At 39.9% G+C, this 251,287-nt stretch overlaps 10 protein-coding genes across 20 annotated transcripts in view; 7 read left to right on the top strand and 3 right to left on the bottom strand.

Moving 5' to 3' along the window:
• Positions 1 to 2,270: 2,270 nt before the first annotated feature.
• ticam1 (TIR domain containing adaptor molecule 1) lies at positions 2,271 to 5,861 on the top strand. Its single transcript, XM_077514124.1, has 2 exons — positions 2,271 to 2,621; positions 2,753 to 5,861. Exon 2 carries the CDS (start codon positions 2,880 to 2,882, stop codon positions 4,545 to 4,547), a length of 1,668 nt encoding a protein of 555 aa, XP_077370250.1. The 5' UTR covers positions 2,271 to 2,621; positions 2,753 to 2,879; the 3' UTR covers positions 4,548 to 5,861.
• A 2,012-nt stretch (positions 5,862 to 7,873) lies between these two features.
• On the top strand, positions 7,874 to 77,784 carry camsap2b (calmodulin regulated spectrin-associated protein family, member 2b). 4 transcript variants are annotated; one of them, XM_077514082.1, is made up of 22 exons: positions 7,874 to 8,434; positions 16,887 to 17,146; positions 36,358 to 36,537; positions 38,919 to 39,002; positions 46,565 to 46,706; positions 49,595 to 49,734; positions 55,196 to 55,286; positions 55,383 to 55,478; positions 56,652 to 56,721; positions 56,807 to 57,088; positions 59,308 to 59,995; positions 63,210 to 63,356; positions 63,437 to 63,653; positions 65,644 to 65,827; positions 66,889 to 67,522; positions 69,183 to 69,319; positions 71,019 to 71,233; positions 71,316 to 71,415; positions 72,716 to 72,781; positions 73,948 to 74,063; positions 74,135 to 74,253; positions 74,340 to 77,784. In XM_077514082.1, exons 1-22 carry the CDS (start codon positions 8,290 to 8,292, stop codon positions 74,637 to 74,639), a joined length of 4,413 nt encoding a protein of 1,470 aa, XP_077370208.1. In that variant the 5' UTR covers positions 7,874 to 8,289; the 3' UTR covers positions 74,640 to 77,784. The 4 variants fall into 4 exon arrangements, with proteins under 4 accessions (XP_077370208.1, XP_077370217.1, XP_077370237.1 ...); XM_077514091.1 differs by lacking the exon at positions 72,716 to 72,781; XM_077514111.1 differs by lacking the exons at positions 7,874 to 8,434; positions 16,887 to 17,146; positions 46,565 to 46,706 and having other exon boundaries at positions 36,480 to 36,537.
• A 1,759-nt stretch (positions 77,785 to 79,543) lies between these two features.
• wdr47a (WD repeat domain 47a) lies at positions 79,544 to 100,301 on the top strand. 3 transcript variants are annotated; one of them, XM_077514027.1, is made up of 17 exons: positions 79,544 to 79,739; positions 82,124 to 82,293; positions 82,376 to 82,459; positions 82,537 to 82,621; positions 84,680 to 84,811; positions 84,909 to 85,085; positions 86,147 to 86,661; positions 88,991 to 89,111; positions 91,803 to 91,984; positions 94,152 to 94,391; positions 94,485 to 94,548; positions 95,941 to 96,101; positions 96,180 to 96,349; positions 97,465 to 97,635; positions 97,705 to 97,836; positions 99,419 to 99,637; positions 99,721 to 100,301. In XM_077514027.1, the coding sequence occupies exons 2-17, from the start codon at positions 82,136 to 82,138 to the stop codon at positions 99,861 to 99,863; spliced, it is 2,754 nt and encodes a 917-aa protein (XP_077370153.1). In that variant the 5' UTR covers positions 79,544 to 79,739; positions 82,124 to 82,135; the 3' UTR covers positions 99,864 to 100,301. The 3 variants fall into 3 exon arrangements, with proteins under 3 accessions (XP_077370153.1, XP_077370169.1, XP_077370159.1); XM_077514043.1 differs by lacking the exon at positions 79,544 to 79,739 and adding an exon at positions 79,747 to 79,920; XM_077514033.1 differs by lacking the exon at positions 79,544 to 79,739 and adding an exon at positions 79,747 to 79,937.
• A 2,947-nt stretch (positions 100,302 to 103,248) lies between these two features.
• Positions 103,249 to 126,862, bottom strand: gpsm2 (G protein signaling modulator 2). Of its 2 annotated transcripts, XM_077514147.1 has the most exons (15): positions 126,527 to 126,862; positions 126,396 to 126,449; positions 120,306 to 120,527; positions 120,082 to 120,217; positions 117,413 to 117,552; positions 114,832 to 114,955; positions 114,621 to 114,736; positions 108,949 to 109,104; positions 108,753 to 108,861; positions 107,364 to 107,487; positions 107,208 to 107,287; positions 105,521 to 105,694; positions 105,292 to 105,454; positions 105,033 to 105,223; positions 103,249 to 103,876 (listed from the first exon to the last, which is right to left on the bottom strand). In XM_077514147.1, the coding sequence occupies exons 1-15, from the start codon at positions 126,589 to 126,591 to the stop codon at positions 103,691 to 103,693; spliced, it is 2,040 nt and encodes a 679-aa protein (XP_077370273.1). In that variant the 5' UTR covers positions 126,592 to 126,862; the 3' UTR covers positions 103,249 to 103,690. The 2 variants fall into 2 exon arrangements, with proteins under 2 accessions (XP_077370273.1, XP_077370282.1); XM_077514156.1 differs by lacking the exon at positions 126,396 to 126,449 and having other exon boundaries at positions 126,527 to 126,860.
• Positions 123,179 to 146,260, top strand: aknad1 (AKNA domain containing 1). Its single transcript, XM_077514136.1, has 20 exons — positions 123,179 to 123,718; positions 128,520 to 130,768; positions 132,690 to 133,594; positions 135,288 to 135,362; positions 135,448 to 135,598; positions 136,704 to 136,837; positions 136,931 to 136,990; positions 137,054 to 137,187; positions 138,116 to 138,278; positions 139,595 to 139,737; positions 140,989 to 141,126; positions 141,205 to 141,310; positions 141,392 to 141,483; positions 142,660 to 142,850; positions 142,916 to 143,009; positions 143,089 to 143,265; positions 143,333 to 143,439; positions 144,133 to 144,250; positions 144,795 to 144,945; positions 145,032 to 146,260. Exons 2-20 carry the CDS (start codon positions 130,561 to 130,563, stop codon positions 145,248 to 145,250), a joined length of 3,366 nt encoding a protein of 1,121 aa, XP_077370262.1. The 5' UTR covers positions 123,179 to 123,718; positions 128,520 to 130,560; the 3' UTR covers positions 145,251 to 146,260.
• A 39,444-nt stretch (positions 146,261 to 185,704) lies between these two features.
• Positions 185,705 to 208,245, top strand: LOC144006510 (fibronectin-like). The gene is made up of 22 exons (XM_077505389.1): positions 185,705 to 185,815; positions 187,362 to 187,616; positions 187,699 to 187,968; positions 188,088 to 188,348; positions 189,673 to 189,930; positions 190,052 to 190,330; positions 191,896 to 192,168; positions 192,232 to 192,495; positions 194,152 to 194,409; positions 194,521 to 194,781; positions 196,285 to 196,542; positions 196,610 to 196,870; positions 197,023 to 197,280; positions 198,792 to 199,052; positions 199,204 to 199,467; positions 200,635 to 200,904; positions 200,980 to 201,240; positions 202,553 to 202,813; positions 202,959 to 203,249; positions 205,044 to 205,283; positions 205,360 to 205,401; positions 207,501 to 208,245. The coding sequence occupies exons 1-22, from the start codon at positions 185,764 to 185,766 to the stop codon at positions 207,797 to 207,799; spliced, it is 5,397 nt and encodes a 1,798-aa protein (XP_077361515.1). The 5' UTR covers positions 185,705 to 185,763; the 3' UTR covers positions 207,800 to 208,245.
• A 246-nt stretch (positions 208,246 to 208,491) lies between these two features.
• Positions 208,492 to 220,843, bottom strand: prpf38b (pre-mRNA processing factor 38B). Of its 3 annotated transcripts, none has more exons than XM_077513976.1 (6): positions 220,395 to 220,843; positions 218,638 to 218,706; positions 217,270 to 217,421; positions 217,125 to 217,185; positions 212,218 to 212,453; positions 208,492 to 209,667 (listed from the first exon to the last, which is right to left on the bottom strand). In XM_077513976.1, exons 1-6 carry the CDS (start codon positions 220,590 to 220,592, stop codon positions 208,986 to 208,988), a joined length of 1,398 nt encoding a protein of 465 aa, XP_077370102.1. In that variant the 5' UTR covers positions 220,593 to 220,843; the 3' UTR covers positions 208,492 to 208,985. The 3 variants fall into 3 exon arrangements, with proteins under 3 accessions (XP_077370102.1, XP_077370110.1, XP_077370119.1); XM_077513984.1 differs by having other exon boundaries at positions 218,627 to 218,706; positions 220,395 to 220,463; XM_077513993.1 differs by lacking the exons at positions 217,125 to 217,185; positions 217,270 to 217,421; positions 218,638 to 218,706; positions 220,395 to 220,843 and adding an exon at positions 215,078 to 217,105.
• Positions 220,844 to 221,314: 471 nt separating this feature from the next.
• LOC144014284 (EEIG family member 2-like) lies at positions 221,315 to 233,006 on the bottom strand. Of its 2 annotated transcripts, none has more exons than XM_077514006.1 (11): positions 232,564 to 233,006; positions 231,237 to 231,357; positions 230,896 to 230,925; positions 230,528 to 230,644; positions 228,892 to 228,938; positions 225,081 to 225,184; positions 223,834 to 223,914; positions 223,550 to 223,757; positions 223,269 to 223,405; positions 222,442 to 222,505; positions 221,315 to 222,319 (listed from the first exon to the last, which is right to left on the bottom strand). In XM_077514006.1, the coding sequence occupies exons 1-11, from the start codon at positions 232,704 to 232,706 to the stop codon at positions 222,277 to 222,279; spliced, it is 1,095 nt and encodes a 364-aa protein (XP_077370132.1). In that variant the 5' UTR covers positions 232,707 to 233,006; the 3' UTR covers positions 221,315 to 222,276. The 2 variants fall into 2 exon arrangements, with proteins under 2 accessions (XP_077370132.1, XP_077370141.1); XM_077514015.1 differs by lacking the exon at positions 232,564 to 233,006 and adding an exon at positions 231,429 to 231,586.
• LOC144014254 (mitochondrial adenyl nucleotide antiporter SLC25A24-like) lies at positions 232,821 to 245,572 on the top strand. 2 transcript variants are annotated; one of them, XM_077513963.1, is made up of 10 exons: positions 232,821 to 233,155; positions 235,859 to 235,985; positions 236,895 to 236,982; positions 238,782 to 238,893; positions 240,964 to 241,122; positions 241,202 to 241,354; positions 241,442 to 241,549; positions 243,088 to 243,255; positions 243,367 to 243,517; positions 245,023 to 245,572. In XM_077513963.1, exons 1-10 carry the CDS (start codon positions 233,132 to 233,134, stop codon positions 245,202 to 245,204), a joined length of 1,272 nt encoding a protein of 423 aa, XP_077370089.1. In that variant the 5' UTR covers positions 232,821 to 233,131; the 3' UTR covers positions 245,205 to 245,572. The 2 variants fall into 2 exon arrangements, with proteins under 2 accessions (XP_077370089.1, XP_077370081.1); XM_077513955.1 differs by lacking the exon at positions 232,821 to 233,155 and adding an exon at positions 234,998 to 235,721.
• A 1,158-nt stretch (positions 245,573 to 246,730) lies between these two features.
• Positions 246,731 to 251,287, top strand: part of prkab2 (protein kinase, AMP-activated, beta 2 non-catalytic subunit) — an 8,149-nt gene continuing 3,592 nt past the window's right edge. The window contains exons 1-7 of the mRNA XM_077513944.1: positions 246,731 to 246,864; positions 247,910 to 248,089; positions 248,171 to 248,328; positions 249,445 to 249,538; positions 250,631 to 250,745; positions 250,880 to 251,013; positions 251,101 to 251,169. Of these exons, the coding sequence (XP_077370070.1) occupies positions 247,931 to 248,089; positions 248,171 to 248,328; positions 249,445 to 249,538; positions 250,631 to 250,745; positions 250,880 to 251,013; positions 251,101 to 251,169 (729 nt within the window). The 5' untranslated portion in view covers positions 246,731 to 246,864; positions 247,910 to 247,930. The remainder of the gene's footprint in view (positions 246,865 to 247,909; positions 248,090 to 248,170; positions 248,329 to 249,444; positions 249,539 to 250,630; positions 250,746 to 250,879; positions 251,014 to 251,100; positions 251,170 to 251,287) is intronic.

Here is a 251,287-nt window from a genome sequence, read left to right as displayed (position 1 = left end):
AACAGGGGTGGCGAGATCCGGTCCTCGAGGGCCGCAGTCCTGCAGGTTTTGGATATTTCCCTCCTTCAACACACCTGATTCATGATCAGCTCATCAGGAAGCTCTGCAGAAGCCTGATAACGAGCCTGTTAATTGGAATCAGCTGCACTTCGAGTAGGGAAATTTATAAAACCTGCAGGACTCCGGCCCTCGAAGACCGCAGTTTGCCACCCCTGCAATAGATGGAGCTGTGCTAAAGGGAATCTGAATAAAACAGATGAGTCAGTCAATATTTATGACCTGTAATTGAATACTTTGTTCACTCCCAAAACAAGTTACCGGTAGTGCAGTCACAATATGGTTTCGTATTAACAATATAACAATAACTCAATATTGTTCAAACGTTACTATCCATATCTACAATATTTCACAGCTTTGTTCAAGTGTGGTACTACCGTTCTAACTGCTGGTACTTCGGTGACGCCCCCTGACTATGGTAGCCGTACTTAACCAATATTGAGCCACATATAAGGCGCACTTGATTATAAGGCGCACCATCGGTTTTTGAGAAAATTAAAGGCTTTTAGGTGCACCTTAAAGTGCAGAAAATACGGTAAATTGTTCACCCCTTTGGAGCATTGTAGCACTTCTCAAATCAAAACGAGAGAACAAGTGAAGGTCAGAATGTATTGCTCACCATCCCCCCCCCATGAAAACGACTCTGCTCAATGTTGTAGTTTGCAAAACTGACAAGTTTTGCTCGGAGGTGAACCCGAATGTACTGCCAGGGTGACTAACGCAGCTGCTGGGGGAGAGCGTGTCTCTCGTTAAAAACGACTGACCTCAATAAAGATGGACGTTTGGCACTCTGTTATGTAAGTCGAGAAGATGATCCCACATTTGCGGTAACACTGTCAGAACGTGTATGCGTATCAAAGGAACGTATACTACACCAGGGGTGTCCAAACTACGGCCCGGGGGCCATTTGTGGCCCGCCGTCCATTTTATAGTGGCCCGCGTCATATGCTAAAAATGGCATTTGACTCAGTTCAAATAAAATAAAAACAAAAATGTGTGGAGATGGTCAAAGTAAGAAGGGAGAGTGTCAAACAACACAGGTGCTATTAAAGGTTATTTTACTCAACTCAACTCAACTCAACTTCATTTATAAAGTGCTTTAAGAACAGGCGTTGCTGTATACAAAGTGTTTCGTGAATGAAATAAAACTAAAAACTTAGATGCTTTAAAAAAAAAAAAAAAAACTAACTGAAACTACATTTTATGTTTACAAAAACTAACTAAAATAAAACTATAATTATAGCAAAAATGTCCTTCAGTTTAGTCTTTGGTAATTAATTTAATGCATGAGCCTTTTAGTAGATTTATTTTGATATAAACCGGAATAATGACGTCGCGCCCATGGTGTTTTTAAAATGTTGCGCACGAATAATACACATTAAAAAACAAAAAAAACAAAAACTAAAACTAAAAGTAATACTGAAACTAACTAAACTAAAACTAAGCATTTATTAAATAACAAAAACTAATTAAAAAAAAACTAACCCTGAACAACACTGAAAAATAATTAAAACTAACTAAAAAAAAAAAAAAAAACAAAAAAAAAACTCAAAACAAAATAAAAACTAAAATGAAAAATTCCAAAACTGTACTAACCCTACTGCCATATTACAAATAAATTGGCTTATATACTGTAGCATTTTTCTAAATGTGCTAAATATTCTAAATAAAAAGCACAAATAAATTATTTGTACAATTTTTAAGACTAAACACAATTTCTCTTCATAACATTATGTGGCCCTTGCGCCCTTCTGCTTTTCTGTATGTGGCCCTCAAATGAAAAAGTTTGGACACCCCTGTACTACACTGTACTGGTGTTGTTGCGGCATGGCTATGGTATTATTGTACAGCGATGCCTTGGGAGGCATGCACTTTATAGGCTCAACTGAATAGCGATACTGTATTCTAAGCACATGTATAGCGACTTCACAGTTTGCTGTATTTATGGGAGGCCTGGAAACCGCTTGCCCCTATAGAATGACGGTAACGTCTCAGAAGTGGTCACAACAGCAAACATCAGACTGCAGCGAGAACACAGAAGGCTCTCTGTCTGCGCCGCACTGAGGGACCTGATGTTGGTTTGCACTCTGCCTCGTGTTGACCCCTCCCCTGGTAAATACAGGGTTGGAGGTTTCCTCCGCGGATAAAAATACACTCGCCTCTCAGCCGAGCGGCGAGTCGGGCCAGAATTCCTCTGCTGAGCCCATTGTGGGCAAAGACAGCCATGTTTGCAAAGTTGTAAGTTGAATGTGTTAGGAGAGGTACAGTAAGCAAGCAAATGCAGCAGACTACTTCCTGTTTTTGTCTCTTGTCCATCGTCGGCTGCCATACGTCGTCATTTATGACATCATTAGACTGACTAGCACACGACATAGTTTCACCAGTGAAGCTAAAGCCACAGCTTAGCAATCAAATTCCCACTTCATACAAGAATGTCCTGATTTTCAACAAGTTACGGTGCAGAAAAGGGAGTGTGTCTCATCGAAGCAAAGTAAGGTGACTTCCTGATTGGAGCTGGAAACACCGGCTGAAGTCCCTATCTTTGCTTCAACAACTCCATGTCGGTGAGTAGCTATCAACAGGCGGGCTGTTTGTTTTATGGCTGGAAACGTGTTCAAAGTTTAGAAATGATCTCGCTGCACGAATAATTCTTGGTAGCAGGCTTGACTTTTAATCTCGATTCTTCTCTTTTAAGGGACAAGCCTTCGATGGAAACTGTGCACCGAACTCAAGACCAAACACGGAAGCTCATCATGTCGGAGGATTGCGTTTTCTTGTGCTAAACATTGAGAAAACCGACTTGTAGCAAAAGAAAAGTCAAAATGAGTCAAGAAGAGGAACAATGCGAAGGGACGGGCCTGAGAGATGTCTACCACATACTAACCAGTGTCCCACCGGAGCAAGTCCTGAGCCTGACGTTCCAGCTCGGGGAATCTCCTGAAGATAATATCATAAACGCCTTGTGTCTGATTATTCTCCGTAAAGAGGAGAAAGCCCTGGACACACTCGATATGTTGGGGGACAACGACCTCGCCAAGCTTCTGGCTGACATATGGAACACGAGTGGGTGTAAATTAGAAGACTTTGCTGAGCACTGTGGCAAACCTCGGGATTTAACCGGAGAATCTTTAGCAGCGTTGGCCCGTGTTTTTAAAATTCTGTCTGAGCACAGACTGTGCGATCAACTTTTAAGGAATCTGGCGTACAAGAGGGCCCTCTCCTGCAGCAGTCCAAAAACGGACAATCATGAGCATCCGTTCTACGATCAACTCAAGGAGGAAGCGAAAGACGTGTGCGGGCCTCAGCTAGCAGTGTGGCTGTATTCCTCCGAAGACCTCCAATCAGGTCCTTACCACGAGACCCCGAGCAGCCAGGTCCAAGACGCCCCAACGCAGATCCAAAGACAACCCAGCACGCTGCAGTCAAGCGCCTCTGAGCTATCATACCCCACACATCTGGAGATCAGCCTGCCCCCAACAATCCCGTACGAGGAGGATAAAGCAACCCCTGAAGCCACACAACAAAGCCCTTTTGGCGGCCTCAGCGACAGTAATTCTCCTTCGCAATCTCACCTTTCATCTGTGGAATCACAACCAGCATCCAGTGAAGCTCCTGGACTGGAAGAGCCAAAGGTGGGTGCAGCATCTGGAACAGAGCATGGAAAGCATCAAGATGGCGGCTTCAACATGAAACAACCTCGTCACCCAAACACCACAGGATCAAAACCTTCCCTGCCGTTTCACACCAACCATGTTTTACCCGAGAGATCGGTCTCACTCGGGGCCCATTTAAGCCAATGTGTAGAAGAAGAGGACGGGCCCATATTTCATTCCTTCGTCATCCTACATGCTCCAGAAGACGGCGAACTAGCAGATAGCATGAAGGAAAAACTGGAGACGGTTATCGGCAGTAAAGGCGCAACTTTCACAGACGACTTTGCCATACCCGGCAAAAGCACCTTAAGGTGCATCGAGGACGCCATCAACAACTCGGCTTTTACGGTCCTGCTTCTCACTCAGAACTTCAACACGCGAATGTTGGAGGTGGAGACAAACTCGGCCCTCATCAACTCCATAAACAAGCGACACAAGTACAACACCGTCATCCCTTTGCTACCTAAGGACAACCACATGCCCCGACATCGCATTCCCATCGTGCTGAGGACCATTGTTCCGCTCGAGGAGAACAAAAGATTTGAGAGCAAAATCAAACAGGCTTTATCGCCAGCAAAAATTAATCGGCAGAGGAGCATTTGGTCGGAAGAGCGGAGAACACATCAAAGGCAGTTGCCCCGAGGGTCCGAAGCGGCACATATGCTGGAAAATCTCAACTTCCTGGACTTTGCCAGCGCGCCGCCGGTTTTGCAGCAGCATCCAAACATTCATATTGAGAACGCGAGCTATGTGATGATCGGCAACGACTCGCAAATGACCGTGGATTACCGTGGCGTGACAGAGAGAGATCCACTTGTCAGAGAAGAAAGGAAATGAATCGAAGAATTAGTATGGCAAAATCTGGGTTCAAATGAACATTATATATATATACGTTTTTTAAACACTAAAAGGGTTTTTAAAAGCTCTTGTGTATGATTACCATTCTGTGAATCATTGCGTTTCTAGTTGTTTATAAAAGGGAGAGGAAAAAAATCAATAAAACTGTCTAGGAAATGGAGTCAAATGAATTGTCAGCACATGTGGAGGCCTGGATGGATTTTTAGCCAAAGACTACCACCTAGTGGCAAAACTGTGATTGACAGTGTTACGAGTTGGCAGTTGGCATGTCTGCCTCATAATGCTGAGGTTCACATTCCAGCCTTTCTGTGTGCAGTTTGCATGTTCTTCCCATGTTTGAATGTCTTCCACATTCTAAAAGCATCCATCTGAATTTATTTGAAGACTTTGTTAGGTGAACTTTCAGTCAGCTGGAATAAGCCGTGACCATAACGACAACAACAGCATAGAAAATGGATTACAGAAATGTGTTTATTTGTGCCGATTAAGCAGACACACATAGACAAAATTATTGAGCTATATGGAGATGCTTTTACCTATCATGTGATTGTCTATTTTTCATTTTGATTTTTTTAATCTCCCGAGACAAGTCTTTCCTTCACTTTCTGAGGTTCATGTTAAGTGTAGTATGCACCATTTCACCGAACCGGAGGATACTGACTACTTTAAATAGTCTGACAATGACTGATTACAGATTTGAAGATTTCTCTATAGCCAAATTATTTTCAATATTTTCTAGGAATGCCATCAAATTTGTCCAGGCCTGTTTCACGAGTTGTTTTTTTTTTATTTGTCATTTCTTTCTTTCCTAGTCATTACTTTTTGTTATTTCTATGGCCACTGTGGTTTTTCCTTTCCTTAACAGAGTGGTACCAAAAAATGTGTCCATATGTGTTTAAATCTACTGTCGTTTTTTTTTTTTTTTTTTTTTTTTATAAATGAAAATCATACCATGATATTCCCCTTTTTTTCACCAACTGTTCCTAACTAGACAATACGTGTCTCGTGTCAGTTTCGAACACACCTTCTGAACTTTGTTGCATAATGAACGAAAAAGGCGTGCTTTCGAATGCTAAGCAGAAAAAGGAGTTTTTTTTCCAGAGTCTCTCCATGTACATTTTAAAATCCTGCTTATTGTGCTTCACAGGTGGAAGTCTTCCCCCTTGAGTATTCTTATGTGTCATCAGCGCATTCTCTGTTGAGAGTCTGTCACCGCCCGCCCTGTCCGTGTTCTAATGTGAACTGAAACTGAACGGCGACTGAAAACATTGTAGTTGTCATTTTATTATTACGATCAAAATTCCCTCGTGCCCCTGCGTGAGAGTAAGGTTTCCCCTCCTTTCACACAGCTCACAAAAAGTTAGGAATATTTGGCAATTGGGTGAAATTTCAGGATGAACATGAAACGGACGAGGGCATTTACAGGTAAACTTAATCTGACCTTTAGAATGCAAATGCTTAATGAACAGCAGTGAGAATTTTCACCTGAAAGGCAGATATCACCGTAATCTGAGAGCATGTCCTCGATCTATTTGGAAAACAGCTGTGGTTCGACAAGCAGAAATTTCAACTTTAAACTCAGTTTTTACAATCACAAATCTTTTGGGGTGGTCAACAGTGGCTAGTGGTCCAACTCTGTTGACTCAACACAGTTGGACCACTAGGCCAAGGACTCAGTGATTGTAACGTGGTGACCTGAATCTTACACTGTTTCTGGACATAAATAGAAAAGCAGTTGATTGTTTATAACGTTAACAAGTCAAACACTTAAAAAAAAAAAAAAAGTGGTACGGAGAAGTTTGCTACCATAGTTTAGTTATCACATAAGCCAAAAGTTTGCTTCTTCTATTAGGGCTCTTATATCTTTATATTTCTCGACAGAGTCAGATCAGTCTCAATACTAGGACAAATTTCTGGTTTGGGTGTGGGGCCTGCCTGGGGACTGGTGATTATCGGCGTCAGTATCATACACACAGCCTACACAGGCCGATTCTTTCTTCATCATGTGTGGGGGGCTCTCAGTCTCACATTTTATATATTAGTTAATATGTTTAAAATCGGTATGTCTGTAGTCTGTATCCTGCTTAAGTTGCTGTCTGTTGTGATGTTTGTATGATCTATTTTTCACACTTTTAATGTCAATGGGAAAATGAGATACCCGCCTGCTCCACCCCCTCAATCTTATATCAACCAGGAATGGTCCAGAGTACGATACAGTAATTCCTTTTCCTTTTTGATTTCGGAAGTTTGGCGGTCAAGTAAAACGCCTCTTTTATCCAACCATTAACTGCTGAGCTTCTACAGAAGAGAGGGGACACAAACACAACATGGTTAGGAAACAATTAACACATTCTTCGGGTCATATGCTCTTTTCATAACTGATAACTGATTTACCTAAAGTACTTACCGGGCAGGTTTTGTGTGCTGACTGAGTAACATCAACTTATGCACATTAGCAGCAAGGTCTTATTGCATCACAATCAATGCTTCGGTGTAACCCTGCTTAACAAACTGTAGTGTAGCGATCATTAATATACATTGGGACTACACAGCAGAGCTAACTTCCGGTTCGCTTCGTTTGTACCCAGCAAGCGAATGGTTATGCTTTAAAGCTTACAGAAATCTAGAAGTTGTTTTGTACTTTTGAGCTTTATTTAAAAAAATTTACGGGAACAATTAAGAAGAAATAAACGTGAAACGACTGCCTTAAGAGTTACTTGTTTAGTAGTGTGCTGTTACTAACTTCCGCCTATTTTATTTATTTTTTAACTTCCGCCCATTCTCAATCAGCGGCGTATTATGGCTCTTTACTGCCATCTTTTGGAATTCTTTGGCTCCAGCATCCAGCTATTTACTCCAAGTGGGATTTATCGCCACAGCGTGTGGCGAATAAACAATAATATTGAAATTAATTTACAGATTTTAAGTTTTACCTCACTGTTTTGAAACAACTAGCGAACATTCAAATGGGGGCGACAGAGAGCTAAAAATTGGCCCAATTGATTTCTTTCTTATAAATTACTTTAATTTCCCGCTGCGACAAGTAGAATAATGTGTGCTGTGCTTCATAAACTGTATTGACAATTTTAAAATTGAAATGGTATTTGCAGTTTCATTTATATGCACGGTATAAAAATAATTACAGGATGACTTTGAAATCAAATATGGTTATATGTTATGTGAAAGGCCGATAAGTTTAGGAAATGCGGCTATGAGTTAACAAACAAGACTTTGAATACTGTGCAATACATGATCGAGATGAATGTGAGTATGACTGTGATGTACTGGGTGGGTGGATCGAGCATGCGCAGTTCGCTCACTGCTCGGCTCGGTTCTGTTAGAAAAACGCAGAGACGGCTCGGCGTGGAAAAGAGGGAGCGAGGCGAGAAAAGAAAAAAAGAGCAAAAATGGGAACGAGCGTCCTCGTGTGAAAGTTTCTCCTGGAAGCTCCGTTATCTCCGTGGATGTCGTTGAGCTCGGGAATGGGGAGAAATCCACTCAACTGTAGCACAAGGAAGGACGTGATAGTGATGTGAGTTTTGGAATCGAAGATCCCGGCTCCAACCATCCGGAAGCTATCATTTTTTCTCCGAGCTGCGTTTTTTGAGTTCCAACGGACGCGATGTCACCCGTCGGGAGGAATTCCTGCGCCGCCTGACTCGCTTCGGTTCCTCCTCCTCCTCCTCCTCCTCCTCGACCCTGCCGCAGTGGAGCAGAGACGATGGGAGATGCGGCGGCGCACGACGGCGGCGGCGTTCGGCGGACCTTCATCGTCCCCGCCATAAGGAGCTTTGAGCACTATGACTTCACCAGGGCGAAGATCTCCTCCAGCCTGACGTGGTTGGTGGCCAAGGCGTTTGGCTCGGGTAGGTGGCGCCCCCATCATATTTTCCCCATCCGTGGTGGAATACTGTAAACCCTTCAACCCTTATTGCTTTGGTCAAATTTGACCGTTTTGACGTTTGACAGCCATGAAAATAACGTACGTCATTCTGCTACTTGTAGATTTTATGAATTAACATATTTCAATAGTGCTACAAAGTTCGTAGTAGGGGTGTGCTCAAAAAATCCATACGGCAATATATCGTTGCGGGCCTCATCACAATACACGTATCGATACGCAGGCGTCAGAATCGATATTGCTTGTTAACTTTAAATCGGCAGTTCACGTTTGCCTTTGCGGCTTGCATTGTACCTAAAAAATAAAAACCAGCAGCGTCTTTGAAGTTAATTGCCTTCAATTAATGCAAAAATAGATCACCGGCGATTGGACACTGTGTCTTGCTAAGAAAACTGAAAGCAGAGGAAGAATGTCAACATTTATTGATAAACTTAACATGGCACGTGTCTCAATGTACCAATTTTCCTATATTTTGTTTAAAAAAAAAAAGTGTCTTATTTTGGATACATATGTATCGCGATACGTATCGTATCGTGTCCCCTGTATCGTGATACGTATCGTATCGTGAGGTTGGCGGCAATACCCAGCCCTAGTTCGTAGGCATTTCTAGTGTGAGAGCCCACAAGTTACTGTAAAATAACATAGGCCTACTGTACTAAAGACTAAAGCTGTCTTCATACCTGCATCTTTTGCTCATTCTTCTCAATGTTGATAAGTGTAACTTACTGTACATTTCCAACCATTCCCCAAGATCTTCACCCATTACTTTTACAGAGGCCGACATAAATAGGGGGCGCGAATTCTCCATAACAACACCGATAATTAACATGTGACGCCATTCTACAATTGAAAACCATTTCATGCCGCATTTAAAAATAAAAACAAAACAAAAAATGGGCATGTTGCGCCCTGTCAGGCCCCAACATAATGCACAGACCAAACTGCCACTGACACTGAGGTCAGTTGGGGTCAAATCTGACCAGTGTCTAAATCAAGCAAAGGGTTGAAATGCTCAGAAGATTGAAACTGTGCATGCCATAAATGTGTGTATTTTTACAGGACAATGCTTACTGTGTTCACAGCTTGAAACAGTCCCGAGATCTGTCTGTGTGGCCACCACATTTGCTCGGATTCACACAGAAACATTCAATTGTTGATCTTTGAAGGCTTATGGGGGGAGTCTAGAAACAGTGAAAGAGTCCAAGTCATGTATATTTTTTATTTTTATGGGACAGTGGGGACAGTGTTAACCGGGGAGTTTGAAACAATCCAGAGAACTGTCTGTATTTCCACCACGTTTGCACAGGTTCGTACAGAAACATGCAGCCACTTCTCAAAACAGTAAAAGATTAAAACCGCAATCATAGATGCAAACCATGAGGACCAGAGGTCATACAGAGGTCAGCGGGTGCTGAGATCTGCACCTGAAAAAAAACAACAACAGTTTTTTTTTACTCTGAAACACTGATTGAGGATTAATCACCCATTTAGTAATGTCAGACAGGCTATGAATACATGTTTTCCCTCGAGTATCCCATTGGACTTTATGTAAGACAGAATTGCTCATAATTTTCCACATCATGACACATCATTTGTGTATTTTTAGCCTAGTACTCGTAAGTCAAACCCACTGTCACTTGTCTATTGCAAAATATTATTTCTCAATGGACCAAAAAAAATCTGCCATATGATTAGTTAGATCAGTGCTTCCAAACATTATTGAGCCAAGGCAAATATTTTAGGTGAGCAAAATCCCACTGCACATGATGCACACCACCAAACAAATTTATATCTACCCCGCCAATATAATGATGCTGTCGTGGACTTGCTTAGTTAAACCAAGCTATTATGCTGTTGTATAAATGGCAACAGGTGGACGCACAGATTAATTGACCCTTCTGTCATCTGACTTGCTGTGTCTGTCACTATATGTTGCAGCCGTAGATAGATGACCAAAGCTACGTATACGAAGGTTGTAAAAGTCGAGCAAAAGTCACAGATATAATGTTCATTGTGTTACACTTAATTCTACTATTAAAAAGTTAGTACTGCAGTTTTAGTTTTGACTTTTAATTAGGGCCAGATTAATTAATTGGCCGGCTGATTAAAATCGGCAGATTATGGCCCTTCAAACATCGGCCAAGATAATTGGCCAGATTGAATTATTTTCCCAACCTTTTTTTTTTTTTTTTTTTAAACTGCAAACCCCAAATATTGGTATTTAAAACTGGGGGTAGTGGGGATAAAATCCAGGATGATCAAAAATATAGAAAACAAATATATTGATTAAAAAAAAAAGCCTGCGATTGGCTGGCAACCAATTCAGGGTGTACCCTGCCTACTGCCTGAAGCCAGCTGGGATAGGCTCCAGCATCCCCGCGACCCTTGTTAGGAGTAAGCTGTTAAGAAAATGGATGGATGGATGGATGATTAAAAAAAAGAACAAATTCACAAATATGCAACTCTGCGGGTGCAAAACTGCGAATATGCAGACTGTAGTTTTGATTTGTAATATCACCATTCACCACTAGATGACAGTCATGTCTTAGTTGCACTTAAGGTGGTACATGAGTAGGCATGATATTTCTTTGCACATTTGAAATTGTATGCATTTTGAGTGAGTTGATTTTTGTGGGAAAAATGTACAAAATTAGTTCTTAATGTTTTCTTGTTCAACAATTATGTGTAGTCATTTTTATGTGAGAACCATTTGCACTGGAAAAAAACTGGAGACCGAATTGTTTTTTTTGTTTTTTTTAAGTAATTTATTTATAGTTGATACAGACCAATCGCGAGGAATACGGCTCAGACTGATCCGCCAACAATAAAAATCTGTGTATAATTCACACGCATTGAAATGCATCTGGGGGAAAAAAATGCTATAGATATATATTTTTTGTATTCATCCAGTTAATCTGTAACCTATATTTTTTTCTGACAAATATTGGCATCGGCCTACAAAAATCCATGTTGGTTGGGCCCTACTTTTAATAGGTCTGTCGGATTATCCAACACTCTAAGTAGTTGGCAGTCAACTTCCATTGGAACTGTCCCTGCACATGTCACAGATTTGAGCTTTTCTGGCCACTTGTATTGAAATCTGCCAAATCAACTGGACTTATGACTTGATGTGGAGTTGTGATGTTTTTTTTATCCTCATGGATGTAAATTAGTGTTGTTCCGATACCGTTTTTTGGCAACCGATACCGATACCCAGATTTGCAGTATCGGCCGATACCGATACCATACCGATACTTAAAGTTTTTTTTCCTCAACATGAAAAAGCTGTCCTACTATTGGTTCAAAGCATTCAAGGGCCAATAGGATATCTTAGATCGGCATGCAGTGATCATGTCACATACCAGTGAACATCGTGCACGAGCAAGACACAAGATGCTGCATCTAAAATCCTATATTAGTGTTGGAATTAATGGTATCGGCATGTTACTGGTGAGTAGTCACCGATACCGATACCACTGTTTTAATGCAGTATCGGCACATCTGCCGATACCAGTATCGGTATCGGAACAACACTAACGTAAATGCTGATTGGCTGTGAAACTGCAACAGCTCGTGGACTCTTTAAAGAGCCGTGCGCCCACTTGAACTGTTCCTGAGAACAGGACAATCAACTGGCCGGCGATCGAATGCTTCCCGTTAATCAGACAGTGTGTTAACCTCAGCCACACGTGATTTCCTTTTCAACCACCAGCGACCATGAACCGATGGCGGGACGCGCAAGCTAGACAGGGAAGGCAACATGTGAGAACACCATACTGTTGCTCTTTCAAACCCTCCTTTTTCCCTCGTCCCCTCCCCCACACTTGTCCCTCTGGTGACATACTTTCCGCTTCGGGCTTTGCCAAGAACTGTGGCCCAATTCATCGCCATAACCCAGAGGCTGTGCGGCCTAGATTGGAATAAGTGATGTTTGTGGAGAGGAGACTGTCTTCAAACATTCAAAAATCAAACAGGGAAAAATAACAACTAACCAGTAACAGCAATAAAAGCAGATGACTAATTTGTCCATCGAGTCCACCTCATGAATATGTACAAGCGCAACCACTCTAAGTAGAGCGACGATATCTGCCGAGACTCGTGGTGGATTTCTACCCCCTAGACCGTGATTCACTATTGTGCAGGTAGAAGACAAACTACAGTACCTGTTTGTAAGCTTCTCTGCTAATAAAAAAAGAAAATGTGAAGAAAGTCTCACTTTGGACCCCTCTATATCACAAAAATATTTATTTATTTTATTTTTTTTTCTAGGACCACTATCAGTCATGGGTCCTTTAACTCGTCATCACTTCTCCATGCTTTACAGCATCTTGGATCTAACAATAACGGCAATATCGCAACATTAAAATTGCCACCATATTGTCGTAATGTTACGATATTAAAAGCAGTACATCTGTTGTTTTCCATTTTTGCAGTTGAAGTACCCTCTGGTGGTTATTTTATTAGTGCACTTTATTTTAATTAGGCATGTTTTGTCCATCTATGTTTAAGACCCACGCTAGTTGTAGAGTTCCTCAACAAATTGACCCAATTCACAATGAGTCCGTGCAATTGCCTCAATATTATTGAGGCTGTTAGCTGTACTATTTGAACTATATACTGTATACAAGTTTGACCTCAACTAAATAGCAGTGTCTCAACGAAACATTTACATGCAATTGCTCATGTTTATTTGTACAGTATTTGCATTTTTTGTTCTACAGAAACAAAACATCCATATAAGCAAATTAACCAGTCCAATGGGAAAAGCCGATCTGATTTTTGCACATATGGACAAACTGGATTTATAAATACAAAATATTGTGCTTTTTCTTTTAAACATGAGCTTTTTTTTTTTTAAATTAGAATATCATGAGTTTTTGTATAGTATCACAAGACCTTTTTCCCTTTATGTATATATATATATATATATATATATATATATATATATATATATATATATATATATATATATATATATATATATATATATATATATATATATATATATATTAGGGGTGTGAATTGCCTAGTACCTGACGATTCGATTCGTATCACGATTCACAGGTCACGATTCGATTCGATACCGATTAATCCCGATACGAATGGTCACGATTCGATACCGATTAATCCCGATACGAATTTATAAGTCGATTGTTGCGATTTTTTTTCATTCATATTTAGAAAATACTAATCAGTAAGCTTGTAGAGTGTAAGATTTATATGAAAATGTATTATTTATTTATCTGAAATTTCAGTCTTATAGAGGTTGTAATCTGTTTCATGTTTGAACAGCATTAAAATAAAAATATTAAGGCTTAATGTGCCGTTCATATAACATTCTTCCATGCTCAAGGTGTGAATCCTAAAAAAAAAAAAAAAAAAAAAAAAAAAAAAAAAAAAAAAAAAAAAAAAAATCGATTCTGCCTATTATTGAATCGATTCGAGAATCGCGCGATGTAGTATCGCGATATATCGCCGAATCGATTTTTTTTAACACCCCTAATATATATATATATATATATATATATATATATATATATATTGCCAACCTCCCAACAATATTGTGATAATTATTGTATCACGAGGTTCATATATCGTGATAATATCGTACTGTCGGGATACCATAGTTGCAGTTAATGTTCCACTCCAGTCCAGTAGGTGGCAGTGATGCACATTGCAAAGTGATTGGTATTGTTTAAAAAAAATGTTTTTTTTGTTTTTTTTTAATATATGAAAACTCCTGGATATTGAATAACTATTTTTTTCTGATGGATCATAACACACCGCTTTATAAAGTTTTGTCGGAGTTATTCAAGTACTTTTTGAGTTATGATGTTTTTGCTTGGTGCTTTGGGGCAGTCATAAAATGCAGAAGAATTAATGATATGCTACATTGCTAAATCCAGACGGAACCGCGACAGTCACGTGTGATTGTTTTCATGGTAACAGACCCTGCAACGACCCGGACTGGCGTTGATGTACGTTGCAGACGCTCGCTTTCCAGATGCCCTTAGATGGCTCTGATGTTATTCTCTTTTATCATCAAAGCAAAGAAAAAAGGACAGCGGGTACAAGAGTGCCACAGTCAATTTGGATGACCAAATTCATTTTACAGGGTCTCCTAAAAGGCATGTGTGAAACGATGTATTGTAACAATGGCTTGAAGGCGCAAAAACAAATAGCTTATGTATCCATTTTTTTTTAATTTTTTTTTACCAAGAACATGGACTGGGTTGTATTATATTTTTGAAAGGTGTGCGTTCTCACTTTATTTTTCCACCAAGTGTAGTTGCAATGTTAGCAGATAAACATTGCTGAGCTGTGTCCTGGGGGTATCCCAGCCAGGCCGTCATCTACGTTCCTGGACTTCCTGTTGCAGTTACTTCCCGTCTTTTTCCTCTTTGATGGCCAACACAAAAGATATTTTCCCCTTTAGTCCGGGCAGATTTTCTCGCAAAAAAAATGTTTTCAAATATGTAGAGTAAACGCCGCCACTCAGTTGCACACAAAAAGAACATTGTAAAATTTTGCCTCCACCAAGGCTTACTCTTTCATCGAGAACCATTGCAAACTGGATAATTCACTTAAGATTTAATTCAGTGAGGTTGTCAGAGTCATTAAAGTTGTGACTAGCTTCCACTGGATCGCTTACAAAGTACAGGATAATAAAGTGTTTTTAATTCGCCTGTTGATTTAAATACTGCACGGGGAGCAAGCTGTGTTAACAACCACTGGAAACAAGTAGCGGTTTGATCCTAAGTTGGGTTTTTCTCTCTCTTTTTTTTTTTTTTTTTTAATATTTCTTCGAGCTGAACTACTTTGCTGTTGTTTATTCCCACTTGCACACACTCAGACTGAATTACATACTGTACATGTGCACAGACAGGATCTTGCATGACTAATATGAGGTGAGCTGCAGTGTGTGTGACACTGCAGACCATGTGACTAAACAAACCCGATGGCAGATATGCTTGTGTGTCTATTGTGCACTTGCGTCTGGTTGTGGAATGAGGAGCCCGCACTGCGCGAAGAAGACAACTCTAATCCCGTTACCTCATCACGTAAATCAGATTTGAAGAAAATAGCTGGCTGTCTTTATTTCGAAGCACAAACAGACATGTCATTTGCAGCGATTAGTCGTACATTCCGGAACGGTGAAGATTTAATCTGTGGACTTGTAAGTGTTTGATGAAATGTCTGAGTGCATTGTGGTGATGCATTGAGATAAATCGGTATGTAAGCAAGAAAAAAAAAATGTATACGGTACCCTGAAAAAGTCTTAGGCCACTGCTTTCTTTATTGTTCTTTTGACAGTATTTTGACACAAACAGAAGTTAACTCATTTGCTCCCAATAACGTGTAAATACGTTTTTTTTTTTTTTTTTTTTAATGTTGTAAGTGTCCCAAAGACGTACTCAACTCGTCAGCGTGATCTCGTGGTCTGTCGGGAGTAGATTTCCGAACACGCAACGGTGTGAATTGCAGTCCTTGCGGCGTCCGTACGGCCGCCGTACGGAAAACGCACCGCAGCCGTTCCGCAGTCAGTGTGAATTGGGCTTGAGTGAGTGAGCGCACTGGCTTGTTTAGCGCTGTTGAACTGTCGGCTAAGATAGCATTTAGCACTAGCGATGGGTCCCAGTCAGGCGCACGACGTCCATCTTTCACAATTTTATCAGCAAAACTGAAGTGTCCTGCTTTTTAATCTGGAAAATCTGGTCACCCTAGCTATAGTGATTGTACAGTGAAAATATGTCTCCTTGTGTCTATTAAAACTCATTCACTCGAGGCCATTTTCACATTTCGCAATCCCGTTCGCTCCCGGCTGTTTTACTGGATTTTGACTGATTTTGCAAGGCCCACAGAATATTGTGTTCTATTGCTATAAAAGCATGGAATCTATCAAAAGAAAGATTAAAGTCTCTTCTTCAATCAGGAAAAAAAAAAGTATGTTTCTATCTGTTTCCATTTTGCAGAAATTAGCATTAGAAGAGAGCTAAGTTTCATCAGTTTTCACAAATCAATTCAAAATTGTAAGTAATTTAGCTTTTTTTCTAGATGGCCCTGGTTTATCTCCTTTGCTCTGCTGCCACCTGCTGGCCGTTTGTGTAATAACTACCATTTCTGCAACTGTTCTTTGCAGTTGAGAGGCTGCATCAAAGCCTTCTGTATGCACTAGCATAAAAAAACAAACAAAGCAAAAAAACGTATAAATACGTCTTTGGGACACTTAGAACATAAAAAAAACGTATTTACACATTATTGGGAGCAAATGAGTTAAACAGCAAACTAAGACTGATTCAGATTTTATCTGCTTTGCAACAACATTCTTCCCATCTATAGTTAGTGGCAACGAGATCAAGAATGCGTCCACTCTAACACTACCTCGTCTCTGATCCTCTCTTTCTCCTGCCATGCAGACGAAGTGCCAGACGAGCTGGTGGAGCCGTTCTACAGGGACCAGTACAACCAGGAGCACCTGAAGCCACCGGTGGCCAGCCTCCTCCAGTCCGCGGAGCTCTACTGCCGAGCGGGAAGCCTGATTCTTCGGAGCGATGCCGTCAAACCTTTACTGGGTCACAACGCCGTCATCCAGGCTCTGGCCCAGAAAGGTTTATACGTCACCGACCAGGACAGACTCGTCACAGAGAGAGATCTGACCAGCACGCCGATACTCATGGTGAGTGATCGTGTCTTGTAGGGGTGTGAATTGCCTCGTACCTGACGATTCGATTCGTATCACGATTCACAGGTCACGATTCGATTCGATACCGATTAATCCCGATACGAATTTATAAGTCGATTGTTGCGATTTTTTTTCATTCAAATTTAGAAAATACTAATCAGTAAGCTTGTAGAGTGTAAGATTTATATGAAAATGTATTATTTATTTATCTGAAATTTAAGTCTTATAGAGGTTGTAATCTGTTTCATGTTTAAACAGCATTAAAATAAAATATTAAGGCTTAATGTTCCGTTCATATAACATTCTTCCATGCTTAAGGTGTGAATCCTAAAAAAAAAAAAAAAAAAAAAATAACGATTTTGCCTATTATTGAATCGATTCGAGAATCGCGCGATGTAGTATCGCGATATATCGCCGAATCGATTTTTTTTTAACACCCCTAGTGTCTTGATGTATTCAAGGGTTCTGTGTGTGTTTGGGTTCTACTATGAGACTCTCCTTACGATGTGTGATGCTCAAAGAAAAACAGCCGCTAATGATGGGTTTCCTATAGCAACTCATTACTGTTCAGTATCTGTCATTGGACTGCGCTGGGTAAACACGCGTCACCTAACTTGAGGCCATGATACTAAAAAAAAAAAAAGAAAGTCTGTTAATATTTTCACAATACCGTATGTGATTACAATGAATGCTGAGAGCTCGTGGGATGCTGATAGTCAAGCATTTTTAATGTTACTCAAAAATCCAAGTTATTTTCATGGTGCATTCTGACATGCGCTTCTCTTAATGCAATCCATAAAAAAAAAAAAAAAAAAAAGATATTGTTGCATCAATCAAAACCAAGTATAGGCATAACAATCAATTCAAGCAAAGTCAAGTATATATGTAGCATATATATATAGCATATAGCATATATGTATATATATGTAGCACCTAATTCCAAAATGTACAGCCGAGCTCACTCTTCTGCTCAAAGAAGGTGTGGAGGAGAAGTGGAAGTCAAACAGGCCAAAATCGATATGCCGGGACAAGGCAGGGCGAGACACTAGTTTGCATGTTAGAGTGCAGAAATAAGTTTTTAGTCGAGATTTAAAGCCTGCGAAAATCACGAAAAGATCAGAATGTTATTTTGTCGATTTATTAATCGTTAAGAATTCTTGTGTGGAATAGAGTTTTAATAAATCGTGCAGATTTTTTTTTTTTAATAAGTTGGGATTTTTTTTTTTTTTTTAATAAGTTGGTTAGATTTTTTTTTTAAATAAATGGGGCTGATTTTCTTTTAATGATCCAGGCAGATATTTTTCAATAAATTGGTCATTTATTTTATTTTTTTTTAAATAAATCGGGTATTTTTTTTTTTTCATAAATTGGTTAGTTTTTTTGTTTTTTAAATAAATTGGACAGATTTTTTAAAATAAATTAGATATTTTTTTCATAAACTGGTCAGTTTTTTGTTTTTTTTTTTTAATAAATTGGGCTGATTTTTTAAAACTATATCAGGTAGATTTTTTTTGTGTCATAATGCAAATGAGGCTAAAATAGATTCTTGCACTACTGCCTGTCATGAGCGAATGTCCTGTCGATTGAGATTCAACTATCTATACATTGTGGTCAATAAAAGTACAGTACTGTATAAAATGTGGCTATGATGTCATGAAATTGACACTCATCAATCATTCAGTTGGACTGTTCTGATGCCACCGATTTTTCTTCTGTTGTGTTATCATTTACATAAAAGTCCCAAAAAAATCATTCTAAAACACAGTAAATGATGAACAGTTAACCTGTTGAGGCTCTAAGCGCAAAAGTATTTTATTTTATTTTTTTCTGGCTTGATGACAAGAGTCACAACATGTGGCAGAAACGTCTCATGGTTGGCGGCCATCTTTTCAAAAGGTGTCTGTCTGCATTGCAGTGTGCCCTCCCCTCCCCCGACTCCTCCCTTCTGCCATCTTTCGCACGCTTCCTTTCTTCCGTCTCTCCCTTTTGTCACCTGCCTCCACACGTCTCACACGCCTCTCGCCCGTCTCCGAGGATTCCCTCTGTAAAAGTTACAAGTTACAGCTGGAATGAATCTTTCCACTACTGGAGTGGATGATGCTTGTAGTTTTGCTGAACACATGTTTGAAAGCTTCAGGGTATCGTTGTAAATCATCGGTCAAGGACGTTTATATGCGTCCAGTGTTGGTACAATGACGTCATGGGGGATGGAGATCTGCTAAAATGCTCAATAAGACCATTTTATTTCACAACTGGGAAAGGAAGGTGGAGACGAGCTAGCTAGGAGTAAGTTTAGGTTGTGGTTGTTCATCGTTTGAGATTTTACATATTCACCTGAGCAGCTGCGTCCGACGCAAACGAAATTAGACAAGCAATTCCAGTAACATTGTCAAGCAGTAGATTTTAATCGAAGCTTTGCTCACAAAGCTTCACAAACGTTCAATATGCTCGCCACCTGCGACTCATTTTCTTTTCCTTTCTTCTTTGGATTGTTTATGTCCAAATCTGCTTTCCACTCAGTGCATTTTTATAGTTTCAAGTTTCATAGTTTATAGCTTTCTAATGCACACTCTCGTTGACTGTATTCAAGCATATTCTAACACATCAAATTATTTTTCATTGCTAGTGAATGTCATTCTTAACCCTGAAAAAAAGTAAAACATTCCACCAAAACTTAACCCAAACGTAATTCAACAATTATTAGTGTTATTATTATTATTTACAAAATTAGATTACAAAATCACGGCGTAATTGTAAAAAAAAAACAAAAAAAAACAAAAAAATGATTTATTCTAATTCAAGTTAAGGCATGAACTGACACGACTCAGCTGAGTCGGTGAAAAACAGATCCCAGAAATGCAGGCTCAGAAGAGGAAAACAATCTCGATTTATTTTTGGTGATAAACCGATTGCAAAAAGCTTGCTCGCAGGCAAGTAGGCGAAATTTACAGAGGTGTCCCTGCACACAGGCGAGGGACACGGAAGTAACAAAAGGCACTTGCAAAAGGCAAGGAGGAATTGGAAAACACAAATCTCCTGCAAAAGGCAGGGAACACGAATGTAACAAAAAGCGCTTGCAACTGCAAGGAAAACTAACATAACCAAAATCGCTTGCAAACGGCAAGGAGAACTAACGTAACAAAAAACACTTGCTAACAGCAAGGACTAGAAAAAACAAAATCACTTGCAACCGGCAAGGACGACACGAAATGCACACGGAATCAATCACACGAGAATAACAACAAAAGGCGACGCGGAAACACACACGTGAATACTAGTAAACTAAAGACGACGGCCGATTCAAACAACTTTACCAACAGAGAAACGCGGAGAACACTTGGACATGAAGATGAGCAAATAATAATCCGACAGCTTGCTGTGCAGCTCGGAGTCCTTTTAAAGGCCTAATTGCCAACGCGATGCAGGTGCGGGGCTGGGGAACGCCCCCCTCGTTGTTGGCACTGGAACACACACACAAAAAAGCACAACAGGCTGAGAACCGAACCATGACAGTACCCCCCCCTTAACGGACGCCCCTTGGCGGACCACCTGGCTTATCTGGATGAGCAGCATAGAAGGTGTCGAGCAAAGACGGGTCCAGGATCCAGGAGCGGGGGATCCATTGCCGCTCCTCCGGTCCGTAACCTTCCCAGTCGACCAGATACTGGAAGCCCCGGCCCCTGCACCTTGAGTCCAAGATTTCTTTGACCGTGTAGACAGGATCCCCATCGACCACTCGGGGAGGAGGCGGCGCGGGTGCAGGTGGGTTCAGCGGGCTGGGAGTCTCTGGCTTGAGGAGGGAAACGTGGAACACTGGATGGACCTTGAGTGAAGGCGGCAGACGGAGTTTCACAGTTACGGGGTTGATGATGGTGAGTATTTCAAATGGTCCGATGTAGCGCGGACCCAACTTCTTTGAGCAGCCAGCCAGACGCATGTCCCGGGATGAGAGCCAGACCTTGTCTCCTGGCTGGTACGAAGGCTCCGGACGCCGCCGACGGTCCGCAATCTCCTTATTGCGGGCCGCTGAACGGGATAGCGCCGCTCGGGTCTCCCGCCATACCTTGTGGGCCCGCCGGAGGTGATGTTGAATGGTGGGCAGCTCGACGGGACCTTCTTGAGAAGGGAACAGAGGTGGCTGGTAGCCGTACGCCGCCTTGAAGGGTGAGAGACCTGTCGCAGAGGACGGCAGAGTGTTCGAGGCGTACTCGATCCAGGAGAGGTGCGACGACCAGGATTCCGGGTTGTGCAGGCAAACACATCGCAGAGCAGCTTCAAGGTCCTGGTTGGCCCTTTCCGTTTGGCCGTTGGTCTGGGGGTGATATCCGGAAGACAGACTGACTGTGGCGCCCAACAGCTTGCAGAATTTCCTCCAGACCTGGGAGATGAATTGAGGACCACGGTCGGACACCAAGTCCACTGGAATGCCATGAAGACGGAAGACATGACGAACGAGGAGTTGTGCAGTTTCCCAGGAAGATGGCAGTTTGGCGAGGGCAACAAAGTGAGTTAATTTTGAAAATCGGTCGACCACTGTCATGATGACCGTGTTTCCCCTGGACCGGGGGAGGCCGGTGATAAAGTCTAGCGAGATGTGCGACCAAGGCCGCGCCGGGATGGGTAGCGGCCTTAACAGTCCCATCGGCGGTTGGTGGGACGATTTCCCGCACGCACAAGCGGTACATGCCTTGACGAACTCAGTAACGTCCTTTTTCATGTCGGCCCACCAAAACCGCTGGCCGACCAAGGCAAGAGTCCGGTTAATTCCCGGGTGACAAGCAACTCGTGAGGTGTGACCCCACTGGAGGACCTCAGCCCGCACCGGCTCAGGGACAAACAGTTTCTCAGCCGGGCACTCCTCCGGAACAGCAATCCCTTCCTGTGCTTCCATGACTCGTCTCTCGACCTCCCATCGAACTGCCCCCATAAAGCAATGTGCGGGTAGGACCGGTTCCGTTTCTGCCTCCGGCGTGGCCGCATCGTGGATCCGGGACAAGGCGTCTGGCTTCTGGTTCCTGGATCCCCGGCGGTAGTCCACGACAAAGTTGAACCTTGTGAACAGTAAGGCCCATCGTGCTTGCCGCGAGTTGAGTCTCTTGGCCGACCGAAGGTATGCCAGGTTTTTGTGGTCCGTCAACACTCTAAAGGGTTCCTTGGCGCCCTCCAGCCAGTGTCGCCACTCTTGAAGAGCCAAGACGATTGCCAGAAGTTCCCTATTCCCGACGTCGTAGTTCGCCTCAGCTGGACTCAGTCGCCGGGAGAAGAAGGCGCAGGGATGGAGCTTCCCGTCTTCTGGCGACCGCTGGGACAGGACCGCCCCCACTCCTGAATCCGACGCGTCAACCTCGACCACAAAAGACAAATCTGTATTAGCGTGGATGAGCACTGGCGGGTTTACAAACTGCTGTTTCAATTTCAGAAATGCATCTTCAGCAACAGGTGACCACCTAAAGGGTACTTTACTTGACGTCAGTTTAGTAAGGGGGGCTGCCCGTAAACTATAGTCTTTGATAAAGCGACGATAAAAATTAGCGAATCCCAAAAATCGTTGTAGCTGTTTACGGGTTTTGGGGGTCGGCCACTCGACCACGGCTTGAGTTTTTACCGGATCCGCCCGCAGTTGCCCTCCCTCGATAATGAAACCCAGGAACTGCACAGACTTGGCGTGGAACTCGCACTTCTCTGCCTTCACGTAGAGCCGGTTTTCTAATAGGCGCTGGAGGACCAGGCGGACATGTTGCCTATGCTCGTGAATATCGCGTGAGAAGATCAGGATATCATCGAGGTACACAAAGCAAAAAGTGTTCAACATGTCTCTAAGGACGTCATTAATTAAACATTGGAACACGGCTGGGGCATTAGTCAGCCCAAAAGGCATGACACAGTACTCGAAGTGTCCGAGTGGTGTCTTGAATGCAGTCTTCCACTCGTCCCCTTCCCGAATTCTCACCAAATGATAGGCGCTTCTCAGGTCTAACTTAGAAAAAATTCGGGCCGACTGTAACGGAGCGAACGCTGAGTCGAGCAAGGGAAGGGGATATTTATTCTTAACTGTGATATCATTTAGGCCCCGGTAGTCGACGCAAGGGCGGAGTGTCTTATCTTTTTTCTCGATGAAGAAAAATCCCGCGCCTACGGGAGACTTGGACGGGCGTATCTGACCAGATGCTAGCGACTCATTAATATATTCCCGTAAAGCGTCCTGTTCTGGCTGGGACACCTGATATAACCGTGACCCCGGCAACTGTGCCCCGTGAATCAGGTCAATCGCACAATCATACGGACGATGGGGCGGTAATGCTTGTGCATGATCTTTACTAAAGACTTTGCGTAAATCATGATACTCCTTGGGGACGTGGTCTAGGCATACCGGTTCGGGGGTTAAACTTGCTGGCACCGATGTAGTCCCTCCTGCCGACTTCAGACAGTGGGCATGGCAGAAGGGACTCCAGTTCTCCAAAGCCGGCTTCTCCCAATCTATATCCGGATTATGGGTTCGTAGCCAGGGAAGGCCCAACACTAGGGGCGCAGAACGGGACGGCATAATAAAAAACCTCCTTCTTTCCTCATGATTTCCCGAGAGTTTTAAGTTCAGAGGACCGGTAGACAGTCGGACCTCCGCCAATAAGTGCCCGTTGAGGTCGAAAACCTTTTTAACCTTTTCTAAGGTCTCTACCGGGCTTCCTAATGCTTCCACCACACACGGGTCTACAAAGCAATCATCCGCCCCAGAATCGATCAACGCACTCACCCTAACACTCAACCCGTATCCCGACAGCTCCCCCGACAATTCTAGCCGTCTATCACTAAGTGACGACCCCGACGGTGGGTTGGGTTCGGTTCTCCCCGGTTCGTGCTTACCCAGGTCAGCTTCCGGCTCGGCCTTCAGGAGCTGATCGGCCCGGCCCCCTAGTCGGGCGGTCGGTCGCGTCTTGCGGGTAGGTCGTGCTGGGCACGACGCCACTCGATGCCCCGGTTGTCCGCAGTACAGGCAGGCACCAGCGAGCCACCGGCGACGACGCTCCTCTGGGTGCAGACGTCCAGAAAGGGTGCGGGCGGCGGCGTCGTTGAGGAAGAGTCTGCACCTGTCCTCGTTCGCGGCTGCTCCATGCCGCTCCACAGCGCGTTCTCGGCCCCGTTCCCGTATCCGATTGTCCAAACGGATCGTGAGTTCAATGAGACCGTCTAACGAGCTTGTGTCGTCGCGGACTGCCAGTTCATCCTTGAGCTGTGTATTAAGTCCTCGACGAAAGACACTCCGCAACGCACAGTCTCCAAACCCGCTCTCGGCGGCCAGTATGCGAAACTCGATGGAATAATCAGCGACCGATTTCTTCCCCTGAACTAAGTCTAGCAACCGACCCCCGGCCTCTCTCCCCCTAACCGGATGATCGAACACGCGTTGAAACTCACCCACAAAGTTGGAAAAAGAGGACCGAAGGTCTGGTCGCGCGTTGCTCACCACCATAGCCCAGGTAGCGGCTTGACCAGTCAGGAGGCTCATAACGAACGCTACTTTGGACGGACCACGAGCGTAAGTCAACGGTTGCTGGTCAAAAACGAGCGAACACTGATGCAAAAATTGACCGCAACCTCCAGGCTGTCCATCGTAGCGTGACGGGTGGGGCAAAACAGGTTCTCTATGCGTAACCGGGAGCGCCGACATGGCAGTGTCCGAACGCGGAAGTTCCGGGGTCTGCACCCCGCGGGAACTGAGCTGTTCGAGTTTTCCGAACATCTCCTCACAACGATGAGCTAGCCCGCCGACCACCTCTTGAAGACCGATCAAGGTGGTCTCGGTTTGCCCGACCCGTTGTCCCTGGCTGGCCAAAGCCCGTCTCACCCTTTCCGAGTCTGCGGGATCCATGGTCGGATTATTCTGACACGACTCAGCTGAGTCGGTGAAAAACAGATCCCAGAAATGCAGGCTCAGAAGAGGAAAACAATCTCGATTTATTTTTGGTGATAAACCGATTGCAAAAAGCTTGCTCGCAGGCAAGTAGGCGAAATTTACAGAGGTGTCCCTGCACACAGGCGAGGGACACGGAAGTAACAAAAGGCACTTGCAAAAGGCAAGGAGGAATTGGAAAACACAAATCTCCTGCAAAAGGCAGGGAACACGAATGTAACAAAAAGCGCTTGCAACTGCAAGGAAAACTAACATAACCAAAATCGCTTGCAAACGGCAAGGAGAACTAACGTAACAAAAAACACTTGCTAACAGCAAGGACTAGAAAAAACAAAATCACTTGCAACCGGCAAGGACGACACGAAATGCACACGGAATCAATCACACGAGAATAACAACAAAAGGCGACGCGGAAACACACACGTGAATACTAGTAAACTAAAGACGACGGCCGATTCAAACAACTTTACCAACAGAGAAACGCGGAGAACACTTGGACATGAAGATGAGCAAATAATAATCCGACAGCTTGCTGTGCAGCTCGGAGTCCTTTTAAAGGCCTAATTGCCAACGCGATGCAGGTGCGGGGCTGGGGAACGCCCCCCTCGTTGTTGGCACTGGAACACACACACAAAAAAGCACAACAGGCTGAGAACCGAACCATGACATGAACACACATGTTCCTCCCGCTCAAAGCTAGCTACCTTGCACTTTATTTTCCCTTTTTTTTTTTTTTTTTTTTTTTTTTTAACATTGTTTGGTCTAAATCAGGGGTGTCAAACTCATGTTAGCTCAGGGGCTGCATGGAGGAAAATATATTACCAAGTGGGCCGCATCGGGGAAAAAACGGTATATAACTTAAAAACAATTGCCGTCATTTATACGCCGATTTTCGTGGACCAGCCCTAAATTATGGAGCTCAATTGGAATCATATTGTTCCGAAAAATAACACAAATGCAAATGGAACGCTGCAACACTTTTCCGGTATACAGTGGTACCTCTACTTACGAAATTAATTGGTTCTGGAAGAAAGTTCTTAAGTAGAAAATTTTGTAAGTTAGAGACGCATTTTCCATGTAAATGCCCTAATCCGTTCCAAGCCTCCCAAAATTCAGACATAAATGTTTTATAAAGCATAAAGATGCATCAAAACATGTAACAAAAACATGTTACAATTAGATTATTGCACAATAAATGAGAGTTGTGCATAATATAAAAAACAAAGAATAGAGTAAAGAATAAAAATGATGGTCATTCACCTTTTTAACTGCTGTCCTCATCGTTTTTTGCCCTCTTTGGTTCATGTCCTCCTCTCTCAGAAGTGTTTTTTTTTTTTTTTTTTTTGCCTGGTGTTTTGTAAAGTACTGATCCAAGGATGTTTTTTTTTTTTTTTTTAAAACAATCCTTTTGAAAATGTCCAAGGCAAACATCATCTTAGTGAGCAAACGCCCGACTGGTGAACACTTTTTCTGGCCGATTCTTTTAAACTAATTCTGAAACTTCATGGAAACTTCCGGTATGGCATCTTTTTTCCAAAAAAAGGCCCGTCTCGTCGCAATTAAAAACTTACTGTGCCTTCATCAATCACCAATTGTTTGAATTTTTGCACAAATTCGTCGGCCGTTAGTTACACAATTTCTCTTCATAACATTATGTGGCCCTTCTGATTTTCTGTATGTGGCCCTCAAATGAAAAAGTTTGGACACCCCTGCTGTATGATCTGGGGCCAAAACCGTCACTATTACTCACACTTGCTCAATGAGTTGTCCTGCAGGGTCTCCAGTATCTGCCGCCTTCAAATCCTTCTTTTCAAGCCAAAGCGCTTGCTTTTCACTTTACGTTACAGGCGGTGAAACCGATGACCTCACGCTTTTCCAGCCACTGTAAAATAAGAATAACTCATGTCGAGGAGGAGTGTGGCAGTAAGTCAGTCAGTCAGAAGACAAATGGATGCAGGAAAAAAGGGGGGATGGGAGGGTTGTGGGATGCTGACGAGTAGAAACCGTTAATAAGAGAGCGACGTGAGGAGTAAAGGAAAAAAGCGTGGCAACGTACGAGGGAGGAAGCGAAGGAGGAGGAGGAGGAGGAGGAGGAGATGACGTGCGGTACTGCAGCAGAGTGGAGGGTGGGGTCTCGCAGTGAGTCAACGTGTGTCTGCCGCGCGTACGACTGCCCCCAAAGCCATTAAACACGCACACCGCAAAGTCCGTCAGACCTTCACGAATGTGCGCATGACCTCCCCCTTTAATTATCTGCCGAGTGTTAAAAGACCGATATGGAAAAGAGTTAGAGACCAGAAGGATAGCGTAGTCATTGAATTTGTCTGTAGAAGGACACAAACCTTCATAAAAGCACTCTTGTTTGCCACAAGGGATTCCAGTTGAGTATTTGTTTTTATGTGTTGTTGTTTGTAACCAAGCTTACGAGTAGCTGCCATAAAAACACTTTTTTTGCTCCCATGTTTTGACTGTGTGAAGCAGACACTTTTTTTTGGGGGGGGGGGGGGGGGGTTTGGGGACAAGGAGGCTACTTATGTGTTTGCTCAGCTGCATTGACGTTTATTATAAATACCTTTGAGCAAGGTCACACAAAAACACACACGCATACAGTAGTGCAATAATAGTGAGGATGAATACTGATGGTTCCTCTAGTGCAGTGCTTCTCAAATAGTGGGGCGGGCCCCCCCAGGGGGCCGCGAGACTCCATCAAGGGGGGGGGGGGGGGCGTGCTTTTTTATTTTTTTATTTAGATTATTATTTTTTTTTTTACTGTCCTAGAATAAAGTGCAATTGCACCTCCACTACATTAGGGGGCGGTGGTGCTCTCATTATTTGCAGAGTGTGCGCAGGGAGCATTCGCTCGGTGGTGTAGGGGTTTTGTTTGCACTGAGCAAAAAAATAAATAAAAAATCAGCACAAATTATTTTTTATATTTTTGTTTTGCAGGTTAGTTTTTTTTTTTTTTTTTTTTTATATTGTGCTCCTGAGTTAATGTTGGTGATCAGTTTGAATGCATTATTATTTATTGATTTTATGTAATTTTATTCTTCCGTATCATATGGTGTGACATGGTCAGTCAAAAAATGTTTATAGTTTAATTAATGATTTAATTTTATTTTTGAATTTCAGATGCACTTTAAATCTTTTCTATTACAGTTAATAAAGCTATTCTTTGTTGTAAGTTGGTCCATATTTCTTTCTTTTTTAATTCTCTTATATGTTAATACGGATACAGTGTTATGCAGAGGTGTGCTTCTAACAATTTTATAGACAAATGGAGGGGGGGGGGGGGGTGCGACAGTTTTCTTCTTATTGGGGGGGCATGACAGAAAAGAGTTGAGAAGCACTGCTCTAGTGTGACCGCGCTGCCATATTCACACCCTTATAAGGTGTGTCTGTCTCCATGAATGGGGCTTCCTTCTGGCTCCTGCACGCACACACACAGTCTACACACTGCTTAACACATGGCTTTTTTTTAAGTCTCGAAACTGTACTGCACTACAGTTTGCAGGTGTCTGTCAACTTGACCTTCAGTCTATGATGGGTCAGCAACCTTTCCCGTCAAAAGAGCCATTTTAGGCTAAAAAAATAAACAGAAATCTATCTGGATAAAAAAAAAAAAAAAAAAAAAAAAAAAAAAATAGCGTGTTAGCGTTAGTCTAATGCACTGTACAGCGGGCCCCGCACCACATCGCAAAAAATATATGCAGGATCCAATATCCATCCATCCATCCATTTTCTTGACCGCTTATTCCTCACGAGGGTTGCGGGGGGTGCTGGAGCCTATCTCAGCTGGCTCTGGGCAGTAGGCGGGGGACACCCTGAACTGGTTGCCAGCCAATCGCAGGGCACACAGAGACGAACAACCATCCACACTCACACGCACACCTAGGGACAATTCGGAGCGCCCAATTAACCCGCCATGCATGTCTTTGGAATGTGGGAGGAGACCGGAGTACCCGGAGAAGACCCACGCAGGCACGGGGAGAACACACAAACTCCACCCAGGAATGACCCAAGCCTGGACTCGAACCGGAGTCCTCAGAACTGGGAGGCGACGTGCTAACCAGTCAACCACCGTGCCGACCCAGGATCCAATACTTACATTAATTTTCTTCTGCCATTTTTCTTCAGTTTTTGCATTATGTGTTTTTAAATCTTTCATACTTTGTTTTTCATACATTTTTTTTTTTTAGACTTTTCTACTAGCAATTTTCTGACAGTTTTGGCAAATTTGTAGACATTTTAATTTTTGTGATTTATTCTTTTGTTATTGAACATCTTATAGTTACATTTTTAAATGTTTTCTGCCTTAAAAAAATACAAATAATTTTACTGGCTTTTTTGGCAATTTCAAAAATATTTTATGGTAATTTTCTGCCTTTTTTAGTTACATTTTAGTTACTTTTTGAACATTTTTTTTCTGCTTTTTTTTTTTTTAATTCTTTGACGTTTTTTGGCAACTTCATGGAAATTTTATGGTCAATTTCTGCTTTCCCTCTTCTTTTTTGGGGCATTTTATAGTTATTTTTTGGACATTTTTAGGTCATTTTAAGAAAACATTCAACTCTCTTTCTGGCAACTTAAAAATTGACTTATTTTTTTTCTTTTTTTAAATATTTAATTTGTAATTTTTATCTAAATCTTGAATTCATTTGAAGAACATTTTTTCTAAAAAAAAAAATAATAATAATAATAATAAATTGTAAAAAAAAAATTTATTTTTATTAAAATCTACTTTTTTGTTTTTGTTTTTTTGTTTTTTTTTTAGCTCCACAGGGAGCCACAGGAGCGAGACTAAAGAGCCACCTGTGGCTCCAGAACCACAGGTTGCAGACCCCTGGTTTAAGACCAAGTGCATATCATACAACAGTGCTTTAGAATGACCAGCAGTAATATTTCGAGTGGTACAGACGGAGGCACCGGATTTTCAAAATGAAACTTCTTTCAGGCATGCTCCATAAATGTTTTTCGTTCAGTCTCCGTGAGGCCTGGTACGAAATGACGTGACCTTCCAAGCATCATGAAGTGCTTTCATAAGAACTCGTACTCTGGGTGGAGTAGTGGAACCGTCACTTGCCTTTGGTGCCGGTTGGCGTGGGTTCGCTTCCCTGCCTGGGAGACCATGTTGGTTTGTGTGAGTGAGTGAAGAAAAAAAAAAAAGCTTTCATATGAACTCTTTCAATTTTAGTAAGCGAAATTTGTGACTGTCAAAACCATCTATGTTGTTTGTACAGTATATTAAATACGTTCTTGGTGCCTCTGTGCATGGAACTCCTACACATACTTAGAAAAGCTTCTTGCCCTCATTAATGATTAAGGAGTTTTATGCAAAATGAAGCGCAGAGAAGCTTCAATCACTAAAAAAAAAGCGCAGTGGGTTTTGATGGAAATCTTTGCTGGATCTGAGTCCAGTCTTAAGCCGCTTTGCCCAAAGCTCAGTCAGTCCGTCGTGCTGCATTAACTCCGCATGCGGTGTCGAATATTGGGAAATGTTTGTACAGTGCTGGAATTCTGAAACATGTTTGATATGTTGTAGCTCACAGGAATTTAGGTTTTGTGCATAGTATGTTCCAAAGTTTTTGGCCGCATCTATGAATGAACTTCTTTCATTCATTGTATATAAAGAAAAGTCGACACACCCCTGTCCAAATGCCAGGTTTTGTGATGTATATAAAAGGGGCTCAAGATAAGTCACGTCAAAACCTTCCCCACCACTAATGTGACATGTCAAACTCAATTGAAAAAAAAACACACATTTGAAGTTCAAATAAATAAATGTGATGTTGTGCCTTCACAAGTGTGTACACCTTCTTATAACTGGATAAGATTTCATTGATATTTTAAAATTAGTTGTACAGGTACCGGACGTTATAGGTTCCATCCATCCATCCATCCATCCATCCATCCATCCATCCATCCATCCATCCATCCATCCATCCATCCATTCCATCCATCCATCCTTCCATCCATCCATCCATCCATCCATCCATCCATCCATCCATCCATCCATCCATCCATCCATCCATCCATCCATCCATCCATCCATCCATCCATCCATCCATCCATCCATCCATCCATCCATCCATCCATCCATCCATCCTTCCATCCATCCATCCATCCATCCATCCATCCATCCATTCCATCCATCCATCCATCCATCCATCCATCCATCCATCCATCCATCCATTCCATCCATCCATCCATCCATCCATCCATCCATCCATCCATTCCATCCATCCATCCTTCCATCCATCCATCCATCCATCCATCCATCCATCCATTCCATCCATCCATCCATCCATCCATCCATCCTTCCATCCATCCATCCATCCATCCATCCATCCATTCCATCCATCCATCCATCCATCCATCCATCCATCCATCCATCCATCCATCCATCCATCCATCCTTCCATCCATCCATCCATCCATTCCATCCATCCATCCATCCATCCATCCATCCATCCATCCATCCATTCCATCCATCCATCCATCCATCCATCCATTCCATCCATCCATCCTTCCATCCATCCATCCATCCATCCATCCATCCATCCATTCCATCCATCCATCCATCCATCCATCCATCCATCCTTCCATCCATCCATCCATCCATCCATCCATCCTTCCATCCATCCATCCATCCATTCCATCCATCCATCCATCCATCCATCCATCCATTCCATCCATCCATTCCATCCATCCATCCATCCTTCCATCCATCCATCCATCCATTCCATCCATCCATCCATCCATCCTTCCATCCATCCATCCATCCATCCATCCATCCATTCCATCCATCCATCCATCCATCCATCCATCCATTCCATCCTTCCATCCATCCATCCATCCATCCATCCATTCCATCCATTCCATCCATCCATCCATCCATCCTTCCATCCATCCATCCATCCATCCATCCATCCATTCCATCCATCCATCCATCCATCCATCCATCCTTCCATCCATCCATCCATCCATCCATCCATCCATCCATTCCATCCATCCATCCATCCTTCCATCCATCCATCCATCCATCCACCCATCCACCCACCCACCCACCCACCCATCCATCTATCCATCCATCCATCCATCCATCCATCCATCCATCCATTCCATCCATCCATCCTTCCATCCATCCATCCATCCATCCATCCATCCATCCATCCATCCATCCATTCCATCCATCCATTCCATCCATCCATCCATCCATCCATCCATCCATCCATCCATGAAAACACTTTTACCATATATGTGGTATTTTGTCCAAAATTTGGACACTCTTCCAAAGTGTGATAACTAAGTCATTTTCTTTACATAATAAGATTGCTGCTGCTCACCGCTCCCTCAGTGGATGGGTCAAATGTGGAGAATGAATTTCACCCCCACTTAGATTGGTATGACATTCATTCGAACTTTATTTATTTATTTGTTTATTTATTTATTTATAGTTGATCTTGGTGTGAACAGGGGTGTGTAGAGTTTTTATATTACTCTATATAACTGCATTTTTCATTTTCCAATAAAAAAAACATTGGGGAAGGCCTTTTTCCATTATCAGTGCTCAAAGCAAGGTCTGTAAAGGCACATGTGGAAGTAGTAGTACTCTGACCTAAACCCCATTAAATTACACACAAATGAAGTAGAACAGATCCCCCTACTCTATTAACAGTGACCACTGACATCACGTGATTCTGGATGAATGGACAAAATTACACAAGCTGTTATCCCTGTAGGTGAAAAGGGGTGTCTGTCCCATTACTTTTGTTTTAGCTTGTAACAAAGCAACAATTCATAAAATTAACAGAAACCACTTATGTTCTTTTTTGAAAAATGTGGGTGTCGTGAATTGTATTTCAAGATTTCTGTATCAGATTTCTTTTTCCAAATGAGAAAAGTAAGTCTCGCCATTTTCTTCCCAGATCAAATGTGTTTGATTTTCTTGTTATTAAATAATGAAAAAGTGCTGCTGACATCAGGCCCTTTTAAGTCAGGTTTTGGTGTCACGTATCGTACTTATTCTTCTTCTCGAGCAGTTTGCTTCCAACGAGCATATTTCTTTCTGAGCACGCTGTCTGTTTAGACTGGCAGGATGAGCATGTGGAGAAGACGTCAAGCACCAGCCCAGAGTAGTTGCCTTTTAATTTTTTATTTTTATTTTTTCTAACAGGGAAACACACTGCGCTAGCCAACGAAACCGTCGCTGGCGGGATGAGGTCTAGTGGGTTACGGAGCAGCTGACTTGAGATGTTTGTTCAGTCAGGATGGATGCTTTATAAGCTACAATACGTTTTAAGTGGACCCGCAGCGTGACAGGAAAGGGAAGCGGAGGTCAAATGGCCCGCCCGGCCCAGAGTTTTAGATTAGAAAGGCCAGCAGAATGTCAAGCTTTGTGTACGCTGGGTGTTGATGGCTGGTGCAAGCATTCACGCTAAGTGATTGGCTCCGAATGAGCTCAAACATGTCCAGCGTTAAAAAGCACAGGCCTCCCATTTGGAGAGTGGCTTTAAATGTCGTTTCAAGAACGTAATAATAAATGAGGATTGGCAATTTCTGAAAGGAAGTCAAAATGGCGGTCTTATGATGTGTTTGAAGTCAGATTTATCCCACTCGGAGTTTCACAGTTCTACCCTCAGAGCGTTTGAGGCAAATGTAAACAATAAAGATGGCTGATGCCGATAAATTGTTGTTCTGGTTAACGCAGTCATTCCAAATCACGTTGTGTCACCCGAACACGTCTTGTGTTGGGCTGGGCAATAAATCGAATTAATTCGATACATCATCATTTTAAAAATTCGAATCATTGAAAAGTTGCTAAATCGTGAAATTGAATTTTGTCTTCTGGATGATTAAAAGCTGTTGTTCTGTTACATCCAAATGCTTTTATGTGCTGTAATTTTGTGTTAAAACTGATCTAGAATCAGTATATGTTACTGGTGTCTGAACATTTTGCACAGGAATTATTTTGGAATAAATGAAACCTTTAAGTAAACGTTTTTTGGATTTATTAGGTTAAAATCGATTAAAATCGTAATCTTCCTGAATGACTGCAAAAATCGAGATTTTATTTTTTGGCCATATCGCCCAGCCCTAGTCTTGTGTGTACATTTGCCTCGGATGCTTTCAGGGCAGAACTGACACAATCCATGTGGGATGAATCCGATTTCCCACTTTCCTCGAATGCATCATTTTTCCTGGGTGAAGCGATGCTCTCCCTCTCATTGAAAAGCATTGGACGTTGGATTGTTGTAATTTGATTTATGAGGATTGTTTTGATTTGAAAATGTAATCAAATGTGTTGTTGACTACTATAACTGGTTTGTGTCCTCGTCACAGGCAAAAGCAATTACAATATGCCATGGAAATGAAACGTTGGATTATGGAAACAGCAGAAATGCCCGCATGTTCGCAATTGTCAATAGTTGTTTGTTTTTTTTGTTTATTTATTTATATTTTTTTTGAATTGACAAAAAAAAAAAAAAAATTGCACTACTTGGATGTAACCAGCAGAGGCGCTATTGACTCAGTCTGAACCAGTTTACGGTCTGAAGAAGAACAGAACAGCTCTGCTTTTGTTACGAATCATTTGATGCGCGACCAACTTCCGCCTTTCGCAAAACAGATAGATGGCGGAACCCTAGAAACGATTGGGACAAAACACACGTAGGAACTTTAAAGGTCTACAATATATTTTGTTTTAAATAAGAGCTATCAAAATCAACCGCTATGTTATGCTAGTTGTAGCGGCATTCACTGGAAGCCCGCTCAACCGTTCTCTGAGTTGTCTGTATTGACATGTACAGTATCGTATACATTGTCGGGATATGAGCTGTCTGCCAGACAATTAAAAAAAAAAAAAAAAAAGTGTGCTTCAAACTGTTTACAACCTACCGTATTTGATCAAACCACAGAATTTAGGAAAGTCTGCTAGCTTAATTAATGCTTATCACAAAATGCAACACGCCATTGTAACAGAAACAATGCTGAAATACTTTCTTTATCCTCTGCGAAAACTATTACTGACCAGTTGTGACCATTGTTTTTGTGCGTTGTTATCCATGTTTGTATTATACATTCCCCTAGTGGACAATGTTCACACATGAAATTTCTTTTACTCTCACTGTTTAGGCCTCACAAATTTCTACGTATGACTTCTGAAACAAAACATTATGTCATCACTAGGGCTGGGTATTGCCGCAAACCTCACGATATGATCCGTATCGCGATACAGGTGTCACGATACGATACGTATCGCGATAATGGTGTCACGATACGATACGTATCGCGATACAGGTGTCACGATACGATACGTATCGCGATACATATGTATCCCAATACTTGATCTTCGAGGCGATATGTATCCTGATATATTACATTAATTTTCTTGCATTTTATAATAACAGTCATATGTATACCTAAAGGATATGTTTGTTATGCTGACTGACAAAAGTATTTTTGTTAGCAGCTCTTCTGGTTTACCACCTGGTCTAAATGTACACGCACTGCAGAGCAAGGGGCAGTTTTCACAGACACACCGGGAACATTTATTAATAGGCATTAGCCGATATGAGCAAAGATATCAAAGTATTAAAATTACAGCTCTAAAATGTGCTTATTTGAAATATTTGGGGAAATAAAAACAGATTTTTTTTCATGTAACACATTCTTTTTAGTTTTTAAACAAAATATATCAAAATTGGTACATTAAGAAATGTGCCATGTTTAGTATACTGTATAAGTAAATAAATGTTGATATTGTTCCTCTGCTTTCATTTTTCTTAGCAAGACACAGTGTCCAATCACTGGTGAGCTATTTTTGCATTAATTGAAGGCAATTAACTTCAAAGACGCGGCTGGTTTTTTATTTATTAGTTACAATGCAAGCTGCAAAGGCAAACGTTACCTGCCTATTTAAAGTTAACGAGCAATATCGATTCTGACACCTGTGTATCGATACGTGGATTGTAATGAGGCCCGCAACAATATATTGTCGTATCGATTTTTTGAGCACACCCCTAGTCATCACGCCTTTCCTGGTCTGATTGTTTCAGAAAAAAAATGCAGTTGAAGGTGAGTTATACAGTTCATCCATCCATCCATTTTCTTGACCGCTTATTCCTCACAAGGGTCATGAGGGGTGCTGGAGCCTATCTCAGCTGGCTTTGGGCAGTAGGCGGGGTACACCCTGGACTGGTTGCCAGCCAATCGCAGGAGTCATTATGTGCAATTGTCGAACAGAACGAGACATTAGTGATTGATTATCATGATTAACCTTTTGATACTTGCCTCTGCAGACGTCCCACTTGGCGCTGATCGACACGCTGATGATGGCGTACACGGTGGAGATGATGAGTGTGGAGCGGGTGATGTCCTGCATCAGCAGACATTGCTCCGCGGGGCCCTCGCACATCGACGCGCACGCCCTCGAGCAGCCTTATGACACCGAGGATGCCATCACCACGTGGCTCAACAAGGCAAGAACGCACGTCCTTGACAAGTATACACACTTTTTAGTCAGTAAGTCAGCAGTCAAATCCCGGTACCAGTTGTTTCAATTCGAATGTTTGCACGAAAGTAATTGAAGAAGCTGACAGGGTCTCGTTTTTATGTTAACTCATTTGCTCCCAAAAACGTATAAATACGTTATATTTTACATTTCTTAAGTGTCTCAAAGATGTGTATATATATTTTTAAGTTTGTTTTTAATGCTATAGCATACAGAAGGCTTTGATGCAGCCTCTCAATTGCAGAGAATGGGTGAAAAAAAATGGTAGTAATTACAAAAAACGGCCAGAAGGTGGCAGCAGAGTATAAGAGATCAACCACTGCCATGTTGCAACAAGCTGTTTTCCCCACTGTTTTAAACAGATTTGTGAATAATGATTAGACCAAGCTATATTCTAATGTTAATTGCTGCAAAACGGAAACAGATACAACTATACGTTTTTCCTGATGAAAGAAGAGACTCTAATCTTTCTTTTGGTATGTTCCATTTTTCCATTTTTTTTTTATAGCAATCGAACACAATATTCTGTGGGCCTTGTAAAATCAGTCAAAATCCAGTAAAACAGCCGGGAGTCAAGGGGGTTGCTTTAGTGAAAATGGCTGCAAAGGAATTAAAGATCCTGTAAAATAAATTGAGACATTTTTTTTTGAAAATACATTGAGACATTTTTTTTTCTTCAAAATACATTGTACTACGAACTTTGAGCTTCTACGTTTGCATCAGCAGTTATCTGACACACTAGCAATATGCGGCTAGCTATATGCCTATATCACGAAAAGCATCTTCCCTTCAGACAGTCTACTGGCATGGCCGCTATAGAGCGCCTCATTGTGACTGTCTTGGAGAGAAGTTAGAAGAGCAAGGTGAAACAAAACAAAAAAAAGTCTGACTTGACAGACATTGTGTGGAATGGGACTCCTGACAGGTGTGGCTGCTTTAGAGTGCCTCGATGTCGGCCGTGAATGTGCAGAGAAAGACTGACGCACAAAGAGGAGGGGAAAGATTTATTTAAAAGCAAAAAGTCAAGACTTCGCAGTTGGTGTGGGTGCATTAGAGTGCCTCATTGTTGGCCACGAGTGCACGCACGTCATGGAGAGAAGGCGGAAGAGCAACTGGAGCGGGAAGGAAAGTCAGATACGAATGCCAGCTTATGGAAAGGGGCTTGGTGCTTGCTGGCCTGGCCGCTTTAGAGTGCCTCGTTGTCACATCATGGAAAAGGCTATATTTTTGTGGCTCAAATATGTGGTCATCATGTGTAGGCATAAGAAAGATTACTAGATGAGTTGTATCCATTTTCCCAGGTCAGAATAGTGGTGTTTGTTTGAGGGCATGGTTTCAGCTGATTCAATTACACTCCCATAGCATCTTAGAGCTCAGACAAGGCCTTGATTTTTATTTTATTATAGCTTCATTTTATGTAGCCTTCTTTTTTTAATTATTTAAATTTGGCAAGGTTGTTCATAACACTCTTCTCTGTGTCTCATATTGACACATCTCTGAGTGCATCCTCACACTATTCCTTAGACTCGTTTAGCTATTTTAACTAGTGTTGTTCCGATACCGATACTGGTATCGGCAGAGGTGCCGATACTGCATTAAAACAGTGGTATCGGTATCGGTGACTACTCACAAGTAACATGCCGATACCATTAATTCCAAAGCTAATATAGGATTTTGGATGCAGCATCTTGTGTCTTGCTGGTGCACGACATTCACTGGTATGTGACATGTTCACTGCATGCCGATCTAAGATATCCTATTGGCCCTTGAATGCTCTGAACCAATGGCAGGACAGCTTTTTCATGTTGAGGAAAAAAAAACGTTAAGTATCGGTATGGTATCACTATCGGCCGATACTGCAAAGCTGGGTATCGGTATCGGTATCGGGAGCCAAAAAACGGTATCGGAACAACACTAATTTTAACACTGCATACACGCACGTTATTGGAAACAAACAGTACAGCATCGAATACAAGATAAATTCTGCAGTTCTCATGATCACACTCATTCACATGTGAGCCCCGTTCACATTTTCTAGCCAAAGGCAAAGATAAGCAGGTCTTATTTGCAGACATTAAAACACACGGTGGATTGTTTCGAGAACTTGCACTGGATGCTTCCGATTGGCTGTTTGATTCGTGCGTCCCCAAGGCCAAGATGTTGCGTCACAGTTTATACTATGCAATTAAAGTTGGTGCTGAAAGCGACGCTTCGTTTTTATGTGGAGGCTTTTGTTTCTTGTCTTTCAGTTTCCCCACCCCTCGACACAAACTCACCGTTCAGCACGATATACCGGCAGATGCCTGTGTGAAATATGACCTTTGTTGTGCTATCTCTGTCACCCCACAGGTGAATGAGCACCTGAGGGACATTCTTGTGGAAGAGCAGAAGCTGAAAGAAGGTTCTCAGCAAGAATCAAACTTAGCGCCCAAGGTAAAAACACCAACTCTTACCAAAACCAACATTCGCGGTTGATCTTCTTTCCCATGGCTTTTCGCACTTTTTCAGCCATATTTGACCATTTTTTATAGTCTTTGGTATGACCGCGGCCGGGGAGCGAACCCACGACCTCCCAGTCTTAGGACAGACACTCTACGATTTTAGGCATAGTAAACCATATAAAGTATTTCCTCATCATGTACAACGGATATAAAAAGTCCACACCCCTGTTCAATTGCCAGGTTTTTGTGATATAAAAAAATGAGACCAAGTAAATAATTTCAAAACATGAATGTGGCTTATTACATGCACAAATGCCCATATAAATTTTGCATGTACTTGTAGGCTTTTCTTGACATTATTTTTGTCCGATCGATTTTGTGCAAACACTAGCTGTTATTTCAAATAGTGCTGTCACTAAAAAAAAAAAGAAAAAAAAAAAGTTGAACCGTAGTTTAATTTAGTGGATATGAATACTGCACACATATGCACATATTTACACAAACACAACCAAAATTAGCCTCTGCTAAACAATTAGCAAACGCGATTAGCATTAGCCCTGAATAACCCCGAATCACTTACTTCACATACTTTTCCTGAAAATAACTTCATAGTCCAAAATAATGAAAAATCCAATTTGATTACAATATTAAGGCACTTAAATAGCGCTTTATCTTCTTCATATGTTTACGAAGCCTGACGTATTCGCTTGTCTCGTTCAAACACAATGAGTTGTCGAAGCCTATAATGGCCATTGATGCAGCATACTAACAGTAGCGCACACGCCCAAAAAGGTTTTTCAAATAACTCGCGTTGTGCTCCAAGATATCACGCCGTCACCTTTGTTCCAGTCCATCCCATTCAAATCTATAAGCGTCCCAATTGAGTTTGTTTCTGCCGCAAACTCCCTTCCGAAGTTCCGTCTGTTGTTAAGTTGATTGTGTCAAGTTGGACTTGGTTTTTGCACATTTGGTGGCGTAAAACTGAAGTATAATAGCCCTTACTTATGGCAAATGCTGAGTTTATCATACCTGCACGCTACTTGGAAGAGTGAGGGGAAAAAAACCAAACTCTGGTGGCCGTAGTACCGAAATTCTTGCTCTGTTTAAGTAGATACGCCTTCCTGTTGCTGATGCACGTAGGGCCACCCGCCATCTTACGTGTGTCTGACGGGCGCCAGTAAATGAATGAAAGCTCTTAATTATTTAGCGAATTTGACGCGCATTGGTTTGTTACAAACATAAGACATGTAGCAATGTTAATTTTCTCCATTTTAAGTCTGAAGAGACCACAAACAAACATTGAGAGTAGTTGTGAATCGGAGTCCGTCAGCAATAAGTGTCCGTGCGGAACTAAAATATTGGGCGTGCCAGCAACGTCCAGGTGCCGCAAATACGTTTGTTAAAATTATTAAAATAGCTTCGACGCATCCATTTTTGAGTCGACCACTTTTTCTGATCGACCCAACCGACTCGCTTGACTTTTATTCCCAGCCTTACATGAAAGTTTACATTTGTCTGTGGGTCAATCAAGCTAATAATTTCTTTATTTTTTAGATTTGGTGCTAAGCGAGGTGCTATCGGAACTCACTACACACTTCATTAGCTACGCCCGCACAATCATATCATATTGTTAATAGTGTAATGAAATATTCAGACAGTGAAACCTCAGTTTTGTTTTTATTTTAATGTAGCTGTTGTTTTAGATATCTTTGAATTCTGCTTGTGTACATACAGGACTGTCTCAGAAAATTAAAATATTGTGGTAAAGTCCATTATTTTCTCTAATGCAATTAAATAAGCAAAAATGCCATACATTCTGGAATCATTACAAATCAACTGAAATATTGCAAGCCTTTTATTTTTTTAATATTGCTGATTTTGGCTTTTTTTTTTACTTGGTCTGAGGAAATAGTCTAATATTTTGAGATAAGATATTTGGCTGAAAATGCCATAATCAGCAATATTAAAACAATAAAAGGCTTGCAATATTTCAGTTGATTAGTAATGAATCCAGAATGTATGGCATTTTGCTTATTTAACTCATTTGCTCCCAATAACGTATAAATGCGTTTTGTTTTTTTTAATGTTCTAAGTGTCCCAAAGACGTATTTGTACGTTTTTTTGTTGTTGTTTTTTTTTTATGCTAGAGCATACAGAAGGCTTTGATTCAGCCTCTCAACTGCGAAGAACGGTTGCAGAAATGGTAGTTATGACACAAACGGCCAGCAGGTGGCAGCAGAGCAAAGGAGATCAACCAGGGCCATGTAGAAAAAAAGCTCAATTACAATTTTAAATAGATTTGTGAAAACTGATGAAACTTAGCTCTCTTCTAATGCTAATTGCTACGGAAACAGATAGAAACATACTTTCTTTTCCTGATGAAAGAAGAGACTTTCATCTTTCTTTTGATATGTTCCATGCTTTTATAGCAATAGAACACAATATTCGGTGGGCCTTGCAAAATCAGTCAAAATCCAGTAAAACAGCCGGGAGCCAACGGGATTGCGAAATGTGAAAACGGCTGGGAGTGAATGAGTTAATTGCATTACAGAAAATAATGGACTTTACCACAATTCTAATTTTCTGAGACAGTCCTGTAATGATCACGCATAATTTTCTAAGTCCATATTTCCTAAAAAGTCTTGTTTGTTTGTTTTTTTTGGACTGAAAATTATTTTGTCTCCGAGCTGATGACCAAACAAAACAGTTCCAGACATAGCGGCACGTTTGCCTCCACACAAGCAGCACAAACAGTTCTGCACCTCAACACAGATCTTTTCTGCTAAATCACACAGACAGATGAACCCGCTCAGTCATGCGCCAGCTGCAGAGAAATGTTGGCACGGGCTCGGGCATTGCTGTCAGAGCGGACAAAGACGGGAGAGGAAGACCGAGGGGGCAAGCGAGGATGGGCGGGCAAATCAGAGCGAGCCAGAAAAATGTGGGAGACGGGGGATAGGGATGCACAGTCAGCTGGGGCAAAAAAAAAAAGAGGCCTCCTGCTTACGTAAGGGCCGTATGACACAACAAGCACGTGGAGAGACAAATGCACATCTCACACTCAAATATACTGCTACTAAAAAGTGCCTAATTAAGTCAATTAATCCAAGTGGAACAATTCAGCTCTGCTCACCATCTGCGGAACATGAAATGCCAAACAAAAATAATAACAAATGTTGAGTTTACACCACAGCTCCAAGTGTGCAATTCTGATTTAATACCTACTGTATAGCTGTTTCTTTTTTTTAAACCCATTTTTTAAAATTTTACTATTTTCCATGTACCGTATTTTCCGCACTATAAGGCGCACCTAAAAGCCTTCAATTTTTTCAAAAGCTGACCATGCGCCTTATAATCCAGTGCGCCTTATATATGGATCGATATTGAGCCGCAACAGGTCTCGCTGTCAAGACGCTCTCGGTGACCCTGCACGATCGGTGACGCGCATGCGCAGAAGATCCCGCCATCTTGGATCGCTAGCTAATACTAATACTTTACCTCAGAGAAAATAATAAAACAGCTGTTTATTCATTTTGGGAGTGAATGGAGTTGTCAGAAAGCTGGTTTGTAATCTATTCATAAAGTTTGACTGACCTATCTGACTGTTTTGTTGACATTCCCTTTAGCGCAGCACCATCTAATGGATCCATAACGCAACTCCAACCTCTACTATAGCGCCTTATATATGGAAAAAGTTTTAAAATATGTCAATCATTGAAGGTGCGCCGTATAATGCGGTGCGACATATATACGGAAAAAGTTTTGAAATTTGTCATTCATTGAAGGTGCACCTTATAGTGCCTGCACCTTATATACTGGAAAAGTTTTAAAATATGTAATTCATTGAATGTGCGCCTTATAATGCGGTGCGCCTTATATATGGAAAACGTTTAAAAAAATATGTAGTTCATTGAAGGTGCGCCTTATAATGCGGTGCGCCTTATATACGGAAAACGTTTTGAAATTTGTCATTCATTGAAGGTGCACCATATAATGCGCTGCGCCTTATATACGGAAAAAGTTTTAAGATATGTCATTCGTTGAAGGTGCGCCTTATAATGTGGTGCGCTTATATACGGAAAAAGTTTTAAAATATGTAATTCATTGAAGGTCCGCCTTATAATGCGGTGCGCCATATATACGGAAAAAGTTTTAAAATATACAGGCTATAGTTGTATCAGATGACCGTTGTCCAAAAGATGCGACCACAAAACTCATATAAGTGCTGACCGATGTGGTCTACAGTGGCTGAGCCATTTGGTGAGATGGTCCTTCTTTAAGGAACAAAGTCACCAAAAAAAACAAAAAAGCCTGCAGCGTTAGACACTAAATTTACTCAGTGAGGCGCTTTTCATCTGCCGTGGGAGTTCCTCTGAAGCGGTTCTCCTGTGTCACATCATGAACTCAAGCATTCTGACAATGCTGCTCTGGTGAGACTTTTTTCCGCAAGATGTTGGAGTGCGCCTGTGGATGCGAGGGGTTCGTCGGATGGGGTTGAGGTCCGGGTTCTCGGGTTCTTCCATAACAAACTCGTCCAAGCGTGTCTTCATTGGGGATTAATCACGCGTTTCATTTGCATGTTGCAACAATGAGGGAGGGCGAGTTCTGTTCAAGTGTGCTCACTCTCTCACTCCAACAGGCGTCTATTCATTGAGCTGCGTACACTCGGAGGCGGCAGTTTCACACACGCAGGAGCACAAGACACTTTCTATTCTGGGACGGTGCGAATAATCATTAACGGAGGTCTCATGACTAATTGCAAAAGCGCATTTAGTGGGTGGAGAGTGGGAATGTTTGCGCCAAATGCAACCGATTCACTCTGTTGGCATGTAACTCTTGCTCATGTAGATGTTAACTCTTTTACTGCCACACGTAATCGAAAAAAACTTTAGATGACAAAGGCTTTGATCATTCACGAAAAGAGATACAATGCTGCCATCTGCTGGCCATAGTTAGCGAGTGTTTTCGATTCCACAACCCATTGACCAGGCAGCGCTGCACTTGAAGGTTGCACTGAGGGGGGTGGGGGACAAAAAAAAACAAAACTTAGAGTTGACGCCATTTAACGTTTATGGCGGCATACGTCGTGATTTTACTAATCGTTATTAAACGTTTTTGGCGGTCAAAGAGTTAAATGTTATTATTGAAATTGGGACGCTGGATTAAGAGAGAAAATGATCTGCTTACAAAAACTGCAAAGCCTGAGATGCCAAACGCTCATGGACACCTGAAACGTAATTAAAAAAAAAGTCAACCGAGTAACTTTTGGCACACCCAGTCTCAGCCATCATTGTTTCTTAACTCATTTACTCCCAATAACATACAAATACGTTTTTTTTATGTTCTAATTGTCCCAAAGACGTATTTAGACGTTTTTGTTTTTTTGTTAATGGTAGAGCATACAGAAGGCTTTGATGCAGCCTCTCAACTGCAAAGAACGGTTGCAGAAATGGTAGTTATTACACAAACGGCCAGCAGGTGGCAGCAGAGCAAAGGAGATCAACCAGGGCCATGTAGAAAAAACGCTCAATTACTTACAATTTTAAATAGATTTGTGAAAACCGATTAAACCTAGCTCTCTTCTAATGCTAATTGCTGCAAAATGGAAACAGATAGAAACATACTTTTTTTTTCCTGATGAAAGAAGAGACTTTAATCTATCTTTTGATAGGTTCCATGCTTTTATAGCCATAAAACACAATATTCTGTGGGCCTTGCAAAATCAGTCAAAATCCAGTAAAACAGCCGGGAGCGAACGGGACTGCTTCTGTGAAAATGGCGGCGAGTGAATGAGTTAATTAAAATGAATATGTTTTAGGTTTTCAAGTTTCGGGTGTTTTTTTTTGTCCGTTTAGCGTCTTGAGAAACAGATCTTTGTTGTGAATTGTGAACTAGCCCTAATGCCACACTCTCTCCTGTTGTTGTCCAATCATCCTCCACCATCAAGTCTCCCAACAAATGGTACTGGAGACTTGTACCTGTAAGTCCGTTGGGTCAAAAAACACACTTCTCCCCAAACCTAACCAGAATCCTGTCACCCTCCCACCCCCAAACCCTCACCCCCTATCTCCGGTCCTCTTTGCATGTAGCCTCAAACCATGTCTCCCATATTCAAGGGTCGTTGATCTAGAATTGGTCAAACAGAGACAAAAAAAATGTGGCTAAACCTGTGTCGTCTTCAACGATATATACAAGCGCTTCTGGTGTGTTGAGAGTTAAAGTGGAAGTTTGAGACAAATGTAGTAATGTGGTCTTTGTGGCTTTCAATGCCCCGCAGGCAGTGAGACTCACAGAATATCTGCAGTTAGGAAGCCTATTATTAAATGCGTTGTCTACTACAGCAGTGGTTCCCAAGCTTTGTTGAGCCAAAGCGTAAATTTGGAACGGAATCGAATTTCATGGCATGCTAAAAAAAAAATAAAATAAAAAAGTCACAAAAAGTACTGTATAATACACAATAAATAATCAGTATGTCCCCCGCCTACTGCCCAAAGCCAGCTGAGATAGGCTCCAGCACCCCCCGCCACACCTTGTGAGGAATAAGCGGGCAAGAAAATGGATGGATGGATAATCAGGATATTGTCGTAAGTTTCCCAAGTTATGCTAATATTTCACACTTTTGCAGCGTGAAATGAAAACGAAGCTATTATTGTGTTGTTTGAGTGGCAACAGGCGGATGCACAGGTGAATTGGACCTTATGCCATCTAGTGGCAAAGCATTTTTTACCCACAATAGGTCGCTGCCATAGATAGATGAACAAAGACAAGTATCGTTTCTGGCTTGTGTTGTAGATACCCAAAGCTGCATCAGGTACATATATATATTTTAAAAATATAGCTGAAGGTAGGGGTGTCAGACGATTAAAATGTTTCATCCTAATTAATTGCATGACTTCAAGAGTTTATCTTTTCTATATATACAATAATTTCATTGTACATTATTAACTTTTTTTCCAAGGTTTCATACTCTTGTTAAAATAAGAGTGGAATAAAAAAAAATATGGCTGCATTCATTTCACAATAATTCATAAAATTGAGTTAAAATTAAAAGGCTATACTGTAAAAAAAACAAAAAAAAACAAGTGTGATAATGATAGGTGTTGAGGTCATTTTTCTACCACTAGATGGCATAATTGCATTTGTAAGACGTTGGTGATAGCTCAGTGCATTTTTCTTTTCAAATTAAGAGTAAATTAAGTAAATTGTGAAATTCTGCACATTTTTTAAATTGTAAAACTCAGCATTATTATTACATTTATTACTGCTATTTCATTTTTAAATAGTGACATTAAAGGAACACAATTAATTCATATTAACTCAAAATAAAGGCAGCAATTTTGACATCCCTCGTTGAAAATGTTTGACAAACCTTTTGTGATTCATGCTGCCACTTGCATCTGATTATTTGCATGTTGAATCGGTTGGTCTTGCCACCCTGTGCTTCCTTCCCCAGTTTGTATGCATGTAAAAAAAAAAAAAAAAAAAAAAGTTGCCTGATGACACATCCAGTATCATATTTGTGATGATGTCTTTGTGTGGTTGCCATGGTTTCAGGCTCGCTACAGGAGGGCGCATGTCCAGCAGAACAGCGCACCCTTGCTCCCCCTGGTGGACAACCTGCTGAAGGACAACACAGATGGCTGCGCCCTGGCGGCGCTGCTGCATTTCTACTGCCCGCAGGCCGTCCGATTAGAAGGTGGGGGGTCCGCATGTCGTCCGCATGTCGTCCGCACATGCGGCTTTGTTGTTTCATGGCGCCAGAACGTGATGAATAAAGCCGCTAAACTGACACGCAAGCTAGCAAAGCGGCCCGTTTGAACTTTTCAGTGTTTACCAAAAGCAGTGCACCGTAAAGACGACGACGACGACGACCTTAGAAAGGCCGCGAGGCAGGAAGGAAGGAGGAGAAACAAAAGGCCATTTTGCGCTGCGCTCTCATTTCTAAAAATGGCTTGCGATTGGTCACAAGGGCTGCGTGACGTTGGAGGAGCGGCCGGCTGCCGTTTCAAAGATAAACACATGCGCAGCAGATGTGAACGTTGTGGGCTGACTTTTTCTTCCTCCGTTTCAAAATGTCATCAATGCGTTTGATACAGTAAGAAGATCAATGGGAAGAAGTTCCATATAGGCGTCCTATAACAAACCGCACGAATCCGGATGTGTTAGCCCGTTTCAAATTTGTCAGACATTCTTTCAAGAGGAGCAGTTTGGGACTTTGTTTACTGCTTGCAACTTAAGATGAAATAATGGAAGTTAAGGCAAAGTATGTTTGTTCTTTGTCTGCCAAGGTATGCCTTCATACCAGGCAGTTTGTGTGGAAGAGTATTCCACCTGCTTTAGGCACTAATTTGCTCCCAGCCATTTTCACATTTCGCAATCCCGTTCACTCCCGGCTGTTTTACTGGATTTTGACTGATTTTGCAAGGCCCACAGAATATTGTGTTCTATTGCTATAAAAACATGGAACCTACCAAAATATATATACCTAATATTAAAGTCTCTTCTTTCATCAGGAAAAAATATATATATAATTCTATCTTTTTCCATTTTGCAGCAATTAGCATTAGAATATAGCTACGTTTAATCAATTTTCACAAATCTATTTAGAATTGTGAGTAAATGAGCCCTGGTTGATTCCTTTGCTCTACTGCCACCTGCTGGCTGTCTTGCTGTTTGTGGAATAACTACCATTTCTGCAGTTGAGAGGCTGCATCAAAGCCTTCTGTATGCTCTAGCATAATATATATATATATATATATATATTAGGGGTGTTAAAAAAATCGATTCGGCGATATATCGCGATACTACATCGCGCGATTCTTGAATCGATTCAATTAAAAAAAAATCGATTTTTTTTTTTATTTATTTTTGTTTTTGTTTTTTAATTTAAGAGCTCAGAATTGTTCATTCGGTAGTCTTACCGATTCAACGTCTTATCATCATTGCCTTTTTTTTTTTTTTTTTTTTTTTTTGTGTGTGTGAATCGATTTTTAAACTTCCATTTTTAATGGAAAAATATTCAACAAAACGTCTGACTTCGGGTTAGGATTCACACCTTGAGCATGGAAGAATGTTATATGAACGGAACATTAAGCCTTAATATTTTATTTTAATGCTGTTCAAACATGAAACAGATTACAACCTCTATAAGACTGAAATTTCAGATAAATAAATAATACATTTTCATATAAATCTTACACTCTACAAGCTTACTGATTAGTATTTTCTAAATTTGAATGAAAAAAATCGCAACAATCGACTTATAAATTCGTATCGGGATTAATCGGTATCGAATCGAATCGTGACCTGTGAATCGTGATACGAATCGAATCGTCAGATACTATATATATATATATATATATATATATATATATATATATATATATATATATATATATAAATATATATATATATATGTGTGTGTGTGTGTGTGTGTGTCTTTGGGACACTTAAAACATTTAAAAATATATATATATAACGTATTTATACGTTTTTGGGAGCAAATAAGTTAAAGTGGAAACCAACCCAAACCATTTTTTTTACTATAACTTGTTCAATGCAGCCCCATTAGTCGAAATAATATTATGTTAGTGGAATATGAGTTATGCAGAAAAATCCAGCTTGAACACTGAGCTCTGATTGGTTGTTGCCCGAGCCCTGAGCAACTGTGATGTCATCTTCAGTCGACAGTAAGCGGCAAAATGGCCGTCCCCTGAGAGGGGTAAAAACGGCTGGATTTTGCTTCATAACTCATATTCCACAAATGTAATATTAATCAGGATGTCATGTTTAGATGACTTAGGTCACATATAACATATTATTGTCAAAAAGTGCTTAATAAAGGGATACTTGACTCATTGAACAATTTTCAGCAGTAAAAAGTTAATATTTTGTCTATAATTTATGTGATAAATTCATTATTTTTCATGTACAATTAATACCTTTTAAAATGTAATTTTTCTACTTGCTGTCGACTGATGATGACATCACCTGTGCTGAGGAAGTAGGTAACGACCAATCATGGCTGACTTTGCTGACCAACCCCATAAAACAGGTGCAGCACAGGTGATGTCATCATCAGTCGACAGCAAGAGGAAAAAATAGTTTTTAAAGGTAATAATAATTTTCATAATAATACATGAAAAATAATGAAGTTATCAAATTAATTCTGGACAAAAACGTTTCACTGCTGAAAATTGTTGAATAAGTCAAGCATCTATTTAAGGTTGACTTCCAGTTTAAAAATGTTAATATTAAGCTACAGCATTACTATTATTGGGATTACTATTACTACTACTACTACTACTACTATAATTCTATAGCCATAGGTACAACATAATATACTACTATACTTGTTTTATTTTATTTATTTATTTATTTATAATAATAATAATAATGTAACTCAAATTAAGTAATGCATTGCTGAATTCATTGCCTCTGTTTTCTTAAGTCCAGTTCATGCAGTACTGTATAGGAAATATTTTGTGTCCAGTGTAAACAGAGAGCCTTATCTTCCGCCGGTCTTCCTGTCACCCCTCCCCATGTGTGCACGTTTGACCCCGCCCCCCCCACCGGCCCGAGCAGATATCTGCCTGAAGGAGATCATGTCGCTGGCTGACAGTCTGTACAACCTGCAGCTGGTGCAGGACTTCTGCGGGGCCAACCTGAACCGCTGCTGCCACTTCAGCCTGGAGGACATGCTGTACGCGCACGCGTCCATTAAGGTAGGCGTCCGCATGAAACTGCTTCTCTTCACATTGGATATAACTTGATAGACATGATTTATTAGATTGTAGAGGGGGCGGGGTGTTTTTATTTTGTTTTATGTTGTAGCGTTAAGTCTGTTTCGCTTCATGCTAACAAACAATGGACATGCTAACACATAGCATCAGTGTTGGGGTTGGGGTGTAGGGGGCTAAAACTGTCCATTCATTTCATTGGGGGGTGATTTGAGATACGAGTTGTGAGTTACAAGCACGGTTACGAATTGAACTCTTATCTCAAGGCAAGGCTTGGGTCTATAGAAACGTGCTGCGACACAAGATGGACACCGCCTGGAGTGTGAATGACAAATTTCTATATGTTGCTTTACATTTTTTGTATGACGTTTGTGTATGAACAGCATCCTCAAACCAGAACATTCTCGGAAGAATACCACCCGATTTGCAACAAACCAAAAAAAAAAACAAAAAAAAAAATAGAATACATCCACTGGTACAACTTAACTCTTTGACTGCCAAAAACGTCTAATGACGTATTCTAAAATCCTAATGAATTTCACCATAAACGTTAATTGGCGTTTAGTATGTATTTTGTTTCTTTTTTTTCTCATTGGGCAGTGCAACACCTTGTGCAGCGCTGCCTTGTCATTGGGGTTGTGAAATCAAAAACAACCACTAAGTATGGCCAGCAGATGGCAGCATTGTATCTCTTTTCAATGGTGTATAGAATTACAATCAAACATGACGAATCTGATGCACTCGAACGTTTTCAAGGATGACATGAATGCTCAAAGCCTTTGTCACATTAAATCTAATTCACAGAGTGTCACGAAACAAAAAATATTCGTATCAAAGTCACTGTTGTGCGGAAAAAATGTATCTTTTCACAAAAAGCTTGTTTTCTCTATTTTTTTGTATTTTCACTTACGCCACTCAAATGACCCATTTTCATATTTCACCATGTTTATGTAATCATGCCGTCCAATATCGTGTTTGCCTTGAAATATGAGTGAAAATCGGCTGGTACTGTCGGGGTTTGTTGTTTGGATAAGGTTTGGCAGTCAAAGAGTTAATGAGATCCCATAGGAACTCCATGAAACAAATCTGCCTTTAATTGGGTAATAATTCCCTGCATCATACTGAAATGTGTTTCCAATAAACTTGTGGTTCGATGAGGTACCTTAATATTAGGAGCAGCTCATTTGCCCTGTAATGGGGCCAGTCCGAACAGTATATATGCTACAGTAGAGTCATGTACCGCTTACAACTGCAGTGGTGCTTTGAGATACAAGTTGTCACTTGGAGATTTTTTCTTCCCCCACGCTTTGACTTGCAAGTGCAGCAGTTTGGCAAATAGTAAAAAGAAGAGGCTTCAAACTGTTTATTGACGCTGCCAGTTGAAGTTTGCTGTCAAAGTGACGATAAATAGAATGACATGTATTTAAAACAACCACGCTGCTTTTCATTAAGAACGTCCGATTGACTCAAAGCTAACAAACAACGCGAAATGATAGCATGCTAGCAGTTCGAATCAATAGTCGCAGTTTTAGAAGCAAGATATTTGAACACAAAAAACGAAGCAGGCATATATTTTTTACCCTGTACGAAAAATGGCTAACATAGCATCTTACTGAGTCATTTACAGTAGTAGTACCATAGAAGAAGAATCATGATTCTATGTTTGTGTCTGCATGACTGTATTGTGTTATACTGCCTCCCGGTGGCCAAGGTGGGCACACCAGAAGGAGCAGCACAATGCATGGAATGTAGGATGAAATCCATCCATTTTCTTGACCGCTTATTCCTCACAAGGGTCGCGGGGGGTGCTGGAGCCTATCCCAGCTGGCTTTGGGCAGTAGGCGGTGTACACCCTGTACTGGTCGCCAGCCAATCGCAGGGCACACAGACGAACAACCATCCACACTCACAAGCACACCGAGGGACAATTCGAAGCGCCCAATTAACCTGCCATGCATGTCTTTGGAATGTGGGAGGAGACCGGAGTACCCGGAGAAGACCCATGCAGGCACGGGGAGACCATGCAAATTCCACCCAGGAAGGCCGGAGCCTGGACTCGAGTCCTCAGAACTGGGAGGCAGATGTACTATAGGATGAAATCATTATGGATAAATTACATTTTTTAATAAAAAAATAATAATATTTTTTACCTCTTTTTTTTCAAACACAAATTAGGGATAGACCGATTATCGGCTGGGCCGATTATCGGCACCGATATTACGAATTTTGTCAAATATCGGCATCGGCCATTTCGGAGAATCATATGACCGATAATAGATCTATTAAAAAAAAATAAAAATAAAAATTAAAAAATATTGTTAACTTCAGGGAACTAACTTAAATGTAAATTTAAAAAAAATAGATTAGTTTTCATTTTCATTTTTGCTGACCCTTGGAACTCTCTGGACCTTCTGTTTTTGTTTGAAATTAACTCATTCACTCCCAGCCATTTTCACAGAAGTAGTCCCGTTCGCTCCCGGCTGTTTTACTGGATTTTGACTGATTTTGCAAGGCCCACAGAATATTGTGTTTTATGGCTATAAAAGCATGGAACCTATCAACATTAAAGTCTCTTCTTTCATCAGGAAAAGAAAGTATGTTTCTATCTGTTTCCGTAGCAATTAGCATGAGAAGAGAGCTAAGTTTCATCAGTTTTCACAAATCTATTTAAAATTGTAATTGAGCTTTTTTTCTACATGGCCCTGGTTGATCTCCTTTGTTCTGCTGCCACCTCCTGGCCGTTTGTGTAATAACTACCATTTCTTCAACCGTTCTTTGCAGTTGAGAGGCTGCATCAAAGCCTTCTGTATGCTCTAGCATAAAAAAAACAAAACAAAACAAAAAAACGTATAAATATGTCTTTGGGACACTTAGAACATTAAAAAAAACATATTTACACGTTATTGGGAGCAAATGAGATAATGATGTGGAAACTGATGGTTTCTGAGTGTGGACTCAGCTGAAAGGCATTCAAAGAACAGTTGTTTTGGCGAGTAAGAAGAGAGACAGCGGGATATTACCAATAGGGAAGAATGAGTCATGCGAGGGAAAAACTCAAACTGGAGTTGTTATTGTGTGGCGGCTCATGCGCATGCAAGGGCGCGGAGACATTTTTGTTGCCAGAGCGAGTCTCGTCGCGCCGCCAGGCAAAATGAATGTGACCGTCTGTGTGCGACCATCAGTAGCACAGAGGACAAAAAACCCTCCCAAATCGTGGCCTGTCTCTGCCCGACTCTCTTGTTTTCGCTCCCCTTGTCATCCCTGCTTGCTTTTGTGCAACAACAAAAACATGGCAGCTTGACGCACAATGCAGCCATCGATTTGTGGCTAGTACGGCTAATCGGTGCCAACTTGCTGTGTAATAAGATCTATGTGGCGTCGAAACAGGACGAATCCGCGCAGTCTTCGTGGTCCAACGGTGGGTGGGCGGAAACATTCCGAGGCACAGCTGACTTCACACTAGAAAACGTCACCGTTGTGATCTCGCCCAAAGCACGTTTGTTTTGTCTTCAACATGCTTTTCACTCTCACGTGATCCACAAAAACACTTGCACACAGGTCCTTTTTGATTCTATTTCTCCTTGTTCAGGTCACGGGTTCCCCAGCTGATTTTCTGGGTAAAAGATGGCATACAATTTTTATCTGATCCCCTCCAAAATTAAACCCTTTTCACACTGCAAATAGATTTTCGTAATGTTAAGGAATGGCACAAGGACAACAGTGGTCCAAGCGCAAGCGTGTCCATTCTTGGCGCTGGTTGCTAAGCTACCCAAACAGGTAGTAGCCTGTTGCCTTTTCCTACGAGTTTGGACTAGAAGTTTAATAATTAATCGATTAATTAATTACTAATTGATTAGAAAATTAATCTGCAACTACTTTGCTAGTTGCTTTATCATGCCGTCAAAATACTCAGAAATGTTATCGCTCAAAAATAAATACACTTTTTTTTTGTAGGCCTTCCTGAAAGCACACTGATTCTTTGTGTTTAATTCTCTCTCTCTCTCTCTCTCTCACTCATGTCTCTCTCTGTATCTTCCCCTCTCTCATTTCCATCTTTCTCTCTCATATTTCTCTCGGTGTCTCATTTCTCTCTCATCTCTCTCACACTGTCTTTTTCACTCTCATTTCTCTATTGCATTCTCTCTCTTTCTTTCTCTCACTCTCTCACTTGCTCTCTCTCTCTCTCTCTGGCTCTCTCTTTCTCTGATATTTCTCTTTCTGTCTCTCATTTCTCTCTCATTCTCTCTCGCTCATTTCTCTCTCTGTAGCTCACTCTCTCACTCTCATTTTTCTCTCTCTTATATTTCTCTTTCGGTCTAATTTTTTCTCGGTTTCTCTCATTTCTCTCTCTATCGCTCTCATTTCTCTCTCAAATCTCTCTCTTGCTCTCATCTCTCACACTCTCTCGTTCTCTCATCTCTCTCGCACTTTCTTTCTCATGTCACACTCTCATTTCTCTCTTCCATTCTCTCTTTTGTCTCCCCTCTCTCTCTCTCTCTCTCTCTCTCTCTCTCTCTCTCTCTCTCTCTGCTATTTTTTTTTTTACATGTTCCAAACTTAAGTTCACTAAATCATAATCAATTTGTTTGTGCATTTTGAAATTTGTACTGTTTTGAAAAATGGAAATGTTTTTTTTAATAAAATGGATGGACTTATGATCAAGAGGAACAGAAGATGTGATACAAGTGAAGCATGTGTGGGTGTTCTCTGTCCATCTCTCTCACATCATGGTTTGTTATTTTTATTTGTCTTATGACCCAAAGCCGGAGACACATTTGCGACAAATCTTAATGTACACTTTACATTAGAAGTGACATGATGACAATTCTCATGACCATTTTTCTGCATCTTTCTCATTTCTAACAAGCATCTAATGACCAACTTGTGTTTAATTTATTAACCAAAGATGAAAAGTATATATGTATTTTTGTTAAATCCCCGAAAAAGGACGCCTGCACATAAATCATCAGTTTTGGCCTCTACAGTACGAATGGATTTATCGTTAGCAATTTTTCGCGCTTTCGTGCATCCAATTGTGCTTGTTTAACATGCAGAAACTGATTTTCCAGATGGAAATTTTGACTGCCTTCAGGAGGCTTGTCATCATTAAACACCCCGGACAGTCAAACATGGACAGATTTCACAGGACACGTGCTGTTACTTCTTATCCAGTTACCTAGCAACACAAGCCTTGACCTGATAGATCAGTCAAATGGCTCGGCGAATAATCGTGATCATCCAGCATCCTTAAACAGGAATGTTGTGAAAAAGGTGCAGCACAAATAAGAACATATTGCAATCATATGGTTTGACTGCCATGTTAATGTTTATTATTGTGGTTGTAGTTTGCAAACGACATGAAACTAACGCTTACATTTCCCCCATTCATTTGTATGCTGACATGCAAAATGTAACTGATTAATTGTGCGCCCGTGTGTTCTTGCAGAGTAACTACCTGGTGTTTCTGGCTGAGCTTTTCTGGTGGTTCGAAGTGGTCAAGCCCTCGTTCGTACGTCCCAGAGTCTTTAACCCGAACGGTACAGTCTGCACCTTAACGATCAGCAACAATAGCAGCATGTTTGATAAACAAAGTGGAATTATATAAACTCATTGTAAGCCTTTTGACCCCACAGCCTGTCAGCCTGTGACCTCCCGTCGAAATATGGCCCCTGTTTCCAAGCAGAACAATGTGGACACGCCCGATAGCCCAGAAGATGTCTCTGATGAAGGTATATATACACATTGGTTCCAAGGAACTATGTTGATGTTAGAGGAGGAGCTTTTATTAACTCATTCACTCGCAGCCATTTTCACATTTCGCAATCCCGTTCGCTCCCGGCTGTTTTACTGAATTTTGACTGATTTTGCAAGGCCCACAGAATATTGTGTTCGGTTGCAATGAAGGCATGGAACCTATCAAAAGAAAGATTAAAGTCTCTTCTTTCATCAGGAAAAAAAAGTATGTTTCTATCTGTTTCCGTTTTGCAGCAATTAGCATTAGAAGAGAGCTAAGTTTTATCAGTTTTCACAAATCTATTGAAAATTGTAAGTAATTGAGCTTTTTTTCTACATGGCCCTGGTTGATCTCCCTTGCTCTGCTGCCACCTGCTGGCTGTTTGTGTAATAACTACCATTTCTGCAACCGGTCTTTGCAGTTGAGAGGCTGCATCAAAGCCTTCTGTATGCTCTAGCATAATAAAAACAAAAAAAATGTATAAATACGTCTTTGGGACACTTAAAACATTAAAAAAAAAGTTTACACGTTATTGGGAGCAAATAAGTTAAAGGGAAATCAACCCCCAAATTTTTTTTGACAATAATATGTTATATGGGACCTCATTAGTCTAAAAATGACATTTTGATCAATATTATCTTTGTGGAATAAGAGTTATGAAGCAAAATCCAGCCATTTTCATCCATCTCGGGGTGGCCATTTTGCCACTTGCTGTCGACTGAAGATGACATCACAGTTGCTCAGGGCTCAGGGAACCACCAATCACATCTGACCTTCAGATGAGCTGTGATTGGTTGTTGCCTGAGCTCACCCTGAGCAACTGTGATGTCATCTTCAGTCGACAGCAGGTGGCAAAATGGCCGCCCCCTGAGATGGATGAAAAATGGCTGGATTTTGCTTCATAACTCTTATTCCACAAATCTAATATTAATCAAAATGTCATGTTTAGACTAGTGAGGTCACATATAACATATTATTGGCAAGAACTGTTTAAGGGTGACTTCCACTTTGAAACAGACCAGAGAGAGGACTCTCATAGAAAAAAAAATGCTTCTTTGCTGCCATCTTGTGGCATCTGTAGGCATTATGAAACTTTTTAGAGGGGTTGTCAATTATTTGCTGATGTATTGCTGTGTTTTTGAAACTTTCGTCTTTCCTTTTGATTTAGGCGTAGTAAAGAGATCTACCTCGATGTCCTTTGTGGATGGTTGTGTTGGGACTTGGCCACAGGAGACACGGTTTGTACCTCAATTCCACACCTTCACTTCTAAAACAGATATTTCTATAAATAATTATTTATTTATTTTTATCTTTTTCCTTCAGCTCGTCCACCCGCGGGATCTCCTTTGAAATTCCTCTGGACGGAGACGCCGCGGTGCCGCCCAGTGACGCGCCGCCGCTCCGCGGCATGACCCGCTCCGCCAGCAGCGACGGCCTCGGGTTCAAAGTTCACTATGCCCCCGGAGGTGGCATGAAGCGCCACGTGCCCCTCACGCCCGTCAACGTGAATGGACAAAGTAGACACATGGCGGAGGATGAGGGAGACTTCAGCCCTCGCAAACCACTGGGCAGGAACAACACCTTCTCCATCAAGAACCAAAGCCGGTGCGTCAAATGACCTAAAAGTACCAAAAGTATGACAACACCAGCGTCTGCTTCACAGTCAAGAGGCTTTGGGTTTGAATTTTGGCTTGCTTTCATGCATTATGTTATCATTAATTAGTAGCCTCTTCAGACCCGCATTTTTTTTCTGCTGGGCACATTTATTTACGTATTTATTTTTTTGCTGATTTTGAGTCTTTCTTTTTTTTTTTTTTTTTTTTTTCCCCCACATAAGAACAAACATGGATTATTAATATTATTATTTTTTTGGGGGGGGGGGGGGGGGGGGGGGGGTTAGTTGTTATAGTGGACGCCAGGATGGTTGTAACGTGTTGTAAACTTACCAAGCTCATATGCGCCATTTTTAACATGAACATCATGCAAATCAACTTGTGATTGTGATTGGTTAGTTAAGATCCAATCATGAACCAGAATTGTTGACATCATCTAAATTCTGCGTTTTATTTGTCATGTCCACTGCAACCATCTGTGGGTCTGAAGGGGTTTTAAGGATAACATCATTAAAGGTAATTTGAGGAAATTTGTTACGTCAGAAGTTCTCATAGTAGAGATATGTTTTTCTCAGGGCCAAAACCAATTCTGATTATTAGTAGTCCCTAAGGACCATAACTGATATTTGGAACCAATATTCATTTTCACTAAAAGGGAAATTATTGGCCTAAAAAAACAAAGCAAACCTCAAATCTTAACTTAGACATTTTGTAAGCATGTTTATTGAACAACTTTTAAGATTTGCAAAATAGTGGAGTTATTTTTTTTATTTATTTTATTTTCAAACCTTAATGAATAGACATCTTTGTTTTAAAATTCTTAATAAAAGTTCAGGGACCTCCCAGGGTCATTAGCATGTCTTAAAAAGTAAAAAAAAAAAAGAAAAGAAAAGAAAGACATCTTAAACAAATACTCCCTATCATTTTCTATAGTAAATAAAGTTTTCCAAAATATCTAAAAAGTTAAATTTTCAGTTATTTTACTTTTATTTTCAAACAAAAACCGAAGGTACAGAGAGTTCCCAGTGTCAACATCTCTTATTAGTTAGCGAAAAATTTGAATAAATAGCTCCCTGAAATAAACAGTTTTTAATTGATTTATTATCAGTCGTATCTTCAAAAATGCCAATGCCGATATTTGTCAAAATGTTGAATAGTGGCGGCGATAATCGGCCCGGCCGATAATCGATATCCATGTATAAAGTCTCCAAATCTGAAAGGGAAAGTCACAAACCACACACACAATTTTTTTTATTTTTTTTTAATAATAATAATATGTTCTATGCAGCCCCACTAGTTTAAATCTGGTATTCTGGTTGAAAATGGGTTAGTGGAATATGAGTTAAGCAGCAAGCAAAATCCAACCGTTTTTATCGTATTTTGCCACTTGCTGTCGACTGAAGATGACATCACAGTTTCTCAGGTCACAGGTAACTACCAATCACAGCTCAGCTTCAGAAAACAGGTGAGCTGTGATTGGTTGTTGCCTGAGCCCTGAGCAACTGTGATGTCATCTTCAGTCGACAGCGAGTGGCAAAATGGCCGCGCCCTGAAATGGATGAATATGGCTGGATTTTGCGTCACAACTCATATTAAAAAAAAAAGTAATTTTAATCAGAAGATTAAACTAGTGAGGTCACATATAACAACCTATTATTGTCAAGAAATGTTTAAGGTTGACTCCCACTTTAACTCATTCACTCGCCGCCATTCTCACATTTCGCAATCCCGTTCGCTCCCGGCTGTTTTACTGGATTTTGACTGATTTTGCAAGGCCCACAGAATATTGTGTTCAATTGCTATAAAAGCATGGAACCTATCAAAAGAACGATTAAAGTCTCTTCTTTCATCAGGAAAAAAAAAGTATATTTCTATCTGTTTCCGTTTTGCAGCAATTAGCATTAGAAGAGAGCTAAGTCTCATCAGTTTTCGCAAATCTATTCAAAATTGTAAGTAATTGAGCTTTTTTTCTACATGGCCCTGGTTGATCTCCTTTGCTCTGCTGCCACCTGCTGGCCGTTTGTGTAATAACTACCATTTCTGCAACCGGTCTTGCAGTTGAGAGGCTGCATCAAAGCCTTCGGTAAAAAACAACAACCAAAAAACGTATAAATACGTCTTTGGGACACGTAGAGCATTTGAAACAAAACAAAACGTATTTATACGTTATTGGGAGTAAATGAGTTAAACAAGCCATCTCCCTGACCCTAGGCATCCCAATGGAGACCTCCCGGACAACAATCACCATGGTAACCACAGCGAGCGCATCAGCCCCCCGACCCCTCCTAGCATCGAGGAGGCGCTAAAGATTATCCACGACCCAGAAAGGCCCCACGCCAGCCTGGGACTGGGAGACAGAGACAATGGCTTCTTTCTCCACGATGCCCGACCGTCAGGACCCGCGGGGGCCGCGGGTCAAGGAGACGACCCGGCTGCGGCTAAGGCCCGGTTCAATGACCATGAACCCAATTCGCTGTCAACCGACGACACGGGCATCCACGTGAGGACGGAGGAAATCCAAAGCTTGGATGAGGACTCATCTCTGAGGGACTCTTCAGACATAGACCCGGACTGTGAGACCATGACGCGCTCGTGCCCCCTCCCCGAGAGGGAGAGGAACTGGGAGGGCCGGCGTAAAGGCGTCGGCGAGTCAAACCCGGGATCTAGCTGCGGCAGAGGGGATGGAGAAGACCGGAGTTGGGCGCCCGCGTTGGCCAGATCTCACACCGTGAGCCCCGCCTCGTCCTGCGGTGGCTCCGGCGGCGGCGTGGTGCGCATGACCAGCTTTGCCGAGCAGAAGTTCAGGAAGTTGGAGGGAAGGAGCAGTGGCGGAACCACACCGGAGAGGTCGGATGGCAACGCGCCATGTAAACCCCCAGCAAGGAGCAGTTACGCACAGGTTTGTGTTGATCAATCTTCTTCATCATGTGTTGATCAGCCTTTCACCTAAAATCTCAGTTAGCCAACAAATGAAAACTCCCAATTGGATCTAAAATAGTAAATAGCGCTTTAGCTTCATGCTTACAAATCCATATTCACTTACCTCATTCAAACGTATTAAAGTGTAGCCTAGCACATTGCTCATTAGGGATGTTCGATACCACTTTTTTTCAGACCGATACCGATACTCAGACCCTCAGTACTCACCGATACCGATACTAACTGCCGATACCAGTAGTAGTACATTTTGACAAATAAAAAAAAATCATCCATCCATCCATCCATTTTCTTGACCGCTTATTCCTTACAAGGGTCGCGGGGGGTGCTGGCACCTATCTCAGCTGGCTCTGGGCAGTAGGCGGGGGACACCCTGGACTGGTTGCCAGCCAAACGCAGTACTTAAAAAAAAAAAAAAAAAGAAAGGAAAAAAAAAAAGATCACTAAAAGATATTTTTAAACAAATATATTTCCTTTAATTTTGACCAAAAAAAAAACAACTGCACAATCACTCTTCAATAGTCCGAACGCTCAAAATAAAAACACAAAAATGCTCTTTTAGTGTAAGATTCACAATTTTGAAGTATTTCCAAACCGGTGAAGTTTGGGTGAAAAACCGCTGCAAGCTAGCGCCACTTACCGGCAAGGAGGACTCACTTAACGTCTTCCCCCTCTGCCATCGCTCGCTTGCACTCGTCTGCGTCACGAGTACTTGAAAAAAGGCTGGTATCGGCCCGATACCGATACCTGGTATCGGTACTCGCCCATCCAGATTGCTCATTAAAATAACTGGCACATGAAAATAAATTAACTTAATCTCCGGGATCCCGCGGTCTAACCTGGCACAGAGCAAAACCCAAATTGTCCCCACCCCACCACTTAACTCATTCAATCCCAGCCATTTTCACATTTCGCAATCCCGTTCGCTCCCGGCTGTTTTACTGGATTTTGACTGATTTTGCAAGGCCCACAGAATATTGTGTTCCATTGCTATTAAAACATGGAACCTATCAAAAGAAAGATTAAAGTCTCTTCTTTCATCAGAAAAAAAAGTATGTTTCTATCTGTTTCCGTTTTGCAGCAATTAGCATTAGAAGAGAGCTACGTTTCATCAGTTTTCAAAAACCTATTAGAAATTGTAAGTAATTGAGCTTTTTTTTCTACATGGCCCTGGTTGATCTCCTTTGCTCTGCTGCCACCTGCTGGCCGTTTGTGTAATAACTACCATTACTGCAGCCGTTCTTTGCGGTTGAGAGGCGGCATCAAAGCCTTCTGTATGCTCTAGCATAAAACAAAAAACAAAAAACGTATAAATACGTCTTTGGGACACTTAGAACATTAAAAAAACGTATTTACACGTTATTGGGAGCAAATGAGTTAAGTCCCATTTTAAATCCATCCCCATTGTGTTGTAATAGCCTCATTTCTAGCTAGTAGCTAACGCTAAGCTAGTTACTCCCTCAGGTGCAGGGATGACTAATCAACACATTCTGCTACTCTGACTTTTGTGTAATGTTTGGATTGATTGTAAATCGATTGGACATCATGCCTGGAGAGTGAGCCACAAGGCTGACGTAATCGGAGCGCAACTGTTGTTGACGTGTTACCGGTTACCATTTCAGATGCTACTTTTAGCGTAGCTACAGAGCTAACCCAATTCACCACACATCCAAAGAACGATATAAATGAGAGTTATATATGTCACACGGCGGTATATATCGTAATATTGCATAGCAATAGTGTTTCACAATATTTATTGAGACAAGGTGCACGTTTTACAAAAGAAAAATCTCACAACACAACACCTAGTAAAAATGTAATAAAGTACTGTACAGTAATCCCCCACTTCATGAGTTATCGAGACAAATCTGCTAAGAATTGATGCCATAGATGCCACAGGATGGCGCCAAACCACTACTTTATTTATGCATTATTACTTTTCTATTCAACAGACCAAAAGCTCCTCTCCTCGGACTTCAACTTAGGTCTGTGACACCAAAATGCCACTAGATGGTGCTAAAGGGCCACTTTCCAAGTAAATGGGACTTTGGCGCCATTTTGAGGCATCTTCAGCATTTCAGAAAAGGCAAATGGTCGAATTTTTCAGTTTGTAATGGAGGATAGTTTAAAAATACAATGAATGAGGCAGGGGAGTCACTATATAATTTTTTGTTCAACCAATTCCACACTGAAGCTTTACATAATGAGTGTTGCTTCTCAAACAATACTATATTAAAAATAATAATACTGAAATATATACAGTGTTCCCTTGCTATAACGCGGTTCACTTTTCGCGACTTCGCTATATCGCAGATTTTTTTTAGTGCAATTTTGCATGCATTTTTTTTACAGCAATATACTTATTTTATAAAATTTATGAAGGTTTGAACATTGAGAATGTTTAAAGAAGAGGGAAATGTGAGAAAATGTATAAATTGTGTGGTGAGGGGTTTTAGAGCCTTGAAACATTTATAAGAAATGTAAATTATAAACCTAACTACTTTGCGGCTGTCACATATTGGAACCTAACTCCAGCGGAAAATGAAGGAACTTATGAAATTATGAACATTCAATTGTTCTGCCTGCTATTGGTATGGATAGATGAGTCAATCATTTTTGGAACAATGAACTCATTCGCTCGCAGCCATTTTCACATTTCGCAATCCCGTTCGCTCCCGGCTGTTTTACTGGATTTTGACTGATTTTGCAAAGCCCACAGAATATTGTGTTCTATTGCTATAAAAGCATGGAAAGATTAAAGTCTCTTCTTTCATCAGGAAAAAAAAGTATGTTTCTATCTGTTTCCGTTTTGCAGCACTTAGCATTAGAAGAGAGCTAAGTTTCATCAGTTTTCACAAATCTATTCAAAATTGTAAGTAATTGAGCTTTTTTTCTCCATGGCCCTGGTTGATCTCCTTTGCTCTGCTGCCACCTGCTGGCCCTTTGTGTAATAACTACCATTTCTGCAACTGTTCTTTGCAGTTGAGAGGCTGCATCAAAGCCTTCTGTATGCTCTAGCATTAAAAAAATAAAGCAAAAAAAACGTATAAATACGTCTTTGGGACACTTAGAACATAAAAAAAACGTATTTACACGTTATTGGGATCAAATGAGTTAAGTGAAATCGGATCCTGTGTTGAACCTTGGAAATCAATTGCTCACTGCCTTTTGTTTAGATCGGTACGCCTCCTTTGCCGATCACGTCGCCGTCTCCCGTCACACCACCTGCCCGAGACCCCTCCCACCTGATAGCCTCAGAGATGATCCAGCTGAGGATGAAGCTGGAGGAGAAGCGCAGAGCCATTGAAGCCCAGAAGAAGAAAGTAAGACATTAAAAAAAAAGTTGTTGAAATTGACGTCGTCCTGTCATTGCTGGCAGAAGTCAAATGATCTTTTCCCGCAGGTGGAGGAGGCGTTCACGCGGCATCGTCAGAAGATGGGCCGAACAGCCTTTCTGAACGTAGTGCGACGGAAAGGAGTCACGAGCCCGCTCAGTCCCAATTCAAGCGGGGCCCAAACGCCTTCCGTCAAGACGCTAAGCAGCTTCGGCGGCATGGAGAGGGCGGAGAGATGCAAGCCTGACGGTGCCGCTCCCAAATCGCCCTGTGAGGATGGAGGCGGTAAGCAAGCTAGCAGGTTTCATCTCCATTTTGAATGCAGTGTTCTCAGGTTTATCCAAGCAAAGGGTCTAATTTTTATCAAAGTTAAGTGCAGAAGTTAATATAGAAAATTGATGTTTTTCTGATGAATGCTAAATAGTGACGTTGAGGGAACAGTCAATTTTTCCTCTCAGACTTTTCTATTGCTATAAAAACATCCTATCAAAAGAAATATTAAAGTCAAAAGTATATTTATGTTTCCGTTTTGCAGCAATTAACATTAGAATATAGCAAAGTTTCACCATTATCCACAATTCTGCTTCGAATTGTGGGGAAACAGCTTGTTTTCATCATGGCCCTGGTTGATCTCTTATACTCTGCGGCCACCTGATGGCCGTTTTTGTAATTACTACCAATTTTTCACCCATTCTTTGCAAATGAGAGGCTGCATCAAAGTATTCTGTATGCTCGAGCATAAAAAAGAAAACAAAACAAAAAACGTATAAATACGTCTTTGCAAAACTTAATACATTTAAAATAGAACATATTTATATGTTTTCGGGAGCAAATTAGTTAATATTGATAGATTTGGCAAATGTTGAGAATTAGACCGTTATTGCACTAAACTTATAGTGGCAATCATTGAGTGGAAGGCGCAAAATTTTAAAGAACTATCCTGCAAAATGAGAAAAACGCAGTTAGCACACCCTGGCTCTCAGTGACTCATTTGTTTTACATTTTAATGACATGAAGATGTTGCAAGTGATCCATCACTTTTTAAAAAATTATTAAATTATAATCGAACAAAGTATTTTCTTGATTTGTGATTGTAAATCCAGTTATCTTTTTTTTTTTTTGGATTAAAGTGGACGCCCGCATACTCATTCACTGATTTTTTTTTCTTTTTATTATTATTATTTCAATATTTTTTTTGTTATCTTATTTTTATGGAGGAGCCAACCCCCCTTTTTTGTGGAAAATGCCAACTAGCGGTTTATCGTGGTTTTTTTTGTTAGTTTTTTTTTAAAGATTTTTTTATTTTTATTTTTTTCCTCCACCAATGCATTTATACTGAACGTCAATTATACACAGATATTTTGCTCTGCGCGGGCCAGCCCAGTCCCAATCCCGAACCACTGTCATATGAATACGCAATCACATATTGATGCAATTTTCCAGTCATAACATAACTGAAAAAAACACTACAATGTGGCCCGCAACAAAAATGAGTTTGACACCCCTGTTTTATATCACAAATATAATATGCCCCACCTTACCCTTGCTAAGTCATTAATTTTATTTTTAAACTATTTATTTGCTGATTGGTTAACACATTCATTGCCAGACCAGCAAAAAATGCATCATTTGACGTCTTTTTCCGTCAATGGCAGTGAATGAGTTAAACGTGGTAAAAATCAATGAAGCAATTATAAGTTGTTGATATAATGTACAGCAGGGGTGTCCAAACTTTTTCCTCTGAGGGCCACAGACAGAAAAATAGAAAGCTGCAAGGGCCACTTTGATTTTTTTTAAAGTTATTTATTAACACATTCATTGCCAGACCAGCGAAAAAATGCATCATTTGACGTCTTTTTCCGTCAATGGCAGTGAATGAGTTAAACGTGGTAAAAATCAATGAAGCAATTATAAGTTGTTGATATAATGTACAGCAGGGGTGTCCAAACTTTTTCCTCTGAGGGCCTCAGACAGAAAAATAGAAAGCTGCAAGGGCCACTTTGATTTTTTTTTAAAGTTATTTATTAAGAAAAAAAAGTCATATTTCTACTGCTTAATGAGGTTTGAGACCATTTTAGTTAGCGGTTTGGTGAAAGTGACATGAGATGAAAACATAACTTTCTTTGTAATCATTACAATGCATCACACAAATATCCAAGGGTCAGAATAAAAAACTGATGATATTTTTTCCATTGAAAAAACGATGATCACAGTTGACCTCTCCTGCAGTCTTTTTCCTTCAGAATCTCACATGTGAATTGCACTGACGCGACAGGTTTCACGCCAGGGGAGACGGACCTCGCGGAGTACACTCGCTCCATCGAGAGGCTGAACACGTCGCTGGGCTTCCTGCAGACGGAGATGCAGCGGCTGGCTCAGCAGCAGGAGCGCATCATGTCCATGAAAGAAGAGCAGCAAAAGGCCTGGGTCATCCCTCCCCCTGCGCCGTCGCCGCACAGGTAGCCCAAACAACAACAATGTGCTTGGTGACCCAATGAGAGGCTGATGAAAGATATTATTTTGTTTTTATTCTTTGGTTATAGTGAGAATGCTGGTTTGGATGGCTTTTAGTAGGGCTGTGCAATCAAAATTCATTTACAATTTCAATTATTACACTCCACAATTACAAAATTAGCACAATCGTTGCTATGTATATATATAATTACTTATTTTCGAGTTGTTTAAATTTGTACATTTGCACCTTTTTTTTAAATTTTAAAATCATTAATTTAATAAATTTTGTTCTATTAAATTTAGTGTTTCAAAGAATTTATTTGTCTTCATATTTTTTTTTAAATATTTTTTTTATACATTTAAACATGTTCTTGTTTTGTACCAAAAAATAAATAAATAAATAATCGTCCTAGTCCAAGCTGCACTCCAACTTCAAGTTTTTATCAACATAAACAAAATAAATAAATAAATAAATTTGTATTATTATAAATTCTGTTTGGTCCAAAAGGAACTTACATAATTATAGTGTTTCTATTTTTTTTTTAACTAATTTGCTCCCAAAAACGTATAAATACGTTCTATTTTAAATATTACCAGTGTCCGAAAGACTTATTTATACGTGTGTTTGTTTTATGCTAGAGCATACAGAGGTTCTGAACTGAAGAGAACAGTTGAAGCAATGGTAGTTATTAAACAAAAAAAATGGCAAGCAGGTGGCAGCAGAGTACAAGAGATCAACCAGGGCCATGTTGCAACAAGCTCTTTATGTCAGTGTTTTCACCAGGAATGTGAATAATGATGAAATCCTAATGCTAATTGCTGCAAAACTGAAACAGATACAGATTTACTTTGTTTTTCCCTAATGAAAGAAGAGATCCAAATCTTTCTTTTGGTAGGTTCCTTGTTTTTATAGCGATAGAACACAATATTCTGTGGGCTTTGCAAAATCAGTCAAAATCCAGTAAAACGAACGGGGTTGATCCCGTGAAAATGGCTGCGAGTCAATGAGTTAATTGATGTTAATATTTCAAAATGCGTAATCATTTCTGTGTTTTCCCCTCCCCAGGCAGCTGCGCGAGCTGCGCAGCAGCAGCGTGACGGGCCGCGCGTCGGCCAGAGGATCGGTGGGTTCCCTGTCCCCCGTTTTGTCCTCGTCCGGCTCGGCCAATCCCGTCGGCCGTCCCGCCGCCGGCCTGAAGCGCCGGCCCGCCTCCTTCCACGCCACCAGGACGCCTCGGACGGCGCGGCCGAGCGATCTGAAAATCACGCCCATCCACCGGATGCTCAACGCCCCCACCTCGGTGGACAGCCTGCCCAGGTTGAGGCGCTTCGCCAGCAGCCAAACGCACACCAGCTCTTTTGCCTACTTGAGTCCAGACGAGGGATCGGGGTGCCGGAAGAGCCCCGAGAGCAAGGACGAGGCGGCGGAGAAGAATTGCGCAGGCAATCCTCAGCCTCCCAAAGAGAAAGAAGAAGCATCGGGACGGGCAGACGATAGCGGACGGAGGAACGAATCGTCAAGGACTTCCGAGGTCTTGTGTCAGCCCACGTCCGAGATCCAAGGCAACAAGCACCCTCAGGACAAGCGAGAACTGGTGGAGGTGGCACTGTCTGGAGTCTGTCCTCCGGACAAGCAAGCTCAGGAGGCGGCTGGAGAAACCGCGGAGGACCAGAAGATGTGCTGCGGGTTCTTCTTCAAGGTGAGTTGCCGTACGAGTCGCTTGCGCCACAACATGGAGATGTTTTGACTCTTATTTGATATGTTAGATGTGTTTTAAGGGTATGTTTAGTTTGAATATGTTCAAAGTGTTTGGCAGGGCTAAGAATACTGTTTTAATGTTTTATCTGGGCTGCCTATTTCACATGTAGCGGGTGTCTCTGGAACATATCCCCTGGGGTACTCTTTTGAGATACAATGGCAATTAATGGACTTTTAAATAAATATTCATATAGTCATTTCACTAAAATGTAGTCAAATGCCTTCCTCGGAAGTAGGGCTGCGTATCGATTCTAATTTCCTCAATCGATTTGATTTTGATTCACAAGAGTTCACAAGAGTTTTTTCCCAATCCGATGTGATTCACTTCAATCTGACATTGATTTATTGTGGCATATTTTCATAATTAATTCAAAATATGCACCGTATTTTCCGCACTATAAGGCGCACCTAAAAGCCGTCAATTTTTTCAAAAGCTGGCCATGCGCCTTATAATCCAGTGCGCCTTATATATGGATCAATCTTGAGCCGCAACAGGTCTCGCTGTCAAGACGCTATCGGTGACCCTGCACGATCGGAGATCCCGCCATCTTGGATCGCTAGCTAATACTAATGCTTTACCTCAGAGAAAATAATAAAACAGCTGTTTATTCATTTTGGGAGTGAATGGAGTTGTCAGAAAGCTGCTTTGTAATCTATGAATAAACTTTGACTGACCTATCTGACTGTTTTGTTGACATTCCCTTTAGCGCAGCACCATCTAATGGATGCATAACGTAACCCCAGCCTCTACTGCAGCGCCTTATATATGGAAAAAGTTTTAAAATACCGTATGTCATTCATTGAAGGTGCGCCTTATAATGCGGAAAATACGGTAAATATAAATTAAAAAGACTCAGAATTATCTTAAAGTGCAATAAGTCAGGTCTTTCATAAATGTAAGAAAATATTGTGAAATTAATGTGAGCAGTAAATGTCTAGAAAAAAGTGAAATCGTCCTGTATAATTCTATATTTTCTTAAGAATTTATGGGGGAAAAGAGATATTAAGATAATCGCTTCATGGTTGTATGAATTGATATCGGGCTTGAAAGGGAAAATCGATTCGATATTGATTATTTGAAGTAGGGGTGTTAAAAAAAATCGATTCGGCGATATATCGCGATACTACATCGCGCGATTCTCGAATCGATTCAATAAGGGCAGAATCGATTTTTTTATTTTTTTTATTTTATTTTATTTTATTTTTTATTTTTTTTAGGATTCACACCTTGAGCATGGAAGAATGTTATATGAACGGAACATTAAGCCTTAATATTTTATTTTAATGCTGTTCAAACATGAAACAGATTACAACCTCTATAAGACTGAAATTTCAGATAAATAAATAATACATTTTCATATAAATCTTACACTCTACAAGCTTACTGATTAGTATTTTCTAAATTTGAATGAAAAAAAATCGCAACAATCGACTTATAAAATCGTATCGGGATTAATCGGTATCGAATCGAATCGTGACCTGTGAATCGTGATACGAATCGAATCGTCAGGTACTAGGCAATTCACACCCCTAATTTGAAGTATTTTCCTTGACAATGCTGAAGATGTTTGTTTGTTTTTCCTCCACCCATGGAACACCAGGATGATGTGAAAGGCGAAGAGGACATGGCGGCCAAGAAAGCAGCTCTGCTGGAGAAGAGGCTGAGGAGGGAAAAGGAGGCGCAGGAGAAGAAGCAACAGCAGGAGCTGGACCAGGAGCAGAAGAAGGAAGCTGCAAGGTCCAATTCCAAAAACACTTTCTGCAGCTTTAGTGAGCCAAGGCGCACATTTGACATGAGCAAAATCCGACACCATCAAATAAAAATGCCACAGAAAGTACATATACTGAAATTATGATCATTCATCATAATAATAGATGAACAAAAGAGGCATTACTTGTAGTGTTATGCGCCATTTTAAAATTGGCTCTCAGTTTTAGTCCAATTTCAGTAGCGCTTGTTAGTTTTTATCACAGTTAGTCAACCTCATTCCGTTTTTATTTAGTTCATTTTTAGTCGACTATAAATCAAACATTTTAGTTTTTATTTTAGTCCAAGAAACCGATGCTTTATTTGTCTAGTTTTAGTCAACAAAAACCGTCAACGTTTTAGTCAGGAGAATCATTTTACCCCTGTATTTTTTTTTTTTTTTTTTGTCAGCAGACTAAAACGATTTCACATAAAATTTTTCTCTCATCTTTTTGATGAAAAATAATTTCACACACAATTACAGTATATCAACAAGTGGCTATTATGGCTCCATGCTATCAGCTAGTAAGTAAGTAGTAACCGGCGTTAGTTAGCGGTCGCTAGCACTCGCTAGCTGCAGATTTGGAAGGGGGGGGTGTCACATGACAATGTCACATGACAGTGTCACATGACAGATTAGCAGAGACAAGATGTTACCAAATCAATTCATTTTCCTCTCGTTTTTGTTGAATTAAATTAAAATGTCCATAGATTTTAGTCCAGGTTTTATTTGTTGTACATTTTCAACTCGTCTTCATTAGTTGACAAAAATGCGTACTGATTTAATCCCAGTTATTGTTTATAAATGAGGGTTTTAGTCTAGTCGAGTCTAGTTTTAGTCCGGTAAAAAAAAATGTGTGCTGAGGGAATGATTTTTGTTATTTTTTCGTTGGCACAATTAACACTAATTACTTGTTAGTAATTTGACCGCCAAAAACGTTTAATAACTATTAGTAAAATCGCAATGTATGCCGCCATAAACGTTAAATGACGTCAATTGCGTTTTTTTTGTTTTTTGTTTTTTTTAAATCAATGGGCAGTGCAACCTCTAAGTGCAGCCCTGGTCAATGGATTGTGGAATCTAAACGTCCCACTAACTTTGGCCAGCAGATGGCAGCATTGTATTTCTTTTCAATGAGCCTCCCGTGTAATGGAATTATAAAGAAACATGACGCAATCTGATGAAATTGAACGTTTGCGTGAAAAACGTGAATGATCAAAGCGTTTTGTCACATTAAACCTAATTTACAGAGTGTCACTAAACAAAAAAATATTCGTGTCAGTCACTGTTGTGGCGAAAACGTATCTTTTCACAAAAAGCTTGTTTTCTCCTTTTCAGTTTTCGCTCAATGTCACTCGAATGACCTATTTTCAAATGATGATTACTAAAGAACGTAATAAGGTAGAAACATGTTTTTTTTTTTTCTAATGAAACAATGGAATGTGATCTTTCATATGGTACGCACCTTGTATTTGTAAAAATATAATATTCTGTAAGATGAGAGAAAATGCTCGAAACCGTCTGGCACTGTTTTTTTTTTTTTTTTTTTTTTTTTTTTTGATAACGTGTGGCAGTAAAAGAGTTAATACATAAAAATTTTGAACCAATGAAGTCTGAGTTAGACTGTGTTAAGCTACATGTTGTTTTGATCGTTTTACTTAAGCAACAACTTTTAAATACGCGCGCTAGGTTGAAAGCGGAGGAAGAGCAACAGAAGCGGGACGAGGAGAAGGAAAGGAGAGAATACATCAAGAACGAGTATCTGAGGAGAAAACAGCTGAAGCTGATGGAGGACATGGATCACGTGGTCAAGCCGCGGTGCGGAAGTCTCAAGAAGAAGCCGCGGCCCAAGTCCATCCACAGGGACGTCGTGGAGTCGGCCCCTCCCACTGTGAGAGCAGCAGGTGGGTGAAACGCCAAAAAAAAAAAAAAAAAAAAAAAAAGTGTCAAATGCTGCTTCACCTGCGTGATGTCATCGTTGTGAAGGCGTGCGTCCTCGAGGCTACTCGGTGTCCAGCGTTTCATTGGCCTCTCTCAATCTGACCGATAATGAGAGCAACCATCAGGATAACAGGAAGTGCTACAGGTGAAGCCCTTTTCTCACTTTTCCGTCTTAATTAATGTGGTTTTGTGTGCTTTGACATTTTGCTCATTGAACTCTTTAACTCATTTGCTCCCAATAACGTGTAAATACGTTTTTTTTCAAGTGTGCCAAAGACGTATTTATACGTTTTTTTGTATTTTTTATGCTAGAGCATACAGAAGGCTTTGATGCAGCCTCTCAACTGCAAAGAACGGTTGCAGAAATGGTAGTTATAGGGCTGGGCAATAAATCGAATTAATTCGATACATCGTCATTTTAAAAAATCGAATCGAAAATTTGCTAAATCGTGAAATCGAATTTTGTCTTCTGGACGATTAAAAGCTGTTGTTCTTATGTTCTGTTACATCCAAATGTTTTTATGTGATGTAATTTTGTGTTAAAACTGATCTAGAATCGGTATACGTTTACTGGTGTCTGAACATTTTGCACAGGAATTATTTTTGAATAAATGAAACCTTTAAGTAAACGTTTGTTGGATTTATTAGGTTAAAATCGATTAAAATCGTAATCGTGCTGAATGACTGCAAAAATCGAGATTTTATTTTTTTGGCCATATCGCCCAGCCGTGGGTAGTTATTACACAAACGGCCCGCAGGTGGCAGCAGAGCAAAGGAGATCAACCAGGGCCATGTAGGAAAAAAGCTCAATTACTTACAATTTTAAATACATTTGTGAAAACTGATGAAATTTAACTCCCTTCTAATGCTAATTGCTGCAAAACGGAAACAGATAGAAACATACTTTTTTTGTTGTTATTAAACAAAAAAAATGGCAAGCAGGTGGCAGCATAAGAGTATAAGAGATCAACCAGGGCCATGTTGCAACAAGCTGTTTATGTCAGTGTTTTCACCAGGAGTGTGAATAATGATGAAACTTAGCTATATCCTAATGCTAATTGCTTCAAAACTGAAACAGATGTAGATATATTTTTTTTTTCCTGATGAAAGAAGAGACTTGAATCTTTCTTTTGATAGGTTCCATGATTTTATAGCAATTGAACACAATATTCTGTGGGCCTTGCAAAATCAGTCAAAATCCAGTCAAACAGAGCGAACGGGATTGCGAAATGTGAAAATATCTGGGATTGAATGAGTTAAACATATGGAGGACCAAAACTGCCAAAATTCCAAATAAATCAAATTCTTTATATGTGTGGCCATTTTTCTAATGAAATTTACAAAGTTAACAAGTGTTTAGAAGGGTGTAAACTGTGTGGTGGGTTCGTGATCTGTTTGTTGTGTCCTTGTCTCCTTCCTTTCCCTCGATTGCGTGCTTCCCTCAGAGGCAATAAAGTTGCGCCTTCGCACGTTCCGTTCTTTCTAAACTCCCCGAAAGAACGAAAGGGAAGGTCAGTGGTCAGACCAATTTGTCAACACCAGATGAGCTGGTAGCTGTTGTCTCATGTCAATTCTGCTTTGCTTTACATTGTTTCATCTCAGATTTCTTTCCTTCTTTGTTTCTTTCTTTCTTTCTTTCCTTCTTTCTTTCTTTCTTTCTTTCTTTCTTTCTTTCTTTCCTTCCTTCCTTCCTTCTTTGCTTCTTTCTCTCTTTTTCTCTTATTTTTCATTCTTTCCTTCCTTCCTTCCTTGCTTGCTTCCTCGTTTCCTTCCTCCCTTCCGTCCTTCTTCCTTTCTTTCCTTACTTCCTTTCATTCCTTCCTTCCTCCTTCCTTACTTCCTTCTTCTTTTATTTCCTTCCTTACTTCCTTTATTTCCTTCCTTCCTTCCTTCCTACCTTCCTTCTGTTTCTTTCTCTCTTTCTTCTTCCTTCCTTACTCCTTTCTTTCATTCATTATTTTTCTTTCTCTTTATTTTCCTTCCTTCCTTCCTCATTTATTTCCTTCATTCCTCCCTTCCTTGTTTCCTTACATCCTTGATTCCTTCCTTCCTTCCTTCTTTCTTTGTTTCTTTCTATCTTTCTTTTTTCCTTCCTTACTCCTTTCTTTCATTCATTCTTTTTCTTTCTCTCTTTTTCTCTTTTTATTTTCCTTCCTTTCCTTCCTTCCTTTCCTTCCTTCCTTCCTTTCCTTCCTTTCCTTCCTTCCTTCCTTCCTTCCTTCCTTTCCTTCCTTCCTTTCCTTCCTTCCTTCCTTCCTTTCCTTCCTTCCTTCCTTCCTTTCCTTCCTTCCTTCCTTCCTTCCTTTCCTTCCTTCCTTTCCCTTCCTTCCTTTCCTTCCTTCCTTCCTTTCCTTCCTTTCCTTCCTTCCTTCCTTCCTTCCTTTCCTTCCTTCCTTCCTTCCTTTCCTTTCCTTCCTTCCTTCCTTCCTTCCTTCCTTCCAATGTGCGCTGCATTTCCAACTGTTGCTTGAACAGAATCCATGTTGACACCGCTAAGATTTGCTTTGCTCGGCTGAACATGCCTTCCAGCGGCTCCTTGCACAGCTTTGTCCGACTCTGTGATGCACTCGGGCCCATTCCCATCACATCCTCCTCGTCTGTGCAAAAAGCGTCTGTACAGTATATATACCTCATGTATTGTATGACCCAACCGCATTGTGTTTGTTCCTGCTTCCAGGCCAGACTCTGCTGAGGGTTTCTCCTCGTGTCCCTCTGCCGGTAGTCGTAACGGAGAAAAGGATTGGGAAAATGATTCCACCACTTCCTCCACCCCGTCCAACACCGAGTACACCGGTATGAGCCATCGCGTCCGCTCACTTCACGCCACTTCGTGATCAACTTGACACTCTGTTGTTGCAATCCAGGCCCCAAACTATACAAGGAGCCCAGCGCCAGGTCCAACAAGCACATCATCCAGAATGCGCTGGCGCACTGCTGCCTGGCCGGAAAGGTCAACGAAGGGCAGAAAAACAAGATCATCGATGTACGTTTTAGGACGTCTCGGCGTTTCGGTGCTGATTTCGCGTCTATGTCCACATTTTACATCACATATTTTTTGCTTTATTGCAGGAAATTGAGAAGTCCGAGGCCAACAACTTCCTGGTGCTGTTCCGCGACGCCGGCTGCCAGTTCCGGTCGGTGTACGCGTATTGCCCCGAGACGGAGGCGATCACGCGGCTGGCCGGCATCGGGCCCAAGACCGTCACCGGCAAGATGATCGAGCGCCTCTACAAGTACAACTCGGACAGGAAGCAGTTCAGCCAGATCCCGGCCAAAACCATGTCGGCCAGCGTGGACGCCATCACCATTGCCGGTCACCTGTGGCAGAGCAAGAAGCACGGCACGCCCAAAAAGATGCACTTGAAGTAGCTCCAGACGGCAACAGTCTCTGGAACTTGGAGAGCCCTTTGAGCATTTTTTTGATATCCTTAACTCATTTGCTCCCAATAACGTATAAATACGTTTTTTGTTTTTATGTTCTAAGTGTCCCAAAGACGTATTTATACGTGTTTTTTTTAATGCTAGAGCATGCAGAAGGCTTTGATGCAGCCTCTCAGCTGCAAAGAACGGTTGCAGAAATGGTAGTTATTACACAAACGGCCAGCAGGTGGCAGCAGAGCAAAGGAGATCAACCAGGGCCATGTAGAAAAAAAGCTCAATTACTTACAATTTTAAATAGATTTGTGAAAACTGATGAAACTTAGCTCTCTTCTAATGCTAATTGCTGAAAAACTGAAACAGATAGAAACATCCTTTTTTTTTTCCTGATGAAAGAAGAGACTTTAATCTTTCTTTTGATGTTTTTATAGCAATAGAACACAATATTCTGTGGGCCTTGCAAAATCAGTCAAAATCCAGTAAAACAGCCGGGAGCGAACGGGACTGCTTCTGTGAAAATGGCGGCGAGTGAATGAGTTAAGATCCATGTTAAGGTCCATGTACTCGATGTCCTCACACGCAAGACGATTCAGTGCACTAGTAGAGCAACTGTCTTTTTCCACTACAGTGAATTTGCCTTTTTGCAGCTTTTTGGGGGGATTCACTGTTGTGCTCGGACCAAAGCCATGTATAAAAATATTGCAATCGGATGAGGGGAGGAGCTTCACTTAGTCAAGCCGTAGTGTTGTCTACCTTTTAAAAGTGCTTTGCTGCCATCTTGTGGCCTCTATATGCAATTACAAACCTTTTGGGGTGAGCGTCAACTACTCGCCGATGTTGCCTTCCACTACCGTATAACATCTTTGCACACTACCAGGACAACTTTGGCATTCTAGTAGTACAACTGAATGTTACTCATGAGGCAAAACTGTGCATTAGTGGACATCTGTATGCTACTAGTACTGATAGTGAAGCTCTAGATATTAACGATTCAAATTGTATAATGTCACTAGTAGTCCTGGTAGGACACAGTCGTTACCTCGTGCATAGTTTTGCCTCACTATTAATGTAGTTTTTCTACTAGTTTATCAAAGTTGTCCTACTAGCGAGAACAAGAGCGTACTAGTAGGATAAGAACCTTAAGATGGATATTACGCTCATGTTAGAGTATTTACTTGATATCTAGTTTATGTACTAGTATGCTCTTTGTCCTCACTAAAAGACAATTCGGCACACTAGTAGAGAAATACTGTCTTACTAATAACGTGCCTTCCACTACTGTATGACATTTCTGCACACTAGTAGCACAACTGCATGTTATTAGTGAGGCAACATTGCACACTAGTTGGCATGTATGTGCTACTAGTACTGATAGTGAAGCTCCAGATATGAACTATTCAATTTTTGTAATGTCACTAGTAGTCCTGGGCGGATGCAGTTGTTACCCCGTGCACAGTTTTGCTTCACTAGTAGTACTAGTAGAACACATTGGTCAAACAGTATGCCAAAGTTGTCTTACTAGTGAGGACAGAGAGTGTACTAGTATATGGACCTTAAAATTAAACGATATGAAATAGTACTTATTCCATCTTTAGGTCCGTGTACTTGTATGATTGACTAATAGACAATTCCGCTCACTAGTAGCAGGACTAGAGTGCACAGGTTATACGACTGTGTCACTAGTAACTTTTTTCCCCCCATTACTGCCTTCCACTGAGCGTCGTAGTGACGTATTCATTCAACACAGTTTAATTCTGTACTAGTAGGCCAAATGTGGCACGAGTAGTTGAAAACATTCCTAATAAAACACAGTTCTAAAATGGTCTTACTAGTATGGACACTAGTAGAGCGTGCACTAGTTAGTACATGGACCTTAATCGGGATGTCAAGAATATGAATGAAATGTTCAAACCGCTTTCCACGCTGGAAACATTTTGAATTGTACGATCACAACTGGAATGTGTGGAAGACAAATGAGTTTCCCAGACATCGTGTAGGATTTCAAACGGACGCCATGTTTCCCTCACGTGCCAAAACGCAACAACAAAAATCGGCAATCGATGCCTCGATGAAACTCCCAAGTGAATGTCCCGCCCCTCAAAGAGGCAGCGTGGTTGATCATGTGCGGCCTTATGCTTGTTTTGTGTCGCCGGGATGTGTCGTGATGGATCGTGTCGTTTTTTTTGTTTGTTTTGTTTTGGGGGGTTTTTGTCAGCGCCTGTTTGAGTTCAATTGGACGCAGGCCATGCAAAAGGGCCCGCCAGGTCTGATCAGGGATCAGTTCGAACTTCCAAGCGGCCTGTACAACTCTTGCTATGTTTTTTTTTTTTTTTTTTGTGCGTGTTTCAAGTGCCAAGAAGAGTGTTTTGCCATTTCCAGCGATCATATTGAGTATCAATAACCCTTCGTGGAATGGACTTATTTATTTCAGTTGTTATAACGTGTCTTAACATATTTTCGAGGCAATTTTATCCAGAGCGACAAAATCTAGTAAATGTCTTGAATTTATTTGTATATAATTGCAAGTGAACTTCGAGCAGCCTTTGAGTAGCTTTTCTAATTTATCATCCATACGCATCATTTCTGTGTTTTCATTTGGGGCTTTTTATTATGTCGCTATTTTATTCATCATCATCATCATTATTATTATGTTCTTTTCTGGTAAAAATCCAAAAAGTATGTGTCAGTGTCTGACAAAATCCCTCGTTGTGCAACGGAAACACGATCGCAGTGTTTGTCTTGTCTTAGATTCCGACTGTCCACAATTGTAAATATTTTTTTTTAAATGAATTTCACAACATATTCCCCTTTTTTTGTTAATTGTATTAATAAAGTTTTTCTTGATCTTCAAGTATGCATCAAGCACCGTACAGATATATTTTGGCATAAAGTATTTTTTGTAACATTTAACAGTTGATGAAACGGTGCGTTGAAGGAAGTTTGAGTACGTGGTGTCAAACGAAAGCGAGGAGGCAACGTATGAAGACTTTAGAGACTGAAATAATGACGTAATATCAATCCTATTTTTTTCCAACCCGTATGTTTCATTTTACTTAATATGCTCAACAGATCTTGTACATTTGTTGTGTTTTATCACCCAAGTCTTTGAGCTTTATTAAAATGCAGCAACTTTTAAGATTCCTCGTGCGTCATTTGCTCATTTAATTTCCTGTCTATGTATTTTAATGTCGTTATGTAACTCGACTTCTACTTAAGCCAGCTGTTGTATTTGGGATCAATTTGGCACCATTTATTATTTAATGTCTCTAAAAGTAACAAATTACCTTTGATTTTGTTTTGTTTTCATTTCAATGAGTTTTCCAAATGTAATGGGAAGAACTGGGGAAACAAAATCGACATGATAATGCATTTATATTTAATTTTCGGGGGTTAACATGTACAGTTTGTACTACAAAGTACCTTACATATACGCTTGGGAAAGTGGAATTCTATGATTTTAAATTTCCAGCGTTTAAATGGACCCCAAAGATAACAGTCATTGGTAGCCCATAGGCAGTATTGTGACCCGTTTGGGGCTTTTTGATGGTTCTGACCAAGCCATTTCAAAATAAGATATTGAATTAAGTACAGAGTGTGGGTACTTTTGACACTTCTGACAATGTATAGGCTACAGCTTACTGTATCCAGTAATTTAAGTGTGGAAGCAAAAGAATCACTTTAAATACAGTTGTTGTATTTACCTTTTAAATTCAACACATTTGCATTTCAACGTCAAGAAGAAAAAAAAGCATAATTTTAATCGTCGAGTGATACATTTTAATTGAGACATTTTTTGTAATGTTCCTTTTAGGCAAGGCAAGGCAAGGCAAGTTTATTTGTATAGCACATTTCATACACAAGGCAACTCAATGTGCTTTACACAAGGAAAGACAACACATAAGCATAAAAAAACAGTAGTTAACATTCAGAGGGAAAAAAAAAATAAAATAAAATAAAATAAAAATAAAAAATAAAAATAGGTTACAAAATTTACTAAAAAAAAAAAAAAAAAGTGTTTAGTGTTTAGTGTTATTTTTATACTGCATAACATTACAGCTTAATATGCACTTCTTAGTAGGCTATTAATTGAAAGCTCTCTTTTTTTTTTTAACACTTGTGCCTTCTAGGTACTTTGAAAAATACTTTTTTTTAGGTGGTATTTTACGTGAGGTTTTGAGAACGACTGCCCTGGAGACCAATTGTTTTGTGTTTCATTGTCACCATAGCAACTAGGGATGTCACGATAAGGGCAATATCGTGATATCGTGATATTAAAACTGCCACAATATCGTCGTCGTCATGTTCACAATGTTTAAAAGGAACACATCTGTTAAAAAAAGTCAGGTTGATTTCCGTTTGTGCAGTTCTAGCACCCTCTAGTGGCTGGTTTATTAGTGCAATTTAATTTTCACGAGGGATGTTTTGGCCTTCTATGTTTAAAATGTATGCTAATTGTCAGATGAAGGGGAACCTTATTTGCTTGTGAAGCGATCAATGTGCCTCAATATTGTTATTAGAGATTGTAGATGATTTATATGCATTGCTGTTATGTACAAAAGCACAATATTGTGCTTTTTTTTTTTTTTTTTTAGTATGAGCACTCGTTTTTTTTTTTTTTTTTTTTTTTTTTAATATTGTGATCTTTTTTAAATATCGCCAACACTCCCACAATATCGTGATAATTATCGTATCGTGACCTTCATATCGTGATAATATCGTATCGTGATGTTTGGATATCGTTACATCCCTAATTAGCAACACAAATTGATTTTTATTTTTTTAGGTTATCATCACATTTTATTATCAGCAATCATCTTATTGTTATCAACGTGCATTGTTTACTTTGAATTGGAAGATGAAGTTCACTGGGCTGGGCCGGGACGAGCCACACATGCATCAAGCCGGGAGGAAGGAAGGCGGGGTCAGGGGTCACAGTCGGCTTGAGTAGGAGGACGTGACGGTAGGCGGACAGGACTGCCTTCCTTCAGTCAAACAAGAAACAACACCGAGCGCCACCGGCGTGACAGCGTGCGTTCACGTCACGGAGACGCGGCGGCTGTGTTTTCAGCCCATGTTTTTTTCTCCTAAGCGGTGAGTGTTTCTCCCGGCTGCCCCTCCAACTACTGACGTCGCTTGTCGCCGGGGAACAGAGCACCCCGCCCGGCTAACGAGCGGATGATGATGATGCCGCCGCCTTCCTCCTCCTTCTCCTTCTCCTCCCGTCCTCGGCCTGGCGAGAGCTAGTCAAATCTCCCCCATTTAGTGGCTCCTGGTAAATTAGCCAGCTTGGTATGATTCTCCCAATTGAACTATTTGCTGCTTTTGCTGTAATCCGACAGCTGCGCGAGGCATGTAATGCTAACAAGTAGCCTAATCTCCTTATGGCTTTTTTTTTTTTGCTAACCGCCGCTTTCTTCGCAAGCTAACCTAGCATCGACTTTCTTGAATATTCTTGTTATGTTTCGGGTTCTGTTTGTGCCCCTTTTCATTCAAAGACACTCGCAAATGTTTGGCCCGAGTATCAGAAGTATTTGTGAACGTAGTCATCATTCATCTGACTTCTGCTGCGAGGTGTTTCGAAATTGCATAGTAACCAGCAGCCATAACGGAATAATAATTATTATACTGTTAAATTACTACACGTCACTGACGGTTGATAAATGATTATTGGTAGTTCTGGTACAAGGGTAATTACCGTACGGCTATACAGGTATTATCTAAATCTAATGATGTGACTGGTGAGTTACATTTGTAGCAAAATCAATGCAAAATTTTTTTTTAAATTGCCTTTTTGAGGAAAGTTTTGGGGCAATTTGATCAAAAACGCCTTCAACAAGCCTCTCGATTCATCTGTTACTCGGGGAACACCTTCTCTGTTTGGCTGACAAGTTTTATTGAGAAAATACTTTATCTCCACAATGAACTCGTTGGGGTCAATATTGTCAAAGTTGACATGTCAAAATGACTCTGATGTTTCAAATAGTGTCACTCGTCCTATAAACTTGACATAGGTAGTGCAAATGGAACATTTTCATCCAGAAGAGCAATGTGAGCAGTAGAATATTCATATATATTTTTTCGGGAATGTATTTGTTATGGGGGATTTTAAAGACGTTTAAAGTAGAGATTTCTGCAAACATGGCTACGCTTTGTCACGTTGCTTCAAGTAGGTTTGCAAAATTCCAGGAAATTTTTTCATGGGGTTTAGCGTGAATAAAGCAGGAATTTACACAATTGAATAGGGATGTAACGAAAATGGCAATATCGTGATATCGCGATATTAAAACTGCCACAATATATTAAGGCTGTGTGATATGCCCAAAAAAGAAAATCTCCATTTTCGCAGTCATTCAGGATGATTTTAACCTAATACATCCAACAAATGTTTATTTTAAGGTTACATTTATTCAAAAATAATTCCTGTGCAAATTGTTCAGACACCAGTAAAGTATATTGATTCTAGATCAGTTTTAACATACACTTAACATTCATAATTTGTGCTTAAATGCCACAATTTAAGTAGTTGGTAGCTATTGTAAACAAACTCAATTTCACGATTTAGCAAATTTTCAACGATTCGATTTTTTTAAAATGACGATGTATCGAATTAATTCGATTTATTGCCCAGCCCTGCAATATATCATCGTTGTCATGTCACAATATTAAAAGTAGTTCATCTGTTAAAAAAAGAAAGAAGTCAGATTGATTTCCATTTGTGCAGTTCTAGCACCCTCTGGTGGCTGGATTTTTAGTGCAGTTTAAATTTCACAAGGCATGTTTTGGCCCTTCTATGTTTAAAATCCATGCTTATAGTCAGAAAGGGAAACGTAATATGCTTGTGAACCGAGTAAATATGTGAATAGCTCAATGTGTGCCTCAATATTAAGTGTTATTAGAGATTGTAAGTTAATGTATTATTATTTATTTATTTTTGTTAGTATGAACTCATTATTTTTACAATATTGTGACTTTTTTTGTATCGCCAACCTCCCTACAATATCGTGATAATTATCGTATCAGGGCCTTCATATCATGATAATATCGTATGATCGTGATGTTTGGATATCGTTACATCCCTACAATTGAATGTTGGCCCTTAACTGGATCTTAAATATAGTTAGGGAAAATATTTTAGCATTATCATGACTAAAGCAACCAGACTTGATGCAATTATAGTTTTACCTTCAAAATACCCCCATTTTTTTCCCCCCGAGGCGTCGCCTGGTCACCTTTTTTCTTTTTTCTTTTTTGTCTTACGAGCTAAAGTTTGAGTTAAGGCAAACTTCAGATTCGCTACTTGAGCAAACTGAAGAAAAAAGGAGCCATTATTTTTTTCCACATTTTGTGCAGAAGTGTACATGAACACATGGAACGCTTTTTTTTTTTTTTTTTTTAAATCAATGCCGAGTTTTAAGCCAGTGATTTGTTCCAGAGGCTTTTGTGGATTTCGAGTGTGTCTCTGTTGCTATTTGCAGCCCGTCGCCACCATGACAGAAGAGGAAACCATAAATGTGAAGGAGGTGGAGATCATCAAGGTGATCTTGGACTTCCTCCACTCCAGGAAGTTGCACATCAGCATGCTGGCTCTGGAAAAGGAGAGCGGCGTCATCAACGGCCTCTACTCGGACGACATGCTCTTCCTCAGGTAGCCTCGATTGCAATGTTTTTTTTTCTCTTGTAAGTATCTTAAAAAGTTGTAGACGTCAACTTATTGTGATTGCTTTTAGGCAACTGGTGCTGGATGGCCAATGGGATGAAGTCCTGCAGTTCATTCAGCCTTTGGAGTGTATGGAGAAGTTTGACAAAAAGAGGTATGTTGTTGCAACTGCACTGCTTTTACTTCTCAGTCATGAATAAAAATATCACGGTGACAAATTGTCCATCCCAGGTTCCGCTACATCGTGCTAAAGCAGAAGTTTCTGGAAGCGCTGTGCGTGAATAACGCCATGTCTGCTGAGGATGAGCCACAGCATGTAAGGAAAAGCAGCAAGATTGTGTCTGACACTGTTAGAATTGGAATTTCATTCTGAATTTTGTGCTTCAAAACAATTAGACATTAGTGTCAAATTCCTTTTGCAAAGACAGAGGTGATGATTATATTACTTTAAAAATTGCTTTGCACGAAAGAGTATTCTGTAAGTCAGCACTTAGATGCAATTAAGCTACAGCCCATCACTAACTGCTGTGTAAATAATGCAGAGTAGTTTTTTTTTTTAGTGTGTCCTGTACTCATTCACTCATGTAGGCAAAAAAATTGCGCGCATCTTGATATTGCACAATATGTAATATCAATAATGTGCGTGTCCCCCCCCCTGGTTAAAGCGTCGGTTCCGTTTTTTTGTCTACATTGTTCTTGTCATTCACTCAAATCTGCCTTCGTTTAACTCGCTGGTTCGTGTAAATGGGGTCAACAGTGTGATCTGGTTCAACCGTGCTGTCACGTAGCTGCAGCCTGTGACAGTGTGGCGCAGCTTGTGCGTGGTGACAGGATGAGGTCGCATCATTCAGGCATCTGTGAACGCTGGAGTATGTAATACGCTTTTGACAGTAGGGACAAGTTCTGACCCTCATTTTTTACCCATTTAGATTTGCATTAGTGGAATATGAGTTGAGCAGCAAAATCTAGCAGTTTTTATTAATATCATCAGTAGGCGGCCATTTTGCCAGTTGCAGTCCGGTGAAAATGACATCACAGTTGCTCAGGTTTCACATAATAACCAAATCACAGGTCAACTTCAGAAAACAGGTGATCTGTGATTGGAACAACTATGATGTCATCTTCAGTCGACAGCAAGTGGCAAAATGGCCGCCCCCTAGTTTAAAGATGACAGTCTGATTAATATTAGACTGTCATATTTAAACTAGTGAGGTCACATATAACATTATTGTCAGGAAATGTTGAAGGTTGACTTCTACTTTAAGGATAGTTATGGACGTATTTCCCAACATTTTTTGAGCCAATGCAGAGAATTCTGACAAACAAAAATATAGATACCATTAGGGTTGCTCGATTATGGGAAAAAATCATAATCATGATTATTTTGGCAATAATTGAAATCAGGATTATTCAAACATTTATTTTTTGGTTAAAAAAAAAAAAGCACAAGAAAATGTTTAAACATTTACAAATATTAAAACCAATTAAAAAAATTGAAACACTACATTTATGTAAGCTTCTTTTGGGCCAAACAGATTATATATGTTAATTTATGTTGGCAAAAACTTGTGTGCACTGTGTTGTAGGGCTGCTAAATTATGAAGATATTAATCATGCTAATTTTATTTTCTGGTGCAAAACAAGAAAATGTGTAAACGTAAAAAAATATTACAAAAAAAAAATTCTTTGAAGCACTATAATTATGCAAGATACTTTTAGATAAAAAAAATATTAAATTAGTTATTTTAAAATTAAAAAAAGGTGTAAATGTATAAATTTAAGCAACTCAAAATGAGTATTAATAATCTTTTTTTTTTTTTACGATTATGCTGATTTTGTAATTGTGGATGTGTAAACGTAAAAAATATTTAAAAAAATGAAATTATTTGAAGCACTATAATTATGGAGGTCACTTTTGGATTAAAATTGATTAGTCATTTTAAAATTTAAAAAAGGGGCAAACGTATAAATTTAAGCAACTCAAAATGAGTATTTTTATTTATTTATTTATTTATTTTTTTACGATTATGCTGATTTTGTAATTGTGGCTGTGTAAACGTAAAAAATATTACGAAAAAATCATTATTTGAAGCACAATAATTATGAAGGTTACTTTTGGATTAAAATTGATTAATTTTGTTGTTTTAAAATTAAAAAAAGGTGTAAATTTATACATTTAAGCAACTCAAAATGAGTATTAAGAATCTTTTTTTTTCTTTTTTTTTTCTTTTTTTTTTTTTACGATTATGCTGATTTTTGTAATTGTGGAGTGTAATAATTGAAATTGTAATTGAATTTTGATTAATTGCACAGCCTTAGATGCCACTTTCAATTGTATTGTTCCTTGCGTGACATTTTTTTTTTTTTTTTTTAGTTGGAATTCACCATGCAGGAGGCGGTCAAGTGTCTGCACAGCCTGGAGGAGTTCTGCCCGTCAAAAGACGACTACAGCAAACTGTGTCTGCTGCTCACCTTGCCGCGCCTCACCAACCACGCCGAATTTAAAGCAAGAATTTTTATTGATTGATTGATTTTTTTTTAAACTAGCATCGTGGCATCTGTGGTTGAGTTGCTTTGTGACCTCACCGCCGCCGTCTTGTCAGGACTGGAACCCGAGTACGGCCCGGGTGCAGTGTTTCGAGGAGGCTTGCGCCATGGTGGCCGAGTTCATCCCGGCGGACAGGAAGCTGAGTGAGGCCGGCTTCAAAGCCAGCGGCGATCGCCTCTTCCAGCTGCTCCTCAAAGGAGTCCTCTACGAGTGCTGCGTGGAGTTCTGCCAGGTTGGGATCGACAGCAGTCTCCCCACGACAGTGGAACCTCTACTTACGAACGTCTCTTCATACGAAATTTTCGAGTTACGAAACGCCTCAACGGGAAAATATTGCCTCTTGTTACGAAAGAAATTTCTAGATACGAAAGGTAAAAATGCATTACGGAATGCAACATACTTTCGGCTATGGCTATTACCTACCATGAGCTTAAATACTAGATCGATGTTTGTGCATCTTTCTGGCATCCCATTGGCTAAGAGGAACCTCTACCATAGGTATCTATGAGCGTATCCTAGATCGGTGTCTATACAGCGTCCTCATCATTCATCCCGCGGCCCATGAGGTGTTCCCATAGTTTTTCGTAAATGTATGAACTAACAGCCAACGAATTTGTGCAAAAATTCAAACAATTGGTGATTGATGAAGGCACAGTAAGTTTTTAATTGCGACAAGACTGGCCTTTTTTTGGAAAAAAGATGCCATACCGGAAGTTTCCATGAAGTTTCAGAATTAGTTTAAAAGAATCGGCCAGAAAAAGTGTTCACCAGTCGGGCGTTTGCTCACTAAGATGATGTTTGCCTTGGACAATTCCGAAGGATGGTTTTAAAAAAAAAAAAAAAAAAAAGGAAACATCCATGGATCAGTTCTTTACAAAACACCAGGCAAAAAAAAAAAACCACTTCTGAGAGAGGAGAACATGAACCAAAGAGGGCAAAAAACGATGAGGACAGCAGTTAAAAAGGTAAATGACCATCATTTTTATTCTTTGTTTTTTTACATTATGCACAACTCTCATTTATTGTGCAATAATGTAATTGTAACATGTATTTGTTACATGTTTCGATGCATTTTTATGCTTTATAAAACATCTATGTCTGAATTTTGGGAGGCTTGGAACGGATTAGGGCATTTACATGGAAAATGCGTCTCTACTTACAAAATTTTCTACTTAAGATCTTTCTTCCAGAACAATTAATTTCGTAAGTAGAGGTACCACTGTATTTGCGGAAATCCTTTATCAAGGAATGTTGTTGTGTCAAAGCTGTGGCGGGATGTGTGTCTGTGTGCAGAGCAAGGCAACGGGTGAAGAGATCACCGAGAGCGAGGTCCTGCTGGGCGTGGACATGCTGTGCGGCAACGGCTGCGACGACGTGGACCTGTCCCTGCTGTCCTGGATGCAAAACCTGGCCCACAGCGTCTTCTCCTGCGCCTTTGAGCAGAAGCAGCTCAACATCCACGTGGACCGCCTGGTCAAACCGGCCAAGACGGGCTACGCCGACCTGCTCACGCCGCTCATCAGCAAACTGTCGCCGTACCCGTCCTCGCCGCTGCGGCGGCCCCAGTCCGCCGACACCTACATGTCGCGCTCGTTGAACCCGGCCCTGGACGGGCTGTCCTACGGACTGTCCAACCAGGAGAAGCGAGCGAGCGGCGGGGGCGAGGTGGCGCCGGGGAAAGGCGTCTCTCCCATGTCTCACTCGTTTGCCAACTTCCACTATCCTGGAGCGGGCGCACAGAATCTCAGCAGGAGCCTCATGATGGAGAGCTCCGACTGCCACAGCATTTTTGAGGAGTCGCCAGAAACGCAAGTTCAACTTTTCTACTACTATTGTATACAAATCTGCACTTTTGTGTCAATTTTGTTTCATTGTTTTGTCTATTTAAAACTCATTCACTGCCAGCCATTTTAGAAAATTTCAAAATTTTCAATACCCACGCGATATTACGTTCAATAATTATATAAAAACCAAATCTACCAAATGACAGAATAGACTGCCTACTTTTTGCCTTGTCCCGTTCTTTTATAATTGACAGTAGAAAAATGTAGGTTTGCCAAAATACAGCCATTTCTCCCATGGACTCCGAAACTGTGTTTATTTCGTATAAAATGGGGCAATGATGTCATCTACCGGTGGTTGGGCATCAGTAAAGTTGTTTCCAGGTTTGACATTTACAGTGGAGCGTAATCAGATTCTCCCCCATCTATCCCCGCTCAAAAAAAATATAATTGACAAGTATACTTGTCAAAGGCAGTGAATGATTTTTAAAGAGCAAAATGTTAAACTCAGTCGAACAATTTTATTCTTCATGTCTTTTGTCTATCTTAAATGTTAACTAGGGCTGTCACTATCAAATCTTTTTAAAAATTAATTATCCTATTGATTAGTCCATCAAATAATCAAGTAATCACCCATTCTCCATATTTTTTTTGTTAATCCACTAATGGGGTTTTTCCTGCCTCTAATAGAGGCAGAGATGGTATTATCCTAACTATGGTGGGTGACTACCGATACCAGGTATCGGTATTGGTGCCAGTACCAGTTTTATTTGAAGTATCGGTAGTCACGGTGATGACAGATACCATTATCAGTAGGGATGTTCGATACCACTTTTTTCAGACCGATACCGATACTCGGACCCTCAGTACTCACCGATACCGATACCAACTGCCGATACCAGTGGTACATTTTGACAAATAAAAAAAAAATCACTAAAAGATATTTTTAAACAAATATATTTCCCTTAATTTTGACAACAACAAAAAAAACAGCACAGTCACTCTTCAATAGTCTTAATGCTCAAAATAAAACACAAAAATGCTCTTTTTAGTTTAAGATTCACAATTTTGAAGTATTTTCAAACCGGTGAAGTTTTGGTGAAAAACTGCTGCAAGCTAGCGCCACCTACAGCCAAAGAGGACTCACTTAACGTCTTCCCCCTCTGCCGTCGCTCGCTTGTACTCGTCTGCGTCACGAGTACTCGAGTACTTGAAAAAAGGCTGGTATCGGCCCGATACCGATACCTGGTATCGGTACTCGCCCATCCCTAATTATCAGCCACCCTCCTGTAACCATTTTACTATCAGGGACTAGAAATTAGAAATGATATGAATACAAAGATGCCATTAATTTCATGCAATTTTAACGTCTTTCTTTGTAATCATCTGTCATTTTTGGGTGGGGAATTTTATTTACTAGTGGTATCGGCATTTTGGTATCAGTCGCGGTTGTCGCAAACAGGAAATGATCGAGTGCTCCATAATCTGTTCGTTATCGGTACAATAAAGAAAAAGAAAGCTTTTTCTTGTTCTGTTGTTGGTTCGGCCGGTCTTTCCAGTGCACTACTGTTGATATATCGCCTCCATAATGGCACAACGCTGCAACTGCAGTTAAAATGCGTTGCTACCGAGCTCAAGCAACGCAACTGGAGCGCTATGTTGAGTGATACTGGTGGCTCAGGCTGGAGGGTGGGGAGCAAATTAGGTGGGGAGGTGGCCGCCTCCGAATTTTGTACACAGGAAAAACCCTGACTAGGGTTGAACATGACTGGAATTGAATGGATGTAACTACTTATTATTTATTATCTTCTGAACATATCAATTAGTAAGCAGTAAGCACCAACAAAATTTGCCTATGCTAAACGATTAGCAATCGTGCTTAGCATTAGCGCGCTAGTGAGTACCATTTAAGGTAAACAATCACTAATTAGTTCACACATACATCATTATATCTACATGAATTGAATTGTCTGGATATAGCTACTAATTACCACTAATTATTCAACATGAACAAAATTAGCGGTTAGCAATCATGATTAGCATTAGCGCGCAAGTAGGTACACAAACACTAACTTCACACAAGTTCACACAAACACCATTTTGTCAACATTACACATGGAATAGTGTCTTAAAAGTCATTTACAGATGATGCTGCAGCAATAGTTAATGAGTAAACGAGGGGAGGTGCCTGTTAGCTTAACTTAACTTAACTTCCTGTCCACTGTGTGCGTCTGCAAAAAACGGCCCGTGTCGAAACATGGATGGCGGTACAAACATTGGGGAACAAAAGTAGTTCAAAGCTGGCTTATGAGATCTCGTGTGTGTGACTGTGTGTGACTGTGTGTTGCTTTTGTAGGTCGAGGACCGACACACCTGTGGACAAAATGATGGCTTCGAGCGGAGCTCAGAATTCGCGTCCCGCCTCAGCTCCTGGAGAGGACGCACCACCAGCTGGTGGCTCTGCTGAAAAGAACGAGGTGAGTCCCAAACTTACCGTATTTTTCGGATTATAAGTCGCAGTTTTTTTTCATAGTTTTGGCCGGCGGTGCGACTTAATACTCTGGTGCGACTTATGTGTGAAATTAACACATAATTATATCATTTCACATGTTATTTTCACACTAAACCGCAAGAGGGCGCTCTAGGCCTGTGTTGATAAGTTCAACATTGCATCGTCTACCACCCAAGTTGGGGGAGTTGTTTAATAGTGACACCGAGGATGAAGATTTCATTGGATTTAGTGATTTGGAGTGAAACTGATAGTTTGGTAAACTTATTAGCATGTTCTTTATGCTAGAGTTATATGAATAACTTGTAGTGATGGGAACTTAATTCACTCACGGAACGTTGGGACGAAGGGAGAGTTCCGGGTGGGAAGGTTTTGTTATGTCGGAAAGGGGAGTTAGCCTGTTAGCTTCTAGCTGAGTGGGGAGTTGCTGTTAAGACCTCAGAAGGTGACGTCAATAAAACGCCAGCCTTTGGCTCCGCGCTTCAACACTCCTCAACTCTTAATATGTTACGTCGTTGCTGACATTACCAGGCATGTCAGTCATGTAACGTTAGTATACCGTACACTTATTCAGCCTGTTGTTCTCTCTTTTATTTTTATTTTAAATTGCCTTTCAAGATGACATGTATGTTGTTGGTGTTGGATTTTACCAAATAAAGTTCCCCCAAAAATGAGACTTATACTCCAGTGCGACTTATATATGTTTTTTCCTTCTTAATTATGTATTTTTTGGCTGGTTCGATTTATAATCCGGAGCGACGTATAATCCGAAAAATACGGTAATACTCATATGGCAATGCTGAATGTTGCTTGCAGGGGAGGGAGCCTTCTGTGAATTGTGAAAACTGCAAGTAGTTGATACCCCCAAAAATGTTTAGAATTGCATACAAAGCTTGTTTCTCAATCAGGATGTAACACCTCCAACTGACTTCCTTGATAACGATTACTGTACTACTTCCCTGACATTTCTTTGGTGACATCTTGTGGCCATTCCAGAAAGTACATAAAACTTGGAAATGATGGATTGTGAACCCCAAATATGCAATATGCAGGGGGATGCAGTGTTTACTGTCGTGCATCATGCATTGCTTAGGAGCTGGCGTGTTGTCTTTCCTCTCTGGGTGTTCGCCTGCACTGGATGTCTAAATATAAACTCGGCTTAATCACAACATGAGTCATCGTCCCTCTGCAAGCTTGACAGGCACCTGCAGCTTCAAGCACATACATTCAGGATGTCAAGCCGGGCTTTGGTTTACATCTCAGATGACAATAGAACTTAAAATGTGCATTGTCTTGGGTTGAGCTATAGCAACCAACATCTTGATTAATGCACTTAGTTCCCATCAAGTCAAGAAGAAAAAAAACACAAATGGAGTTCATAAGACCTTTTGGGGTTGGCACTTGGTCATGAAACAGTATAACATCTTGCTACATGGGAAGCACGTGCATGCACATGGCAGATGCATTGTAACCGAAATAACACAAAACACTTCAGGGAGGATGTATATTTTCGGGCTATAATGGGCATAGTTTGATGGCTAATTGCACAATTATTATTAAGAAGGAAGTGGCAATTGCGCCAATTAGCCCCAGATGAAATGAGGGCACGTATATAGCGGGGAGGGGCGACTCGTGACGTCATCCCCATTTTAGCCCCGCCCGCAAAACAAGACGACTAGTGTGAAAAAGAGTTTCATGCTATATTTCCACAAATTCATTACTAAATTGATCTCAGTCTGCACATTCTCAACACTTACTGTATCTTCCAACAAGGGTTATTATAGTTTCGGAATTTTTCATTTCGTTTGGTTTTTGTTTTTTAAATTTACTTAGTTTTCAGTAGTTTTCAGGTTAGTTCTGTTAGTTTGTATTAGTTAGTTATTTAATAAATGCTTAGTTTTAGTTTAATTTTAGTTAGTTTCAGTATTAGTTTTAGTTTTAAAAAAAAATGTGTATATTACTTGTCCACAATTAAAAAAACAAAAAACACCTTGTTGGCGATGTCATCTGAAGGTGCTTTTCTATTGGCTGCTGCTAGATGATGTCACTTCTGTGTGACACACTTTCAAATATCCTTATTCTGGTTATCAAAATAAATTGACTTAAAAATCACATTTAAAATCAAACCCAAAGGCTCCTACATTAAATTAATTAAAACAAAGGACATTTTTTTTTTCTATAATTATAATTATTTTAGTTAGTTTTGTAAACATAAAATGTAGTTTGTTAGTTTTCATTTTTTAAAAAGCATTTTCATCTATTTTATTTCGTTAACGATTTTTTTTTTCCAATTTGTTTTATTTTCTTTGTTAGTTTTAGTTAACTAAAATAAATAACCTTGCTTCCAATATATTTTAAAATAACACAAAAGTGACTTAACAGGGTTTTTAAATTTTTAAAACATTTATTAGTTTTTTTTTTTCCATTTTCACTACATTGAAATGTACTCGTTGATACAGTACATTTGCATTTTCCTTCATTCAAGGGGAGAAGAATGTAGGTGGAGTTTGACATATTCCCACACAATGACCCACCTCGCGCATGAAATTTCTTTTGTGTTCCAATCGGCTTGTTTTCATACTTCCCATCATATCCCGAAACCAATCCTTTTTTTCTGTGTGTATTATATAACGCATGCCCGTTGTGCTCCAACCTGCAGCTGTGGGACTCCACCGAGAAGTACGAGGAGTATTACCGCCAGCGCCTCCGTGTGCAGCAGCACCTGGAGCAGAAGCAGCAGCAGAGGCAGATGTACAAGCAGATGCTGTTGGAAGGCGGCGTGCAGCAGGAGCCTCCGCCCGCTGACCTGCAGCACAGCCTCACGGAAAAGTTCCTCAACAGGTACAGAAACGCAGGCTTGTCGCCTTTCCGCGTCCGGCAGACGAAAAAGAGAGAGGGGGGAACATTTTCACACCTCCCCCAATGCACAATGCACCATCTGTGCTGACCAGCACATCATGCCATTTTTCTTATTACATTTCCCCAGAGAATGGCCACAGTATCTGCATTATTCACATCTTCAGCTGTTTCTCTCGATTTCATTCAACTGAAATATGACAGAAGTTGTGTTAGTCACTTCACTTCAAGATCAGACGCATACATTGCAACCAGAAGAAAGAATGTGTCTGTTCACAGGAATAATTTCTCATTTCCGACCAAATGTAAATAGAAGCTTCATGAGAAATCCCTTGAAAACCTAGGGAAGGGATTCTCCAACTCTTTTTGATCCAAGGATACTTACAGAGGACATATTTTTGCAATTTTTCCATAACACCAATGCCAATCAAACACAACTACCCTAGACGCCTAAATACTAAATTAACTCATTTGCTCCCAATAACATGTAAATACGTTTTGTTTTTGTTTTTTATGTTTTAAGTGTCCCAAAGAAATATTTATACGTTTTTTTTTTTTTTTTTTTTTTTTTTTTTTTTTTTTTTAATGCTAGAGCATACAGAAGGCTTTGATGCAGCCTCTCAACTGCAAAGAACGGTTGCAGAAATGGAAGTTATTACACAAACGGCCAGCAGGTGGCAGCAGAGCAAAGGAGATCAACCAGGGCCATGTAGAAAAAAAAAGCTCATTTAGAATTTTGAATAGATTTGTGAAAACTGATGAAACTTAGCTCTCTTCTAATGCTAATTGCTACGGAAACAGATAGAAACATACTTTCTTTTCCTGATGAAAGAAGAGACTTGAATCTTTCTTTTGATGGGTTCCATGCTTTTATAGCAATAGAACACAATATTCTGTGGGCCTTGCAAAATCAGTCAAAATCCAGTAAAACGGCCAGGAGCGAACGGGATTGCGAAATGTGAAAATGGCGGCGAGTGAATGAGTGAATAAAGGGATACCCATCTAGCCATTTTCAGCAGTAGAAAATATTTTGTCTATAGTTAATGTGATAAGGTCATCATTATCATTTTTCATGTACCAAGAACACATTTTGCCACTTGTTGTTGACTGATGATGACATCATGCATGCTCAGGGCTCACTTTGCAAACGTCACATGATCAAACCCAGAAAATAGGTGAGCCGTGTTTTGCTCTTACCTGAGCTTTGAGCATCTGTGGTGTCATTTTCAATCGACAGCATGTGGCAAAATGTGTTTTTCTTTTTTTTTTTTTTTTTTAAAGGTATTAATTCAACATGGAAAAATAATGACATTATCAAATTAATTGTAGACAAAATCAATTTTTACTCATGAAAATGTCTGAGTCAAGTCATCCCTATAAAGACAATTTTTAAGGGAAAATGTTTAAGTTTTTTTTAATGTTATGATAATAAATGTACTTATTTATTACTGTTATTTATAGGGTTGGGTTTAAAAAATTAATTGCTATTGAATAAATTTTCTTTTTCAGTTACTTTTATTTGAAATGTAATGTTTGTGGATTTTTTTTTTTTTTTTTTTTTTATAATCATCATGTCCTTGATATTTAAGAAGAATTGATGTTCCATAATTAATCAATATTGCATTGAACTGAAGTGAATCAAGTCAGGAAAAAAAATGTAATCGGTTGAGGAAATTTTAATTGATACCCAGCGTAATTATTTTTGGGGAAAAAAAAAATTGTATTGTGAGAATAAAATTTTGTTAATAATTTTGTTTTAAAATTGTATTAAACAAAAATGATTAGAACAAAGATTTGTCGAGATAAAACGTCATAAGAGAGAATTTGCTTCTATTTTTCCTAAGATAAATAATTCAGCTTTTTTTTTTTTTTTTACACAATTTTTGCTTCAGTGAACATTGTGCTAATTTTCTGGTGCTTCTGGCGTTGGCCACCTGGGGGCAATATACTGCATTTTGGAGATTGGTTTCCGCCCCTCAGTAAGTTAGCTGCAGTAATTAATAATTATTGTCAGAGGAACGTATATGTCGACATGTTGCTCCAGTTTGTGTTGTAATATTTGTTGGTTAAAGGCTTATAACATCATGATGACATAATGCCATTTTGTTAGCCTGTCTATGACACAGAACATGATGTGTGCGTTTGTGGTCAGGTCCATCCAGAAGCTGGAGGAGCTCAACGTGGGGATGGAGAATTTAGGAGAGGAGGTGAAGTCGTTGGCCCAGCAGTGCAACGGCAACGCGGACGCCTCCGAGTGCAACAACAACCCCCCTTCGACCAGCCCCGAACGCAGTAGGGGCGGTGGGGGCGGGGCCCTCAGCAGCACACCGCAGCACGTTGCGGGAGGCCGTCCAGTCTCGCCCCCGAACGAATCTCCCGTTTCCTCGCAGAGGTTGGTGCGATGTCACAGCGTTCGTTCACACTCAAACAAACAAACAAACAGACAAGACATCTGAAAGAATTTTTGTTTTGTGTTTGTCGACAGCATGCAGAATCACAAAGCAGGTCCACACGGTGACTCACCGGGCTCGTTATCCCACAGTAAAGAGGTGTGTTTACATACAATGTACACATTGTGCTTTGTGTTCATTAGCGCTTACTATTCATAAATTAGAAGGCAAGGCAGCTTTATTATCATAAGGTAGCCCAAAGCACACCACCTACAAACATTTTCAGACATTAGATAAGATTAAAAGACCTTTAAAAGCGAAGGAATGAAATACACAAAACAACTGATTTTAAAAATATAATTTATATCTGTGTGCAGCATAACAGCTAGCAGCTGCTTCACCATGTTTGCTTTGAAACCTGCGTCAATTATTGGAGCCGTTGTACATTTTTTTATGGAACCATACCTACTTACCCATCGCAGAAAACTACAGTTTGTAACTCGTTTTAATCAGCTTTGCCAGTATGCCCTCTGTGATGTCCCTGCATATGGGAAAGGAGAGCCACAGTTGAAATGTACTTTCGATTACTGAACAGTTTAATTCAGTTTGATTTATCCATCCATCCATTTTCTTAACCGATTGTTCCTCACAAGGGTCACGGGGGTGCTGGAGCCTTTCTCTTATATATTTAAATTGAATCTACTGGGGTCACCGTCCGCACGTTCCACACTATAATACGTCCCTGTGACATAGAGGGTGTGCAGCTTTAAAAGGTCTGGTGAGTGACATGCGTGTCAGAAACTGTTGTGAGCTCAGGATAGCAACTGGCTATCACCATTAGCCAAAACTGTATTACTAATGCTGCATTCGAGGATGGTCGGAAGTCGGATATATCCGAGTTGGTTTTTCCCAGTTCCGACCTGAAAGCGTTTGAGGCGAAAGTAAATAACCAAAATGGCGGATTAGTGATAAATTGTTTTTTTATTTTGGTTCTTAAAACTCATTTTGACCTCCAGAAAACTTACCTTCTTGTAATTTTGCTTCATGTATTGTTTTTATCTTATTTCACAAGCATTCCATACAGTTCAGTAGTTCACCGTATGATTTCATGCATGATATAGCGGCATACTGTCAAGTACGTTGCGTTACGTGAAGTTATGTTGGATATTTATGAATGAAGAAAGCTATCCAGTTTTATACTCCAATAAATTGTGATTTACCATTTACGGCCTGTGTTTCCAAAGGGGTCACCATTGTAGAGTGACGTCACTTTTTTTCCGACTTCGCAAGTGGAATTTCCAAGTTCAAGGGGGCGCTGCCGTACACACTTCCTGGTTTGAACTTTGAAAAGTTTGACTTCCGACCATCCTCGAATGCAGCATAATATACAGCTTAGTTCACAATGAGGCTAATAAGGATTACCAGATTATTATTATTAATGCAGTGACATGCTGCTTTAAGATTGAGGTTATCTCAAAACACAGTTCTATTAAATAGATCTAATCTGACTTTGATCTGACTTTTTTTTTTTTTTTTTTTTTTTAAATACAGGGTGACGACAAAGAAAAACAACTGTTTGTGCCCGTGCATACTCTGGAGGACACTCAGGCTGTTCGTGCTGTTTCCTTCCACCCGTCTGGCGCCCTCTACGCGGTTGGCTCCAACTCCAAAACTCTCCGCGTCTGCGCTTATCCGGAAACGCTCGACACCAGGTGACTGTCGCACTCAGACAAATAACTATACGACGCTAACTTTATTCCTCCTTTTTAAAAATCCTTTCTTTTGCTAAGTGGCTTAAGTCCAGCGAAACAGCCGGTGGTCCGCTTCAAGAGGAACAAACACCACAAAGGTTCCATCTACTGTGTGGCCTGGAGCCACTGTGGGCAGTTGTTGGCCACCGGCTCCAACGACAAATACGTCAAAGTTCTACCGTTCAGCGCCGAGACCTGCAACGCCACAGGTAAAGCATTGGTAAACACTGAAGAACGACTCAGGGCAGAGATGGATGTATGAATAGATGATCGATAGATAGATGGGTGGATGGCTAGCTAGCTATCCAGATCGATAGTTATTTAGCTATTTAGCTACAGTTTGGCCTAGAAATATTTGGACAGTGGATTTAAACGGAAACAACTACAACGGAATTGAAGTGCAGACGTGAAGCTTTAATTCAAGAGGTAGAACAGAAATAGATTAAGCATATAGGAATTGTAGCTGTTCCTGTGCAAATGCTCCTTATTCCAGGGGCTCAAAAGTAATTGGACACATAAAACATAACGTAAAGTAAAATGGTACTTTTCCATATTTTGTTGGGAATCCTTTGCAGGCAATGACTGCCTGAAGTCTGGAACCGATGGACATCACTAAACGCTGGCATTTCTGCTCTCTCTTTGATGTGTTTTTTTTTGTCAGCCTCAGGATGGGCTGTTTCACCCCTATTGAGAGCTCCTTTGACAGCCTGTTGTGTGTTCACAGCAACAGCTTTCAAATGCAAATGCCACACCGAAAATCAGCTCCAGACCTTTTAAACTGCGTATTTGATGACAGGTTAATGAGGGAAGGGCTCATGTTATTTTATTTTATTTTTTCAGCCTTCTGACAATTGTCCAATTACTTTTGGTCCCCTGAAAAAGAGACAGCTACATTTTAAAGAGCTGTAATTCCCAAACCCCTGCTCCAATTTGGATGCCAATACTCTCAAAATAAAGCAGAGAGTCTGCACATTAATTCTAAATTGATTCTATGACTGTATCCTGAATATGTTTTTGTCAACAGCTAAAATAACTAAACTCGTGTCACTGTCCAAATATTTTTGGGCCTAACTGTATTTAGCTATTCAGATGGATGGATGGATGGATGGATGGATTCAATTCAATTCAACTTTATTTATCCCCTAGGGAAAAATTAAAAACAGGATGGAAAGATGGATATTTTTAGCTATGTAGCTTTAGCTCTATTGATGGATGAATGGATGGCTAGATAGATGGCTAACTAGCTAGCTAGCAATACAGATAGATATTTAGCTATATCACAGACAGACAGACAGAAAAACAAATTCTACTTGCCTCCCCACAGGCCCAGACTTGGAGTTCAGCATGCACGACGGCACCATCAGGGACTTGGCCTTCATGGAGGGTCCCGAAAGCGGAGGGGCCATCTTGATCAGCGCCGGAGCGGGAGACTGCAACATCTACACCACCGACTGCCAGCGAGGCCAAGGACTGCACGCGCTCAGCGGACACACGGGTAACGCGCTGGCGCAAGCGACCGGCCAGACCGCCCTGTTGGACACGTGCGCCTTTGCTTTGTTTGCAGGTCACATTCTGTCTCTCTACACGTGGGGGGGGTGGATGATCGCGTCGGGCTCCCAGGACAAGACGGTGCGTTTCTGGGACCTCAGGGTGCCCACCTGCGTGCGGGTGGTGGGCACGGCCTTCCACGGATCAGGTATGGCGACGTTTGGAAAGCTTTCTTCATGTGGTTTTGGCTCAGTTGGGGACGCACGTTGCTGAGCGAGCCCAACAGTTGCGTCGATTTAACTGTTTTATATCGGGATGAAACATTTCCAAAAATAACATCATTGCAATTTTTCCCCCTCAGTAATGCAGTTTTTTTTTGTTTTTTGTTTTTTGCAACTGCAATTTTTAATGCAATTCCTTTTTCAAGGTTCTGTATTTTTTAACAAACAAAAGTAATACATTGATTAAAATTAATATTTGTATTACAATAGACATTATTTTATTATTCAAATCAAATGAACTAGTTTGCATATTTTATTCACATTGAAAGTTATTTTTTGTCTCATCTATGAATAACCATTTTTTTAAAGCAATTAGGAATGTTAAAAATATAATGAAATGAACAAATTAAATATTTTATATACTTTTTTTCAAACATTTTGGTTAGTTTTAGTTTTATTTATTACCTCATGAATTTGAAGAGTATTGATTTTATTCTTAAAGTAAAATGAACTATTTACAATGTTTTATACACACTTTCATTATTTTTGTTTCATTTTTTTTTACCTCATCTATGAATGACCATTAGAATTAAATGAATCATAAATATTTGCTTTTATTGAAATGAAATACATTTTTTACATATATAAATACATTGTAAAATAATTTTATTAAAATGTGGATTTTTTTTTTTTAATCTATGAATGTCCATTATAATTAAATTTAGAACAATAAATATATAATGAATTACTAGGTTTTATTGAAATGAAATACATTTTTTACAAATATAAATACATTATAAAATGAATTATATTTAATATATAGATTTTCATTTTTTTTAAACATCTATGAATGTCCATTATAATTAAATTTAGAACAATAAATATATAATGAATTACTAGGTTTTATTGAAATGAAATACATTTTTTACATATATATATATATATATATATATATATATATATATATATATATATATACATAAATATATATACATAAATACATTATAAAATGAATTATATTTGTTAATATATAGATTTTCATTTTTCAAAACATCTATGAATGTCCATTATAATTAAATTTAGAACAACAACAATATAATGAATTACTTTATTATTAAAATAAAGTATTCTATGTATTTTCTTTAAACATGGTTTACCACAAAAACAAAAGAAAATTTGAAAAACTTTTCTTTTTTTTTTTCTTACCTCATTGGTAATTGTAAATATGGGAGGGGGCCACAATTTTTCAGTACGACTGGAACGTCACATGAAGACCACACATAAAATACATTAATTGATTTATTTATTTATTTTTTCCTAAATTCCCCAAATTCTCCAAAAAAATGTTTTATAAATTTCCAATAAGTTTTCCTCCAATAAGTTTTAGATTAGATAAGATTTAAAAGTGATTTCTAATGAATCAGGTGGCAGTTACGCAACCTTGGCCTTGCCTAGTTTGAAGAATCAACAGCACATGGACCCAAAAGTTGGATTTCAACACTCAAGATGAAGTCTGATACGTGTCACGTGACATGGACTTGCGTCCGTCTAACCCCCCCCCCCCCACAGGCAGCCCGGTGGCCTCGGTGGCGGTGGACCCGAGCGGGCGCCTGCTGGCGACGGGCCAGGAGGACAGCGCGTGCATGTTGTACGACATCCGAGGCGGGCGCATCGTGCAGGTGTACCGGCCGCACGCCAGCGACGTGCGCTCGGTCCGCTTCTCGCCCGGCGCGCGCTACCTGCTCACCGGGTCCTACGACGCCAAGGTCATGGTCACCAACCTGCAAGGTCAGTCGTTAAAAAAAATAATAATAATAATAATCTGCTTCCCATTTTTGAAAGTTGTTTATTTTTTTCCTCCGTCCGTTCAGGCGACCTGACCAAGCAGCTTCCCGTGACGGTGGTGGGCGAGCACGGCGACAAGGTGATCCAGTGCCGCTGGCACACCCACGACCTCTCCTTCCTGTCCTCGTCCGCCGACCGCACCGTCACGCTCTGGACGCACAACCCGTGACGATCGCGCGGTTCGGAAAACACGCTAACGTCACCGTTAGCATCGTAGGACGTCGCAATGAAGCACATGGCATCGCACGATGGAAAATCATTGTCAGCATTTATTCCATATTTTCCATAACCTGCTTAAAAGGGGATACTTGACTCGTTGAACTGTCCACTGATGATGACATCATCTGTGCTGAGGAAGTCGGTAACGGCCAATCGTGGCCCACCTGTTTTGTGGGGTTAGTTAGCAAACTGAGCACAGGTGATGTCATCATCAGTTGACAGCAAGTAGAAAAATTACTTTTTAAAGGTATTAATTGTACATGGAAAATAATGAAGTTGCCACATTCATTATGGACAAAATATGAATTGCTGAAAATGGCTCAATGAGTTCGGTATCCCCTTAAAAAGTCATTTTTGTACTTGCTGTCGACTGATGATGACATCATCTGTGCTGAGGAAGTAGGTAACGGCCAATCATGGCTCACCTGCTTTCTGGGGTTGGTTAGCAAACTGAGCCATGATTGGTCGTTACCTACTTCCTCATCACAGGTGATGTCATCACCAGTCGACAGCATGTACAAAAATTACTTTTTAAAGGTATTAAGTGTACAAGATAAATAATGAAGTTACCACATTAATTATAGACAAAATATTAATTGCTGAAAATGGCTCAACGAGGCAGGTATCCCCTTAAAAAGTCATTTTTGTGCTTGCTGTCGACTAATGATGACATCACCTGTGCTGAGGAAGTAGGTAACGGCCAATCATGGCTCACTTTGTTGACCAACCCCAGAAAACATGTAGCCATGATTGGTTGTTACCGATCATCATCAGTGATGTCATCATCAGTCGACAGCAAGAGGAAAAAAATAGTTTTTAAAGGTATTAATTGTACATGAAAAATAACAAAATTAAATCTGGACAAAATCTGAACTTTTCACTGCTGAAAATGGCTCAATGAGTCAAGTATTCCTTTAAGGTCCGTGTACTAGTAGAATGTACTTTCTTTTTACTACAAACACAATTCTGCGCACTAGATGAACAACTCGTACTCGGACTATTTTTGCTCTTGAGCCACTTTTAGCCTACTAGTGCGGAATTAATAGTAACTACTATCCAACACTACTCGGACATACCAATGGTTACTGTATAGGTCACACACTAGTAGCCTCCTGGATTCTACTGTTAGCACCAAAAATCCTACTGATAATTTGGCACTCGTAAGCACAAAAAGTGTACTAGTACGTGCACCTTAAGATGGATATCAAGAATTTCACATATATTAGTAATATTTTTTAGCTACTGGATAAGATCATTGCACACTAGTAGGCCAACTTTGGAATACTAGTTAGACGACATGTTACTAGTAAGGCAAAACTAGTAGTGGGCATTTTGGTGCTATATAAATAAAGATGACTTGACTATTAGGTGGGTCCTGGATCCTTCTCGTAGTACCAAAAATTCTTCCTACTGATAATTTGACATTGACACTAGTAACCACAAAAAAAAACGTGTACTAGTACATGCACCTTCAGCTGGATATCAAGGATTTCACATATATTAGTAATATTTTCTTTTCTTTTTTTTGCATACTAGGAGGCCAACTTTGGAATACTAGTCGGACAATGACATGTTACTAGTAAGGCAAAACTAGTAGTGGGCATTTTGGTGCTATTAGTTGGGTCCTGGATCCTACTAGCAGCACCAAATTTCCTATTGATAATTTGACATTGACACTAGTAAACGCAAAGTGTACTAGTGCATACACCTTCAGCTGGATATTTCCGGATTTTTCACTACTGTATAACATTTTTGCACATTAGTAGGCCAACTTTGGAATACTAGTAGGACAACTGCGTGTTACTAGTCAGGCAAAACTATTAGTGGACATCTTGGTGCTATTAGTTGGGTCCTGGATCCTACTAGTAGCACCAAAATTCCTACTGATTCACATGTAGTTGTCCTACTAGTAAGCACACAAAAAAAAGTGTACTAGTACATGCACCTTAAGTTGGATTTCAAGGATTTTACATATATTAGTAATATTTCTTTCCACTGCTGTATAACATTTTTGCACACTAGTAGGACAACTAACTACTACTACTAGTAGCATTTTTGGTGCTACTGGTTGGGTCCAGGAGTCTACTATTACATGACACATGCCTACTACTTAGGCCTGGTAATGTTACTAGTGCAGTACAGTAACTTATGATTGAGGTTTAATTGTGCACGAGTAGGCCAAAAGGGGCACTAGTAGTGGCAAAAAATAAAAAATAAAATGCGAGTCAGACAGTCATGATACTAGTGCATTGTCATACTAGTGCATGGAACTTTTAAAGGGGATGTTTATGATATCAACTAAATGCTCCAATGGCTTTCCATAGTCGGAAAGCACAGACGTCAACTAGTGCACAGTTTTGCCTCACTAGTAGCGTAGGTTCATCACTGCATCACATTATTAAACACGCACGCACACACACGATTCCCACCAGGTTGCATGCGCTTTGACTGACAGGACCGAAGTTCTTTTTCATGATGGTGCCTTTCTTGAGTTGTCGCGTGAACACAACACAGCAGATCAAATTACGTTTTGTTTTGTTTTTTTGTGTGTGTTTTTTTACATTCCCATTTTCTCCCGCTGCTGTCGTCGTTTTTTTTTTTTTTTGAAAATGGACATTCTCGTGTGAAACTGTGAGTATCCGGTGCGTCAAACGGCGAACTTTGTGGCAGCTTTTCCCGCTCTCTGCTGTTGCTTCCCGACGTGCTGACGTTTTGCTGTCGTGTCGTCGCGCCGAATCGCAACCCGAATGTGTCAATTTGAGTCATCAGTATTTTTCCGCACGAGCCGTTCGATTGTGAATGAACGATTGTTAAGCCAGTGTCCAAAGGGAAGAACAAGCCTCTTTTTTTTTTTTTTTTTTTTTTTCCCGAGTTGAGCATTTTTTTTGTTTTTAATGTTGCTGTACTTAGGTCACAACCATAGAGGGCAGTCTTACTAATTTTATGCACAGTGAATAGGAACGTGAATATTTATTTGAAGCCAGTATTTGGGATTGTGTTCAGTTCTTGAAATGTAATGCACTTTGTTGTATAACGCAAATGTTCGATCCTCCTGATTTATTTCCAAATGTTTTTAATGCTCACGACCTTTTTAGCAAATAACACCAAACTAATATGTGCATATTTATTTCTGTCATGTACAGTTAATTAATAGGATGTTTTCAAATGTTACTGACTGATGATGTATGAAGCCTGTCTTACTGTTTTCTTTAAAAAAGAAAAAGAAAAAAGGATTTAATTTAATGCAAGCTAACAGATTGATCTTATGTTCAATAAAGTGTCTTTTAATGAAGCGTGAATGTGTTTCATTATATTGTGTCAATAAAACCAACAAGTAGCCACAAGAGAGATTTAATTGCTCCATTCTCACTCTAAAATTAAGTACAAAGTATTTTTTTTAAATCACTGTACACGGGTTTATATAATTCTTTAGACATTACAGGGAAAAGTACTTGTAAATTTTTTTGCCAATGCGCAGGAAAAGAAACCACAAAATCCAACAAAAAAAAAGAACATTAGGACAGTTAAAAGACATACAACAGTCATAAAAAGTACAACGCATACAAATAGAAATGTACTCGTATATTAAAAAAAAAAAATAATACATGAGGTGAAATAATGACACTAGTGAAAAACAAGGTTTCAAAACATTTTTTTGTCCCTGATACTGTTTGTGCAAGCTGAGTTTAGAGTTCTTCCAACATGGTCTACTACATTTCAACTTTGAAGGTGGTGTAAACACCTGCCAGGGGGACTTAAGAGGTGTAAGTGCTACGTTCAGTTGCAGTTGGTGTTGGCTTTTGCTGCAGAAGAGGAAGAAGAAGACGGCAACGTGACGCGCTGCTCGTCCATTCGCTTGGCCTGCGAGCGCATGATGAGGCTGAAGAAGTCCTCGTCCGGCACCGTGGGCCCGCGCGTCGGAGGAGGAGGCGGAGCGCAGCGCTGGTCGTCCAAACGCGAGCCCTGCAGACGACGTAAGAGATCCGGTGAGATGACGGCCACGTTGTAGAAAATACGGAAGCAGCATAATTTGTCGACAAAAATAAAATGATACCATCAAATAAAAATAAGCTACTTGTGATTCTGACTTTTTTTTTTTTTTATCTCTAAACTGCTGTTGTTTGCATTCACCTGTTTTTTTTTTTTTTGTTTTTTTTTGAAGGAAAAAAATTAATTAGTTTTTCGACGGAAGCGTACTGCTTTCAATTTTGTGATTACAATTTTTGGGGGACTTTGTTTTTTTTTCCTTTTATTCTGTTTCATTGAATACCTTTCTCCCATTTGTGTGAGTAATTTTTTGAGGAAAAAAATACTAGTTTTTCTACGGAAGCATTTTGCATTCACTTGAAAAAAAAATGTGATTAATATTTTTTGGGGTTGTTTTTTTTTTAAGTTTTTTTTTTTTTAACTGTTTTATTGAATACTTTTTCCAGGTTCTGTTAGTAATTTAAAAATACTAGTTTTTATACGTAAACAGATGGCATTCACTTGAACAAAAATATATCTATTTTTGTGATTCATGTTTGGGGGGGCTTTGTATTTATTTATTTTTTTTCGTTTTTTTTCCCCCTGTTTTATTGAATACTTTTTCCCATTTTTCTGAGTAATTTTGTTTTTAGTTAAAAAAAAATATATATATATATATATATATATATATATATATATATATATATATATATATATATATTCTTCCCTGTTTTTCTGAATATTTTTTGTTTTTCTGAGTATTTTCCATAAAAAAAATACAGCACATCAGCCTGTTTTTATAAATATTTTCTTTTTAATAAATATTTTTTAATCTGTTTTTTTTTTTAAATAATTTCCCCCGTTTTTCTGACAATTTATTTTGTTTGGGTTTTTTTTGAGTAATTTTTCCTCCTGTTTTTCAGAATTTTTTTTCAGAGTATATTTTTTCCTGTTTTTCAGATTTTTTTTTTAATGACAGGGTAAACTATTCCATAAAAAAATAAAAAAATAAAAATCATATATATATATATTTTTTTTAAACAACCGACACTCCTCTCGGATTCTTTTGTTACAGTTGTTTTAGTTCTTAAAGCCACTAAAAATGCCGGTATTGAAGTCGCAATTTGGTCCACGGTGACGAGACTCCTCCCACCTGGCACTTGACCAGCATGTCGAAGAAATCTTCGTCGGGTTCGGCGTTGTCGGCGTTGGCCATCAGGTGGCTGAGCACGGCCTGATTGCTGTTCTGGTTGAGCCTGAGACCCGGCAAGCTCCCGCCCGCCGCCGAGGGGTCCTCCAGCCGCCGGCCCGGAGCGCCGGACACGTCGGCGGACTCGGAAACGGCTGACGAGAGGAGACATTCACTCAATCAATTTCTCTTTTTTGTTTTTTTTTTGCGGGTGCAGACTGACATTTCCTGATGGTCGTGGGCGGTGACCGGACTCCGACGTTTAGCGACAACCTGCTGCCACCTTTCTCCCGCACGGAGCAGCGCTGGTCGTCCATGCGGTTGCTCTGGAAGCGGGTGAGGAGGTCGAAGAAGCCCTCGTCCCCGAGCGCGTCGGGGCCGGAGCGCTGCGCGGGAGGAAACGGCGGTCAGAGACCAACGTCGAGGAAGTGCCGTCGGCTGCGCCGTCCCACCTTGTGTGAAGGCGCCAGGCCGCCGTCCAGCGTGTTGCTGGCGTCCTGGAGGACTTTGGCCGAGCTTTTGAACTTCTTCCCGCGCAGGCGGCTGACGAAGAACAACTTGGAGGAGGTCTTGGTGAGGTCGGGCTTGCTCTGTTTGCTCAGGATGTCGCTGCTCCATTTCGGACCCTTCGCAACAATCAACACTCGCCTGATTAGTGATAGACCGATATGCTTTTTTTTTTTAAGGGCCGATGCCGATACCGATTATTTGTCGTCAAGGAGGCCGATAAAGGACATTTCAAGCCGATATTCATTTGCAGTAAAGGAGAAAATAATAGCGTAAAAAAACCCAAACTTTTTTTAATTTTAAACATATAAATAGACAGCTTTGTTTAATTAAAAAATGTAACAGAAATTTTAGAAATTGTAGGGAATTTACAGGGTCATCAGCATGTATTAAGCTAAATTCAAAAGTAAGCAAGTAAATAAATAAATTTTCTTCTACTGTAAATAAAATTTCCCAAAATTTCAACATAATTTCTAATTATTTTTTTATCATTATTTTTTTTTTTAATAAATTAAAAAAAAATCTTGGGACTTCCCAGTGTTTGCAGCAAATAAATAAATAAATAAATAAATAAATAAATAAATAAATAGTTTTCTACTGTAAATAAAGTTTTCCAAAATTCCAAGGAAATTTCTAAATGTATTTATTATTATTATTATTATTATTATTATTATTTACAAATTAAAAAAATCTTGGGACTTCCCAGTGTTTGCAGAAAATAAATAAATAAATAAATAAATAAATAAATAAATAGTTTTCTACTGTAAATAAAGTTTTCAAAAATTTCAAGGACATTTCTAAATTTATTTTTTTACTATTATTATTATTTTTATAAATTAAAAAAATCTTGGGACTTCCCAGTGTTTGCAGCAAATAAATAAATAAATAAATAAATAAATAAATAGTTTTCTACTGTAAATAAAGTTTTCAAAAATTTCAAGGACATTTCTAAATTATTATTATTATTATTATTATTATTATTATTTATAAATTTAAAAAATCTTAGGACTTCCCAGTGTTTGCAGCAAATAAATAAATAAATAGTTTTCTACTGTAAATAAAGTTTTCAAAAATTTCAAGGACATTTCTAAATTATTATTATTATTATTATTTTTATTTATAAATTAAAAAAATCTTGGGACTTCCCAGTGTTTGCAGCAAATAAATAAATAAATAAATAAATAAATAGTTTTCTACTGTAAATAGTTTTCCAAAATTTCAAGGTAATTTCTAAATGTATTATTATTATTATTATTATTTATTTATTTATTTTTTAAATAAATTAAAACGTGTTGGGACTTCCCAGTGTCAGCAGTGACAAATGTATGGAAAATTAAATGTATCCAATTATGGATCTTCGCAGTCAGTGAAAAATTGTCTGAATATGTTTGAAATGTCTTTGGAACATGTAAAAAGTGTCGATGAACATCTTACAAATCTTGTTGAAAACAAAATTTGCTGCGTTCGCAAGCATTCGCTGCTCGGTGAGATTCGGTCTTTATCGGCTTTCAGATTCGTAAAAAAGGCTGATGCCGATATTTGTCAACATGCCAAATATCGGCCCAGCCGATAATCGGTCTATCCCTACACCTGCTAAAAAAATAAATAATAGACAAAGTGTGCGTTTCATACGTTGTTGATCTTGTCAGGCGTGAGTTTCATCAGTTCCAGGTTCTCCATGCTGTGCCTCCTGCTCATCCTCGTTCGGGCCCCTGCAACGTTCGACAGCCGCCGCGTGACGTCGCGCTTTGGCGTCCCGTCCCGCCCGTCCCGTCCCGAGGAGCTCACCTTGCGTCTTGTGCTCCCTGTTGTCGGACAGGCTGGAGCTGTCGCTGGTGTAGCTCAGACCTAAAAGCGTCTGCAGGTCCGTCACGTTCATGCGCGCCGTCAGCTCGCCGCTCCTGTCGCCGGTCTGGCACACGGCCAAGGTGAGGAAAAGTTTAAGGGGGGACCAAAAAAAAATATTCTTCATTCTTCATTCTTCATTTTTCATTTTTAACTCTTGTTCTTTAGTTTTCCTCATTCGTATTTCTTAATTTTTACATTCTTCATTTTCTTCTTAATTCTTTGTTTTTTTTTCCATCATTCATCTTCATTCTTAATCCTTCATTTTTCTTTATTTGTTGTAATAATTCATTTTTCTTCATTATTCTACTTCATTCTTATTTTTTTAGTCCTTATTTTCGTCGTTCTTATTAATTTGTCTATATTTTTCTTCATTCTTAATTCTTCATTTTACTTCGTCATAATTCTTAATTCTTCATTATTCTTTATAATCCTTAATTATTGATTTTTCTTCATTATTTTTCTTCATCATTCGTCATTCTTTTTTCCTTCATTCTTCATTTTCTTCTTCATCATAATTCTTGATTCTTTTTCATTGTTTATTTTTCTTTATTCATTTTCTTCAATCTTAATTCATCATTCTTGAATTTTCTTTTTCTTCATTCTTATTTTTTCATTTTTCTTTTGTCGTCATAATTCTTGATCATTATTCTCTATCATTCTCTATCATAATTGATTCTTCTTCATTATTTATTTTTCTTTGTCATTCTTCTTAATTATTCATTCATTTTCCTTCACCATTTGTCATTCTTTTTTCCTTCATTCTTAATTCTTCATTTTCTTCAATCTTAATTCTTCATCATTCTTCTATTTACTTTTTATTCATTCTTATTTGTATTCATTCTTAATTTTCATTTTTTCTTGATTCTTCAATATTCATTCTTCTTATTTATTCTTCATTTTTCTTAATTGTTCTTATTCTTCTAAACAAAAATTAGCGAAATAATGCAAACTCAAATTAAAAAAAAAAACAACAACTTTTGTGAACAAAATAAAACTGTACATCTTGCCGTCATAAGACTAATTAAAACTTACTGTAATTATAGCAAAAAAAAAATCCTGTTTTCATCATTGTCAATATCATACACGATCTTTCATTTGAAATCATCCATACAGAAGAAGGAAGACCAAAAATTATGATTGATTTTTTTTACACAACACTAGTCACCTTTTTTGTTTTATCTTGCACTTGACAAATACTTAAGAAAAATTAATAAAACTAATAACGAAGCATTTTTTGGGGGGAAAAAAAACTAACAAACATGCTTTATAAAACTGATTCAGAATTTAAAAAACAAAAAGCCAAAATGCAAATAGTGTTTGCGAGCTAACCTCTTTGCAGATCTCCAAATGTTTCTCCGCAAAGTGCATGGCCTGGTCGTGGTTGCCGAGCGCCGTGTGAGCGTTGCCCAGACTCCAGCACGCTCGACCTTCGCCGATCCTGCACGCACGCACGCGGCCAAAGTGGTCAAAGCGAGCGACGTTGCGACGTGGCCGCGTCACCGGCGAGCGAGCGAGCGAACGTTACCGGTCGTTGAGATCCTGCGCGATGATGAGGTGCTTGAGGTGGTAGTCGATGGCCCTCTCGTAGTCCTGCAGCAGCGTGTACGTGTTGCCCAGGCTGTAGCACGCCTGCGCTTCCACCGCGCGGTCCTTCAGCTGCCTCGCCAGCTGCAACGTCCTCCTGTCAACCGGCGCCGGCACAGCAGCGATCATTCTTAGCGTTTGGAAATTTTTCATTTGAGTTGGTTTTTATTTGAGTTTTGTTTTTTTAAAGTTAGTTCGTTTGAATTAGTTTTCAGGGTGGTTCTGTTCGTTTTTAGTAGTTTTTGTTATTTAAGAAATGCTTAGTTTTAGTTTAGTTTTAGTTTTGGGTTTGTTTGTTTGTTTTTTAATGTGTATTACTTGTGCTCAATATTTTTTTAAAAACACCGTGGGAGCGACGTCATCTTAAGGTCCTTTTCTTTTTTTATTTTTTATTTATTTATTTATTTATTTTTTTGAAGAGCTCAGAATTGTTCATTCGGTAGTCTTACCGATTCAACGTCTTGTCATCATTGCTCTTTTTTTTTTTTTTTTTTTTTTTTTTTTTTTTGTGTGTATGTGTGCGTGCGTTTGCGTGCGTTTGCGTGCGTGCGTTTGCGTGTGTGCGTTTGCGTGCGTTTGCGTGCGTGCGTGTGCGTGCGTGCAAATACGTATAAATTTATACTCATTCATTCACCTAAAACCTTATAAATATCCCATTACCCTTCGCCTTAACCAGGTACTTCAGAATCTTGCCAGAGTCGTGAGATTTAAATGGTCAGGAGACCAGAGAAAAGGTCAGAAAAAAAAAGAAATAAAGAGAAAAGAAAGGTAAATCAAAGTGACATCCAGCACCGACCAAACACTTCCTGCCTTCGCCATGATTACAAAATCAAAGTCTTACGCCAACCCTGGAAGCCTCTAAATTCCAGCAAATTTAGCGAGATCTCAAGAGCCCAGAGGAAAAACTAAAGAGAGGAAGGAGGGAAGGATCGATAAGGCAGAGTGAGATCAATAGAAGCCAGTACATCCAATCCATCAAAGTGAAGTCCAGCACCAACAAGACCCCTCCTGCGTGGTTACAAAACCGGAGTCTTATGCCAACCCCAGAAACCTCATACTTCTAATAAATTAAGATCTCAAGTGACCAGAGGAAAAACTAAAGAGAGGAAGGAGGGAAGGATAGATAAAGCAAAGTGAGAACCACAGACACCAGCACCAACTGATTCAAGGGGCTGTGGGAGGGAGAGGGTACTTCTGTTGAGTTTCAGTAGATGCTGGTGCGACGGATCTGGCATGCATAAGGACCACCACCAAAGAAAGAAGCCGTCAACCGCGGTCCAGCAAAGCGAGCACCCCCCCCCCGGAATCCCCAGGCCGCGGCAGCACCAAGGCCACCCCCAAGCCACCCGAGCGGACACCGGTCGGCGAGCCGACCCAGACACCCGGAACACCCCCGCCCCAGCCCCGGCCCACAGCCCCGAGCCCAAGGCCGCAGAACGAGGCCCAGCGGGCCCCCACAGCGCCCCACCGGTCCCCAGCCCCCATCCCCCCACGACCCCCCCGCACCCCACCCAAACCCGCCATCCACCACGACCCAGGCCCCACCACCCCCGACCCCCAAACCCCCGAACACACCCCGACCCCCAGCACCCAACCCCCCACCCACCCATACCTCCACCCCCCCCCCAAACAAGCCGCCCCCCCCCCCGACGGCCGCCACCCCCCCCCCCCCCGCGAACCCGGCCCCCCGCGAGAACCCCCCACCCCCCCCCGGAAACCGGCACCGGGCAGCAGCGCAGAGAGGGAAGATGTGCCCACCCCACCTCCAGCCGCGCGAGATTTGCACAGCGGCGGGAGGGGGGAAGCAGAGGAGGAAGCACCAGGGGAGAAGGCGGAACACCAGAACACCGAGCCCGGTGGGGAGAGGCCCCGGTCGTCACGCCAGAGTACTAGTGACACCTAACCCTGTTACTGAGTCCGCCAGCTCGCCGACTGGCGAGCTCTACCCTTACACCGTGAATGTGGCCCCACCCAGTGTATATACAAGTGTGTGCGTGTGGTGCATTAAAATTGGGAGCAGGTGAGTCGGAGCAGAGGGAAAAAATTTCCCCTACTCCGACACACCCGTATCCCCCCCAAAAAAATGAATATGTATATGTGTGGTGCATTAAAAAAGGGAATGGAGGGACAAAGTGGTGGGGCAGGGACACAAATGGGGGGGACCACAGCGCTGCCAGGCACTGCAGTCCATCCCTTCTGATGGCTCCCCGCCCCAACTCACCCCTCCCCTTGGACGTGAGGTGCATTAAAATTGGAGGGGAGTTGAAGGGTGAAGACGGTGTTTCCACCCTTCCCCACCCCACCAAGAAATGTGTTGTGTGCCCTATGTGTATATTTACAAAGTGTATAGTGCAAGCTAGTGAAGTGAGTAAGAGGAGCAACCAGCGGGGCCTCACCCAACCCGGCGGGTGTAGGTGGCACGCCCGCCCCCCAGCACCCCCACCCCCTGCCGCCCCCCACCTCATCCACCCGGCACCACAATGGGCGGACAGCCAGCGCAGCAGGGCTACCGGACAGCCCACCGGCCACCGGAGCCCGCCCGGGGCGCCAGGAGTTATACCGGAGTGGGGCAGGCCCCAAACCCTCGCCCGGCCCCCGGAGCCCGACGCCCGGGCCGGGGAGGGAGCCCCAGGCCCAGGGAGAGGGAGGGGGAGGGGCCGCAGGGCAGACAGGGAAGGGGGGGGGGGGGGGGCGGGGGAAGCGGGGAGAAGACGACAAGAAGGCGAAAGGGCGGCTGCAGGGCAGGAGGCGGGGGGGGAGAGGAGGAGGGAGGGCGACAAGGGAAAAGGGACCGGGAGGCAGAGGAGGATGGGCGGGAGGAGGCGAGGAGGGAGAGGCGACGGGGGGGAGGAAGGGGGAGGGGAGAGGGAACCACGGGGCACACCGGAGGCCCACCCACCCCGAACCGCGCCGCCGGGCACGGAGCAGCGGACCGCGCCGGGACGGCACCGCCCCGGGCACCAGGGGAAGCACCCCAACACTGCACCCCACAGGGGGCCCAGGGAGCGGCCAAGACGCAACCGCCACCGAGCAGACAACGGGGGGGGGGGGCAGAACCACCCCCGCCCGACCACAGGGGACGGCGTCAAGAAAATTGACTAATTAGCATGCAGTAACACCAAGTGTTGATGCTTAGTGCCCACTAGAAATAGATCTTAAGGAGTTATTGAGTATAGTGTCGTATAGTGTGGTATGCTCGAGCCCACTAGCAGCAACTAGGTTCCTGACTATATAAAAATAAAAACAATCAGATACAAAATACCAAATACAGGAGCAGCGAAAACAGAAGTTGTAACGATGTGGTGGCTCTCGTTAACAGGCAGAATCTTGGCAGGATTAAGTTGCCAAATTGAGATTAAAATATTCTATGTACATAGACCATATTTGTTTAAATCTTGATACTTGATTTTTATTTAAGGCAGAGATTTTTTCCATTGAGATATAATTTATTAGTAAGTTTAACCAGTGGTCGATATTTAGAGATTGTTTATTTTTCCAATTGACAAGGATTATTTTTTTAGCAATAGTAAGGGCTATAAATATAGATTGAGATTGTTTACATGGTAGCTCAGTTATTGTTAAGTCACCTAGTAAACACAATCTTGGAGATAAAGGAAGCCTACAGTTTAATATATCAGCGAGCTTTTCCAAGATTTTAGTCCAGAAATGCAGCACTGGAGTACATGACCATAAAGCATGAAGATAAGTATCGGCAGTGTTTTGTGAGCACTGGAGACAAATGTCGGAGTCAGAGAGTCCCATTTTTTTCATCATATATTGTGTAATATATGTTCTATGAAGTATCTTATATTGGATAAGTTGCAAATTTGTCTGTTTGGTCATTTTAAATACATTTTCACAGATTTGGGTCCAAAAGTCTGGTTCCGGAACTATAGACAAGTCTTTTTCCCATTTTAAAGTCGGTAAATATGTTTTATTTGTGTATAAAAATAACTTATATATTTTTTATATTTTCTTTATTGTTGTTGGAGAAAGCTTTATAATATCTTTAGCTAAGACAGGCAGTTGGAGCGTATCCTGAAGTGTTGGGATTTGTTTCTTAACCATATTTTTAACTTGCAGATAATGTAAGAAATTTCCCTTTTTTATTTCATATTTCTGGACCAAGTTTGTATACGATATAAACTTATTATCTGAGAAAAGATGATGAAGGTGTGTAATTCCTTTCTGCTCCCATAGGCTTAAATGGAACGACTGATTATTAAGTTGAAAGTCGGGGTTATGCCAAATGGGAGAGAGCCCACAGGGCGCCAATTGGGAGTTTGTAATTTCTAATGCCTTCCACCAGGCAGTCAGGGTGGCGGCTATCATTGGGTTTTTAAAACAATTATGTCGTCTTATTGATTTTGTAATAAAGAGTAAATCTGACAGTCTAAGATTATTACAATCCTTCTGCTCCAATTCCAACCAACAGTTAGTATCTCTGTTGGGTTGTGTCCATAGCACAAGATATTGTAGTTGATTAGCTAGATAATAGTACATAAAGTTTGGTGCCTCTAAACCTCCTTTAGATTTACTTTCCTGAAGAGTAGATAGACTAATTTTGGCTTTTTTTTTATTCCAATAGAATTTTATGATAGCAGAGTCCAGCGATTGGAACCAGTTAGACGTAGGTTTAAATGGAATCATTGAAAATAAATAATTAATCTTTGGTAAAACTTTCATTTTTATAGTAGCTATCCGTCCTATTAAAGAGATCGGAAGATTATTCCAGCGCTCCAGGTCACTACGGATACTATCCAATAATGGTGAAAAATTTAAAGAAGTTAATTCAGTTAACTTAGGTGAAATTTTAACACCTAAGTATTTTAAATTACCTGTAGGAAAGGAGTAGTGTGGATCCTGACTTGTAGGATTCCATGAATTTTCTGTAATAGGTAATAATGTTGATTTTGTCCAGTTAATAGAGTAATCTGATAAGTGAGAGAATTTAGTTATTAATTTAATAACGTCATCTGAAGGTCCTTTTCTATTGGCTGCTGCGAGATGACATCACTTCTGTGTGGCATACTTTCAATCGTCCTTATTCCGGTTAATATCAAAATAAAATCGACTTTAAATCACATTTAAAATCATCCCTAAAGGCTCATGCAGGAAATTAATTACCAAAGACTCAAACAAAGGACATTTTTTGCTCTAATTATAGTTTTGTTTTAGTTAGTTTCAGTTTTTTTTTATGTGTATTACTTGTGCGCAATTTTTAAAAAACACCTTCATGGGAGGACGTCATCTGAAGGTGTTTTTCTATTGGCTGCTGCGAGATGACGTCACTTCTGTGTGACATACTTTCAAACGTCCTTATTCCGGTTCATATACAAATAAATTGACTTAAAATCACATTTAAAATCACCCTCAAAGGCTCATGCATTCAATTCATTACCGAAGGACATTTTTGCTACTATTATAGTTAGTTTTGTCAACATAAAATGTAGTTTCATGCATTTTCGTTTTTTATTTTATTTTGTTAACAAAATTGTTTTTTGAATTGTAGTTTTAGTTTTTTCGTTCATTCAGTGAACTAAAAACAGTTATTTTTTTTTTTTTTCTTTGACTTGAACGCATCTTCATCAACACGACCTCGTGCGTACTTACTTGTAATGCTCAGCTGCCACTTCGAACTCCCCCAGGAAAATGTAAGCGTTGCCCAGGTTGCAGTAAGCTCGTCGTTCTGCGGCGCGGTCGCCAAATTCCTTGGCTATGAGCAGACGCTGAAGACAGATGCAAGCGGTTATTGTTCGGGGGGGGGGGGACATTTTCCACACAAGATAAGCAGCTTTTTCTGGTGGCCCCCCCGACCCCTCACCTGCTCGTGAGACGCCACCGCGTTGCCAAAGTTCCCCAGCAGGTAGTGAGTGTTACCCAGGTTGCCGTAGGTTCGACCCTGCGCGGCCCGGTCGCCGAGTTCCTGCACGAGCTCCAAGTTGGCCCTGAAAGTGGATCAAGAGAATCAGTTGGATGACTCACACATCGTAAATACAAGTGTGACCGAGGGCTGGACGATTGTGGGGAAAATGATCATCGCGATTATTTTGATCGAGATTGGAATCACGTTGAATAAAACGAGTATTCATTGATTGAAACTTTTTCAACTGCTCCAAAAAACACCCGCAATAAATGCATGTTTTACATTTATTTTAAATGTTTTAAAGGTACACTCAGCATTATACAGTGGCATCCACTGGTGAAATAAGTCATTCATTAAAAATGCTCGAAAACTCTTCACAACACAGTTTAGACACATTTTCTCACATTTCTCTCTTGTTGAAACATTCTCAATGTTCAAACCGTCATAAATTTTATAAAATAGGTTATTGTTAAAAATAAGGCATGCAAAACTGCACACAAAATTTTTTTTTCCAATACAGTGAGGCCCTAGAAAAGTGAACCGCGTTATAGCGAGGGGACACTGTATGACAATATAACCTTATAAATATCATATGAAATACAAGCCTCTTGCATTTTCATTCTTTATTTTTAAACTAAAGCATTACATTACACTCTTTTATCATATTTATTTTTTCTTATGTTATTTTCACAAGTCTGGGGACTTGGTGAGCGAACCTCTGAGATTGTATTTGTCATGTTTAAGGTGTGGTTGTGGACCCAAACGCAAGGAAGCAGGCCGAGGTGAAGTTTAAAAAAAAAAAGAAAAAAAAAAGGAAGTTTTATTGAAAACAAACGCAAACTCCAAAAGACATACGGAGCACAGCATGACGAGAGGAAAACAACAATGAATCGACACAGACCGAGGGGAGACAAGAGACTTAAAGACACAGTTGGGCAAGACACAAGTGGCAGACGGTTCTGATAGGTTGACATACGAGTACGTCAGGCAAACACAGGTGGGCAGGACAATGCTTGACGAGACAGTGGGAGACACACAAGGAAAGCAGAACATAACAAATCATAACAGAAACGTAAAGGAACATGATGACAAACTCAAACAAAACCCACTTAAAACTAGAACCCTGACAAAAGCAAAAAATAAAAAACAAACCAAAACCACGACTGTATTTTGTGCTACGTCATGTGGAAATGTGTTGGTATGAGCAAAAAATAAAAAATACAAGTCCTTGGATTCATTTGTATCCTTGAATGTTGAGGAAAAGAAAATTCAGTGAATCCTTAAATTCAAAAAACGTTAAATAAAAACTAGTTAAAAAAAATACTGTATACGAGGGGTGTTAAAAAAAATCGATTCGGCAATATATCGCGATACTACATCGCGCAATTCTCGAATCGATTCAATAGGCGGCTGAATCGATTTATTTATTTTTTTTCAGAATTGTTCATTCGGTAGTCTTACCGATTCAACGTCTTATCATCATTGATTGCTTTTTATTTATTTATTTATTCATTTATTTATTTTGTGTGAATCGATTTTTAAACTTGGAAAATATTCAACAAAACGTCTGACTTCGGGTTAGGATTCACACCTTGAGCATGGAAGAATGTTATATGAACGGAACATTAAGCCTTAATATTTTATTTTAATGCTGTTCAAACATGAAACAGATTACAACCTCTATAAGACTGAAATTTCAGATAAATAAATAATACATTTTCATATAAATCTTACACTCTACAAGCTTACTGATTAGTATTTTCTAAATTTGAATGAAAAAAAAATCGCAACAATCGACTTATAAATTCGTATCGGGATTAATCGGTATCGAATCGAATCGTGATACGAATCGAATCGCAATTCACACCCCTACTGTATACTAAAACAGTAATTACAAAACAAATACTGGGTGTTCCTGCACATTTTGGCCTCTAAGGGGCAGTGTGGTGCCATGCAGCCATGGTGTACACACTTACAGTGAGAACAGAAGAAAGTTGCGATTGAATTCTATTAAAATAACTCGTTTTTCACAAACTGGGAGGAATTTGTGTTATCTTACCCGTGGTTAATGTGTTTCCACGGCATTTGTGTGTGAATATTCGTTATTTGAAGGACTAGTACTCCCAAAATTGATGCTAACTGCCTGTTAGCATTTGCATGGGATCCTCCATTCATTTGCATTAGCATTGGTGCTAGGCTCGCGATGTGTTAAAAACGAAGCATGTTTTGTATTTAAATACACACTGTATTTAATTCTTCATATCGTGGGTTTAGTTTTACAGTTAACTCCAACTGGAGTGTCATTAGACAGCTTGAAGGACGCTTAAGGACGGCAGAATCACACGATTCGCTCCGGGCTAGCTACGAGCCAAATGGTGCATTCAGGGTACTTTCACAACGTAGGGAACTTGTAAACGCGTGACGCCGTTATGCACATTAAAGGTTTTTCTTCGATCATTACGCTTTAATCCATCGAGAGAATCCAAAACCGAAATCACGACCACATTTCGTTTAATCGTCCAGCCCTAGTGAGACCTACTGGTAATATTCCGAGGCCTTCCTCAGGGCCGTCATGACGTCTTCGGGGAAATCTCCCGGCTCTGCGCCGCTCCAGCAAATACTTTTTCCTTTGGCGTGGTACACGTTGCCAAAGTTGTACAGGGCTCGCGCTTGACCCACCTGAAATGGGGGAGATGTGTTTAGTGGGAGCATTCCTGCGTTTGGTCCATTTTCTTTCACGCGTCTCACAACAACAAATCCTGGGACATTGCTCTCTTCTCTCATTGGTCAGTTGCGGGTGCAAGGATGTAAACAGGAAGTTCTGCAGTAGGGCAGGGGTGGGTACAACACGAGTAGAGTACAGACCCTTAATAGGTGGATTGCAAAATCCACGAGTGGTGGCAAAGCACTACTTTTACATCAGATGGGGCTTTTTGCGTGACCAAATGAAGCTCTTCAACTCATTTCAACATCTATTATGTGTTTCTTGTTTACGTCTTGTCTGGCTCGTCAAGTTTTTGCATGTCCACCTGTGCTTGTCATTACGGTCCCTTGGGTCATCCAATCAGCAACCTCGGCCTCTCTTGTCCAGTTTGTGTTTATTTATGCTGCATTCGAGGACAGTGGGAAGTTGGACACATCACACTTGGATTCTCCCAGTTTCCAGCTCAAAGTGTTTGACGTGAATGTAAACAAGAAAGATGGCTGATTCTGATAAATTTGTTTATGATAAGGCGATTCAAGTTTTTAAATCATAATTAACCGCATGACTTCAATAGTTAACTTACAAGTAATCACAAAGTTTATATCTGTTCTAAACGTACAATAAAATGTACAATAATTTTTTTTCATAACAAACTGTGAAAAAATTGTTAAACTAATAGAAATATGGCTGCATTTTTTTTAGTCATTGATACAGGAATGTCATAATAATTTGTAAAATTGAGTTAAAATTAAAAAGATGTTCTGGACTGTAAAAAAATTAGTGTGATATTGATTTGTGTTGATGTCATTTTCCTTCCACTAGATGGCATAATTGCATTTGTAAGACGTTGGCGACAGCTCAGTGCATTTTTCTTTTCATATTAAGTGCTAGGGCTGTGCAATTAATCGAAATTCAATTACAATTTCAATTATTACACTCCACAAATACAAAATCAGCATAATCGTAAAAAAAAAAGAAAAGATTATTAATACTAATTTTTGAGTTGTTTAAATTTATACCGTTTTTGGCACTGTTTTAAAATTTTAAAATAACTAATAATAACTAATTTTTTTTTATTTTTATTATACTTTTCCCAAATAATTTTAAAATTTTATTTGTTTTAAAAAAAAATAATAAATATATATATATATATATATATATATATATATATTTTTTTTTTTCTTTCATTTAAACATTTTCTTGTTTTGTACCAAAAAATAAATGATCGTCCTACTGCACAGTGCACATTGCACTCCAACCTTAAGCTTTTTGCCAACATAAATAAATATTAGGGGTGTTAAAAAAAAATCGATTCGGCGATATATCGCGATACTACATCGCGCAATTCTCGAATCGATTCAATAGGCGGCTAAATCGATTTTTAAACTTCCATTTTTAATGGAAAAATATTCAACAAAACGTCTGACTTTGGGTTAGGTTTCACACCTTGAGCATGGAAGAATGTTTTATGAACGGAACATTAAGCCTTAATATTTTATTTTAATGCTGTTCAAGCATGAAATAGATTACAAGCTGTATAAGACTGAAGTTTCAGATAAATAAATAATACATTCTCATACAAATCTTACACTCTACAAGTATACTGATTAGCATTTTCTAAATTTGAATGAAAAAAATCGCAACAAGTGACATAAATTCGTATCGGGATTAATCGGTATCGAATCGAATCGTGACCTGTGAATCGTGATATGAATCGAATCGTCAGGTACTAGGCAATTCACACCCCTAATAAATATATTATTATAAATATATATTATTATAAATTGTTTGGTCCAAAAGGAACTTATATAATTATAGTGTTTTTATTTATTTAATTGGTCTTAATATTCTTAAACATTTTCTTGTTTTGTACCAAAAAAATAATCGCTTGAATAATCGTGATTTCAATTATTGGCTAATTAATCGTGATTATTATTTTTCCCATAATCGAGCAGCCCAACCTATTAAGAGCGATCTAATCTTTAACTAATCTTTAAGATGAAGTAACTTCTGAAATTGTGCTTATTTTTAAAACTGCAAAATACAACTCGACCCCAGTCTCAACAATTATTTGCATTATTATTACATTTATTACGGCTACATTTTGATGAGGATATGTCTGCTGCATTGCGACTTGAATCCCCCCAAGTACAGGCTTTGCAAGTAGTCATTAATCGCGCTTTAAAAAAAAAAATTGTGGCGTTAAATTATCTAAAAATTAACACACTATTTGACACCCCTCGTTTTTGTTTTATTCAATTGCCTTTTTTAGCACAAACCTGCTCAAAATCTGACACTAAATATAAAATAAAGGGAATTAATAGCTAAACACATTCACTGCTATAGACGGATATAGACGTCAAAGATCAATTTTTACTGGACTGGCAGTGAATGAGGATGAATTACGTTTCAATTCTTTTCAGTGGTGAAAAATGATTTCAGATTCAAGTGGTCATAGTGATGCGAGTGTTCCCGGAATAAATGAACAGCACTTGAAAGGTTACCTTGTCGCTGGTGTCCCCCGCTATATCCAAGTGCCTCTGACAGCACAACATGGCCTCATCGAACCTCCCCAGCACCTTCAGCGTGTTGCCAAGATTCCCGCTGGCTTTGGCTTCTCCCAGCAGATCGCCGACGGTCCTGCGCGTTTGGGTCGAAACACGTTTTGAAAGCGGGACTCGGCGCGAGGCGATCGCCTGTGCACATCGACGGCGCCCCCGCCACCGACCTGGTCAAGGTGAGGTCGTGGCGGTGGAACTCCAGCGCCTTGGCGTAGTCGTGCAGGTGGAAGTAGGCGTTGCCCAGCTGGCTGTAGATGGCGCTGAGCACCTGCAGGTCCTCCGTGCCCACCTGGATGGCCGCTTCGAAGAAGGACACGCCGGCCCTGTAGTCGCCCGCCTTGCAGAGGCGCTCGCCCTCCAGCGCCAGCTCAAGGCAGGAAACCTCCATCCTACGGCGGTCACGAGACCCAAAAAAAATAAAAAAATAAAAATTGTGGGGAAAAAGCTGTAAAAGTGCTGCGCGGTCACTCGGACAAGATGACGAGAAGTGAGTGGCCAGAAAAAAAAAGTCGTTGCGCAGTGAAAGCTTTCAGGGGAGGATGTTGTTTCACTGCTTCCTTCCATTTACGCAGAACAATGGATGTGGACGTGTGTGGCTCACTGAGCAGAGTGTGCGAGTACGCCCTTTGTTTGTTATGCTACATCATCACATCCTTTAGCACAGTTGGTTGGAAGAATCGGGGCAAGTTTCACGGTGAAAAGATCCAAAAAGCTTTAAACATCAAACAATGTGGGCTTCAAAACAAAATGGAGTATGATTGCTTTATTGACCACAGTTGAAGTAGATAAGCACTTTTTTTTATAGGGGTGTCAGGCGATTAAAATTGTAATCGGAATTAATCGCATGACTTCAATAGTTAACTCGAGATTAATCGCAAATTTTATATCAGTTCTAAATGTACAATAAATATTTTTAATAAGTTTACTTGAGTTTTCATACAATTAATATAAAATTGGGAAAAAATGTTAAACTACTAGAAATATTGGCTGCATTTTATATCATTGATACAGTAATTTCGTAATAATTCATAAAATTGCGTTAAAATTAAAGAGATACTTTAATTATTTAGCAATTTTTGTCAGTCAAACATTAAAGTTTTGCCTATAATAAACTTGATATTTTCATTATTTTTCTTGTACAATTAGTACCTTTAAAACCACATTTTGCAACTTGCTGTCGACTGAAAATGACATCACAAGGGCTCAGGTAACCAATCACAGCTCAGCTTGTGAATGTCACATGACCAAACCTAAAAAACATGTAACCAATCACAGCTCAGCTTGTGAATGTCACATGACCAAACCTAGAAAACGGGTGAGCTGTGATTGGTTACCTGAGCCCTTATGATATCATTTTCAGTCGACAGTACGTTGCAAAATTTGTTTTTAAAGGTACTAATTGAACATGAAAAATAATGAAATTATCAAATTAATTATAGACAAAATATTAACTTTTTATTGCTTTAATGGGCTAAATAAGTGAAGTATCATTTGAAAATAATAATAAATAAAAATCATCTGAATTTTTTTTCTGTTTTATGGAACTGTTTTCCCTGTCATTCAAAAAATCTGAAAAATAGTTCATATAAAAGTTAATATTTTGTCTATAATTAATTTGATACTTTCATTATTTTTCACGTACAAATAGTAGTACCTTTAAAAACACATTTCGCAACTTGCTGTCGACTAAAAATAACATCACAAGGGCTCAGGTAACCAATCACAGCTCAGCGTGTGAATGTTCCATGACCAAACCTAGAAAACAGATGGAAAACAACTAAAATTCAAAAAGCAAATTCGTTAACTAAATAAAATAGAAACTAAAACGCTTTTTAAAAAACAAAACTAAAACTACTTTTTACTAACTAAATCTAACTACACTGCGATTGGCTGGCAACCAGTCCAGGATGTGCCCTGACCACTGCCCAAAGCCAGCTGAAATAGGCTCCAGCACCCCCTGTGACCCTTGTGAGGAATAAGCGGTCAAGAAAATGGATGGATGGATGGAAACCTAACTATAACTGTAATTATAGCAAAAATGTACTTCGTTTTTGTCTTTGGTAATTAATTGAATGCATGAGCCTTTGCGGATGATTTTAAATGTGATTTTAAGTCGATTTATTTCAATATTAACCAGAATAAGGACGATTGAAAGTGTGTCACACAGAAGTGACGTCACCTCGCAGCAGCCAATAGAAAAGCACCTTCAGATGACGTCGCTTCCATGGTGTGTTTTTTTTAATATTACGCACAAGTAATACACTTTATTAAAAAAAAACAAAAAACAACAACTTAAACTAACTCAAACTAAACTAAAACTAAGCATTTATTAATTAACTCATTCACTCCCAGCCATTTTCACAGAAGCAGTCCCGTTCGGACTGGATTTTGACTGATTTTGCAAGGCCCACAGAATATTATGTTCTATTGCTATAAAATCATGGAACCTATCAAAGGAAAGATTAAAGTCTCTTCTTTCATCAGGAAAAAAAAGTATGTTTCTATCTGTTTCCGTTTTGCAGCAATTAGCATTAGAAGAGAGCTAAGTTTCATCAGTTTTCGCAAATCTATTTAAATTTGTGAGAAATTGAGCTTTTTTTCTACATGGCCCTGGTTGATCTCCTTTACTTTGCTGGCCGTTTGTGTAATAACTACCATTTCTGCAACCGTTCTTTGCAGTTGAGAGGCTGCATCAAAGCCTTCTGTTTGCTCTAGCATTAAAAAAAAAAGTATAAATACGTCTTTGGGACACTTAGAGCATTAAAAAAAACGTATTTATACGTTATTGGGAGTAAATGAGTTAAATAACTAAAACTAATAAAAACAAACAGAACCAACCTGAAAACTAATTAAAACTAACTACATTTAAAAGCAAAATTCAAAATGAAATGAAAAATTGCCAAACTATAATAACCCTGCTCGTATCTCAAGGCACCCGCTGTAAGACAAAACACTGTCGCTCTGACTTGCCAATGAGATCTGAATCCTCTTTGCGTGAGTGAGTTCAGTCGACGTGATGCATACCAGCCTACCTGCAGCTTTTTCTTGCCTTACAACAACAACAGCACATGTTGCATCTGAAAGGCATCTACTGAGGTTGCCACTACATCCAGGTGACCGCTCAAAAACTTTTCTCTTTTTGGCACTCACTAAGAGGAAGAAGACAAAAAATAATAATCCAGCGGCATCAACGTGCCTGACGTCAGAGATATTAACGCCGAGAACCTTTTGGACGTGTGACAGCGTCAACCGTGTTAAGGCCAAAATGCAAGCAGGGCGCGGAAAGACGCGAGTCAGCGTTCTCCCGGATCATCTTCATCATCGTCTTCGCCCGTCTGACCTTGCTCACGTCAGATTACAGCGGCGGCGGCGCAACGGATTACACAAAGGGTGGGCGAGCACGTCGGCAGTTTTTTTTGCCGATCACGGTGCGATCGTGTCAATCAAGTGGGAAGAGAAGGAAGGACCCAATATGGCTGACAGACACGTACACAAAGAAAAGCGAGGGATGAATATTTTAGGGCTTGTTAAATATTGACGCCGGCCTTCAATAGGAGATTTGACAGCGCACGTTTGCCAGGTAACGAGATGCCTCCGGGACGTCTTCGGCCAAAATATACTTGACAGGAAATGAAATAGAAAGTGAAAATGCATCCCACCATCTATTTTGCTCATCAATTCTCATTACAAAATGCAACACAGAGTGCAGTTGCTCTTTTTAGTGGTCCTGTGCAATGTGCATATAATTTTTAAAGGGAGACTTTACTTATTTATCCGTTTTTGGCAGTCAAACGTTAACTCATTGACTCCCAGCCATTTTCATCAAAGAAACCCCCTTTTGGCATATTTTGCAAGGCCCACAGAACATTTGTTCTATTGCTATAAAAACATGGAACCTACAAAAAGAAAGATTAGAGTCTCTTCTTTCATCAGGAAAAAAAGAATATTTGTATCTGTTTCCATTTTGCAGCTATTAGCATTAGAATATAGCTAAGTTTCATCAATATTCACATTCCTGGTGAAAACACTGACAAACAGAGCTTTTTGCAACATGGCCTGGCCGATCTCTTATACTCTGCTGCCACCTTCTGGCTGTGTTTTTAATAACTAACCATTGCTTTAAGCCACCTCTTCATGTCAGAAGCTGCATCAAAGCCTTCTGTATGCTCTTGCATAAAACAAACAAAAAACAAAAAACAAAAAAACATGTAAAGACGTTTTGGGGAGTGAATGACAAAGTATTAAAAACGTTTTTACACGTTTTTGGGCTTGAATGAGTTAATATTTTGCCTATAATAAATTTTATATCTTTATTATTTTTCATGTACAATTTAGTACCTTTAAAAACCCATTTTGCAACTTGTCGTCGACTGAAAATGACATCACAAGGGCTCAGGTAACCAATCACAGCTCAGCTTGTGAATGTCACATGACCAAACCTAGAAAACAGGTGAGCTGTGATTGGTTACCTGAGCCCTTGTGATGTCATTTTCAGGCGACAGTACGTTGCAAAATGTGTTTTCAAAGGTATTCATTGTAAATGAAAAATAATGAAAGTATCAAATTAATTATAGACAAAATATGAACTTTTTATTGCTATAATGGGCTAAATAAGTGAACTATCTCTTTAAGAAATTAAATGTTGAATAAAAGTGTGTTCTGTACCTAGTGAGAGAAGTTAGTTGAATATTTTGGTTTTTTTCCACAATTAAATGCCATTACAAAATCAAAGAAAAAAATTCAACAGTGACTTTACATTATTATTATTATTATTATTATTATTATTATTACTATTTAAGGTCTTTATCATTGTGGATTTTTTTTGTGTGACATAAAACATTTAAAGAGTAAATGTTAAATTTTTTCCCAACTATGTCGGTATCATTTTAAAAATGCATAGTATTTACTTAGATCATAAATTCACATTTTGTTTTGTTTTTCAAAAATAAAAAAATACAATTAGAGATCCTGAAAATTACCATAAAATATACACAAAATTGACAAAAAAAAAAAAAAAGACATAAAAAGTCAAACAAAAAATAGGGAAGAAGAAATGTAGAAAATGACCATAACATGTCCATAAAATTACCAAAAATGTCACAAATTTCTCAGAAAAAGTCCAAAAAAGTACAGAATGTAAAACAAAGCATGAAAAATTACTACAACAACAAAAAAAATCCAAAAACGGAAGAGGAAGAGTAGAAGAAAATGAATGCGTATGTATTGGATGCTGCTCTCATATTTTTGCGTTATAGTGCAGCTCTAATAAACTCTTGAGCCCTCAGTAGGCGAACACGAACACAACGTTTCCTTCATCACAATCTTCTAAATGCTTTGCAGCTCTACACACATTTTTGTTTATTTCTTTGGCTTAAAATGGCTCTTTTGACAGGAAAGGTTGCTATAGCTTACCATAACTTCCCTCCTTTCTGTATTGACATTATGAGTGACAGCTTCCTTCCAACTCTTCATCATATATTCCCTCTCCCTAAACTTGGTTTTACAGTGCTAATAATATGCTATGGTGGTAGCAGTCAGTACAAATAAAAGTCTTGGGACTGATTCATAAAGAGAGGTGCCTCATGGCACTTAACTCATTTACTCCCAATAACGTATAAATACGTTTTTTTATGTTCTAAGTGTCCCAAAGACGTATTTATACGTTTTTTTGTTTTTTGTTTTATGCTAGAGCATACAGAAGGCTTTGATGCAGCCTCTCAACTGCAAAGAATGGTTGCAAAAATTGTAGTTATTACACAAATGGCCAGCAGCTGGCAGCAGAGCAAAGGAGATCAACCAGGTCCATCTAGAAAAAAAATTCAATTACTTACAATTTTAAATAGATTTGTGAAAACTGATGAAACTTAGCTGTCTTCTGATGTTAATTGCTGCAAAAGCGGAAACAGATAGAAACATACTTTTTTTTCCTGATGAAGGAAGAGACTTGAATCTTTCTTTTGATAGGTTCCATGATTTTATAGCAATTGAACACAATATTCTGTTGGCCTTGCAAAATCAGTCCAAATCCAGTAAAACAGCCGGGAGCGAACCGAACTGATTCTGTGAAAATGGCTGGGAGTGAATGAGTTAACTCCCAACTTGCTCGCTATGTAGACCTCCTTAACTCATATGCAACCCATCAATTTCCTGTTCAGGAACGCAGGGAAGCTGGAGCTTATCCAAACAGAAAGGCAGACTGCACCCTGGACTGGTTGCAAGTCAATCACATATATCGACAGACAACCATCCATACGCACATTGACAATGTCGCCGACTGGATGAAGTCGATTGGATTTGCCCTTTTAGCCAGTCTTGCAAAACAATTTCATTGCGCAACATGTAAGAAATGGTCAACAACAAGTGAGCTGTCAAGGGCAGACGCTCTGACCTGTAGCGGACATGGAAGGACCGATCCTCCGCCCGCGCGCTAATCGCTGAGCCGTCCGTATCCATGGATGTGCATAATATGAGGGAAAATCCCAATTTCGTTCCCGACCAAATGGTTGCGTTGAAAAAGAAAAAAAAAAGGTCAAAATAGAACTCGAGTGAAAAACAATCCAAAAGAGTCCACTGCGCCGCTTTGCACGTTTGCCGTCACTTGCCGCTCAGTCTTCCCACCCCCCCAACTCGGTGGCCCTCTGTGGAGAGAATACAAGATGCCGTGTGTGAAGCCTCCTTCTGACCACGCGTCGCCATGGCAACACCCAGCAAACAGCGGCGTGAGAGAGAGAGAGAGAGAGAGAGAGCGCAGGGCGGGAATGGAAAAGGATGGCGGTCAGTGCACACCAGCTGTCAATCAAAGTTGAGGAGATGAGCTCTGGAGTTCTGGAGCCAGCGACGAGGACTTTGCTAGCTTTGACCCAAAAAGAAGCTCTGAGACAGTCCAGAACATCCACAAAAGGAGAAGAAAAGAAAAAAAATGTGTGTGCATGTGTGAACTAGCTAAAGATAAGCAAGCAACCGTTAGCGCATTTCTCCATGAGGTCATGCAAGCCGCGCCAATAATGTAGCTCCCCCAACGGGAACCCACTTGGCCCCTCCTTCCACTCACTTATGGGAAAGGCAGCAGATAAGATTTTTCCTTTCATTTAAACCAACACTAAGAAACTATATTGAATCTTTTTATGCAAAATATTCAATAGTGAACCCTCCACAGACAATATTTATGCTCCCATTTGTGTGTTTTTTCCCCCCTCTGGAACCTATCCAGGCGCCAAAGCCATGTCTAATAGGAAAGTAGCAATTCATCGGTTTCAATACTGTATCTTTAGTCAAATATGTTACAAATAAATGGAGCCACATGCGGCGCTTTAGTCCCTCTCCTGTGGCTCCCTGTCGTTCTCTTAAAAAAAAAAAATAATTTTAAATTAATACTTTTTTTTTTTTTTTACACATTTATTTTTATTTTTTTAGACAAAATATTCTTCAAATGAATTCATGATTGAGGTAAACACTGAATAATTAAATATTCAAAAAGTGTCAGAGTTTTTGTCAGAAAAAACAAAAGTTTTTTTAATTACCTAAAAAAGCAGAAAATTAACATAAAATGTTCATGAAATTGCCAAAAATGTCAGCGAATTGAATAAAGCGGGCACAAAATAAAACGTTCAAAAAGTAACTATAAAATGTCCCAAAAGAAGAAATCTCCAAAATTACCATAAAATGCACACAAAATTGCCAAAAATGTCAGAAATTTAATAGAAAAAGAGTTGCAAAAAAAAGCCATAAAACGTACAAAAAATGAAGAGAGGCCATAAAATTGACAAAAAAATGTCAGAAATTTGACAGAAAGCTGTCTAAAAATTTATGAAAAATAAAGAAGGAAACCAGAAAAAAAAATGCAAAAATGGATGACGAAAGGTAGAAGAAAATAAATGTCAAAGTATTAGATGCTGCATATTTTTGTGTTGTAGTGCTGCTCTAATTAGCTCTTGGGCCCTCAGTACATTAGACTTAACACTAACACATTGTTTTGTTTATCACAATGTTTAAATGTTTTGCAGCTCCAGACACATTTTTGGTTATTTATTTGTCCTAAAATTGGCTCTTTTGACAGGAAAGGTTGCTGACCACTGCCATAGCGGAACCTCCAAAGTAGAACTTTGCGGATATGCAACAATCAAGGTCTTACTGTATATGCAAAATAATATAAAAAGTAGACATGTGTGAACTGTCAAGTGACTGTACGGGAGTGTTTCTATAGACCAGGTACAGTATATTACGTTAATCCGTAATGGACAAAAAATAAATGCTTACGCAAACAGTCTGAGGAGTGCCAGAGTGCACCTTTCCCGCCATTGTCTGCCAAATGGGTGTGCTACTAACTGAATTGTACTCAAGTTTGTTGATGAATGACTGTGTGTGTGTGTGTGTGTGAACAGGAAAAACACACTCACTCGACCTTCAACCAGGTACGCCTGCATTTTAGGCGCTTGGTTTCGTGATTGAGCTACATGAGACGGGCAAAATATTAAAAGCACTTCTCAGTCTGATGCTGTGTAATGAACAGTTACGTGAATATATATTTTTTTTTTAACAGTTCATCAAAAATGGAGCATAATTATACACAATTATATTGGATTTCATTGGCTTGTGCAGGTGTACCTAATGAAGTGTCTGCTGACGCAAGATCCCAAGCAGAGGTTCAAGATTTTTGAAAGCAATGAATACTGTCTGCCCCTGACACCACAAAGCAAGAAAATCCTGGAGCAGTACGTCATTAAAAAGAATAAAAATAAAACAATATATATTAAAAAAAAAATACAAATCATGGCATACTGACCGGTAGCTCCTTCTCACGGGGGCAGGAAATCTAGAAAACCTGCAGGGAACATAAGAATTATGTCAGATCTCAGTTTTGTCCATATTTGTCATCATAAATAACACTATGTGCATGGATTCCATTATCCCTGAATTATACACTTTCACTTTAAACAGGGGAATCAATACTGGCATCGATTACAATAATTAAATATTGATTAGGAACTATTTATTACGTACATTTCAATCAATACAGTACCACAATACTTCTAACCTCCCCCCAAAAGTCCGCATGTTTCTCAGGTCAACATTATTTAATACATATTACAAACAATCGACTGCTAAGAGTAAATACACACATGAAGCCAAAAGCATTAATAGAAGTTTTATTCAACAAACACTACGAACAGCGAATTACTGCCTCGTTACTGTGTCAATAGTTAGCCGGTTAGCGTATTAGCCAAAAACTTACGTGAGTCGATCCAGTTCGAACAGCTCGTGTCTCCTTCTGTCCTTGTTTCACTTTGTTACGATAATGAGTCCTACTCGTGTGCAAACAATCAACACATTGCGCGTAGACGACACTATTCGGTAGCCATACTTTCATTAATTTAGTAAAACTTCGACGAATAGTTTGAAGGTTGTCTTTTTTTTTTCCCCCTATCGTAGTGAAGTGTTTTTGTACAAGCAGCCAATCAAAGGACGGCATTCAAAGAAAGCCACGCCTAGGCCTCCAGTCATTGGTCAAAAAGATTTGAAAAGATCGATAGAATGACGTATGGTAAAGCTTCTGTCATTCAGCCATAAAATAGAATTGACTCACGATGGAGTGACGAGATTTTTCAGTTATCGTTATTAATATTCTAAATGTAACCATTTGATGCTTGCAAAGTCAATTAAACGAGAACTTCTGGTGGGTTTATTGAAGTCACACTGGCTAAAAGAAACAAATACAAATAAATACAGTAATTAATGTATGCATGTGTACGATATTGTTCTTAATGCAGTGACGGTGGTGTCAAGCTTGTTCCTTTTTCCTAATAAATAATTAAATGTGTCATTTCTGCTGCCGTTACCAGGCAACCAGACGCCTGTACAGCTGACAATGCAGGTCCAGATGGACACCACTAACATGTGCAATATTAATGACGGTGCAGAAACAAAACCTGTCCAAAGAAAAGCATATGTCAAGACAGGAATGAGGAGAAGCTTTGGACTTATTTACTTGCAGTAATACGCCAAGAGGTGACGCTTTGTTTCACACAAGATTATTTTTGTCTTTTTAAAGGACTGGTCAATTACTAAGTAAGTACGAACCTTCTTAACAGTTGAATGTAGATGAATAGTAGACAAATGAAACAGCTGACGTCATGCTACACGCAGGTAGAGGACTAATATTTGGGATATTACAGTACACAAGACTTATTTAGCATTCGTCTTCTTTTTATGATGCTTATTTAGTGACATATATGCTGCCTTTGACTGGACCGTATTAAATTTAAATTTCACTTGATTCACTTCTAACGTCGTGCTTAGTGATGTAGATTACATCATACATTACATGATCCAATATTTACCCCTAGTAAAGCATGAATTGATTTGTCAACTTGTTTCCATTATCGTCACAAGAGAAGTCTCACTTCCAAGGTCAGCTCGCGGGTCATGGAGGGTGGACGCGAAGATTCCGACGAGGATGTTCGGGAAGAAGGCGAGACGACTTTATTATGGGAAAAGTGCATCCAGCAGCGAATCGTGGTGGATCTCAGTGAGGACGAAAGTCGCCACCTCAGTGATCTGCTGGCTTCTTCGTTAGCTTTGCAACTGTCACGAGCAGAGTGCGCCGTGTCTGAGGCCAGCAATCATTTCAGAGGCGAGTCACGTACGCCAACAAAAAAATATGTTCTATGCAGCCCCGCTAGTCTAAATATGGTATACTGGTTAATATTGCATTTGTGTAAGAATTTATGCAGCAAAATCCAACTGTTTTTATCCATGTATAGGGGGCGGCCATTTTGCCGCTTGCTGTCGAGTGAAAATGACATCACAGTTGCTCAGGTTCAGCTTCAGGTGAGCTGTTATTGGTTGTTGCCTGGAGTGTTAATTTTGATAAGAAATTGTAATTTGGTTTTAGTAATAGTCTTTTGTAGGGGTGTTAAAAAAATCGATTCGGCGATATATCGCGATACTACATCGCGCAATTCTCGAATCGATTCAATAATCGGCAGAATCGATTTTTTTTTTTTTTTTTTTTTTTTTTTTTTTTTTTTTTAAGGATTCACACCTTGAGCATGGAAGAATGTTATATGAACGGAACATTAAGCCTTAATATTTTATTTTAATGCTGTTCAAACATGAAGCAGATTACAACCTCTATAAGACTGAAATTTCAGATAAATAAATAATACATTTTCATATAAATCTTACACTCTACAAGCTTACTGATTAGTATTTTCTAAATTTGAATGAAAAAAATCGCAAGAATCGACTTATAAATTCGTATCGGGATTAATCGGTATCGAATCGAATTGTGACCTGTGAATCGTGATACGAATCGAATCGTCAGGTACTAGGCAATTCACACCCCTAGTTGCAACAAATGGCTTCTGTTTTAATTTTCGTTTAATTTTCGTCTGAAAAAAAAAGTTTTCGTGATGAAAATTATGACGAACATTTTTTTTATCTACAAAATTCTCACTGGTTGCCGAAGCCCTGAGCAACTGTGATGTCATCTTCAGTCGACAACAAGTGGTAAAATGGCCGCCCCCTGAGATGGATAAAAGTGGCTGAATTTTGCTGCATAACTCATATTCCATAAATGTCATATTAATCCGAATGTCATGTTTAGACTAGACTAAGTGCAATTTCCTGAGAAATTGCGCGGGAATGCTGAAAGCTGAATGCTAATAGTCGAATGCTAAGATTTGAATGCATGTGGAATGCTTATGAGGTAAATTGAGACATAAATTATGAAATTATGACCTCCTGGTTACTGGACAATGGACAAATGAATAGGGAAAAGTTGATATTACAAGTTAAATTGTGCAAATACTGTCAGTAATGTGGAATCAGACTATATATACTCCGGGTGGCGTGAATTTTTGAAGCTAGTTGAAATTTGAACAATGTAAATTGGAAGTATTATGTGGGAGTTGTTACGCGGCAAAAAAGTTTGGAGAATAAAAAATAAAATCACAATAACATATGTGGGAATGCTATTCCCACAACTAGTTAGGTCACATTTAAAATATTATCAAGAAATGTTTAAAGCTATCTTCCCCTTATTAACTCATTCACTCGCTGCCATTTTCACATTTCGCAATCCCGTTCGCTCCCGGCTGTTTTACTGGATTTTGACTGATTTTGCAAGGCCTACAGAATATTGTGTTCAATTGCTTTAAAAGCATGGAACCTACCAAAAGAAAGATTAAAGTCTCTTCTTTCATCAGGAAAAAAAAGTATGTTTCTATCAGTTTCCGTTTGCAGCAATTAGCATTAGAAGAGAGCTAAGTTTCATCAGTTTTCACAAATCTATTCAAAATTAAGTAATTGAGCTTTTTTTCTCGATGGCCCTGGTTGATCTCCTTTGCTCTGCTGCCACCTGCTGGCCGTTTGTGTAATAACTACCATTTCTGCAACCGTTCTTTGCAGTTGAAAGGCTGCATCAAAGCCTTCTGTATGCTCTAGCATAAAAAAACGTATAAATACGTCTTTGGGACACAACATTAAAAAACCGTATTTATACGTTATTGGGAGTAAATGAGTTAAGATAACATGAATTTGTTCATTTCCAGATGACCTTGTTTCAGATTCCATTCTTGTCAGGAGTGAACGGGCGCGACCATCTGAGAGCAGCGCTTTGCGGAATGAAGAGCTCCTAAGCCAGCGACATGATGAGGACCCTGGACAAAATACTAGTGATGAGGATCAGGAGGAGCTCCCTTATGATGGCGACCTTGGCAGTCCTTACTTCAACTGCATGGATCGTGGTCAGCCGGGTAACGTGATCTCTGATGGAAGGCAAACAGCAACGACACACCTCGATTTGGTTTCTGCTCGAGCTCACGTGGAGGAAGAAGAAAAGGATGAACAGGATGAAGATTTGGCCCCGCCCTGCTCCCGACCTCCAGTCGACATTCACAAGATGTTGCTGCGGCATTTCTCCCAGGAGGAGTTGCAACAGTCCGGAAGGCTGATTGAAGCCGAGACCCTTCCCGAGGTCTCCCTGCTGGACAGCGTCGATGACCCCCACGCTAGCATATCCACACGCAACAACACGGCGGTCGAGAGCAGCATTTCTGACAAGACTTCCGTCGGTAGTTTTTCCAGTAACGGCAACAGCGCGTCAAAACGAGAACGTTTGGAGGAGGCCAACACGGCATCCGGTCGCGACGCGAGCGCTGCGACGCCGGCAAAGTGTGACGAGCGCGACGTTCGCATCAAAGTCTCGCATTTGCGCAGCAGGTCCTTCGGCGAGCTCAAGTACGGACAGGGGCAAGTGCATTACCCGCTGCCTGACTTCTCCAAGGTTGCCCCCAAGGTCAAAATTCCAAAAGGGCCCAGTGGTCCAAAAGTCATCGGTCCCATGATCCGAGCTCAGTCCTCGCCGGGAATGTTACAGTTGATCAGCAGGGTTTTGGAGGATTGCGGTCTTCAGCCTGCAGAAGTGCCTCAAGTCCTCAAAGACACGCATGACCAGGTCAGTACTGTCCTGGAGCATCACTTACAGGTACAGTCGAGCCCTGCTAGAAAAACTGAGGACAATTGATGATTGATGCCCATAGACATGCATTGGGAGAAAAAAAAAAAAAAAAAAAAATATATATATATATATATATATACAGTGTTCCCTCGTTTTCCGCTGGGGTTAAGTTCCAAAAAATACCCGCAATAAATGAAATCCGCGAAGTAGTTAGCTTTATGTTTTACTAATTTATACACTTTTCTCATTGAGGCATTTACATGTTCTCACATTTCTCTCTTGTTCAAACATTGATAATGTTCAAACCTTCATAAATTTTATAAAATGTGTATATTACTGTAAAAAAAAAATATGCAAAATTTCACAAAAATCCGCGATACAGCGAGACCGCGAAAAGTGAACCGCGTTATAGCGAGGGAAGACTGTACATATATATATATATATATATATATATATATATATATATATATATATATATATATATATATATATATATATATATATATATATATATGTATAGTGTTTCTTTACAGACCCCAAAAATAAATTCTCAAAAAAATGCTGATAAACATTCAATATACATTTTCAAAACTGTAAGAAAATAGGGAAAACAAATAAGGAAATGGAAATTTAAAAAAAACAAAAACATGTTTTTATTTTCCGTTGAAAAAAAAATATTCAGGAATAAGTGAATCTGCAGGTACTTAACCACGATTATATGGTGTATTAGTAGTGATCATTTGCATTGCAGAGATTTATAGAAATAAAGTGTTGCATGTTGATATTGGTTTTGCATCCCACGTTATTAAATTATTATAGCATTAAATATGTAGGATAGTATCATATGATGAAAGGTAATTTGAGCAAATGTGTTACTTCAGGAGTTTGTATAGCCCTTTGCATACATCAGTACACAAAATGTAGCTCTCAGTTTCAAAAAGGTTTGTGACCCTCTGATCTAGGAAAACTAAATAAAGCAATAAATGAATAAATAAATAAATAAAGCTATGTAGTGCACATTTACTGTAAAAAAAAAACCATACACACAAAAAACACCGCCCTAGCAAGACAAACAATAAAAGTGAAAGATTAAATAGTCACTTAATTATAATATATTAAATATGAGAAAAAAATTACTTCAAATGTACAATGTAACGCATGATGTTTATTATAACAGAATAAATGATAAAATGTTACACAAATACTTGAATAATGATATAAGTGAACAGAGATACATGAAACAAGGTCACAATACTTAAAGTAAAAATGTGTAAAAGCTTTTGTAAATTTAAAAAAAAACCTGCCTAAATCCAAGCATTATTCATTCATTACTTTGACCCCTAACATATTTACAATTTAGCATTTGTGAATTCATCTATAATTTGCTATACTACTACTAATAATAATAATAATAAAAGACAAACTTTTTAAAAATCATCTATTTGCTGTTTCCCCCCCCCCAATATGGTTGATTCTTGCTGCCAAGAAAATTCGGAAGCGACTCCATTTCGACAAACTGTCATTTGCCACCATCTTGTGGAAACTATAGAAAATTACAAACCATTTTTAGTGGGGAATTAATTAGACTCTAGTTTGTTTTCCATCAATATTTGTTTGCTTATTCCGTGGACCAGCTCAGGCAAGAATTATGTTTGTTTGTTTTTCTTTTTTTTTGTCTTAATCTCTGCAGGCTGAATATGATAAACTTGTGTCCAAATATGGCAGGGCTGAGAATCTCATTGATAAAATGAGGTTGGGAACCGACGTAAGTACATTTGAAATCTGATCCAATTATAGTAAGGTTAAAAAAAATATATTATTTTTTTAAATCACATAATCTCCTTTTCCAGCCTTCATCAGACATTTGCATCGAGGCTGACCCAGTTGTTGGACCAGCAGCTCCTCACATTCCAACACTGGGTATGTTTCCGCATACGACATCCGATCTTACGACGGGACGACGCTGGAGGATATACATCTTGTTTCCACGGAGACAAACGGGTTCAAGTGACACGAGTCTGGTTACACTTCTCTTTGTACTGCTTGACTGTAAACTAGGGCTGTCAAAGTTAACTCATTCACTCCCAGCCATTTTCACAGAATCAGTTCCGTTCGCTCCCGGCTGTTTTACTGGATTTTGACTGATTTTGCAAGGCCAACAGAATATTGTGTTCAATTGCTATAAAATCATGGAACCTATCAAAAGAAAGATTCAAGTCTCTTCTTTCATCAGGAAAAAAAGTATGTTTCTATCTGTTTCCGTTTTTGCAGCAATTAGCATCAGAAGACAGCTAAGTTTCATCAGTTTTCACAAATCTATTTCAAATTGTAAGTAATTGAATTTTTTTTCTAGATGGCCCTGGTTGATCTCCTTTGCTCTGCTGCCACCTGCTGGCCATTTGTGTAATAACTACAATTTTTGCAACCATTCTTTGCAGTTGAGAGGCTGCATCAAAGCCTTCTGTATGCTCTAGCATAAAAAACAAAACAAAAAAACGTATAAATACGTCTTTGGGACACTTAGAACATAAAAAAAACGTATTTATACGTTATTGGGAGTAAATGAGTTAAAGCGTTAACTAATTAATTAATCACAAAAAATTAGCGCATTAATCATTGTATTACCACAGTTTAATCACACTATTAATTTTGACCGCAGATGTTCTTTTTTAGCCAACAGTGGATGGTTACATTAAAGCATTGCTGTTGGAGTTTGAGCAATAAACAAAACTACACGCATTAAAGTAAAGCATTTAATAAATGTTTACATATGGCGTAGGTCATTTTTTCCCCATTTTAAATTGTGCAAATAATTAATTGATTAGAAAAAGCAGGATGAGCGTGTGCAGCGGGCAAAAATGTTGGGGGGGGAAAAAAAAGCTTTTTTAAGTCAGTGATGAATCAAAATTCTACAATGTGATTAATCTGATTTATAAAAATTAATCGTTTGACAGCTCTACTGTGAACACAAACTCCTTATATAAAAATAATTTAAAAAAAATAGTTTAAAATCTAATTTTGAACTATTTCCCCTTTAAAACATTGTCCTTACATCAACTTTTACTAATGATCTTATGAAATGCATTTTCTCTTCAACGTGTTTCAGAGAACATTGTTGAAAAATTAAAAACAGCCCATGAAGATGCGATGAAGCCCAACGTGCCTGATCAAGACGCCATCAGTGAGGCTGAGAAAATGACAGCTGAGCTGACCGCTGTCATTAGCCAATTCATGCAGACAGTTAGTTTAAAAAAAAAAAGAAAAAAAAAAAAAAGATGACTCCATGCTAACGAATGTAACAAAAAACACATTGACAACAATCTTTTTGTGCAGGTGGACGAGTTCAAGCGGAGCGTGAACAACATGTCGGCCAGCACAGACGAGCAGCAAACGGTAAACTGGCCATGAGAACACAAACGCTTGTCATGCGTGACGTTAACTGGGATTTGCTGGTAGATGTTGAGGAGCTTGATGGAAGCGCAGGACCAGTTGGAACGAAAATACATGAGCAAGAAAGAAGAGCACCGAGCTCTGGAGATGCGGAATTATTTGGGCCTGCGCAGAAACGTCGGAACATTCGACCCCAACAGGTGTGCCCAAAACGGACTCATCGCCATTTGTGCATGTAAATGGTCGTGTGATTTGGCTGTTTCATCGGTGTCCAAACTACGACCCGGGGCCATTTGCGGCCCGCCGTCGATTTTTTTAGTGGGCCGCGACATGTGCTAAAAATGGCATTTGACTCAGTTCAAATCAAATAAAAACAAAAATGCTTGGAGATGGTCAAACTACGAAGGCAGCGTGTCAAAAAACACAGGTGCTTTTAAAGGTTATTTTAGTTGGCTAAAATTAATGAAAAAACTAAAATTCAAAAAACAATTTCGTTAACGAAATAAAATAAAAGCGAAGATGCTTTTTTTTTAAAAACAGAAGACTAACTGAAACTACTTTTTATGTTTACAAAACTAACTAAAATTAAACAAACTCTAATTATAGCAAAAATGTCCTTCGTTTTAGTCGTTGGTAATTAATTTAATGCATGAGCCTTTGGGAATGATTTTAAATGTGATTTTTAGTAGACTTATTTTGATATAAACCAGAATAGTGGCGTCGCACCCATGGTGTTTTTTAAATATTGCGCACAATACTACACATTAAAAAAAAACAAAAAAAAAACTAAAACTAATACTTAAACTAACTAAGCATTTATTAAAGAACTAAAACTAATTTTCAACAGAACCATCCTGAAAACCAATTAAAACTAACTAAATTTAAAAAACAAAACTCAAAACAAAAAAAAACTCAAATGAAAAATTCTAAAACTATAATAACCCTACTGCCATATTACAAATAAATTGGTTTATATACTGTAGCATTTTTGTAAATATGCAAAATACAATTTTTAGGACTAAACACAATTTCTCTTCATAACATGATGTGGCCCTTGCGTCCTTCTGATTTTCTATATGTGGCCCTCAAATGAAAAAGTTTGGACACCCCTGGTTTACATGCATGCAGGCTGGTGGAAGGGGACATATTTAGGGTGGGGATGCAGCTGGAGGATATTAAGGAGATGATCGAGAAAAATACGCGCCAGCTGGTCACCCCGCCTCTCTTTTCGTCAACTCCAGCAACAAAAAAGCTGCCGTTGAAGGCATCACCTCCAACATCACTGCATGAGGTAACACACTTTAGGTTGACTTTAGCTGGATTTTACACACAAAAAGTCAATTATTACTTAAAGCCACAGTGTGTGATCTTTAGTGCCATCTAAATACAGCTCAACACACGTATCGATACACAGGCGTCAGAATCGATATTGCTCGTTAACTTTAAATAGGCAGTTAACATTTGCCTTTGCAGCTTGCATTGCACCTAAAAAATAAAAACCAGCAGCGTCTTTGAAGTTAATTGCCTTCAATTAATGCAAAAAATAGCTCACCAGTGATTGGACACTGTGTCTTGCTAAGAAAAATGAAAGCAGAGGAACAATATCAACATTTATTTACTTATAAAATTAACATTGCATGTGTCTTAATGTACCAATTTTCCTTTATTTTGTTTAAAAACGAAATAGAATGTGTTACATAAAAAAAAATGCTGTTTTTATTTCCCCAAATATTTCAAATAAGCACATTTTAGAGCTGTAATTTTAATACTTTGATATTTTTGCTCATTTCGGCTCATGCCCATTAATCAATGTGAAAACTGCTCCCTGCTCTGTCGTGCGTACACATTTAGACCAAGCATGCCGCTTGGTGGTAAACCAGAAGAGCTCAGAACAAAAACATTTTTGTCATCCAGCATAATAAACATATCATTTAGGTATACATATGACAGTTATTATAAAATGCTTACATTAATGTAAAATATCGGGATACGTATCGCCTTGACTATCATGTATTGGAATGCATATGTATCGCGATACGTATCGTATCGTGACCCCTGTATCATGATACGTATCGTATTGTGAGGTCGGCGGCAATACCCAGCTCGACTGTGGTCGCCAAGATGCTCGTTAGCTCACGTAAGATAAGAATTGGTGGTCGACTTACAGAGTGTGGTCTCTCTAAGCCACCATAGTGTGCGTGCTTCTAACTAATGGCGACATCTAGTGGTCACTTATTACACACTTTTCCTTTCATGGAGCAATAAATGTCTTACCCCAATTAGTCGCTTGGTTTTCTCTGCCGAGATACTCCTCCAGCCTCTATATGAGGAAATAAATCACGAGTATTTGTTATGCAATTTCTAATGAGAGAATGATATAATAATTAAATTGTTCATCCAAAGGTCACTTTGCAGTACAATATTACAGTTTTAGAGAAAATATCAAAATAATAAATGATCTACTACAGTACTTTGTTGACCAGTCCAGCACCTTAATTTTTTATTTTTTTATTTTAATTCTGTCAGCTGCTTTATTAATTCATATTTGAGAGTGTTGGCTTTGCCGAGAAAAGTGCGACAACTTTGCGACTGTGTCTCATGTTTCAGGGATCAAGTGTAAGTTCGACCGCTGAATGTTTTAGAAGGAAAACAAAGACGGAGGCACAAAAGGAGGACGAGAGCGGTAAAAATGACGGATCAGAGGAAAGCAGCCAGCTCACAAGCAAAGACTCAATGCAAGTTATCAACAGGTGAGCTCGTTTTCTTATAAATAAACATGTTTTTCAATAATCATGATGACAAAATATCATTCAACGATTTAGATGAATTCTTCTGCTAAATAAATCCATTTTTGCCTCAATTGTGCAAATCCACAATTAAAAGGTGATGAGTTACACTCAATCAGCAGAATTCCTATCAATCATTTAAACTAATTGATTATCATGCCCATCTCAAATAAAAAAATAATAATTATAATACATAACAAACTGCTGTATTCTAATTATTTTTTTTATTTGAGATGGGCATGATAATCAATCAGTTGTAAAAAATAATAATAAAATAATAAAAATAATACAAAAATAATAATTAAAAAAAGAATTATAATACATAAACTGCTGTATTATAATTATTTTTTTATTTGAGATGGGCATGATCATCAATTAGTTGTAAAAAATAATAATAAACTAATAATAAAAATAATTAAAATAATTAAAAAATAATTATAATACATAACAAACTGCTGTATTCTAATTATTATTTCTTTTATTTGAGATGGGCATGATAATCAATCAGTTGTAAAAAATAATAATAAAATAATAAAAATAATACAAAAATAATTAAAAAAAAAGAATTATAATACATAAACTCCTGTATTATAATTATTTTTTTATTTGAGATGGGCATGATCATCAATTAGTTGTAAAAAATAATAAACTAATAATAAAAATAATAAAAATAATTAAAAAATAATTATAATACATAACAAACTGCTGTATTCTATTTATTTTTATTTTTTTATTTGAGATGGGCATGATAATCAATCAGTTGTAAAAAATAATAATAAAATAATACAAAAAAAAAAGAATTATAATACATAAACTGCTGTATTATAATTATTTTTTATTTGAGATGGGCATGATCATCAATTAGTTGTAAAAAAAAAAAATAATAATAATAATAAAAATAATTAAAAAATAATTATAATACATAACAAACTGCTTTGCGATTGGCTGGCAACCAGTTCAGGGTGTCCCCTGCCTACTGCCCAGAGCCAGCTGAGATAGGCTCCAGCACCCCCCGCGACCCTTGTGAGGAATAAGCCGTCAAGAAAATGAATGAATGAATGAATGAATGAATGAATAACAAACTGCTATACAGAAGAGACAGCACACCATCACTATTCATGTTCCTCTTCCTGCAGGGAGCTCGTGTTTCAAGTTGCCGTGTCGGTGTTCGGTTGCATTGTGGTCACCTTAAGAGTGTTTTGGGATCGTGTGCAGGTTTTGTTTTTGCCCGGAGGGACCTCCGGATGCTGAGGATGAGGAGAATCGTGACGAAGAGAGAAAATCTGCCACTTTGGAGGGAAGAGCTAGCAGTGACATTTGGAGTATAATCAGTGGCAAATGGACATCGGGAAGGTCAGTGTTGTTATTATTATGGATGCATGAAATTCATTTATAACATTAACAAAAATAAAAATAAAAATCCTGTTGCAGTGGCACGCAAGATGGCGTTCTAAAGCAAGAATGTGATGTTGACGTGGGTGTCATCCCAGCTGTGGAGGTCTCCGCTTACGCTGATGCACACTCATCACTACCACAGGTCAAGCTCGTCGAACGTTCTTTGTTTGGTTTGCATGGTGAAGTCGACGTGGGTACTTACTGGTTTTGTCTGTGGGTGCAGGCGGCTGCATGCAGGGAGACAGACAGTGGATTTGGGAGCTCCGACTTGAATCAATCCACTGGAATACTGACGCTTGATCCTTCCATAGAAAGGTACAAGGAATTATCAGGAATGACAAATAATAAATAATAATAAATAATTATCTTCATTTTGTAGTGTTTCTCTTGGCTGCACTTATTCCTGCACATGTTGGTTATTATTATTATTGTTTTTTCGGTCCGATCAGATTTGTCAGATCCAAATATCATGTACGTACTTAGTTTTGTTGAGGTTTTATGAACATTTATTCACGATGGTGTATTAGGGCCACACATACTGTAAATATTTTATTTTTTTTTAGAGGGGGAGGGAGGGTAATATTCTGAGAAAAAAAAACTAAAAAAAAAATTTCTGAGAAAAAAAATTGTATATTTGCGATATTATTAAGCGGCAAATTTATGAGAAAAAAAATCATATATTTGCGACATTATAAAGTGGAAAATTTGAGTGAAAGAAAAATCACAAATTTACAAGAAATACTTGCAAATTTATGAGAAAAAAAGACTTGTATATTTGTGACATGATGAAATGGAAAATTTGCGAGAAAAAACTCATATTTGCGATATTATAGTGGCAAATTTACGAGGAAAAACACTATATGGCAGATTTGCTAAAATCACAAATTTACGAGAAATAAACTTGCAAATTTGTGACAAAAAAAACCCCTGTGAAACTTGAGAGAAAAAAAGAAATAGCTTGGGTCCCAAGATGGACTCCTGGGGTACACCACAGGTAATATTACATTATAAAGTGGCAAATTTGCGAGAAAAAAAAAAAACTTACAAATTTACAAGAAATAACTCAGAAACTTGCGAGAAAAAAAATAGTTTGGGTCCCAAGTTTGACCCCTGTGGGATTCAAGCGTGCTGAATTATGGGGACCTCTTTGGACAAAGTCTCTATTACTGAGAACTTCTTAACCAGGTGGTGGAACCCATGTATAAATGAAACAAAGTGAAAGAAACTAAATAGGACAGAACAAAACCGTTCCTTCCATTGACCATTATGTGGAATGTGAAGACAAGTGCCACTGGATGAACTAGCGGCGGCTGTTAGAAAACTGCAATTCTGTTTCTACCCTAACTGGCGCTGCAGCCCAACACAAGTGATGTCATACATGCTGTGATTACAGCACACTGTTAAAGCTGTGGTTGTTGTTTTTGAGTTGCTTATTTTTGTCATCATAATCGATCGTGACTATTCCAATGTGATTTTTCACGTATTCCCCAGATTTCCCCGTGATGAACTTTGTACTCCAAACAGTGAAGGCTCCGCCCTTGGTCTGCTGACAACGATCCATCCAAAGGACGAAAGCAGCCGGCGGCAGAAGTTGCCGGTCCAAGCGCAGCCTGGAAGTTCAGCAGCCGCAGTCGACCAATGGGTGCAAAGCACCATTAAAAAATCTTCTCTCGAGTTGCAGGGTGAGTTCATCCTTCATTCTCATCATTGCAATGAAGTAAATCTTTGTCATCCATGACCTGAACAGGTCCTGATGCAAGCAATCACCTCACCTCTGAACCAATCGTGAGCCCCGCGATGGATGCAGAGCAGAGAGAACGCCACCTGTGCTCTTGTAATAGGTCAATACCGACGAATGCGTCTTCATTTTCTGTGAGATGATCTCGTGTACACGTCTGTGGTGTGTTTGTGTGTGTCCAGTGAGGCTCTCCTGGCCTTGCAGGTGGAAGTGTCCCGACTGAAGAAGGACCTGGAAGAAGGTCTGGTCCAGTTGCCTCACCTGGCAAGGAAGATGGATTACCTGGCCTCCAAATACAGGCAAGATCGTCAGGAGCGTCGGTCCAAGGCTAAAGGCAGGACCCACCGCAAGCTAGACGGGTAGGAGGAACTGATGCATGACGCTAAATCAAATGCCAATAATTAACACCATCTTCTGAAACTGTAGCTTGCGGAAGTCAGCAGGCAGCGGGCAAAGTCTGAGCAACTTCAACTCGAGTCAGTTAAGACTGGAAGACTGGATTTCAACAGATATGGAGTCCTCCAAGAGCAAAGGTTCCCCACTACTTCACTGTCTTCAAGTACAACTACTAGGGGTGTGAATTGCCTCGTACCTGACGATTCAATCCGTATCACGATTCATAGGTCACGATTCGATACCGATTAATCCCAATATGAATTTACAAGTTGTTTGTTCGACATGCAAACTCCACCCAGGGAGGCCGGACTTGATCTCACGTCCTCTGCACTGGGAGGCGGACGTGCTAACCAGTCATCCGCCTTATTTTGAAACCATCCATAGGGATTTCCTACTATAGTCGATCAACAAAAATAATATAAAATACAGTGTTATACTTGAGCTACTCAAGAACATGAGAGAGAGAGAGAGAGAAAATCCACATTTGGATCAGCATTGCTCAATTATGAAGAAAATATTAATCACGACTCACGATTAATTTGGTAATAATTGAAATCACAATTGATTTTTGGTACAAAATAAGAAAATGTTTAAATGTAAAATAAAAAATATTAAGACAAAATTCTTTGAAACACTATTATGCAAGTTCCTTTTGGATGGAACCAAATCTATTAAATTATTTTAAAATGTAAAAAAGGTGTAAATATATAAATTTTAACAACTCAAAATTAGTATTAATAATCTTTTGTATTATTACGATTATGCTGATTTTGAAATTTATAGCATTTACCGCATTTTCTTACTGCACTGTTTTTTTTTTCTTCAACCAGAGGCCATCATGGATGACCTAAATTCCAAAGACAGCCGCCGTCTTCTTCGCACATCTCAGCCCTCCCAAAGACCACTGCTCCAGGTCAGCTATGGCTCCTCCTGCAGTCTACCTGCCAGGTAAACATGAAAAAATGCCACATTCAACTTCTGTCATGACTGTATTGTGTCTGTGTTTTGTTGGGGGCAAGGGTTATGCTTGGGTCATGACTGTGTTTTGTTTTGGGGTCAAGTGTCTGTTTTGAACTGATGTAATCAGCACGTAACCAGCATCTAGTTTCAACTGGTAAGAAGCTATGTGAAGTCAGAAGCTATGTGATGTCAGGAATCTTTAATCTCTTTATTTGGTCAGAACCAAATCAGAGAAATCCATGTCAGTCCTGTTACCCACATGTCCAGCCACGACGAATCAGATTGATCCGCTGTCTATATAAGCCTGACAGAGAAGTGTTTGCGTCGGATTATTCTTCTGTTCCTCTGTGCACCTCCACAACCCAAGCTCGCTACACGTCTCTTGATTCTCGATACATTCTCGTTGTTTCTGGTCTAGTCAAGTTCGTTCCACGCCTCTTGATGTTATTCGAATAAAGGAGTTAAAATCTTATTTGTGTCTGTGTTTTTGGGATCCAATTCCAGAGCCTAACAACTTTCTTATCATACTCAGCTACAAAGTGAAGGAACCAGCGCCACACGTGACCAATCACCGCAAGCGTTCCACCCAGTCGGACACAGCGCTGCTGCCGATGGATGTGTACTTTCAGCACACTCTGTCCCCGGTCTTGCAATGGCACGGCAGCAGGACGCGAAGCAAAAAGGTGGTCGGTCTTCCCCCCCCCCCAATACAAACCCTATTCTTACATTAACAAACGCATGATGTTTATTACCTCCTCCTGTTTTCAAGGAGGAGGAGATGAACAGGACACTGGACCGAGCCATTGAGGCGGCCCGCAGCATGAAGAGGACAACGGACCGCATGGCCAAGAGACTGACGGCGGACCTGGCCAAAGCTCAACTTCTCCCGCAGGGGAATGTGCGACATTCGGCCGCGAGGGCGCAAGAATCGTTGCATGGACTCGCACAAAAAGAGAATACAATCACAAGAGAACGTTTCTTTACCTAGTACACCATGTAGACTGAATTGACTGTCCAAAATCTTGTTGAAGGTCTGTACAGAAAAAGGTTAGCAGCTACACAGTAGTTGGCTGCTGCTAGCATGGCAACTCCTTCATTCAAATTTTCACCCTCTAGTTATATCATGGGCGCATGTCCCAATATTTTGGTATATTTTGATGCATAATCAACAACACATTAACAAAATAATGAACAATATAGTTACTATTATTATATTTTAGGTAATTGTTTCTCTGCTAATGCTACAATATATAGCAATGTTAGCAATGTTAGCATAGCCTACTCTGTGAATTACTTATATTTAACTCTTTGACTGCCGAAAACGTTTAATAACGATGACTAAAATCACAATGTATGCCGCCATAAACGTTAAATCTCGTCAACTACGGGTTTTTTTTTTATTCGTTTTTTTAAATCAATGTGAAGTGTTAAGTGCAGCGCTGCCTGGTCAATGGGTTGTGGAATCAAAAACACCAACTTACTATGGCCAGCAGATGGCAGCATTGTATCTCTTTTCAATGGGCTCAAGGTGTATGAAATTACAATGAAACATGACCAAATCTGACGAAATAGAACGTTTTCAAGGATGACATGAATGATCAAAGCCTTTGTTACATTTAATCAAATTCACAGAGCGTCACCAAACAAACAAAAAAATATTAGTGTCAAAAGTACTGTTGTGGAGAAAATGTATCTTTTCACAAAAAGCTTGTTTTCACAAATTACATATTTTAAAATGGTGATTACTGAAGAACAGAATAAGTTAGAAACATACTTTTTTTTTCTAATGAGAGAATAGAATGCAATCTTTCATGTGGTACCCACCAGGATTATGTAGTAAAAGTACACAATATTAGTTAAAATAGTCGAAATCAGCTGGCACTGTCTGGGTTGTTTTTTGGATAACGTGGCAGTAAAAGAGTTACTTAAACTAATCTTAGTTTTTGATGAACTACTGTATACAATGAAGATGAAATATAACAAAAGATATATTTTTTACATGTTTTTCTCTTCTCATTCGTTTCACCCAACCTTATTATTTTAAACTTTGGTGAGTTTGAATCTGAAGAACTTTTGATGCTGCACTGGACCGGAGAAACGGAATAGTTTAACTCTCCGGGAAATCTCCTATTTTAGTCGTGAATAAAATACTGGTAGACCGGCCAGGACAACGCTCATCCTGTGCTAGCACTAGCATAAATGCTTGTTACTGTTGTGTTAGCACTAGCATAAATGTAAAGAGAAATGTACATTGCTCAACATCAAAATCAAAACACACTAAAATTGGGCAACAATGTTTATTTATAGATGTGTGTTTTTAGTTAGGGTGTATGTTAAATTAAATATATATATATGTATGGGGAACCCAGGAACAGAAAAACAATCTATCCAAATTGTCCCCGACTGTTACTTGAAATAGCTTCGAAAGGCAAATATTTTATGCTTTCAAGTAGAGTCACTCATGAGATGAATGTATTATTTTCTCAATGTTTTTCCCTTTCCCGATAGTTTGTCATCCGATGCGCACAATCCGCCACAGGGCTAAAGCCATAAACGATTAATCAAACGAAAAAATAGGTCAGAATAACATTACAGGAAAATCCCACTGTGTCAAATGAGTTTAGTTGTCGTAACTACGCCGCCGCCCATTGAATGCGTCCAATGGCCGTCCCGCGGGCCTATCGGTACCAAACGTGTCCTCTTACCGGGTTTCTGTTGGCCTGCTTTGTGGATCCAGCGCTGACTGGCAAAGCTTGTTGGTGCTGGGATGCGTTTCGTGTTGGTATCAAGTTCGACTGTTGTTCCGAGAGGGTATCAGGAAAGGTGATTTATTCAAGCATGCTTGAATGGTTCCTTCTGATTGTTCAGGACAAGAGACACAGTTTTTGGTGTTTACCAACCTTAACCTGAGGACACACTGGTGGGAGTGACTTTTCTATCATGCCAAGTAATACACAATACACCTGCTGCCTCATGCAGGTGTATCTACCTACGCTGTATCATGAGACGGAAGACAAAAGCTGTATCAAATATTGTGACTTCATAAAGGAAGAAAAAACCCCTATTACTGTCAGAAAGGTATTATGTTTATTATCAATAAAATAAAAACAAGTGCAGATTACCATTCAGCAGCATAGCTATACACAAAAAAAAAAAAAAAAAAAAAAAAAACTGCTTCAACAAATTGTGGTCTGTACTATGGAGGACCAAAATTGCAAAAATTAAAAATGAATAAATGACTAAATAAAAATAAATAAATAAAATAAAATAAATAAATAAATAAATGTGAAAATTAAAAAACTGAGATAAAAAATATAACTTAAAAAAAAATACATATACAGTATATAATATAGTATATATATAGTTTGGTTGGTGGTGGTTGGTTGAAGAAAGTTTCCCATTGATATTATAGCTTAAGTTATGTAGGCCAGTACTGGTGATTCTTATGACCCTGGGCAGATTAGATTGAAATGGCAACACCTTGAGGCTCAAATGTCATTGGACACAAGCATCCATCCATCCATTTTCTGAGCCGCTTTTCCTCACAAGGGTCATGGGGGAGCTGGAGCAGTAGGCGGGGGACACCCTGGACTGGTTGCCAGCCAATCGCAGGGCACACAGAGACGAACAACCATACACACGCACAAGCACACCTATCAACAATTTAGAGCGCCCAAGTAACCTGCCATGCATGTCTTTGGAATGTGGGAGGAGACCGGAGTACCCGGAGAAGACCCACACGGGCACGGGGAGAACATGCAAACTCCACCCAGGAAGGCCGGAGCCCGGACTCGATCTTGCGTCCTCAGTACTGGGAGGCGGACGTGCTAACCAGTCATCCACCGTGGACACAATTTATGCGAAATAAATAATTTAATGTACCTATAACATGTTTTTATTTTGGACGGTGGGAGAATAGTCAAACTCCACACATAAAAAACTTGAGCTGAGATTCAAACCATGAACCTCTCGACTGTGAAGCAGACATGTTAAACACTCACGCACCGTGCTGAAATTTGCTGTAATTGTTGTACTCTAACCGCCATTGACGGTATTTTTCCTGATATACATTCCAACCTACGAAAGATGAGCTTCCATCGCTCACTCGGAAAGGCCACCCAAGCGCCCCCCGAGGGGAGGAGTTTCAGCCCCCGGGGTCTTTGGTATTTGCAGAAACAATATCACACCTGTCGGCTCATCTGAGGGCTCAAAAGCGAGAGTGAGTAAAGGGAGACGAGAGAGATATACGCTTCATTTAAGTTGTTTAGAACAAAAAAATAAATAAAAAATCATCTTGCCTCCAGGCTGTGAAGAAAGTGTGCAGTTATGGCAACAACATGGATGATGATGCTGAAAGTCTGGGTGACTATCACGCAGGTAAGTCATGATGCACAGATTGGCTCTCATTCACAGAGGTGAGAAGAACTAAATTCAGGTTTCAGTACTTCACTTGAGATTTGTGTTTGGATTATTTTTGACTTCCATCGTTTGAAAACATCTGTAATTTTTTCCTCCTTATTTGATCAAAACAGACTTTACACTTTCTTTCAACCTTCCACGGATGATTTTAACATGTCAAAAAGACGTAAATAAAGAGCGGTATAGCAAAAAACACTGACAGCAGCAACATGGAGGAACGTAAACCGGAAAATATTAACGATGACAGAAACAGATTAGTTGCGATATTTGTTTGATTTTGTCGTCTACAAGAATGATTCGTTGCTAATGTGCTGCGTCTTGCGCTAGCTTAAGAACCGCCAGGTTCGTGTGTTAGAAAATCCTTAATTATCACTAAAATATCATTTTTTGTTATGAAGCTCACAAAGGTAGTAAAGAGCTAAAGCAAAAAGCTATGGGAGCACGTTAATAACAAAAATACGATATATACTATGATAGTATCAAGAGCCAAGCAAACATTAGCTAGCTAGTAGTAACATACACCAGCTAGCGAGCTAGCTCTTGTCATGTAATGTTACATGATTTTTTTTTGCTTCTCAATTCAATTTACCAGTTTTTGTACATAAGTTAACATAACAACTAACAACTAACGAGGACGCTAATACAGCAAGTCACCAAGATGTTTTCTCAACCTTGATATATTGCCCCTTACAGTTCAACAATATTACGTTGCATAGCGCTACGACTGCGAACACACAGGCTCTTTTGATGTTTACAGCTTTCATCAAGTGCGTGTGGCACGCACACCCAGCCCTCAATGGACAAATTCATTCAGACCTGAAAGAAATACCTGCGCTGAAATCTGTGTTGAGTGAACGCAATGTGCAGCCTGCAGCTTCTCTTGTTCCCTCAGGATACAACAGCCATTGACCCCTGACCTTGGAATCATGTCCTTCACATGTATATTATTGCACTTTCGTTTATTGATTGCATTGTTTTGTCGTTTTCAGATATGCAAAGCTGAAAATGGTAAAAACAAAAAGATTTTTTTCATTTCCATATTCAATTTTTTCCCTAAATGACAATACAGTGGTACCCTGACTTACAATGTAAGAGATTTGTCAAATTACGAAGATTTGCCACAACTGGAGTGAAGAGATTGTATTTTTTCATTTTAACAATTAAAGGGATACTTGACTCATTGAACAATTTTCAGCAGTGAAAAGTTAATATTTTGTCCAGAATGAATTTGATAACTTCATTATTTTTCATGTGCAATTAATACCTTTAAAAAGAAATTTTTCTACTTGCTGATTTTTTTTGTCAAGAATTTTAAGGGGCTACTTGATTGACTCATTGAGCCATTTTCAGCATTGAAAAGTTAATATTTTGTCCAGAATGAATTTGATAACTTCATTATTTTTCATGTGCAATTAATACCTTTAAAAAAGTAATTTTTCTACTTGCTGTGGACTGATGATGATGATGATGATGACATCATCCGTGCTGAGGAAGTAGGTAAGGACCAATCATGGCTCACCTGTTTTCTGGGTTTGTTCAGTAAACTGAGCCATGATTGGTCGTTACCTACTTCCTCAGCACAAGTGATGTCATCATCAGTTGACAGCAAGTAGAAAAAAATACTTTTTAAAGGTATTAATTGTACAAGAAAAATAATGAAGTTACCACATTAATTACAGACAAAATGTGAACTTTTTACTGCTGAAAATGGCTCAATGAGTCAAGTATCCATTTAAGGTAATGTAACGCACTCTGATTTGAGTAGGGGGAACCAGAGGGGGATCTGCAGTTGTGCTTTCAGCTGTTTGCCGAACAAGACAAACAGTCAAACGCATAAACACAAAATCAATACACTCGCAAGGAGCAGTTTTGAGTCCAGCTCCTGATGTCAGTCACTAAGCCACACCCCTTAAAGGCACACATACAACACATGTACACAGTAATTCAACTTCATAAAAACAGTATTTCTTCACCTTCTTTTTCTTCATTAGGAATAAGTAAAAAAATAAAATAAAATATGGTAGTAGTTTTTTTCGGGTCTGAAACAAATGAAGCATGTAAGTCAAGACACCACTGCCTAACATTGTCCCTTTACTTTTCCCCTGTGTATTCACATGTCATCATCTCTGATTCTCCAGACGTCACTTTCTCCGTCCTCACGGTCACATCCAAAAGCATAACCGTGCAGTGGACGGGATATACCGGCACCGCATCCTACAAGATTACGGCAACTCCCCGAAACTCTTCGGAGCGCTCGTTTTTTGCTCAGTTCAGCCGTGACGTGACGATCGGCTCGATTCATTCTCTGTCGCCAAACACTGTGTACACCGCGCTACTAGAGGCCGTGGATGACGATCACAATGTCCTGAGCATTGCAGAGACTGAGGCAATAACAGGTCAGTAAATGCAGCAAAGTTAGCACATCCCGACCAGACAAAAAAAAAAAGAATTTTAATACTTCACAAGTGCAAACAACTGTGCATGGTTACATCATCTTGCCAACCACTTTTCCAAAGGTTCTAGAGCCATGAATGATTCAATAAATAAAACTTGTCTTGACTAGGGATGTCACGATAAGGGCAATATTGTGATATTGTGATATTAAAACTGCCACATTATCGTCGTCGTCATGTTCACAATATTTAAAAGGAATACATTGGTTAAAAAAAAAAAAGTCAGGTTGATTTCCATTTGTGTAGTTCTAGCACCCTCTAGTGGCTAGTTTATTAGTGCAATTTAATTTTCATTAGGGATGTTTTGGCCTTCTATGTTTAAAATCTGTGCTAATTGTCAGATGAAGGGGAACCGAAATTGATTGTGAAGCGATCAATGTGTGTGCATTAACAAGTAAGAGCCTCAATATTGTCATTAGAGATTCTAGGTGGTTATATGCATTGCTGTTATGTACAAAAGCACAATATTGTGCTCTTTTTTTTTTTTTAACAATATTTTGACCTTTTTTTAAATAGCGCCAACAAACCCCCCCCCCCCCCCCCCCCACATTGACCCCACATTCTTTCCAACTGCATTCCATCCTTAGCCCCCGACGTGCCCAACATTGTGCAGGCCTACTCCAAGCACAGCGACAGCATCACTGTGGAGTTCACGGAGGTTTCCGGGGCAACCAGCTACAACCTGCGGGTCGTGTTGCAGAGCGGCGATTTCTTCTCAGAGACCGCCGCGAGCAGCCCCCCGGCCACCGTGGTTGGGCTTCAACCTTACACGAACTACAGGCTGAGCGTCATGTCAATCAACTCGGGTGGGCGGAGCCAACCGTCCCACCCTATCAAGGCCAGAACAGGTAAGTAGTAAGACATTGATTGTGTAGATCAGGGGTGTCCAGACTACGGCCATTTTTCAACGACATATACTAAAAATGGCATTTGACTCAGTTCAAATAAAATGAACACAACAAAAATGTTTGGGGATGGTCAAAGTAACAAGGGAGGGTATCGAAAAACAGGTGCCATTAAAGGTTATTTTAGTTCACTAAGACTAATGAAAAAACTAAAACCAAAATTCAAAAAACAGTATTGTTACTGGAATAAAATAAAAGCAAAAATGCTTTTTAAAAAACGAAAACTAACTGAAACTACATTTTATGTTTACAAAAGTAACTAAAACTAACCATAATTATAGCAAACGTCCTTCGTTTTAGTCTTTATTAATTTAATGCACGAGCCTTTGGGGATGATTTTAAATGTGATTTTTAGTGGATTTATTTTGATAAGAAACGGAATAATGACGTTTGAAAGTATGTCACACAGAAGTGACGTCATCTAGCAGCAGCCAATAGAAAAGCACCTTCAGATGACGTTGCTCCCATGCTGTTTTTTGAATATTGCGCACAAGAGATACACATAAAAAAAAAAAAACTAATACTAATACTGAAATGAACAAACTAAACTAAAACTAAGCATTTTTTAAAGACAGAACCACCCTAAAAACTAATAAAAACTAACTAAAATGAAAAATTCCAAAACTATAATAACCCCACTGCCATATTCCAAATAAATTGGTTTATATACTGTAGCATTTTTCTAAATATGCCAAAGCACAAATAAATTATTTGTACAATGTTTAGGACTAAACACAATTTGTCTTCATAACATTGTGTGGCCCTTGCGTCCTTCTGATTTTCTGTGTGTGGCCCTCAAATGAAAAAGTTTGGACACCCCTGGTGTAGATGTTGATAATGAATGACCTCACTAGGCCCCGCCTTTAAAGGCACATGCATGTACATAAAAGCTACAATTCACATTTTTTGTATGTTTGTGTTTTTTTTGTTATTCAGATATGTTTAAAATGCATTTTAAAAGAGAAAAATGTTTTATAGTCGCTATATACAGTATTGCAGATTCTCACCTATGGTGGGTTTGCTTCTGGAAGCTATCCTGTATTCAAAATGTCTGTGTGATGGCCATTTCCAACCACTTTCACTCGGCCAGATTTGCACTTGACAAGCAATTGACTGAAGATGCTAATCTGTGTTGTTCCCATAGAACAATGACTTGTCTCACTCCGCTGGCCATAACAGTGTGTCGTTTCACTTCTCATTGTCATCGTCACGGAGCTCTTCAGCCCATGTAGAATGGTGGAAACGCGACCCAACCAATGTGATGCAGCGTTTTCATAAAATGTAAAGAGAAACCATGAGAACAAGGTGTTGTCCATTCCCCGGGGAGAACGGAGTGAAATCCAATCGCGGGGATGTGCCGTGTTGTTACATCTCTTACAAAACAACATACTGTATACATACAGGGGTGTCCAAACTTTTTCATTTGAGGGCCACATACAGAAAATCAGAAGGACGCAAGGACCACATCATGTTCTGAAGAGAAATTGTGTTTAGTCCTAAAAATTGTACAAATAATTTATTTGTGCTTTTGCATATTTAGAAAAATGCTACAGTATATAAACCAATTTATTTGTAATATGGCAGTAGGGTTATAAGATAGTTTTGGAATTTTTCATTTTAGTTTTCATTTTGTTTCGAGTTTTGTTTTTTTTAAATTTAGTTGTTTTCATTATTTTTCGTGGTGGTTTTTAGTTTAGTTAGTTTCAATATTAGTTTTAGTTTTTTTGTTTTTTTTTTAAATGTGTATTACTCGTGCGCAACATTTAAAAAACACCATGGGCGCGACGTCATTATTCCACTTTATATCAAAATAAATCTACTAAAAGTCACATTTAAAATCATCTCCAAAGGCTCATGCATTAAATTAATTACCAAAGACTAAAACGAAGGACATTTTTGCTATAATTAGTTTTATTTTAGTTAGTTTTGTAAACCTAAAATGTAGTTTCAGTTAGTTTTCTTTTTTAAAAAGCATCTTCGTTTTTTGTTTTATTTCGTTAACGAAATAGTTTTTTGAATTTTATTTTTTTTCGTTAGTTTTAGTTAATTAAAATAACCTTTAATAGCAACCTGTGTTTTTCGACACCTTCCCTTACTTTGACCATTTCCAAACATTTTTGTTTTTATTTTATTTTAACCGAGTCAAATGCCATTTTTAGCATATGACGCGGGCCACTAAAAAATGTACGGCGGGCCGCAAATGGCCCCCGGGCCGTAGTTTGGACACCACTGCTGTATTTAGTGCATCTTGGTATATTTTGTCTTCAGTGGTGATGGCACCCCAGTTGAACACCTCCTCCCCTCACGACAACACCATCCTGGTCATGTGGCCCCCCGTTGAGAACGCCGTCTTCTACACGCTCTGCATCATCCAGCAGGGCTCCAGCACACGCCTCAAAGTCAACACTTCTGACCACAACATGACCTTTGGTGACCTTGAGGCCGGGACAACGTACTGCATCAAGGGCGAAGCCCAGGACTCTGAAGGTCGTGCCGGTGACGACCTCACCGTGTGCCAGATCACACGTGAGAAGCACAATTTTTACTTTGACGTTCGAAAACTAATTACAAACAAATGTTAAATATGTGCAAAATACTTATACTACAAAAAAAAAAAAAAAAAAACGGAAAATTCGAACACGAACCACAGGAGACTGACTGTGAGGTAACCATGTGAACTGGTGGACAAATGTGGTTGACAGAGAGCTCTGTTTTCAAGAAAGGCATAAATCCTGCGTGGTGTAACTCTGCCAGAGGCAGGTTAGACCCGGTGTTGGTAATTTCGCAGATGAGTGCAGGCGGGTGGATCTGAGAAATAGATTTGCGGCACTGTTGGAGTGATCACAGCCAATCAAAGCAGCTCCTCTTATCCCTTTAAATGTGACGCACTGTCAGTTTTGACATGGGCGAAGCGAGCACGTGGGGGGCTAAAACATCTGTGCTAAGAAGTGGGCACTTGGAGACCCCCTCCCCCACTCCCTCACAATCAAATTCAACGAAAATATGTTAGAGTAGTGGTCTATCCAATGCCAGCACTTAGGCTAGGCGGAATTAAATTTCGATCCACTTTGGCAGACATTTTCATGTGTAACAAGCCTTGCGCTAGCATGAAAATCAGAACCCACCAGCACAAGCAGCCTGCCGCAAATGTACCCAGAGTGAAAACTAAAAATCAACCAAGAGATGTAAGCTAAGGCACCACTGCTGTATACTGATGTTCCTCTGGATTCTATTTCAAGGTCCACCAAGCCCAGATTTGGTGCAGGTGACTCTGGTTGGGTCCCTGGGAATTCTTGTGCACTGGGTGTCAGTGCAAGGAGCTGAGGACTACTTTGCTTGGACCACAAATGGCCAAAACTGCACGAACGCAGTCAGTAACTACTGTTACATCAGTCCGGTGGGATGTGGTCAGAATCACTCGGTCTCCGTCACGGCTTTCAACTCAGCTGGACCCAGCTTACCCTCACCAGCAGCTGACTACATGACATGTGGGTCACCTTTGCCTAGTGGCCACCATACATTACCGACAAAATATTGACCAAATGACTTTCATTCCTGATTCACTTTCCTTTCATGTGTTAGACCCCTGTCCCCCAGACAACATCTGGGTGGAGGAAGTCCAACCTGACAACTGCTCAGTCATGTGGGATGAGGTACCGATAGTAGAGTTCTACATGGCTTTCGTAAAACGGGATGATGGTATCGAGAAGTCCTGTAACACCACTGGAACCAACTGCCACTTCCTGTGCGTGTGCGGTTATACCTACCTCACCAGCGTCTTCCCCTACAACCAGGCTGGCTCCAGTCCCTTTGCACGTGTGCAGAACTACACCACCAGTACGAAGGATCACACTGACATACGTTCACAAACACAAAAACAAGTGCTTTTATTTTGCCCGTCATGAATCATTTTCAACGATTTTTCTTCTATCCATTCCCGCTAGTTCCATGCTGCCCGGAGGGAGTTTCTGTAAAGTCTGTTTCTACAGAGACCCTGGAGATCACGTGGTCACCGGTCAAAGGGTCAGAGCTTTACGAGACGACAGCAAAGCAGGTTGATGAGGTCATCCACTGTAATGACACGGCGCCGGTGTGCGCGCTGTCAGATTTGAGGTGCAACAGCGTTTATTCCGTGGCGGTCACGGCGTGTAGCGAGCTACGAGGGTGCAACAGCACTTGCCTGCCGCACACGCACCAGACAGGTAATGATCATGAGACAGTGGCACCACTGTTGTCTTATTGTGTCAATGCTGAGAGACGAGCGTCACGATAACAGACCATAATACTACAGGAAGTTGTATCCTTTTTCCTCTGCACTAACTTGTTCATTGAGCACCATTTGTAACCTCGACAACGGACGACGGGTACCGTCATGAACAGAAGACGTCCTGTAGTTCCGCACTGACTTATGGAACGGATTGTGTTGAGAACCCCAACGTCCTGTCTGTCTGCAGCTCCGTGTTCGCCAGAGATTCTGAATATGACGCAGTTCAACCAGTCCTCATACAGAGTCCTATTCACCACACCAAATGGCCAAAATACAGATTACACCGTCATTGCCACTGGGCGCTACGATACACACACTTGCCATGGAAGAATCACTTCCTGTGAGCTTACACAGTTGACCTGCGGTTCAGCGTATGAGGTCTTAGTCGTGGCCACCACAACCGCAGGACGGAGCCTACCCGGATACAGTAACATTTTGGAAACAGGTATTGGTCACCCAAGTCTAACAAAATACCTTCATGTGCTTTCATTTGAATCATCACATTGTATCTCTCCAAGGTCCTTGCTGTCCCGAGTCTCTGAATGTCACCCAGGTCACGCAGGCCATGACCAACGTGACCTGGTCAGCTGGCCGTGGAGCTCGCTCCTACGTTGCCACGCTGACTTCGTCCCACGGACATGCCAAGTGTCACACTATGGACGTCCATTGCTTGATGGGCTGTATCAGCTGCGGTACCAACTACAGCGTCAACCTGGAAGCCATCAGCGGCACTGGTCACAGGTCCGAGTGCAAATATCACGGCTTCTCATCAAGTGAGGACACCAACATAGCCGATAGTCTCTTCAACAAAGGGGTTATTTTTACCGGCGTCATACATCGGGCTCTAGTTTTGTAGATGCACTCCGGTGTAAAAATTGGCGCATCATGCCAAAAAGTCACAATGACGTACAGAAGTTAAAGACTGCTGGAACCACATCTAAGTTTTGGCGCGGGTAGTAACGCTGAGCTGGATGTTATCATATTTCATACCTATATATGACACACAGCTATGGAGGTCAGGGGGTGGGGTGGTGGTTAGTGTGGGGTCACGTCGGGGAGTCACACACAGTGATTATCGGGATGGAAGGTGGTCTCCAAGTGCTCCTTATAAAGACCACATTTTGATGAAATGTTTATATTAATGGAACAGAATGGAATTTATGGTCATTGCACATGCACGAGTACAGAGCAAGGAAATTGAGAGTTATAAACTGTCCAAGAGACATAAAAAACAATGACTGACAGGGACATAGAACAGAGAAGTCCGACGGGTCGCCCAACGATTTTCTTCTGTCAAAGGGAAAACATATGAAGGGTGAGGGAAAACACTAATCCCAAACTTTGGGAGATCACAATATGGCATGAATCGGACAAGAGTTACCATACTTTGTAAAACTACAGATAATTTGCTAAGACTAGTTCAAGTAGAAGTACTAATTCAACTCGAGTTTTCCCCTTCCCACCAACAGAAAATACTAAATGAAGTGGCAGCAATCCACATTAGAGTCCACACATCACTGGCACACTGAATCAACCCTTTAACGACACGATGCTAATTTTCACTTTCTCCAAGGTGCCTGCTGCCCGACCAATGTCAAACTGCACCGCTGGGCAAACAACTCCCTCAGGGTGTACTGGCACTCCTCGCGGACGCCTCAGTTCCAGGAGCACACGGTGGAGCTGTACGGGACCGCCGCCAACTACACGTGCCTCGCGACTGCCAACAGCAAATACTGCGACATCCAGGAGGAAAGCTGCGGCGACGTCTACAAGGTGGTGGCGGCGCCAGTTGGACCGAGCGGAGTCAAAGTTAACTTCTGTCAGCAGAGGACGTACTCAGGTCAGTTGGATCGTACGCGGATAGCTAGGTTAAAGAATAAAAACATAACTGCAACTTTGGGTATAGTCTAATATACACATATATTAGCTACTGTATGCACTAGGGATAGACCCATCGTCAGCCGGGCCGATTATCGGTGCCGATATTTGTCATTTTGACAAATCTGAAAGCTGGTATCTCACTGAACGGTGAATGCCTGCAAACGTAGCGAAATTGAGGGTTTTCATCAGGATTTGTAAGATGTTCAAAGACAGTTTTTGCTGGTCGCAAAGACATTTCAAACATATTCAGACAATTTTTCACTGTCCGCAAAGATCTGCTGAAACCTTTGAGATAGAAACCCTGACGAAAACCTCAAATTAGCTACATTCACATGCATTTGTCGCTCAATGAGATACAGGGAACTTATCCATCCATCCATCCATTTTCTTGACCGCTTATTCCTCACAAGGATCGCATGGGGTGCTGGAGCCTATCTCAGCTGGCTCTGGGCAGTAGGCGGGGTACACCCTGAACTGGTTGCCAGCCAATCGCAGGGCACAAACAACCATCCACGCTCACAAGCACACCTAGGGACAATTCGGTGCACCCAATTAACCTGCCATGCATGTCTTTGGAATGTGGGAGGAGACCGGAGTACCCGGAGAAGACCCACGCAGGCACGGGGAGAACATGCAAACTCCACCCAGGAAGGCCGGAGCCTGGACTCGAATCCTCAGATATTTAAATTTCCACTTTATAAAAATTATGCTGACACTGGGAAATGATTTTGGAAAAAAATAAATACATTGATAATATATGTTGAACTTTTTGCAAACTTTATTTACTGTAGAAAACTTTAAGGAGCTATTTACTTGCTTAGTTTTTAAATAGCTTTACAAATGCTGACCCTGTAAGCTCCCTGCAATTTTTGTTGTAATTTTTAAACAAATCTGTCCATTTTTATACTTAAAACGAAAAGGTTTTTTTTTTTTTACACTATTATTTTCTCTTTTACTGCAAATGAATATCTGCTTGAAATATTGGTTTTCGGTCTCCTTGACTACTAATAATTGATATCAGCCTTCAAAAAAACATATTGGTCTTTAAGTATATGTACACTAGTGTTAATTTCGTCAAGAAAAACTAAACAAAATTAATTTTAACACATTTTTCACCTAACTAAAACTAGACTAAAACGACCGTTTTTGTTGACTAAAAGGAGACAAATAAAATTACGGTATGTTTTCTTGGACTAAAATAAAGATGAAAATGCTCGATTTATAGTCGACTAAAAATTGACTAAATAAAAACAGGTTGACTAATTGTGATAAAAACTAACAAGTGTGCCTGAAATTTGACTGAAAAAGATCAATTTAAAAATGGCAGACAAAATTAACTCTAATGTACACAGCGCATTTGTTGAGTACAGTATAGTTGTTATCTCAAAGTTACACTATTACATGTTCTTTCTAACTAAATTAATTTTAATTTTTGTATGATTCTTAGTTCCCTGCCCAGGATTTAACGGCGGCATTGGTAAGTACCTTAGCTTACTCCATATTTTACGATCCGGCCTCGCAAATGACATGGCGTCTCTCTTCAGCGATCTTTCGGAGAAGAAGAAGAAGAAGCATAATATAAAGCTTGGTAAGTTTCACGCCAGTCATCTTGGATGACTTATGTAAGCCTGAGACAAAGCTGAGATTGTTGAAAAGCAATCGATAATAGCGGGAAGAAGCCATTGTTTTGCTGTGCAACTTGACGCGCGCTCTTGTAACTGCATCGCAGGCTCGCATAAAATAAAATGGCTGCGTCCATAGAAGTGCGGTGACAATGTCGGGGGGAGAACAAAGCTGGAGAGAATAATAAATATTAGTAACTTCTTCCTCCATTACCTGTGGGACTCCAACAGAAACTTGGCAGAGAGAGACCGTGAACGTGACTCAGATAATATGAGAAGATGTTTGATGTATACAGTACATGTATGATGTATACATACAGTACAATTGTGATGGTTATTGAGCATTGAGGAGCCACGAGGAGACATTAACAACAACTTTCATGTTTGAATCCCTCAGGGAGTCTCCGAACAACAGCACGGAATGGAGGAGGACTGTTTACATCCAGTTTGGACATCCAGTATACGTGGATGAAATATTATACTCATGCTTAGGAATGTTATAGCATCACTGCTGTTTGCATGAATATATGGATGTAGTGAGTATGTCTTTTGTTGCAAAATGATTTTTAAAAAAAAGCGACACTAGATTTAGAATCGTTTTGATTGATTCTCCTATAGATTAGGATTAAGTCGAGTGCAGGTTGAATAGTCCCAATTTCCACCAAATTGTCCTCCATCATTGGTACACAGAGATTTGAGATTTGTTGGCAAGATTTGTATGTAGCCTCACTTTAATAATCGCCCTTCATGTCTCGGTGTTGAAACCACACCCCTCCATAACATGCACTGTAAACAAACTGAAATTAGCCATGGCTGCTCAGCTGCATGATTGTTTTTTTTTCCAAAATGAAATTAAATAAAAAATAAAAAACTAGAGACAGGGATGTTGCTGATTCCACATCAGTCCTGAATTTTTAAATTATTTATGTTTATTGATTTTTTTTTTTTTAATTTTATTTACCGTATTTTCCGCACTATCAGGCGCACCTAAAAGCCTTCAATTTTTTCAAAAGCTGACCATGTGCCTTATAATCCAGTGCGCCTTATATATGGATCAATATTGAGCCGCAACAGGTCTCGCTGTCAAGACGCTATCGGTGACCCTGCACGATCGGTGACGCGCATGCGCAGAAGATCCCGCCATCTTGCTAATACTAATGCTTTACCTCAGAGAAAATAATAAAACAGCTGTTTATTCATTTTGGGAGTGAATGGAGTTGTCAGAAAGCTGGTTTGTAATCTATTAATAAAGTTTAACTGAACTATCTGACTGTTTTGTTGACATTCCCTTTAGCGCAGCACCATCTAATGGATGCATAACGTAACTCCAGCCTCTACTGTAGCGCCTTATATATGGAAAAAAGTTGTACAATATGTCATTCATTGAAGGTGCGCCTTATAATGTGGTGTGCCTTATAGTGCGGAAAATACGGTATTTATTGGTAGTCTGTCAAAACATTGGTTGATGTGAAATCAGTCTTGGAGCCAAAATAGGTTTGGGGACCGTTTGTATAGAGCAGTAAATTAGGCTGTCCAGCTGCACCACAGCAATGAAACCGATACTAGTTGACGACAGACCCGTGTACTGCAATGTTTTGATCATTCTAAGTTAAAGTGTGATTGCCAATACCAGCCAAAATAAGCTTTTTTTTTTTAAATCTCTATCCTAATCATCAAATTTTTACATGCCCTACCCCTTTCCAAGCTTTTGTAGCTTCCTTTCGGTTTCGATAAAGCTGCTTTAGCACACAACGGGCACAACGGGCTGTTCGGTCCCTGTACGACCGTTGCCAGAGTCTGGTCCGCATTGCCAGAAAACTGTGAGGCAGATGTGGTAACCACTACACCGTGCTGCCACATATCCTGAAAATCTTCAACCAAATGCTGAGACACGTCCTCAGACAGTTTCTAAAAGTCAACCCAAACGGAAGGTGTAAACATGAAACAAGGTCAACTGATGAAGTGGGTCGGTCGTGCCTGTGGATGAGACGTGATCAGGTTTCTCGACGTGGTTTCTATTTCCATTCCACTTTGATACTTGCCATGGGTTTGGTCGTGACAAATGACAATAAAACATCATCTTGCTGCACAATCTGACTGTTGATCCTTTTTTTTGGGGGGGGGGTTTGTCTTGAGATCGGCCTCATAAATTCTATACCTGAAACTACACTTGTACTGAGCATGCTGCACATTTTTGAAATGTGTGTTGTGTCATCTTCCCATACTTCTTGCTATTTTTCCAAAGGTCTTAGTGCCATGAATTATTAAACAACGAGTTGTCCTACAAATTTACCCAGGTGCCTCATGGGCTTCCTTAGACTTAGACTTAGACTTGACTTTATTGATCCCTTTGGGATGGCTCCCTCTGGGAAATTTACATGTCCAGCAGCAATGAGAACAGATAATAAAATAGAAAATAATTCAATCAATCAATAAATAAGGTTATATTACACCAGAGATTGAATTAATAATACTACTACTACTACTAATAATAATAATAATAATAATAATAATAATAATAATAATAATAATAATAATAAATAAAATAAAAATAAAATACAAAATAAAATAAAAAATAAAATAAAAAATAAAAATTCAATCAATCAATAAATAAGGTTATTAAACCGGAGATTGAATTAAATAAATTAAAGTACAGTAAAGTGCCATATTTGTGAAGTATTTCTTCTTCTGTATTACAACAATCCATTACTGACAAAACAGGCACACTAATACAGGTACGTATCAAATCAAACTACCTGTACTCATTGTCAAAAAAATGTTTTCATCTTGAGGGTATCAAATGACACACGGTTCCCACTTAGGCTTATCTGACAGTTGAGTTGTTAAGCGAGTTATACTGTTGTTATACTTCCATCCATCCATCCATTTTCTTGACCGCTTATTCCTCACAAGGGTCGCGGGGGCTGCTGGCGCCTATCTCAGCTGGCTCTGGGCAGTAGGCGGGGGACACCCTGGACTGGTTGCCAACCAATCGCAGTTGTTATACTTTAGTTTGGTTAATAATAAGATTTACAAAGAAATAATAGAACCACTGTAAATATTGTTTCTTTGCAGATAAGAAAATAAGTGATTCCTTCTAGAGAGAAAAAAAAAATCCCTTTAGTCAAGAGTTGCACAGTATGTAAACATGATCCTGAGACAAAAATATACAGGACTGTCTCTGAAAATTAGAATATTGTGATAATGTGCAATAAATACTTTGTGATTTATCCAGATGTTGGAAAGTTTTAGCGATATATGCTTCCAAGCCCATTATTCATTTATTTATTTATTTATTTACACTGAGGTTGCCTTGTTGAATATTGTGCATCAAAAGGCATACAGGACTGTCTCAGAAAATTAGAATATCGTGATAAAGTTCATTATTTTCTGTCATGCAATTAAATAAGCAAAAATGCCATACATTCTGGATTCATTACAAATCAACTGAAATATTGCAAGCCTTTTATTATTTTAATATTGCTGATTATTGGCTTACAGCTTAAGAAAAACCAAATATCCTATCTCAAAATGTTAAAATATTTCCTCAGACCAAGTAAAAAATAAAAAATAAATAAAATTAAATAAAAAAAAAGCCATAATCAGCAATATTAAAACAATAAAAGGTCAGGACAGTCCTGTATACCTTTTGATGCACAATATTCAACCATGCAACCTCAGTAAAAATAAATAAATAAATAAATACATAAATAAATAAATGAATAAATAAATAAACAAATAAATAAATAATGGACTTGGAAGTATATATCGCTAAAATTTTCCAACATCTGGACAAATCACAAAGTATTTATTATGCAAAACAATGTAAAGATTTTTTTTTCTTTGACTCATGTTGTCTTGTTTATTAGCAGGTATTAAACTGGCTCGTGGCCACAGTGGTCTTAAAAGTCAATGTAGAAAACTAATTAGTAACTATTAACTGTTTTCTTTCTATTGTACTATGGATATTTTAATCATTCAGCACTTTGAGTTGCATTTATGTATGAAAGGTGCGATATACAGTAAATAACGTTGCCGTCCCGCTATCAACCACCGCCCGCCACTGGTGGCTATTATACAAAAGTGGAAGAAAAAAGATCTCAATCCGGGAAGGATGTAGTCGGACACCTAGCATGTCATACAAAAACGATCGTATTATGTTACAAGTACAAAATGCAAATAGAAATATGGACATGAAAACAAAAATATTTTCATATACTGTCCATGCGTCTTGTTTCTCAGCATAACTGTGGCATACGTAAACATGATTTGTTTTATAAATACTGTACATCTTAACGGTGGAGGTGTAAATGGAAGACTGGGTGGAGAAGTGAAAGTGCCACCTAGCAACCTAACTTGCTCCCACCATTTGTTTCCTTCTCGTGATGACAAAATGCCCGCAGGCATCCACCTGTCCTCAATTTGGGGCACCCTGATTGGTTCTCACCAAGTTGATCTACACGACTCGCCCCGTAAAGTTTTCAGATCATCATTCACGACGGCTGAATGCGGAACGGGCGAATGGATATAACGTCTTAAAGGAATGACGATGCATTTGGATAAGATGTGGACATTTTTTTCAGCCATCATACTGTCTGTCATACAGGTAATTGGACATTATGCTGTGTATTAAGTTTTGTTGTTTATAACTTTCATTAACTTTTATGTTTTTTTTGTTTGTTTTTTAGATGCAACAAGTTTTGGCAACAGGTGGGTATTCAAATTTATAAGCACTTTAAATAACTTTTTGGCTTTTAATCATTACAAAAAAAAAAGAAAAGATATTTTCCTATATTGTATCTATCTATTTATTATTATTATTATTATTAATACTACTACACCAAATAAATCAATTATGATGAACGTAATGATTGATAACCAAGTGTCAGATAACCAAATCCAGGACCCAAAACATTCCGTAAAATGTGATTGTGTGTTCTCTTTAGTCATAAAAATGTTAAAGCTAATCATAAAATGTGCATAAGATCTTGAAACAATATATAAATAATGTAGTTATATAATATTTAGTCGAAACTTTTTTTTTTTAAACTATTGTATTTATTAACTTATTTTTAAAAACCTCAACATCATTCCTCTGGTCATTGTCGTATACTGCTGTATACTAGGGATGTAACGATAAGGGCAATATCATGATATCGTGATATTAAAACTTCCACAATATCGTCATCGTCATGGTCACAATATTTAAAAGGAACACATCCGTTAAAAAAAGTCACATTGATTTCCATTTGTGCAGTTCTAGCACCCTCTGGTGGCTATTTTATTAGTGCAATTTAATTTTCATTAGGGATGTTTTGGCCTTCTATGTTTAAAATCTACGCTAATTGTCAGATATAATTGTCGATATTGTTATTAGAGATTGTAGGTGGTTTATATGCATTTTATGTACAAAAGCACAATATTGTGCTTTCTCTAGTATGAGTTTTTTTTTTTTAACACAATATTGTGATCTTATTTAAATATCGCCAACCCCCCTACAATATCGTGATAATTATCATATCGTGACCTTCATATCGTGATATCGTATCGTGATGTTTGGATATCGTTACATCCCTACTGTATACTAGTTGTTTTTATTCTGCATTAAACTGAATATGGTCTCTCAATTTACTGTAAATATGTGAAAATTCTGAATAACTTTTTTTTAATCAAGAAAAAATGATCCTAAATTGACAGGATAGAGGTGGGTAAATAAGCAACAAAAATGTTTCACATTGTTTAGATGTTTACCAGTACCTAAGCAGTACCCAGATTTGTTTAAAATAAATAAATAAATAAATAAATAAATAAATAAATAAATAAATAAATAGAATCACTGATTTATAACGCATCTTCCACAACGTAACTCAATATGCTTCATATACCCTAATTGAGTACAATATTTAAAAACACTGCGATTGGCTGGCAACCAGTCAAGGGTGCACCCCGCCTTACTGCCCAGAGCCAGCTGAGATAGGCTCCAGCACCCCCCACGACACTTGTGAGGAATAAGCGGTCAAGAAAATGGATGGATGGATGGATGGATATTTAAAAACAGTTTCAAAGTTACAGATTTAAGAGCAAGGTAACAACATAAAAAATAGCAAACTATAATTACTACAAGAAGGAATAGATTTTTGAAAACACGATTTGGAACTGTATCATACACAAGTACAGAGAAAAAAAATGCTTTTCAAGGGTGATTTTGGAGGACCGTATTGTACACGACCACATGTCATTCACGTTAGATGACTTCAATTGCCCTATTTTTCAGGATGTAGTATTGTGTCAGTGACATCCCCTTCAGCATCGGTGCTGGATGTCGAATGGAGCGATGACGCTGGAGGTACGGCCTACATCCTGGACTTACGAGTGGTCAACTCCACCACTATTGCCCCTTTGGTGCTGATGGCGTACCCACCCAGCACTCAGAGGGAGGTTCAGGGCTTACGACCTGGCCACATATACCAGGTCGTGCTGAAGGTCTTTCAGGATTACACGGTTGTGTGCAATGCCACTTACGAAACCATAACAGGTAGATATTGTTCAACCAGACACGTGATGAATTGAAAGCAATTCGTACGTTGAATGTTTTCTTTCATGGCCTCCCACAGTACCCGCGACATCGCAGATCACGTATTCCGCAGCTATTTCAAGTACCTCTATAATATTTGAGTGGTCAAGTGTGTTTGGGGCTGACAACTACACCTTGTATGTGGAGGAGTTCGATGTCCCCACAAACAAATACATCGAAACCTTCACGGGTTTGAGTGCGCAAGTGGACGGCTTGATTCCATGTACTACATACAACTGCTACGTTCATGCCACCAACATAGCAGGAACGAGCGCCAGGAGTAGCATCAGGACGATCACCACACGTAAGTCGAGACAAGTTCCGGGTTTTTGTTTAAAAAAATGATGTCGTGGTTTCGTTTAGATGCACCCTCAGTAGTATTTGTATTTTGTCTCCAAAGTGGTGCAGCCGCCAACTGGTGTGACTCTTGTCCAGACCGGAATGAACTCTATTCAAGTGACGTGGGACCCTGTGGATAAAGTTCTGCTTTATCAAGTGACCCTGAGCGACAACGACAACCCCAACAACGCGCCCGTCATCATGGAGTCATCGTCCACAAGCATGAATATCAGTAATCTGGAACCTTGCTCCACCTACACTGTGGGAGTGTCATCGTTTAACGTGTTCTCAATACCAGGGGAGCCTTCCAATATCACACACACAACGACCAGTGAGTATCTAATGTTGACTGATAGCGACGGGCATTTGAGTGAAGTTCCTTGATTGACTCATTCACTGCCATTGACGGTTATAGACGTCAAAAATTCATTTTTACTGGGCTGGCAGTGAATTGGTAAATCGACCAATGGAATATCAATTATTGGGCACAGCAACGCACTTCCCATTGCTAATGTTAAGTTGCTCTTTAGACTTCAAACTAACTAAAAAAAATCACCTGGAAAAAAATACAACACTGACCATATATGGCTCACTCCTAGATTGCCCTCAATTTGCTACTAGGTTGCCCTCAAAAGTGAAATCTGATCGTTTCTTTTTGAGTGGCAGAGTCACCACCTATACGGTGATAGCAGAACTCTGTATCCACTGTCCTTATAAGGTTCACATAAAGGATGAAGAATTTGAATCAGACATAATCTGTTTGGAACAGTTCTTGAACAAAGATTTCCCAGCCCCCAATCCAGGTCTTTAAAGGTGCATTCAAGGATCTTTTGTCGCTGTGTCTTCCGGGTGGATCATCTCAATGATTGGTTCTTGATCCCGTCAATCAATTTGACATAACAACGTCGTGCTCTTGTTCCTAGTTGCGCTTCGAGTGGTTGTAGCATGTTGTCGGTGATTTTCGGATTCAGCCATTCAACGCTGTAGCTCGACCGATCCCACCACATACTTTGAAAATGGCTGAAAGTCGCAAAAGGACATCCGTCTATGAAGTAAGGCCGGCTGCAGAGACCGATGAAGATGAAGATGAGCTTGCACGTTCCCGGCATTTGATAGGCGCTTCCCCTGGAGAAGCAGGAGAGCTGATAGGATGGCATGCGCATTTTTTTAAAAAGTGACAAATGGACGTTTGGCTTCTACTTTTCGAGAAGATCCTTGAAGACACCTTTAAAGCTAAACCTCTAAAACCTCTGCCGCCCAAGTAACTAAAAAGGTACTAACTGATTTCACTGATCTTGTTTAGCCATAAATCCAGTGACGTCCATCACGGTGGTCTACAGCTGCTCCAACAGTATGGTGACTGTAACATGGGATTTGGTGTTTGGTGCCAACTTGTACCGCGCCACGGCTGTTGACGGCACCGGTGCGTCGCTCAACTGTACGTCAGCCTCCGATAACTGCCAGATCACCATGCTCAAGTGCGGAGAGAAGTACCAAGTCTACGTGACGGCAATCTCGGACGACTGCGAGAGCATCGCTAACACCACGACCCTGTTCGAGACAGGTGAGTGCTGCCTGTAAGGTCTCCACCGACACTTCTCACTTTACTTTCACACACGCAAAGCCACAACTCGATGTCACCGGCCGATAAGTCGGCCCAGTGGGATGCTGCTGCTTAGCTTCCACCTATTGTATCTTTTACACTTTTCTCACAGTCACACCCTCTCATTAGTCACCGAGAGCGGATACCCAACACCATCAATTTAGAGTTCTTTACAGTCTATTGAAAGGTCAGTCATCGTATCAGTCTAAGGGAGAAACACAAAATCTGCTCAAGGATTAAAGACCAAGGTGAAATCTTCACTTTGCTTAGCGACATACATGCATACTGATCAACATCAACTTCCCTTAATCTCCTGTCTCCAGTGCCCTGCGCACCAGCTCACACTCTGACCAGCCACGAGTGCTCCAGCAGTGGGATTGCCTTTAGCTGGGAGGCAACCAACAACACCTTATACTACGTGGCCACGGGCGAAGACAACAATGGCCAAGTGACCGAGTGCCGGACACAAGACAATGACTGCTTCTTCACCGATATAGGATGTGGTCAGTTCTACACATACACCGTTTATGCCGTCAGCTCGGAGTGCAACAGTGAAGTCAGCCAGCCTGAGTTTGTCCGAACCTGTGAGTATAATATCATCAGCATTCCTCTATGTTGTGGAACTCTTGTCATAGAAAGCCCAGCTACATCATGGATATCTATTGGTTTCTGTCAGTGGTGTCAAAGTCCAGTCCTCGAGGACCTGAATCCTGCATGTTTTAGAGGTTTCCCGCATTCAACACAGCTGATTCATATTTAAGCTCATCCGCTAGATCTGCGGGAGCCTGATAATGATCCTGACCATTGAATCAGGTGTGTTGGAGTAGAGAAACCTCAAAAACATGCAGGACTCAGGCCCTCGAGGACCGGATCTTGACACATGTGGTTTATGTGACGTTTTTTATTACAGCTTATGTTATGCTTCTAATTGAGAACACTTAATTTCCTGTTCTTCTTCAACATAACAGCTATACAACTCCATACCTTGGGTAATCACAGCACACAAAACTTATCAATAGAGTACAGTATGTTGTATCAGAGATGGGGACTCACAACCCAGACTCCGAAGACTTACAACTCTAGCTACACTCGTTCACTGAAGACTCGAGACTTGACCCAGAACCAAATATCATTCTTAATGACGTAGAGTAGACAAATGCGACAACACACAATTGCCAGCATGGCAAACTCAGAGCAACAGTCTACTGTTTGTTAAAGCTTTTTATTTTGAAGAGTTTATCCAGAGAGTCGGATTTGTGGTCAGGGATTTGGACTTGATGAGGACTCATGGTCAGTGATTTTAGGCTTGACTTGGACTTGGAACCTAAAGACTTGGACTTGACTTGGACTCGCAGGTCAAAGACTTGAGACTTGAGACCTGACTTGGAGATGGCCTAGTGACTTTTGCCCATCTCTGGTAGACATCTTTTCAATGCATTAGTTTTTATATACAAAGCAGATTTTACCCTTTTTTTTTGCGAGTGGGTCTGGAACATATCCTTCCAATGAACAGGGGCTCATCGTAGAAGAAAATTAACATATTGAAAGACTGCAAGTAACTCAATCTCCCTTTCTTCCAGCTCCATGCGTTCCTACAAATGTAAAGACAGGAGCTGAATGTCACTCCGAAACTCTGATCACTACCTGGGACTCAGCCGCAGGAGCTCTGTCCTACACTGTCGAAGCACAGGACAACACAGGACAGACCTACAACTGCACCTCATCATCCAACAGCTGTGCAGTGACCGGCGTGCCTTGCGGGGAACACCTCAGTGTGTGGATCGTCGCCTCCAATGACAACTGCTCCACCAACAGGGTTCTGGGAGATGTGGCTCAGACTGGTATGTGCCGAGACGTGTAAACTTTTGAGTCGAAAGATTGTCAAAAGTTATGAGCTGGAATTTGTAGCGGCTGATCCATAGGTACATTTCCATTACCCCTTTACGCAAAAATAAAAGCGATTTTGTACTATATTGTACCGGGCGGGTGTCACATGACTACTAATGCGCAAAAAGTGTTTCCCATTGCACTTTTGCGAAATAGTTCCATTTTGACAAGTCTCAAAAACCACCTCATGAGAACGCCAAAACGTTTTTTGTGATATTCGAGTTTTGTTTTTTGTTTTTTTGCAAATCCAGTGTTGCCATTAGCAACTTGCTTTTGCTAAACATGCCTTTTGCGCAAAACTGAGGGTAATGGAAACGCACCTCATGAGATGAAATTGTGTCTTGGAGCTTCCCGGACCTTTTTAGTATCCATTTCCTAAGTTAAATTTAAATGATTGCATGTTCTCCTCGTACCTGTGTGGGTCTTCTCCGGGTACTCCGGTCTCCTCCCACGTTCCAAAGACATGCATGGCAGGTTAATTGGGCGCTCCGAACTGTCCCTAGGTGTGCTTGTTTGCGTGGATGGTTGTTCGTCTGTGTGCCTTGCGATTGGCTGGCAACCAGTTCAGGGTGTCCCCCGCCTACTGCCCAAAGCCAGCTGAGATAGGCTCCAGCACCCCCTGCCACCCTTGTGAGGAATAAGTGGTCAAAAAAATGGATGGATGGATATTTCCATGCATAATTATTTCTCTATTCTGCCATTTTTCCAGTTCCTTGCACCCCCACCATTGAGTCAGCATCGGCCAACTGCAGCCAAGACTCAGCAACCGTCACCTGGATGACAAGCATCGGCGCCTTATTTTACATTGGAATCGTTCAGGATATGGATGGAAATTTGTACCAGTGTACTGCAGGTGGCACTGAATGCCTGGTGGAAAACCTGACATGTGGACGGAATTACACGGCTCACGTTGTCGGATCAAATATTAAGTGTAACAGCAGTGACAGCGATGACATTGTATTTAGGACCGGTAAGAAGAACAGTCCACTGCATGAACCAAACGTGCTCGCTACACATAGTAACTGTTTTTGCTCCTCCTCCTCAGCACCTTGTCCTCCGAATAACATCGAAGCATTCAGAGACTGCGACGCCAACCACGCTCTGATCGTCTGGCAGAACCACCAGCCCACGGGGAACTACACGGCAACCATAGAGGATCAGAGTGGCGCTCAACTCACCTGCAACAGCGACACTGTCAACAACTGCAAAATCCCTGATCTGCCCTGTGGGAAGAGATACAACGTGACCGTCACGAACAACGATGGAAGCTGCCCTTCGACCTCCACCTCAGTCAGCATGGACTCGGGTACTGCTGCATGCATTAACGTTTTGAGAATGAGCTATAAAAACAAAAACACCCCAAGTAATATACACCATGTCATCTTCTTCTAGTACCATGTGGCCCACAGGATGTTGAAGCCAGCATAAATTGCACGTCAGGCGAGCTGGCAATAACCTGGAGCATCTCTGTCCCCGCCGACAACTATACAGCCACCATTTCTCGAGGGTTGGGTCAGCCTCTGTACTGTAACGCCACCGAGACCCGATGCGCCAGCGGAGGGTTGGCTTGCGGCAGCACTTACTCTGTGACGGTTGTGGCCATCACCGGGTCATGTTACAGTATGCCCAGTACGGAGGTCATCGTGCAAACACGTAAGATGGCGCATCATGCGTTTCTGGTTTGCTCTTTATGAAAGTAGCACAGTAATTGGTCAAGGAAGTTTTTGAAATGATACATCTTGACTGTGAGACAAGCTTTGTATGTCGGGGAGGAGCTACATTTAGCCTCGGTTGTTATGGAGATTCTTCCTTGCGTGTGCGTGTAGAATTACATAGAATGCATTTTTTTTTTTTCAAAATTAATCTGTGAGCCATTTAATTTTTGGGGGAGATTTTGTACAGTACTGGTAGGTCTGAAATCGTGTAGAGGGAATTGAAATATTTGTTTGTAAATACATTATACAGCTTGGAAGATAATGGCTGTAATGTGCAAAGACAGTGAACTATGTAATACTCAAGTTTTATTTTTTTAATTAATTTATTTATTTTGGATGACTAAAAATTTAATGCAATTCGGTGTGGGGCATCTGTCCCCCATCCATGATAAAAATATGAACGCCTTCCTTCGTATCAGTCCTCTCAGATTCGCATGATTGCAGTTTTTTTTTTTTCCTTTCAATATTGGGATTGTAATATTCTGAGGTTGGATCCCCAAAGCGCAGACACAAATAAGATTTTAACTCTTTATTTACACAACTTGACTACACGAAAAACAACGAGAAAGCATCGAGAATCACGAGACGCCAAGCCCCCTTGGGCTGTGGAGCTGCACAGAGGAACAGTGGTAACAGAAGCAATAATACGACAAAAACACACTTCTCAGTTTGGCTTAAATAGACAGTGAATCGATCTCATTGGCTGTGGCTAGACATGTGGGTAACAGTACTGACATGTAGGAGTGCACCGATCGATCGGTCGGCCGATTTTCCTTAATTTTGGAAGATCGGTGATCGGCCGATCCCTTAAGAATAAACCGATCTTTTCCACCTACCTCATCTCCCTCTTCAGAGTTCTGAAAAAGTCAGCCACTGTCCTCTTCTGCTGAGATGACTTATTGGATTTTCATTTTTATTTTAAAGAACAACTTCATGTGCAGTTAAAACAACCAATTTTTATTATTTCACTGATATTGTTCAATGTTTTCCAATAAAACAAGATTAGAACACTGAAGGTATATGCTGCTTGTAATGGGGAAAAAAAATAACTAAAAAATTGTTATCGGCAAAAATCGGGATCGGCAGATCAGACTTGTTAAAAGATCGGGGATCGGCGATCGGCCGGAAAATTGTGATCGGTGCACCCCTACTGACATGGAAACATCTGGTTGGCAGTTGAACCAGTAAAGAGATCAAAGATTCTTGACATCACATAGATCCTGGCATCACATAGCATCACATAGCATCACATAGCCTAAAAACCAGTTGAAACTAGATGCTGGTTACATCAGTGCATAACTGACACTTGGCCTCACGGTCCTGACCCAAACATATCAATTAAGGGCTCCACAGACCCACAGTTGACAAATATTAATGACATCCCCTTATTTAACCTCTCAAAGAGGGCAAGGGAAAACTCAAAAACCCCATATGAGGAAAAAAGAAGAACCGTGAGAAGGGATCACAGATAAGGAGGAATCCCCCTTTCCAGGATGTGTCATTTCATTTATAGTTGAGGTTGCCATTTAAACGTTCTTTTCGTTTGTCTTTCCCATCAGTGCCGTGCCCTCCTACACTTGTCACTGCCGTGGGAATGTGCGCGCCAAATCCTGCTCTCGTATCTTGGGTGGCCAGCGACAGTGCCAACTCTTACACGGCCGTCGCTGTGAGCGTTACAGGCCATACCTCAGTATGCACCACCAATGGGACGTCGTGCAACTTTTATGACCTCATGTGCGGGGACGTTTACAGCATCACCGTGGCAGGAGTGGACAACAACAACTGCACAGGTGTCCAGGGAGACGCTGTGTTACTGTACACAGGTAACACGCACTGAACACCACCCTCGCATTTCATTGAGAACGATATAACGGTCATCAGTTGACTGTTTCACGTCCTGCAGAACCATGCATCCCCACTAACGTGTCCAGCCAGCTGGACTGCGCGGCTGGCATCTCTCACGTTTTCTGGAACTCGGATCCAAATGCTGCAAACTACACTGTGACGGCCACCAATACGGAGCAGACGCAAACCTGCGTCAGCCCCACCCCCAACTGTACGCTGACGAACCTGCTCTGTGACCAGCACTACAACATTTTTGTGACGGCCACCGACGGCATCTGTGTCAGCAGCGGCAGCTCCCCCATCTGGCAAGCACCAGGTAATGAGAAGCCATTATTTTAAGGGATACTTGACTCATTGAACAATTTTCAGCAGTGAAAAGTTCAGATTTTTTTCCCAGAATGAATTTGATAACTTCATTCCTTTTCATGTACAATTAATACCTTTAAAAAGTTTTTTTTTTGCTACTTACTGTCGACTGATGATGACATCACCTGTGCTGAGGAAGTAGGTAACGGCCAATCATGGCTCACCTGTTTTCTGGGTGTGGTCAGTGAACTGAGCCATGATTGGTCGTGACCTACTTCCTCAGCACAGGTGATGTCATCATCAGTCGACAGCAAGTAGAAAAATTACTTTTTAAAGGTTTTGTAAGTAGAGACGCATTTTCCACGTAAATGCCCTAATCCGTTCCAAGCCTCCCAAAATTCAGACATAAATGTTTTATAACGCATAAAAATGCATCAAAACATGTAACAAATACATGTTACAATTAGATTATTGCACAATAAATGAGAGCTGTGCATAATGTAAAAAACAAAGAATAGAGTAAATAATAAAAATGATGGTCATTTACCTTTTTAACTGCTGTCCTCATCGATTTTTGTCCTCTTTTTGCTTCATGTTCTCTCTCATTATTATTATGGTATTTTTTGCAATAGTGGAATATGAGTTAAGCAGCAAAATCCAGCGTGTCTTTTTTTTTTTTTTTTAATATCAGAAGGTGGTCATTTTGCCACTTGCTGTCAAGTGAAACTGACATCACAGTTGCTCAAGGTTAGAGCTCAGCTTCAGGAAACAGGTGCGCTGTGATTGGTTGTTGCCTGAGTATGAGCAACTGTGATGTCATCTTCAGTCGACAGCAAGTGGCAAGACGGTTGAATTTTGCTGCGTAACTCATAATCCACAAATATTAATCAGAATGTCATGTTTAGACAAGTGAGGTCACGTATAACAGATTATTGTCAAAAAATGTTTAACGTTGACTTCCCCTTTAAAGATCGTTCCAAGTTACCAAACTGGACACTATACAACACTATACAAAACATTTCACATCGTGTATCCATTTCAATCTCATCGTCAAACCTTCAAACATTTTTCTTTTTTAGTACCGTGCGCGCCGGTGGATGTCAACACCACTTTGTCCTGCGGCCCCAACGATTTAACGGTCAGCTGGAGGAATTCTTCTTGGCCACTCAACTACAGCGCCATGGCCGCTCCCCTTTCCGGAAATATGACATCGGCCACCTGCCAGACGGACACCACTGACTGTCGTCTGAGTGGCCTTCACTGTGGACACGCTTACAATGTGTCTGTAAAAGGTTGCTTTGGAGATTGCCCTGGACCATATAGCATCCCACAGACCATCATGACAGGTTTTAGCATAATAGGAGTAGAATTATGCTAGGTTAGAGAGTTTGAATGAGCATAATAAAAACAAACGATCTTTTTGTCTCTTTCTAGCTCCATGTGCACCTCAGAGCTTGGAAGCAATGACAGACTGCAGCACACACTCCATTTGGGCTTCTTGGAATCCTTCTTTGGGAGCGACCTCCTATACGGCGACTATGACAGGACCGAATGGCTTCCTTGAAACCTGCTTGACATCGAACCTCACGTGTTCTTTTAGTAATCTACAATGCGCGACACAATACAGCGTCAACGTCACAGCTCACGACGACGAATGCGCCAGCGCGTCCGCTCAGATGACAATCACCACTGGTATTTTGTAAAATTGTGATATTTAAAGCTATTCATCTCACAGAAAACAACATTTATCCTTCTGTTCCCGCCAGGACCGTGTGACCCAGTCAACGTGACCGCCGTTCTCCAGTGTGGCTCTGACGCAGCTACGGTGTCGTGGAATGCCAGCGTCGGGGCCACCGAGTATCACGTCTTGGCCTACGGCTCGCAGCATCAAACATCCTGCTGGAGCGTGTCAACTTCCTGTCAGTTGAATGGGCTGCAATGTGGAGCAATGTACAACCTGACTGTGCTAGCTGAGGACAACGCGTGCAACAGCACAGGAGGCTCGCAAACAATGTTGATGACAGGTAGTGAAAAATTTGTTTTTAACTATGTTCACAGCGAGTAGTAGCATTGTGGCTGTTTTCTTCATATTGAAGTTTTGTTCAACTTTCTCACTATATATAGACGCCCTACAAGTCTGTTATATTTTGATGGGGTTCCTCATACCGTATTTTTCGGCTTATACGTCGCTCCGGATTATAAATCAAACCAGCCAAGAAATGCATAATTAAGAAGGAAAAAAAACATATATAAGTCGCACTGGAGTATAAGTCGCATTTTTGGCGGAAATTTATTTGGTAAAATCCACCACCAAAAACATACATGTCATCTTGAAAGGCAATTTAAAATTAAAATAAAAGAGAGAACAACAGGCTGAATAAGCAACTCCCCACTCAGCTAGAAGCTAACAGGCTAACTCCCCTTTTCCACATAACAAAACCTTCCCACCCGGAACTCTCCCTTCGTCCCAACGTTCCGTGGGTGAAGTAAGTTCCCATCTCTACAAGTTATTCATATAACTCTAGCATAAAGAACATGCTAACAAGTTTAGCAAACTACCAGTGTCACTCCAAATCACTAAATCCAATGAAATCTTCATCCTCGGTGTCACTTTTAAACAACTCCCCCAACTTGGGAGGTAGATGATGCAATGTTGAACTTACCAACACAGGCCTAGAGCGCCCTCTTGCAGTTCAGTGTGAAAATAACATGTGAAATGATAAAAAAAAATGTGTTAATTTCACACATAAGTCGCACCAGAGTATAAGTCGCAACCCCGGCCAAACTATGAAAAAAACTGCGACTTATAATCCGACAAAATACGGTATTTGTCACAGTCTGTCAAGAATTTCTACTAGCGCTGTCCCAACAGAATCTTACATCATTCCATCTAAAAACTATGCACAACGATTTATTGGGAGATCATGCTTAACTCTTTGACTGCCAAACGTTATCCAAAAAACAACCCCAACGGTGCCAGCAGATTTCGAGCATTTTCACTCATTTTTCAAAGCAAACAGAATATTGTGCGGTGTGACTACATAAACATGGTGGATATGAAAGATTGGATTCAATTCTTTCATGAGGAAAAAAAAAAAAAAAAAAAAAAAAAAAGAGTATGTTTCTACCTTATTCCGTTCTTTCGTAATCATCGTTTGAAATTAGGTCATTTGAGTGACATAAGCGAAAATGCAAAAATATAAAGAGAAAAACGTTTTGTGAAAAAGATACTTTTTTTTTTGCACAACAGTGACTTTGACACTAATATTTTTTGTTTAGTGACAAGGCAGCGCTACACAAGACATTGTGCTACCCGTTGAGAGAAGGAAAAAAAAACATAATAAATGTAAATTAACGTTCATGGCAGCATTCATTAGGATTTTAGGATACGTTATTAAACGTTTTTGGCGGTCAAAGAGTTAATTGAGTCCCCATCAAGTAGTCGTGGGAAGAGTTGTAGGTGGCAAATGTGAGATGCTGGGGAACAAATATAGTAGGCTTTACACTATTGCATACACCAGGAGTCTGCAACCTGCTGCTCTGAATAATTCACTATTCAAAAAATGTCAGTCTAAATTTTTAAGTTGTCAGGTAAAGAGACGCAAAAGGTAGATGAAAGAAGCAAAAAGGAAGCAGAAAATTACCATAAATTGATAGCAAAAAAAAAAGGCAGATTTTTATTTTATTTTTTGTAAAATTAGCCATAATGTTTCCAAAATAGGAAGAAGAAAGGCAGAAAATTACTATATGTCCATAAAATGTTCAGAAATGTCAGCAATTTGACAGAAAGGCAGATAATCTAAAAATGTATGAAAAACTAAGCATAAAAAATTAACCTCTTCAGACCCATGCATGATTGCACGAGTGCACATGCCATATTTGCATGTCTAAACCAATAAAATGCATATTTTGGATGATGTCAACACTTGTGGTTCAAGATTGGATTGTAGCGAATCAATCACAATCGCAAGTTGATTTGCATGAAGTTCATGTTAAAAATGTGACATAGAAGCTTGGTATGTTTACAGCACGTTACAGACATATTACCCTGGCGTCCACTAGAACAAATAGAAACACAAGATAACCGCCCAAAATTTTCCCCTGTTGTTATGTGGGGGGAAAACCCCCAAAATAAAATAAAATAAAATTAATAATAATAATAAGAAAAAAAAGTCACAATCAGCAAAAAATAAATACAAAAAAATTGCCCAGAAAAATTGCAGGTCTTAAAAAATAAAAAAAAAGATATATAAAAAATAAATATACAAAAACATATATACTAAAAAAAAATTATACAAAAAAAAAACAAAAATATATATATATATCCATCCATTTTCTTGACCGCTTATTCCTCACAAGGGTCGCGGGGGCTGCTGGCGCCTATCTCAGCTGGCTCTGGGCAGTAGGCGGGGGACACCCTGGACTGGTTGCCAACCAATCGCAGGGCACACAGAGACGAACAACCATCCACACTCACACGCACACCTAGGGACAATTCGGAGCGCCCAATTAACCTGCCATGCATGTCTTTGGAATGTGGGAGACCGGAGTACCCGGAGAAGACCCACGCGGGCACGGGGAGAACATGCAAACTCCACCCAGGAAGGTCCGAGCCTGGACTCGAACCGGAGACCTCAGAACTGGGAAGCGGACGTGCTAACCACTCGACTACCGTGCCGCCCTAAAATAAATATATATATATATATATATATATATATATATATATATATATATATATATATATATATATATATATATATATATATATATATATATAAAAAATAGATTCAAATTTAAAAAAAAAAAAAAAGAAGATGAAAGGCAGAAGAAAATGAATCTCAAAGTATTGGATGCTGTATATTTTTCTGTTATGGTGCAGCTCTAATTAGCACTTGGGCCCTCAGTATATTAGACTAACACTAACACACTGTTTTCTTCATCACAATGTTCAAATGTTTTTGGTATTTATTTAGTCTGAAATGGCTCTTTTGACATGACAGGCTGCTAATCCCTGGCATACACAAATGTTCTGACTAGGGGTGTTAAAAAAAATCGATTCGGCGATATATCGCGATACTACATCGCGCGATTCTCGAATCGATTCAATAATAGGCAAAATCGATTTTTTTTTTTTTTTTTATTTTTTTATTTTTTTTTTTTTTTAGGATTCACACCTTAAGCATGGAAGAATGTTATATGAACGGAACATTAAGCCTTAATATTTTATTTTAATGCTGTTTAAACATGAAACAGATTACAACCTCTATAAGACTGAAATTTCAGATAAATAAACAATACATTTTCATATAAATCTTACACTCTACAAGCTTACTGATTAGTATTTTCTAAATTTGAATGAAAAAAAATCGCAACAATCGACTTATAAATTCGTATCGGGATTAATCGGTATCGAATCGAATCGTGACCTGTGAATCGTGATACGAATCGAATCGTCAGGTACGAGGCAATTCACACCCCTAGTTCTGACTATTAAACCATTCTGCCACATTCGCAGTTTGTCACATTAGTCTTCTCACAAACATCCCGTTTTATCCTCAGTGTCCTGAAACAGGGCATCTGTGGGACATACTGTAAATGAAACCTAACCCTTATCAAAAAATAAAACCTCACTTTTATTCTCTTCCAGCTCCATGCTCAACATACATTGAGAACAGCAACCAAACTTGTGGAACTAACTCCTCCTATGTGTCCTGGATGCCAGTGGCCGATGCCACAGGTTACATAGTTACTGCAACAGCCACAAGCAGCCACTCAGCTTCCTGCAGCTCACCGACCCCAATGTGCATGCTAACAGATTTAGAGTGTGGTGAGACCTACACAGCCACTGTTGTGGCTCAGGGAAGTCATTGCGACAGTCTGCCTGGACCAAGCGCTAACATTACCACTGGTAGGTGCATGGCTGAGGTCCATTCACCTGCTTTACAGCTAATATTCACCTTGTTATATTTTGTTTTACAGCTCCCTGCCCTCCAGCGGTCATTTCCAAGCAGTATATGTGTGGCAACAACACGGCCGTGCTCAGTTGGAGTGACAGTGTTGGACGTCTCCGCTTTTATGCCGAGATAGCCGGTAGCTATGGCTACCTGGACAGCTGCAGGACGACAAATACAAGTTGCGTGGTCCATGATCTTCCTTGCGGCATGGATCTTAATGTGACTGTGCAGGCTGAGGGAGAACACTGCAACAGCACCCCGAGTGTCTGTCAATCACTCCAAACAGGTCAGTCTACTAGATCAATCACTAATTTGATTTTTCAAAGAAACTACTGCACCCAAGGAAAAAGCAAATCAGACACAAGGCTTGACTGATGTGTCGGTTGTTCCTCTTGGGCACACCCCTGTGGCCTCATAACAACTAGTTACGTTGACTTCAGGAGCTCACTCAGTGGTGCTTACTTGTGTATTGCCTACAAATATCCAGATTATTGGACCTTTGTAACATTCCTTACTCCTTTACCCTTACTCCTTTAAGCAAATGGTCAAGATTCCAAAGGAAGAAATCTCTCAAGATCTAAGTAATCGATTATATCAGAGTACCATATTTTCCGCACTATAAGGCGCACCGCATTATAAGGCGCACCTTCAATGAATGACATATTTTAAAACTTTTTCCATATATATGGCGCTATAGTAGAGGCTGGGGTTACGTTATGCATCCATTAGATGGTGCTGCGCTAAAGGGAATGTCAACAAAACAGTCAGATAGGTCAGTCAAACTTTATTAATAGATTACAAACTAGCTTTCTGACAACTCCATTCACTCCCAAGATGAATAAACAGCTGTTTTATTATTTTCTCTGAGGTAAAGTATTAGTATTAGCTAGCGATCCAAGATGGCGGGATCTTCTGCGCATCCGCGTCACCGATCGTGCAGGGTCACCGAGAGCGTCTTGACAGCGAGACCTGTTGCGGCTCAATATTGATCCATATATAAGGCGCACTGGATTATAAGGCGCATGGTCAGCTTTTGAAAAAAAATGAAGGCTTTTAGGTGCGCCTTATAGTGCGGAAAATACGGTATTTGGCTCGGGGATCACTTAGGTTTTAGATCGTAAAGGTGCGCCCCAACTGCGGTAAGTATTCATAGACCTGTTTATAAAGAGTTAAAATGACAGGTTTTGCACCTCACTGTGCAGGTAGAGGTCCCTGTAAACCAGGACAGTCTCTGGTGGAACCTAGGGGGTAGAACTGTCATGTTGACTGGAGATACATTTCTGTTTATGGTGTTTATATGTTGTTTTTTGGCTTTCCAAATGAGGACCAAGTCTAAGGACTTCTTTAGGGCGCATAGAGCCTATAAAAGGGTACAAGGGAAAAGCTGCGCCATTTTGGACAACTAGTCTAACCCAAAAAAAGTCAACCTGATCAACTAAAGAAAGCTGTGTTGAGAGGTTCCACTTCTTCGCGACTCATCCGGAGAACCTCTGAGACAGATATTTAAATTAACACCTGATTGTCACATCCACCGAAGTGGGGTGAAATTTGTTCTCCGCATTTGACCCATCCCCTGGGGGAGCGGTGAGCAGCAGCAGGGGGCGCGCTCGGGAATCATTTTAGGTTATCCAACCCCCCAATTCCAACCATTAATGCTGAGTGTCAAGCAGGGAGGCAATTGGGTCCCATTTTTATAGTCTTTGGTATGACCCGGCCGGGGGATTGAACCCACGACCTCCGACAAGACCACTGAGCTGCTCTTTACAAATCAAGCTAGAAGAACAAGATGGGGACAGAGAGGATTGAGTGTATTTTCATGGTTTTTGTCGTGTTTCTCATTTCTTTCTAGCCCCGTGCGCCCCAGTGAACGTTAGCGCCACGCTGGTGTGTTTCAATCACTCAGTGCTGGTGTCTTGGGTGGGAAGCTACAGTGCTGTAGAATACACAGTGACGTCTACCGGCCAAGATGGACACACACACCAATGTCATTCCAACACGACGAGCTGTCAACTTTCACACATCCACTGCGGAGAAACCTACAGCATCACCGTAACGCCGCACTCTGAGTCGTGTGCTGGAACGCCGAGTGAAGTCTACAGCTTCAGAGCAGGTGCACGACGAGCATCATCGTCACAATCGGCTGCATTTAAGAAAATACTAAATGCATCTGCATTTGCTCCTCTTTCTCCAGGCCTTTGCTCGCCAAGTAATGTCACCATGAATCCACCGTGTGAGGACAACAATACAGTGTCTTGGTCCAGTGTATCAGGGGCCGAGATGTACATAGCCACGGCCACAGCCAATGACGGACACGTACACAATTGCAGCTCCAACGTTTCTACCTCATGCCAGTTCACTGACCTTCACTGTGGACAAAACTATTCTGTCACCGTGGTGACCGTGGACCGGGGTTGCCAGAGCGAGCCAAGCTCAGCGGTGGAAGTGACGACAGGTTTGTTGAGGAGTTGCCCAGATGTTTTGAACACACTCAAGCATGATTAACTAACTTCCGTTCTGTATCAAACCAGCTCTGTGTCCTCCCGCTAACTTGGCGGGCGAGGTCGCTTGTGACACCAATGCAGTGACCATCTCGTGGAACCAGAGTCCAGTGCCAGGGGTTTCTTACGTCCTGAAATACGAGAAGCTCTCTAGCACACTTTCTACTTCATCGTGGACGACCACAAACACCTCGCACACATTCACCGACCTACTTTGTGGACAGCGATATGCCTTCTACATTGCCTTCATAAATGGGGCTTGCCACAGCAGCTACAGCCCTTCCTTGGAATTAAGTACAGGTATGGAAAGTTTCAACACAATGTAGTGTACTGTACAGTCAAGCACTGTAAATGAGTAGCAAAAAAACCCACAAGTCTCCCCAAGGGGGTTAACAGGCACAGCTGTGATGGGCAGTAAGCTAGTTTGCTATTTCTACACCACCAAAAATGTATATTCTCTTCGGATAGTCTGCTTGCGTGCACTGTCTACTGCTGTATTTCTTTTCCAAAAAATAAACATGGATTTGATCAGCTGGACATTCGCCTCAATCGACGGTATTTTCTCGACGAGAGAGCAGCGGCGTACCTTCGTACCTCTCAGGGACATTTGCTGCTGGGTACACCTTGGATTCCTGGGACAAGTGGAGAATGCTTATGGTGTGCCTATCAATTTTGTTGAAGATGTGGAAGACAAACACATTATTGGAATGCTGAAACAGGCATCCTGAGAATGGGAGGCGGCAGGTTCCTGATTTATCGGAAAATTCCGACGCAGCTACATTGGGAGAGATCAAGCTGCTTGTCTTTCTGGATGGTGTGTTGCGAGCGATTAGCACTCTGATTCATGCGATGCGCAAACTCAGTCGCAAGATGGATGCAACGTTCCAGATCCGTTGCAAAATGGCCGCCACCGAGGAGAAGTTGGCATCTGGTCTGAAGCAAAGTGATTGCTAATTTAGTTCATTGAAGTCCTAGCGTGAGTCTCAACCAAGTGAGAGGTTAAGGTCAGACCAAATTGCTCCCAAAACAACGGCTGAACACTAATGCTCTGTACTTCTACATGTGCAATGACAGGAAATTTCATTCATTCATAAACTATTACCCTCATTGTACAAACACTGACAAATTCTGAAGCCCACATGAAGCCATTAAACCCTGCAATAAGCCAATCAGAACTTTCAACTGAATATTTTCTTTCTATGTTCAGCTCCTTGCCAGCCCACAAACTTCAATGCTCATGTGGACTGTGGGATGAACAAAGGCAACTTCTCCTGGGACGAAAGCAACGGAGCCGCTTTTTACACAGTTGAGGTGACAGGGGACCACGGCCATGTGGCATCCTGCGCGTCCAACGACACTTCTTGTGCCGTCGAACTCCACTGTGGCCGCTCATACTCGGCCTCACTGGTGGCGTCCACCGAGAGCTGCAACAGCACTGAGCATGCGGATATTTACTTTGATTCCGGTAAGGATAAGACTCCATGACAGCCATGAAATCACTTCAAACTTCATGAGAAATTTATTGTCCTGTTTGCCTTGGTTTTACTCACTGTACCTCAAACAAGGCAAAAAAGGATCAAGCCTTGCAATCTGTTGCTCCAAAGAACGTGTAACCTACTTCCATCTGAGCTCATCCTGCCTTCACGTGCTATGGGAAAGATGGACGTTACCACTCGGAAACTCCTAATTACGACCGAGTTCTGTTCATTTGATTTAGTTGTTATAGCAAAATTGTGTAGATTCTAAAACAGGCTGCTGTACTAGCGGACGTTAAGGCCCTTATAACTGTTAATATTTCTTGCCATTCACGAATCCTTCTGTGCTCTCCACCATGTTGAAACTTGAAAAGTTCTCTCAACTTGGAAACTCGGGTATCAAAATAAATTCCCAGTTGTTCAGTAGAAAATACGGCATGAGGGGGCGTTTACGTGCAATTTTCTACTCGACGTGGTATTTACCATAATTACGATATCACATGAAGGCAGCATTAGAGCAGCCTCTTCTGTTGCTATTTTTGAAAATGCATTTTTTCCGGCAGGCATCGTTTAATCTTCTAATTTTAAGCTTTTAAGTTTCTGATCTGTATTTTAACCCTGTGAAGCACCTTGTAAGATCTTCTCTGTGATAGACTGTTGACAGGATAGGACAGCACAGAACAGGACAGGACCTGATTGACTGACTGACTGATATCCTCCCACAGTCCTCCCACCGTCCATAAAACTGAATGTTGGGTACTCCAGTACCTTAGTCAGCTGGGATAGAATCACCAAGAGCTGGATAAGCAGTACATAAACTGGATAGATAACTCCTCTATTCAATCTGTCTCCCATAGCCCCCTGTCTCCCAGAAGATGTTCTAGCTGTAATGGACTGTTACACCAATGTGATGAATGTGACGTGGTCAGAGACCCCCGGCACGGACAACTATACGGCCTGGGCCATCAGCTTAGCAGGACACAACGCTTCCTGCAACTCCACATCCAACAATTGCGTCATCCTTGGCCTGTATTGCGGCCACGTCTACGAGGTGGTGGTCACCTCGTCCTCTGTACATTGTGAAATCATCGCTGGTTCTGACTACAAGGTCCAAGCCGGTGAGACCTACTTTTATAAACCAGAAAAGTCTTGTTTGTGATGATTAATGATTCGATGTCTTTCTTTGTTAAACCGCATGTAAGTTCCATGTAAACCGGAGAACGTCACAGGGAATCTTAACTGCAGCTCCAACATCATGACGGTGATGTGGGATCAAGTCAGTTCACTGGCACAAAACTTCACGGTAGAAGCCACATCCACTTCAGGTGTTAACGCCACTTGTGAAACCAGTATGGGACACTGCTCATTCTTGGACCTGAGCTGTGGTGAACTCTACACTTTCACCGTGACGGGTCACACCAACGTCTGCATGAGCGAGATGAGCTCCCCCACAGAGAAGCTAACTGGTACGCCTTCTCAAAATTCCTTTCACGATTTGCTCTGTTGTTTTTCTCTGTACATTTGCAGTTTTGTTTTTCTTGCTCTCTAGCTCCATGTCCCGCTGGCGCGGTGTCCGCAGTGATAAACTGTACCACCCAGAATGCTCTGGTCAGCTGGGATACCGCTGCTGGAGCAACAGCTTACAGCATCTATGCAACCTCCACCAACGGATACAACTCCTCCTGCAGTGACATGGGAATGTCATGTGAACTTAACAACCTTGTCTGCGGACAGAACTACTCCGTTTTGGTAGAATCAATGCATGCTGGGTGTGCCGGTCCGGCTACTACTCCAGTCATGCTCACTACAGGTCAGCAAAATTAAGTTCATCAGCACACATGGCCAGATATGACAGTTATAATTGTTGTTGTTTATACTTATGTTGTTTCTAACCTTTATTTTTGTTACATGTAATTTTTACTCTCCACACTTTTTCCATGTGCAAAAACTACCACATAGTACTTCGGATTTAGGATACAGTTGGTCACCCTATTCGAATCCCACCTCTGACTGTACATTGCAAATGTATCTTTGGCCATTATGCTAAGTGATATACATGCTTACCAACTGAATATCATATGGGGAAATGCATTATAATTTCACTGAAATGATTAAATGCATAATATCCCCATTCAGCTTCAACGTAAACTTTCATCTTTGTACAACAATTTCAAATATAAATGTGCCATGAGCTTCAACAAGTCATTTAGTTCTGTGGGTAGCGTAATCGCCTGCCACCACGGAGAACCTGGTTGCAAATCCCGCTTGGACCACATTTTAGTACATTCGATGGTTCGAATTCCGCCTTATAGTGGTTGCAGTTCAGCTTTGATTTTTTTCCATTTAACTACAATTAATAATGACTAATTTTCACATAATCTATCTTTCAATTGACTTCATAAGAATTCCACAAGTATTCCACATGCATTCAGAGATTAGCATTCAGCTTTCAGCATCCATCCATCTTCTTCCGCTTATCCGAGGTCGGGTCACGGGGGTAGCAGCTTCAGGAGGGAAACCCAGACCTCCCTCTCCCCAGCCACTTCAATCAGCTCCTCCAGCGGGATCCCAAGGCGTTCCCAAGCCAGCCGAGAGACATAGTCTCTCCAGCGTGTCCTGGGTCATTCCCAGGGCCTCCCGCCGATGGGACATGCCTGGAACACCTCCCCAGGGAGGCGTCCAGGAGGCATCCGAACCAGATGCCCGAGCCACCTCAGCTGGCTCCTCTCAACGCGGAGGAGCAGCGGCTCGACTCCCTCCCGGATGACCGAGTCCCTCCCGGATGACCGAGCTTCTCACCCTATCTCTAAGGGAGATCCCGGACACCCTGCGGAGGAAACTCATTTCGGCCGCTTGTATCCGGGATCTCATTCTTTCGGTCACGACCCACAGCTCGTGACCATAGGTGAGGGTCGGAACGTAGATCGACCGGTAAATCGAGAGCTTCGCCTTTCGGCTCAGCTCTTTCTTCACCACGACGGACCGATACAGAGTCCCCATCACTGCAGACGCTGCACCGATCTGCCTGTCGATCTCCCGCTCCATTCTGCCCTCACTCGTGAACAAGACGCCAAGATACTTTGACTCCTCCCCCACTTGGGGAGGACACGCCCCCCTTTTCCGACTGAGGACCATGGTCTCGGCTTTGTAGATTTCAGCATTCACACACAATTTCTCCATAAATTGCACTTTGTATATAAGCTGTATGCCAAGTACTTCCGTGTTGTACCGTTTTAAGATATCATTTTAATTTTCACTCCAATTTTTTTCATTAGATCATGTAGGCGTAAAACCACTGTTGTGTCCAACTCAAGCGGAATCATTTTTCTGTAACTTCTCTCTCTCTCTCTCCTCAGTACCCTGCGCTCCCGTGATTACCTCAGTCGACTACAGTCTAAATGACACCCAGGTGATGTGGAGTGCATCAGACGGCGCAAGTTCCTACTCAGTGTGGGCTAGAAATGATCAAGGCTTGGCAGTCACATGTACCAGTGCAGGAACCAGCTGCCATCTGAGTGGCCTGCATTGTGGCCAGATCTACAATATTACTGTAACGGCACACAACCAAGCTTGCGACAGTTTCTCCTCTGAGGCCTGGCGGCTTAAGACAGGTGGGTCCACAGCATTAAGAATGGGTACATGTGATAATCTGATCACGGTTATGAAATTCCATGCGTGTTAACTGTATTTCAGAACCATGCCCGCCTACCAATGTTTTGGCCAATGTGGAGTGTGGTCAACTTGAAGTGACTATTTACTGGGACCAGAGTGCTTTCGCTCAAGGTTACGTGGCCTATGTTTACAACTATCACGGATACTACGTTTTGATGTGTGAGGCAGAGGCCGCGAGCACCAGCTGTGCTGTCTCGGGACTTACGTGTGGCACCCAATATGATGTGTGGGTGGTAGCTGTGGGAGAAGAGTACAATAGCTCTGACAGCATGATGGTCATGTTCTCATCAGGTACAGACATACCCGCCCGAAATTAATATCATTTCAAAATTTCAACTCAATTACAAACTCTCCATACTTTATAGCTTACTCTGCTATATCAAGACATCATGTTGTTCTTCAATCTGCAGAGCCTTGCCAACCAGGCAGCATTGAAGCCATTTTGGACTGTGAGATTAAATCCGCTATGGTATCCTGGCTACCTGGCTTTGGAGCCATGTCTTACATGGCTGAACTTACAGCCTCATCGGGCCACATGACAACATGCACCACCAACCAGACCTACTGTCTACTCACAACTCTGCCGTGTGGCGAGGAATACCTCGTCAATGTGACCAGTGTGGGAGACAACTGCAACAGCACTGACCTAATGTTGGGAAACCTCACCACAGGTAGTGTGTGACCTAATAAAGGGGTCTGCAACCTGCGACTCTGAAGCCACTTGAGGCTCTTTAGTAGAAATGTGTGTATTTTTTAGATAAAATGTTAATATATATATATATATATATATATATATATATATATATATATATATATATATAAATTAGGGATGCACGATACGGGAAAACATGCGACATGCGATACAGTTGCTGAATATAGCGATATCGATATTACTGTGATATTTAACATGTACCTACAGAAATGACATTTTTATTATCTAATGAAAGAATTACATTTTTTCACGCGGTAAAATTAGCAAATTCAATGTACTCTTCGTTAAAGGCAGGGTCTGTCGTTTTCATTCAGGAAAATGCACTTTTTAAATATTGGATGTACACACTTTAGCTCTTTCTCAGTCTACACATCTGGGCTTATGTTAATGTTTGGTGGTGATTTTTTCCTAAGCCCCCACCCCGCCAGCCTGTATTTTGTGTTTGTTTTGTAAACGACAGACCCTGCCTTTAATTAATTGCAATTACCTCTCAATAATGTTCAACTATTGGATGGCGGAGCACATTTTAGTTAGCGTCTGACTGGTCAAATTCAGATAAAAGCATAAAATTGTATATGAAACTTATTGCATGTCTTTGCGATATGCATATTGCATCGGCCAACATCGCAATATCGATATTTTTTCGATGTATTGTGCAGCCCGAATATAAATGAATTAATGATTTAGATAAAAATCTAATAATTAAATATTCATAAAATGTCAGTTCAAATTTTAAGTTGTCAGAAAAAAAAGAGATGAAAGGTAGATGAATAGGTTTTGAAAATTACCTAAAAATGTCAAAAAAGTGACCATAAAATGTCAAAAAAAGAGGAAAAACAGAAATTTACCATAAAATGTCCATGAAAACGCCAAAAATGTCAGAGAATTGAAAATAAATGGCAGAAAAGACAACAATCAAAAAGTTACTTTAAAATGTCCAAACACAAAAGAAACTATCCCAAAAATGACCATAAAATGTTCAAAAATGGCTAAAAATGTCAGAAATTGATGGCAAAAAGGTAGATTTTTTTTTTTATTTTTATAAATAGCCATAAAATGCCCAAAAAATGAAGAAGAGAGGTAGAAAATTACTGCGTCCATAAAATTGCCAAAAAGTCAGAAATCTGACAGAAAGGCATAAAAGTCTAAAATGTATGAAAAACAAAGTATTACCCCAAAAAATGAATCTCAATGTATTGGATGCTGCATATTATTAAAGGTTGCTGACCCCTTTCACCCCATAGGTTAAACTGCTTTCATAATTTGAAACTCTCAACTTGCAGAGTCGTGTATCCCGATGAATCTTTCCCTCCACTTCAGTCCGAGCGAAGCTCATGTCACGTGGGCTGCAGCAAGAGGCGCAGGGTCTTACTGTGTCAAGGCTGTGACTGACCAAGGTGTGACTGCCACCTGTAACACCACCGGCACCCAGTGCAACGTCACTGGCTTGCAGTGCGGTCACATCTACAATGTCACCGTGGCTGCGAAAAATGACGTTTGCAACAACACGGCAACATCTGAACCGTACCCACTCATGACAGGTTAGTCAACCAAAACTGAAATGACGACAGGAGGCAAGACTTGCCACCGGTGGGGAAATACTCCGTCTTTTGGATGCCCAAGGCGAAACCAGTCAAGGGTATCATTTAACTTCCATTTCAGAACCATGTCCACCGACCAACGTTCAGGTCAACGTGGACTGTGAACAGCTCGCAGTGGCAGTTTCCTGGGAGCCGAGCTCGCTCGCTGTGGGTTACGTCGCTTTCGTTTACGACCACTACTACGACGACCCAAACTACACTTTGACGTGCGAGGCCGGGGACACAGACACCAGCTGTGGTGTCTCAGGACTTATGTGTGGCTCCCACTATAACGCGTGGGTTGTAGCCGTGGGAGAGTACCACAACAGCTCTGAGAGCACAATGGTCACGTTCGCATCAGGTACACACTTCATGCTAAACATTTAGAAGGTAAAAAAAAAAAAATGTAGATGAAATACTAAAGCTGCATTCAAGGATGGTCGGAAGTCGGATTTTTCTGTGTTGGTTTTTCCCAGTTCCGACCTGAAAGCGTTCGAGGCGAAAGTAAACAACAAAAATGGCGGATAGTGGTGAATTGTTTTTTTTATTTTGGTTCTTAAAACTCATTTTTGACCTCCAGCAGACTTATCTTCTTGTAATTTTGCTTCATTTATTGTTTTTATCTTATTTCATAAGCATTCCATACAGTTCAGTAGTTGACCGTATAATTTCATGCCGGGAGATAGCGGCAATACTGTCACGTACTTGAAGTTATGTCGAATATTTATGAATGAAGAACGCTATCTAGTTTTATACTCAAGTAAATTGCGTTTTACCATTCATGGTCTGTGTTTCCCATAGGGAAACCATTGTAGAGTGACTAGGGATGTAGCGATAAGTGCAATATCGTAATATTATAACTGCCAGAATATTGTCGTCGTCATGTTCACAATATTTAAAAGCAGAACATCTGTTAAAAAAAAAAAAGTCAGGTTGATTTCCATTTGTGCAGTTCTAGCACCCTGTTGTGGCCAGGTTTTTAATGCAATTTAATTTTTATTAGGGATGTTTTGGCCCTTCTATGTTTAAAATCCACGCTAATGGTCAGATGAAGGAAATCGTAATATGCCTGTGAACCGAGTCAATATGTGGAGGAACTCAATGTGTGCGTGCATTAACAAGTAAGAGCCTCAAGCACTATTTTGTTTGTTGTGTGTGTTTTTTGTTTTTTACAATATTGTGACCTTTTTTAAATTTTACCAAACTCTCCACAATATCTTGATACTTACCGTATCGTGAGCTTCATATCGGGATATCGTATTGTGATGCTTGGATATCATTACATCTCTAAAAGTGACGTCACTTTTTTTCCCAACTTCGCAAGTGGAATTTCCGAGGACACCAGGGATGGGCAAACTCGGCCCTCCAGGGATCGTTATGATCGTTACGATCCCATCGATTGGAAACAGCTTGTGTTGGAAGAGGGAAACCTGCAAGACCTGAAATACTCCGGCCCTCGAGGCCCGAGTTTGCCCATCCCTGCCGTACACACTTCCTGGTTTGAACTCGGAAAAGTCCGACTTCCGACCCTCCTCGAATGCAGCACAAATTGTGGCCAGAGGGCGGCCATTTTACCACTTGCTGTCGAGTGCAAATGACATCACAGTTGCTCAGGTCTCTGGGATCATCCAATCACAGCTCAGCTTCAGAAAGCAGGTGAGCTGTGATTGGTCATTGCCTGAGTCCTGAGAAACTGTGATGTCATCGTCAGTCGACAGCAAGTGGCAAAATGGCCGCCACCTGAGATGGATTAAAAAAAAATAATAATAAATAAAAAAATAAAATAAAATAAAATAAAAAAAAAAGTAGAGAATTCTCTTTTTAAGGGGCTAATCCCAAAAACGTCCAATAAACTACAGAACAGATAATAGGAAATGAATGGCTGGACTTTACCCAACAACAAATATTTTCATTCTCTTTTCCCAGCTCCATGTCTGCCCACCAACATAAATGTGGAAGTCGACTGTTACTCTGATGGGGTTGCAATGGCGTCCTGGAGCACTCCTCCTTACGGCACGGCAAACATGTCCCTGACAGCCAGTGGAAGTAATCAGCTTCACTGCCAAGCTGTGCAAAACAACGTGTCCAGCACTTGCAACCTGACGGGTCTGAGTTGCGGTGAAACCTACAACCTGAGCCTCACTGCCAGCAACTACCAGTGCAACGTCACCTCACACATGCCGTCCAACTTCACCACGCGTAGGTTTGCAAAAAAAAATATCCAAAGTTTGTCTGATAACTGATAACACATTTATTCCACAGGCCCATGCCAACCTCAGCATGTGGGCGTTAACCTGCCGTGCGGCTCTGACACGGCTGTCCTCTCCTGGGAGGAGAGGCCTGAAGTGGAACTTTACATGGCAAGCGCCGTCTCGAGTGCAGGAGGGGAGGAGCATTGGTGTAACTCCACAGGTTCTTCCTGCGTGTTCCCAGCCCTCTCCTGTGGGGAGATGTACAACTTCTCCGTCAAGGCGCTGAGTCATGGCTGCTGTAGCCAAGTTAGTGACTCTGTGTACATTCAAACAGGTATGCAAAATGTTGCTGCACTACCATCACAACTGTCATTTCGGAACTTGGCATCGCAACCATCTAGTTTGATTTGTACGCAACAGGGATCCGCAACCTGCGGCTCTGGAGCCACATGTGGCTCTCTGGTCCTTCTTCTGTGGCTCACGGTGGAGCTCATATTTATACATATTTTTTTGGTATTTTTTAAAAAAAAATGTTCTTCAAATTATTTCATGATTTTGAATTTTAAAAATGAATAATTCAATATTCCACAAAATGTCAAAGTCCAAATTTTTAAGCTGTCAGAAAAAGATGAAAAAAAATTTTATTACCTAAAAAAGCTGAAATTTACTTGTCTTTGCGATATGCATATTGCATGGGCCAACATCGCAATATCGTTATTTTTTCGTTATATTGTGCAGCCCGAATATAAATGAATTAATGATTTTGGTAAAAATAAAATAATTAAATTTTCATAAAATTTCAGAGTCCAATTTTTAAGTTATCAGAAAAAAAAGAGATAAAAGGTAGATGAAAAAGTTTTGAAAATTACCTAAAAATGTAAAAAAAAAGTGACCATAAAATGTAAAAAAAAAAGAGGAAAAACTGAAATTTACCATAAAACGTCCATGAAATTGCCAAAAATGTCAGAGAATTAAATAAAAAAGCAGAAAGAAAAATGTTCAAAAGATAACCTAAAATGTCCAAAGACAAAAGAAAAGCAGAAAATTACAATACAATATATAAGTCACAAAATTATTATTTTTTAAAAAGGTAGAAAAGAAAATGTTCAAAAACAAAAGAAGAAATCCTAAAAATTACCATAAAATGTAAACGAATACCAAAAAAGTCAGAATTGTATTTTTAAAAAAAAAATGTTTTAAAAGTAACCATAAAATGTCCAAAAATAAAAGACGAAATCTAAAAATGACCATAAAATATCCACAAAATTGCCAAAAATGTCAGAAAATTGGTGGCCAAAAAAAAAAAAAAAGCCATAAAATTTTACAAAAAAATAAGAGGCATAAAATGACCATAATCTCCATAAAATAGCCAAAAAAGTCAGAAATTTAACAGACAGAAAAGTCTAAAAATGTACGAAAAACAAAGTTTGAAAATTCCACACCCAAAAATAAAAAATAAAAATAAAAATCCAAAAACTAAAGACGAAAGGTAGAAGAAAATGAATGTCAAAGTATTGGATGCTGTATATTTTTGTGTTGTCGTCCATCCCTAATTACCCTGGGCCCTCAGTACATTAGACTAACTAATACAATGTGTTTCTTTCATCACAATCTTCAAATATTTTGTGGCTCCAGACGCAATTTTTGGTTATTTATTTGGCCTTAAAATGGCTCTTTTGATCGGAAAGTTTGCTGACCCCTGGTATAGAATTACGGTACACAGAGATGGGTCATCCAGGTCCACAAAGGCAAAACCCTTAGACACAGTTGTTTCTACTCAACTGGTAGGGAAATGAGCTCATTTACTTTCCGGGTGAGTAGCACTTGTGTGGACATGGATTTCCTGTCTCTGAAACATGGTTGTAATATTTGGGCTACCTTATTTACCAACAAAAGGATTTGTATGTATCAATTTCTCTTTGACTGGATCTCAATAAATTAAGCAGGTGCATTTCAATCTTTCATCACGGCTTCTCTTTCCTCATCGAAGAGCCTTGCCAGCCCGTGATTGTGTTGGCTCAGTCGCCCTGTCAGAGCGAGGAGCTGCAGCTTAGCTGGAATCCCGCTAGCGGTGCGCTGTTTTACCTCATCACGGCCACAGGAAGTCTGGGCTACGTGGAGAGCTACAACACCACGCGGACAAACTTGACTGCTTCCCTGCCATGTGGGCAGAACTACAGCGTCATCGTGCAAGGGCAAGGCAGCCAGTGCAACGGTGACCCGAGCAGCCCGGCCTTTGTCAAAACATGTAAGAACTCATAACAGAATCCACATGCTGTGGATAATAGGATCGAATTTAAAAAAAAATGTCCAAATTGCTGCCATTATAGCTGTCGGTACATCTTTGAAACATCCACAGCTCCATGCATCCCTCGTGACGTGACGACCCACGATCAGTGCGGGGCGAACACAGCCACGGTTTCTTGGGGGCCCAGCGCCGGCGCCAAAACATACGCCGCAGAAGCCATTGGTCAAGATGGACACAGCCACTGGTGTTACAGCCACCACAGCAACTGCACCTGGGACGACCTGCACTGCGGGGAGGAGTACACCGTCCTGGTGATGGCCGAGGATGAAGAGTGCACCAGCCTGCCCAGCAACAGCTCGGTCGTCTACATGGGTATTTGCATTGAGAAAGAGCTACATTTATTAAAAGCAGTCTTTCCCTTACAGATTAACCCTACTCAGAATCATCCTCTATCTCTTCTTGTCTTTGGTCTTCCTCATTGTCTTCTATGTGGTCACTCATTTATGGCATCTACCCATCCATCCAACCATTTCCTTAACTATTCCTCACAAGGGTCGCAGGGGGTGCTGGAGCCTATCCCAGCTGGCTTCGGGCAGTAGGCGGGGTACAGCCTGAACTGGTTGCCAGCCAATCGCAGATTCATAGCATCTAAACATGACATTCTGATTAATATTTGTGGATTCTGAGTTAGGCAACAAAATCCAGACGCCATTTTGCCACATGCTGTCGACTGAAGATGACATCACTGTTGCTCAGGGCTCAGGCAGCAACCAATCACACCTCACCTGTTTTCTGAAGCTGCACTGTGATTGGTTGTTACCTGAAACCTGAGCAACTGTGATGTCATTTTCACTCGACAGCAAGTGGTAAAATGGCCGCCTCCTTATACTGATTAAAAACAGTTGATTAACTCATATCCCACTAAAATAATATTAACCAGAATATCGTATTTAGAAGAGTGGAGTTTCATAGAACATATCGTCAAAAAAATTGCTCTGAACAGTCGATTCCAAGTATGTGAAACAGTTGTGCACATTCTCCACATCTACTACTTGCAAACGTACGATTTCACTGACCTCCTTTGCTGGTTCTTGCTGCGACTGACCTTCCTTGTCCCTCCGGTGAATACAAATTATATATAAACTGAATCTACCAAATGACAGAATAGACTCCTTACTTTCTGCCATGTCCCGTTCTTTTATAATTGGCAGTAAAAAAAAAAAAAAAAAAAAGTAGGCTTCACAAAATGCAGCCATTACTCCCATGGACTAAACTGTATTTAATTCGTATAAAATGAGGCGATGATTTTATCTACTGGCGGTTGGGCATCAGTAAAGTTATGACATTTACAGTGGCTGGCGCATAATCAGATTCTCCCCCATCTATCACCGTTCAAAAAATATAATTGACAAGTAGGGGTGGGATGATACGGGTAAACCACGATTCGATACTGTGACGATATTTGGCTCACGATCGATAATCTCTCGATACACGATATCTACGATTTTTGATATACTGTCAAAAAAAAAAAAGCAATATAGAAAATGTCTAATTATGCATTTATTCAATGCCAAAACTTTGTATAATGTACAAAGTTCTGCATAGTACCTCACTGCCTCTTAGTCTTTTAACTGTAAACATTGTAAAGTGAGACAAATTAAAGTGCATAAACATTTATAACATAACACTGCACAACTGGACACATTACATCGATATCTACCGTCAGTGTATCGATAATTTATTGCAAAAGAGAGCGCAACAATATATTGCGATAGATTTTTTCTCCCACCCCTATTGACAAGTATACTTGTCAAAGGCAGTGAATAATCCTAATAATTCAAATGAAATTTGTTTATTTATTTTTTGTTTTTTTAGAACCATGTTTGCCCGAGAATGTCCTTGCCTTTGTGGACTGTGACGTGAATGCCGTCTCGCTTAGCTGGAATGCAAGTGAAGGAGCAACGGTGTACGTGGTCTCGCTTGAGACGGGAAGCCAAAATGTTACGCATGGCACCAATCACACTGAAGTCTACTTAGCAGACCTTTTATGTGGGAGAAACTACAGCCTCACAGTGACACCTCACAACCATAACTGCGTCGGCATGACCAGCGTAGCAACTTACGTACAGACTGGTGAGTCTAACATAATCACCAGGAGCTAGCTAGTGAGGTTAGCTAAATTCCTGGTTTATCTCTGAAGGGCCGTGCCCGCCCGAGGAGATCTACGCCATGCCGGACTGCCCTTCTGGTAGTGCCATGGTCATGTGGCTAGCGGGCAACGGGACGGACCACTACACGGTCAGCATGGACTCGGTCAACGGCGTCTCCCAAATCTGCATGTCATACTCTGGCGAATGCAACGTCTCTGGACTGACCTGCGGACAAAACTTCACCGTGTCCGTCACAGCGTCCAACCAGCAGTGTAACGTGACCGCCGCGGCACCTCACAGTGTGCAGTCAGGTGAGGTTTACGTGGTTTATAGCCAGTCAACAGACAAAATTGCACTCTAACTCTTAAGTGTGGCTACGGTATGAATATATTTGAGGTTAACTGTATATCTGTATACAGGAAGCGAGACCTAGTCTGAAATGTAAAAAAAAATCTATCCACAGTGCCGTGTATTCCCACTGGCGTCTCCGTGGCGAAGGACTGCGCCAGCGACACTGCTGCCGTGTCGTGGTCTGCCAGCGACGGTGCGACGCGGTACTTAGTGACGGCCTCCTGTTACTATGGCAACGTCAGCTACCAGACCTCTGACCTCAACTATACTCTGGAGGATCTCATGTGTGGTGACCGATACTCCATTCAAGTGGTGGCAATGGATGACAACTGCTCCAGTGTTCCCAGTCAAGTTCTGGTATTTGACTCAGGTGAGGGGCTCACGCAAAGACCACCATGCTACGAATTGATAGCATCGTTAGTAGAAGTGTGACGATATATCATTATCGTCTTAAATCGTGATACTTGTGTCTCCCGATAAATTTGCGATACGCCTACCCAAGTATGAAACAATTGACAATGTAACTGACTGACATGTTGCATGACAATAGTGTTTAAGAAAGACACAAATTTGTTCATAGAAATGTGGTCTCCATTAAAAAAAAAAAAAAAAAAAAAAAAACATACACTAAAGTACTCACTGTGAAGTAGACACCAGTTTTAATATTGTGTTTCAGTGAAAGTACAAAATGAAACTATTCTCTCATTTAAAAAAATATCAGTTTATGTCTTGAGTAGTTTTATCATAGATTATTGTGGATTTATTACCTGACCAATATATCGAGAATCGCGGTAGAGGGATATCGTGAGATAATCGTTATCGTTAGGGCCCGGCCGATTAATCGGCCGCCGATTATAATCGGCCGATTATTGGCCAAAACAATCGGCCAATTGGGCCAAATGGCCGACTAGTTCCCCCTTAAAACGTTATCAAAGAAAACGGAAGTTTCCGACGTTGTGAAAGTGCCCTGAATGCACTATTTTTGCTTTTGTCGCATTAGCAACTAGCGAGTGTGTGGCGTATGTTATTCTGGTTATTCTGTTGTCCGTTTAAGCTGTTTAATGACACCGCAGTTGCAGTTAACTGTAAAACTATCCACACAGCATAAAGAATTGCATCAACTGTATATATAAATACAAAACACGCTTCGTTTCTAAAACGTCGCTAGCCTAGCACAAACAGCAAGTCAGCAAATACTAACAGGAAGACAGGAAGTTAGCGTTGACTTCGGGGGTGTTTTTTCTTCAAATAACAAATATCCACAAACAAATCTTGTGGGAACACAAACTCACAGATGATAACACTACGCAAAGGCACAAATTCTTCCCAATGTGTGAAAAACGAGTTATTTTAGTAGAATTCAATCGCAACCTTCTTCTGTACTCACTTTTAAGTGTGTACACCATGGATGCATGGCACCACAATGCCCCCAAGAGGCCAAAACGCACAGGAACAGTCAAGTTATCTTGATCAGCTGTCAGTATGTGTATTATATATATTTTAAATAAATAATCGGCAGATTAATCGGTAATCTGTATTTTTTTTCTGCCAAAAATCGGTATCTGCATCAGCCTGAAAAAGTGCAAAAGTGTTATTGTGAGCCTTGCATCGCATATCGTATCGTATCATATAAGGTACCCAGAGGTTCCCACTGCTACTTGTAACATACCTGAAGAGATCAAATTAAACACAGTTGGCAGTCTCAAGCAAATGAAGCGTTTCTAACCTCTCCAGGCAATAAAGATCTTTTTATGAACGTATTTGACTCTTTTCAACCATGTAATCAACCGTATATATTTATTTAAGTGTTCTTTTACTTTTTCAATCATTTCAATGATTAACACAGAGAGCTAAAGTCGTGTCCATCTACGTGTTCCCCAGCTCCGTGTCCACCGCAGAATGTGAGCACCCAGCTCGACTGCATGTCCAATAACTTGACCGTTTCTTGGGACTCTGTTGGATATGCGGACTACTTTTTGGTGTGGGTAAGCGAGGACGATGTTGTCGGCGAGACCTTTAACACCACCAGCAACGAGTGTTCCACCAGTTACCTGAACTGCGGGAGTAGCTACACCGTCCAAGTCACTGCAGTCAAAGGAGATTGCCAGATCCAGTCCACTCACAACGACAGCATCTTGACAGGTATGGAACCTCGCCCCGAAAAGGATTCCTTCCCTGTACAGGTCACTCACCATAATACCTGCACCAAAATCAAGATTTACCCGGTTACTCGATTCATCTGACAACCGGTTGAATAATCGATTCAAGTTCAAAGCACTTTTGGTGTCCGCAGCCCCCTGCCAGCCTGAGGGCATCCGAGGCAGTCTTGACTGTGTGACCAATTCTGCTTGGATCTCATGGGACTCTACCCTGGGCGCCGACTGCTTCACCGTTTCGGCCATGGGGGAAGACGACAGTACGGCCAACTGTACCACTTGGACCAACACCACCTGCGAGGTGGCGGACCTGGCGTGTGGCATTCTTTATAACTTTAGCGTGAGGGCTAAGAACAGCCAGTGTGACAGTTATCCCAGCGCCACCATTGAATTGCAAACAGGTAAGTAATCGATTTTTATTTATTTATTTATTTATTTTATGATAGGGCAGTCCGCTCAAATTAAAATTATTATTATTATTATTATTATAATTATTTTATGTTTGTGGCTAAGTGAGAGGTTTACTGTGATCAGAATCCAAACCAGAATAGCTTTATTATCATTGTACTACAAGGTGCAACGGCGAGAGTAACTATTCCATACTAAGTTCTTGTAAAAGGATAAAAGGAGCACAATATGGATTTGGGGATTTGGGGTAAAAAAACAAAAAAACAAAAAAAAAACAGATATAATTAAAGGGGAAGTCAATCTTAAACATTTCTTGACAATATATGTGATCTCACGAGTCTAAACATGACATTCTGCTTAATATTACATTTGTGGAATATGAGTTACGAAGCAAAATCCAGCCATTTTTACCCATCTCAGGGGGTGGCCATTTTGTCACTTGCTGTCGACTAAAGATGACATCACGGTTGCTCAGGGCTCAAGCAACGACCAATCAGCAGAGCTGCGCGATACTTGAGATTTCGGTATCGATCGATACCAAGGAAATACTGGTGCCCTATCGCCGATACCGATACCAAGTACTTTTAGGTTTATAAAATATTATGGTAAATCAATTGTCCTTAAATCCATTAAATACTGATACTCGCATTAGTATCAATTTTATCGATACTTGGATCAATCTGCACAGCCCTACCAATTACAGATCACCTGTTTTCTGAAGCTAAGCGGTTACCTGAGACCTGACCAACTGTGATGTCATTTTCCCTCGACAAGAAGTGGCAAAATGGCCGCCTTCTGATATTGATAAAAACTGCTGCTTAACTCTGTAAAGTTCTGGGTGGGAACTTCCACTACTGGTTCTTGTATCTTAACGCTCACGATATTATACTAACAGTAATAACCAGACGGCTGCATTTTCTCAGTTGAACTGTTTACTGGATGCCAAAAAGATCGAGTACAGAGCTGCGGAGCCCTCTTCCATTAACATGCGGAAGAGGAACTGCTCTATTCAAAATCGTCCCTGCATTTATACTGTCTAGGCCGCCCCCCCCCCCCAGGGTTTGGGTTGACTTCTCCTTTAATACACGCCACAGACTAAGTGCACATGTGGAGGTGGGGTCGGTAAGCGTATCCATGAAGTCAATGTGTCCCTTCCCCAGCCCCCTGCTCCCTCTCTGCCATCACGGCCATCCCTGAATGCCACGACGCTTCCATCCTGGTCATCTGGGAGCTCACGGAAGGCGGCGAAGGAAACAGCGTGTACACCGCCACGGCCGAGGCCAGCGACCACACGTACCTGTCCTGCAACGGCACAGGCACCAACTGCACCCTACACGGGGCACAGTGTGACCTCTACTACACCGTCAGCGTTGCCGCGTCGTCAGACCATTGCAGCAGTCTGAGAAGTCCGCCGTATAGAATAAGCATGGGTACGTACAGAACGTTTCTTTTTGGAATTGGTTTTAGACAAAGCCAGTGAAATTATTGCCCATCTTCTTTTTTAGAACCGTGTCCACCAAGTGAGGTGAATGTCAGCGCCTCGTGCGAGGACCACAGCGCCTTGGTGTCCTGGACGCCCTCGCCGGTCGCCGCGACCTACCGTGTCGTCGCAACGGCTGCAGACGGACACACGCACACCTGCGATGGCTCCGCCGCTAATTGTAGCTTGTCGGGGCTGCACTGTGACGAGCTGTACGCGGTGCACGTGACAGCCAGCCATGAGAACTGCACCAGCCAGGCCAGTCACAATGTTACCTTCAGCACGGGTATGTAGACTTCATTCAGTAAATGGGTCATTCCATTAAATCGCATGCCTTTTTTTTTTAAACTCTAAACTACTCAAAATGTATATTGGGCCCATTTCAGTCAACTTTATTTTGTTTTACTGTAGTTAGGGATACTAAAACCATTGAGCCATTTTCGGCAGTAAAAAGTTAATATTTTGTCTATAATTCATGTGGTAACTTCATTATTTTCCATGTACAATTAATACCTTTAAAAGTATTTTTTTCTACTTGCTGTCGACTGATGATGACATAATCTGTGCTGAGGAAGTAGGTCACGACCAATCATGGCTCAGTTTGCTGACCAACCCCAGAAAACAGGTGAGCCATGATTGGTTGTTACCTACTTCCTCAACACAGGCGATGTCATCAGTCAACAGCAAGAGGAAAAAATGGTTTTTAAAGGTTTTAACTCATTTGCTCTCAAAAACATATAAATACGTTCGATTTTACATATTACCAGTGTCCCAAAGACGTATTTATATGTTTAGCATGTTTTTTTTATGCGAGAGCAGCCTCTGAACTGAAGAGAACGGTTGAAACAATGGTAGTTATTACACAAACGCCCAGCAGATGGCCGTAGTTTCTTCCCGGTGACTAACAGGAATGAAAATAACAGGAGTAGCATAGAATTAGCAAATACACGAAATATAGCCACATGGCTTTATGCTAACAGTATGTTGACACAAAACACTTTACAATGTTTTCTTTTTTCTTTTTCTTTTTTAAGTCATTCACTCCCAGCCATTTTCAAAAAAGGAGTCCCATTCGCTCCTGGCTGTTTTACTGGATTTTGACTGATTTTGCAAGGCCCACAGAATATTGTGTTCTATTGCTATAAAAGCATGGAACCTATCAAAAGAAATATTAGTCTCTTCTTTAATCAGGAAAAAAAAGTATTTTTCTATCTGTTTCCGTTTTGCAACAATTAGCATTAGAAGAGAGCTGTTTCATCAGTTTTCACAAATCTGTTTAAAATTGAAGTAATTTAGTTTTTTTTTCTAGATGGCCCTGGTTGATCTCCTTTGCTTTGCTGCCACCTGCTGGCCGTTTGTGTAATAAGTTAATAACTACCATTTCTGCAACTGTTATTTGCAGTTGGGAGGCTGCATCAAAGCCTTCTGTATGCTCTAGCATAAAAACAACAAAAAAACGTATAAATACGTCTTTGGGACAGAACATTAAAAAAACGGATTTATACGTTATTGGGAGTAAATGAGTTAACTACGGTAATTTAGGTAACGGGCCTGTGGGAAACAAATAATCTGTGATTCCTAATCTAAACCTTATGTAGGTCCCTGTGAGCCCGAGGGTCTCTCGGTGACCTTCCACTGCAGTAATCAGTCCGCAGAGCTCTCGTGGACCCCCAGTGATAATGCGGTGGACTACTACGGCTGCGCTCAGGCGTGGACTGGAGAGATGCTCTACTGTCACAGCACCTATCCCACTTGTACCATTCCCAATCTGGACTGCGGGACGCTTTATAACTTCAGCGTCCAGGCCTCGGACGGAACATGCAACAGCTCCTATAGTGACCCCGTGCAAAGAGGAGCAGGTAATTACGAGATCTCGTGAAATTTCACGGTGAAAGAACAACATTCAAGTCATGTCAAAACAGATCAAATTTGAGCCAAAGTGTTAACATATTGATCCAGGGAAGTGAAATGGCTGTTAAAGAAAAGTTCTCACCCTGTTTTCAGCCCCGTGTCCGCCAGACGTTGTCGAGGTGCAGCCGATGATGATGTACATGGAGACGCAGACATTGCGATTCACCTGGACGGACGTAAGCTGCGCAGACACCGAGTACCTGCTGAGGTTGTCGGGGAACCTGCTGGGAAACAATCAGACCCAGTTTGAGGTGTCTTCCTATTGGACAAACATGACCTCGTTCGAGATCCCACTTCCCTGCGGTTCGGACTACACGGCCACAGTGGAGAGCAGGAACGCGGCTGGAACCAGCAAGCAGTCTGTGCCTCTTAACGATACAACAGGTAGACCGTCGATATTGGCTTCAGTGGACACTTGATTAGGTACACTGCACTCAAATGCGATCCAATATACGAATGATTTATATTTAAGAATTCTTTTACTAATGTTGCATTCGAGGATGACCTGAAAGTGTTCAAGGCGAACGTAAACAACCAAAATGGCGGATAGTGGTAAATTGTTTTTTATTTTGGTTCTTCAAACTCATTTTTGACCTCCAGCAAATTTTCTTACCAACTGCCGATACCAGTAGTACATTTTGACAAATAAAAAATAAAAAATCACTAAAAGATATTTTTAAACAAATATATTTCCTTTAATTTTGACCAAAAAAACAGCACAGTCACTCATCAATAGTCTTAACGCTCAAAATAAAACACAAAAATGCTCTTTTAGTTTAAGATTCACAATTATGAAGTATTTCCAAACCGGTGAAGTTTTGGTGAAAAACTGCTGCAAGCTAGCGCCACCTACAGGCAAGGAGGACTCACTTTACGTCTTCCCCCTCTGCCATCGGTCGCTTGTACTCGTCTGCGTCACGAGTACTCGAGTACTTGAAAAAAGGCTGGTATCGGCCCGATACCGATACCTGGTATCAGTACTCGCCCATCCCTAATATATATAATAAAAAAGCCAGTGTGCTTGCTGAAAGTCATCCATGTCATAAAAATCCGCAAAGGTAAACTCTTCTTGTTCGTTGATATTTTTTATTATTATTATTTTTTAGAGCTGTTAAACGATTACATTTTTTAATCAGATTAATCACATCTTAAAATTTTGATTAATCACGATTAATCGCTTAATTAAAAAGGCTTTTTATCAACATTTTTTGCCTGCCAAATTTAAAATGCACCTCTTATGTGTTAATTTTTTTCGGCATTTAATGTTAAGAGGACGTCTCATCCTCCTCTTTTTCTAATCAGTTAATTACTTGCATAATTTTAAAGTGGAAACAAATTGACCCCAATAGTTTGACATGAACAAGTATTCTGAATGTCACACGCAAACAATTATTAAATGTTTCACTTTAATGCATGTTATGTTTATTGTTCAAACACAACCTGTGCTACCTTTAACGTAGCCATCCGCTGTCAAGCTAAAGGATCATTTGCAGTCAAAATTAATAGTGTGATTAATCTGATTAACATGATTACAGTGTTCCCTCGTTTTCCGCTGGGGTTAGGTTCCAAAAAATACCCGCAATAAATGAAATCCGCGAAGTAGTTAGCTTTATGTTTTACAATTCTTATAAATGTTTTAAGGCTCTAAAATCCCCTACCACACAATTTAGACACTTTTCTCATTGAGGCATTTACATGTTCTCACATTTCTCTCTTGTTCAAACATTGATAATGTTCAAAACTTCATAAATTTTATAAAATGGGTATATTACTGCAAAAAAATATGCAAAATTGCACTTAAAAAAAAATCCCCGATACAGCGAGACCGCGAAAACTGAACCGCGTTATAGCGAGGGAAGACTGTAATGCGATATTTTTTTGTGATTAATTAATTAGTTAACGCTTTAACTTTGACAGCGCTAATTTTTTTTCAAAAACATTGAAAAATTACTTGGCAATTATGTTATTAGACTAATGATTTATGATCGTGACAACATGACTTTTTCTTCTCAAAAAGGCTTCTTTTTTTTATGGCATTTAGGGGAACACTTGTTACTTATGTTTACTTATGTTAGAATTATGAGTGTACATCATGTGTACATAATAAGGTATCTAGTGAAATATGTCAAGTGAAAGATTTTAGAAACGTTCCTCAACTTGAATTTCTATCCGCCCCAGCTCCATGTCAGCCAACCATGGTGCTGTACAGTAGCAACAACTCAGTGGCCAAAGTTTCCTGGAGCCCTTCGGTGTTTGCCACCACGTACACGGTCTACAAGCACAACGTCTCGCTCAGCTCCCGGCTGTGCACCACCAGCGGCCTGTCCTGCTTTCTGCTCGTCAACATCACCTATTCAGACCTGCTGGTCACGGCGAGCAACTCGGCCGGGGAAAGCCACGCCGCGACCGTCGAGAGTGGTAGGAGCGGACGTTGATTTAAAAACGATCATTTCAACAAGTCATTTTGCAGATTCTCATTCAGATTTCTCTTTAGTGGTGCCACACACTGTCCGAAAAAGAGACGTCAGCGGGAGTGGTAAGTTCTATGTCCTGTTGAGCTAGAAGGCAACTTTTGTCCTGTGGTCTAGAGAAGACACTCAACTTCTTGAATTTCAATAAAAAGAAAAACTCAAGTTATGGTGTTTGGTCCCGGTGGCCCTCGTTAATCCCACCCTGGTGACTTGGGCCACCTGCCGTCTTAGCTAAAAGCCATCAGTCTCAAACTTGGCCAGTCCTTCAAGCGTCAGTTGGTCCAAAATGCCGCTACTTGCCTCCTAACTGCTGCTCGTAGGAGGGAGCATTTTTAACCATAAACCATAAAATATATCAGAGAAAATTCTGATTCTTTGTAAATGGGGTATTTATTCCTTTTTCCCTTTCGTTTTGAGCAACTTTTTATTTTATTTTTTATTTTTTGAAAATCAAAATCTAATCAAAATCATGGTAGGTAAATTGGGCGCTCCGAATTGTCCCGAGGTGTGCTTGTGAGTATGGATGGTTGTTCGTCTCTGTGTGCCCTGAATTGGCTGAGATAGGCTCCAGCACCTCCTGCGACCCTTGTGGGGAATAAGCAGTCAAGAAAATGGATGGATGGAAATCAAAATCACCTTTGATTTGTGTCATATTTGATACATCCGGTCACAATGCTTTAAATTTGTACATTTATAACTGTCAAAAATGTAATAATAAACAGACGTATATTAAACATATTAGTATTTCCAAAGATTTGAAAGAACATTTTCCACTGTTAATGAGTATAGGTGTCTCTCCTTTCTCAATTGACCTTACCATAAACCACGCCCGCATGACCTAGTAAACCGTTTTGCTACGGACAAACAAAGCAATCCAGCTCCCGGTGGTGCGTCGCGTAGTTATCCAAAGGCAAGAAGAAAAAAAAAATCAAGAAAAATGGTTAAACGCTGTAGTCGCGGCTTGTTTAGGAGTGATAACCGTTATCACGACCGACTAACCGGCATCCTGCAGTAGTCACGGTTTGTGTAAAAGAGAGATAGCCGTTATCCCGATCGAATGGGAGGAGGTGTCTGGTTTATTCCCTTCCCTAAACCCTCAAACAACTACAAAAAATGTCTGCGCTGGATCTAACTTGGTGGAAGACCACACACACACACACAACCGTTTGAATCTCTCCAAAATGACTAGAAACTACTATAGTCTGCACTAAGGTAATGTTTTTAGTCAAAGGCTAACGATAGCTCCAGGTAGCTAACGGTCTACAGTGTTCCCTCGTTTTCCGCTGGGGTTAGGTTCCAAAAAATACCCGCAATAAATGAAATCCGCGAAGTAGTTAGCTTTATGTTTTACAACTCTTATAATTGTTTTAAGGCTCTAAAATCCCCGACCGCACAATTTATACACTTTTCTCATTGAGGCATTTACATGTTCTCACATTTCTCTCTTGTTCAAACTTTGACAATGTTCAAACCTTCATAAATTTTATAAAATGGGTATATTACTGTAAAAAAATATGCAAAATTGCACTTAAAAAAAAAATCCGCGATACAGTGAGACCGCGAAAAGTGAACCGCGTTCTAGCGAGGGAAGACTGTACACGTTTTTTGACTTACTATACTATTAATGCCAACAACACATTGAAACTATGAGGTAATATAAATTCATTCTTACCCTGCGTAACAGGAACAGTGTCTAAAAACTTCGGTTTTACCGACAATCGGTCGAAGTGAGTGAGGCGACTCTGTCTTTTTATGACTTCTGCGACAGCAGTAATGTGTAGCCTATTTCCTTTGTGGGCAAAATTACATGGCGAGGGAATGAAGATACCCTGCGTCCTGAAAATATCTGACTGAGAAATCACAAGGAAGATTTCACAACTTTGCCATTACTGTGTGAATTCACTTCGACTCATCTCGACCGGTAAATGTCGCGAGGGCGCTTGCTTGTCGCATTTAGTGGGCGGGGAAAAGCCATCAACTGGGTGATACTGCCCTCTAATGGATTATCGGCGCAACGCATGTGTCATGTCATACACGTAAATGGGAAGAAAATATTTATATTCTATTAGGCTTTTGACTCAGCAAAAATGGAGTTGGCCCACTCGAGTTCTCTGTGCTGCTCAAATACCTAATCATGTATCTTGACCCCTGCTCTCATTTTCAGAAGGCCTTTCTGCTCCGATATTAAGCGTGTTGCAACCGTCCGATTTGACGGCCGTGGTCGAGTGGCCCCAAGAAGACCCGGCGGACGACATCGCTTACAGACTGGTGATTACGCAGCAGCGCTGCGACTCGGAGTTCGACGAGGTACTGACTGTGCTCGGGCAAAGCTACATCCTCACCGACCTGAGCCCCAGTTGCACTTACTGCCTCACCGTGTCGACCATGAACGGGACTGAGATCGGACCCGAGTCGGCTCCCGTGTGTTTCAACACAGGACAACCAGCCAATATTTGTGCATAACAACACGTATCCACACGCAAGCAGGCCTGATCATAATGTGACAAATCAAATCATCGCACCACACCTTTTATTTTAGACCTAGTAGCACACAGGAAACCTTCTTTTGGGGCACTATATGGGCAAAAATATTGAAATGCAACAGTGAATACATTGATTTATCATTCAATTTATTCACACCGATGTGGGGGATTTATTATTTTTAAATACAAGTCACTAAAAAGTACTCTTAAGGGATGTTGTGAACAATTAAGTCCACTCCAGTACTTATAACAAACCAAAACTATATAGGCTATATTATACAATATGAAAAGTAATTTAAATCATTTGATGTGACCCCAACCTTTGTATACAAGCAGTTTAAATTGTGTCACCTTGAGTAACTTTTGTCCATATAGTGTATTTTAACTGACAATATCCTGGTAGAGTGCTGATTCTAACAATTCCTGTTTGGAAGGAAAAAAAAAAACTTTCATTGTTACATATCAGCTTAGGTTTTATACTGTGGGGTTCTGTCTAATCACTGACATATTCACATATTATTCCTCCTAAAATGTGATGAATCAGCAATTGTTTTATCTAAATATATATTGATAAAAATTAATTATTTTCAGTATGTTCTAATAAAAAATGTGTATTGCCATTTAGTCTCATTTCTTTCCTGCACGTTCACAGAAAAAAAAAAAAAGATCACATTATTCATAAAAGTGTATTTATTAGAAAACAAAATGCAACAGAGCGACAACCCAGACACATGACAAGCAGGGGTCTCAGCTGAAACCCTTTGCAGAATCTACTCGAAGGGATTAAAACATTCTCAGGCGGTCTACAGAATCAGGAACAGAATCGTTTTTTTCTCCAAGTACACAGATGCGTTATTGACTTTTTTTTTTTTTTTTTAAACCAAGGTATGTAGCTCAACACGATAGCATTTAGCTAGGCCTGACTGTCCCCGCCACATGAATGAACGCTTGATGTGTCGACGAGTCTCTGAAACATGAGATTATATACAAACATCAGATTTTCCGGGGACCAAAATAATGAACCGTACAAAATGAAAATGCCACTTTTCCAATGTCAAGTGAAATGACGACGGCCTACTTAGGATGTGAAAAAGGCAAAAAAACAACAATCGATTCCAGGTCTGAGACAAAACGTGGATAGAAAAACAAAACAAAACGAATTGATGTTACTCAACGCTGGGACTTCTCCGTCGGTCTCCGTGTTTGCCGCGGTCGTTGCTGGCCTCTCTCGGGTGATGGCTCCTCTCCCTGCTGCGGCTGCGTTTGTGCGAGCGCTGCTCCCCGTCCCGTTCCTTCTCCCTGCTGTGGCTGCCGTCGCGTTTCCGGCTCTTCTCCTCGCCGCCGCCGCCGCCGCTCTTGTGCCGCCTCTCGCGGCTGCGACTGCGGCTCGACTTCTTGGCCTTGCGCTCGTCTCTGTGCCGCTCCCTGTCGTCTTTGTGCCTCCTGTCGTCGCTTTCCCCTTTGCTCTTCCTCTCCCTGCTGGACCTGTCCCTGTCGGCCGGTCGCTCTCGGTGGTGGTCCCGCTCCTTCCGCCTGCTCCTGTCGTCGCCGCCTCCGGCGTCTCGCTCCTTGTCCTTGCGCTCGCCGCGTTTGTCCCGGCTGCCGCTGCGGCTCCGTCGCCGCTCGCGTCGGTCTTGGTGGTTTCGTTCGGCGCTGCGGGATCGCCGCCGCTCCCTGTCCGCCCGCTCCCTGTCGCGCTCCCTGGCGTCCCGCTCCTTCCTCTGGCGCTCGCGCTCCCTCTCCAGCTCGCGGTCGTAGCTGGGGCCGTGGCGCTCGCGCTCGCGGTGGTGACTGCGGCTCCGCGAGCGCTTTGGCGAGCGTCGGGGGGTCGGCGTCCGCCTGGGGGACCTGCGAAGGACGCAGTGTTAATTGTATCCGCCATTTTTTAATTTAGTCTCCGTTTTAGTCAACCTCATCCCGTTTTTATGTCGTCTATTTTTAAAATCTAGCATTTTAGTTTTTAATTTAGTCCAAGAAAACATAATTTAATTTGTCTAGTTTTAGTCAACCAAAACTGTCGACGTTTAAGTCTACTTTTACTCAGGACAATCATTTAACCCAGGGGTGTCCAAACTTTTTCATTTGAGGGCCACGTACAGAAAATCAGAATGACGCAAGGGCCACATAATGTTCTGAAAAGAAATTGTGTTTAGTCCTAAAAATTGTACAAATAATTTATTTGTGCTTTTGCATATTTAGAAAAATCCTACAGTATATAAACCAGAATTTATTTGTAATAAGGCAGTAGGGTTATTATAGTTTTGGAAATTTTCATTTTAGTTACTTTTTATTAGTTTACTTCTTTAAAAAATGCTTAGTTTTACTTTAGTTTGTTAGTTTCAGTATTAGTTAGGTTTTTTTTTTATTGTTTTTTATTATTTTTTATGTGTATTACTTGTGCACAATAATTAAAAAACACCATGAGCAATGTCATCTTTTGGTGCTTTTCTATTGACTGCTGCGAGATGACGTCACTTCTGTTTGACATACTTTCAAACGTCATTATTCCGGTTTATAAAATCATCCCCAAAGGCTCATGCATTAAATTAATTACCAAAGACTACAACGAAGGACATGTTTGCTATAATTATATTTAGTTTTAGTTAGTTTTGTAAACATAAAATGTAGTTTCAGTTAGTTTTTGTTTTTTTAAAAAGCTTTTTTGTTTTTATTTCTGTAACAATATTGTTTTTTTTTTATTTAAATTTTTCCATTAGTTTTAGTGGACTAAAATAACCTTTAATGACATCTGTTTTCCGATACCCTCCCTTCTTACTTTGACCATCACCAGACATTTTTCTTTTGTTTATTTTAGTTGAACTGAGTCAAATGCCATTTTTAGCATATGTTGCGGGCCACTGAATAATGGACGGCGGGCCGCAAATGGCCCCCGGGCCGTAGTTTGGACACCAGTGATTTAACCCCTGTATTTTTTATTTTTTTTGGCAGCAGATTATGTTGAACATTTCGGATCTAAAACTATTTCACATCAAATTTTCTTTCGTCTTTTTGATGAAAACGGTGAAAGATTAGCACAGACAAGATTTTACAAAATCGTATAATTTTCGTCTCGTTTTTGTTCATGGACTCAAATGTCCATAAATTTCAGTGCAGTTTTCATTAAATGAAGTACATTTTTGTCTCGTCTTCATTAGTCGACAAAAATGCATACTGATTCAGTCCCACTTATTGTTTATTAATGCGGGTTTTAGTCTAGTTTTAGTCCGGTGAAAAATGTGTGTTAAAATTATTTTTGTTTCGTTTTTGTTGACGAAATTAACACTAGAAGGATGCTGGCAAAAATGACAATGAAAAAATATTCAAGATCGCTAACAAATGCCATAGTCTCTTGATACTAGTGTTAATTTTATCAGACATTTTGAAATGGAGTCTGTTTTAGTCTAGTTTCAATCACGTTTGTTAGTTTTTAATAAAAAAAATTAGTCAACTTCTTCCAGTTTCAATTTAGTCAACTTTTGACTATAATTAGAGCTGTCAAACAATTATTATTTTTTAATCAGATTAATCAAGTTTTAGAATTTTGATTAATCACAATTAATTGCTTAATTGAAATGATTTTTTCAATCAACTTTTTTGCCAAATTTTGTTAATTCTTTCGGCATTTCGTTTTCGCTAACAAAATTAACACTATTTGATACCATGATTAGCAGTGTTAATTTTTGGCAAGGAATGTAACTTTGTTTTCATTAGTCTTTTGACTAAAATTAATTATAACTAAGTTTTAGTCATATTTAGGTCATCTGATTGTATTTTAGTATTAATCCAAATTTAGTCTACGAAAATAAAGAGCAATTTTAGACAACCAAATTGACAATTTAGTCGGTTTTCCTTCAGCATACATTTAAACTTTTATTCAGAAAATTATAACACGTACTTGTAACTGTACACACAAGACACATTTAACATGACTTTTTTTTTTTTTTCACTGAAACATGACAATATGCTATGTCTTAAAACTTATTTTCCACCTAAATTAATACAAAAACAAAAAAAACAAAAAACTGCCGAATTGCCATATTACAGCTGTGAAATGAATGGAAACGTTTGAACATTAAATAAAGTGTAGCGAACAGTTTCTGAGGTTTTTTTTTTTTCCTCACTCACGACGTTTCATTCCTTCTTCTGATTGGATTTTGTGAATTTTCATCACTATGTTTTTGTTTTAGTCATTGACAAAATTGTAAATTTAGTTGTCATCGTCTTAATTGAATGGCTTCTATTTTGGTTTTTGTTTCATTTTCATCTGAAAAAACATTTTGTGACGAAAAATACGATGACCTTTTTTCATCAGCGAAATTATCAGTGATTGTCAGAAATTTGAAGTAAAAAAACAACAGTTACTCCTGTCCACTAATTCGAAAGTGACGTCCAATTTACCTGGAGCGCCGACGTTCCCCTTGTCGCCCCAGTTCGTCAAAGGCCGCCTCCTCCGCTTGCGGCTCCTTCTGCAGCACCTTCCGAGGTCTGCTCTTCATCTGCTGGTCGATGCTCTTCTGCACGGGCACGGGGATGCGAGGGAACAGGGTGGAGAACCACTCCAGTTTGGTGAGGAAGGAGCGCAGCATCTCGCCCACGGTCATCACGCAGCCTCCGCCCGCCTTCACGTCCAGCTCCTGGAATCAAACGGCGGCGGGGGGGGCGACAAGGAAATCGTTTAACGCGTCGGCAGGCACGTTGCGTCGTCGTTGCATCAACTCAAAAAACAAAAAAAGCAATATGTGATGGCCAAGTACTGAGCCTTCACCTCCGTTCATCTAGCTTAATCTCTCTAATCAAAATGTGTCTGCCTTTACTTTTAAACAGTGCAAGTATCACACAAACGGTCCCCTCCAAAAGTATCGGAACGGCAAGGGAAATTCCTTTCTTTTTGTTGTATACTGGAGACATTTGGGTTTCAGATCAAAAGATGAAAAGTTCCAGCTTTTATTTTATGGTACAACTCGGAACAGAGACTGATGGGTGTTTCGACATACTCAGGTGTTGCCTTTATGATTGATTGCTTCAACGTTAGAAAATGCTTGTTTTTGACTTTGGGTTATATCTTTGAAAACTGCCATTTGCTTTTAAGAAAACACGAGGACCAGTGAGCTGTCCATGGGAGGAAAGCAAACTAGGGCTCAGAGTCTACCACGTCGGATAACTCAACTTTAAAGTCTGTACAGACCTTCTTTTTTTTTCTTTTTTTTTGTGAATGCATGCAGTGGACAGGACGTTAGTGAACTAACAGGTAGCTCCATTTGTTTACTCATGGACTATTGCTATTGTACGGAGCCCCTAAGGTGACATGGTAGAAAAAAAAAAAACAACCTTTGTGTTTCCTTGCAAAACATCTTTGCGTTCCCTCGCAATCTCGCAAAACAACTTTGAGTTTCCTCGCAAAGATTGCGAGAGAACGCAGTTGTTTTGCGAGGGAAAGCAAAGTTGTTTTTTTCGCCTACCATGTCACCTTAGCTGCGCCGTAAACACTTCCGGGTCATCTTCCATGTGACCAAAAGCGACGAGAATGGAACGTTTGTAAACATGAAACAAAGCAGTGGGAAAGCTTTCCCAAAGCGACTAGGATGGAGCATGTATTTTTCCACTGCTTTGTTTACGTCGCTTTTGGTCACATGGAAGATGAACCGGAAGTGTTTACGGCGCAGCTAAGGTGACATGGTAGGCGAGAAAAACAACTTAGCGTTCTCTCGCAAAGAATGCGAGATCGCGAGGGAACACGTTTTTTTTTTTTCTACCATGTTACCTTAGGGGCTCCGTACTATTGTCTCTACATGAATATTAAGACACGGTTACACATGTAATGTAGATTTAACGACGTATGTGTTAACTAAATGGTGGTGTCTACCTGAAATGTTAATCGCTAGTACGCTAATGCTAATCGCTAAATTTTAAAGGCCAATTTTGTTGGTTCTAATCTCATCTAAGCTGTCATGAAGACATTTGTACTCACACAATGAGCATTGGTGATGGCAAAATAGTATAATGCTCATGCACAGACGATAATAACTATTCATTATCTTAAATAACTTAGAATTTATCTTAATTATTGTATCTTCTGTACACGAGCATTGTTAAAGACAAACAAAATTAGCCGATGTGAAACAGCATTTGCAATTAGCATTAGTGCACGACATTAGTTATCGCCGCTCAATTCAACTCCTTTTCAATCTTAGTAGGTTAACAAAAACAATGATAATTTCAAATAATAATAATTTTGGGAAGACGATTATTCGATAGAATAATTGATTTAAAAATCAAGGTATAAATGTAAATAGATTTGTGTGTGCATATATGTTTGTATGTGTATGTACTTATTATGTGCATATGTGCCCACATATGTTCAGTACTTAATGTTTGGGAATTTATTCTATATGTAGGGCTTTATTTTGCTCTTCTTTGCATATATGCAATGAATGAGAACTTTTAACTCGTACCAATATATCTGTGCACTTAAGATAAACATGTTTTGTTTATTTTCTATTGTTTAATTTTTATGTTAGTAAGAACAACTTTAGTATATTATTATGATAGAAGTATTATGGACGAGGGCTAGATAGGTTTTAGTACTTCTTCCTACTCCTTTTTAACATGTAAATTATGATACTGTTGACGAATTCTTTATCTCTTTTTTGTATTTTATACTTGTGGTGAGTTTATATGTCCAATAAAACCAAAAAAATTAAATAAAATAAAAACGACACGATAGTGACAGCCCTAAAGAAAACCATTTTGAAGCTGAGAGAAGATTTGAAATAAATGAAATAAAAGCTACAATTCTGAACTTCTGTCTCATATTCATCATTTGCTCTGAAACTCAAATGTCTTCGGCGTACAACAAAAGCAAAAGGACGTGACCTTGCCGTTCCAAGACTTTTGGAAGGGACTGTAGTTTGGCTCATCTAAGCTGACATCTGTACTCACACAGTGAGCTTTTGGTGATGGCAAAACATGAACAGATTACAGATACACCCCATCTTCCTCACCACAAAAATATTTCGAATTGAGACTTAGATGAGGCGAGTTCCGTAATCTGACTACACTGAGCTCCGTCCTCACTGTGCTAAAAAAAAAATGAGAGAGAGAAAGAAACATGAGCTGCCTCCTCCTTCCCTCTTCAGCATAATGGGAGTCTGGTCGGAGCTTGTGACGTGACAGGCAGGCCACAGTGGAAGCACAGATGTGAGCGCCTCAAATGGTCGTTAAAACTTGGTATGGTAGAGAACAGCCGCTTTGCACTCACACACGCAAACCAACAGTGCTGAGATACACTATCCAATTCACCTGCAGCACAATGGGCATCTAAAGAAAACAAACAGGGGAATTAACCAGTTGTATATGGATTAGGAATTAAGAAAAATATGGCAATACTTCATTTAAGTAGAATGCAAAAAAAAGCAAAAGGAGGCCTGGTTGCACACCTGGAATCAAACACATACACCGCGCACATCATGAGGTGCAGCTGAACAATTTAATGACATCCAATGTAAGAACCGTATCAAATATTTGGACTCTATAAGGATAAAAATGCTTATTTTTGATTGATATCAGAGTTTATTATTGTGTTTTGGATTTTCAGTGGTGAAAAACTGCTAAAATGTTACACTGACAGTAGCTAGGGCTATCATAATAATAATAATAATAATAATCACAATTATTTTGGCAATAATTGAAATCATAATTATTCAAAGGATTATTTTTTGGGAGAAAAAAATGTTTAAGCATTTAAAAATATTAAGACCAATTTAAAAAAAAATAGAAACACTACAATTTTGTAAGTTCCTTTTGGACCAAACTGAATTTATAATATATATTTGAATAATAATAATAATAATAATAATAATAATAATAATAATAATAATAATAATAATAATAATAATAATTATTATTATTATTATTATTTATTTATTTATGTTGGTAAAACTTGAAGTTGGAGTGAAGCTTGTGCACTGTGCAGTAGGACGATCATTTATGTTTTGGTACAAAACAAGAATAAGCATTTAAATAGTTCCTTTTGGACTAAACAGAATTAATAATAATAATAATAATAATAATAATAATTTATTTATTTTGTCAAAAAAATGCAGTTGGAGTGCAGCATGTGCACTGTGCAGTAGGATGATTTTTTTTTGGTACAAAACAAGAAAATGTTGAAACGTAAAATTCTTTGAAACACTATAATTATGCAAGTTCCTTTTGGATGAAACAAAATATAAAATTTGTTATTTTAAAATAAAAAATAAAAAAGTGCAACTGTATAAATTTAAACAACTCAAAAAATGGTATTAATCTTTTAACGATTACGCTGATTTTTTTTTTAATTGTGGAGCGTAACAATTGAAACTGTAATTGAATTTCGATTAATTGCACAGCCCGAGATGCAGCAATCAGTTGGCATTTCAACGATTAATTGCATTATCAATGTGATGCGGGGGTATTGTTGCCACAAGGGGTCGCCATCCTCAAGGCGTTCGCTACATTTGTGACTTTCAGTGTATGTGGCTTTAAAAAAAAAAGGTGTGGCCTGGCCTGAGAGAATGGAGTTGGCTCAGGCTAGTGGGCGCTGTTAACTACCTAACCGTTTTTTTTTTTAAGGTAGTTCTTGGTGTTCAAAAAAAAAAAAAAGTTTGTGAACCACTGTTACATGTAACATTAAAGCATCTGCGTGTGTAGTTTTTTAAGATATCAAAATTACTAATTATGACAGACACTCTTTTTAGGCTTTTTTTTTTTTAATTACAACTTCTGGCAAAACAAAAACAAATAGCAATTTATTGAGATGAACCTATAAAAAGCTCTCGACTAACACATGAGAACATTTTAGTCGAGTTATTCAATTGGATCTCATTCAGATTGTTCAGCTACACCTTTCAAAGTGCCCAGTGAGTGCAATAACATTGCTACACAATAGTGCATCAATACAATCGCCAATTACAGACAAGTCTTTTGTGCAACTAGTCCTGGTCAAATCTTGACAAAAGCATATGGACATGCCTTATAAAAAATAAAATTAAAAAAAGTACACATGACTGGTAAAAGATGTACTCTGCATCAATTTAAGGTACTTACCCTGACAACAACCAGCAGCGTGGAAGTGAGCAAGTAACCTAGCTAGTCAGGTTTAGAGGACAAAACTGCGGATAATTAAGCCAAATGAAGGCAAAGGTGAAAAATCAGCTATGCGCATCACACAGCAGGAGAGGGGGTGGTTGGTCACTTTCAATGCATGGTTTGTACGTGTTTAATGGAGACAAAATAGAAACGGGAAAGTATTACCAGGCGCGACATACCTCCTCATCATCCATGAAGCCGTCATACCAGTCGATTAAATCGGCTGGGGGCTGCGTGTATCTAAATCGGATCCAAGAGAACAACGTCAAAATCAAAAATCGGGCCATCGAGCAGCGATGAGAAAAAAAAAAAAAAAAAGCGTACCGTATGTACATGAAGCCAAGTGCTCGGATGTACGGCGAGTCCGTGTGCGTGATGAGGCCCATCAGCTGTTTGCGCGTCAGCTTGAGCGTAAACAGTTTGTAGAGGAGACAGAAGGCCGTCGACACAATGCCACCCGTGCCGACTCCACGAACCTGGAAGGGATCGAGTCAACGTCAATAGATTGCCACTTATAAGTACTTAGGTTTACAAGTTTGGGATCACTCAACTTTATTTGAGGACTTAAAGACAAAACTTTTATTTCGATTTTCAATGTATCACAACAATCAGAATTTGAAATACCTTAGTGCCTTGACTTAAGGTTCACTAGTTTTGTGACCACAATAATAACTCAACAAAAAGTACCTCAAACCAACCTTCCATATTATACATACAATAAAATGTAACATTTTTAACTCATTTGCTCCCAAAATCGTATAAATATGTTCTATTTAAAAATTTGTAAGTGTCCCAAAGACATATTTATACGTGTTATTTTTATTTTTTTATGCTAGGAGGAAGCTTTGATCCAGCCTCTCAACTGCAAAGAATGGTTGAAGAAATGGTAGTTATTACACAGACGGCCAGCAGATGGCAGTAGAGTATAAGAGATCAACCAGGGCCATGTTGCAACAAGCTGTTTTCCCCACAGTTTTAAACAGATTTGTGTATAACGATAAAACTTAGCTATATTTTAATGCTAATTGCTCCAAAATGGAAAAAAGATATAAATACACTTTTTTTTTGTCCTGATGAAAGAAGAGACTCTAATCTTTCTTTTGGTAGGTTCCATGTTTTTATAGCAATACAACACAATAATCTGTGGGCCTTGCAAAATCAGTCAAAATCCAGTGAAACAGCCGGGAGTGAATGGGATTGCTTCAGTGAAAATGATTGGGAGTGAATGAGTTAATAAGACATAAGCACTAGTACACTCCAGTATTGTACTTCATGAAAAAAACAACTTTTTTTTATTTTTTATTTAACAGCCATTTGAACTGGGAATGCCAATAAGTACCTTGAGGCAAGCAGCCTCGCTAAAATCAAATGTTTACTATCTGCTAATTGCTATGACATCTGCTTTAAAAAAAAAATTAAAATTAAAAAAACATCCAAATGACAGTTTGAATCTTAATAAAGTCAGGTCACTCTTAAACCAAGGCACCACTGCACAGTCTAGACATTATTAATGTGGTTAAAAATAATCACTGCTCAAAACTTTTAACTTGTTTTGCGAAACAATAACTGAACTGTTTATAAGTGGAAGTCTATTCAACTCAATAATAAGATCCTATAATGTGAGTGAGACTAGGGAGAACTACAAGAAGGGTTAAGGATGGGGAAAAGAAAAAGCACGTACTTCTCACTTACCCCTCCGCACATTCCAGTCTGACCGGCAGTCTTTCTGCTTCCTTTCTCCCATGGCTCAACATGAGTCACCTGCATTTGAGGCACAAAGATTAGACAAATTAATTCGGATACTAGTATCGTCTATTTAGTCGACAACTTTATTTTAAAGTCAATAACGATTAGACTTTGGTGCCAACTCGGCCCAAAATTTAGGTACCAGTAGGTGGAAAAACGCTAACGACGTGATGGCCATTTTCTGCCAGATCACTGTTTTGCAAATGCGGTGGCTGAGCTACGTACTAAGTAATAAAAACAACTTGATTTTCATTAAAATTGTTTCTCATGATTCCCCGCCAAATATCTAGTTGGAAAACCTCATCACCTTATTAATTTTTTTTATCAGTTGACACCTGCCTACCTCAAAAGATCATCTAAGTATCATTTAAGATTTAAGAGTTCAGTGAAAATATGGCCTTGATAAGTGGAATATTACTAATTATCATCATACAATTTGGAGATATGAAGACGCTCGACATTACATAATACATTAAGGTTGCTTACTTGGCAACATTATTATTATTTTTTTTTATTAATAGATACTAAAAATATCATTTATTTAAGTACGTTAAATGTATTAATATTGATATCACAATATTCAACAGCCATGGCACATACTGCATGTTTTCCAATACCGTGCAGCACTAGTTTGAAGCACAAGTGATGCTGTTCGAAACGTCACGGTATTAACAAAGTAGACTTTTAGAATCGCTCACCAATTTTGGCCTGTACGAGCTTATTGGTGGATATTTTTAAATCAAGCTTGTCAGCCAATCAGAGAAGTTTTTTTTGTTTTTTTTCTCAAAAGCATTGAAGAGATATGTTGGAAAATATTGTTTTACTATTATTGGCATCATTTGACCAGAATTTCTATAAGTAAAAGCACACAAAAATATTCCCCCCCCAAAACAGGTCAACCCTCCACGAAAAATACTCTCAATTTTGCCGGAAACCACCATCTTTTTATTTTTATCAAACTCTTGGTGATTTGTACTCAAGTTGAAGTGGCCATTGGATTCAGACTCCGCTTTGACTTTTAACAAACTGAATAAATAAATAAATACATACATAAATAGATTTCGTCTTTTATATAAAAAGGTATCAGCTACTGACATTTTAAAAAGCGTGTCATTTCCTTATTACTAAATATCTCACTAACTTTGACGTCATTTTAAAGTGTTTTCCCAGCCATTTCCGATGAAAAACGTTTCTTTAAAACTCGAGCAACTTCCCATACCTACAAAATTTTCGTAAATGCTCATACTAGTGTACGTAAGATTTTTTCCCCCTCTCTATATAATTTCATCATATAAACTAAATTTTGGAAGAACACATCTGTGCCAATAATAATCCTGTAACATTGATACTTGTGTCGTCTATTTTGAGCTAATTCCAACATTTACAACTAAATTCAGATTTTTCTCCCATTTAAAATGTGGATGCTCGACGACAGCAAACACTTAAACCACTTTGTTAGCAATTAGCTTCACGCGTTAGCATAATATTTATATAATTAGGACACGTTGCGTTGTTAAAAAAAATGAACACACGAATATCAAGTCTTTCAAATTCAAATCATGTAATACATAAGAGTCTCGCTCGCACTTCACTTGAGCTATTCGAATCGTAGTAGCTGTTAACGATACGCTAGCCTAGCCTAGCCTAGCCTAGCTAGCTGCGGTTAGCCAACTAGCATGCAGATTAGCATCGACCAACGTTACCTTGAAATAGATTTCGTCTACAACTTCGTGGTACGTCTTGAGTTCGTACAGCTGAACTTTGAAATACGGCGAGGACAGGACATTGGTAAGAATCATCGGATTGAGGTTCATAGTCTTCTCGTTGCCCCACAGGGGCAGTACGTTGCCATGTTTCCCGGACGCAGGCTTGCTCACGGCCTGGCTCCCCATGTTAGCCATGGTGGCTAAATCCCGCGACGCCGAGCTTTTAGAGTACGGTTAGCCTCCTTTCGTTCACAAATCCATCTGCTTTGCTTCAGTCGAATCCCGATTTTTGCCGATTTAGCGTGTTATCGTCGCTAAATCGGTGGCGAATCGACGATAACCACTTCCCGCCGTCGTTGTTGTAGCTACTGTATGGCGCTGCCTATGATGCGAAGTGGAACCGGAACTGGATGGTGGCGGCGAAGTGGTGCAGTGCTGTCTCGCATACGTCAACATGGGACGGTGGAGTACTCGTTTTGGGCTGCATGTCTGCAGGATGCTCTCAAGTTGGATTTAACTTCAATTGGATGTTCTGTAAGTATCATGTCTGTGTAATTTTAACATTAACTTCAATAAGTGCTTTTAAAAATTCCATGTTGACTTGACAACGAAGCAGAGGGGTCACCTGCTGTCTCCCTCGAACGTAACCAATTTTTTATTTTTTTTTACATTTAGATTTATTAATAAACAAAATACATTTCTTGTCACTGAAATGGATTTTACCGCAGCGGTTTTTTTCTTTCTTTCTTTACCTCTCATTTTGTGCATACGTCATAGCGTCATAATACGTGCGCAGTCATGATCCCAACGGTCGTTTTCCATGACTAAAACATTTAGTCATATCTGAAAGCCAGCATGGGTGTTTTAAACACGCCCTTGAGTTTAAAATCGAAAGAAAAAAAACAAGACCTGGCAAATTATTTAAAATAAAATAAATGTTTATTTATTCGTCGTAAAATTCTGTGGAGTGAATCGAAATGACATTACTTACAGTGCTGAACAAACGAGTACAGTAAAACCTTGTATTTTCTTTACCTAACTGCAACAAACACTGCAGAGCCTTAAAGCGACTAAAGCTGCTAATACAACATAAAATTTCAAATGTTGACACAATTTGTCTTGATTTCAAATTCAGACCACACGAATGTGTGATTGTGTGCTCGATTTTTCTGCCATTATTTTCCCAGACTGGCGGGCACTTTCAGTTTCAAGTCAACTTTTTTTTTCACATCCATTTCTCAGTATAACATAAAATGTGACTCTGAAATGACAGTCAAGGTTTACTAACAATTCTGTTGGCGTGCACTCATTTGCTGAGCGCCATCTACTAAGGTTAAATAATTAAAAGTATTTTAAATAAAAAACAATTTACAAGCATTAGTGTTTAACATTTCCGACTATTTTGTTGCAAGTAGAACACAGTACCCTGTCATACCCCCTTCACTTACCACATTCAATAAATAGTAAGCTTTGCAGTAGAGTCCAGGTCAGAACAGTCATAATGACGAAAAAAAAATGGGTGAACTGGGAAATGGAAATACACTCACATCAGTAAAAGAAACAAAAATGGAAATGACATGAGTAATTTTGTATTCATGAAACGAATAACCTTTTCTTGAAATGTACATAGATTTCCAGGATGACTGATGCCTGCTCAGTTGCCAAAATCCTGCACGCTGTGGCCTTCAACTGCACTTGTTGAACACTAGAGGGCTTTCCTGGTCTACAGATGCAGTACAGTAGGTAATCCCTGCACTGTACTTCTAACAACTGCCCTCCCCTCTTCATGGAATGAGGAGAGGACAGTTTCTGATGCCACTTTCAAGGTCTTCCGAATGTAATATGGCACCTTTCACGACGGTCACATGCTTCTCAAAGCTTAGTGCTTGATCACCACCTGCTCGAACGCTCCCGCTGCGCCCCTGGGGGGGGAAAAATGCCATGCATATTTTACATCCCAAAAAAAAACAATGACATATGTGGGGCTTATATTAACACTTTTAAATGATCTTACAAGACAATTCCACAGTTACATAACACCCACCGAGTGTGCTGGCTTCCCAAAGCTGTGCTGCCGCCAGGACCGACAAACAATCTGAGTCCTTCCTCTGTGACAAAACACACATTACAATCAGTGCCTGTCAGTTGCTAAAATCAGTTTAGTGTCTAGAATTTGTCATGGTACTTCACAAGACACTAGTGGCACAATTGTCTTTTGGATACATAAGTCCATGTTATAGTAATACATCATTTTATCAGGGGTATCAAACTCATTTTTTTGTTGTAGGCCAGTGGTGTCCAAACTACGGCCCGGGGGCAAATTTGCGGCCCACCGTCCAGTTTTCAGTGGCCCGCGAAATATGCTAAAAATGGCATTTGACTCAAATAAAACAAACAAAACAAAAAATGTTTGGTCAAAGTAAGAAGGGAGGGTATCGAAAAACAGGTGCCTTTAAAAGTTATTTTAGTTTAGTTTTTAGTTTGTTTTTTAAAGCCAATGCCGATATTTTCACAATAAAATTAGAATAACCAATTAATAAAAAAAATAGAATATAATAAAAATACAATTATTGGCAGAACAAACACGTGACTGTTTTACAATGCTTTGACCATTTGTATTTAGTTTATCTTTACAACAGAGAAAAAATCAGCAAACTTTTTGTTGTTGTTGTTGTTTTTGGGGGGGAATTGGCGTTCGAGTGTCTTGACGTTTATCATATTAGTGTAACATGTTAATGTGACCAGCCAAGCCATGCCGCCGTCCATTTTCCACCTCATCATTACAAGCAGAGAATCTCGTGCAAGTGCACTTTAAGGTAATTTGATCCCATCAGCGGGTTACTTGCTGACTTCCCAGTTTGAAGTACACACCCTCCGTGCTGGAGTCCAAGATACTGTGACTGAAATCCTGGCCCTGCAGGATTTTGTCAATGATGTCATCGGCGTCGACCCGGGTGTCGTTGACCCTCGTCAGCTGATTCTCCATTGAGTTCTGCTTGACTGGATGTCTAATTCACGGACAAAAAAAAAAACGAGGTGGGATATTGTGGCAATGTGCTCGGTGGGGAAACAACATCCAATAGCGTTTCTTGACTTCAAAACAGATGGATCATTCGTATGTGGGTGATGATTTGGCCGGATGCGTGTGTTACCTTGATGCTTTGGCAGTTGTGGAGTTGTGTTCCGTAGTGTGATGGCAGCTTGCGGGGTTTGTTGGAGAGGACCGGCTCTCCTTGTCTGCCGTCTCCGTCTGCTGCTCACTGGGCTCCGGGATGCTGCCGATGCCGAGTGAGGCGGAACCTCCCGACGGGTTCCTTCGATGGCTGAGGTCTGGTGAACTGGAATGATTTGAGCTGTAGCCTGTTAAATAAGATGAGCTGGATGAGATAAGAGAGGGAATATTCCATTTGTCCCTGGGAGAATTGTATAAGTGTACCTGATACTTTGGACTGTTGACTGGTGTAGCTGGATGTTCTGGTGTGTCCACTGGTAAGCTTTTCCTCTGGAACTGGAGTCCCTGAGTAGAACAAAATCAGCATTTTTGGGTCAACCTGCGCATTATTTACCAATAGGGGTGGGAATCTCTGGGTACCTCACGATACGATATGCGATACAAGGCTCACGATAATTATCTCACGATATGGCGATACCGCAATTATCGATATATTGGTCAGGTAATAAATCCACGATAAAACTACTCAAGACATAAACTGGTGGTTTTTCAATGAGAAAATAGTTTCTTTTTGTACCATCACTGAAACACAATATTTAAACCGGTGTCTTCTTCACAGTGAGTACTTTAGTGTTTTGTTTTGTTTTTTTACAAACAAAAACAAATGTCTTCTTAAGAGACCACTTTCTGTCAACAAATTTGTGTCTTTCTAAAACACGGTTGTCAGTCAGTTACATAGTCAATTGTTTCATTTTATAAACTGACATTGTTTTGTGTAACTACAATAGTAAATATATGAAATAAAATTACTTATATATTAATCCAATTAAATCAATATGAATATTCCTCAGAAATTGTGTGCTTCAAAAATTCAAAAACATAAAATATGTTTTAAAATGTTAAAATTGAAGGTGTAATACACATTTTTCATACAAACATATGGAAAACAGTCAGTTGCTGGACAGATAAATGTCCTAAACAAGTAAAAGTAGGCTCATGAGTCTTCTTCGCCTGAAGACCTCTGTACATTTCCCCGCCACTCCTATGAGGTGCACCCCCTAGTGGCCCACCAAGTAATTGCTCAATAAGTAATGAACAATGGAGCTGTTATTGTGGCTGCATATTAACTACAAATATCGCAATACTTATGTAGGCGTATCGATAATCTATCGGGAGACCAAGTATCACGATTTATAGCTATATTGATATAGTGTCACACTCCTATTTACCAACTTAATCCCATTATGAATCATTTATTATGGGGGTTGCAGTTTGCAGCGAAGGACTGCACCGCAATGTACATGACGTTTGTAAAATATTTCAAAGTTCATAATCATTTTTTAGTTAGTTTTATCCCTGTTGTGAAATTCCATTCTAGATTTGCACTTAAAGCTCCTTGTAAAAATGGTGTGCATGTGCCAGAGGCACGGCGCTGTACGATGACCTGAAAAGCGTTGAAATGTACTTCTAATAAAGTTCAAATTAGATTTTAAGAGGATGTGTACGAGTACCTGTTGCTGAACTGGATGTGTGCATGTCTCCTCCCTTACGCTCCTCGAGCAGACACTCTGACTCAGCCTGTGGTATACTCAATGTCATGGCTGTAGATGAGGGCCTACAAGGACATAGCGAGAAGTAATCTTTTTAAAAGCACATTATGGACAATAAAAAAAAAAATTAAAAAAAAAAAGACATACGTTGAAAAGCTACAACATGAAGCTTCCTAATCAGTGAATACATGAGAAGCTCAAAATTTGAAGACAATCTGTTCAGAGAGGCTGGTTGACTACTAAAGTTGTCGTCATTTGAAAACAATGAATGTAAAGCAAGTCAAACTGTCACCATGATAAAACCTTTATTAACTCTACAGGCTTCTCTTAAAGTGACATATTAAGTATTAAGATAGGAGACCAAAATTCATTACTTGTTGATTCTCAGCAGTAGTTAAACATCACGACTCTCCCTTCGGTTGCATGCAAGAATACATGTTAGTTGGAAATGGATGAGTCATGAGTTGTACTGTCGTAGTTTTAGGACCACACACATCAGCAGACATTAGGGCCACATCTTTTAGTTTCTACTGTGTTGCTACGTTAAACACGTCACGAGTGAATGACTAGGGTGGGGTACGCCCAGTCAAGAATGCATCATATTTCCATCGCACGGTGCTATAAATCCATCACATGCCGTGAGTAACATTGAGTGGGATGAGTGAGTGACTGGGCTGCCACTTGTTTACACTTAGGGACAGACAAGAGATCCTTGGATGCAGTTTGTATATTATTAGCAGAGGAGGAGTGAGTAATGACTCAAGTAAAAGGAATCAAAATGACTCAAGTAAAACGAAACAAGTATTGATCTTCCTTGAAATAATTACGTGAGTGAAAAAAAACAAAATCACTGGTAAATAAGTAGTAATTAACTTGACGTATGAATTATTTTCTAATCAGCATGAATGTCAAAAAGGGCAAAAATAGAAAATGGTAATAATAATATGAAACTTCAGATATTTCCTAACAATATCAGTCTTATAAAACAAAACATTCAATATAATTTTTTTAATAAATAACACATAAACTAAGGAAAATTCAGCCACAGTTACTGCAATGAATGTTTACACTTAGCACAAGAGGCGGAGCAGACAGAGATTCCGTTTAAAAAACAAAAAACAAAAAAAAACTGCAACGCATTTAAAGTGGAGTTCTTTTAGGCTTAATGTGGACATCTTTAGATAGACTGATGACAACTCTATAAGGTAAATGTGAAGCCATGAAAGTTTTGCCTCTTCTGACTATGAGTCACACGGGCTTTCCGCCATTGTTTCTGCTGTGCTTCATGTAAATTAGGGACTTTGCATCTGTGTGGGATTGGGGAAGAGGAAAAAAAAAATCCAACCTATGAATTTTTCGTGGGCCTCAATCCTACACAGAATTTTGCTATTGGGGCAACTGTAGTAAGTGGAATGTATCTCAATATAAAAGAATAAAAACCGTATTTCTTCTTGACCAAAAAAATCATCCATAAATATGTTACTTGAAGAAATGAAATGGATTAAATGTAGCATGTTACTACTTATTTTGCATACAACTGGATTAGAAGTTAAGGCCGATATAAGTTTTACTTCTGTCACCTTTTTTTTTTTTTTTTTTTCCCCCAAAGAGTGAAAAAATGTTTTCAATGGAATTGAAGTTATATAAGTCACCGGACGCGACGCTCTGTCCAGTAGAATAGATTACCAATAGAATGCGGTGTTCCACAAGGGTCTGTATTGTGTTGTTAACTATTTCCTATCTATATTAATCAGTTCCATCTTTTGCGTACGAAAACAACTTTGAAAAACTACTTCTTCAATTCAATAAAAAGGTACCAAATTATGGAATAAAGTGGACTAACAAATTTAACTTTAGAATAAAACTCACTTTTTAAATCTAAAAATAATAATTAAAAAAAATCTACTAATCTAATCCCCATTTATTCATTTTCATACTATATATATATATATATATATATATATATTTCTACAAAAATATTGAAATGTCATTGGATTTTTTTTTTTTAATATCAAACTTGATGTATGAAATATTCATAAAACTGATTACAATTTTACCAACCTCACTAAAAAAAAAAATTCAGGTATTGTATGAATATGAATAAATGAAACTATTTATTTCACATATATGGCACAATGAAGCGTAGCTTCTGCCTTTATTTTTGTTTGTTTTTTAACCTACCGTATACACACGTTGAGATTTTTTACATCTCCCCGTGTATGATGGCTGAAAAAAAAAAAATTCTTCTGTTACGACCCACCTCTGATAATAATTGAAAGAGAAAACTGTGAGCAGGGGAGTTTTTACATGTCACAAGCTATGCCAGAAAGTGAGCAGTTACATCACATCCTGTCTGGCATCCAAAACAGGGCTTGACTCTGCCTCGTGTGTTGATCTTATCACTTATCAGCTGTCGCAAAAAGAGCGTGAATGACCGGGCATGTTATCAGCTCTCAGATAAAAAAGCTGAGGATCAAAAACTAGACTTTCATCTCTTTGGGGCAATTTTAACATCAGAAAGGAGCAAGTGCGTCAGTGTACTGACAGACAGGATGTTAGTTTGATTTCGAGTCCATGCAGCAGGGATGCCCTGCAGGCCGGACAATTTGGAAGCAGACAAAACATTTTCAGGAAATATGTGCCTCAAAAGTCTCAAGAATCCAAACGTCAAACAGTCTGATGGTGTCTGATGTCGCAGAGTGCCTCAAGTGAGACGTGCAACTGACTTCTCAGTTCAATCGAGCAAAGTCGTTGAAAGAATAAAATGTACATCATGAGCAGAAACTAATTTGATTGTATGCAGTATGTTGACGTATGTTAAATAGTCTCATCCAGGCAATACTCCCCCTCCACATAAAAGCTTTATCTCAAAAGGTGAGTTATTTTACTTTAGGTTTATTTTGTCTTGTTATATACAGTAATTGACATCTTTGAGCATTTTGCTATGACAATAACGTGAACGTGTTAGTTAGAACATCGTCTGTATTAGGGATAGACGAGTGATTCTAGTGTTAATTGTATCCGCCATTTTAAAATCTAGTCTGTTTTTGTCCAGTTTCAATCACGCTTGTTTGTTTTTAATCATAGTTAGTCCACCCCATCCCATTTTTTTTAAGTCTCTTTTTAGTCCAAGAAAATGTCATTTTATTCATCTAGTTTTAGTCAACAAAAACTGTCAACATTTTAATCTTGTTTTAGTCAGGACAATCATTTTACCCCTGTAGGTTTTTTGTTTTGTTTTGTTTTGTTTTTTTTAACATGTCGGATCCAAAACTATTTCACATAAAATTTTCTCTCATCATTTTTAGGTAAAACAATTTGACACACAATTACAGTGTGTCAACAAGTGGCTACTATGGCTCCATGCTACAAGCTAGTAAATTAGCCAGCACTAGTTAGTCGTCGGATTAACATTATTGTTGGAACGTTATAGTCGTTGTTTTTTTGTTGTTGTTTTTTTTGTTTTTGTTTTTGTTTTATAAAATCATGTAATTTTCATCTCATTTTTGTTTATGAACTAAAATGTTTATAGATTTTAGTCCAGTTTTTATGAAGTTAACTACAGTTTAACTCAGATGGTCTGTCTTGTGTTATTTGCTATGGGAAAGCTTTTCTTACCATATAAAAAAAATTTCAGAAGTCGACATGCACTCTATGAACTAGACACAAATCCAAGTCGAAAACCCCACTTAATAATTTGAATTTTAAAATTATTTTCAAATTAGCTAAAAAAAAACAAAAAACAAAATAGAGCCAAATAGAGCATTCTTACGTTTTAAAACAGGGGTCTCCAGACATAAGTTGTGTTGTGATGACCACCTGTAAGACAAGGTAATTGTGAGATGACAAAACAATTTATTCTATAAAGGGAGACTAATAGAACATTGGCTAGTAAAAATGATGAATTAAGAAATTTGTTAGAGTAGTTCAAGTACAGTGGTTGTGAACCTGCGTTTGATCAAACCCCAGGGGTTCAGGGAGTCTGTCTCAGGGATTTAGCGGAAGTCAAGACACACACCCGACTCAAATGTTTCGTGATGCTACAACCCGCTTGGCCATCATTGGCTGCAGGTGATCACACTGCATCGCTTGGCCTATTAGTGGTGCAGGCTTGTGGCTGTCGTGATGGTAAGTCGTGTGATTTCTTTATTATTGTAACCCCTTCATACAATGACGAGCAAAAAAAGAAAGTGGCCGGACGAATACGTGCAATATGTATTCACATGTACTGTATTTGGGAACGTATGGTGTTCCACAGGGTTCAGTTCTGGGGCCTCTGTTGTTTTCATTGTATCTGCTTCCCCTGGGTTCCATCTTAACCCATTCAGGCCGGAAGCGTGTGACCACACTTCTAACGTTAAAGCAGGGAGAGCGGCTATTAACATTTTTTTTTGACCGACTCTTGGTCTCTTAGCTGATTAAATGCCTCAGAATATTAATGAGTGTGATGCCTCAAAGTATGTCCTAGAATTTTATTCGACGCAGATGGGCGGGAGTTATGAAATAAATTATGCTTTTGACGGCATGGTGAAGACTTTGAATCAGTGAATCCAGTCGACAGCGGCATATTATTTATTAAATATGTTTGCAGATAACGGAGATGTTGAAAATTTTGACCACTTTGTAATAGAATGGATGACGAGTAATTACCACTCAATTCCCTGAGGTTATTACAACTGCACTCCAGTGTTGAGGGTAAATATACCCGCAGATGCGACATTTGTTTGTGAGTATTTTTATTTATTTATTTTTAATAATGTAGGTTTATAATAATGTGTGACAGCCACAGGTATAAGCTCTGAAATGTTTTTGGAATTATGGTTCTATCTGCTTCAGGGCCTGAGAAATCAATTCTTTTTAATATTGTTGAATTTCCAGGAAAAGTTCAGGTTTTCGGGGGTAACTCAAAAGTCACCTATAGGTTTTAGAGGCATGTTTTGCATAGGTGTCAAACTGAATCCCTTGAGGGCCGCAGTCCTGCAGGTTTTCGAGGTTTCCCACTTTCAACACAGCTGACTCATATTTAAGCTCATCAGCAAGCTCTGCAGGAGCCTGATAATTATCCTGATCAGTGAATCAGGTGCGTTGGAGTAGAGATACCTCCAAAACATGCGGGACTCTAGCCCTCGAGGACCGGATATTGACACATGTGGCGCTTTAGGCCTTAATGGGTTAAGAAAACACTGGTTGTTGTTTTCAAGTGCTCTTGAAATAGAGCTGAGTTGGGTGATTGTGTTCGCCAGTTAACCCTATACCTTTGTCTTGAATTTTATTTTTTGATAAAGAAGGGTTCGGTGAATGCACATAGGAAACTAGTGGGGTTCAGTACCTCCAACCAGGTTAAGAACCACTGTTCTAGTACCAACTCTTATGGTTTTGAGATGCCTCTTGACAACTTGTCATGGTACCTTAAGAATTGAATTGTCCTGTCTGGTCTTCTTGGTATCGTATCCCTCCAGGAGACATCTTCTTGTAGTGCTGCCCGACCCAGCAAACTCAGACAGATTTAAATCAGCAAAGCCCAGCTGCAAATGGACGCAAGTAATCAAAATTGTGAGAAGTAAGACACGGAATAGACAAGGCAAAGATAGTAGTTACTTGTTAACGGCGTGGATTCTGAATTACACATATTTCAATCAGTAAGCCGGAACGAAACATAAAAAACAGTCATGGTGTTAATGGTACACCAAAGTCCTGCTGTGGACTGCTATCGTGTAAAAGTAGTGATAAGAGTGTGCCAATGGATTATTGATTTGTAAGATCATGGATGAAATACCTTTGCAAATGTTTTCCCACCCTTCAGTTCCTGGAATGACAGGAACACCAAAATTAGTTTGCGTACACCAGGACATAAATTGTATGATTTTATTATAGAGCATTTGTGGGTTAAATATGTTTGGGTGTTACACAAAAGTTCATAGAACATTCCAGAGTAGGACCAAATTCAAATACACTATGTCATCCACCCCTGCTCTACATTTGGGTTCCTGGTTACAAATTAACATCACTTCTTAACTTGTGTATGTTCCTCACGAATAATTCAAAATTTTTTCCACTACAACCATTTTTGTCACATCAACAGAAAAAATGCTGGGCCTGAAACCAAACATCACATACCTTGCGCACCGACACCCGACACATACATGGATCCAGCACACCTGTCCGGGCATTGGCACTCATCTTGCAGATGAAGGAGAATCGCTTTCTCCAGTGCACACAGTTGGCTTGGACGGGCTCCCTTGAAACGAAACACATTTAAAAACTTTACTCTGACGAACAACAGGAAGGGCTTACAATATTCATACTCACGGTTCAAAATAGCATTCAAATGAAAATCACTGACGTATATAATACACGTGGTTAAGAGCCAACAAAAGCTTTGAAAATCGTGTTTACAATATGGTTTGTTTGAGCAAACCGTTACCACGGCGATATTTTGACGACTAAAGGCTGTGCTGGCACGAGTTACGTCTCAGCTCGTTTTTCCGCAGTGACTCATATTGGCTGCACGCAATGGATTAACAGTTGGATTTTTTTTTTGGTGGGTGCAAAGGAAGGAAGTCATCATTTTTCTTGTTTTAGTTACCATGTTGGAGTCCTTCAAGAAAAAACAACTGCACATTACCTTAATATACAATCTATAACTAAACCCCGAATCTAGTCTGAAATGTGAAGCAGACTTGCTAACCACTGGGGACCAATGCTGCTGTATTTATATACAGTACCATAAAACATTAAATACATCAATAATACACAATGAATGAATGAAATTTGCTAACTTTTTATTATTAAATGGTCGAGTCAGTGACAGAATTGCTGTCATGTGACACTATTATGGTTTTGAGACATCAATTTAGGAAAAAAAAAATACATAATATGAACTTATGAGCTTGTATGAACTTAAACAACTACCCTTAGCAGTTGCTAGGCAACAAGTCACCGCAGCATTACAATATTACATTGTATACCAAGTGTACAATAACTAAATGTTCCATTGTACATAAAGTAAACCCTTATACAGTACTACTAACGTTTACCTCATACAATTTCATACAATTAATTACTCCTTTCCCCAGTTGTAGCCTCGTACAATAAGTTAAAATACTCCTAGTTAAACTCCCTTGCAACATTTCCACTCATGTTTTGCATGTACACTAGAAGCTAGTTAATTTAATTAACGATTACGTCAAAACCATCATATTTGTTGTTACGTGACATGACAGAAATTCTGTCACTAAGTACTTTTACGATTTAATGCTTCAAAACGTTAGCTACTACTTTAGACAGTTAGCTAAAAGCTAAACTATGAGTTCTTACAGACATCAACTCTTTATTTATTATACAATGTTGACGTCAACAGCTTCAACATTTCAAAAATATTTCTGGCTGACGTAAAATAAGGGACCGGCTGCTAAAAATAGTAGCTAAAAATGTCCAATCTTACCGAGAAGACTCTTGGACGAAGGCGCCGTGTAGGAGGCGAACTTTGCAAAACAAGACGCCGTTGACGAAGGGAACTGACGACAGCTCCTCCAAGTCGAAGTCCACTTTGAATTCGAATCGCTTTTTCATGAGAAAGAACGACATGCTGCGTGGAGTGGCAGACGACGACGACGACGAAGACAAGTGCCGACAGAAGCCAGACGGGACTTTCTCCACCGACTGCTGCCCCCCCCCCTCAGCTGTTAAAAACTTTTTCAAACTTCACATGGGCTTCTTCCTTCCCACCCACACGTTGCATACTGAGACACTCGTGACGTGGCATCATTTCATTGGCTGCAATTTTGACACGCACCAGTCACGTCTTGCCATTCAAATGTCGCTGCGCCTGTTTTTCTTGCTCATATTCTGACTTGCTGACAATTTATACAGTATTCCAAAAAGACCTCGACGCTCCAGTTTGTCACTAAAGAAGTCATAAAAAGCAGCTCGCCGTCACAAAACGACTTAAAACAATATGACGAAACTACAACAACACCTGCAACTCCATTTCGAATGTGCATTCTATATAAATGGCATTGTGGACATCGATACAGGTAAACGTTTTACTACATGTGTAGTTCATTCAAGTAGTGAAAACATCACCAGCAGACCTCAGTTACTGATGGTTTTTTGTGTTTAGGTTAATTGCTTAAGTTATTATAGTACTGTACATAAAATAGCAGTATAAGAAAATCCTGCATATTCAAGGGTGGAAATGGTAGTAATGATTATTTTCGTATGGGTGTCGAACTGCACTTTAGGGGTCGACCCAAATGCCCCCCCCTTGCCCCCACCCCAAAATCGCTACCGACGTCAGGCACATAAAGACAAACCTTGTGCACACATACACACAGGTAAAATATCATTATTGAAATTACATAATTGATTTCAAAATATTACAATGTACAAGGCTAAAACAAAACAAACATATATTCCAAAATGTCTGAAAAGACCAAGCAACTGCAGTGTAAATGCAACAGAAGATATCAAGATTTAGAATAAAAGTGACGGGGAAAAATGAATATACTGTAGATGTTTAATTAAATGTTTTGTCCTATATACCTCAACAAAGAAACAGTCGAGGTCAACAAACCTATTTTAAAAAGATCATTATCCATCCATCCATTTTCTTGACCGCTTATTCCCCACAAGGGTCGTGGGGGGTGCTGGAGCCTATCTCAGCTGGCTCTGGGCAGTAGGCGGGGTACACCCTGGACTGGTTGCCAGCCAATCGCAGGGCACAAAAAGATCATTAAATCAAGGGAATTTAATCATTATTAAATGCAAAAACGGATAATTAAGATAGTGGTCTGCAACAAAGTTTTACATTTATTTAGGAGATTATGGTAAATTTATTGAAATGGTGGAACTAAAAGGGAATTTTAAATGTAAAACATTTCCTTCACATAGGGACGGAAAATGTAATACTGTTGCCTCTCTGCTCATTTAAATTTTGTGTTTAAACCCTTTATGTAATAAAATAAAGTGGAACAATTATAAAGTCGAAAAAAAATCTCGTGGTGATCATTAAAGGATTCTTATTTTTATATTTTACTTTTGAAAAATGTCACATACACCAACAAAAATGCAACAAAAAGATTGTGCAGTTGAGTCACCTTTCAAAAGCAGCTAAAAGTTTCCAATGAAATTTTAAAACTACTGTGCCTAAACCTGAAAGGTTGCGAAATCCAGCGTTTCAACTTAAAGGGATCGTTCGGCTTTTTTAACATGAATCTCAATTTGATCCTCACCTCCCGTGTGTGCGATCAGCACTGACTTACCCCCGACAGCGTTCTGTGACACGCGTTCTGGTTCGGCGTTGGACGAGAGGAAAATAGTCCAGCAAGCTGGCTGGGGTCTCGGAAATAAAGCGTTTTTCTTCTAAAAACTATTTGTTTTCAAAAGCGTGATACATTTCCATCACAATACTCTTTTCTGAATAAAGTCAGACGCCATTACCGCCAGCCACTACTTTTCTGTTCGTTCGTTCGTATCACTGCGCGGCGCCCTGTAGAACGCTAACCGACGCACTGCAGCCAGCTAGCTGATACTTCCGCCTCAAGTTGTTTGCCTTTTCGGCGGAAGTATCAGCTAGCTGGCTGCAGTGCGTCGGTTAGCGCTCTACAGGGCGCCGCGCAGTGATACGAACGAACAGAAAAGTAGTGGCTGGCGGTATTTTATTCAGAAAAGAGTATTGTGATGGAAATGTATCACGCTTTTGAAAACAAATAGTTTTTAGAAGAAAAACGCTTTATTTCCGAGACCCCAGCCAGCTTGCTGGACTATTTTCCTCTCGTCCAACGCCGAACCAGAACTGGTGTCACCGAACGCTGTCAGGGGTAAGTCAGTGCTGATCGCACACACGGGAGGTGAGGATCAAATTGAGATTCATGTTAAAAAAGCCGAACGATCCCTTTAACAATGAAATGGCGCCCTCAAGCGGCCACCAAAGTGCTCTACACTTAAGGAAACCCTACCCTGCGTGTTTCAACCCACACGTCTGTGGGAGTGTGGAGATGGATGAGAGATTATTAGGCCCAACATTTCCTGCTTCGGTCTCGCTCCTTTGTAGTGCGCATGCTGGCAACGAGAGGAAGTTCATCTTCGGCGCACAACAATGCTAGAATCTGCACGTCCACGGGTTGTGTGTGTCGGAGCGTTTTGTAGTTTCGCGTCGTTGCTGTTTTTCCGCAGAAAATGCTGCGAATAGCGTCGCGGCCGTCGTAGCTCCGCCCTTGATTCAACTACCGCAGTTCCCTCTTGGAAAGCCTCCGAGCTCTTTGGGTCGTTGGGAAGTATCTGTCCGATCTACTAGCAGCTGTTTCAACCGCACCACGCTTGAGTTTATTTTTTATTTTTTTTATTTTGGACGTTAAAACCTCGCGGATTGCTTCCCAACATGGATTAAATGCGTTTTTGGTCTCGCACGCGACCTGCACCATGATTCGGACGGTGGCGAGCGGGTTGCTGCCCGCAGCCCGGTGCTGGGATGCCGACAGTGAGCGCTCCTACCAGGACCTGTTCGAGAAGCTCGATACGAATAAAGACGGCAAGGTGGATGTCGCCGAACTGCGCGCTGGGCTGAAGGCGATGGGAGTGTTCCGAAAAGGTGCAGCTCAGGTATTAGCCCGGCCGGGAGCTTGGCGTGCACTCCGGAGCCCTCTTCGATCGCGTTCCATAAACCTTTTGCAGGCATTCCGTCTACTCTGGAGAAAGTGCTGACAAGAATGTGTGTGTGTGTGTGTGTGTGTTGGCAGGAAATTGTAAAGAGCGGTGACAAGAACAAGGACGGCAGTCTTGACTTCCACGAGTTTACCAGGTATTTGAAGGAGCACGAGAAGAAACTGCGGCTGACGTTCAAGAGTCTGGACAGAAACAACGACGGTAGGGATTGCGTCACAGTCAAAAACAACCCTGCAAGAGTTCACTCACAGTGGCACACATTCGGTTCTAGTGGGGGGGGGGGGCAAAACAAAAAACTTTTTACATTAAGTGGTTCTCAAACTAACAAGTTTGACAACATACGTGAAGCGCAAAATCCAAATACAAATGCAAATGTTGTCATTTAGTCGCAGAAAATGATATATGGCAGTTACCATAAAAGGCCCAGTGTTCTTTGTCCTCTTATCTATTTATTTATTTATTTATAAAAGCAGAATTAATCATTATGACATCTACTCACCCATTACCGACAGTTATTTCTGATTATTACTATTATTATTATTGCATTGAACCCCTGTTATTTGCATTGGGAAAAAAAAATACACACACACATATATATATATATATTTTATAAAAGCGACGTAACCATAAAATCAGAAAATCGGATTAGACTTAAATTTGTGTGAGTGGAAAGAATTGAAGTTTAAAATATGTCGAAACAATTTTTATTTGAGAGTTCTATCAAATTATATAATAACAATATGTTATATGCGCTCCCACTAGTCTAATCAAGGTACCCTGATTTAATATTGCATTTGTAGAAAAATATGAATTTGGCACAAAAAGTCCACCTGTTTTTTTATCCATCTTAGCAGGTGGCCATTTTGCCACTTGAGGTCAACTGAAAATGACATCACAGTACCTCAGGGCTCAGGTCACAGCCGTCACGGCTCACCTGTTTTCTGGGTTTGGTCATGTGACGTTTGTAAGCCGAAATATAGTATTGTAAAGTTTTTTTTTTTTTTTCTTGACTTCCTCTTCAAAGCTTACAAGTTAAAAATCCATTGTGTTGCTGTATGACAACAAAAATCACTAAACCTACACCTGTAATCAATATTCTGTTTACGTCAGGGCGCATTGATGCCACCGAGATCCAGCAGTCCCTTGCAGAACTGGACTTGGAGATCAGCAAGGTGGATGCCCTGAAAATCCTGCAGAGGTTTGCTCACCAACTTGTGTCGACATTCACGTTTTCTCCACGACAATGAAAACAAAGTCACGTTTTTCTTTTGTACACTCACAAGCCACTAAACTACAAAATACAATTATCAGAAGTAGCTTAAGATGTAACATCAGGGCTGGACTGGCCATCTGGCATACAGGGCAGATGCCCGGTGGGCCGACCACTTTTGGAGCCGATGCAGTGCTTTTTCATGATTATTTTCATGCGTTTTACCACAAGAGACTGGCCCACAATTTAGAAGGGCCAGTCCATTAATCCGTTTCGAATATAGATAGCAAACTGAAACATCATCAATTAACATCAGGGGCAGAACTACAAGTTAGGCAAGACTGGCTGGGCCGGGCCGGTGGGCCAGGGCCGTTTTTTTTTGGGGGGGGGGGGGGGGGGGGGGGGGGTTGTGCCAGTCCAGTTCTGTGTAACATCAATAAAAACATTTTAAAAGCAATCACAGCCATGCCCCTCAGTTAAAATATTAACATATTAAAACACACTTCAGGTATTTATTGGCCCCTGTTCTCATGTATTATATGTAAAATAAAATAATAAAATAAAAATAAAAAAAGAAAACCTTTTTCATATGTACAGTTCCTTAAAGAGATACTTCACTTATTTATCCCATTATAGCAATAAAAAGTTAATATTTTGTCTGTAATTAATTTGATACTTTCATTATTTTTCACGTGCAATTAGTACCTGTTCTAGGTTTGGTCATGTGACATTCACAAGCTGAGCTGTGATTGGTTACCTGAGCCCTTGTGATGTCATTTTCAGTCGACAGCAAGTTGCAAAATGTGTTATTGAAGGTACTAATTGTACATGAAAATTAATGAAAATATCAAGTTTATTATAGCCAAAATATTAATGTAAATCTGTAAAAAACAAAAGTCTTCTAGCTCACATACAGAATAACGTGAAATGCCAAGACAGGCTAACATTTTGTCTCATGAAACTCTGCTAGCTTGATGCTAACATACCGAATAATGCAAAATGGCAAGACAGGCGAACATTTTGTCTAATAAAAGTCTGCTAGCTTAAAGCTAACATAATGCATACGGAATAATGTGACTCACCAAAATGGGTTAACATTTTGTCTCTATGAAAGTCTGCTAGCTTGATGCTAACATACAGAATAATGCAAAATGCCAAGGCAGGCTAACATTTTGTCTAATAAAAGTCTGCTAGCTTAAAGCTAACATAATGCATACAGAATAATGTGACTCACCAAAATGGGTTAACATTTTGTCTCATGAAACTCTGCTAACATAATACAGAATGATGTCACTCACCAAAATGGGTTAGCATTTTGTCCAATGAAAGTCTGCTAGCTTAATGCTAACATACAGAATAATGCGAAATGCCAAGACAGGCTAATAGTTTGTCTAATGAAAGTCTGCTAGCTTAATGCTGACATACAATGTGAAACGCCAAGACGGGCTAATAGCAACTAGCATCAATGTTACACTACTTTTGAACCTTCAAATTAATGTTAATTTAACAGCAACACATAAAACAACGATACTAACAGTTTTTTTTTCTGCTGTTTCTCTTCCAGTACTTTTGTGATACTCGGCATGTTAATGGCACAACGTGGCGCTATCCTGTAGGCGCACCGCTCTGAATTTGGACTTGTCTGTATTCTGAATAGCACATTTAAAAAAAATTAGCACTTAACAGCAAACAACAATGAGAAAACAACAATACGCTGCGACATGACGGGGCTCCACCGTAGCATTTAAAATCGCACAACTGAATGGTGTTTGTGTTTCCCCCCCCAGCATGGACATTGATGGCACCATGATGGTTGACTGGAACGAATGGCGGGAGCACTTCTTGTTTCGCCCCGCTCACAACCTGCAGGAGATCATCCGCTACTGGAAGCACACTTCGGTAGGACTCGCGCCCAGACGTGAAATGAAGTGCTCGCTTGTGAAACGCCGTTAATCAACTTGCAGTGCGATCAAATCACGTGTTGTCCAGCAGTCGCCATGTGATAGATTTTATTGATTTTTCTCTCGGCAGTAAACATTTTGGCCGCCGCTTAGCAAGACTTTGACTGTCGAAAATAATTAGGTCAGGTTTGTCGTAGCACTCCCACTGGCTCTTAATCCAAATGAAGTGGTGAGTGCCTGGTCTGCAACTATATACGGTATGCTGCTGCTTGAGATACATAATGTGGACGAAAGTATCGGAACGCCTCTTTGGAGGTGCTTCCTCTGCATCTAGACTCGAGCAGCTTCCAGCCTTCTGGGAAGACTTAACAAGATTTTCGAATGTGTCTGCAGCAATTTTATGTCATCATAAATTCATACGAGATAAATTCAGATGACCCGAGAGGGCACCACGGCTCACAATCTCTGTTTTATTTCATCCTAGAGATGTTTGATGAGGTTGAGGTCAAGGCTATTAAATGTCCAACCAGGCTGGAAAAGCAAAAGGACATAAAATACGGAAGCATTAGAATGGATGTCATAGAACTTGGGGATCTCACCTGATTGGTTAATGAATCTTTTACATCATTTGTCCATTTATTTGGCTGCGATCCCATTCTGACGTATGACAAAATATTATCGTTTCAAAGTATCATGGTATTGCAAGGCACAAAAAAAATGACTTAAGATTTTATCTCTAGCCACAATACAACATAGGATTCTCGTTATGGTAAGCCATTTTAAACTCAAAAGAATTTTTTTCTCCAGAGTTAGAAGCAAAATCCAACTAAAACTAGTTCACTGCTGTCAACGGAGATTTTGGGTAGTGATAGACTGGTATGTTATTAATTAATTAATTTATTTATTTATTTATATGGCCTATACTGATTTGTAGTGATGTGGGCCTATAACCCGATATTTGGAGTCCATATTAATTTGCAGTAAAAGTAAAAAAAAAAAAAAAAAAAAAAAAAAATGGGTGTCAAAATTAAAATAAAACACAAACTCTTAACTTTGTTGTAATGTCATTAATCATGTTTGTTTAATACATATATATATATATATATATATATATATATATATGAAATATGTTGAAGGTTTACTTTTAATTTTCGATACAGTGAATAGACAGCTTTGTTTTATGATTCAGCGTCATCGAGATGTCTTAATTTAAAAAGAAAACATAAACAAATAACTCCCTAAAGTTTTCTACAGTAAGTAAAATTTGTTATACTTACTTTTTTAATTTTAACTTAAAAATTTTTTAATTAAAAAAACAAAAAAAAACAGTTGTCTAAATTCTAATAGTTCCCTGAAGTCAACCCAGTTTTAATTTGATTTTATCGGCCTTCCTTCCCATTTTTAAAATATTTTTAATAAATAATAATACATTTTATTTAAAAAAAAAATATTACTTATGTTGTGCATCAATTTATAGTCAGAAAAATATGGTAATCATTTTAGACTAATTATGTGCCATTGGATAATTTTCTACAGTGTTTTTGATTTATCTCTGGCAGCACATACTGGTTGGAATTCATTGGTTTAATAAAAAGAAAAAAAAAAAAAAAACATACATGTAGTGTGCTCTTGGTTTGGAAAGCAGACAGTGCCGCCTCCTTGTACCTCATTTCTGGACCACATGACTTGAAATGACCTCTCGTCTGCAGCTCGCGTGTCACCGGCGGACACACGGCGTTTGCTTTTGGGAAAACACTGCATATGTTTATCTGAAGCGCTGAAGAGTTCAGTCAACTCGAGCGTGGGCCGTTGTTTATTTTTCTTCACGCTGTGGAATTTACGATTGACCTTGAAAAAGAAAAAATGCCAGCGATTGCTTGACAATCCTTTGCGGCTGTTGTGGCTCTCGAGCTTAACGTTTGATCGTTTTTGTCGGATGCAGTTTGTCAACTTGTTGCCACACTGTGACATCGCACTTAAGAAAAAAAAAAAAAAAAAAAAGGAAGTTGAGGTCACGTTTGAACGTCTACTCTGCAATGAAGCCATTGTGTTTGATGCGGCGTGTTAGGTGCTGGATATCGGCGACAGCCTCGCCATCCCCGACGAGTTCACCGAGGAGGAGAAGAGCTCCGGCGGTTGGTGGAAGCAACTGGTGGCAGGCGCCGTGGCGGGCTCCGTCTCTCGCACCGGCACGGCCCCTCTCGATAGATTGAAGGTTTTCATGCAGGTAAATCCACCTCGATCAAACGTTTTGTCTTTTTGCTTCGGGTAGGAAATGTAAATAAAGTCGTTTTTAATGACTGCAGGTTCACTCCACTAAAAGCAACAAAATAAGCCTGGCAAAAGGTTTCAAGCAGATGATCGTGGAGGGAGGAGTCACGTCCATGTGGAGGGGCAATGGCATCAACGTTCTAAAAATCGCACCTGAGACTGCCATCAAGTTCATGGCATATGAGCAGGTACCAATCCTCTTAAAAGCAATTTAGTATGCAATTTTGTGGGGATACAATACAGCAAGTTTTTTTGTTTTCTTTTTTTTGTTGCAGTTTAAGAAGTTGTTATCATCAGAAGGTAAAAACATTGAGACGCATAAAAGATTTCTGTCGGGCTCGCTGGCAGGAGCAACTGCGCAGACCGCCATTTACCCCATGGAGGTACCGTTCATCTTTATTTCGTTACAGTGAACCCCTAAACCAGGGGTGTCAAACTCGTATTAGCTCAGGGGCCGCATGGAGGAAAATACGTCACCAATTGGGCCGCATCGGTAAAATATTGACTCATTGAGCCATTTTCAGCAGTAAGAAATTCATATTTTGTCTATAATTAATGTCGTAACCTCATCATTTGTCATGTACATTTAGTACCTTTAAAATCTAATTTTTCTACATTTCCGTCAACTGATGATGACATCACCTGTCCCGAGGAAGCAGGTAACAACCAATCATGGCTCAGTTTGCTGACCAAAGCCAGACAACAGGTGAGTCATAACTGGTGTGTGACCTACTTCCTCATTACAGGTGATGTCATCATCAGTCGACAGCAAGTATAAAAATTACTTTTTCAAGGTATCAATTGAAAATGGAAAAATAACGAAGTTATGAAATTAATTCTGGACAAAATATTAATTTCTCACTTGTGAAAATTGTTCAATGAGTCAAGTATCTCTTTAAAAACAATTGCCTTCAATTATTTGCAGATTTTCACTATTTGTGATCCAGCCCTAAATTACGGAGCTCAAAATGCAAAATGGAACGCGGCAACACTTTGCCTGTATGAGTTCCGGACGTGTTAAATCGACGTTGATCTCCTTTGCTCTGCTGCCACCTGCTGGCCGTTTGTGTAATAACTACCATTTCTGCAACCGTTCTTTGCAGTTGAGAGGCTGCATCAAAGCCTTCTGTAGGCTCTAGTATAAAAAACAAAACCATCACAAAAACGTATAAATACGTCTTTGGGACACTTAAAACATTAGAAAAAACGTATTTACACGTTATTGGGAGCAAATGAGTTAATTAATATTCCTCAAACACAATATTAATCAGAATCTCGTGTTACTTTAGACTAGTGGGGCCACATATGTGGCTCTCTTTTCCCACTTATGAGGACATTACAGTAAATACAGTGGTATCTCAAATTTCTCCAGATACATGCCATTTTTTTTGGGGGGGGGGGTATTGGTGGCAGCAAACTTCAACAAGCAACAGTGTGCAATTTTCCAGAAAGGGTCAAATAATTGATTCATACTGTTTTTTGACACTCCCAGTTGAAATTTACTGTCAAAACAAAACAGACTGCTAGCTTAATGCTAACAAATAATTCAAAACACCATTGACGGGCTATGTAAATTAGCATTGATGGTACGATGATTCTACAACTTTTAACAATTTATTTTTGAGAACAAATAGGCATGTACTTTTTATCCTCTGCAAAAAATTACTGCAGTTTAAAAAGTGATGATTTTCTGTGTTTGTCATAAACATTTTGTGTAGTACGTCTACACACCAGAAGGAGCTGCAAAATGCCCATAAATCATGATTTATTATCTGTATTGATGTTAAGACTGGATATTTAGTCTGTTAAGTAATACTACCGAGTGGGAGAGCACCGTAATATTTATTGCAATAAACTTGATAAAAGGACAGCCATACATTATTTTCTTGTGCAATTTTTTTTTTTGGGCTCCTCCCTAAAGGTATTAAAGACGAGACTGACACTGAGAAAAACTGGCCAGTATTCCGGAATGTTCGATTGCGCCAAGACTATCCTGAAGAAAGAGGGCGTCAAGGCCTTCTACAAGGGCTACATTCCAAACTTACTTGGCATTATTCCCTACGCCGGGATTGACCTGGCTGTTTATGAGGTACGCAACCGGACGGGACCTCGCATACGATGTAAAGTGTAAACGTATTATTATTATTATTATTATTATTATTACTTCCTCCTTTCCTCCGATTTCGCGTCTTTGCTGCAGAGCCTGAAGAACGCGTGGCTATCGTACCACACCAAAGATTCGGCCAATCCGGGTGTTCTGGTGTTGCTGGGTTGCGGGACCATTTCTAGTACCTGCGGACAGTTGGCCAGCTATCCGCTTGCGCTCGTACGCACGCGCATGCAAGCAAGAGGTAAAAACGCGTGAAAAAAAACTGTACAGGGAAATGTAAATGTGAAGAAATATTGCCTGTGGTGACTCGATGAAATTTTTAATTTTTTTCTTCATATGTGGGTCACCTTCACTATAAAGTGCCTTTTGTGTTCTCACCGTAATCACTTAGTCATCGTCACAGTGTAGCAGAATAATCAAACTCTGAGGCGGTAATATAAGAGGCCAAGCAAGAACAACAAATGTGTTTCCTTCATTTTATGTGGGTGTCCACTCTGTCATGGTAATATATCAACTGATATGAAATTACATTTGAAATATATTTGATAAACAGTCTACTAACTGAATCATGATGCAAAAGGGAAGGGCCATTGTGTGCTCATTAAATGCTAACGATATTATCAAAATGTCCACCCTGTCATTGTTCACCTGTCAGCAATCACACGTATTTTGCTCTTTACATGTACGGTTTTGCAGTATTTTTTTATTTTTTATTTTTTTAACCGTGATGTTGACCAACACACATTTTTTTTAACAGCATAAAATCTACTTCATACAAAAAAAAATGAAGTCCAATCTCAACTTCTTTTCAATGAAATGGGGAAATCTTAAAGGGATACTTCACTTATTTAGCCCATTATAGCAATAAAAAGTTAATATTTTGTCTATAATTAATTTGATACTTTAATTATTTTTCACGTACAATCAGTACCTTTAAAAACACATTTTGCAACTTGCTATCGACTGAAAATGACATCACAAGGGCTCAAGTAACCAATCACAGCTCACCTGTTTTCTAGGTTTGGTCATGGTGACATTCACAAGCTGAGCTGTGATTGGTTACCTGAGCCCTTGTGATGTCATTTTTAGTCGACAGCAAGTTGCAAAATGTGTTTTTAAAGGTACTAATTGTACATGAAAAATAATGAAAATATCAAATTTATTATGAGGCAAAATATTAATACTTGACTGCCAAAAATGGCTAAATAAGTAAAGTATCCCTTTAAAGGCAATTTATGGTGGTATTGACCCCTACACTACTCACAAGAAGTTTAGGATATTCACAAAGTTCAGGATGAATCTGAAAGTCAGAAATTTGAACGTGCCACTGTGAGGCGCTCGAGCACTTTTCTACTTTCTTTCTTTTACTTCCGTATTTAGCCTGAAGGCTGTTGTAATGCAGACGCGTTTTGTTGTGCTCCGCAATTAATACGCCATACTTGGCTAAAGAAACTTCACCTTTCCGTCATCCATTCATCCAAATGCATCGTTAAGATGCCAAAACTAGTCTACAGTTTAAGATAAAAATTTTTTTAAAAAAAACAGCCGTTCGCTAATGCTGCTGTTAAGCAGCACTCGAACGTTGCGTGCGCATGCGTATTACATAATGCCACAGAAGAGCTAAACCGCGGGTACGGTTTAGTAAACTGTGGGTACAGATTAGCAAAAAAATAATAATAATTCAGACCGTGACACCAGAGGGGCTCCGTACTAATCAAATGCTTTTATCAATTTATTTCTGTTCAGCGTCCCTGAATGCTTCGGACCAGCCCACCATGAGTTCCCTCCTAAAGAACATTGTCGTCAAAGACGGCTTCTTTGGACTCTACCGAGGAATCCTGCCCAACTTTATGAAAGTCATTCCGGCCGTCAGCATTAGCTACGTGGTTTACGAGTACATGAAGATCGGCTTGGGAATCAGCAAATGACACTTTTAACGAGCGTGGACTCGCCGTTCTAAGACGAATTGCCAGAGATGACTGGCGAAATGTGGCATGACTTCCACCAGCTTACACTGGACCTCTGTGGTCAGACAGATGTACTGTATTGCACTAAGGATGGTCTGCTATTAGTGAAAAAATATGAATTATTAATACTTTAAGCATGCTTTCATTGTCTTCCTGCTGCTGAGAAAGACACTCAAAATGTACGCCCTTTGCAAACAATACTTGACTCGAAAGACTGAACTGTACGTGAATGCAAACATAAAACTGTGAAAAATACCAAACCAAATATGTTGTCTAATTTTGACATATTGTCAACAAGCATAACAAAAATAAAAAAAATGGCTGGTCAAGTTGAATGAAAAGATATTAACTGCTCAGTCCACCTTGACTCCAAAATTGAAACGCCGACATCACGGGTCATTTAGCTGTTAAGTGGTGTTATTAAAAATGAGATGTGTGTTGACACAAGAATAATTTTGAAAGATTACCAAATGTTCTAAATGTAACATAACTGTTTTTCAAGTCTATTCACTGTACCAGCATAGTTTGTGCATGAGTGCACAACTCTAGCAGTGTTGTGTTCAAGCAACCTCACACATAGAACCTTGATTTTTTTTTTTTTATCCATCTTTTTAAAACCACTTAGCCTACTAGCACTAGGGTGACTGTTTTTTTTTTTTTTTTTTTAAAGTTGTTTGTTTAACATATTAGAAAAATGCAAGATGTTGCAGAGAGGTCAACACACTTGGCCACAACATTTGCCCAGTACACTTTGAATAACAAACAATTTGATTGATTGGTAACCGTTTTAACTACTTACATGGATAATACAGGCTACACAACCTAAAATTTAGTACTGGTAGTTTCCCCCCCTTTCATAAACGTAATATAATACTCATTTAGCTATTGTAATAAATTATACATTAATGATAGATGTTGATAGAGACACATTCTCCACATATCTTTTTTTTTGTTGTTGTTGTCTTTGCAACATGTTTAAGGCCCTAGATTAGAACAAAGGTGTCCAACTCCGGTCCTCGATGGCCGGAGTCCTGCATCGGCTGCATGTTTTAGGTGTTTCGGTCCTCCAACACACCTGATTAATATTATCATATGGGAACTGCATAAGCCTGAAAACAATCTTGATCATTTGATTCAGAATACTTTAGATCAGGGACAAATCTAAAACGTGCAGTATATGGGCCTGGAGGTTCACACTTCCGAGCTACTTTGAAGGCAACATTCCAACGACATGTGGAGTGGCTCCTCAAGAGAGCATAGACATGCGTCAACTGAATCTTTATCGCTGATTGTACGTCAGAATTGCCGCCATATTGGATGTTGCACGGTGGCGCGCTCAAAGGAAGACCGAACGTTTAATTGTATTTGCCCATTACATCATTTTGCCAATGGAAATTTCTCACTCTGTGGCTAATCGCACCCCCATTACACCTCTCCATTCCTGTAAACTTCACAGGCTACCCTGCCACATACAATATGGCGGACGCGCGCACGCATCGAAGCAACGTGTCAACCCGCTCAAAGTGGGATGTATTTATACATCTCTATGGAGGAGAGGAGTGTTATCGGCTAGTCGGTTGAAGATAGGACGGTGACAAACGAACACCACCAGCTGGTTGAGGTGAGTTTGCTACCTCTTTTACAGCGAACGCTTCTTAACTACTTTCCTCGTGTTGTCACGCACTAAACGTGAATATACGACCGATTACCACCACAAAGCACAACGGTTATTGGTGACACAAACTGTGGTTTCGGCTAGCCGCACCAGAAGCAGCAACTAAAAATACTCATGTCGTCTCTACGTGATGTGTGGAGGTTACAACTCGAAGGGTACAACGCAACATGTTCACCTTTACTGTTGTTTATATCGGTTGACATTCAAGGACTTGGACTGTATTTCCCAACAATGATTAAGCCAATTGTGTGTGTACATATATATATATATATATATATATATATATATATATATATATATATATATATATATATATATATATATTTTTTTTATTTATTATCCCGGCACATCACCACTTGCGAAAATTTAATTAAACCATTATTTAAAATCTCCAAACATTGTTGGAAACACGAACATAAACTTCCAGAAAGCGTTTTCTATGTATATACAAAATATAGGCTATATATATATATATATATATATATATATATATATATATATATATATATATATATATATTAACAAACATGATTAATGACATCACAACAAAGTTAAGAGTTTGTGTTTTATTTTATTTTTGACACTTTTTTAATTTATTTATTTATTATTATTATTATTATTACTTTTACTGCAAATTAATATGGACTCCAAATATCGGGTTACAGGCCCCCATCACTGCTAATCAGTATCAGCCATAAAAATAAATAAATAAATTAATTAATTGGAAAAAAAAAATCTTGGGTAAAAATGTGGATAGTGAAATTGTGGGTGGTGAACCGCGATTACATGGGAACCAATTAGGCACTGGCTAATAGGGAAGTGGTAATTGGTGTCAAGGAAGTATGTTGTACTTGAAATGAAGTGCTTTGCTTGAAAATCTCTCTTTTTTTTTTTTTTTTTTTTTTTTAACTTATCCCATAATCAGTTAGCCATTTATTTGATATTAAATTATTTAGGTATCGTAGTTGTTCATTCTCTGTTTCCTTTCAAGTGGTGTAACTAGTGCGGCGCGATGGGCAACACAAGCGACAGGGTGTCTGCCGACCGCCATGGTGCCAAAGCTCAGCGCTCCGACAGTGGCGGGGGTCACAAGGACCTCGAGCCCAGCAGCAAGATGGTGGACAGCACGGACGACCCCAACATCTTCAACACGCGCGGGCTGGAGTCCAAAGTACTGCAGGGGCACGCAAGTCTTGCACGACTAACGTCAACGTTCCTTTTCATCGGGGTCAATTTGTATTCACAATTGAAGGTGTTGGGAGAGAAAGAATTCACCCCAGATCTGGACGACCTGGTGAAAACTGTCCCTCAGGCTCGTCCCACGGTTATCCGATGGGCTGGAGGAGGGAAGGAGGTCTACATTGCTGGCTCATTTAATAACTGGAGCAACAAGATACCGCTCAATAAAAGGTAAAAAAAACAAAAAAAACGATTCTTTTAATGAGGGATGCAATAAACAAAATGATCAGCTGATGAATGAATCAGTATGACTTCACCTTCATGGCTGATACATTTCCTTTGCGTTGAAGCTTTACAGCAATCCGTTTTTCTCAAAACAGGCTTACTTAATTGTATCTAAAGTACCTAGTTTCACTCATTATTTATCTAAGATAACTATCCAGACTCTCAATCTTGAGGCAACTTAATGATGCACGGCCCCCGCAGAGTTTTAAAACATTTTCCAGACAATCGAAGAATCCAAGACAGTTAAAAGATTAGCTCTAACCTAACTATATTAATGTATTGTGTAAAAAGAATATCCAAACTTCCAATCTTGAGGCGACATAATGCCGCACGGCTCCTGCAGTATGAGGAAGAGGCGTGTCCAAGACCATTATTTGTTCTCAAGCTATTTTCAACACTGTATTTAGGTTAATACTGTGTTGACATGGGGGAAGACCAATTTAATTGATTTATTCTTTTATTTTTTTTAATATGAAATTGCCCATATTTGGATGTTAGTTCATTGTTCACGCCACCACCATATATTTTTTTTTTCTCTTTTTATGAGTTTTTACGGTATACTTTATGTCTGCTGTATGCCTTCGCATGTGGGCGCCCTCTCATGTACTGCGAATCAATTAAAAAAAAATAAAAAAAAAATCATAAACTTAAAAATTAATGATTTAGTTATCACACCTCAAAAGCAGAGCCATTTTTTGGTTCCAAAACCCACAAGTGTAGTTTTTTTATTCAGCAAAACTGTTAAAACCGTTATTTATTAAAAAAAAAAAAAAGGCTTGCAAAAAAAAAAGGCTGTTATGACTTATTGAAGTATTCCAATTAATTGTTTTTTTTAAATATACATACCGTGTACATCATTGTTAGTTTTGATATTATAGTAGCATAGTACTATGATTTTTGTCCATAAGGGGACTTGAATCCGTGTTTAAAGTATGTTGAGAATGTTAAACAAAACAAAAAAAGTTTTTTGCTATACTTTCCTCTGTTGGCAAATGGGGCTTCACTTTCCATCATCTGCTGATTCGTCACCATAACGCGATTTGTCTTGTTTTGTTTACGAAGCCACAATGATTTTGTAGCAATCCTGGACTTGCCTGAAGGCGAGCACCAGTACAAGTTTTTCGTGGACGGGCAGTGGGTGCACGATCCCTCTGAGGTATGTTTGAGTTTTTTTGGCACCCAGAAATGTCCGTTTTGCTCCGAATTTCACTGTAAATTTTATTCACTTGTATACTTAGTTACAATGTTTTGTTTTGCTCGTATTTTACCTTACTCTTTACTGCATGACCGATTTCTGTTTCATGTACAGCACTTTGTATTAGGGCCCGACCGATATGCATTTTTCAAGGCCGATACAGATTTTAGGAAGGAAAAAAAAAACCAATTACCGATTAATCTGCCAATTATTTATTAAAAAAATATATATAATACAAATACTGACAACTAAGGCTGTTTGAAAGCGATATATAAATAAAGATGACTTGACTTGACTGTTTCCTTGCATTTTGGCCTCTTGGGGGCAGTGTGGTGCCATACATCCATGGCGTACACACTGAAAGTGAGTACAGAAGAAAGTTGCGATTGAATTCTATTAAAATAACTATTTTTTTCACACATTGGGAAGAATTTGTGCCTTTGTGTATTGTAATCTCATCAGTGGGTATGTGTTCCCATAAGATTTGTGTGTGAATATTCGTTATATGAAGAAAAAAAAACACTGCCGAAGTCGATACTAACTTGCAGGTTAGCATATGCTAACTTCCTGTTAGCGCTAGGCTAGCGATGTTTTAAAAACGAAGCATGTTTTGTATTTAAATATACAGTGGATGTAATTCTTAACGTTGTGTGTTTAGTTTTACACTTAAGTCCAACTGCAGTGTCATTAAAAAAACTTAAAGCTTAAAAAACGTAGGGACGACAAAATAACCAGAATAACATACGCTACACACTTGCTAGTTGCTAATGCTACGAAAGCAAAATGGTGCATTCCGGGTACATTCACAACGTTGGAAACTTTTGTTTTTCTTCGATAATGTTTTAAGGGGGAAATAATGTTTAAAGGCCAATAATCGGCCGATTAAAATCGGTGGCCGATTAATCGGTCGGGCCCTACTTTGTATACAACAATGCTTGTTTTAAAGTGCTTTATAAATAAAGTTGAGTTGAGTTTACTGAGAGATGCTTCATTATTTACATTTCCTTGATTATTTTCAACTGTTTTGAAACGGTGACGTTTGTCTTTTCGCAGCCAGTAGTGACGAGCCAGCTCGGCACCATCAACAACTTGATTCAGGTGAAGAAGTCCGACTTTGAGGTGTTTGATGCCCTGCAGGTCGACTCGCTGGAGTGCTCTGACACATCGGGTCTGGTGTTTTGTTTTGTTTTGTTTTTAATTTATTTCAAGAGGAACTGAAGTCAAACATTTCATTTTCAATCATACAGAATACTGTGTTGAAACTAGTATTGGCGTCTATGAAACTGTCTGTTCCGCTTGCAGATCTGTCCAGCTCCCCTCCGGGTCCGTACGGGCAGAGTCAATACGTGTTCCGACCCGAGGGGCATTTCAAAGCTCCGCCCATCCTCCCCCCTCACCTTCTTCAGGTTATCCTCAACAAGGACACCAATATTTCAGTAAGTGCTCAGCGACGACTTATCTGCTTATGAGTTTTTTTTGTGTCGGCTGTGTGTGATAACGCGTGCCCCCGTCCGTCTTGGTAGTGTGACCCCGCCCTGCTGCCTGAACCCAACCACGTTATGCTCAACCATCTCTACGCGCTCTCCATAAAGGTGAGTCTGAACTTTTACTGCCAGTGATGGCGGCCATTTTCATAAAAAAATAAAAAATAAAATCAAAAATAGAAAAGTTCAGTAGCGCCACGACTGGGGGAAAAAACTGTTAACCAAA

This window comes from Festucalex cinctus, chromosome 1, assembly GCF_051991245.1.
Source record: "Festucalex cinctus isolate MCC-2025b chromosome 1, RoL_Fcin_1.0, whole genome shotgun sequence".
NCBI classification, from domain to species: Eukaryota; Metazoa; Chordata; class Actinopteri; order Syngnathiformes; family Syngnathidae; genus Festucalex; species Festucalex cinctus.
Note: the sequence above shows the minus strand (reverse complement) of the source record. Positions and strands in the feature narration are given on the sequence as shown.

Bases quoted from the DNA above. Each gene is read 5' to 3' on its own strand.
- wdr47a (XM_077514027.1), top strand. From the start codon at position 82,136: ATGACAGAAGAGGAAACCATAAATGTGAAGGAGGTGGAGATCATCAAG. The intron at 89,112-91,802 runs GTGAGTCCCAAA...TCCAACCTGCAG, and splicing joins GCTCTGCTGAAAAGAACGAG to CTGTGGGACTCCACCGAGAA. The intron at 97,837-99,418 runs GTATGGCGACGT...CCCCCCCCACAG, and splicing joins CACGGCCTTCCACGGATCAG to GCAGCCCGGTGGCCTCGGTG.
- aknad1 (XM_077514136.1), top strand. From the start codon at position 130,561: ATGGAGGGTGGACGCGAAGATTCCGACGAGGATGTTCGGGAAGAAGGC. The intron at 141,484-142,659 runs GTACAAGGAATT...CGTATTCCCCAG, and splicing joins CTTGATCCTTCCATAGAAAG to ATTTCCCCGTGATGAACTTT. The intron at 144,946-145,031 runs GTGGTCGGTCTT...CCTGTTTTCAAG, and splicing joins GCAGGACGCGAAGCAAAAAG to GAGGAGGAGATGAACAGGAC.
- camsap2b (XM_077514082.1), top strand. From the start codon at position 8,290: ATGGGAGATGCGGCGGCGCACGACGGCGGCGGCGTTCGGCGGACCTTC. The intron at 46,707-49,594 runs GTGGGGGGTCCG...CGGCCCGAGCAG, and splicing joins GCAGGCCGTCCGATTAGAAG to ATATCTGCCTGAAGGAGATC. The intron at 67,523-69,182 runs GTGAGTTGCCGT...ATGGAACACCAG, and splicing joins GCTGCGGGTTCTTCTTCAAG to GATGATGTGAAAGGCGAAGA.
- ticam1 (XM_077514124.1), top strand. From the start codon at position 2,880: ATGAGTCAAGAAGAGGAACAATGCGAAGGGACGGGCCTGAGAGATGTC.
- gpsm2 (XM_077514147.1), bottom strand. From the start codon at position 126,591: ATGGATACGGACGGCTCAGCGATTAGCGCGCGGGCGGAGGATCGGTCC. The intron at 126,450-126,526 runs GTCAGAGCGTCT...TTGTTTTGCAAG, and splicing joins TCCTTCCATGTCCGCTACAG to ACTGGCTAAAAGGGCAAATC. The intron at 103,877-105,032 runs GTGGGAGGAGTC...CGTCGTCTGCAG, and splicing joins ACATGCTGGTCAAGTGCCAG to GGCTCGCGTTTGGACGACCA.
- prpf38b (XM_077513976.1), bottom strand. From the start codon at position 220,592: ATGGCTAACATGGGGAGCCAGGCCGTGAGCAAGCCTGCGTCCGGGAAA. The intron at 212,454-217,124 runs GTATGTCGCGCC...GTTTGATTCCAG, and splicing joins GCTTCATGGATGATGAGGAG to GAGCTGGACGTGAAGGCGGG. The intron at 209,668-212,217 runs GTAAATTGGACG...CGTCCTTCGCAG, and splicing joins GGGGAACGTCGGCGCTCCAG to GTCCCCCAGGCGGACGCCGA.
- LOC144014254 (XM_077513955.1), top strand. From the start codon at position 235,542: ATGATTCGGACGGTGGCGAGCGGGTTGCTGCCCGCAGCCCGGTGCTGG. The intron at 235,722-235,858 runs GTATTAGCCCGG...GTGTGTTGGCAG, and splicing joins TCCGAAAAGGTGCAGCTCAG to GAAATTGTAAAGAGCGGTGA. The intron at 236,983-238,781 runs GTTTGCTCACCA...TTCCCCCCCCAG, and splicing joins GCCCTGAAAATCCTGCAGAG to CATGGACATTGATGGCACCA.
- LOC144014284 (XM_077514006.1), bottom strand. From the start codon at position 232,706: ATGTCGTTCTTTCTCATGAAAAAGCGATTCGAATTCAAAGTGGACTTC. The intron at 231,358-232,563 runs GTAAGATTGGAC...TTTCGTTTCAAG, and splicing joins TTCGTCCAAGAGTCTTCTCG to GGAGCCCGTCCAAGCCAACT. The intron at 228,939-230,527 runs GTACCATGACAA...CTTGTCTTACAG, and splicing joins AGGACAATTCAATTCTTAAG to GTGGTCATCACAACACAACT.
- LOC144006510 (XM_077505389.1), top strand. From the start codon at position 185,764: ATGCATGCTGGGTGTGCCGGTCCGGCTACTACTCCAGTCATGCTCACT. The intron at 187,617-187,698 runs GTGGGTCCACAG...ACTGTATTTCAG, and splicing joins GGCCTGGCGGCTTAAGACAG to AACCATGCCCGCCTACCAAT. The intron at 202,814-202,958 runs GTAATTACGAGA...CCCTGTTTTCAG, and splicing joins CCCCGTGCAAAGAGGAGCAG to CCCCGTGTCCGCCAGACGTT.